Source organism: Anticarsia gemmatalis, chromosome 24 (assembly GCF_050436995.1).
Source record: "Anticarsia gemmatalis isolate Benzon Research Colony breed Stoneville strain chromosome 24, ilAntGemm2 primary, whole genome shotgun sequence".
Taxonomy (NCBI): domain Eukaryota; kingdom Metazoa; phylum Arthropoda; class Insecta; order Lepidoptera; family Erebidae; genus Anticarsia; species Anticarsia gemmatalis.
In genome coordinates, this window is record NC_134768.1 from 4,371,816 (window position 1) to 4,650,736 (window position 278,921).

Here is a 278,921-nt window from a genome sequence, read left to right on the forward strand (position 1 = left end):
CTTTGCTCAGCAGAATCCATTCCCACCTATATTTCCCAACACCTATAGTATTTCTCACGCCGTCAAACACAACTGAGAATCAAGAATGACAGCTTATGTACTTATTAGGGCATAATGTTCTAATTCAGTTAAACAATGTTAATTGTCGCTGTAAAGGGCTGTGGAAATTAGGCCCGTTTTATGAACAACTCTCAAGTAAAGGTAACATACTAATGGCAAGTACATAGAGTAACATACTGATGGCATATGCCTGGAAGAATTAAAACACAAATTTAAATCATTTAGTGTGAGCCAAATGATGATTTATGACAGTCGTGAGTACAATCAACTTGGGTAACTTTGAATCATTTGGGTAACATTGAGCGTGGGAATTTGAACTAGTTTTGATTATTTTTTCATATGAAACCAACACAATTGATAAAGATTCATTTTATTTTTGCAAACTTTTATCAATAAAGTTACCCAAGTTGACTGTAATCCAGTTGTAAGTTTAGGTGTTCAACAACGTACGTGTAACAAATATGTATTACACACTTTTGGGTGTCATCGGATGATATTGAAAAGTATTAAGAAAAATCTCAGCAAAAAGGTAAGATGAACTCAAATCGTCGAATGTTCATTGGTCATTTGTAGCGAGGAGATGTATCTATAAGGATGCTTGATCAAAATTTCTACAAGTAACAATCATAAAACGAAAGCTAGCCTGAAATTGAAAAAACAAATAATAATAATTGACGTTTGTACGATCTCAAACTTGAGTATGCTTGATGAAACCGGGCCTAACACTCAGTAGTTACAATGTGTGATGCTCACTTAGTACATTTAACACTCAACAGTGGGAAATATCTTCACATAGTACTTCAAGGGAGTAATAAACTTCATACTGTTGTCTTATAACTTAGAGTGCGGTAATGAGTTACCAAATTTGTAAGGTGGTGTATTAATTTGGTGAGATGGGTTCTTATTATGGTGTAAGAATGCGGAAGAATAATTTAGTTAATTACTATGATACATAGAAAAATACAAAAACAACTCTAATTAAGTTTTTGCTTAACATTTTACACCTTGTTTTGTTAATTTTTATTATGCTTTTTATACTATATCGATTGTTTGATTTGTTCTGCTTTGGTAATAGTTGTCTTGGGTTCAATTCAGATTGTAATCATCACGGTGAAATCCTTAAATAATATTTTCGTACAAGTGATACTTTAAATTTGCATTTTTTAAAACCCACAGTTGTCTGTTATACAAATACGTCATCAGAACAGAAGAAGTATTTAAAAAGAAAAAATCCCATGAAAATTCCCACTAACAGTTCAAGTCAGTTCAAGAAAATCGTTCCAAGAAAAGCCGCTTCGAAAATCCGCCTAATATAATAACAAAACAGCACTTAGCTATAATGTGGGAAAACTGTTGGAGTAACGGAAGACTCTCAGCGACTGTGGCGAGTAATACTCGAGTTAGTACGCATCCTCTACTAGTAATAGAGTACTTCCTATTGGCTAGTTAGGGGAGCGTTGTACTTAGCTAACGATTTGTGGCGTACTGTTTGCTAGCGTTATGTGAGCAGAAGGTTAGTTGCCGTGAGATAACTGAACTTGCAGCTACTGATACTGACAAATATTACCTGACGGGTAGTTACTAGTTGGGTTTCCATGGTTAGTTGTTCGACATCATACATTGTAAATAACCGAAAAACTATTTCTATAACTTATCTTGCATAATACTATAACAATCGAAACTGATTAGCACCTAACACGAATTTGTTGCATACTGTAAGCATTTCTCGATCATTGGTCACACAACAGTAGAGTTCGTCTTTAAAACTAATCGTTAACCTGAGTATAGCTTCTTTTGAAAGTTTTGGCTTGTAGTTCGCTGCACTAACACTTCCGTGAGCCGCAAATTGTTTGCCTAGTTAGATCCGTTCTTTAACTACTCACTAGGATCGTGGGTACTAGCAAAAGCAAACTCGAAGTAAATTATATTAGCAAATGGTGCATGCGTGTGAAGCTTGTATGGGAAATGAAGAAGTTCCCAACTGAACGGAATTAATGAGCAAAATTAACAAACGCTAACGAAATGAGCGCTTAAACATGTTGTTTTCAGTTCAATTGGGAACTATGTTTCACAAGAAAAGTGTGTTTGCAAACAAATTAAGAGACTTTAATAGACATGAGAAAGGTGAATAGATATAGATTTTGTATCTTCCTGCATCATGGATAGTGTGCTACGATTACGACATGGATCATAGCTTTCGATACCACTGTAACTACACTAACTACACATAAAAGTCTTAACTAAATATATGTTCGATTCAAAATGCAATGTGACTGTTTAGTTCAGTGCAGTTAGATATCATCAAAATAGGTTTTTATTTCCTTAAGTATGAACCCTAAATGATGGATATGAAATAACTAAGGTGGTTTAAGGAACACTGGACTCCTTCAATTTACTTACTGATTGCAAATTATAATGACGGTATTGAAGGTAGACGCTGACCATTTAAACAAATCTTAGAGCTTTTTTATAACAGCAGAATGACAGCACATAACTACAGCTTACAAAGGGACTATCCTTATCCTTTTCAACAAACACAAGAAAAAAGTCTTGAACAACTTTATTCCTCAACACGCATCTCACGAATTCCTCTTTGACACCGCCATATACTAATTATGAGCATTACTTAGTGTTAAATAGTTTGATCAGAGTGGCAGCACATAAAGTGTTGTAGTGGTGAGTCAAAACAGATAATTTGTGCCGTGCTCTGTGTCCGAGCGCTAATGAGTTATAATAAGTGCCACCCACAGGCCCGGCTTGTTCCATTCTAGTACGGAGGAGGCTTCTGTTTGTATTAAATAGGAATTGTAATGTATACAACAACCATTGCGGGTTGATACACTACTAGCGCCCGGTTTCTGAAGTACATTTAGCGGTAGTTAATCTATTCAAGAGCGTTGAAACTCATACAAAGAAACGCTATTGAATAGATAAACTACCGCTAAATGTACTCAGAAACCGGGGGTAGATGTTACACTCAAAATTCGTAAAATAATTTGAAGATTGTGGTAATTTTCCACGTGCATAGGTGCTGATTGTCACGACTGTATGATCAGCCCCGCATACAAGATTCGGATTGAGGCAGTGAAATATTTGTCGAGGTTTAGACAAATAGCCCCATCATTGTAGAAGGTTCCTGGGTTTTTGATGGTAAAGTATTCTGATATGAGACTAACGAAGAGACTAGAATACTTTAATTGACTAACTTATGCAAAACTGGACTTAACAAATAAGTTCAACAAAATCATTTTGTTTTTGTTTGTAAATTCAGTTAACTTATTCTGAAACTGGTTTTAGTTCTCACAACAGTTCCTAAAACCTCCTAAAGATGACCTTCAACTCAGTCTGTCCCTTATCCTGTACTTTAAATATTATTCATATATTCGTAAGGCCGGCTCCATACTTAGGAGCAAGGCAGTCGATGTGTGCGACCCCAGCAGGCCTTACGACTTCATTAGAGCGCGTCAAGCGACCAGTCACGACCGAGCCTAACCGCGACACTATCCACACACAACACAGAGCAAATTAAACCTTAGAGTCATATATATAAGGTACAATTTCGTGTGAAAAGAGAAGGAAATTTTAAGGGTCATTCTCAAAAGAAGTTGGACTTTGTATCTCGTGTGTTAAGGTGGAGTTTTGTATGTTCTGTGTAGTAATGCATTTTGATCATATTGAGATTCGAAGGTACCGAGATGAAATCGCTTCCCTGAGTTGCAAGTTCGAATATGTGGCCGATAATTGTAGGCTTTTGTTGCAGAGATACGTTTTTAGTGCAACCTTATGATGTTTGCTCTTTCAAATCTGGCTTAAGTATCAATAAATGGCTTTAGAGGACGTTAATTCGGAAGATTTTGAGATTAGAGTCTACCGCAGAATGTTGTGCAACATGTCTCGCGACAATGTGCAACTTATTACATAAAGCTATATGGTGGTGGGTGTGTGTCCGTAAGGAAGTAAAATGACGTCTATTTCGTGTCTTGCCTATAAGATTACTGCGTAATTTTCGTAAGTAAGAAATGGGACTATTACCTACATTCCTACTTAAACGTCAATTTATCTTAAACACGAATAATTAAGTACATTAACTCATCGTAGCATTTTTCAATCAACATACCACTTAACGCATTAACTAACATTTTTCTCAACACTTTCCTCATAAAATTAAAAATAGTTTTCTTAAAAAATTTCTATGAGAAAAGAAAAATGTTGGTACAATGTTAGCGCATTGTCGCGACAGTAATAACTTAATAAGCTCCATCTAGCGGCTAGCGTCGTAATTACAAATTAGACGAGGTGCGCGAGCCTAGCGCGCTGGCGCGATCATTTTCTAGATATTTAGGGTCATTCTATAAAAAGAACTTGGCTATGGGTGCTGTGTAAACGAATAACATTTTTAACAGAAAGTATATTCTTTCATTAAAGTCCACATACTACTGCATTTTTTTAAGAAAAGGTACTTCTCACTAATCTTATAAAATAATTTAAAAAACAATACTGTACTGTTTGATTTACGTTGTTAAATCAAGATTTAACAACGAGGAACATTCTAGTAAATAATTCAAATTGAAATAAAAATAAAGCCATAATCTATCCTGCAAATCTCTTCTGAAAATAGGTAAGGATTTCCTATAAATGTCTAAAAACACCAAGTAATACTAAACGGTCTCACTTAATTCACATCCTAAAGTAAATCCAAAGCAATACTTAAAAGTCGCGCGTTATGGTTAAAACCGAAACAGTACAGAATAACCCGGGGTCCTAACCCCTCATCGTGCACGCTCAAGAGAAACCCTTAATAGGTGTAGTGTAGCCATTTTATCTATCTCTTCACAAGTTTACTAGTTAATCGCACTCGCGCTGTATCAGACGTTGGCCAATTTCTTACGTATCGCGCACAATCTGAGGGTATTTCGATAAACCAACGTGTTAATGGACAACCTTTGTTAATATTGGAAAGGTTGCATTACATTGTAACTGTAAAGTAATGAAAAATAGGAGAATTTTATTTGCAAGTTACTAAACTAGACTTGTCACGTTGTAGAGGTCCATTACAATTCCGAAAATTCATGTGCTTGTTTGAAATTTGAAACTACGAGTTGACATTTGTTCGAACCAATCGACTTTGATTTTCGACTCGATACTGTACGGAGTTAGTATGCTGATTACTTACATTCTAAAGTAAAGACACCTGAACACCACAGTACTGTGGTTCGCGAAAACGAGGTTTCGAAAAATATTAGAAGTGTTCGTTTATGAGCTTTCTCTATTCTATTTTGATACGTACATAGTAGGCGGTGTCAAATAAGCACGTCTCATATTATTGAACCATAGTTCGATCGACATTTTGATATAATTGGAATATTTTTATTCCAAATGAAACTGCAAACTCAATTTCAACTAATATTATTTTTAACCATTATAGTAAAGTTTTAGAGTTGTGGAACTGTACTTTAAGTCTCAAAAGCCTATAACGTAACACTTAAGTTAGTAGAAGAGCTATTCTGCCGTCGTAAATGTAAACACAGTAACTTAAGTTACTGTGTTTATAGTTTGTTTAGTTCTTTGGAATCAGGAGACCGCGGGCTATTTGAGAAAGTTTTCGGTTTGTTTGTACGATGGATAGTTACCGAAATACATTAAATAAAAACACAGTATTTTTACAAAAAAAACATTTTTTTTAATAAAAAATACAGTATCTGTGTTATTTTAAATTAAATAACAGTATCTCACTACTAACTGTGTTTTTTTAACGAGAATCGATTTTAATTTTTCTTTGTTTGCTTGATTATAACACGGCTTCTTCAGTTACTGTGATTGCGTATAAAATATTGTTCAAAGATAAACAACAAATACTTGAATAAATCACAGTATCTCATTTACTGTATTACTGATTTTATACGTATTTCTAAGAAACATAGTTATAACACAGTATGTACATACTTACTGTGTCGTAATTCCCCTAATGTTAATATCTTTACAAAGTTACAACACAGTAATAGGTAAAACTTGGTTACAACACAGTAACCGTTGAGTTACCGTGTTGTAACTTAAAAAAGAAAAAAATATTATATTATTACCCTAGCTTAAAACACATTATCTAATTTTATTATTTATACAATAATAATATATTAGATATATATATACAGAATCAAAGATTTAACTATATACTAACATTAAAAGTTGCATGAAATAATATACAATAATTAGTATCTTCATGAGAGCAAAAAATAACCATTAAACTTCAACCGCGTTTTTCTCAAAACGCATATTTTGAAGTTACTGTGTTTAGATTTACGACGGCAGTATTTTAGGAACGGAAACGTAAATAATTCTGCGAAGTACAGTAGTAACTATTTTCCGTTATTACATCATTTAAAACCACGCAATAACTAAAAACTAACACCTACGATTATATTTGATCATCAATGATTGTCATTAGTACATAAAAATGATCTACGAAAAATTTTCCTTACAATAGAGAATATAGGGTTTATTTTCGTATGTGTATGTAAAGTAGCAATTATTATTTACAAATTAAAATGTTATGCTCACGTTAATTAGTTGCTAATTATGAAACGAATGGTAAAAACTAGCGGGAGTCATATTCCGAGAATTAATTAGTTAATTTTTGTGGTTGTACATTAATATTACGCCCGTATTTCTCGATGAGGTAGGCAGGAGTAGATTAAAATGTAAATTTTTGTAGTAAAGAGTATCAAATTGTATCTGCCCATTAAAAACACATTAAGGTGCTGAAACATTTGCGTGTAATGTATTGAAAGACTCAATGGCGAGCATTACATTCAGTACTCGCTCGACTTGCAAACCTCTCGTCTTAAAGCCGATCAAACTAAATAATTTGTACCTATCAATGTCCCGACATATAACTAATCAAACGTCCAATGGATACTAAAGTATCCAAAATTATATTACAATACCCTCCACGGACATTATTGCAAAGCAATACACGGATAGCATTATTGCAAAGATTATTAACTGCATGAAATAGTAATATGTTTGTATAACAATAGTATTATACACTACCAACTTTTGCCAAGAGCTACAATCATGTTTTCCCTGATAAAAGAATAGTAATTAATTTTTTATACAATATCGTTAAGTCATTTTACATAAAATGGTATAGCAAACACAACCTTACAAACCTCTACGATTATAATATTAGTATTATTTCTTAAGTATGTGCATGTTGCATGTGCAGAGTGTGTTCGCGAGCTAGTGTAAACAATACCTTATTCTAACCAACTTCTATGATGTCATACTTCTATATAATTAATTAAATACTGTTTTCTATCACTTGTCTAGGAATTATATTCTGTAAATACCATTCATTGAGTGTTATTTTCTAGTAATAAAACTATGGTACGAATGTGTACTGTAATTATATTGATTGAGTAATGTTTGTTTACTTCATAATAATAAATACGTGTTGGTTTTTCTATAACTATGTTTATTTACGTGGAAAATACATTTATTAATGGTTTGAATTCGTGGAATAAAATGTTATAAGTAACTCGTATAATAATATATTTACTAATACACAATGTATGTTTTCAGTAAACCATAAAAAGCGGTAAACGCGACATTGTCGCCTTAAACTTGAAACAATTTGTATAGATAGTACTTAGCTTACCGCTGGATTAGTTAATACTTCCTTAGGGCGAATTTTATTTTTCGAGTTTCGAGAATATTGCTTTTTATTATTTCGTATTTTATTTTATGAAACATGACGACATTATTTTGTTTATGAAATATTATCTATACGTCATTCAATGACGTGATGAGTTGAACAAAGACCCAAAACAAAATAATGTCGTCATATTTAAACAAACAAAACATCAAATGCGATTTTCTTAAAACTTAGAAAAATACCTTCCTATATTTAACAAAACTTATCATAACTCGTTTATACGACATTTTAAAATCTTCCCATACAGTTAATAACAAAGTTTGGAATAAAGTTGTGAACTGTGAGAACATAACAAAGCTTATAAGACGTTTTAAGGGACATAGTTAGCGGCTCAATTAGCGAACTGTTAAGTAACGTCGCTGTCTCACGCCTGACGAACAATACCACTGACTTACGAGATGACGGGGCGACTCAGCAAAGCCTACCTAGATGAAGTTTTGCATAACATTATATGACAATATTTTGAAGAGACGAAAATTGTAAACATACTTTTATTGAATGGGATCATAGAACTCGAATTTTGTACTGTACTTTAACTGCACGTTTGATTCAGTGGTTAACGTGGTCACCTCGCCAAAATTACAGTAGCGCCGCGTGTGGTGAGTTCGAATCTCACCCGGGACTAATAATATTTGTGATGAGCCTAGTTGTTAATTTATCTATATAAGTTTATATTTAAAAGTATGTAAGTATGTGTATCCGTTATTTGTGTACGATACAAGCTCTGTTTAGTTTGGTATTAAATGACCGTGTGTGAGTTGTCCAATGATTTTTATTTATAACGTGACCGACCATTATGGACCGAAATATTTCAACAAGTGACATATTTGGAATAATATTGTATAACGACGCGGTAGTCCACCATCGAAAAAAGAATAAGACGATATTCAAAGTTCATTAATAGAGCGTCAACAATGGCCGCTAATGCGCGGCACACGTCCTCAGACGGCAGCTAAAAAAGAAATTATTCTTAATTCAAAATAAATATCCCGCATTCGATTACGAAAAAGGAACGTCCATCGTCAGTCACAATGGGATCGGCTTCACGAGAGGCCGTCTCGCAGTCATTTAAAATATATTGAGTCGAGCGACAAAGGCTCGATTGTCCAGGTGGCAATAAACCCGACGTTTTTCTACGGTGAATTAGTTGAGATTATGTTCGAATAGGGACTAATAAATCTTTGCTACGGACGAAGCTCGAGTGTCCATTGATTTCTTGAGAGTAGGCGTGATTGTCGGTGGTAATCTTCATAAATTTTACGAGGGAAATCGATAAGTCAAAAGGTAAAAGAAAGGCGTTTGTAAAGGCGAAATGTCCGTTTCATTTCGCTAACAATCACTCGTTTGTGTGGACTCTGTATCAATTATGAGTTATGGCCGAGACTCTAATAGAAATTATTGTTCGTCTTTCTATAGCGAGAGATCGGTTGGAGCACTCGGAGTACACATAAACGATATCATTATGACTAATAACGGTAAATCTACACAACATAATGTTTTGACAGACATTATTAATCATAAATTAGACGCGGCTTGAAAACTGTGTGACGAAAATTAATAAATGGTTTGAATTCATTTCGTTAGCATACTAATTACGAGAGGTAGTAATAGTTCTAAGTACGGTTACAACATGATTTATCCGGACAGGTACTAGACTTCTATTTCACAGACTGATTACAAGCTAACACATTCATCTACGGATATAAGAGGGAATACTGTCATCATATTTCATGAGCTTCTTGAATGAAAGTTTAATTCAAATCTAATTATAATCTTGGACTCACTTAGTACTTTCAAATGGTAAGGCAATTTGTGAAGGTTTGTATGAATATAAATAGTCATTCATTGATTCACCAACACTCAATGATATTTTCAAATATAGAGGCTGATTGAGGCGTCAAACATTCTCTATTAAGCTTGCTACACACATTCGGTACTGCAATATTTATCGAACATCACCGACGCGACTCACTTGTTCGTCTTGTGCCGATCGGTTTCATCTACACTAGGCCGACTTCGGCGATTAAAGCCCAACGGAATATGTGTGTAACAAGCCTTACGTCACATAAAGGTAATATAACAGTTGTGCTCACCGGTCGGTAAACGGTCTGTGGGTTAAGCAACCGTTGGAGCGGTCATTCTATAGATGGGTGACCGCAGTGGTATTTGAACTGAGTGTCTCCGTACTTCGGAGGACACGTAAAACGTCGGTTCCGGTTGTTGTCAATCACGATAGCAGTCGTTAAGCTATGTTAAAGGCCTTTTGGGCGGCTTGAACAACTTTGACACTAGGTTGACCACTAACCATACGACAAAAAGAAAGAAATTAATACTACCCTTTGAACAGATCCGATAGACCAATGAGATCCGTATCCAAGTTTAATTGGCCGTTTATTCGTTTAAAAAGCAACAAATCTAATTTGATGTGTATTAATTATAAGACCACACGTTGTAGCGGACACTACGGACAGCGGGCAACGCCGCGGTATTAGCATAAGTGTTGAGAGGTACAACAAATGTGCTTATCTCACTCTCTGAGATTGCTCTCAACACCGAGCTTAATTGCTCATCAATATTCGACCTAATAAGCCTGTACGGTTACATAGAAGTACGTCGCTCAGTTTGTTTTATAATATTACTAATATTATTAATGCGAAAGTTTGTTAGAATAGATAGATGGATGGATGGATGGATAGATTTATGTAATATATCTATACTAATCTATACTAATATTATAAAGCTGAAGAGTTTGTTTGTTTGATTGTTTGTTTGTTTGAACGCGCTAATCTCAGGAACTACTGATCCGATTTGAAAAAGTTTCAGTGTTAGTTAGCCTATTTATTGAGGAAGACTATAGGCTATATATCATCACGCTACGTCCAATAGGAGCGGGGTAGCAACGAGAAACGTTACAAAAACGGGGAAAATTATGAGGCATTCTCTCTTATGCGACGCAATCGAAGTTGCGCGGGTCAGCTAGTTATGTTATATGTGTACGAAAAAATTACTAGGACTGATTTGAATAACATTTGGCACATTGATAGCTTATAACCCGAATTAACTGGTAGGATATTTTTACCCCGGGAAATCTTTTCACGATTCACAAAGATATCGAGGGCAGAAGCTTGAAACTAGTACATAAATAATTTTGTTAAGGATGACCACTAAGTTATCCGATATTCATTTGGTTAGCGACTAATATATTCGTACGTAAGCGACATACGGAAAGTTTCCTATAATATATTATATTTATGTAACTCAATTCATTATAATATGATATCATTTAGTACAGAATACAGATTATTACGTCACGTGTTAGATAGCGATGGAATAATGCTAAAGAAAAACACTATGCCCTGATTTTTTTTATATACTGAAAATTCGCTGAGCATGTGATTATTTAATAGAAATTCTTCGTACCTAAGCAGTTGCCTATTTTTCTTTTTTAACAATATTATGTTACATACCGATGTATTCTGTGTTTCGGAAGGCCTGTTAGATTGTGGGTCCCGGCAGCCATTTTCAAAGATCTCTGACAGTCTTTACCAGTAGTCATAAGCTTGAACGTCTGACAACCACTCTTATACCTAGGCATTTGGTAAGACCGGAAGCCGACTCCAACATAGTTGAGGCTAATTAATGATGGTCTTATACATAATAATATTAGGTCAGATAAAAACGCACCTAGCCACAGAATATAATTAGAAATATAATAATAAAAGCAATTAATAGTTGATATTCCTTTGGAACAGGATAACTTAGCAACATTGTTCAACTATAGGTACAATTAACTAAACCACAATATTCAAGAAATAAACTACATAGTGATGAATAATTCCTTCAATATAAAACGATGTCACATTTCATTAATAATATTCATCATACTTATCAATCAGTCTAGCCCTTCTTCCAACTAAGTTGGAGTCGGCTTCCAGTCACACCAGATTCAGCTGAACACCAGTGTTTTACATAGAGCGACTGCCTACCTGACCTGCCTACCTGACCTCCACAACCCAGTTTCCTGGGTTAATACGTTACTCCTCGGTAATATTGGTTGTCAAACTCTCAAGCTTCTGACTACTGGTAACGACTGTCGAAGATCTTCGTAAAATGACATTTGGGACACACAATTTAACGTGCCTTCCGAAACACGGAGCACTCGGAAGGTATAATATGGTCACTCATCCTCAGAATTACCTGGGCAAGCATAGCTTAACCTCAGAGATTGACCCGCGCGCCTCCTGTTACTACGGCACGAGGCCCTATCCTCCTAATGATGAATAATTACGTCATTAAAAAACTATGTCACATTTGTAAACATTTCATTAATAATTTTACAAAATGAATGACTTCACTCATGTGGCGAACTCATTAAAAAATAACCTATTGTTTACATTTACTAGAAAATAAACATGTTTATAACACAAATACTATGGAAATACTTCAATTCTGAGTCTTCAAAACCGCAAAAATATAGATAGTTTTGAATCACGGTAGCGCCACAGTATATTATTAATCGAAAAGCTTTAGTAAGCACACGTTTCGCTATCATTATGATATTTCAATAACGGTATTTTTCAGTACCTACGTGAAAACAGATAAATGAATGGAATAGGAAAAGTTAAGTTGCGTTATCACTGTCCGCTTCTGGATCAATGGAAATCATTTAAATTGTTTGACAATTTGGGTGATCGCAGGCATATAAACGTCACTCTGCGACTAATTTAAGATTTTCTCCAGGAATTGAAACCCGAAAAAATACACTAAAATACAGATATAAAAAAAGTAAATATTTATAAAATATATAAATTTTAATATTGACATTTTGTTATCATTTACCGTACATCGTTTTTAATCCTAGCCACGAAGTGTTCAAAACTAGTAGCAATTAAGCCACGTACTTAATTCTTACCGTACCGGGTACCGTACGTACCCTTAATTAAGATGTAGGCAGAACGCTTGTTCGCTAACGAGTGGCTCACACATCTGCCCAAGGAACCCTACTTATACATCTCTACCAAGCACATTATTTCACTAGCCAACCGATACGATAACGTGGAGAAATTATACAGACACGATCTTTTAGTTCGATGTACATTGAACGCTGGGTTAGACCACTTGATAGTTAGTATTGAATAAAACCAGTAATGTATAAGTGATGGTAAGTAAAACTTGTGTTGTTTGTTGATTCTTGTACCGAGGATAGACTAGTGACTTCTTGGGTTTAATTAAGAGAATTTCATGTAATTAGACATAGGTTTTTACTTAGTAATGAGGACTGATAATGTGCTTAGTGGTAAATAATGGACGTGGGATATAATCTATGGGTTGTGTGGAGAGTTTTTATGTGAAGATGTCTCTACTTGTGTGTTAAAGTAATAACTTTAAAATGTTCGTATTACGTGTTACATTGTAATACATTTTGATGGAAGCTGAACTTAGTTATGATTAATAACTCTTACAATAATAATTATTGCTAACATTTTTCTGTAGGTACAAATAAAGGCTAATCGAAATTCACTTTTATCCCGTACTTTGCTGTGTAAATTGGGATTCATGTTTTCTTAGAAGTAAAAGTATAATTTCTTAATTGTGTATAACATAAAATATACATAGGTACTTAGGCCGATTTTAAAAGAAAAAATGTCTTCACTTATAATTATTTAGATCTGTATTCATGTCAATTATTCATTAGCCCAATATTTGTGTATTAAAAAAAGAGAACGTTAAAAGTGCACATCATTCAATAATGTGCGTGTAAAGGAGTTTGTTTTATAAATCAATCGATTCGCCGCGGCGCGTCGATAAATCGAATGGGTCGAGTCGACTCTATGCGGTGTGGTCTCGATAATCGTTAGTTAACTATTGTCAAGTGAGAAGTATTTAGAGTTCCGTGGGTGAAGAATGCTTGATGCTTATAATAGAACACGGTTTTTCTTTCATCTCACTAATATTACAGATGCGAATATTTGTAAGCATAGATGGATGGATATATGTTTCTTAACGAATAAACTACTGGACGGATTTTAATTGAATTTGGTACACAAATAGTATATAACCCGTATTAGCTTAGGTTTTAGGACTGACTGCCTCCGTGGCGCAGTGGTTTAGGTCGCCACGCCGCAATAGTTGTGTTGGAAGATCGTTGGTTCGATTCCAATCCAATTACCTGAGCTCCTGCTGGGATAGTTTCATCGTCGTGGATTTTGATATGATGGCAATATCTATTAGCTATAATTATGTATGTTACGTTTCTTATTCTATTGTTGCCACGTGAATTCAGTACAGGAAAGGACAATGATTAGTCTAGAATTAAAATTCGGTATTGAACAACAGTTTCTGTTTGACAGCTATAAACTAATTTAAACTATGATGATGTGTACCTACATTAGCACATAGTGGATAAGGTAAACTACAATTAATAATTAAGGATAAATAAATGATTAATCATAGTTCACGTGTGCGGAACCACAATGCCGTTGGCACACGATCACTATATTTATAGTTTTTGTTGCCAACCAATATGACGCGTTTAAAATATATTATACATTGCTTAATGAATTCTTGATTAGACGCTTATTGAAATATTAATTAATAATTATACAGTAAAAAACAGTTTTCTATCTATATAAGTTATTGAATTTTGATTAATGTTTATGATGAAGTTAAGTTTCCTTTTTTGAATCACGATTATTTACTTATGTAAATAAATAATTAAGGCTTAACAGCGGTTACTTATTGGCTTTGCGGTAGATAAAAAAATAAACTTTATATTTCGCAAAAACAAACATAAGATTCTGCAAAATGCCGCCGTTTTAAGTATTTACGCGCCATTTTTTTTTCATATTTTGACAGTTCAAAGTTATAAACGACAAGTGAAATCGGTAAAGGTAGTGGTCATGGTGCCTACAGTCTCATTAACCGGACATTAATCTCAGGAATCACTTAACGAGCCTGGATTAGCTTCCTTCACCAAAAATGTAATAAAAAAGTTTTCGGGTCGTTAGCGAAACGCGGCAACCCTTTTGTGAGTGAAAATTAAATATTGCCGAGGTAAGGTTTTAGTGCCAGCGAGTGATGCTTACTTGGAAAGCTTTCGTATCTTACTTGAGTTAACCGTTAGTTATCATAAACGGAGCGAAACTTTCGTATCTTACTTGAATAAATCGTTAGTTATCATAAACGGCGAAATTTAAGTACAGTTATTTTTCTCAGTTGCCAGAAATATGTTTGTGTGAATACGATAATCCATTTTGTAAATGACAAATGAGTGTCAGATAAGGTCACAATATACCACGAAATCTTTGAGTTTCCCTTTGCAATATCAGAAAGAAAAAACTATTGAGAAATAAATGAATATATTTTGCGTAAGGACTAAAAGTTACAGGTTTACACTTATTATTAACCTGTAACTTTTCGTCTTGCAGTAGTAGGCTTTAAATATAGCGAAAGATATTATGTTCAACTTAAAGAAAGTAAGTTCGATCGATGTTCCCCTAACCAATATGAAATCAGTGCGTTTTCTTCCCGCTGTCGGTAGCGCTCGCCCCGCAAGTCATAAATATCGCTGAACACGTTAAATATTGAGGCGGTGGTCGATCCGACCGACTAACCCTTTGTCGCCGATCGCCTGTGAATGGGTGAAAAATGACCCCCAGCGAATATTAATAAGTGATTCTATTCAGTGGCGCGACGGTATAAAGTTTACATTTCAACGACAATTTGTTATCTGGCAACACTGACGATGTGCGGATAAATAAGGTTAGCTTCGAATTTATGGTAAAATTACGTTTCGATTTTGTTTTTTTGTGGGTAAAGTTTAGGTTTTGATGTTTCTTCCTGATATTTAAACTCTAAACGAGTACTTTTGGTTGCTCTATTTCCTTTTACGTTTACGTTTTACGAAACTAACATGACTTATCTACTCCATTTGATGATAGATTTGCATCATCAAATCGAGTATTTGCTTATTTTTACAAAACTGAAATTAGGTGTAGCCTATTTTCAGTTAATAAGTATTACATTATATAATCAATGCATGAATGACTCTTTGAACGCAACAACTCTACATTCAGTTCAAACAAACTATTTATACATAATCAACTGCTTAATAACGACATCTTAATTTTACATCAGAATTTGAATAAGTACCTATGTATAAAAATAACTTACTTCAAACAATAGCCTTTTGGATACTTTATAGACATGCAAATTCCGTGTACATTAGTCACATAAGTGAGCAAGGCTATATAATACATAATATAACAAGGTTCTCATATAGAGTGGTGTAGTAGCGGCATGCGCGTGGCGCAAATTGCGCAGGTAGCACGATCGCACGCGCTCGCGACACAGTTCGTTATAAGATTTGTGGCCGCGCCGCCGACCGCCACCAAATTTGAATTATTGCCCGTTACGTACTACGGTCTGGATTTTAGGCATGTCTCGTTTGTATATGCCGATTTAAATATCAGTTTTTGTTGAAAAGTATTCTTGAAATAAATTATAGGAAAAAAACATGTATTTCAGTCTTATGACCATACCACAGACAATACTAACTTATGACTAATCAGAAAATAGAATACAAATGGAATGTCAAACTTTTTTTTTAATTTTCATTAAATATTTCCTGAAACTTAAAGCCTTTCCCTTGCTTCTTATGGACAGCGCGCTTTACAAGCATGACAATATTCAAATTATAGAAAGTGTGTGTTAAAGTTAGTATCAAAACGCAACTAAACGTCGTAGATCGTTTTCTAACCAAAAATAATGTTCTGCTAAACTTATTTGGGGTTTCACCAATTTCGTATGTTTCCCGCTTAATCATATTGCACCATTAAAACAGAAATAAACTTAAAACACAATTAGCACGTTTTGTGTTTTTCAATGTGCATATCAATCTGGGATATTCCACAACAGTTAGTGCCTATATTAATATACCAATATCAATACGGATATACCCAAATATAACACATAAACGTGTTAATTAAAAACAATCAATAAATTGCACCTCACGTGCAATACTTCTAAAGCCAAATTTATACCTACGGGATTGTTTACAACATATAAAACGTAAATTCCCATGATATTATAATAAGGTTAGCGCGACCACCATTGTTATTTTCTGATAGGAAACGCATTGCTTTAATTAATTACGGGCTTTTTGTATTAACATAGTAATTAGAATATTTGTTGGAATTCAAGGCCTCAGGAACTATTGTTTTCGTATCAGCCGATCTGAACAATTGGGTTAGTCCCAGCCAAAGTGATCGTTATATGTAACCCCGATTACTTAGTCCCATTTAATTTTTCTGTTGTAGGAAAAATTGTTACATTTATTAATTAGGAAAATAGCTTTATTGTACAAAACAATTTGTTTTTGTTTGTTTTATTGAAATAACAGATATTGCTAGGCGGTATATGTATATCTATAGCTAAAATCATCTAAACACTTTTATGACTTAAATACACAATATAAATTTTTTAACGGTAAACACTAAATAGGAAATGGAACCAAAATTAGCAACTATTATTACTCAGTATCGCCAAATTTTACTCCGAAATAAACCAACATCGATAAAAATGATTCTCAAAACTGCCAAAAAACCGTTATCGAACATCTAAAATGCCGCGTTCGTCAGAAATCGTAGGAATTAGTGAATATTTGTACATATGACCGCAGGATGTGACTCCGAGCTGTACGGTTCATTACGTCGGCCTCATTGACTCGCCCCGGGGCGCTAGTACTGACCCCTGACACCGTGGCGCCACTGTTTTTTCTACGTCTGACTATTAATTGGTACAAGAAATGTCTGATTTTCGGCTTCCTTACGCGCGTTTGTTTTTAATTAGTTACGGTTTTTTGCATGGTTTTACTTTTGGTTTGCTAAATTGAGGACATATTGTTAAGATTTTGCCTATTTTCATTTTAGTAACAAAAATAAAATTGTATTAAAGAACAATAATACTAAATTTTCAATTTAATTCTAGGCAACGTCAAAGGCCTTCGGGTGGAACAACTGCGACACTAGGATGACCACTAGATAACCGTACGACAAGAAGAATTTGAGTCGAAAGAAATATTCATAAAAGCTAATACGCTAAGCTAACTGCACGTTTGGCGCAGGCAGTGGTTTAAGCGGTCACCTCGCCGCTACAACCGTAGCGCCGCGTGTGGTGGGTTCGAATCCTACCCGGGACAAATCTTTGTGTGATGAGCACGAGTATTTGTTCTGAGCCTGGTTGTCAATTTATCTATATAAGTATATATTTAGAAGTATATAAGTATGTTTATCAGTTATTTGGTTACCATAGTACAAGCTCTGCTTAGTTTGGAATCAAATGACCGTGTGTGAGTTGTCCAATAATATTTATATTTATTTATTTATATTTATTTAATTGTGTTATACGAAATGTGTTTACTAACATACAATAAATTATATAAATTTTTGAGACATTTCTGCTGAATTTTTTTTTTATTTTCACTAAAAAAGGGTATTTTTACCTAAACAAATAAAACGAGTAGATACCGTTCTTTTTCAAATTTTATTGCAAAAGGAAATTGATGTCATTTATCATTTTTTTACTGTCGAAACTCAAAATTAGGCAAAGGCGTCAAACTACGAGGACGGGTGATTAGCTAGAGAACACATTTCAATAATTAACTGACTTTAGGGCCGCAACATATTTTTTATTGCCATGCTTTAAATTTATTGCTTTTATTCGAAATATTCGGTTTTGAGGTCGTAAATCGATTTCAATGTTGTGTAAAATGGTCATATTACTGAAATATGCCGTAAAAACTTCTTCTTTCTTAAAAAAGGGATATTCGTTTTTGTCATATTTATAAGTACTGTAATTAATTTTAATTTTAGCTTAGAAATCAGTAATTTCTAGCGACGTAGCCCGCTATTCTATGTATTTGTAGCTTAGGTGTCCTTAATACTACAAGCTGCAATCAAATACCCCTGATTTATAAACATAAAATACTTAAAGTAATCTTTAACAGAAACATTTAATATAGGACCAAAAGCGTCGCCTATGCCCAATTTCTGAGTTACATTTAGCGGTAGCTTATTTATTCAATAGCGTTTTTTACATGAGTTTAAACGCTATTGAAAAGATAAACTACCGCTAAATGTACCTCAGAAACCGGGCCTGCCTAAAACGTGTAATACCTGAGTAAAACGGAAGCTGAACTTCCATCATATAACAAAGGTAAGTTTGACGCACTCTGGCCTGGCAGCTCGGTAGCATACCATAGAGCCGAGCATCAAATAATAAACTAACTCCGCTCTACGGTAGCACAATACGTTGCTCTATAAACTATAAAATATTGTCACCCTCTACAGTATACGCAAAGATAACAGATAAATATTAGTTTTTTAATTCATATACAGTTTCACTTCATCTAAATAATGTGTAAGTAGTATTATTAATTTCCTGGTGATTAGAATAAATGCGCTTAAAATAAGTAGAGGCTTGCAAAATATGTCGAAATGTAGCGTTTATAACTTTATCCTTAGTACCGTTACATCAACGTACTACCTAATTGTACGGGAAAAATACTACGATATCAATTCCGGTAAAAATAATGTATTTTATAAACAACATAATAGTACATTCTTTCTCAATTAATATTTTATCGTTTCTACATATATAGGTTACCTATTGGTTTTTATATTCGTAAAAATAAACCAAACTACCTCTTTACCTGTTTTTGTGAATATCGTATGATAATCGTATGATTTTGTGTGACGTAATTTTGCTGAAAACCATTATTTTGAACAATTTCTGTTTAACTTCTTAACACAACAACGACACGAAATACTATTATAAAATTAAATACTTTTATGTTAAAATTACTTATTATTACAATTTTACCTACTCAAGTATAAAAGAAAAAAAATACATCAGCTATCTTTCTGCACATACATATACATAGGTACTCTACAAATGCAACGCAAATACGCGTCTTTGTATCACAATCCGTCCCTTCATTCATTTTATCTATAATTCTTCCCTATACTGCACCACACAACAGATGCGTATAGAAGTAAAAAAAACTCACACAATAGCCCTAAGTGGAGTCAGTTACTAAATAATAAAGTTTAACGACACCTTATTAAGGATTTATTTGTTGGTACTCACGAATTATTCCATAATTTATTACAAATAACATTCTAACCACTAAAACGTTATATAACAAATGTAACAATAACAGTTTCATGTACATTTGTTATGGGCTTTGATTTTAATGATGTGCCATTCAATACACCGCGGCCCATTCATACCTCTAACTTATTTAATATATTGGGTAATTTTTAATGGGATTCTTTTAGATTTATTGGGTTTTTTAAACCGATAGGTTTTATATCAAAAAGTTTATTTTGTAAATTGATGTTGTGATACTGAAGTTATGAGACCACCAAGTTTTTTAATGTCTAGATGTTTATAATGGTCTTCTTAATCCTAATTTATTTGGTATGTTATCACTTTTGTAGCAATATACTATAATTTTATATATAAACTCGACTATTTTTAATCTTATTGAGATATATTGGTTGTGATAAAAATAGGCTTAGTAACTTCCTTTCCAATCGTAAATATTAAGTAATATTCAATTTAAAGAGCACGTCATTAATTACTGTATTTCTGTAAACTTTTGACAGTTTCCAGTCTCTACATCGATTGATATATTTTTCTTTTCAAAAAGATCATAATAACATAAAGTACCGCATTGACTTTATAATTCTACCATTAAATTCGAGTTATGCATGCTTTACACTATACAAAGTATACCACTTTTGTACTGCATAACAATTTCTCTCATTTCATACCAATTTCATACAGATATTCTATGAAGTACTCCTTGCAAATACATTCTAAATAACACATAAAATGTCATTTAATTGTTGTAAAAACCGTGTGAAATCGTCAATGAACTCTCTCAAGGGACACTTAACCCTTCAATGCTCAATGAAATGTACATCATCATTATTCTACAAAACGTTTTTCAAGTGCCGAAAACCATTGTAACTATTCCATACCAGACTTGCCGACGCCGAGAACGAACGAACAATGAACAACATTCGTAAAAGGATTCGCTATTCATTCCCCATTCATTCACCAACTGTAAAATTCAAAATTGGAAACATAATTAATCATTAATTGTATCATTAGCCGTATCGTATTTACTGTAGTGACGTTCCATCACTTCATTTTCTCTCTCTTTAAGTCTCATTTCAATGATTGATGATAGACAGAGATAGAATAATGATAAATGATTTGTGAAGCGATGAAAAGGCTGGCAACCATGTGTTGCACGCATTTCTCGTATCGTCAGATGTTTGGGTGTCCTATACAATTTTAAGCGGTCATTCATAACCCGTTATTAATGATTTGTAGATTGTGCGATAATAGATTTAAGAGTGGAACTATTAGTGGAGTTAAGCAACTGTTCATCATATTGAAAACGAACGACTGAGGTATTTTTGGTTGGAGTAGGGCTGTGCTAATTCGTGTACCAATCTCTTAATAGAAAGTACTTTTCACTTGAAACTTTGGATGGAATTATTTTCAATTGTAATAATCAATTGAACGCCTTAAAATGATTTAATTATGTACTATTCAGTAATCATCGTAGATTATAAATATTATAAAAGTATAAAGTTTCGCTTCCCCGATAAGAAAGAAATAGGTAAAAGAATCAAATAATCAAAATTTTGTTTTAAGTGACATTATTTTGTAACCACTCCCTAGCATGTCCTCTAAAAACGATTCCATCCCATCAAATATCATACAATTTATACAGAGCTATCACACGGAATCAAATTTCATCCCCCGGCTAAATCGGTGGCGGAAATTAAGAAAAAATCACTACGTCCCACCCCCAGGGATATAATAACGATACGAGTTTATGACTTTATGACAAATGCATTAATGAATGAACGAATGAATGAGTGAATGATATCAGAGGGGAGCCATGTTTATTGTGCTCTGACTACGTTAAGCTAGTTAAGCTTTTGGCGGTTGAGTGGTGTTGTTTGAGAGTGAATAAGTTTTTGAAAGGATATCGATACTAAGACAATTTTTCATATTAATTTGATTTAAGTTATTAGGTTTATTTTAAAAAATCCTTTAATTTATATTCAATAAACATATTGTTCATGTATAAGTTTAACTACAATAATTTCTCTTTCTTTATGATCTCAACATCAAAATCTTTGCTGAACTGAAATGTTGAATGTCTTTTGTCATTACACTAAATTCGAAATTGCAACATTGTAAAAAAGACCTAAAAATAATTGAGTTTGATTATTCAGATAAATAGATAAAACCAAACAGACAAAAAAATGTACCCAAAAGAATAACAATTACTGTTATTAAAACTGTTCACATCTTGCATAAAGCTATCCACATCCCCCTCAATCCCGCACAGTGATATGGAAAAATATCGCATTTAATACAGAGTTAACTAAACGGGAGTCGAACCGCAGTATGAGGGTGCTTTATTAAACGTGTTCCCGACACATATTTACATATGCTACTAACCCGCTGTGACTGATCGGATTTTATGGATCTAATAACTGACTTTAACTGTTGTTGATTGTTTAGTATTGTGGGTTGGGGAATTAAAGAATAATATTTTTTTAAGCAGTGATAGCTGAGGGAAAAGCATTAATCTCTGAGGTAAAACAAAAATGACTGTGGAAGTTGTGCGCATTAGAAATATTGGCATATACCAATAATTTGCAAAAAATATTTCGTTAAACATTTACAAAATGTATAAACCAATTACCTTAAGGAACAGGCCTTTGTGCCAAACCTAAGCACTTGTGTAGATTCTTTTTTAATTTTGTTATGTGTAAACTTTTCTCAATCATTTTCACCAAAGTAGCTCGCATCACTAGAAACTACAGTTGTCAATTGTCAATCGATCGACTAGTACACCACTACAGACTGGTAAACGATAGTAGCAAACAGTTTAATTCAATAAATTCACGATTTAATTGTCGAATCATCGAGTGCGCATTTGTCCGGCCCCTAGTTATTTATGTGCGTACTTTATAATGTACACAATCAGTGCAGTGAGGGCCCTAGTCGATAGGGCTGGCACCAAACACGGGAAGTTATATTTTTATTGATTTTTTTTGTAGTTATTACAGATTTTTATTTATTTTAGTTTGAGTTTTATCGCTGCTTTCTATGACGGATTCTATTGTCGGTCCAAATTCAGGGATTAAATCTGAGAATCGGAGAACCTTTGGATATAAGCTTTCAAACTCGAATTATCATTTATTTCGTACGTACCTAATTGAAATAGTCATAGTCATATCTTTGGACCTTTGCTACAAATGTAAAGATAGTAGTTTTGAATAAAAGAAATTTTAAACTAATTCTGACGCATGAATGGAAAAATTCTAATGACTAAAAAGTCTTCCTATTTAATGACATCAGTTATTTATTTTAATATGTATTTAAAAGTCACGTAGACAGCGATAAACGCGTCATTACAGTTTATTATAAATGGCGCGAATTTGTATGTGAATGTATGACCGCAAATGACTAAATTGTTTTGAGGTTATTTCGTTACTTCCACATGACTATATCGTTGATGTCATTATTTCCCATTTAAGCGATTTTACCATTTATTCATAACTAAATTTAGCCTAAAGCGTACCGTATATGTGTAAAAGTAGATTCACAATTTGTATAAATAAATTTCTCATTTCTCACAATGTAGAATTTTCGTACACCAAATCTTTAATCGTTACTCAAATAAAAAAATCAAAAAGCACAACCCTAAAAATCAATTGTATTCATCCCATTTGTGTGTCGCGTCAGCCCTAGCTGCTGCATTGTATAGGGGTGCCAAAGTGGCCTATAATAGCTCCGGCATAATGTGTTTAAACGAATGATCATCGAATCTCACTCAATATACGTTCCAACGCTTTTTATTACATTTCGTTTTGGTACATTCTATTTTGAAATAAAGTAATGGCCACTTTTGATGCCTTAAAAAGCTTTTTTATTACACAACTAATTTATGTCACTTTTTTTTCTATTGTCTATTGTTAAGTGTTCTTTTTTTAATTTCAGCTTTACTTTAAGACAACTCCGCGCTAAGAATTACTCTTGTGTCGCGGGGACTTTTACAAACATACAAACAACGGACACAAAGTACCTACAACCAGCCCCGTAACAACTATTTGTGGATCGCACAAACATTTTTTTCCGTGTGGGAATCGAACTCACGACCTGCACACGCAATAGTAGTGGTGTGGCGAACAACTTAACCGGTCTATCGCTAATGTTAGGCTAACTGAGGATAATATTTGGATTAATTATTTATAACTTTTGCAATACTGCGATAATGAATATGACGTAAATCTGAGTTCCTGTTTTTATTAAGATTGTGACAAAATATGCGTATGAAGTAGGGGTTTTCCTTAATTTAGCCACGTGTCTAATTAGTTTTTTGAAGCCTAACAATGCGGTGTTGCTTGTGGCTACCTTCAGCTTTCAGAAAGTAAGGCTGTTATCAGCTAGCTTCGCGATGATCATTTTAACAGATATTAATTCAAGTTTTGCAAGAATGTAGAGAATACGCTTTCTGTCATAGGTTAACTTTACTATAATGATAAAAATACACACGGTAAGTACGTATATTTTAGACTTTTATTATCAAAACTTGAAGAATAAAGTTTATCAAATGTATGGCTAGATATGTCAAGAGGAGGACCTACAGCTTTTCCTCCCCGGTCGTAGATCCAGAGGGCGGCCTAAAACAAGATGGGAAACTGTAGTGAAAAAGATATGAGTGAGTGTGAGGTTTCCGAAGACGATGTCCAGGACAGAGCGAAGTGAAGGAGAAAGATTAAGAAGGCTGACCCCACTACCATATGTGATTCATAGCATGGAAGAGATAGAGAGAATAAAGTGATATTTTGTGCAACAATCTATACCAATATAAATTTTCATGAATACAATAAGTATTTACATTATTATAGATTTTTACGCTCATTTTCCTGTTTTTATAACTGCATGTTTAATCGTTTTTTAAACTAATTAAATCTTGCAATAACTCTAGTTAACTACATAGATATAGTTCATACGTAATAACTTATAATATTAATTAATGCAACAGTTATTCCTGCATTAATTAGAACTTTTCCTGTAATTAATTCAAAACATTTATTTCGTTATCGTACACTTGGTAATAACAAATTAATTTCCTGTTCCGATAACATTCTTTAGTCCAAATAACGGATTTTATTGTAACGAACATATTTGTTAGAAAAAGCTGAAAGTACTCGTGGCTAAGTACACGACACAAGTAAAGTGACGCTTTCCGAGATCAATCTGTGGATGGGTGACCATATTATGCATACAGAGTATTACAGAGTACCTTCGTGTTTTGAAAAGCACGTTTTATTGTGGGTCTCAGCTGTTGTTTTCAAAGAATTTTGACAGTCGTTAACAGTAGTCAGAAGCTTGAAAGTCTGACAACCAGTCTCACCAAAGGCTTTTGTGTTATAACCGTGTAATTGGGTTGTAGAGGTCAGATAGGCAGTCACTCCGTGTAAAATACTGATATTCAGCTGCATGAGGTAACACTGGTAGCCGATTCCAACATAGTTGGAAGAAAGGCTAGGCTGATGACGCCATTACTCAACCGGTAATTAGAATTATTAGATTTTTTTTTACGCTTTTTTACTACCTTATCTACTAAATAAACTATCATAAAATCTCTCTCAAATATGAATCAAATCTCCCCCACAGATATTAAATATAAGTAACGCAGCTAATACAAAATGTGAATGTGATCTAGTCGTGAATGACTTGAATGAGTGAATGATTGTTTAATGTAGCAGAAGTGAGCAAATTCGTTTTTAAACGGCTATCAGCCGGTCATTATGACGACTGTGAATGGCGTGTACGTACGACACTGACGTTTTTGGTGTAGGGTGACTATGACGCTATTTATTTGTCGGAAACATAATTTAGAGGGAAAATTTCAAGACAATAAAAAGACATTTTTAAAGATGTCACAAAAAATGATAATTATTTTAGATTGTTCGATATTACTTTTCAACTTGCATTCAAATTACAATATAAAGGTGATCTATCAGATATTGCTGCGTATTTATTTAGGTTTAATTTCGAAGATCAATATTACCATAGGAAAGGAAGTACCTAATAAAAAGAAAAAACAATTAAATTACTCTTGAACTTGAAAACATGCACACCAGTTAGATACAATAATAATTGTATGTAACCAAACCAAAAATAATTGTTCTTACAATTACAAAAACTAACAAACAAACCACTTCACTCATTGCCACCCTAGCTAGTAGTATATTAAGTACCTTCTTAATAATGGGACAGTCCAACAATAGGTGTACGTTTGTCACAGCACACAAAGGACTCACAAGTCGCCTCGACCGATTGTTGTTTAGACATCTGGGTTTCTAATATCAGTCGTGAATACCCCTGAATGCCCGTGAATGCCCCTGAATGGCCCTGAATGCCCGTGAATCGTGGTCACCCTAAATCTATTCCATTTTTAGCTATGTCATTTTGCCACTTAAGAATGTGGTCTTGGTAAATTTTTCATTCTTACATTCGATATGATGTTCTATTTTCGAATGTGTAAAAAATAAACAAATTACTGGCCATTTTTCATTGGTGCATGGAACTTTTTAATGTTGGTTTTGGTAGAGTTGTATGCATGGAGGTGTAATTTCTTTTTTTCTTCTTTTCAAGTATTCTCTTTGCTTTCTTGTTAGCCAAAAATACTATTTTTTTACCTCTCAGATGAAGGAAATCTCCCAACCTCTCTACATCCGAGTCCGTACATTTTATAATCAAGGCAATAACAAAGACTTGTCTTGAATGCCTTAAACTTTATAGTCGTATTATTTTATTCGATGAATTAAATGTACTTAGAAAGCGTCACTAAGTAATTACGTAAATATGAATCATCATTTATCAGATTGCTCAGACCATAAATATCAGTGAACAATAACATCGATATAGCTACTTATCACCCAATTTCCAAACTTGTACTACATAAACTCGCTAAAGAGAAACGGGCATTAAATTTGAACAGGCCAGTAATCATACGAACACTTTAAAACACCCCACCTATAATAATTATCCATTTTAAATAGACCTCTATGGACACCATCAGTTACCAAACTCTCTATGAGTAATTACAGGCACGGAGGGGGGAGGAAGGTCATTTTAAAACGGTCGTAGGGAGAGCTCCCCCGTTCCTGGCTACCCTATTAAGTGATGGGTAATTTAGGAATACATAAAGTACATAATAGGGTCCTTAACTTGGGCTTAATGAGGTGAAAACGGGACCGTTTACCCTGTTGGTGTGGCGTTAATGTTCGTTCAATCGTTCAATGTGCCAAATATAGAGCATTCGACAATTCACGTGATATTTCAAATCGATATTTGAATCGATAGCGCCGTGATATCGCCCTCTGAATTTGAATTGGCATTCGAATAGATTAAGGAGGTGGTAAATGAATTTAAATGATGCCAGTATTATTATACTGCCAGAAGAACTGCAATACGAAAAAAATAAACGCAACAATATCACGAAGTTTATTAAATTTGTTTTGTATGACATTTTTTCAAATTATTGTAACTTGAATTCTGCTCAAGGTTTTTTGCCCTAAAAAGCGTAAAGACATTTAAAAAACCCTTGAAACGGGACAGTTTAGATGGTGACAATCCAATTTCAGTTAAACCATTATAATTCTAACCTACCATATCAAATCAAAGGTAACCCTTTATATTAATTTCTAAACAGGATCACAACAAAAGCATCAAAACTCCACCGTGCAGATGTTCACAACATTTTATTACGATTTAATGCCATAAATAATTTGATTAGTCGCGTATTTATCAACTAAGAATCATCTCTATGGAAAAACGTCATCCATTCATGACCTCCCTTGCTTTAAAGACTTTTATATGGGACTATGGACCCCATTGAAATGAACGAACAACCGTTTATAAGCCACTAATGTTATCTAGACATCTTCACGGGAAAGAAGATGTCATATAAAACGTAAAACCATTAAGCATTTGCTATCAAAGTTATCGAAATACAAGCATTCTAGCACTTAATACTAGAGATATAAGGATCAGATATAAATTTAAGATAATTTTCCCCTTTTTGTAGTAGGTATCATTGATATTTTTTTCATGTTCTCAAAAGAGCGTCCGTATATCAAAAGGTGTAATGACGTCTTTTGTTGACAAAAAAATGTTTTTTGCACATGTCTCCGAGCACGCGTTGAAAATTGACTCGATCAATGCGATTTTAAAAACTGTCTGGATTATCTTGTCGTCTTTTGTTGTATAAATATTTATGAAATATGTTTAAAAAAATCTCTTGTCGGTGTTTTTTGAGAAGTCGGGATTTTTGAGTTTCGGGGACATTAACTTTTCATTCCATTATCATTGTTAGATTGTTCATTCAATTGAATTAAAATTCGTTAATTTATGCCTACAAAGCAAATTTCTGTCCGCCTGAGAGAAGATAACGGGAGCTCGTGCATTGTAATTAAATGTACAAATATATTCAGATTCTCCATTAAAACGAACAAACAAAATTACTCAATCGAGTGAGGAGCTAATTCGGAACGCACTTCGCGTCTCGGCAATCAGTCGCGGACCACACACGACGCTTCTGAACGCACATACAGTAAAAGGTGCTAACTTGAAAACATCACACCGTTCCATTTTCGAACACAACAAACACAAAATGGCGCTTAAAACGCCATAATCTCCTTTAACCAATGGCGCCCCGTCTATTTGAAAATCGAACTTGTTACACTTCCCTATTCTTTTTAAAAGATTGTTACACGTTCTTTGTTCGGACAATATTTGTTGGGCGTATAATGCGTCCAGATTAAATAGACCCTTCACCGTTTAAGAAATTCCTTTAGAGAGTAGTCGTCAGGGTATCTATTTAAAATGGTTTTGTTAAGTGATGTGGTTAAGTGGAGACTTGATGTTTGGTTGTTTTAGGGTACGCTGTTTGTTTTCGGGCTTTAAACACGACTCGTCTTAACAAGGTGGGTTTATTTTTATCTGTTCCACAACAAAGCGGTGGTAGCTGATATTTTTTTTGTTGTTGGGTGCCGTCTACATCCTTTACCTTAATGCTATACACGCATACTTAGAGATTTGTCATATTCTATATTTGGAACAGTAGGGTATCTTAAGTACTTAAGTATCATTATTTTTCTCAGCTTGGGTAGATTTCATAATCATTTCACTAAATAATAGAAAATGTTTCATAGTTGAATATATAGACTTTCTAAAACCATTTCCTATCAATCTTGTTATGAGAAAAGTACAAAGTTTTTGTCGAAATCATAAAACGATGATTGCAAGAAGCAATAAATTAAAAATAAAACGTTTTCAGCGCTGGCAACCCAATAAAATGGCGGCAATAATTTCAGTCGGTACGCACGTTTCCCTTCTCTTTATTATTCGCATTTATCATCGTAAACTTAGCAATAATCATTGATATTATTCTATTAAATAAGCATTAGTTTGTCGCAACCTAATAAACCCCACTGAGTGGGAAATTTATTGAATTCGAGAAACAGTAAAATATTTTAGGATGAAGTTGAAAAAAAGGTGTTAATGTGAAGAACAAGCCCGTTTTGACACAGATTTACAGTTTTTCAGTATTTGCTTACTTTCGTGACATATATTATGTAGAGCTCTTGATTTCCTATTATTTTTATGTTAGGTTTAAAAGATATACCTTATTTAATAAGTACCTAGTAGTCATAGATCAATCTAGGTGATCGACAAAGATAAAAATACATAAGATTTTCATGCGTTTCTAGTTTATAAAAAGCTACGCCCTTTTTTATGCAAAAGAAAATTGTTTATCTGTAAGTAGGTTACTTTATGCTGCGTAGTCAAATGATCTGACTTTATCTGACTATTGCGCTTTCTGCTAAAAGGATGTGAAGCTTAAACCATTCTTACATCGTTTGGTAACTTCGGTTAATAGATACGGTTATCAAATATCCAAATTCCAGTTTAGAAACGTATCAATACAACAGTTCAATCCACGGATATAGATGTCATTGCAGTACTATTATTCTATCCAGAAGACGCTATGAGCACAATGGACGGCTACAGCCCATCATAACGAACGATTGTAGATTACATTATGTACAATACTCTTCCTTTCACGTAATTTCGTTTGTTTTCTACTATATGAATATTGATGGCGTAGTGTTCCTGTGTTTATTTTGAGGTAGAATGCTGTTGTCCAACGCAGACTAGGCGGTTGCAATGCCCCATACGGTATCGATTTCTATCTTTTCAATTTTGAAAACCAGCATTAAGAATTGTTCTTATCTCGCAGGGACTCTGTCTGACGGTGTCTTTTCCAAAAATACAAACAACGGACACAAAATACAACCAAATTCGAAACAACTATCTGTGGATCGAACAAATAATTGTTTTGGTGTGAGAATCGAACCCACGATCTTCTGACGTTATGGTAGCGGCGTGGCGACCTAAACCACTGCGCCACGGAGGTAGTCATTAACACAATTCTATATGATTAGACTTTCTTGTAATCTTTTGAAAAGATCAGTGCAATCGTTTTGATACAAACGTCCTCTGCTGTCGTAAATTTTCATAAGCTACGGTGACCCTTTACTATAAGATAGCTACTTAGCTTGCTTACTACTTTAGTAGTAAAAAAATGTACCTAAGTAGAACTTTTTGAAACATCTCAGCAGCATCAAATAGCAGTACTCCTAAAAAACCTCGTGAACTAAGAGGTAATTGCAGAATATTAAAGCGACAATGTTTTTACGATGACAGCGGTGAAGTAGCGACGCAGTACGACACGGCACGGCACGGTAAGGCACGGTAAGACACAAACTCGGTAAGACCTCGCGACGCACGTTTTATTACGTTACCGCTTTTCTATGGCCGTAGATACAGGCTGATGTCTATTCCCGGGAAATTATATTTCATAAAAAAAAACGTTTTCCTTTCATATTTATTCTACTCTTTCCGAGATAATGGTACCAAGCTGAAGTTATAGTATCGACTGTCAAAATTGGAAACTGGTTTCGATTTGAATTGTTCACGTTGCGTCATGAGTAAGTGGGTTATAATTTAGTTTTTGCTTAGGGTTAAACTTCCATTAATAGTAATTTTGTAATGTCTCCCGACACAAGTCTGTCATATTGAAGACCAGGATCAATAAAATAAATAAATCCCACATCTACAGCACATCTCACCAATGAAACATAAAAACTCACTAATTATTGAACAATTGCGAGTAAAACCAGTTAATTAAATTAGTAAGGCCCACGGTTTGCAAATAATAAAGTATAAATTTAGCACAAGTCAAATATTACACTCTCGAACAAATACATTACGTAATATTCGCCGCTTATTTTGGTAACAGTTATATTTCCATCCGCAAAGCCATACTTTAAAATTATAAATACGAAAACCTGACCGTTTTCCTCTTACGCTATCACGGCGAAATTTATAAACCGATTGAGATGAAATTTTGAATATGATAGCAAAGATATTAAACATACGCTTTTTCAAAAATAAATCATTGCTACTATTTCATTGCTACTACGATTGGCCCGCATTATCCCAGTGCTGAACGAAATGCTTTCCCCACAGCTTTCCACAATAATTTTCAGCGGTTAAGTAAAATCCTAAGAGGCTAATATAAGGATGAAAGTTTGTACGTGAAAGTACGTAAGTAACGTGCATGTATGTGCATGAAATAATGTATTATTGTAACTTAAATATTTTGATTTTGAATGCGATTTAGTTGCATTTTAAATAAGCGATTGCTATTCGTTTGTGTACGTGAAAATAAAACACAATCGAATTATATATTGAAAATATATCACTTTTCTACTTCGTGATACTTTCGTGACTTATGAACTGTTCTAGAAAACTGTTTAATATAAACATCCGAATATTTTGTCATATTCTTACAACATAATAATTACAATATTGGTGGAGAAGAGAAGAAGGTCTCAAAAATATTTTCATTTTGACTCATAAATAATTTATTAACGTTTCACCTAAAACTTAACTTACCTAGACTTAAAGAATAAAGTGTTTAATAAAATTTCCTCTCACGAAAACTCATCCTGTAGGCGTCGAAAAAAAACGGCAAACTGAAAACTCATTTCGTGGAGTAATGGCCGGTCCCCCACTTACTATCGCTGTCATCGCGGCGACTTTTTAATAAAAATAATAAAAAAAAACCGGAGAATCCCTCATCTCTTCTAAATTGTCCTCCCCACTCGGAATATGAAGGTCGTTATTTAAAAAGATGGCGTTTTCGCGTATTATTTCAGTGTAAATTTCACTTAAGCCTAAGGATATTTCTTGAGCGCATCTCTACGTTTTATTGCGTACCCCGTAGGCACCGCTTACAATTTATTTATGATAATATAAACGTTAATTAAGTACGTCTTAAATTATCGAGAGGGTCTTTCGCGAAAATGAGGGAAACTTTCGCTTTTTATTGATATTAAAAAACGTTTCTTTAAACGATTCGTTTAATTTCGCTGCGGTGTGAAATGGTTAATGTCATTGGTTGATATTGTTTTTACTAGACTCTAGTTTTTTTTAGTCTTAACAACATACACACTATTAGTTTGCGGACTACAATCTACCAAAATAAATGTATTACCTTCAACAATTAATACGATTTTTCTAAATCTAAAACAAAGTTTTTTAGTAAAATCTTGCAAAATGGGTCTTTTGTTACCTGAAAATAATCTACAGTAAAAAAATATACATAAACCCTCTTTTTTGTCTCAGATACGCAGATAAATAACAACTAAGTAACTAGATACATAAGCTTACAAACGTCCTGCAAAATGAACGTACATATAAAAACTCAGATATAATTGGCAATTATACGCTTGCAATCTTTGACATCTAACAAAGTTGTTTGATGTCAAGACCCTTTGACAAGTGACGTCTTAGCGCCATTATTCGTGTATCTGACGGGATGATCGTGTTTTGAGTATTTTTCACGCAAATCCTAGGATAAACTGACATCGTTATGTGTACATACTTAGCTTACGTTTAGAAATAGACTATCAGTTGCCGCGGTTATACCCGAATGAAGTTTTTATTGAGACAATACCCTCGTTGGGGGTGCCTTTTCAAATCCCCTCTCGTATCGCAGGAGACCCTGATGAGAGAGACAATAAGTGGGTATTTTGTTTCAGAATGGTAAAATTTTAATTGCTTTAAAATGTCTATAAAGAGTGTTTAAAATATTTGAGATGTGGAAAATTTCAAGTTTTTCAGATGCGTTCTATAGTCATGATCTAATACATTACTTTGTTTAGATAAGTTTAAATACGCATAGATCTTTTACTAGGAAACGCCTTCACACGACTCTTTTCGTAAAAGTATCATAAAATTGTAAGTAGCTTCTACACAATAAACATTATTTCAACCAGGAAGTTTATTCGACTATTTCACGCCAAAAATTTAAAACATTATATACATACATATAAAATATAATTCTATTCTATTTGTATGACCTGAATGATGTCACTACTCACACAATAGATTTACCTATTTAATTTGATAGGGTTCCGTAACACTTAGCTAGAAGACCTTTAAAATGAACTTGAAAAACACATTTATTCAACAAATAAAACGTTCCCAAAATTCTAAAAGCAGTAAGTGATGCGTAAGTATACAAATTTATTTTTTTGGTACCACACTTTAATATAAGATTCATGTTCGTATATTTTTATTTCAATACCTGTTAAAGTCTTAATATTAATGTGTGAATGTCCATCGTTTCGTGTAACGTAACGTAAATATGTCTTTATACTCTTTCAATTAAGCCAAACGTTAATCTCTCTGTGCTATTAAATTACATTAATTGGGTGAGGGGACATGAGGACAATTAACACAACGATATTTATACTTTATTGCAAAGAGATAAAGTTCATTTTACTGTGAACAAATCAAGGGACACATCGTCTTTTGTAATATTTGCGAATTGACGCTGTCAATTTCGCGGAACAATGGCTTTTCAATCTTATTTAGTGAGCAATAGAGTTTAGAATAGAAAAGGAAGTGGGAGAAAAATCTTTTTGGCCGATGCACAAAGAGATTGTAGATATCTGTGTAATGCGATTAACTGTTAAGTGACATGGCGCTAATGATTTGATTCTGGATTATTTCTTTTTGTTATTGTGTTCATTGATTTTTTAAATATTTCGTTTTGTTGTTTCCTTATCTATTTGGTTTTCTTTTACAAACACTTTCTGATAGAGACAAGAAAGAGGGATATTTTTATCTAAAACTGCAATTAAATTTTCGTGACAACTAGCTGCACTCCCAAAATTTGCATCTCTCAAAAGGCTGAACAACTCGGTTGAAACTCCAGCAGAAGCACAAATTAAATGGAGACATGTTGTTGGTATTAAACTAATTTAGTATTGCAGACCGTCAGGCGGGCGCAGTGAATCTCCGTTTCGGAACTTGACAACAAAACCTCACGGCTCCTCACCTACTCGGCCCGTGTCATAAACAAATCAACATGGCCGCCCCGCCCGAGATATTAATGAGACAATGAGACATTAGCTCGCTACAAAATGCCTCCGCATTCGCGAATAATTAAATCGTAAAGTCCCCTCTACGCCGCCTACAGCACCCGTCTATTTACTCCTTTTTCATTCAACACAATAGCCGCTGCAATCCAACACGCTCGGTTCCGTTACGTCACTTTATTGTTGACCAACACGACACAAATCCGACCTTATCGTGAACAGATAAAGCTCAAAGTCACTCGTGAAAGTGCAACAGTATAAGGCGTATTCCGTAGAGACTATTAATTTGAGCGCGACGGACCCCGCCTACTCAATATCGCGTTTACACACATGTCGGATTGTATCGTCGTCTCGTTCGCTCCGCGCCGCTTATTAAAATTCCTCGGTCGGTAGCTGCATCTCTGTCGGCGTGCCGGGAGGAGAGGCGGTCCGGCCGACAACTGCGCCCCAATACTGGCGCGATTTTCACCGCGCTTCCACGCGAATCATTACGCGGAGATATCGCTCGTTTCCGAACACATTCGCAAGTTTTCGAACGCGCCGCGCTTCGCGACAACACGTTCCGATTTGCACTCCAATTTAAAATTTTACGAGTGCTGTAATTGTGCTGATTCTTTTATACATTTGTGATGTACTGACTCGACTTTCACATCTGAACTCGTTCACGTGCAGTGCAAAAGGACGGTGTGCAGAACCATCTGTAAATTAACCAATTCGGACGGAAACTTGCAAATAGCGTTGGTTAATTACACATTGCTACGTAGTGGTCAAACAATGGGACGAATTAACAAACACAAATTGCTTACATGAGTAATCGTCATTAACAATGGGACATATGAACTTAATTACTGAGTGCATTTAAATTGTTAATTTTGTCCGAAATCTGGTTGTGAGATTATTCAATTTAAAGAAAATCAAAGATGTCGTTTTGATTTTATAATCGATCGGTGTCGTAATGTCATCGAGCAGATGAAATGAAGACGTCGCTCGAATGCGAGCGTGCCGAGACCGCCGACAGCGGCGGGAAAGGCAGGATATCGTTCAGCGTGGACTCACTGCTGGGCAGTAAGACGGACATTCCGCCGAAGGAGACAGCTGACACGAACAGCAATGACGCGGAGAGTACGGACGCGGCGCCCGAGACCGACGACAGCGACGTCGACATCGAGGATGTGGACTCCAACGTCGATGAGCGCGAGGAGCGGGACCCGGGGGGAGATGGCGAGGAGTTGGAGACGAGGGGAGGAGTGGTGGTGCCGCAGCCGCTGCTGCCGAGGCTGTACCAGGGCCCGCCGCCGCCGTCCTGGCCGTTCGGAGCCTTCCCTTGGATGGCGCCGAATCCCATGTTCAGAGCTGGATCTCCTAACAGTAAGTTGCTATAGATTTAACAGGAGAATACGTCAGCTGACAGATTTCTGTCAATGATTTCAATGCAACCATTCCAATAGAATTTCCCCACGATACAATTGCACAAGGTAGTCTTTTAGGACTGTTAACAAAATCCCTGGTCATAACTACTAAATACTTGCAAATATTTTTACATCAAGAAAGGTAATTATTTTCTGTCCATCATTGGCGAAAACGACCGCCGTCGTTACCAGCAATTGTCAGCGTAACATACCAACACGAAAAATACTGCCAAAGTTACAATCTTTAAAACCGTTTCTTCTACAATATCTGTAAAGCTATACTGCATTTAATTTCATTTATCACGAACACGATTCTAATAAGAATCCAACACGATTATTCCATGACGTCTAAATTAATATAAAAAGAGTTATATTAATCATCTTTACAATGTAGGTGCTATTTTATTCAAATTATTCATTTAAACATACAAATTAACTACATGTTGCCGTCATCAATTTGACATTTAGTCTTAATTTACAACGTTAACATGTAAATTACTATGTTGAATAGAAACAGGACAATCAATATACCTATTAAATAAATAGTATAGAAATAAAACCGATTATTTCAACAGTTATTGACCATTGCCGATTTATGGAATGAAAACGGTTCTATTTTTTGGATTTTATTATCTAACCAATGAACCGTTTTTGATGAAATGCTGTCACATAGTATTTATACAATTTAGAATATTCATATTTATCTTCATTCAACATCTGTCGTTTTAATTGTTGTTCAAAGCTATACGGAACTGTTTTCAATTTTTTTTTGTTGAAAAATTACTATTATTGACATGAAAAAATGGTTCTATTGCGATGTTTAAATCGTAAAATGCAATACCTATTAATATTAGTCACGATAGAAACATAATATTTTTAAATAGCTAAATTATGTCCTGCTTTCTTTTTACGGAAAATACTGATTTTATCCTTCTTTAAAACGAGGATATATTTCGTTAATCTAGGAGGATATATTTTGTTAAAATTTTTAATGATAGAGGTATAGTTTAATAACCTGCCATAATCCTACTAATGTTTTAAATGCGTGTGTTTGTGTTAGTAAGAAACATATTTTTGTTACTTTTTCACGCAAAAACTTTCGAATGTTTTTTTATGAAATACACAGATAGTTTATAATCATTTTACCCTTAGAAATGTTTTCACGCGGCTGAAGTCGCGTACAGCTAGTAATTTATATAAACCAGCAATATCTCATCTGTAAACTAATAAATATGTTTAGGTATATCTTTATATATATAATTCTTCTGTAAGTGTGTATGTCACTGAACTCCTCTTAAACGACTGGACCGATTTTGATGAAATTTTTTGTGTGTGTTCAAGGGGATCTGAGAATTGTTTAGATTCACAATTTTGTCCGTTGAACAAGGTTTTTTTACGTATAGACAGGACAACGTGTGTCGGGTCCGCTAGTAACAATATAAAACCAGGATAATAGAATTTTTGTATTAATATTTATATAACACGTAAAACTAATTTTAATCTCTTACACAATGACATTGACAAAACTGTACATATGTTTTTGTTCATAAATATACAGCCAGGTACATATTTATACAATTGATCAATAATTTTAAATAATCATTAATGAATGTAGGTGTAGCTTGCGTCATCAATGAAAGATAACATAGTTAATAATATATTTAAACAAAATATTACCTATTTATCAATCGTAATTGTTATATAATCAATCTAAAATAATTTATATTAATAAAATAAACTAATTCCCCAACCCGCACTTGAACTCAAGGCCTAACCCTTCTCCAGCAATGGGACAGTCAAAAAAATTAACAAATTGTTTTTTTTTTCTAATATACCCTAGGCTTTAGGTCTTGTACCAATTCCTAGGACAGGCCATGAAGTAGTTAAACAATTCTTTCTATTCTGACGTATGTAGTATTATATTAGGTACGATGCCGGCCTTATAAATCAGGTGATTGGTCTTAAAAATCTTAATGTGTTAACAACTTCTTTAATAAATAAAGCCAATTAAAACTATTTTCCTGCTTTTATTAAATCATGTTCTAAATAAATACATTTCGAGGAAATATTATGTAAACAGAAGGAAATAAATGGAATAATTTATTCTTATCGCCGACTAAAGTTTGCAATAAGAACAAAATTTCAGAAAGAACATGCCTGCGCCCGCAGGAAAAATTTTCTGATTGTCTATCCCACACTATCTTTCACACTGCAAAATTTTATACAAATCTATCCAACAATTTTTTTTTTTACTACCTCCGTGGCGCAGTGGTTTAGGTCACCACGCCAAACCATTGCGTTGGGAGGTCGTGGATTCGATTACCACACGGAACAATTATTTGTGCGATCCACAAATAATTGTTCCGGGTCTGGTTGTACTTTGTGTCCGTTGTTTGTATGTTTGTAAAAGTCCCCGCAAGACAAGAGCAATTCTTAGTGCGGGAGTTGTCTTTAAAAAGATAAAAAAAAATCATGTGAAAAATAAGTCAAATAAACACACATTTACTTGCACTGTATTAGGTTAGGATAAAAATTTATTCTCTAGTCTCACTTATCCATATAAAAATCAGTAATGACGCATCGTTTAATCTACAAAGTTGCTAATTACATCTTTGCTTTACTTTGACATGGTGTCATCGCAAGCTGCAACTTTGTTGCTTTAAACCTAGAACTATACGATAATTTCTACGAGTTTTATGTACTATTTGAGGTTATATACGTCGTTTATATAAACAGCTGCCATTCTCATTGCATATAACGTTGTGTAGAAAAGGATGATTATGCAAAGATTTCTAAGTCCCAATTAGGATCTATTGTAAGGCTATCTTCCATTTAGCGCAAGTGTTCAAGGATTAAGCAATAAGGAACTTAAGGTGTTATTTACATGCATAAATAAAAACACGCTTTTTTCTCATGTTTTAGAGGTTAATAACGCCATACTGCCATCCCAACAATTTTCTTTGGCATGAAAATATTTATTTAGAATATGTTACTACCTTTTTTGAACTTGGCTCTTCGAGCTACCAAGCTTTCTTTACCAAGTTTCGTTGATATAGGTAGGTGTTGCGTTTTTAATGGTAACCTTATCACTCATACTTACAATATTGGAATAAACTAAATACTTTTAGTGTATTTCTAACTATTATTCTTACACTTATGCATCTATCAATATTTTTCAAACATTTGGCATAAACAGCAGACAGTAAAATGGATTTATATCGGCCTTTAAAAAAAATTACTTCAACTGAAGCAGGTACCTATAAATAGCTATTTATTTTATACCTAACCATCATCTACTACAGCTTCTTAGGGTTATTCTGATCCATTTTCTCCAGACAATAGAAAATTAATATTTTTTCCTGTAATTTGAATACTAATCTAATAATTCTAATTACACAATAGGAATAGGTATCATTAAAATGTTTCATGTCAACAAATTATAAATAACAGACATAGCTGATGTTTTTCATCTCAAATAAAAACGATTGAACAAAGAATCGTTAAACTATTGTAAACTGCGTGATAATTGTAATTAATTTCTTATTACGATTGTAAATACTTTACATGGACCATTTCTTACGATCTATTTACTTTTTCTGAACGTTGATTTCAATGCTAATCGGTATATCAGAATAATACAGTTACGAAATCAAAACGAGACTTAACAGCTGAATAAAATATTTTTTATTGCAAATATCTTTACAAATACACTAAAACTATACCTATTATAAAATACACATACAATGCCCATGAAATTTTAATACAACTATGCTTAAAAAATATTTATTTCACGCTACCTGCACTTCGACACCTTGGTGGACTCAAGGCCTAACCCTTCCCTCAATTCGGGAGGAGACCTTTACCTAGCAAGAGATTAAACAAAATACGCATACTTACGTACAATTCGATTATTTAACTTTTTCACAAAATATGTACCACTATGGTTTTACTAATTTTAATTTCTTTGTAACCATGATGTTTACCTCATCAAGACATTTCCCGTGATAAAAAAATAGTTTTCTACTAAACTTCATGCAAATCATTCCAGCCATTTTTGGTTAGTAACGATCAATTGGACAAGTCCAAACAAACAAGTATTCACTGTATAATGTAACTAAGGGCCCACCTAATATTGTTTAATTCGTACTTTGCAATTGTTTGAGGAACTATTAAAATAAATACATTTATAAATAATAATGAATCTGGACGTTTCTATATTAAATTAACGCGTAATTACGTAGTGACCTTAAAACGTGATTATATTGTTTATACTACATTTCGCCAATTAATTTATACAACACATTTATTTGACAACTTTATTCAAATAAGGTACCCTTTAGGTACTGTAATAATGTACAGTCAGCTACAAAAGTCGCTGAACATATGGCTTGCTTGTTCCAACGGTGAAGGAAAACATTATGATGCAACATTGCATGCCCTGAGAGATGTTTACAACAGATCTCGAAGGTATGCATACTATGCAAAGTCCCCAACCCGCCCTTGGCCAACATGGTGGACTCAAGGTCTGACCCCGACCTCGTTACGGGCGGAGACCCTTGCCCAGCAGTGGGACATTAGTTACTTAACCATTAATATTTGAATTTTGCACGATTTCTGACCTTAATTTATATTCTTATTTAACTATAACTGAAACAGTGCATTTATAAGCTCATGAAAATATGCCTCATTACACCTTCATTTTTGTATCAACTTTCATAAGTTTAGCTATTTGAGGTGCAAGAACTACAAACAATCAAATATTTTCTACATTAACTATATCAAAATACACGCATGATTCAGTTTTATCTCTACTTTTCGTCTTTTCTACTTTTCTATAAAAATATACGCACTTAGATGAAAGACACTCCGAGTGGTATACTCGGAGTGTCATTATTATACGCAAACTAAATAATAATATAATCACATATTAAAAACTACTTAAATTGTTGATTATTAAAAAATATTTAGTACTAATTTTTCGCAATTTAGCGCAGTGATAGCCGAGTGGTATAAGTTGACACCTCCTACTCAAGTGATCGCAGGTTCGAACCCGAGGCAACACACCAATGACTTTTCGAAGTTATGTGTGTATTAGAAATAATTATCACATGCTCCAACGGTGAAGGAAAACATCGTGAGGAAACCTTGCATGCCTAAAATTTGTTTAATACGATTATTGAGGGCATGCAAAGTCCCCAACCCGCACTTGGCCAGCGTGGCGGACTCAAGGCCTAACCCCTCCCTCATTACGGGAGGAGACCCTTGCCCAGCAGTGGGACAGTAATGGGTTAAATTTATTTATTATTATTTATACTAATTTTTCGCAAATTATACAAATAATATCAATATAATATCAGTTCTGTTACTAAAGTTATAAAGATACTTATATCAATTCAAGACAATAAATAGTCGAAGAACATCTGACCACAAAGTAATTAATCAGTAGCCAATGATTTATAAGTAAATATGAATATGTATGAGCCGATAACAATAACCTATTAATTTTCCTGCTCCGTATAAAAGCGAACTTTGTATAAAATGCGAAATTCTAATACACATGAATATTTACGACTGACCAATGTCAAATGTAAATAATCTAGATTAATTGTTACACAAAACAGTAGTGACAATCATTTTAATTTCTAAATAGAAAATTAAAGAAATATCGAATTTGTGTTATATATTTTTACTACACGTTAGGCGTAGTGATTAAGTGATCACTGGTTTTAAGTGCGAAAGTCTGAATTTTAAGATGGATGTTCGCCACTCAATCCAGCCAAAACTACAGAACTATTTTCATTTAGATAAAGTACACAGATAGTTTTTTAGCTTAAAATAATAAATTTAACCTATTAATGTCCCACTGCTGGGCAAGTGTCTCCTCCCGTAATGAGGGAGGGGTTAGGCCTTGAGTCCACCACGCTGGCCAAGTGCGGGTTGGTTTTTAGCTAAATGAACACAAATTATACTTTAGGCGACTCTAGACAGTGATAGCCTAGTGGTATAAGTTGGCACCTCCCGCCCAAATGGTCGACAGTTCGAACCCCAGGCAACACACAAATGACTTTTCGAAGTTTTGTGTGTATTACAAAATAGTCTGTTGTTTTGACTGCCTCCGTGGCGCAGTGGTTTAGGTCGCCACGCCGATACCACTGCGTCGGGAGGTCGTGGGTTCGATTCCCACACGGAGCAATTATTTGTGCGATCCACAAATAATTGTTTCGGGTCTGGTTGTGCTTTGTGTCCGTTGTTTGTATGTTTGTAAAAGTCCCCGCGACACAAGAGCAATTCTTAGTGCGGGAGTTGTCTTTTAAAAAGAAAAAAAAGTCATCACTTGCTCTTACGGTAAAGGAATACATCGTAATGAGACCTTGCATGCCTAAATTTTTTTTTTATTTCTTGACGACGTGCAAAGTCTACAACCCGCACTTTCCCAGCATGATAGATTCAAGGCCTTACCCTTCCCTCGTTCGGGAGAAGACCGGCAGTAGTGGGACAGAAAAAAAAACTTCTTGTCCCTAGATATATTTTCTGCGCAGACGCAGTAGTGGGTAGAAGCTAGTCATAAATAAATCAGCAATAACTTCCTTACACATTTACGTATCAATATCGTGACTATAGTATGCTGATAAAATAATAAAGTAATTGATGCTAATTCATATTCAAACCTAACTGACGCATTTCAATAAATAGTTGATGTCATACTCTATTTAGTATCTATACTAATATTATAAAGCTAAAGAGCTTGTTTGTTTGATTGTTTGTTTGTTTGAACGCGCTAATCTCAAGAACTACTGGACCGATTAGAATAATTCTTTCAGTGTTAGATAGCCTATTTATCGAGGAAGGCTATAGGCTATATATCATCAGCTACAACGCTACAACCAATAGGAGCAGAGTACGAATAAAAAATGATACAAAAACGGGGAAAATTTTGACGCATTCTTTCTTATGTGACGCAAGCGAAGTTGCGCGGGTCAGCTAGTCTATTATAAAGAGTTATAGATTACTAGATTTTGCCCGCGACTTTGCCTGCGTGGTTTCTGACTTAGTATAGAATTTCCATGTTCCTTCTCAACTCTATATTTGAACCTTTCGTCAAAATCTGTTCAGTAGTTTAGACGTGAAAGCGTAACAGACAGACAAGTTCGTTTATAATGTAAAAAATAGGGATCTAATTCTTTATTATGTATTAGATGTATAACTATGTAGGACTGTAGGTATGCTCTACACATATGCTAAGTAATTCTTTTGACAATTCCGCAGCCAATGCACCTTTCGCTGAAACTTCTTGTCTAGTAATTTGTCATAAAACTGTATATTGTAATTTATTACATTTTTTAAGATTATTAAACTGCCTGGTCTATTGTCTAGGTAGAGGTGCCGTGAATTACATGCATTTTCAATAACCAAAACAAAATCTAAAGAAAACTCCTGAAGAAGTATATGTTAACTTATCAGGAAGAATACTGAAAGATATTTCCAAAAATTTGCTGTCTCATTATCCATCGGATAGCTTAATCAAAACTTGCTCAAAAGTCATGAAACTTATGAAAATTCTTCACAAAAATTTGATTGCAATTGCTTAGGTACCAACTCATTACCTTACTTTGTACTAAACGTGTTCGAATCCCGGAAGAGACAATACAAACATCCACTAACAATGTACATGTATCGTAATTTGTATGCTATTAGTAGGAAATATTTGTATGCAAGGCTACATACATACATACATTAGTACACAAATTAGGGCATTAGTTATACAACATGCTTCAGCATATATTTCAACTGAAAATTACCTTATTGCGTCAGAATTTGTACGAAAATCCGTCAAAGAATATATTTCGTTCAAAAGTTAAAATATATGTAGCAGAAATCATATCATAATGTCTAAATGAGAGTTAATCAGCCTAGCTTTTCTTCCAACTATGTTGGAGTCGGCTTCCAGTCTCACAGGGTGCAGTTAAATACCAGTATTTTACATAGAACGACTGCCTATCCGACCTCCACAACCCAGTTACCTGGGTTATCACAATATACCTATGTAAGACTGGGTCTAAATATTGTACAAAGTATTATATACATTGTACAATACATGGTTACATAACAAATTATTCAATTAGGTAAAATTCTTTCTTTTGACAAAATACGGAATTATTTTTTCTGTTTAATTAAATAGTACATTAATACTACATTTAAATATATATACAATAGGTATTGAATGGAATAGTTAAAGTTAACTTAATTATAAATTGATTTAGCATTAGCTAGCATTGTTCGGCAATCACCAGAACACTTTATAATGTTTAAATCTGAATATTTAATTTTCACTCCACGTGTAACTGAAAGGCTAAATATTTAGCTAATATGCACATATTACTTAAAATAAATTAATAGTTCAAACTACTTAACAGGAAAGACAAACGTGTTCATTTTAATTAGTAACACCACTCATGAAATATATTTCATCTCCTTCGGTTAGAATCCGATTTCTTTTTTTAAAGACAACTCATGCTCTTGTGTCGCAGGGACATTTTACAAACATACAAATAACGGACACAAAATACAACCAGACCCGAAACAACTATTTGTGGGTCGCTCAAAAATTTGTTCCGCGTGGAAATCGAACCCATGGATTCTCGATGCACTGGTAGTTGCGAGATGACCACCTTAACCACTGGGCCACGGAGGCTGCCAGATCATTTCCTATCGTCATATTGTCGTAGTTATAAGCATAATTTTGTGATACGTCTGGACTGGTAATAAATGTTTTTTTTTTATCTCCGTGCTAATAGAAAACGGTTCAGCACTTGAGTTGTGAAAGTGTTACAAAGATTAGTGTAGAGTAGAAGAATTTCTTACATTTTAAACTCTGGACCACAATTTTGTTTTTCTGATAAAATACATATTGCTGATAAGAGAAAACATATTTATTATAAGTAAATGAAATAATATAACGATTTAGTATAACTAATGTGTGGTCATGGCTGCGCGCGCGCAGAGTGTTTGCGTTCAAGCGTTTCTTTAATTGAATCCAATCATATTGTGTACACTGATAACGATTTATATGTTACACAGGTTATTTTATACAGTATGTTAGTTAGTTTGACTGAATCTGTAGTTCAGTCGGTAGTGTAACTGACTGTTAAACGCAAGGTCCCTGGTTGGATTCCCAGGACGGACAAACTGCCATTGGGCTATTCTAATTGAATAAGATTATTTCTCTATAGTAGCTGGGACTTCGGTGCTATTGGTCTATTCTAATTTAGTTTAGAATATTTCTCGATAGTAGTCAGGAGTTTGGTAATGTGCCTGGTATATGGCAATATGCTCGCCCCCTTTTACATGGGACTAACATTGGTAAAAGCGAAACGTGGGTTTATTAAACCTCTGCCTACATACATAAAACCATACAACTATCAAGATTTGTTCCTCTTCTTTCCTGTAGACACTAACTAGTAACGAGATAATAGCACGTACTTTTATACTGTCGAGAATCACTTACTTTTTCTCGCAAAAAATTAAGCGAACGAAATAAAATAAAATAACTTATTATTGGAATATTGAGAAGAAGTATTCTTTTTCGTTATTCACATGTTAGTAGTAAGTTAACGTTTCGCTTTTTTCATTAATTATCACTTACATAAAGAAAGTCTCTACATGCGTCATACATACGTATATGATGTATGACACATGTAAAATTTTTCAACCACACACACGATAAGTATTATATGTACAACTTACCAAAAACTTTGCTAATTTTTTTCACCTACCCGCAATTTCGGGTCCCAAAATCCGAATTTAACGGAACTAACCAATGCCAAACACATCAACTGTTCAGTAATTCTGGGAATGTCTCCGAAGGTACGCAGGTTCGAATAAGGTTGTGTTATTTGTTAATTATTGTAATGATGAACGAGCCTGTGTCGACATCTAGTCGTATTGTATTAATGATCTCTACGTTCGGTTACGGTGGCCAAGAATTTGGAACTTTGAGGACTTTACAAATTACAGAAAATCATACTCTCCTACATACATATATTATGAACTCAACTATTTGTTGGGATGCTTGCTGTTTCCCGTAGTTTAATTTCGCTGAAGGGTGTCTTTATATTATTCATAAGCCCGAAATTGTAAAATTTTGATGTTGCGGTTACAGCAGTGATGGCTGAGTGGTTTATATGGCACCTTCCACGTATTAGAAATAATGATCACTTGCTCTAACGGTGAAGGAAAACATCGTGAGGAAACCTTGCATGCCTAAAATTTATTTAATACATTTATTGAGGACATGCAAAGTCCCCAACCCGCACTTAGTCAGGAGGAGACCCTTGCCCTGCAGTGGGAAAGAAAGGGGTAAAAAAATATGTTCCGGTTACATAATATCATCATCATTACATAATTTTAGAGACTTTTCTGAAGTATACATAGTAAATGTAGGTTTATTTCCAATCGATATTTAACTATAGATTGTTGAAAAACTATTGCTAAAATAAAATGTTTTCTTATATTTTAGTTTAAATCATTTGTATTAATTAGTAATGAAATAATCTAAAATGCGTATTTGGTTTTAAAATAACTAAAATTAGCATAAATCGGTACAATTCATCATGACCCGAATAATTTACTGCTTTATATACTTACTAAATACTGTAATTATTTTATCACGTGCCTATTTGTTTAACCTTGAAAACTATTCCACAGCTATATACAATCAAATTATTGCCTCTATTCAAATAAAAGCCAGCAAATGGAAAAAAAAGTATTTTTTTATATAAAATGTCACAAAACAATCATTTATTAAAATACTAGCTGACCCGCGCAACTTCGCTTGCGTCACATAAGAGAGAATGGGTCAGAATTTTCAATGTTTTTGTAACACTTTTTACTGTTAGGTACTCTGCTCCTATTGGTCGTAGCGTGATGATATAAAATATGCTTTTTTTTCACGAAAAATATTCTCAAAATTATTTACATCTCTTAGTATAACGAAGTCGCGCTAAGGCATATCCGCCATTAAAACAGTTGCCATGGCAACGGAATTTTGTTAATTCAATGTCATTATAATATTGATATTTCGCGACTTCGTTGAATTTTCTGAATTTTCCCGGGAAATGCGTCATTTTCCCGGGGTAAAAAGTAGCCTATGTCCTTTCTCGGGTATCAAAATATCTCCATACCAAATTTCATGCAAATTGGTTCAGTAGTTTAGACGTGATTGAGTAGCAGACAGACAGACAGACAGACAGACAGAGTTACTTTCGCATTTATAATATTAGTATGGATTGCAAAATATTTAAGTATATAATTTTATTACTTTTATAATATTTATTCGAACACACATACTTACTAATGTTATTTCAAAAATATTTCACATACCTGCCTTAAAATATTGCAAAAGTATAATTATTTTATATAATACTAGCTTTTACCCGCGACTTCGTCCACCATTTTTCCCTTGGGAATGCGCCATTTTCCCGGGGTAAAAAGTAGCCTATGTCCTTTCTCGGGTATCAAAATATACCATATTTCATGCAAATTGCTTCAGTAGTTTAGGCGTGATTGAGTAACAGACAGACAGAGTTACTTTCACAATAATATTAGTATGGATTCATTTTAATCGATTTCTCATACTAAATACTGACAGAAAGAAGCTAGTCCTGTTTTTACATATTCCAAGATGGCTACCGTAGTGCGGTGACACGCGTGCCGACATGCGCCCGCGCATGCGTGCTGCGCTAACGATCTGTTTGGGACGTGTTAAATTGTAGAAAAAATAATTAATAGTACAAATGTCGAATGCATGTGGCGAAAATGTTCTGTTTGATCTTTGAGGAATGCACACGAACAGTAAATACGAAAATACTGTTTTATTACCTGTTTTTAAAGCTTTGAAATCGTTAAGTTAATACTTAAAGCGACAATCTTTGCTAGCATAGTCATAACTTTTGCCAATTGTTTTATAAGTTAATTCGTTCACAGAAAAAATATTGAAAGAATATCCAAGGATTGTTATACACATATGCATAAAATCACGCATTTTACCCATAGGGGTAGGGAGCGAAAAGATATTAGACTAGCCTTTCTTCCAACTATGTTGGGTAGACTTCCAGTCTCACTGGATGCAGCTGAATACCAGTGTTTTACATGGAGCGACAGCCTTTTGGACCTTCAAAACCCAGTTACCTGGGTTATAAACACGATAACCTTCGGTGAGACTGCTTCTTAGACTTTCAAGATCGATCCGCGCGGTTGATGTTAACTAAGCCACGAGCTCCTTCCAGAAGGGTACGCAGCGAAAAGAGGGGTAGTTAAATAACGCTTCTTGGTGCGATCATCACAAAGATTATTAACTACGGTTTATTTCATTTATCTTCGTGCAAGAGTAACTGAATCTAAGCTTACCTAAACAATAAATAGAACTAAGAAAAACATAAATAATAAACTAATTTCCCAACATTCCGTGCTGTCATCGAACGTCAAAATAAGATAAAAAAATGTCACCTCAATGATGAATGTTGTAAAAAGTAATAATGATGATACAATGACATGATTGTAGCAATTGTTTGTAATTAGGAATCTATCTGTAATTCTTACGTCACTACATTAATAGCGCACGAACAGAAGAGAGAAGGAAAAACAGTTATGTAATATCATGGCTGTTTGTTATGTAGTGTCCTGAATACAAGTCAAGATGTACACATTATACACTCATAAGAAAGATATTACCTCTGCTACCTCTCACATAACATACTCTACCGATGATTTCAGACATTTTCCGGTTCATTTTAAAGTAGACGACCAAACTTACTTACTGTTACAGTTCTACGGCAGAATATAGAAGAATGATTTTCTATTAAACCAAAGGTTTTCACGATTCCTCTCTTGGAACTACACTACTCTCCTAGAAACAACACTAGTCCAAATAATTTCCAGATTTATGAAAAACCGTTGGCAAAAAGCTATTACAAAAACTGATAAAACAACATTTTAACCTAAGCTTTCTTTTATCATTATATAAAGCTTACACACTTTTGTCCTACATACATCAAAACACATAACAAAATTACATACAGTTTAGAAAAACACAGTTATGAGTACATCGATAACCTTCGCAGAAGCATGAAGACTAACCACGGCAATTATTTGAACCAATCGACATCGCTGATTGCACCTCTCCATACGAATTACACTCTTAATACGATAAGAATAGAGTTTTTATTGCCGTCAATTGTTCAAAACCATTAAATATGAAAATTAAAACGTTAAATGTGTGCGCCATGCGTGGTTTTATACCTGTATTTGTCAACGTGAGATTGGCTTAATGAAATGTAATTAAAACTAGCATTATAGATTATTACTATGTATATTAACTGCAGAATACGTTTAAATGGCTTTATAGAATTCAGATAAGAGTTGCGAATTCGTTAGGAAAATATCTTCACAATTCTACATATTATTATGTGTTTCATGGCTGCAAAGAACATACAGATAGAGCCACTCTCTACTCATTTTCTTTGTGGACCTCAAAATCAGAATGAATATTTCCATAAATATGTTGTCGAAAGAAGATACTATACTATACGTACAATATCATTCTTGTCATTTCATATTTCAAATACTAAGTTCAAAGCAAAAAAAATAAATAAATGAACATAAAAAAATCTGATATAAATAACCCAAAAAGGAAATTGAAAAGGCAAAATAACATTTAATATCGTGAAAAATATCTGCGTATTAACAAGAACGTATTTAATTTCGAACAGAAAACGCGATAAGGTTCGTAAACACATTGATTTAGCATTCGACACCAAATCACATAAAATCATGCTAATATCACAAAGTTGCTGATGCGATTTACAATAACACGCGTTCACTCTTCATTACCTTACAGATTACTTTTCACGGATCAAATTGAATAAATAAGTAAATATATACGTTTTTATCGCTTACATGTTATGTAAAACAACACTATTACTAGGTTACTTTTTTTTTTGATTTTTTAAAATCTATTTGTAAATATAGTGTAAATTTAGCTTATTGTTGCTTTAAGTAATATATCATTGTAAATATTCAACTACCAACTTATTTTTTATAAAAAATACTAGGTAAAAAGTACATACACACAGGTCCTGAAACATTTTCTTCGCGATTTTTCTTTATTTTCTGACTGAAAAGTCATGTTGAAAAGATAGAGTTAAAATACTTGTGTGGGTAGTTTAAGTTTACGTTTGTAAAAATGTAGAGAATCCTTCTAATGTCAAAAAAACATTTTACAGATTTATTTTTTGGCTCGCATATTATCTTAAATTTTATTAATCCTAGGAGAATATAACACATCTATCCCAGAGTAGTGAAATTGACAATGCCTACGCACATGAGAAATAATCTAAAAAAAAAACATATTCTCCAAATGAAAACGTAAAAACCACAAACAATAATTAAAATGAAAACGTGTTGATTTAATCAGTATTTATAATAATATTGCGAAGCGTGGAGGGCACAGATTAGCAGTAATTATCTGATTGGTCGCCCAATGAAACAGGCGAGTGCTATCGATCTGAGCGCGTTGGTCACAGACACGCGTTATAGCTAATGTACCGGCCAAGTATTTGTTCTGAACTGAATTAATCGTTACGCGTACATTTTATGTTATTTACGATGTGTTTTCATAGAAATAAAGGTAGTGTTTGGTCTTTTTGTAATAGAAATAAAGATGGTCTTCGCAACTGCGAGTAAATTATTGGGCTACAATACATGGTCACAATATAAAGACGAGTGTCTATCACGATCTTTTGATAAGTATTGGTCAGCCTAAACACGATTTTGCCCAATTTCAGACATACTATACCGCTTTCTTTAAGCTGCAGCATAGAAAGTAGAGTATGTGTACGATAGTGGACACATAATAAGTGTTATAAAAATAGTTTTTACTTAATAAAAATACATCTTAACAAACAACTGATGTAACCTTGCTTGCTTAAGAGTTATTTTATTTGAGGGTATTTTATGTGAGGGTGGATTGCCCCCTTTTATTCCAGGAGGAGCAATAGTACATAATGGTTAACAGTTTTGTCTCATAATTAAGTATTGATAAAAACTTTACTGCTAAATTGTGTCTGTTGGCAGTAATGGGTCTGATCCCTGTCAACAGACGTAAAATAACATTAATATTCATAATCAAATAACATCAAACTGCAGAAAATAATTTATTTCTAATTCAAATACGGTCATGCAATTTATGAGTTAAAAATACTTGGAGGATTAATTTATAATAGAACCATTTAACAATAATCTGTTGTTATTTATTGTTGGGACACGCTATCTAATGAATTATAACTGCTAATTAGTTGATGACAACTTGATTGAGGTTACCATTTATAAGATTCAGATTACTATTATTGTTTTTGTGAATCTCTTTACTTCATTTTACTTTCTATATTATTCTTTAGATAATCTCTCATAATGAGTTCAGTTAGTCTTAATTACTAAGGATGCCTAGTAATTGAGACTGCGCAGATATTTTCCTAAATCCACTTGATCCGTGCTCCCATTTTCCTATACCTGAAACTTGAACATACTTGTCTTATTCTGTCCCCTTCTCCTCCAGCAAAAAACAGATATTGACCTTGCCTCCAGAGGTGTCTAAAACCTTGTCTAAGCATTTTTTTAATTATTTCTTCAACACAAGTAACACAGGGGGTCCCCTGCTTAATGACTTATTAAAACGAATAAACGTCTGAAAACGATATAACTTAAACCTTAGTATGACATCAGACATATACATAACCAGATATATGATGAGATGACATAGTCAAATAGTCCTAACACGTGAAAATTTCAAACGAATGGTACACAACCGAACACATCAACACTTATATAATGCTATAGGGTATTAATTCAATTTATCTGGCTCTCATACGTGTGTTTACGAACCGAAACCAATATCATTGATTCATACATCAGGTAGAACAGGATCAACATGACTCAGTACTGGGTGCAGCTATAAATTCGCAGCTAAAAGTCAGCGTAATGCCAAAGAATAGTGCTATCTTACTGTGGATCACTAAACAAGGCGGTATTAGATCCGGACTATGCTAAGTTCATCTCGATGCTAACTTGTAAATCTTGTGTTATTGACTGTTTGCGTTGTTAGTTTAGATATGGCAACCATTTTCCTTCATGGAAAAAGACGCCAACAACCTAGTTTTTCTATTTAAATCATGGTGAGAAAGTCGTCTATAAAGATACTAAGCTGAATTTTCTGAAAATCACCTTGTGATTTGTTGCAGGATACATAAAGTAACAAAAAAAAATTATCAATTAAATCTTAAAATACTATGCTAAACAAATATTATAATTTCCTGTTAGTAATAATATTTCAAATAAGTATATGTATAGTATATGCCATAGTACAAGCTCTGCCTAGTTTGGAATCGAATGACCGTGTGTGAGTAACCAAACATGTCACTGTTACAATGTACTGGATCCAAAAAAATCAAGTTTACAAAATAAATGATAGTACCCTGATACATAATATATTATTGCTCAACGAAAACAACACTCACCCAATTATCTTCTAAACCGATAAAATATCATTTAAACCATCCATTCAGGAAAAAAGTCAGTTTTTCATCGTCTCCCCTCGCCATTGTGGCTCAAACGAGTTTCTAACAAGTCGCCATGTTTTACAAAAACTTATATATTAAGCCTAGCACACATAGCTGGGTGTTTTCCTCAGACATGCCTAGAAACAGGTACGTCGTTAAAGGAAGTCTGTACGTGCCTTTTGTTCAACTCCATTCATCAAAACTAAAGGAAGAATACAAACATTTTGTTATTTTATGAGTTTTCTAAAGACGCTACGTTTAATACTGTTTATAGGTACTTATTTTACTTTTGTATGAATATATTAGCTTTGTACAAATCCTTCCGCAATTACATTCGTAAATACTTAATCACAAGCGCAATGAAATCCATACTCAAAATTTACAAATAAATGCAAAACTACTTTTTGTACTCACTCAATCCAGCTGTAAGGATATTGACGACAGCCACAACCTCGTAGAATTCGTTTGAAAACAAGCGGAAAACCAGCAAGTAGCTTTTTAAAAACACGTTACATTTACATTACACAAAGTTAAAGAAACTGCAAACAATACATGTACCTCTACGAGTACATACATGTACCTATACGAGTACACTAGATCAACACAGACATAGGTACAATTTTCCCCCGTTTGGATCCAAGTTATTCATTTGATTGCTATAATAGCAGGAAAAATGTATCTGAAAATTCTCAAGCTATTTATAATTAGTATCCACTATATCAGGAAATAGTAAAACAAGATATGAAACTCCATAAAAAGTGGGGAAATCTTGTAATTCTGTTAACAGTAAAGAAACTCCGGTAATTTTTAATAATACCCGACTGCCTGTATAACTGCACATTGCGAACTAAACGGTATAATTATATCAATTTCTTATAATCAATATTTACTAAATATAGGGTCATTATAGTCTATTAAAAGGGTATCTTATATGGAACCAGCGACATGTTAAGAGAAGCGGATTCATGTTAAATGTATTTTTTAACAAATTTAAAGGACCCCTACTTTCATATTGATTAATCATTCATCAATGCCAGAAGCATATCAATATTTATGAAAATGTCGCTAAATACCTTTTTTAGATATTTAAAAGGGCTCTTGACTAATTATTGATAACCTTATAACGGTTGTCATTCCAAGAAAATGATCATAGTGCAATATAGTAACGTATGTTATTTGGGGCCATCATTATTTTTCTTAATTTTAATTGGGAAAAATGATCTCCTAATTGGTTTGCTAATCCAATTTTGTGAAATATTAGCCATTATGTATTGAAATACTTATATTTTCCGCTTACATCAACGCTACGCTACATGACCAGTGTTACAGAGCCCACAGCCTTCTTGTAACATATCAACTTACCTATTATAGCTAGTAGAAATCGTTCCCCATAAACGATAGCCAATTATAGATGCCGGCAAATGGTGCACTTTGCAAGAATCTGGCTTTAAATTAGAGAAATATGTCCGACATCCGTGTGAATTGGGCCTTACAGTCGTGACTGATCATGTGGAATGCTATTAGGCTCGAAATTAATGTCAGACATATTGGAATAACCTAGTTTTGAGATTCTATCGCTGGTCAATTTGTACTATGTATTAACACTGACAATCTTACGTAATTATCACCATACTTATTATAGTCTCCATAATAGAAATATTTTATACTTCTGTTGAATACATTTCTAAATTAAATAACAATAAATTAAGTTTATAAAGTACAATCATCCATTTTAATTTGTTTTGACCCGTTTTTGTTTTATCCCACTTCTGGGCAAGGGTCTCCTGCCAAATGAGGGAAGTGTTAGGCCTTGAGTCTACCACCCCGGCCAAGAGTGGGATGCATGCCCTGAGTGACTCTGTTACATGCCCTAAAGAAATGTGTTAAATTTGTTTTTTGGCGTGCCTGGTTTCATCAAGATGTTTTTCTTCACAATTAGAGAAAGTGATCATTGTTTTTCTATTTTAATACTACACTCAAAGAAATATATAAAATTATTTTAAAACGTGTTAAACTATTTTGCCCCAAAACTGGCAACCGATGTAGAGTTGTTAACTACCAACGTGCAAAATGCCAGTTTACAAAGCCTCCATTTGGGGACTAATTTTGATACTTCTTTCACAAAAACGAGTGGTTTTTAATACATAAATAGAACGAGCTTTTTGTCGATCTCAGTATCGATGTCACAAGAAAACATGATCGACCGTGTCATCTTTTTGTGTAAAACAAGAAAGGTGATGAATAATTTCACGCTTCATTATAAAATATACAGCTGTTAACTGTTCATTAGTATCGTTTCTTAATAAAAATACTACCACCTTATTTTATTCAACCATATTTGTGTACAAACAAAAATATATAAAAAACTAGAGACTATTTTCTTCTTTTACCGTCAAACGTATTAATAGCAGTCATTTATTGATATGTTCAAAACGCCTGAAGGCTTTTGAAATGGCTTAACGATCTCTAATTGACAATTACGGGGAACGACTTAATTCATGCTCTCCGAAGGACGGAGACGCTCAGTCGTACCACCATTAATCGGCCATCCATCTATAAAATATCCGCAGTAAAGGTTGCTTATTGTTTACCGACCGGTAAACGCATCTAGCGCCTCTTTTCTATTAGTAACTTATTTTTAAAGCAATTAATGAAGAGAAAAGACAGGCTTTTAAACTCTCGCGTTGCATGTTTAATGTATAATAGAATACGGGAATTAACGCGAACACGCATTTTACCTTAAAATGACTAACGTTTCGGCGCAGGTTGCACTCGCCGTGGTCGCAGGCTGACTCAGCCTACATTGAGAAAAGATTAATTATTGAGAGAATGAATATGATTTAAAATAATAAGATTTGATTGAGATTTGGACTTTCTACTTCCTGCAGTCCTTTAGGTATTCCACTAGTTACGCCACCCAGCTATGACTGTTACGTCACAATTACGCTCATTGCGGTACATTATACAAGAATCAAGTGTTGATAACAATTGTAATGATATAATGGTTACGGAACCAGTTGTACTTGTTGTAACTAATAGGTGTGGTCTGCATATTGAGTTAGAAAGCTTGGATTATTGCAGAGGTGCATGTAATCAAAGTGATTAAAAGATAATTCAGCACCCAGCAGACATGGATGCTAAGAAAAATTGCCATAATTTTCCTGACTTAAGGAATAAAATAAAAAAGTAAAATAACCTATAACTGTCCCAATGCCAGGCTAGTGTCCCCTCCAGAAAGAGGGGTCAAGCCTTATGTTCCCCTCGCTGTCCACGTGCGGGTTTAGGACTTATATATTTTGACATTTTATTATAAAGTCAATATAAGTCTGAAAAACTTTTCACTCTGGCTGTGGAAACCCATTACTAACAAGAAACCTTCTCCAATCAAGCCCCACGGCATCAGAAATCATGTATTTTTTTTTTCTTGAATAAAAATAACCTTAATATGTAACAACGTTTACCATGGTTGTTAGATAAACTATGCCCAATTGTGAAGCAGTAATGAGAGAATATCTACTACTTTGTATAAAGTACGTTTCTTTAGTACTGAGTAACAACTTTTTTCTATAATACAACTTGTAATTGTAACATCACCAAATACAGTGTGTAGTAGTTTGTACGCAATTACAATTTGCTTAACGTTGTAAAACCTTACATATAGTCTGATAGAATAAACTTACATCTATTAAAGTTTTAAATAGAAGCTGGCTACATGTACGTAGAAGATACTAAGCTTGTATTTTAACCACTGACTGGTAATTATAATAAGGATTCAGACAAAATGATAATTTTATTATAATAGCTACTTGTTCTTGTCATAAAATACTTGACGAGAATTTCACAGTTTCGGAGACGCTGTACAAAACCTTGTTATATAAATATATTTATAAAGAGAGATAAGCATCCGCCCCCCATATCGAGATATTGAAATTCACCAATTAAAGTGAACAGTAAAGCTTAATAAATTTCAACAAAAAAACGTCGGCCATGTTTCCGGATAGGGAGCGTCATTACCGTATTTATTAGCCGCGGAGACGCATTAAACCGTCCTTAACACTCAACAGAAATGGCGACCGAAAAACGTTTAATGCGGTATGTGAATTGTGCCCAAATGCGTACACATGCGGACGATATTAAATAAATAATTACACATTTGTCAGATAGTCCAAAAAAGCAAAATGTCCGCGACGGGCGGGTTGCCATATTTGGCGCGCTGTGCCGGCCGCTGCGGGCGCGCAGGTGAGCGCCAATTACCGCGGAGCGCAAAAAGCGCGCGGGGACAAATTGTGAAATTGTAAGCGTGTAGAGCTTAGCCAACCTCCTCTTTGATACGCTCTCCTATTATGCACAAGATGGACGACTGCGCAACTGGCCTCCTAACTCACACTTATACAAATTAGCCATTGTTCACTCGCGTAACACGAGTAACGGTAACCTTACATATTTTCAGTTTAACATAGTTGTTTCATAGGTATTGCATTCCTAGTAGTAACAAGTTAAGATGCTGACATTAGAAAAGTATAAGCTTAAAGCTTTAAATTGCCTCCGTGGCGCAGTGGTTTAGGTCGCCACGCCGGCGCTTTCATTGCGTTAGGAGGACAGGGGTTCGATTCCCATTCGCAACAATTATTTGTGCGACCCTGGGAATTTTCATCCTACGTTTATTCCAAGTTGTCACCCCAAGGGACAGTGTTAAAGGGGACAACTGGGAATATACCAATGTTTGGGGTCTGGTTGTAGTTTTGTAAAAGTCCAAGTAGATTGTAGAAGTCCCCGCGACACACGACCAATTCTTAGTGCGGGAGTTGCCTTTACTGAAAAGACTAACCAAACAATGTAACTGATATTTCATACGAACATAAGGACACCCAAACATCTCTACATTGTCATTTTAAGATACATACAAGATTTATTACACCTTTTTTCAACAATATAAAGTATTATATACTGCTAAATAATTCTCGTGGAGGTGGTAAGTCTCCAATACTCTTCCGTTAAGTTTATTGCGCGGTTTGTGGCCCACGACCATATTTGGCCAACACAGGCTTTCGTGATTGATTGATTGACTCTCTCTTACTACAACTTATCTCAGACGTACTGTGTAAGAACATACACATAAATGGGAAATGAAAACTGTTAATTTGATGGAAAAGGCACTAGGACATATTGCAACTATGTTATGTTACTGTAAGCTGACACCTCCCACTCAAGTGGTCGCAGGTTCGAACTTGAAGCAACACACCAATGACTTCAAAGTTATGTGTGTATTAGAAATAATTATCACATGCTCCAACGGTGAAGGAAAAATCGAGAGAAAACCTTGCATGTCTAAAAATTTGTTTAATACATTTATTGAGGGCATGCAAAGTCCCCAACTTGGCCCTCGTGGTGGACTCAAGGCCTAACCCCTCCCTCATTACGGGAGGAGACGTTTGCCCAGCAGTGGGACAGAAATGGGTTAATTAATTTATTTATTTTAAAAGATTTAAATACGGCAAGGCTGTTTTAAAATCTATTGAGTTTGGTGGTTTCACAATTGTTGAATTTTACCAATATAAACTCCAATACAAAGCTATAAATTAAATAATTTGTCGATCTCACTATCTTACTCATCGCTGGTGAAAATTCAGCAGCAGTCGACTTATCACGACTTTGATTCACCTTCCACTCTCACAATTTAAAACACGAATGACTAACCTAAGTGCTAAATAAGTTTAGTTTCCTAAGTTGCTTTTATTATCTTTTAACTGACAGTAATGCCTAGTAGATACAAATCTTTAATGAACTACTGAATAGAGCCCGTAATTTGGTATTTGACAACAGTCCAAAATTTGGCCCATATATTACAAATTATATATCTAATAACATAACTTCGAAAAGTCATTGATGTGTTGCCTCGGGTTCGAACCTGCGACCACTTACGTGGGAGGTACCAACTTATACCACTCGGCTTTCACAGCTCCTTATAAAACCACGCTTTATAAAAATGTCAAAAACACATTTTAGTATAGAAATATAGTGTAGTCACGTCACGATAACATACTTTCGTTGGAATCAAATGAAGAATGAGTATCTAAAAAAATATTTCAGTCTGTAATAATTACAATTTCAACATTATTTTAGAAAAAAAATAATAACGTAGCTTGAGCATTTCAGATGAATTTTTTACGTTACAGGTTTAATAATTTGTCGTTAACCCAGTCAACTACCCAATTATACAGATCAACTAGGCATTTTTCAAAATAACTCGTACGTAATATACCAAGAAACGACGTATATAAAGGCTACTCACAAGACTGTAATTTTACTAAAACGGTTATGACAATAAACTTTGCAATTTTCTTACTGCCACTTAAACCATATTGGTAGGCATTCTAAGAAAGATTTTTATGTCTTAATTATCTCAGTCTGCTCGTAAAACATTGGTATACTGATCAACAATAACGCCGAAATAAATTACAATTAATATTTTAAATAAACAATCTCGTAATGAAGAAGTTGAATGGCGCCAGGGACGTATTGTGTGGGAGTCGTGTGTTTAAAATTGGTTTAATTTAGGTTAATTTAAATGTTTGTTATAATCACGTTACTTATAAGGGAAATATATAAATATTTATTTATGTAACTGTGTGTCTAAAATTTCCATACGTTACGCTGCTGTGTGTGTAGTAGTTACGCTTTTGTCAACTAATTTTTATATGAAATTGTTTAGTGAAAAAATTACAAGGGTTTGTACCGCAATTCTCTTCACTTCGTACTGTCGAGTATCAAGAGATTGACATTTAAAATGTCCAAATAATTCGTACCGAGTGCGGTAGGGACACTTATTAGATTTTCCTACAAAATTTCTAGATAGCTAGCCGGTTGTCGGTAGTCGATAGTGATAAAGAATCCAGGTATTGCAATCATGATAAGCCAACTTTTTTAACTGATTGAGAGTTCCATTTAATTAGATAACAAGTTTAAAAAATTGTCACGGATAAACTTTCCATTTTAAAACCAAACTAAAACAGTAACTGCAATACTGCTGTATGTAGAGTTAGTGCAAAATACTTATTGAATTTTCACGTTTTGTTTAACAAGTTACAATGTAATAATTTATTGATATTGTAACGATCGTTTGTTTCGCGTTAGTCACGTTCCGTTGCGAGACGCCAACGATAACGATGAAGCCTCCAATTTACATACAAAGACAACGGAACTTTGTGAATTGTTGCCACTACAATAAATTATAGTGTGGCGAGCCTTGTAACAAATAATTGCCTAAAATAAGTCTGAGAAGAGTGAAGTTTAGCTTTAGGAATTTAAAAATAGGGAAATATTCGGTAATAAAAATTATGTTGAATAATATCCACAAGAATCCTTTGAAAGACACGAAAATTGTCTCCCATAGAGTGTTATGTGTAAGGACTACGGAAAACCCGCTTTTTATTTCCAAGCAGTTTTTTTTTTCACAAAAATGTGTAACTAAACTACCAAAGTTATTGCAAAAACTCATTCAGACAGACTAATGTTCATATTTAGCCATAAATACGTTAAAAACACGCGTTATCTTGTCTGCAACTAACGTAATTGGACGTTTACAATAATTACGAACATTCCGCGAATGTCTGCGATAGCTACATTTGCTATATTATGTTAATTTGATCCTAATATAGCAACATATTGGATTGCCGAGTTAGGGATTGCTAGATACATTGTATGAAGGTACCAAATTTGTAGATTTAAAAACTTGAAAAAACTGTTAAGTGCCCCTCAAAACAGTTTAAAAACTTAACTTCTTCAACACAAGCGCCAGTTAATTTTAGTAAAAGACTACTGAAAGATACCTTGATCATTTGATGTTACTTTACTTATTCAAATAACCATCCTCACACAATGAACTCTTTTTCCAATTTTCCTCAAAATTCTAGTTAGAAGATTCTTTTATAAACCTTTAATTTTTTTTGCAAATTTGTCGTCCTGTGCATACGACATCGCAGATGCGTGGGAATACAGAAGATGGGTATAAAACTCAAGAATATTATATATCGTGTTCAAAGCTACAATTTATTACCATAGATGGGTAACAATAGCAAACATCAACGTAAAACAAATCACGACTAAACGAATCACACGATTCGCACACAAAAACTCGCTCCGTAACAAATAATCATTCACTCATTCCGTTCATTCCATCCCTGAGCGTCTTCGTACGGTAATTAGTGACCGAACGCTTCTCAAACTCATTCAATTCAAAATTATGCATCGTACATTTATTATCTTTTTACAAACCCGACGTTTTTAATGACAGTGGCAAGAGTGGAGCGGCCATTTAATTTTTGTTACCTACCATTAATTGGTTGTATTTCTATCTAGAACAATAAAATACCGTTGGTAATAATCCTTTGGCACGCTACCAATGATGTGTGAAAGTTTTTCTGCCAAGTATCCCGTTTTGAATGCATCTAATCATGACTGACATTTTGTTGTTAGGGAATGCGATAATACTGCTTGTTAAACCAAGTTTATTAATTTATTTTTTTAGTTTTTGTCGCCTTAGTTATAGTTAGTCAAAACATCATAATATTATGATCCTTTTAGTAACTTATTCACACAGGACGAAGAATAAGTAATTGCATGAATAGACATATTGAAAAGCACTTAATTTTCAGACAGGATTTTGCTTGACCCAGTGTAAAATTTTCACGTCATATGTACAAAAGAAAATGCTAAAATCATGAAACAATTTTCATTTGCGTCAATACTTACAAAGTAAAGTAAAAACTGTACCAGTGGGTGGTCGTTTATTGTATTTAACAACACCTAAATGTCAACCTTGCCAAATACCGAACTATTTCATATTTTTTCTAGGATCGAATTAAAAAGTCAATTGGTCGGTTCATATTCATCGAATTGTCCATTTATGTGAAATAGTTCGTTAAATATAACGTCAATGTATCGTAAGAATTGTAAACACTCCATAAAATGTGTATAATCCTATAATGGCGGTCGGATTTCCGAGAAAGATAGAAAAACATTCTCGTCGATCCAACTAGTGGTGCATCAATAATGTTTAGTTACCGGAAAATGGCTAGAGATCGCATTTTCTTGCTAATTAGTCACTCGTGTCGGTAATTTTCAAGCGATTACTGATCGCTAGATGACGTGCTATGAATTATACGTTTAGTTTCTTTCAAATGTTAAATTGCCTTTCATCTGCTGACATGAACGCTATACAATTTAATTGTTCCGTCAATTTAAACTGTCCTATTGTTCTACGGCCCGACGCTCCGCGCCGACCCATCTAGTGCCAATCGTTTAGTTAAAATGTAATAGAAACATTTATTTTATTCAACACGCACTATAAATAGATGCTTACAACATACCATAGACTAACACATTTTTAATTAGTAATTAATTATAATTTACGCCAGGTGAAGAAGTTAAAAATTTACAAGCAACAATGTGTTTAATTGCATACATACACTTAACAATGACGGTACATACCTACGTAACAAGCTACGTTGTCTACATAATAAGTTACAAGCGCGGGCTTTAAAAGAATTTATTCCAGAGAAAAACGAAGGGCCAGGCACAAACACGAAGTAATTTATTCAATAACAAACAGAGATTACAACAATCCAATTAAATCGCGACATTGACAACTAAATCCTATTAAGTAGCCCAAACGGCGCGCTTAATTGGCCGCCATTACACAAAATGCTCTATGGTCTGTCATCGCTGCACAAAATGGCGCGCGCGGGAAAATAAATACGTTTAGAGATGGATATTATATCTTCATTAACGTTCGGTAGCGCGCATTGATATGTCCGCAGGTGGGGCCATTGAAATTGTTGTATTTTATCACCGGAGAGCTGCGGATAGGCATTCGCGAGGATAGTCTTCGCCTTATTGCTTTATGTATAGTCTGTATTGAGTCGTTGAAGGCCGAAGTGAGAGGAAATATATTTTATATTTTTTTGATTTCGTATGAGACGTGTGATATCCGGCTGTGAGCTGATCGGAAACTAGGTGTCTCGTGGTGCCCCCGAGAGATACCGATCACAATCCATGAATACAAACTTACCTTGCAATTTCGAAATATCCTGTTACCGATCCGATGTTAAATTTATTATTCTAATTAAAATACTTTATGATGACAAGATATAGCAATATTCCATTTTTATCTTATTATAATCGTTCTCCTACTAATTAAAAAAATATTTAAAACTTTGTTTTAGTTTAGTATTCATGGAAAATTTCGTCAATTGTCATCATCAATATGATCCACACAGAAACTATCACATAGCTGGCATCTAAACGACAACAGGATCCTTTTCACACTTTTTCATAGATGATATTAGTAATTAACTTATTACAGTTAATCAAAAGAAACTAATAGCAGATTGTAAATTTTCGGATTAAATCAAACTGCCTACGTTTAATGTGTTAATAGAGGTCTAAAGATAAAAGGTCGGTCAACATTCATGATATGCAAACTATCACCAAAGGAAATTGAAATATTTATGAAATACATTTAATTACGTATTTTAACGAATATTTACGTATTAAGGCTATTCATTAACATTTATATTTAATTGTATAATTTTATTCATTCATTTAGGATTGTGATTGTTATTTGATTCAATGATTTATGTTTAACTTTTTTTTATTTCTCGGACCACAGATACAATACATACCATACCTGCTATATTTATTTTTGCCACGATTAATATCTAAAGAATTTCGGAAATAAAATTGTGACTGTATTGCTTTACATAATTCATCTAAATGTCAAATTAAGTAATTAGAAAATTCAGGACAAAATAATTTCTAGGTCTCATTACTAGAGACCCAACTAAGACCGACCTGCTGAATTATAAAGATTCATGGATTTGACTGCAATTATCCGCAAACCAATATAAAAAATTAACATATTGCCAGTCACAACACATTACCATAACAATAAAAAACACGAACTTCCCAAAAAACAAATGTTTATTTATAAAACGTAATCAAAGTTTGAATTAATCGATTGATTTGGCACTTAATAGGCTATTCGGGTGAACGGATGTGACACAATGGGCTACCGGCTATGTCATTATACAGTCCGATGAATCGATGTTTTAATATTCAAATCGATTGAGTCGATTCAGCATCGATGCATCGATACTATCCAGCTAATGACCGCGTTTGGGCTTAATTAATGATGATAACAAAGGGTTGGAGGTAATATATGCAAATGTATACTAATATTAAGTATCTGTGGTGTTTTGTTTACGCTTCGATATTAGATATTATGGAATATTGTTCTTGCTGTGGATTAATTTGTCTACTTTTTATTGGTTTCCGTTTACACAAGATAATTTGTGTGGCCATGAAAAGCTAGCTTGCAACTGCAACAGGAAAATATTAATTAATATTAACACGATATATTGGAAAATATGAAATGGTTGTTAATGTATCTATATAAGTACCTATGTATTTAGAAGTAGGTATGTTTATCAATTATTTGGTTACCATAGTGTCCATAGTACAAGCTCTGCTTAGTTTGGAATCAAATGTCCATCTGAATGTTGTCTAATGATATTTATTTATTTTATTATATCTTAGTTGGAAAATTTAGTACTTGTAAGAGACATGAGTACCGTGAACAGGTAAGCTATAACTACAATTAATCGTTTAATTAGTTATTTAAGTCTATAGTTTAAACACACGTAAGTCTTGAACTATTTTAACTGTTTTTTTATAAAAATAAACAGCAGGTAAATAAGTATTCTGTTTGAACTAACTCTAATGTACAAGTTAAGTTCTTTACGCTCTTAATTCTAACTTCACACCTACACGTAATTATCAAACGCCACGGATATTTCTCTAAACGTACCGTACTTATTTAGTCGTCTCCAAATTGCCCGTGCCAAAACATAAGTGCTAACCAAGGTGGTCTACTCAAACATGCTTTGACCGAAACTCTAGTCATTTTGCTACAGATCTATTTAGGTAATGCTGCTCTACTTATCCTCAAACCTCCTTGGACATTATCTCAAACCATACATCAGAAAACAATGACATAATTTCATTGATAGACACTAAACAGTCCGGAATTTTGTAAGCCAATTCTTGCAATAAAATAGTTCAAGATTTAGTCCCAATCTAGTTTTAATCTTAAAAATGAAATGTCTGTCTGTAAAAAAACAGTATGTTATATTAAGTTAATTGATTTTTATAAACATTAGGTACTATAAATGCGCAAGTTTGCAGCGATTGTTCGGAAGTACATTTGTAACTCTATAACGCCAAAATTGCTTAGTAAATTTGGCACACAGATCGTTTACAACCAGGATTAACACATAGGATACTTGTCATTTTATTCATCTTTCCCAGTGATCGATTTCACGGTCAGTAGTTTCTTACCTAAATATTTACCTCTAGTAGTAAACTAGTATTATGGAAGGTAACGGTTTGCATCAGCAGTTATAAGCGGGACAAATGTACGTCAAACGTGCTTCCGTCAGCAAATATGGCGTGTCTAATTATAACCAATGTGTGCTAGTATTACTAGGTGTGAGCTTCACAACTTCAGGCAATGGTTATGGGAGTTAGAGACGAATTTCATGGTGAATACGGATGTTGGCTGGTCTAAGACCGTCTTTAGGTTTGTGTTTTGAAGAGCTGTACCAGACTTTTTTATGAATTTGTGATACTGCACACTGCATCGATGGGCGATGTAAAAAATGTAATTGAAAGGAAAATAGTTTTAGAAACGTAAAGCTAACTAATTGTGGATTAACAGTAGAGAGTTCAATATTACAAGGAATAAAACTCAAACAAGTATTTAACTTTGGAGTGCTTTAAGTTTCGGCACATGTACACTAGCCGTGGTCGCAAGCTCAGTTTTGTTTGCGTTAATTTTCATGTAACTTTACATAACAAATATCCAACAGGAACGTTTACATTATATAAATAACTATACTATAATATCTTAAACATAAAAATAACTAACAAAACATCGTAACGTTTGTCAATTTGAAATAAAAAACCAAAGGAAATCGCGTCACCTTTCATTAACCGATGCCCCGTGACCTCTAGAGGAAATAAACGGAGAAATTCAAGGAAACTCCGCGTTATTGAGTGGTATTAACGAAACGATCGTTAATGAGTTTGTACGAACTACGGGTCAATTCTACTAATGTATGCTAACACGACTTAAACTTGGTGATACTTTGAAAGATTGATTCATTAGATATTTCTCGTAATTAAATTATTTGTTAATAATACTTACGTCATGATTTCTTCTGGTACTTTTCTGATTGGGCGTGTGAGGTGATTCAAACCTCAAGCCTTCTACGTCTGAAGTGCCACGAAATCTCTTCTCTATCCTCGAAGTTTCAAGTGATCTTGTTGATATTGTGTTGTGTGATATGCAGTATTCAAACAATATTGTCAATTTCTTGTAGTTCATGATGGATTTGGTGATCATCCCGCTCTCAAAATATATAAATAGTACCTATATACAACGATTTATAACGATTTCAAATACTTGCGAAACTTTCGTGAAAAAGAAGCATTTTACTTTGACTTGACTGTAAACCAAAAACTATACTAGAACGCCGCAATTTTACAAGTTATAAAACTCTAAAGCTTAATATACTTAGTTTAGTTTTAGTTTTCTGCTCACCAATGTCTCATAAGTCGTTTCTCTCGCAGCAGGCTCTCCATCAGGACCGCCAGTGGTCCGTTGCCAGCTGCGCAAACACAAGCCGAACAGGAAGCCTCGCACGCCGTTCACCACGCAACAGCTCCTGGCGCTGGAGAAGAAGTTCCGAGACAAACAGTACTTGAGCATCGCTGAGAGAGCCGAGTTCTCCTCCTCGCTCAGACTTACTGAAACACAGGTTAGTTTTACAATAGTACTAGCTGACCGGGCAAACGTTGTTTTGCCATAAAAAAAAGTGTTAGGAGCATGAAAAATAGATGTTGCCCGATTCTCAGACCTACTCAATATGCTCACAAAGTTTCATGAGAATCGGTCAAGCCGTTTCGGAGGAGTAGGTGGTACGGTAACGAAAACTGTGACGCGAGAATTTTATATATTAGATAGTAGTAGTAGTATAGTCTCTATAAATATTTGAAAAACTGCACGTTTGGCGCAGTGGTAAAAGTTACCTCGCTGCAATAGCCGTAGCGCCACGTGTGGTGGTTTCGAATCCCACTCGGGACAAATATTTGTGTGAGCACGAGTATCTATTCAGAGCCTGGTTGTTAATTTATATATACAAGTATATATTTAAATGTACATCGTGTGAGAATTTTCCGATGATTAATTTACTAGCATCAATTTAATTAAATTAACTTTAGTAGTCGCGTGATCTTTTCGGCGAGCAAGTTTTTCAGTCCATACTAATTAACCGTGTACTGGATTAAGTGATTTCTATAATGAACGTTTATACACATCTTCTTAACCCGACCATTGGCCCAGAATATGTGTTCATATGTGCATGATTTGACCTTATAAGCAGTCGGAAATAATTAGTGTCAAAATGGTTTAGTCTTCGTCAATGCGGTACAACTTTTACCATTTAAATTATTCTTAGTACAATTTTTATCAACGCACCCCTCTATTTCAGGTGAAAATATGGTTCCAAAATCGACGCGCAAAAGCGAAAAGGCTACAAGAAGCCGAAATAGAGAAACTCCGGCTCTCCGCTCGCCCCCTCTTGCCTCCATCGTTCGCGTTATTCGGCGGAGGGGGCGCTCCTCCACTTTTTGCGGCCATGGCAGCTGCTTCCAGACCACAACTGAGCTTCCTAGGAGGTCCCCCAAGCCACCAGCATGCAATAAACATGAACATACTGAACTCTTTACAGCCACATTGACGAATGGATAACGCGGCTACGCGTGACGCAAGCGACCAGCCGCCATCTTGAAACGGTGTTCGAAATTTAAATTGAAAGGGGTCCCTATTCTATTGTGCATCAGCATTTTATGCAGATATTTTGCAACTAAGTCTTTCTTTCGAATTTAGTATTCTTGTTTGTTGAATTTACGGCATCGAAGACTATATTCATGAACCTATAGAAAAACAATATACTTTCACATATAACTTCATAGAACAACTACCTTTTAGTCAAGCAATTTTCAGAATAGGTATCCCAATTCTAACTTCAGTGAACGGTGTTCGAAAATCGAATTGGTAAAAACTAAGTGAATCAAAGACAATTAAAAATAAAGTGTGTTCCAATTTTTTAAATATCAATGAATATTGACATAATAATGGCGTTATGCCTAATTCAGGTACTATGTATTAAACCAATTTATATTAAACACTATTGTACAAATTATATTCTCAAATATTCAGATTGTAATTTATGTAGGAATAATAGTCCGAGAGCAGTACAGCATTTTGCATAAACTTTTTCTAGTATAAAAAGTTATGATGTCTCCAAAAAATGGGTCTATTCGCTCTCCAACTATAAAAAAGAAAATTATAACATATATCCATAGAAAAAACTCTGGCTATCAAAAAAGTATAATAAGTGCAATTTGTCAAATTAATATACTTTTATGTTCATCAGGATAGAGAATTGTAAATAAGTTAAATAGTATAAGACTATCATTTTTTATTAATAAGTCAAATTGTGAAAACTTGGATTTGAAAATGTTAAAAGCAAACTTGTTTTTAACTAACTTTTAAATCGAATGCCATCACATATTATATTAAACATTTTCCTATAGAATTATGTTTACCTACAGTTTAAAAGCCTTAAAAATCATCCACGATTTTGTTCCTTGCTTCTATTACGATGTAAATTTAATGAGCTAAAATATTTTAATTTATTAAAAATTATTACGCACATGATTTACTGAGATCAGATCCATTCATTTTTGGCTTTGATAAAATCTAAAAAAAATCAAATGACAAAAGAAAACATGCCAAAGGCACAAAAAACCCTTTCTTTCCTTGAAATGACAAAAGAAAAACTTTCAGCAAGGACATTTTAGTATTCGTGATTTGTTATATTGCTGTAAATTCATTATGAAAGATTAAAGAAATAAAATATTTTAGCTCATTATCACCCGGTCTACTCGACGATCGTTAATTATGTTTTCTGTACTTAATCAATCAATTAAATAAATATAACGATGTGCAAATAGTATTGTAAATAATATTTAAATAAATTATTGTATACGTAAGAACGAGTACATATATTATATCTAAGTGTATTTCTAAAGTGTTAGATTTTTTAATACGAATCCCTGATCATAGCTATGTGGAATATTATTAAGCTATAGTTTTAAAAGCCTGTAAAAATATGTCCAAAACGCCATGTTGATACTTTCTATTTATTCATAAAAGAAGGAAATAACGACATATAAATCAACTATTATAATTCGCTTTTTTACTGTGCGTTTCTTGATGTCAAACATAATTCCCGTATATTTAGCAGCTATATTACATGCATAGTAATTTTGACATTGACATATGCGCAGTAAAAAGATCGAGTTAGACTTGACAACTCTATAACAGGCCTTAAGTATCTGAAAATATTAATTTTAATCGCTTTTGTGTCATATTAAATAAAATGCTAATTTATTTCTTTTTTCATTTATAATTTGTTATGAACAACGAAGAATTATAAAAATAAAAATGGCGTGTTTTGATTAAACCAGAGACAATAGGTAGAATTATCTAAATTACCTCTACGATTTAACCCTTTCACCGCCACGGTCGGCTATACTCGACAAATCAGAACGTGCTTACGACGCTATATTTTTGTTGACATTTGCCGACGAAAGCGTCGTGAGCACTTTCTGATTTGTCGAGTATAGCCGACCGTGGCGGTGAAAGGGTTAAAAAATGTTACTATTCGCAATCTTTGTTCATAACAAAACTAATTTTATAATTATCTCCTGTACAAAACTAGATAATTACAAGTACTTTATCTGGATTAATTTCATCTACGTTGTAATCACCTTAATAGTTAACATAGAGACACGAAATGTGCAACATTTGTAAATTATTGATTAAATTATAAATTCGTTATTAGTACATTATTGACGTTTTATTCAAAGATTTTTTGTCCCTTTATTCATTTCATACTTTACGGCTTTCTACATAATTCCTTTTTCATATAGATTCTTTATATTTTTTGCAATCATCTATGTTTAGAATTTATTAATATTAAAAGTCATTATTTTAACAACTAACTAGCAACTATAAACATAAAATATCTAAGGCATTTTTACACCAATAAATAAAACAAGATGGCGCAGATGGGACACAATTTACCATAAAATTTCTGCTCCCATTGAAAGTCTATGAAGACATCCACTAATAAAGTTTATTATTCAGTCCGTATAAGTCGTTATGGTGTAGCCGGGGAGGGCATGGCTACCATGGCTTCCTGTATTCTCACTAATTGGTTGCAATTTCTGCAGCTAAAAACTGGCTCACTATAATCAATGTTAATACTTTTAAATGCAGAGATTCGTATGCCGCGTCTGCGCTCGCGCACGTACATTAATTACTCATTTATTTAAACACTAACAGCTGTCTCCGGCTTTGCCTGGGTTATTAGCTTCAGGCCCTTTTTAGTTAGCCCTTGATTAAAATAATGAAAATCCTTTATTAACTATGTAATTTGGCAACTTGAAACAAGATGTTAACGGTTATTGACATTTATAGATATTTTATTCGTTTAATTTCTACAAGTAACTGTTTTTGAAACAATATATTTACTTCAAAAATCTTAGCTTAGTTAAGTTTACTTCCTTAGTAGGTTCCTAAAATACCCATAAAACTGTTAATGCTCTACAAGTCTTATCTTTTAAGGAATGCTGAAGTGAATACCATCGGCAAAGGTCTTACAGGAATCCGCTGATCAAATTCATAAATACTAATCATTTTCCATTCTCTGAAAGAAGTAGACAAAACACTCATCTAAATCTGTTTTCCATCTCTTTCTAACTTATAGAAAAATACATAAAATATTCCTTTTTTGTACGATAGAATAGCCATTAGAAAACGTTCTCGATAAAACTTTTTAGTCCATTTCTTGTCTATGGATAGACTATTTGATGCGTAAAATAGGGGCTTTAATGCCTCACCTCAAGCTCCCTCGTCAGAAACTATTTGTAATACAATTAGTTTGTAATTTGACTACTAATTGGACAATTACAATAGAATTTATGACTGAAATGCGAAAATATACTCATTCAAATCACTTTTTAAATAGTCTATGGTCAAACCCATAAATAGTGTTTTATCTTCGATATTCGCACCCATTTACATAAATAAATATTTTTGAATGTATCATTATTAAGATAGAATAGATATTTTATTTATTTTGCCATCGAAAAACAAATTAAATGACATATTTATTGTTTCAATCGTTTTCTCTAAGTATTTATTTATGATTTACCCGAGAAATAAAAAACTCAAATAAAAACCACAATATAAATCCATAATATCGAATTTCAAAACAACCCATTTCCCCAACAACGTATTTATTTTTATTTAACACTAAATAATTTTTCAAAAGCACCATTTTAACGTAAAATCAGCGAAGCACTAACATACAACAGTTTTATTACACACTTGTATATATTTACCAAAATGGCTGTTTATTGCTCTACGTGGCTGTAATTTATTGTAATTGGTCACTTTATTCGTAATGACTGCCTGACTGACTTATGGTACATGACCACCAGTATTACTTGGGCTCTCCTCCCGCCCTATTCACTTAAAACCCTCGACCAGTTTCATCTAACAGTAGACTTTTCTACAGGTCTTGTTACACTGGTGGTTTTTCTTCGTATGAATTGGTAAATACGTCACTATTCGTCCTCTATTTATGGTAAACATGTTGGTATTTCTTTTCGCCATTTTATAAGGAATATTTCTTTGTGGTAACGGTCTCTTTTTACTCAATTGCATTTATCCTATTAGGTCTAGTGAATAATTATCTCGATTTGACATTACGACTGTAAACGTTGAGGTACTTAGTGTTTTATTAATTATGCTGAAATGGAGACTAATACATTTTAATATGATGTCCTTAATTGATAAAGTCTTACTGTTATTACCTATTTAATTAAAGGCATGGATTCGTATTTTTGTCTGTGGTAGAAGACTCTACCTAATGGCCGCTTAACTTTCACCAATGCAACATGATAAATACATATTTATCCACCTTTTACATGATTTTTAAGTATGCTACTTCCTTCCGCAATGATTTTGGCTTATAGAAAATTTCCTAAACTCAAAATCGAATTAGATTTTGATAAAGACTCCTCATTTTTATGCTTTAACAAAAACACAACTAGGGGCTGTTCTAGCTTTCAATTTTTCTATTTGTAAGTAAAAAAACCTTGAGTAAAAAATACTTCAAGTAACAGTCATATAAAACTACCAAAACAACAATCACAGTGAACAATTTGTCATAATTATAACAAACGGAAGCGAGTTAACTTCGTAAACACGAGTAATTGGCCACAGAACATGAATTATACATAATTTACTTTTTAATTATCAGATCTGGCCATACCAGGGCAACCCTTTGGGCCCAATTTAGATTCTTTGCATGTTTCCCCACTCCCACCTTGCTTTGTGGTCGAAATGACCGAATGTCTGGCCACCAATGCTGCTGATTTAATCTATGACGAAAGGGTTAGGAAACGACTTATTTCGGCCACTTGAATAAGAATAATAAAGTCAGTTTGTATTGAGTGAGCAAGGAATTGAAAATAGCCTTAATTAATATGTAAAAATATGAAAGACAATTAAATTTTAGGAGTAATTTTGACGTTTAACTGATTCTTGAGGGCAATTCTAATTCTCTTTATTAAGGGCATGCAAAGTCCCCAACCCGCACTTGGCCAGCGTGGTGGACTCAAAACCTAACCCCTCCCCCTCGTTTGGGAGGAGACCTTTGCCCTGCAGTGGGACAGTAATGGGTTAAAAAGAAAAACTGATTCTTGATAACTTTTAGACGCATTTTTTGCGAATAAATTTAAGGTAACGGAAAACCCGACCGCATCAAAATAACTATAAAGGCTTAATTCAAAGGAATTGGTGATAAAAGGTAAATAAATCCTCATAATAATAAATAAATAATGTAGATAACATCGTAATTGTAGTGCGTCACGCATGTCTTTCAAGCATTCATAATCTTTTTGACTTCAGGACCCGTATTAATAAAATGGGTATCAACTTGAAAGCATGGTTTTAAAAACCCATAATGACATACAAAAATAGGTTCTTAAAACCGTGCTTTTCCGATTCCACTGTTGGTATCAGTCTATTAATACGGACTTTTTGAATAGTGAATACTTTTATACCTAATAAAAACTTATTTAAACCCACACATTTTACCCAAATGAGCGTTCTCCTGTCTGTTTTTCAAAACCTCAAAAACTTCTGTAACGGTGTTTAATCAACAAATAGAAAATGTTATCAGACTGTTTCAATATAACCTACCCATAATTCTCAATCTTTTAAAGTTTTCGGGGATTAGGTCGTAGCCAATTTCTGAGAGATATAAAGAGAAATAAAATACCCAACATTACAAAATAAAAGTACAAAAAAATGTTGAAAAATCTTGTGTGCAAATTAAACAAATACAAACATTGATACAATCGATACTTGACTGAAACCCCGCCTTATTTAAACCAACTTCAATCAAAACCCTTATCACATCATTTCATATTAATAACAGAAAATATAGTAATTATTCTCCACCATAATAAACAGGGAGTTCCAATTATTTTTTATAAACCAATAAAAGAACGAATACTGAATCGCAGGATTAAAACCTAAATCATTCTTATTCCTCGCAATAGTCGATTAATTTCATACAACATAGCCCCTACCATGAACGTCATAATCATTGGAATATTTTTGACTTTTCCTTTCCAAATTCGATAATAAGTGTAGATTCGAAAAAAAGCCAAACGTCTAGGAAACAATGTTTCAAGATTACAAAATACTTTTAGGAGAAACCCGTATTTGAAGGTCAAGTATTTGCATAAAATTCTTAGTCACTATGACTGAAAGCAAATAGCCCAACAATAGCAATATCATACATACCCACATAATATCATGCCTATAATACCCTGAGGCTCAGGCAGAAGTGTATGAAATACACCCATATATCGCCATTAACAATGTTAGTCCCATGTAATAGGGGATACGTCTATTGCCATTTACCGGGGACGTGACCGAACTCCGAGCTAATTTTAAGAAACATTCTATTATAAATTAGAAAATACCAGTAGCACACTAACCCAAAATCTTACGATCAGCAGTTAGATGCACTACCGACCACACCACAGAAGTAGTCTCAACCAACTCACTCAAAACTCGCTTTTGTCTTGTAAATCATAATCTAGAACAGCTAGTACAGTACGAAGTTAATTTAAATTCAGTTGTGAGTGGGCGCGGCCGCGTAATGGCCAAGTGCCACCTATAACTAATCAGCGCACGCCCTCAATATCGATTCATTTGTCACTCGCTAAGGTCCGCGCTATAACTAGTGCTGTGATCGAATGTTACTAGGCTGAATGGCTGTATGCGGCGTTGCCTTGGCCAGCGGAAAATTATGGCGCCAAATTTATAAGTAATTTTTTTTTTTGACAAGTCAACTTACTTTTGGGTATATAAATTTAGTATGTAGGTAGCGTTACCTTGGCTAGCGGAAAATTATGGCGCCAAATTTAGATGTCATTTTTTTTTAGATGTAATTATCGATTTATCAACTTACTTATGGAAATATTAATTTAGTATGCAGTGTTACCCAGTGGCTAGCGGAAAACTATGGCGTCAAAAGTGGATGTGATGTTGATTTTTTAGAAGTAATTGTCTATTTATCAATTTACATATGGATATATTAATTTAGTGTGCAGTGTTACCATGGCTAGCGGAAAATTATGGCGCGAAAATTGGATGCGATGTTTTTTTTTACAAGTAATTGTCAATTTATCAATTTACCTATGGATAAATATATTTAATTAACTGTTTAATTATGTATGTAAGAATTTAAAATATGCAATTAGTAAAATAATTAACGGGACTGGGTTTCTACGTATTTATTGCAATAAAAAATCGATCATGTGATCTCTGCAACAATGTAACAGATTAAGTTTGTAAAAAGTTTTTCAGTGGTATTCGACGTCCTATTATCATTTTTACTGTTGTCTTTATAATATGATTATTATTTTTAACGTAACAATATTTATGAGGTTGATTGCCCTGAAAGATGGTTTTATTTATATAATCAGAACAAATCGTTTGAAACAGTCTAGTCATTCAGACACAATTTTCACACATTTATCGATTTTTTACAAATTCATTTTTTACTTTCGGTATTTATTGGACAGTCTGAAAATGAGCCCTGTCACTATCTTTTAAACGTCTTAATCTCGAAAATACAGACATTATTAAAATCATTAATTTCATCAAGCTGGAATACAGTAATAATCGATCCCTATATTCATTAAAAAAACGAGACATAGGTCTACCATTTTTTCTGTTCATTAGCCGACAGGTAGACTAATTTTTAAAAGCATATGCCTGGCTTGGAGCTAAATGAAGCTGTATGGACGCCGGGGGCATCTTCTGACTGCTAAGACAAAATATGAAAAATTATCTGTCGGAGTAGCATGGCTGCCTGACTTGATGTTTTAATTAGCCCACAGGCAACGGCACTTAGCCAGACAGCCAATTGGAGCCTTCTGTAGGGCTGCTACTAAAATTAATAACCTCTCTGCTTTAATGTCTATTCAAATTTCGGTATAAGCTGCCTCATTCCCTAACTGCCTAAAGTCTCATCGGATCTCTGCTCTTTCATTTCCCGGTCTGATGTTTTCAGAAGACGATTTACCTGATATGTTAATTGCCTGACAAGGCGTCCATAAGCAATTCATAGAAGACCAAATCATTTACTACGCCTGAACCTCTGAAAATGGTTCCAAAAGTCTGCAAAATATATCCAGTATCACCAAAAACTTCAACGTATTACCAAAACATTATCATACAATTTCCTTGAACATATTTGTATCCAATACCTTTACAACTCTCGGTATAAGCGACAGCCCTGCTGTGAGCTCGGTTAGTTACTGCTAAGGGGCCATGAAAATTGTTTTACGCCTTTCCAGTGTCGGTGAATCTCTTCATTTGGCTCGCTAAATTGAAACCTAAGTGTTCACTGCTTGACCAGGCGTTGTACTGTGGATACAAACCTTTATGGAGTACGTGTTTAGTTCAATGGCGCCATATTTTATATTAATAAGCATAGAAAAAATATCCTTAATCTTTGAACTGTATTTATGAAAAATGATGCGATTATTTGTATAATTACAGCCGCTGTACGTTTCACTTTAAGTCTACTCTATATTCGACTTTAATCAGTAATTAAAACATTAGTTATTTTTAAAAGAATGAACGCAAAAATAATTACTTACCTTTCCCTATCTCGGTACTATAACTAAACAAAACCTACAAAAACATTAAATTCTAACTAGAAACTAAACCAGTTCTAGATTCAAGCTGCGTAATTACAATTTACATAAATAAACTGCAATTAATCTAGTGTATACAATCAAGATCTAGTAAGAGCGAGTATCTCAAACTAATTATTAAGAGCGGAGCACAATAATGAGAACACGTAGCTGCCACTAGCTGCCCTCCACACAATCACGAATAGAACACAGAATGATGATTACGACATCCGAGTAATCGTTCTAAATCGATTCATACATTCCGATTTCAGTATCGAGTAAGTTATCAGGGTCGATGTTTTATGTCCGCGCAAAGCAATTAACCATTCGCCGCTCACTTTATTATTTCTTTTCGATTAATCGATTCCACTCGCCATTTTAATAATAACGATACCGATCACTGTCAGATGAGTTATGCTTATATTTGTTTTTCGAATTCGCGCTTCATAATCGATTTTTTGGATGATCGATTAATATTCTTATGCGTTGGGATTTGGACATGATTCGATATATTGTGAGGCGTTGTTATAAATGTGCGGTATTAATACTTCATGTTGAGGGTCTTGTTTAATTCTTGTTGAAAAGAATTCATTTAACGGGTGTGTAAATTGTGCGGACATGTTTTTTCGATTGCACCACTGATTGTATCAAAGTTGCAAACGTGTTTGCGAGAAACAATTACGATTGGGAATTTCGGGAAACCGATGTTGAAGGTTGTCGAAAGAGTACAACACGAGGAAAAAACATCTCCCTGCCGAAAACTCGTGACTTTTGCTGAAAATTCGACAACAAAATATTGAAAGTACCTGTCTAAGATCTCTATTACCTATCATTGTTCGAGTACCTACAATCAAGCGTAGTTTCCTCGTAATCTACACGTATAATACGATTACAGACTACTTAATGGCATGATCCGTATCTTCTAATGTCTTACTGCTACTCCTCGCATATTACTTACTTCGCCCGCAATCCTCTCGCTACGTTCAAATCACTACCAATTACGCAAATTGAACGATAATGTATAAATTACGGCTGTTTGCTTGTTGGTTTGTCTGTATTTATATTAAAAGATACTGTTTTAAGAGTAATTTGGTGAATATTATACTTCAACGTATTTTTTAGCCTTTTGCTGTGTTACACTTCCACTATTGAACAAAGGTCTTCCCTTTATTCTTCCAATCTTCTTTTGCGATCTCTTTCCTTTAAACAATTCTAACCTAACTGACATCATGATTATTAGGTGGAATAACAAAATTGTTATAAAAATTCATCAACATAACAGCCAAACACAAAAGCTTTACCTCACTATAATACTACTCCAATCAAATATAAATTATATTTCAGAAATCACACCCAAAATCAACTATATTTCCCATCTAAAAATCCGACTTGACACACTTGACACTTGACTCAAGCAAAGCCGCGAAAACAAGCTCATATAAAACTACAAAAAAGACCAACTACACTCACGTTTGCGCCCTTATGAAGCTTAAAAGCCATATTAAACTTTCGAAATGAGTTATGCCGCCAACATGGTTGGTTCCGACAAAAAGTTCAGATGTACTTACTATAGGTGGTGTATATGTTGTGTAGGTACTGCGCCGACGACTTTCCACGTCGCATCCCACTGGGTTAATGTCGCACACCTATTACGAACATTGTACTGTTTACAGACTATTGTGACATCATTTAATTAGACTAACTGAGCCGCCCATAGCTACTTGCACTCACCTGTCGGTAAACGATTTGGGGTTAAGCAACCCTTCGCGCGGTCATTCTATAGATGGGTGACCGCATAGTGGTATTTGAGCTTGACGTCTCCGTGCTTCGGAGGGCACGTTAAAAGTCGGTCCCGGCTGTTGTCTACTAAGATAATGGTCATTAATCCCTGTCAAAAGCCTCTCGGGCGGCTTGAACAACTTTAACACTAGGTTGAGCACTAACTAAGCTCTAATTCTATAAGCAAACAAACATTAGACCACCTGTGGCCCGCGACTTTGTCCACGTTATAAAGTAGATGCATAGCACCTATGTCCTTATAAGAATCCATACGCAACATTTGAATCTCCTAGCACTCGCAGAAACGAAATTTCATACAAATTATCGACCTCTAAAATGGGTCACTGAAATTGGGTAAAAATAAATCTTAGTTGATTGATCCTTCGATTGATCTTTCATCACTATGAATAGTTTCAATCAGGCAATAAGACTTGAGTAACATACACATAAGGATTATTATTGCACTAAAATGTTCATAAAGAGCAGCTGATTAGATTGGTACACAACTAACATTATTATCATAAAGGAGTTTTGTACTAAGTATACACAATTTAAAAACCTAGTGAGAAAATAAACCTTTTCCTGCTAACGCTACTTTTACAGATACAAGTGTTGTGAACTAACTGTGCACTCGTCCATTCGCTAATTAGTCGGTTCGATTCCCAGTAGTGGCACACCGCCCGCTTTTTACACAATATCATTTTTAACCAATACAGATCGTTATCATGCGGCTATTAAAGACTACAATTAGGAATACCTTTTATATGTCTGTCCTTGTCTAACACATACTTTGGGTGATAGAAAACTGAGACAGGAAGACATAAAATTAGTAATTCACACGTTATGACTGAACTTCTGGCTGTTTTTTTTATAAAAAATCGTTAATTTGCGATTTTATGGCTTCCAGTAAAATGCAAAAAAACATATAGTATAGTTAGTGAATCTCTTTAATTTATAACGCTCTACGTTTAGATATTGTTAGATATCAGTGTAAAAATGAAAAGGGAAAATACTTTAATTCCGATATACTTACCAATCTGAAATTTTAAAAAATGCTTTCTCGCAGATGACAAAGTCCTGACAGAGTCTTATAATTTTGATGATACTTTATTCCCCAAAATCAATCAGACGAAGAAATATAGAAATATATCATAGAACGTTATGCTAGTCCATAATAATAATTTATAGTCATATATTTTATTGTAAAAATAATGCCATAATAGAGCTTACGCTACTACAGGTATGCAAATTCAGAAAACTCTTGATTGCCTTCGTCCTCAATCTCGTCAGGTTTGTCTCCTATATTATTATTATTCCTCGGTTCTACCGCACTCCTTATCTCTGAAACCCTGGCCATACACCTTTTAAACAAACATTCATAAAAAAACAACAAATCGACGGTCCAGTTTGTCTGAAATCGCCTGGCCAAGCGACATACACCCTTTAATTGACTCCGCTTCTAAGAAAGTAATTTCACAAATTACTTTTAGCTACCGGATTTTGAGATCGACACTCGACAACAGTTGGAACCCTGTCGAAGTGAATTCCATACACTTTTTGGTCGACTCGCTAAAGACTACTGAGTATAATTCTTAGGTTGACAAAGTTCCCCAAAGACCGGTCGCCACAAAAAAACTTATATAGCGTCGTTGGTCTGATGTAGTGGGCGGGTGAAATTTTATACTATTTCAAACATGTTTAAGTTATTAAACGTGTCGTTAAATAGATTAAGTACTCTATAAATTATTACAACTACGTTTAATGAATTTAGATGGGATTTGATTAAAAGCGGTGACAGTTGAAAAATCTTGTCGAGATTTTTAACGCTGCCCGCTATTACATTTGTCATAATATTTTAATTCAATTTGTTCCGTTTTACTATTAGCCATAAAGATGCACAATAAAAATAAATGAGTCTCATTTTATGAAACTTATTAGCTATAATATAATATAGGTAATAACACTTTATAGTTTCGTGAACTATGATAAAATTGTGATTTGCATAATTAGCATAATAAACTTATATTTAGTCTTAATTAACTATAATAATAGGACATTGATATTAGCTCTTCTTTAAACTTAATTAAATTAGCCGTCTGGGTATTAAAATAACGTTGGTAATAATCACAAAAGAAATAACCAGACAATTTATTAACTAAACGCTATTTTTATGTTAGTTCTTTAAAAGTATTATAGATAAATTTACAATTTTGCCTTAATCAAATCGTTCAGTCGAATTGTAAAAATTATCACATTTTTTTACTGTCGATATACCTCATCTTTGCATTAAGACTATGGAGTCTTGAAAGTCGTTAATTTAATTAATTTTTATTTTTAATTTTATTCAATCAAATATATCTATTTCATTTAGAGTAGTTTTCATCACTTCTGGGTAAGTATCCAATTGCCAATCAGATGAAATTTTATCACTTGTTTTATCATGTCACTTTATCTGGCAAATAGGTAATCTAACACTTATATAAAAGCAGTAAAACCCAGTATTGTCTCGAAACTCATATACGGAGACAATTAATGAAATAGAATGTTTGCGAAACAACCATAAAGGCATTTAAACTGCAACAAGTCGTATCACCAAAAAGTATCGTATAAACACAGTGAGGCCAAATTAAAATTCGTGAATTTTGTCGTGTCGGCCAACACGGAGAATTCTGAGAGGAATAAATATCTTTGTAATTAAATATAATTTGTATTTGCTATCAACTGCTAATATAAACTTAATTTAAATTGTTATTTGTGAAATTAATGATGTAAATTCAGTTTTTGTTAGTATTAACTTATCTAAGCGTAAAGTCAAAATTGTGAGATTGTTAGTGTCGATAAACCTTAGAGTCAGAAACTTGCTTAAAAGAAACATTATATGAAAAATATCGGTTTTAAGAAAATTTAATGATGGTCTATTTAATGTCTTTTACTCGGATATTGTTATAAATGTTCCAATAAAATAGAATTTTGCATAGCGTAGATATAAATACAAAAAACTGGCTGCCTTAGTTAACTGTTTTCATTTTAAAGAAGGCGTATAGTTTACAACCTACTAAATTACACATTAATTACACTGTGATACCAACCACGACTGCTTAATGGTTGTCTAACCAATAAAATATTATTACGTGCTCATAAAAAAAATCGCAGTTCTATTGTGTAATTAAAATGGTTCCCAAATCGTTCATAATTAGTCGCAGCAGGCCAGCCGCAAATGACTGACATTTTTATTCGTTCACTCATTCACTCGGAAGCCGCCATATTGTCTGTCATTATCAAATTAAATACTTATTAATTTTGTAATTAAACTTGTTTTTATGTCAGTTATTATTTTATAATTACTTTTTATTCTCGTTACCATTAAAATAAAGGTAAGTATTTTTTATATATTAGAATAACGCGCTTGAGGATAATTTAAAAACAAAATTAGTTTGGCTATGTAATTTATTTCAGTGTTTTCGTCTATAAACATACATTAATTATTTCTTAATTGTTTGTTAGTCATACTGTACCTATAGTTATTACGCATAATTTTAGCACATAGTCCAGTTAACGATTCTCTTTATTGTATCGTAATAATAAAAAACGCTTCGAAGGAAAGAGGAAAGGTTTTAGCCAGCAGTAGAACACATAAAGGGCTGATAAAAAATAAAAATCATAATAATAGGACACAGTCCAAACACGGTATCAGTTTCCGTCATTAAATTCTAGCATACAACTTGCAGGTCTCCTCACGTGCTATAAATCTCGATAATAAGTAAAACCAACTAACGTATAACATAGACAGGAACTTCAACTTTTTCTCTTTAAGAATGTTAATATAAATACTCCAACGACAATCTACTAATGATTCTCGTTATATGTTACCTGTGGTACTTTTTGTTTCACAGAACAGACGCCACTGAAGAACTCGAGACATTTTTACAATTAAAAGTATTAAAACAATCTATAGGAAGTCTTAATGAGCTATTGTGGGATTCATTGATATTGAGTTAGAAAATTAATTGTGTGAACATTTGTTTCTTTGCGAGTTTTATTAGATTTTTATGACGTGTACCATTGATTGGTGCCGACAAATGCATCCACGATAGGAATTAGAAATGGTATGCTTTTCTCTTGTTAATTATATCATAATCTATGATACTGTTTTCCTGGTGTCAACAATTATTCGGTTTTTATCTGTACATGTCAACAATGTGAGACAATAGGATTGTCTATTGATGGTTTTGTTTTCATTTTCGACATGCAATATTTTTTTAATTACGTTCTGAGCCAATCCACTTAGGTAAATAGATGTATAACACAAATGAACACACATTTTCAGGATAATCGACTCATAATATTAATAAAATAAAAGAAAAATTGCTACAAAATTATTTTATTTCAGCATAATCGATTGTAAAATTAGAAGCACCTTTACGACATGACTCTCATAAGGGTGGCACGATTCTAATCACAAAAAGCCCAGTGTTATTGGCTAAAAGCCAGACAGTATGTCTGACAGAAGCAGTGTATTATCAAATATTAATAGAGGTGCACTTCTGTGAATGCCTCCCTGAACGAAACCCGCAGAGTCATTGTGTTCCCTCGTTCATTCACTAATATAACTAAACTCATTCTCGTATACACTGGATTACAAGTTTTGATCCTTTCATAATATAGAAAAGAAATAGCTTTTGAGTAATCGTAAGTATTATTGAATAATAGGCTAGGTTTCGACTGTTTTGTGATACATTGTCGTAGCATTTAAGGGTACCTATAATGATAACAGTAGAATGTACTAAGCAAGAAAGTCAAACAAATTGCTCTTGATTTTGATTAAGCCGTTGCTGAAAGTTTAGTGTCTATAATGTAATAATTTAGCAATACAATAACAACATTTTGCGCCAAAGTTTTTAAACGATCAATACGTGTTAATCCTTCAATATAATAGCCTGAACAGCTACATTATTTGCAAAATACGGTGCGCCAATTTTTTCTTAGAATATAAGGGCCATAAAACCTATGTTTTGACGACGACTGCCCACAGAGTTACTTATAAAGCCATTTCAATTTTGAGTTATGGCACGTAATGACGAATTTGATCTTTTAAACGTTGACATTATAAATAATTATCCCACTTTCCGTGTGTCGTAATAAAAGGTACTTTCAATGCGCCAATCAGAATGGAACTTAAAAAAAAGAATGTCAGAGTTTTCTGTGAGTTGGTAGTACTGGAATATCTTGACATTTCTCCACATTGTCCCAGGGTGCAGTGTGCAGCCGCGAGTGACGCGCCATCTCATCGATTTTATTGGATACAATTGACGGGCCTTTGTTTGCAAATATGCACTTTAGTGTTACTTTTCTTTGGTTTTTACAAACAATTATCGATAAATAATGGTTCAGCTTCATCGCTTTTAACGATATGTTCCCATTTTCACTGCAACAAAGTAACTTAAAGCAGTATTAAGCTGTAGGTCGGTCGTTATTATTTTTATAAAATAAAATTACGACGTAGACTGTAAAGAATCGCATTTAAAAAAAACAATACCTTGAATAATTTTGAAAGTAAAATTCCCTACCATGGTCATTTGCATAACATTAATGATGTTTTCATTCGAGTTCATTCTGAATATCGATGGGGACGTTTTTTCTGCATGTGTATGCAAAGCACCACATTTGCATCCTCCGAAACCACATTCGGCCTAATTTGGATGCGTCCGCTATCTCCGTCCAAATCGTTAAAATGCACGCACGGTAGCGAGAACGGTTTAAAACACAAAACAATAAATAAATAACGAGAACAATAAATATAATTAAAAACGACAAAAAGCGTCCGTTCGCATGACGCGGGTACAAACGGGTGCGCGCTCTCGACGACTCTATATTAACGATACCAACACAACCCAAATTCCATAAACGAAACTCTACTTTATCGAATACTATTAGGACTCGATTTACAATGCTGAAAATCGATATCCCTTCAACATTTTGTCACCGGCACGTCACGTTTCCGAACGCTCCTCATTAGAGATTTTTATTTTTAAATAGTCGCCGTAGGGTCGAGTATCCTGTGCATCCTGCTGGGAGTTTTTTAAATTCGAAATTGGAATTTAAACGAGATGACGTTTCTTTATTGCGTTCGATTCCGTTGAAGCGATTCTAGACGCGTTCATCCCTCGATGGACGTCGATAGAGATGAGAATCGGATGTGAGGAGGCATCAAGTTTGACAGATCTCCGAAGTGTGTCCGTAAGTTTGGTCTATGACAGGTCGGAAGCCAGAGGTCCTAATAAGGTCCGAGATGGAGGAGTAATGGGTTATCTGAGTTGTCGCGCTGTCCCAAATTTATTGCACCAATTAGTAGAGTCCACGTAGAAGGGGTTTATCGGGAGTTTCGATCGCGCTCTATTTGGGAGGTAACGGTCGATAATGGTCGAATTTCGGGGAACGCTCCTTTGATTTTTTCCACAACTATGGAAGACATTTTCGGAAGCGAGAATGTAACAAGTTAATTGGGTAAAAATATTCCGAGAGCGACACATGGTGGGTGCTTATAGAGATCATTACGAGCACAGATTAATTAGAAAGCTACCGGAGTTGATCTTATAACCGGCCCGGGAGATAACTGAGTAATACTGTGTAGCCAATTACTACGTATCTTATTATTACGACTGTTTCTAGAATTGTTGGTGCTTCAAAATCTTATTTAACTCAGATAGGTATCAAGTTAAGTCATCAAACATTATCGTACTGTTTAATATGTAATTAAAGAGATTTAAATGATATACTTATCGTGAATATAATTTAACCTGTTATGATTTAATTTTATTTGAATAGGGGATTACCGGAGGAAAGATTCCGTGAATATCAACATCAAGCTAATCAATCTAAAAGCATTAAGAGTAAGAAGTCAATTTTCTACAAAACAAGAAGCTCTATCAAGTAATAGAACACAAAACTACACTACACTACACTAGACTGGGTACCTAAATAAAATATATTTATGGGTCTGAAATTAGTATACCTATCTATTATAATTTCGCCGCACCGAATGTAGAGCGCTTAGCGAATTGCAATTGCAATTATAACACAATCAATACATTAAGTGTAATTGGCGATTTCCCAAACTTAAACTAGTTTTTTTTTAAATAAGCTAACGGTATTTAGTTCACTATTTAGTGTGTTAAAACACGTAATCTATACTAATATTATAAAGCTGAAGAGTTTGTTTGTTTGTTTGTTTGAACGCGCTAATCTCGGGAACTACTGGTCCGATTTGAAAAATTCTTTCAGTGTTAGATAGCCTATAGATTACTGGTACTCTGCTCCTATTGGTCGTAGCGTGATGATATATAGCCTATAACCTTCCTCGATAAATGGGCTATCTAACACTGAAAGAATTTTTCAAATCGGACCCGTAGTTCCTGAGATTAGCGCGTTCAAACAAACAAAAAACAAACAAACTCTTCAGTTTTATAATATTAGTATAGATTTAGGCAAAAACACTGACTGCAAAATATGTTGAATATCGACTAAAACTATTCTTTTTTATAAATTGATCTTCCGAGATATTGCAATTAAGGAAACATGTAAAAGATTGTAATCGAAGCAGTAAGAACTTAAGAAATACGTGCACTTGAGAACCTATTTGATACTTTTTAAATTAGCTTGCATTTAAGTGTTTGACATGTTGTTATTTAACAAAAATATAAAAGAGACCGAATGAAAAAAAAACATAAAACAATTTTTTGTAGAAACATGGACATTTTATGTTCATTGACATCCACTGTGGTCGCAAAATGGATTAAAAAAATACTATTTTAGTTAGCCTTTACTATGCCTTTATTTAATCTAGAGCGATAGAGTCGTGTATAAAATTGTACCTACCCAGGTACAATGATTTAATTGATACCTGCTAAAACAAGCAGAAACCATGCCTAGAGAACACTACACACAGAAATTATTAATTTCTACAACGAATTATTAATTTTGACTACTATTTCCCATCTACTGCAAAATGTAAACTACACTGGGGTCTGTGGGATATGGCCGATTAGAATTCATCTGCGTTATTATAATCATATTGCTACAACTAATCCACGCTGTCGCGGAGGGTGATGATTAATGGCTGATCATTATCTAAATGTAAAATGGCATTACATTATAAGTTTTGATTAAGCTGGCCTGGACATTATTTATTTAATTACATTATTTCTCCTTTTTTTAAATGTTGTCTATGACTACATTTCACTTCGTCGTGCGGTTGGTACCTCCTACGAAAAAAAGAATGAATGTTAATAAAAAATGACAAAAGACGTTCCAAATATAAAATCCATTTTATGGTAAAATTCATCATCACATTCTGAAATCCCACGGGATAATAAAATGAAGACATTATAGACTACTTGACAATACGCAGTGTAGGCAGTCCACTCATTGGACATTCTTTTTTGCATTTTGTGAATGAATGAACCTTTTATGAATGAATCTATTTATTACTTTTTTTCCACCTGTGCAATAGAGTTTTCGGACGATAAAAATTTGTATTGTTGTGTATTATTATTTATGATCTTAAGATATTTTTTGTGAGGGACGTGGAGCATTCGAGAGCATTAACAAAAAATGTAGTACGGCTATTAACGGTGAAAAATATTATGAATGAGTCGAATGGATTATGGTTTATTGCTTTAGTAAAATTATGTAAGTATATTAAAAGTCGCATCAGAATGCATTCCACGTTTTATCGTTATGTTATTATTACATTTTAATATTTACTTAAAATATTTAGTTAATTAATGTTATAGAAAGAATTAACCATCTAGTTAGCCGTACTCTGAAACAAATTCGAGCAATTTCATACATATACCTACCTATTATTATATTTTTTACAACCACAATAGACGGCACAGCACAATTAAATTGTCCTTCAGGACGCCTACGCTGACCTCAGTTCTTATTAAGTTCTACAGATTTTTTTTCTTTTTCTATATTCATAATAATAGTGTCCTAAAAAATATCGCAACAACCAACTGCTACAATATTCCCACGAAACTACGACAACAAATAATGACCAATGGAGTTGACCGGCGGGACATCGACCGCAGCCAAACAGCCTTCGTTTATAAACCAATGGCGCGAAAGTAATCTCATACAGGTCGCCAATCGAAACGAGACAATTTGAAAATCTCCCACGTGAATGAAGAATACTTCTCAATAGTGTGAATAATAAGATACCTGACCGATGACATGCTTTTGACACGGTTAATTTGTTCAAAGGTCCGCCTTTCGATTTTTTACCAGACATTTTTATGTAACATAAGGTGATGTGGAGAAATGAAAAAAGAGTTTTTTTATTTGCTCATAAGTAGGTGTTGGTACTCTTCTATCTAGACCTAGGATTTACTAAATGAACAGTTTAAATTATTAAAAAAAAACATGGCTGGCATTTTAAATCCCTTAACCCCTTATCTCATACCTGCATAATTTATCAATGAAAATACAAATCACGTTATTCCCTCATCGTAAAAAAAACAAAATCATTAAACTTAACTAATTGAACATGTCACGGATCGTAACACAAGAAAAGAATAAAGTGTAACACAAATATCATATTATCATAGTAAAATTTTGTCGGAATAATCTCGGTAAACGACGGAGGCGCACCCTCATGAATAAAACTAGCTGGTGTATAAATTCAAATTTCCTCTCCTCCACACGCTCATTTCCATATCTCGGCCGCTCTCCCCCTATGCTTTATTATTAAAACTCCAGTGCAAAAACCGACACCCAAGTTATTCGCTATCTACATTCGGAAATGGCATTATCGGCCGCGCGGCCCGAGGCGCACACGTCTCAGCCAATAGGGCATTCTTATCAGAAAATGACTCATTTCAAATGACAGAGTGTTCTAAAACACATTCAAATAGAAAACGCCGTAACGATCGCCGAACACAAGTAACAAATTTAAACTTTGTTTCGAAGTAGACTCGGTTTAGTTTGGAATGTTGTTCGGTTGTTCAGTTAAGGCCCGTAAAATGGGGACTCTCGTAGCGAGAGGAAATTGGAATAAGAAAATTTGGGGTGTAAAATGAAAGATAGACGAGTGCTAATTTCCGGCTATTACTACGTCTCTTTCTTTCCCGCACATTTATTGCGGGGAACGTATTTGGGGGTGGCCTATCACTGTCTTTTTCTAACGTATAGGGACTTTACTATTTAATAGAGCGTATGGTGTAATGTTATGTGTGTTTGGAAAATTGTGTGTATCGAGTTACCGTTTGGTTACGTTTTTCTTTCGATATAACAGGCATTATTTCAATTGCTTTACGTTTTGTTCGATTCAATATGTGATTATTGAAAGTTTCATGTTAAAGTCTATAACACCAAAACCCAGTGTACAAACTCTACAAAAACAATATAGTTAGAATTAACATGCAACAGTTAGTAGTGGCAAAGCTAAAAAGTTATATCAATGCAGTCGCAGTTCCATTTCAGTAAACAACATTAAACTCAAAGTATCGAGTCTCAAGCGAGCTTCAGATAACTTTATTCAGCATCGCAATAATATGATTGAGCGTCAATATCTGTGCGGTTCGCGCCGGCCCAGTCCTCAATAGCAAATGACAAGTGCGACCGCGTTGCGTCAAACGCTACCGGAATCTATCGACTACCCGCAAACAATTCGCCTCGCCGCCGACTATATTCTATTGAGGCAACTTTGGTAGCGAAATTATTGCACAGAGGCTTCATTGCACAGCGGAAAGCGGTTTAGAGTTAAACAAATATTACACAAATAACTCAATGAGTTCCCGCAAGTCGTAAATAAGATTGAAATTGACTTTAACAGCTCCGTTGAGGTTTGAGGTGTTTGAACAGACAATATTTTAATACATTAGGATGAGTTTACAACGCAATTGACTGCCGAGTGGGGTGATATCGGTAATGGAGAAACTATGAAGCGTCTGCGAGAACAACAGACTCTCCTTTGTTCTTGGTACAAAGTTTTAAAGCTAACGGACATGAATATCGCGTTCAGTTTTCGAATGAACAACTTTGAACTAATGTTCAGTTCTATTAACAGATTAACACTAAATCTGTTGTAGTTTTAAATACAAAATGTATTTTGGTTTACAATAAATAAAGGGGGAGCATCAAACCTCAGTACGGTTGTATCTTAATCGCTTCCCCGTGAAATGCGATACGAAGTTATCGAGGAGCTATTAACACGTTGTATTGGGTCGATAAATGAAATCCCGTCACCCCTTGTTTATTTTCTATTATAGCTCGTAATACGATTGTTCGGAATATAATATTTGTTTTTGATACAAAGTCAATTTACTTTTCAGCATCGTGAGTACAATTTCAAACAATACATTGTCTACAAAGAAGACTGATATGAGCACAAAAAATAAAAAATATCACTCTTAGCTCCTGCAATTAAATTTTTATAAAAATAAGGAACATAAAACAAATCTTATCAAATTAAAGTTCTTGTCCGATAAAAAGCAGGGCGCTACAATTAATTCAAATCGATTTCCACTTAAGCAAACGTTCGCCGCGAATGATCAGAATTTCAAATTCAACTTTCAGAAAACGCGGCCAGCATGGTGTAAAGGTTCTTTTTTGATTCCAATATGCCATTTAAACGGAACGCGCCAAAAGAAATAGTAGTTGCAGCCGAGTTAGGTTGGCCAGTCTGATACTATCTTGGCAGTTGGCACACCTGACCGACGCTAATTGGACAATAAATCAATTCTTACCCGCTTCTTATTGGCGAATCGTGGCATTCCAATATTGAAAATTTGGCCGCGCGATATTGACAACATGATAAAAAACAATAGGCGGTTATCTTTTTCTTTTGTGTTCATCTCTGGACTCCGGTTCTTATTAAGGCTGAATCGTTTTATATTTTGTTTGTGTCAGACCCAATGTCTTATCGGTTAGACAATTTGTTTTTGGGAGCTCGTTATTGAATTATTAATATTGATATTTTGTACACCCAATTGATATTAGATACGTTTGAAATAAATCATGTGCCATTGTTATATTTTAATAAAATTGTAGGAGCGTTATAATCGGAATAAATAACATAAATGCAGCGGAGAGCGCGGGCGTCATCCATTATTAGAGTTATTAACAAAACGGAACGCGCGCCCGGCTAATCTGGGCGAGCTCTGAGCGTAATTAAATTCTCAGAACAAGCGAGCTATTAAAGCGAAACGGTAGCGCGACGCCCATTACGAAACGGAACGTGCATAATTATTTCGTTCCCGCCTTTTTTTCTTATTCTCATTTTGATTTTCGAAAGCCCGCGCTAATGTACCGTCGCTGCCCTCTGGCACGAAGCCTTGTAAACAATGTTCTCGTAAAATCTTATTCAATTACCGTCCGCCTTCACTTAATATACTGATTAGTTTTCGAACTGTTAATTATATACAGATGCAAAGGACCGTGAAAATTAATAAATACTTTACAGAGTAATGTCGTTGGAATTTTGTAATGCCTGTACTTATCCAGGACAAGTTGCTGGATATGTAAAGTCTGCTCGAACAACAGCGCGAGCAAAAACTGGCAAGTTTTTCTATCGAAGCGGACCACCAAGACATTCAAATGAGGCATATCATTAGCCGTACATAAACAATGTCGTAAAATGACAGGTAGCAGAGCTTGTCACATCCTTCGTATAATATTATTCATGTGGTGTTATCGTCTCGACTCATCTACCGTTCGTCGTACTGTTAACATGTATTTTGACAGATGACATAAGTTTGGCGCCGTATCGCCGGTTTGTCATCTCGCTACGATGAAATACAATTCGGATGTAATAATAAGCTCCCGTCTTACGTTCGTTGATAAACGGAGTGGTGTAAATCAACGTAATGGTGTTGTTTCGATGTCACCTATTCACCAAATAGCTTTGTCCTACCATCGTTTTACGTGTTTTGTTCTTTAATAGATGTAATAGAAATCAAATAATAATGGACATTAAGATCTCCCTATTCAATTCTGTCACTCAGGTCACTAAATCTATAACTATTTCAGAAACGAATACAGTACAAATACACACACCGGACCACTGCTGATATTGCTACTGCACCCCTTCTAGACTAAGGCCCCAAATTTACATTAAATGTTTAATATTATACTGAGGACATATCCATATATGGACTTTGAAGTTCTGAAAATGGAGGAGAAAAATGTGGGTACCGTTTCTCAAATGACTAAACTGACACTTGACATTTATTTTGCTAATGATGGTACACCTGCCAATTGTCATGCAAATATTTTTAGTTCACTCTTTCCGTTTTCACGCTATTCGTACTCTATGGTTCACTCTGCAAAAAAAACATGATTTTACATAATTTTGTAAACAAAACAACGCATATTCCAAGAAGCAGTCAACACGAAAGGCATTAAAATAACCGATTTTAATGCACCCACTCGAAATAAGTCCACCCAATTCTTTAGCCGCGATGGTTATCATGCCCCGCACGAGTCAAACCGATGGGTGTCGGTACAAAGAATGATGTATCTGCCTCTATTTCTCCTCATAGACAAGCATGCTAAGAATGCGCATTTGACAAATATGTATCGGACCACAACTGACATCTGTCCGCAGGTGCTCTCTAAACAATTATTTAAATTAATAAATCCTACACTGTGATGACATGCGATGGTATTTAATATTATTTAGTTTGATTAATTATTTGTTGTTATGTTTTTACAATAAGTTCACTTGAGGTGAATCAAGTTAATCCTGCACTGTCCGTGGTCGTATCGCTTGATAAGGACGCCTATAAGTCCCTAATTAATTACGTTTTTAGTGGCAACATGGCCATTATATTTATTTTCAATTCTAAAGATGTTAGAAAAGTATCGGGCTCACAAATATTACATAATACCTAAATAGGCACTCAGTTGTGGACAACCCTTGCAATCAATGGTATCTTAAGAATCTTTATAAGTTCAAGAAATCTGTACGCAAGAACGTAATTCACGTAGAATCGCATTCTTACGTACCTACCGATGCAAATTAAAAAGTGTAGGCGTCTAAACAAAAAATATAATAGCAACGTGCTTTACACAGATACGAGACACTATCAAAGGAACTACACAAGGCGCATTAACTTTTTTTATCATAAAGTGCGTATGCAAAAGAAATGTTCTCCCAGGTAATATTCGGACGTAGAACAGTTGCCATGTTGCCTCTGTCATAATCCAGTGGTGAGTAGTGGTGACTACTTAGATTTGAACACAACCTCGCGCGAGGTCAAATACAGCAATATAGGGCTGACGGATTTATTATAGGTATTAAGGTTTGGTCCTAAGTAATTATAACTATAATCGACAATACGCAGCTTGGACTCGAAATAATATTTTTCTTGCTTGGGCGTTTGCAGACTGGGTTGTAATTAAGTACATAATTTTATCAAAAAGCTGCATAATTAAATTCAAAATCGTTTAACTTACTAAGTGTAACCAGACCTTAGGGTTTATGTTGATATCCTGGAGACAGGATAATTAAGAAAATGAGCCTAACATCAGCAGTTTTTGCTTGTTGCAGAGCTATGCTAATGAATATAACAAAAAACACATTTTATCAAAGAATAGTCCTTATATGTAATTCACCCTCATTTGCATAATAAGGACTATCTTCTCAGAATAATGAAACACTATTTTCCTCATAGCGATCTATTTATTCATTTGCGTTAAACTCAATAACGACTTATAGCCCAACAACATAGTAAAGAACCTTGCAGTAAGGTTTGCCGCTGGCGAAGGTACACTAAATCCAGAATTTAGAACATCAGTGACCCATAGACTTATGTAGCTAACTAAGCTCTTTTTAATACATTTACTTTATTCTGGAATATCTTAAACCCATTAAGTATGATAAGTTGCGCATGCCAAGACTCTCTAATAAGTTGTCGGATTATAACAGATTTCCGTTTGGTTTCACCTGTGACAAATGAAGGTTTTAGCATTTTTATAATATTCATTATCGTGGTACCTACGTACCGTAATTTGATATTTTTTCCCCGCCGAGAACCTTCTGCTTTAATTAAATCTGAAGTAAACAGAGTTAATATATGGATCCAGTATATTCATTATTCTATCTACTTTATCTACCTACAATGTCATTTAATACTTTCTACCAAAACGAATATCACTAACAAAAATCACCAATTTTTAGAAGTTGCAACATTTAGTAATCTGTCATTTGTCATATAGTAACTGTCAAGCACGCAACAAACAAGTTTTATTGTCAAACAAATAATTTTCGTCTATTTGCTTGAAAATATATACTATTCATATAATTACACAGAAATAATTACTTACTCGTTGCTAGATATTAATTATTACTACTAAAGATCTCTCATAAAATGGCTGACGATGAATGTAAGTTGTAAAATAACCTTAAAAATTGTATCGGTTTTCTTACCGCAAATAAAATCCCCGTTTATATTATTAAACTATTCTACTTCAGATGTATGTTCTTTAGTAATCGTACTTAACTTGTACAATGCGTACCTATGTATATTTGCGGTATAAATATCGAAAAAGGAATTCCAAACAAAACATAGATAATCTGTTTTATTTTTTCAGTGCCTTCGGATAGTAGCCTGCTAGTAATAATAGTAGATACAAACCCAAATCAGCGGTATATTACTGAAGATCCTAAAGTGTTAACAAACTGTCTAGATGCTGTCATTGCATTTGCTAACTCACACTTGATGCAGAAATCAAGAAATGAACTAGCTGTTATTGGATGCCATTTTCATAAAAGGTATGTGTTATTAAAGGTATACATCAGTATTTTTCAAGAAGGGTTGATGGCACGTAAGTGGCCAGTTGTATTAAAATAGTTTGAAGTTCCTTTACAACATGTTTTTGAGTGAAAACATGTGCCGACCCTACAAAATGTTAGTTAGGCACAAGAAAAAGAAGCTAATATTTATAAATCTATAATAACAGATCAGGAACTGAGAAGATTTATTGTTTATTAATTTAACTTGTTGTCTAGCCTACACTTGACTCTTATAAAAGTTTAATGCAAACTTTGTTCCATAGATATTTTGAATAGTCTTAAAAGTTCCCTCTTTTAGTTCTTTATCTTCTTGTATATCAAAGATGATTAATAAGTCATCATAACATAACTAATAAATTTATTTTGTAATTTTTCAGTGAATACCTGTACCCATCACCAGGAAAACCTCTGGATGTGAGACAAATTGATGGACAATATGAACTGTTTACATTAGTTGAAAAAACTATTAAAATGAGGTGAGATATTTTTCCATATTACCAGCATTCACCCTTTTTTTCTGCCCTTCCCATGTATTGAATACATAGACAAAATTTCATCCAATTCCTTTTGAAGTTTTACTAAACCTTCATGATTAAATGCCATATGATAACACTCTTTGAGTAAAAGTGTATTTTTATAACATAAATTTTTTAATATGTATTACATGTTTTTTTTTATTATAGGCTAGTAAATCTAATAAAAAGTCAGCCACAAGAAGATAAACCTGGAGAGTCTTTATTAGCTGGTGCTGTTGCTATGGCTCTTTGTTTTATTGCTAAGGTAAGACACCTATGTTCCATTCTTGGTAATTTTTGTATACAAAAACAAACCTAATAAGCAGTCATGGTCATTCTGATACTGTTACAAAGTTTTCCAGAACAAGTCTTTTATTTTACTTGGTAAGTAAGTCGTTAATAAAACTAAGCTATATATTTGAATAACAAATGGTTTTCTGAAACTGTAGAGAACTTATTTCTGATATCATGCTACTAACTTTCTGATATATTATAATACTACTAACAATATGCGTGGAATATTCCATTGGCCCCCAATGTACTTAAATATTATCCAGCATAACCCATGTTTTAAGTATTTTGTTAATAAGTCTTTTTGTTTCAGTTTCGTCGTGAAGCTCCCCCTGGCTTGCGTATGAGCAGTCGCATCCTCATTGTGACTGGCAGCAGTGACACGGCTGCACAATACATCAACTATATGAACGTGTTCTTTACTGCACAGGTAAATATAATTCATTAATGTAATCATTAACCAATTATAAAGTCTACTTTGAGCATAAATGTCCTAAAATAAGTTTCAGTTCTAATTTGTAAGAATAAACCTTACTCACTGTATTGAGTATATACTTGATTTAAATTAGGGACATGGAATTTTAAGAATCATTTTGACGATTCCCACATTCATGCTGGTATACAAACATATGATAGGAATGGACACAAGTATTAGTGTGATCCTTATATTGGTTCTTATCTCTCTTGAAACTGTTATTAAGTGAAAGAATCCTTCGATAGTCTCTAGAGCTGTTCTAAACCATATATTCTCTTCTTACAGAAACAGCAAGTGTTGATCGACGTGTGCTCGCTGGACAAGCACTTGAGCCTGCTACAACAAGGCTGTGACATCACTGGGGGACTTTACCTCAAAGTGCCGTCTTTAGAAGGACTTTTACAGTATCTATTGGTCAGTATTTTTGTAAACTAATATTTTTCTTCTAAGGGTTAGAAAACCGCGTACTATGACTTTTTCGTTCGGTTTACTAACACATTATTTGCTTGGCCATGCGCCATGGAGAACTGAAGATTAGTCACTTGTGTGATTTTCAGCTCGCAACAGGAACCACCTGCCTGACGGCAAACCAAAACCTTACTACGTACTTAAATCTAGTTACTAGAGTTTATTATTGCCAAGCGTTTAATATACTAACAGTAATACAGTTTTTCTCATCTAAAGAAAACTTAGAATTCAGTTTTACCCATTACTGGCCCACTGCTGGGCGAGGGTCTCCTCCCGTTATGAGGGAGGGGTTAGGCCTTGAGTCCATCACGCTGACCAATTGCGGGTTGGGGGCTATAGTTGGGGATATACAAATAGGTTTTTATAATAGGGGATATATAAATTTGTTTATTATTCATATATGTAATAATATGTATGTGTGTAATTTGTTTATTATTCATATATGTAATATTATGTATGTGTGTAATTTCCAGTGGGTGTTTTTACCGGAGTGTTCGGAGCGCACTAAACTAGTGTTGCCAGGTCGAGGACGCGTGGACTACCGCGCCGCTTGCTTCTGCCACCGGGAACTGCTCACTATTGGCTACGTGTGCTCTGTATGTCTTAGTGGTACGTTACAACCTGATTGATAATCTATCACCCAGTTTCTGAGGTACATTTAGCGGTACTACCATTGCGTCGGGAGGTCGTGGGTTCGATTCCCACACGGAACAATTATTAGTGCTATTCGGTATTGGTTCGGGTCTGGTTGTTCTTTGTAACCGTTGTTTGTAAATGTCCCTGCGACATAAGAGTAATTCTTAGTGCGGGAGTAGTCTCTTTTGCCTCGGAAACCGGGCAAATATGCATTGTATCTGGCCTGAATACTGTAGATTGCGACAATGTTGCGCAATTGACATATCAATTATGCAAGTCAAGAGGGATAAATTGGTAATATCATTAACAGTCTGATTCGACCCTAAAAACACAATTTGTCAGAGGAAAATAAATCTTGGTTGTAAGTCGTTATGGTTTATATTGATTGAGCTGTGTATTTTTTGTTTCAGTGTTCTGCAAATTTAGTCCCATATGTACAACATGCCAGTGAGTATTTCATAGTATTTAATTTATTTATCAAAAATTTTATTTACTTATAAATCTATGACAACACAATAAAGTGACCAGAATAACTTGAGTTAATTGAGTATGTCCAAAACGATAACTAATAAATAAATTTAACCCATTAATGTCCCACTGCTGGGCAAGGGTCTCCTCCCGTAATGAGGGAAGGGTTAGGCCTTGAGTCTACAATGCTGGCCGATTGCAGGTTGGGGACTTTGCATACCTTGAAGAACTGTTCTAAAGAACTCTCAGGCATGCAAAACAAAACAATATCCAAAACAATATTGTAGTAAAATGTTTTTGTATGATTTCAGTACGGTGTTCAAGATCGGCGGGCCTCTTCCTATCAAGCCAAAGAAAAAGAAAATGAAGGTCTAATACTGCGATACCATTGTTTCAACTTGTAACTGTAAATATACACGATAAGATTATCCGTATTGAACGAGTTTCATTCAAACTTGCGGTTACATATTTCTTATTTGTTTCATGTTTCTAACACATACAGTTTTACTCGAATAGAGTTGTGAGTTTTGCTAAAAATGATGGCATGATCGAGTAAAATTCGTTAAGTTTGATGCCTCAAAGTTGGGACTTTTGCGGTTCATACAATTATTTTTACTTAATTATTATGTAACACTATCGCACTTTGCAGTAAATACGGAGTTTTAGAGCCAGGTGTCTATAAGAAATATTGAACCAAAAATAAATCCTTATCGATTTCCGTTTACAGACGCCCGTACGTCTACAAAATTCAATTAGGGAAATTTTGAAGGACGTAATTCATCAGGTTAAATTTATTACGTATCAGAAATCACTGATCATTAGATAAGCATTTAAATTATTAATAAGTAGTGCTATCTAGATTTGCAGAACACCTACTATCACACGGTTTTTAAATTGATACTGAATTTCCCGCATTCTATTATATGAAGAAAGTCAAAAGCAAATAAAGCTATTTTTTAACCCATGACTGTTACTATACATGTGTAATAGGATTGGTATCAAACTAAGTAGGTACTTAATAAAATTATTTTTCAAGTAAGAGAATGAGATGCATCTACTAAGATTGGTCTTATTGCTTACTGCCTTTGCAAGTGCAAAATTTTATATCTTCGTATGAACAAAGTCGTGTTTTTATCAAAAATTGATCGAGTCTACTTTTATTTTTTATTTGAGTTCGTCTTTTATTAGCTGGCAAAACCTAAGTACCTACCTACTACAGACAGGTTCTACTTTTGTCCGAAAAGAATGACACAGCAAAAAAATAATAAATATCTATTTAGGTAGGACTAAATTACACTAGTCCCAAAAATTAAGGGATATAAAAAAAGAATCCAAATTTTTGGGTGATTTTCAACAAGCTGTAACTCCAAGGAAAATGGTCGTACAGAAAAAATAAAAAAAACAAATTGTAGCTTCAAGTGTCTAATTTTTAGATATGACCATGAAATTTTTTTGTCATGGCCAGGTCTGGAGAAATCCAACGAAAACTACCAAAAAAAAATTTTTCAAAATTTTTTCCCTTCTAAAAAAAGGTCCACGGGCTTCAAAATTTTTTTTTTGATTCTTTCGTTCTAAATTTCTTTTAGAAAATTTAATCCTCTTTAATTTGCCGTATTCAAAAAGCCTGTACGACGATTTGCCACGGAGTTATCGTCAATCAAAGCAAAAAAGTTATTTTTGACTTTGATATTCAATAACTCCGGAAATAACGATCGTACAGGAAATCAAAGGAGGGTTTTGAAAACTGCACAATATTCTCTATAAGAAAATGTAAACATCTTCTAAGAAAAAATTTTTTTTTGAATTGAAACCTCGTACTGAAAAAAAGACAAAAATTCGCGAAATTAAGGATATTTGGATAACTTGGTATAACTTTGGATAAAATCGATGAACGAAGAATATAATCGGTAATTTTTCAACCTCAAAGTGTCCCCTAATATCCCTCAAAAATTCAAAGCGCTGCGATTTTTTTTTCATTGTGCCCCGAAGCTTCAAATTTTTTGTTGTTGCAAAAATCACCATTGTGAGCAATTTTGTGATTTTTATTCATTTTTTTAATAAACATTTTTTTTTCTCTCTAAAATCTTTATTTTTTCGATTAAAAAGGAAATCGCAAAACGAGAGATCGTCTATCGCTGCCATGAAGTCAAAATCGAGATTCGTCAGTCCATAAGACACTGGTCCACTGTCTACGACCCCAATCGTGATGGTCATGCGCATAAGCTAATCGGGCTCGACGATGTCGTGGAGTGAGCATAGGCACGCGATTTGATTTTTAATGGAAAAAATAAAGATTTTAGAGAGAGAAAAAAATGTTTATTAAAAAAATGAATAAAAATCACAAAATTGCTCACAATGGTGATTTTTGCAACAACAAAAAATTTGAAGCTTCGGGGCACAATGAAAAAAAAATCGCAGCGCTTTGAATTTTTGAGGGATATTAGAGGACACTTTGAGGTTGAAAAATTACCGATTATATTCTTCGTTCATCGATTTTATCCAAAGTTATACCAAGTTATCCAAATATCCTTAATTTCGCGAATTTTTGTCTTTTTTTCAGTCCGAGGTTTCAATTCAAAAAAAAAATTTTTCTTAGAAGATGTTTACATTTTCTTATAGAGAATATTGTGCAGTTTTCAAAACCCTCCTTTGATTTCCTGTACGATCATTATTTCCGGAGTTATTGAATATCAAAGTCAAAAATAACTTTTTTGCTTTGATTGACGATAACTCCGTGGCAAATCGTCGTACAGGCTTTTTGAATACGGCAAATTAAAGAGGATTAAATTTTCTAAAAGAAATTTAGAACGAAAGAATCAAAAAAAAAATTTTGAAGCCCGTGGACCTTTTTTTAGAAGGGAAAAAATTTTGAAAAATTTTTTTTTGGTAGTTTTCGTTGGATTTCTCCAGACCTGGCCATGACAAAAAAATTTCATGGTCATATCTAAAAATTAGACACTTGAAGCTACAATTTGTTTTTTTTATTTTTTCTGTACGACCATTTTCCTTGGAGTTACAGCTTGTTGAAAATCACCCAAAAATTTGGATTCTTTTTTTATATCCCTTAATTTTTGGGACTAGTTTATTACGACATGATAACCTTATTTATTAAATTGCATGCATTTGCATCGACAAACAAGCGACGATCCATTTAGCGTTATCGTCACGATTGATAGATAATATTATAATTACTTGCCGATAAAAGATAGTTTATCGTTATTGAATCAGAAAGCTGCCCTTTATATTAGCCGTGGTGATGTGTATCTAAGATAATCTGGGATAGCTGATCTGGGACAGGTCTAGAAGGCATGTCATGGCGCCCGCGCTAATGTTCTTTGTAGTTCGTACTCAATTTTGTTACTGCACGTGTTGCTTACCTTCTTTTGTTTAGGTATGTATGAGTAATAAGTAGGTAGGTAAAAGTTTTAATTTGTTTAGAGTATTCGCGGAATTCGGTGCATATGAACTTGTATCGTGCCGTTTTTATATTGTGGATATAAACTTGATATGGATGCAAAGCCGCAATCATAACATCATCATTCAAAATGCCGCACCAGGTAATTCGTCGTTGGACTACCATTAGCCGCTCTCAATTAGGTGCTTGCTTGTAATGTGACCAGCCCTACCTTAATATACAATCAATATAAACGACGACGCTTCAAACAGCAGCAGACTAGCTATCTTCACGACAAAGCAAGCTTTGTAGGGCCCTTCAAAACTCGTATATGTACGCGCACGTATACGTTCGCACTTTAGAGTATACTATACGGGCACCAAAATCATGGTCGAATAAGCATGGGCTTTAGTTTTTTATCGTGTGCAATAAAACTTTTGTTTAAACCTTGATCTCAAAACGAAAAAATCTGTAATCTTGGAATATTCAGGTTATCAACTTTTGTTACATCAATGACATTGCAATAAAGAACAAATGCGTTTTACATTAAGTTCAAATCGAATCATTTGGATCGTCTACTAGATACGCTATCAACACAATGCCGACCATTGTTCGCTGTACCTTAATTATTATTGTTGCATATATCGTGCATCAAACCACGCGTTTGATAACAAATTGATTGCACTAATCTACAATACGCTATTGTAAAAAGTCACAAACTTTTTGATTACAGATTGTATTGATAAATAATTCTAGAATTTACTTTATGTTGGCAAGTGTATGGCTAGTAATGGCTAATTTTAGTCTATCAAGTGGATAATTATGTCTGGCTAGATTATTATCAGTCTCAGACTGAAGTACGATCAGCTAACGATGATTTAATTTGCATGAACATTGCGACCTATGTTACCACCTATGAACTACATTTTTCTTCACTACTTAGGTGCGTATTTAGTACAACTAAAGTTTGTAAGTTTTTTTTTTACCTATAGCAAACACGCATTTTGCGATTTTTCAGTTTGATAATACAGATAATTCGTCACACAAAAGAATATGTACCAGTTAAAATATATCAAAGGTTACAATAAAAAATAAACTCCTAACTTCAACAATCAGTCTTTAATTTCATGCAAAATTTATTACAAATTACAAATATTATAAATTTACATAATAATCACAATTACATTACACACTTGGGATATCTCGTTCAGTAGGCACTTAGCTACTCGAGTGCTCAACTTTATTATCTTTGACACGCACACACTTTATTGCAACGATATTATTGTATAATGATTATTTAAAATACATTAATACTTTTTATGATTATTACGATTGTATTTGCGTCGGTGACCCAATTGTGAAAATAATGGCTCAATGGAGTCACCAATTTATAAAGTAGAGAGATTTATAAAAACAAAATACTAAAATAAAAAACATAAAAAAAGTGTTCAGCTAGAACACTTTTCTTATTTTTTTTTTATTTAATTGTCAGCAAACGCGTTTTCATTAGACTTTTTTAATAATATTTTATGGCTAACGACTAAACGCATCTACGTTTATACTAATCTTATAAATCAATCTCAAGATTTTAAGATAAACGTTTTAACAAGAAAAGGTAATTATAACATTAAATATCTCTTAATATCAAGGACAAAAATATAGTTAAAATCAGTGTTATAAAATAAACGGTGTATCCAATTAATTATCAGATTACTAAGTTCGTAATTCGTTATGTTCACATGGATGAGGACACCAAATTAGCGAATTAGGTAGGTACATTAACATAATCATTATCTATAACTTTAATCAATACAGGTTAGTGAACAGTTTTTTCCAGTTAAGTAGTTCCTCCACCTTAAAATCTATAATATAATAATATGTCAGAAACATTAGGTACCTACACGATATCATAAGCTTTCCGGGAGTAGCCAATGGTGGCAACTGGCAGGTAATCTGGTCATCCTAAGAACTGCCCCTTTTGCCTGCTCATTTCTTTTTTTAAATCATAATCACCCTGATTTCATTATTTTATTAATTCAGCCGAACAGTTGCTTAGTTACCCTGTGGAATCCCTACACTTCACTTTGGTTTATTTCCACCTTTTTAATTAAGGAACCCAATTAAAACACACTTTTAGCCTAACAACACATTACACACTTGATTAAAACTAAAATCATTCACTGGTATCAAGTAGCCCGCACTTTGCTATGACTTGTCGATGATTTCGAACGCGTTGTCTATTTCTTCTTCGGGTGATTTGGCGCCATTTTCCAAAGCTTTTAGTTTATTCTCCAGACTTACTTGAAAAGGGTTGTCGATGTCTTTCTGAATGATTTCTATGTCTGAATCGTCGTCCAGTCTGTTGTCTTTGTCAAAATTTGCAGGAGCGGTAGGGCTCACTGGACTATGTACGTGGTATTCCACAGACTTGGGCTTTTCTACTGCATCAATGTGTATAGTCTGAAAAAGAATGTATAGGAATTAGGAATCCGTTTAAATTATATATCTATAATAATCCGTTGAAATAAAATTATACCTATATAATTTGCATTATGTTGCACCTGTAGGTACTATTTATTATCTACTTACAGACCACAGAAACCACAATGATAGTTAGGTATCTATCTTAGATATGCATTTTGCCAGAGACATTTGTTGTGGCTATCACACCTATTATGAGTCGAGAAGTTAAACAAATCATAATCAATCTCCTAACAGTTACCTACCCACCCCGTTTGCACCACGTCTGCGAGATTAATCTACATTCCACCTACATAATAATATGCTAGAAATGCGACTACCATTATCTGTCAGTCAACCTATCAAATAAACTAAGCAATACGCGTTTGTTTGTTCTATTACTTTCTAAAGATGACGTGATATCTTGCACTACCTATGTAGATGTGGGTATAGTTTTAACATTAGACGTGAAAATCTTATCACGAAACGTGCGAGTGGGCTTTGTATTCAACTAGTAACTATTTCACGCATGTAACAGGTGTAAAGATGTTATCTTAATTCTGTATTGTATTGTATATACGGCATTGATATTGTATAATTCGCTTAGGAGCCGATATTTTCTACTTGGGAGCTGAAATTATTTAACACGAAGAATTAGATGGTAGATGAGATAAACGATAACATTGCATAATACTAAGTACCTAAGTCCTAGAATACCTGAATAATCTTGATTTTGTGATATTTATCACGTTTATTAATTTATCAAGCCGCTGTTATTAAAACTGCAACGATAATGGTTCTACGAAATGCAAATTTTATCGTTTTATTACGCAAATGATATTTATTTTTTATGAATAATGATGTAAACAAATTCGTAGTACAACAAAGAAGCCGCGGACAAACGGATACCATCACGTTATGATAGCGATATTTATCAATAGTTATTTTAAGCGTTTTTACGTTGCTAATAAGGTGTGTAGTACCTATCTGTATCTATTTCGAAAATTACCTCGACGATCTACTGGCAGCAACACATAGCGACTGCAGATTATCAAATTAGATTATTGTTGAGTTTCCGCAATGAGTTATGAATTGGGTTTTTCTGATTTGACATGTGGTATTTGAATTTGCTAGCAGCCGAGTTATTTCTTCTCCTGATTTAATTTAATTTCTGTTATAGTCATACTTAGTGCTTTTAAAACGGCTACAAAGCCGCAAAGAAAATTAAGAAATTTTAACTCTAAAATAATTGTTTCTTTGAATATCCATTCTTGTAAATATGGATTTACCAAGGTATCAATGGCATTAGGCAATGAGTATCAATTTCTTACGAAAGTTTTATTTACATAACCATTCTAATATGTACCTATTATACCTACCTATTTATTACAGGCGCCACAGTTGTATCAGTTATAGAGTTTTGTTAGTAGCTCATAACATAATGTACAGATAACATATCGAGTGGTTCCTAAGACTGTTGTCAAAACACTCGAGTCTAGTGCAACAATACAAGCTAGACGGGGCTTAATTATAATATCTAACGTAACGGCAAGAGCACTTAATTACATAAACGTACTAAGCGTTTGGTAATCGGCCATTTGCATCTAGAAGGAGAATCGGAGTCAACGTCTTTTGAAGCTAAGACTCTCCGAATGAGTACTGGTGTCATAAAGAGTCATGTCTGAGACATTAGGATCTATGGACAAATCTTCTATTAGCTTTGGCTATTGGTTAATGTATATAAAGGTAGTTTTGAACACCTTTTTCTAGCCCTTCTGGTATAAAACAGGCGTGATCGTATAAAGGCTCAAAATGTCTGCATGGATAGAGCATCGAGAAAATAATTGCTTTGCCATATAACCGACTTAAGCACAATACGAAACTGGTACAAATGTCGCCCAAGAAAGAACTTGTAAAGACAAAAAATACTTATAGAGAGTGACTGCTGAAATAGGTATCTAAGAACTTAAGTATAGGTGAAGGTCATAAAGAAGCCCCCAACTAGATGGTCGGACGACATCGTGAATTTGACGAAATGTGTAGGGCTGCAATGGATGAGACAAGCGCGGGACAATATAAAGTGGTGTACTGAGGGGGAGGCCTTTACTCAACAGTGGGTGGAAACGGGCTGCGGGCTTATCACGTATCTCAGTTGACAGCTTACGTCAAATTGATGATCACTATTCAGTACATTGCTGCTTTGGCGTAACGTGTTAACTATTATCTAAGGGAGAAAGCAAAGTACAGCATAGTGGCTTTCAAATAGTTGTCAACTAGATAGAAGACGATAGATAGAAAGTACAAGTACTTACTTCTCCATACAACTCCAAAGTGAGTGAGTGTCTCTTCTTGTTCGCCTGTCTCATGCGTCCAGACCGCGAGATAGACAGTTGTCTCCTTCCATCCATGGGAGGGGTGTCTGCCTTCACCTCCTCTTCCCCTTCCCCTTCGAACGTACTCTTTCTTCTGTCTGTGGTGTGGAAGATAGACTTGAAGAACTTCGCCATCTCGCTCTCTCAAATCTACTGTGAGTTTGTTAAGCTGAAATTAGATTGCCTGTCTGAATATATTTGTTTTTTTTTTACCCTAGCCTGAGTCTTCTGTCTAGGCAGGCATGGGCGTATTATAGAAAAAAATCTTATAATTTATGGATACCGTCTAATTCTTTCCAAATCGGTAGACGTTTGTGCGTAAAAGCGTAACAGGAAACATAAGTTATAATGCAAAGTTTACTCAGATTATTAGGAAAATATTTTCACACACGAAATAAATAATTAGCCTTACGTACCTTCATAATATTAATTTTGAATAAGGATAAAAATACAAAATTTTCCTAGTAATAACGTCTATTGATAAACACAAACTTGGGTCTTATCACATCTTTTTAAGTAGCACATTGTCAAGATCACTTTCTTTTTACATATTTATCTCTTGCGTACATGATATTTAGAAACTGACTGTTTTCAAATCATTATCATCTACATATAAACTGTATGTAAAAAAGTAGTAATGCATAAATTAATGGCCGCCTTACCTGCTTAGTTGATAAGCCTGTTTGAATTGCACTTTAAACGATAACACGCGCGGTACAATACAGACTAAATAACACACTGCACTGTTTCATATACTTGCCTTCTATTTACCATAATTTCATCTATGATAAGATAATGTATCGACAATACCGCTTTTCATATGATAAGTGATAATGTTATCATATTATCACCTTAATGGATATTAACTTGATTTCCAGATATTGCAATTTTCCGATTGGTTTAATTGAATTTGTGCATAATTACTTAAATTATTTAATTTATCGTTTTTTGTTTTTTGTGTTGTAATTTGTTGATAAGGTAATGAACTTCGACCGAGACAACTTTGAAACATATTTAAATAAATACCTACCTTGTTATGTGTAATATATAAATAAATTAACAAAACAATCGAATTTTAGCAAAACAATTTTCGTTTTAGTCTCGGTGCAGATTTATTTTAATTCCTACATCATAATACTAGCATGGAAATAAGATTCGACTACGCTATTTTAAGGGCTCTGCACCATAATTAATTATTAACATAAACGACAATAATTTCGAATATTTTTAGAACTGAAAACAAATTTGGGAATAGATAAAAGTTTTCAGTTTAAAAGGAATAAAACAAAAAAGTGAGACTCAATAAAAATACTTATAATCTGTTTAAAATGTACATTTGACAAAATAACAACTACACAAACAAGCGTCGTACATACAAAACGTGGTACTGGGTTCACAAAAGACTAGCAAAACTAACACCTACAGCCACTCGAGCGATCACTAACATCACTAAGACATACATGAAAACACATTAAATAAATAAAACTTAGGAATGTGTTAATATGTGAGCAAAATATCAATGTATTATGTTATAAAGTTAATGAGCCGTGTCGATGCAACAAGATAAAAATGATGGATACTTTCTACTGATCCCAAAAAGTGCATAATCTTGGGTTTACAAACAATGCTGAAGTTTTGTGTAGCGACACACCTGCAAATAACGATTAACGACACACATTTGACATCGAACGTTCGGCTCAACACGTTCGCTGTGCTATTTAAATCACCTATTACGTCGTATCAAACGTAGTACCAACTTTCTGTCGCCGACCGTTAGGCGCCAAAGATTTCGCAGATGTGACTCTACACTAAGAGTTTTTGAGACTTACCTAACTATGTGTCATGTGTAGTAAGATTAAAGTAAATATTTACTAAGACTTTATATCAATAAACATAAATAAATATAATACGCTCAAGTGACTATAAGTTGAACATAGTCGATATAAAATAAACCAACATATTTATAAAACAATTATACAATTTATACTACCAACGTAGAAACTACTTTAAGTTAACGCGCCATTCGCAAGTGAATACAATATAAAAATATTTAATGGCAAGAACGCTAAATATATCATTATATTTTATATTTAATCGTCGACATAATTACGACAAATTTTAAAAACACCCCATTAATATCTTTAGACATGTTATATTTGTTTGAAATAAAGGGAAAACAGCTCAAATGGGCTAAGCGTTTAGTCAATATTATACAAGTTAGTAGATTTTCAAACATTCCCCTGAATTAGGGAGCCTTTCCACCTAGATGTGCTATGCAGCTATGCTTCGAGGATGTAATGAACTATATGACTGTTTCTACTGTTATGGTATGCTTTAGAGCAGATCTGCTCCGGGGTTCTCGGAGCTTTTGAGCAGAAATGCACCTATGTGACTTATGCTGCTTGAACAACTGCTTAACTTAATGATTATAGACCCATCGGTGCATTTCTGCCCCAAAGTACCGAGAAGCCTGAAGCATATCTGCTCTAAAGCCTAGCATACCAAAGGATATGCATCAATTAATATGATTGGTGAATATCAAACGTATCCATAGCAACGTAGCATAGCACATCTCTTATAAAAAGGCACCCTTAACATGGCTGAGCTTTAATGATAAAATGAAACAACATTCTATACATAAATTAATATCTTTCTTCCATATAAAGGCACTCCATTTCCACTTGTGTTCAAATCATTGGGACTCATTGTCTTACATTACTTTGCAATCATTATCAAAATGACTGTTTAAGAAGTATTAAAAACTATCAAACGTTAAACCCCCGACCTATCACATAATTGTAGATAAATTATTATTTATTACACTATATCTAGTTGTATTTACAGTACAGAAATTTAAGCTAAAATTACCTATTTAGGCAAACAAGAACCAACCCACATTAAGTTAGTTTCGAAAAACTGAGACATTTTGGCTAAAATGGGTTCATTCCGCAAACGATAGTGTTGAATTACTCATAGCTAGTATCGCTCACCGGTCGGTAAACAATCTGTGGGTTAAGCAACCGCTGGCGCGGTCATTCGAAAGATGGGTAACTGTAATTGGAATTTGAATTGGGCGTTTCGGAGAGCTCGTAATTCGGTCCTGGTTGTTCTCAATTAAGATAACAGTCGTTAAGCCACGTCAAAGGCCTTCGGGCGGCTTGAACAACTTTGACACTAGGTTGACCACTAACCACACGATAAAAAGAAAAAAAAATGTTGGATGAGTTTATCAGTGAGTAAACAAAATCCATTTTCTTTTGTAAGCATATAGAATGCATAATTTGACCGCTACATATTTTATTAATTATTCCTAATGTAGGTTGGTTCCTATTAGCGTAAGCAGGTCCAAATATTATAGCAAAATGCTGTTAAAATGTCGTTCTTATACACATTGATATAAGGTAGAATTTGGCACGCTCTAGGATAGCTAGTGGGCATTGCCATAAGTTAAAAACATCAATCTTTTCTAGGTACTTTAGCGAGTTATTTTAAATGGACATTGTTCATATAAAGGCGTGTATTTTAGAAGAACAGACAATCGTAAGCTTTAAAACTTCGAAGAGATTTAAATTTCTGAATTAAAAAAGTGTATTATTTTTAAATAGTTTTATGAACAATGTCCATGTATGAAAAGTTAAAACTAAATTTAAAATAAACTGAACACTGAGTTCTGTGTGTAATAAAAACGTTTAGTCAACTTTAATTCATAGCTTCACTTCTTCGAAAGATATTTTATCAACACTACTGCGGTCAATATAAGTCATAATATATTTTACAGACCAAGTCATATACTAAAAAGAAATCTTAAGATTTTCATAATCAAGTTATCATTCATTATCTTCTAAGCAAAGCTATGAATAAAAGTCAATTATATTGAGTCATTAAACTTTGATGAGCACGACTATTGACTGTCATGGATTTCATATGTGACACTTGTACAATATTACATAATAGTATTAATTATAGTTTATGTATGAAGTATTCACGATAGATTTACAGACTCCCGTACATGCTTGTTATGAAATATATTAGTAGGGTGAAGGGCATAATATTATATAATAAAATGTAGGTACACAACATGTATAAATATATACAAACACTACAAGAGTATACTTATTCAATTCATAGTTATAGTCACATTTAAAAATCTTTGAATTATAGACACCAAACAATTCTATTGACTTAGTTATAGACATTAGTTATGCACATATTAAGGAGGCCTTTAAAAATTCTACACACCAATTATCATTTCAATAATGATACGTCAACTTGGAAGACATTTTTCCAAATAGCAACAGAAATTCACGGTAGAATTCCGGTCATTATTCTGGCAACACTCAGACTTGTGTCAAATTTTACGTCGAAAATGTTACCCTGATATTGTAGTCCACTGTTATCGGGTAAAATATCTGCCTTCACCCTACACGGCGCGGTATATAGCAGCACTATTCGTAATATATACACGTTTGTTTTAAAACATAGAGTTAATAATTACACGACTTGTTCAGAGTCGTCTCTCGTGCTAGATACTGCATCGGTGGTGGTCGAAGTGGCTGCACTTCTATACAATTTAAGATTAGACTCTGTGTAATCTAGGATCTTTCTACTGGAATGCCTGATGTATAACATTTGTTTGTGGTATATTTTGAGTGCGCCTTTGATAGTGATGTATGTGAGTCCGCCGAGTATTGTTCTGTGCAGGTTGTTTTGTATGGAGCGGAAGAATATCTTGCCTATGATGGTGGAGATCGTCGGTAGTAGTAATGCTGAGCAGAATATTCTCGTGGGTGATAGATGTGATGGACCGTTTGGATTCTGGTTGTTTGTATGTCCCGTCACTATGGCGCCTCTGTCGCCGTCCACGCTGGAAAAATAAAAGCAATGGAATAAGGATTCTATTCTTATGTATTGTAGTATACCAATGTGGGTGGCAACTATAACAAGTTATCTTTAATTACACAATCAAGATTTTTTGAGACTAAGCAAGGTCATCAAAACAAGTCCTTAGGAAAAAAAATGTATTGGTGTAAACAAGGTGTATATTTATAGTTTTTTGTGTAAGTCATCATCCTCAAGATCAAATATTGATAACTTTATACCTCTTACGATTGATTTAGCTAAATAATTTTCAGAGTCATATAAGTATACTTTACTAAACGTATAATCGGTAAGAACGTGCACGTGTGTATACGCTAGTATAGGCGTATTTAAGTAAACAAATCAGGAGAAACAAGCATTATGTACTCCTAAGGTCTTTTAGATTTAATTCTGGTATTACACATTCCTATATTAGGCGGAACATACTAAATGTAATTTGTATGTAGTAGTCTAATATCGAAAATCTACAAATCCATACTATATAATATTATAAATACGAAAGCAACTTTGTCTGTCTGTCTGTCTGTTACTCAATCACGCCTAAACTACCGAACCAATTTGCATGAAATTTGGTATGGAGATATTTTGATATCCGAGAAAGGACCTAGGCTTTTTACCCCGGGAAAATGACGCATTCCCAAGGGAAAATGGCGGACGAAGTCGTGGGTAAAAGCTAGTAGGTTCATAATAAAATAGTAGCATACTCACTTGCCAAACGGTAGTATATAAGCTAGTGCTGGTATCTTGGCGCAGTACTTCCTGAGGAAGAGCAGCACGGAGTCCTCCCAGTTGTACATCTTGGCGCTGATCAGCGTCACCGGGATGGTGGGCAGCAGCACCAGCAACACCAGCGGGTCGGCTGACTCCATCATCTCAAGGCCTTCCCTGTGTCCTACCACCTGGAATCAAAGAGAAGCGCCTATTTTAATATAACCAAGAATAACAGAACTACTATAAGATAGGATTGTTCATAGACATCTAGCTTCAATAAGCAACTATAAATAAGTCTTGCATGTCAGATAGATCCCACTGACGTTTTAGAACGACTATACGTTTCTTTCACCCCGTAAAGATACACTCCAGTGGGACATTGATGGGTTATACATTTAATATTTTACTCTGTACTCCTTCAGTAATAAGGGAACGAAGAAAATAAATGGATCTTTATGATCTTCGTTTTGTGTGCAAATAACGGTAAGTTTTATGAATGAGAATACATCTAGGACTATTTTTACTAGCTGTCGATTGCGAGATGACAATAAATCATTTCATTATGTTTCTACATGACAGCCAGCTTTAACAAGAAATGGGTGGCTTTTTATTGTATTTTATTGATATGTTAAAAATAGTAAGTGCTTTATTGTCCTTGAACATTTTATCAATAGAACACATTCTATAACCAATAAATATTTACAAATCAATTGCAAGTGGATAGTTTAATGGATATTCGTAAACAACGTTTTTATACAGGACACCAAATATGAATTGAATGAGATAAAGATTGATTGAGATTGAGACCTAAGCCCTCGTTTGAGAGGAGACCCTTGCCCTGCAGAGGGACAGTAATTGGTTTAAAAAAAATTATCCATTCCACATTTATTTTATTCTATATTCTCAACAATATACGGACGTATTGTTCTTTTAAGCCCTTTGTTTGTGTTTGATATTGCCATTGGGAAACCAATCAAGACTAATTAATATTCAATAGAAGTCGGAGCTTTGCCCTTATTTACATAACAATTATTTGTTTTATATTCAAGGTCATGTGCGAAATCGCGATAAAAAATGTCTAAATTGTATAATGTACATAAAAATAAGAACTCTTTCGAATTCTGCTACGGTGTTTGAATTAGTAAACGGTGAAATGGTTATATTCTCATAAACATATTTGTGGATTTAAGTAAGTTGTTGATAGTGCATTATTGTTTGTATTGTCGAATCCTCGAAACATAAAACACATATTTTAACGTGTTTGTAAAATCTCAATCCGATGCTGTCCATCATATTTAAACATAAATTACCTATATCGACAAGAATACTTTTCGCGCGTTAGTTACGTTTTAATATTAGTCTATATGATCCACTACTTTATTTTGCATGATATTTGAAGCTATTTAGCTAAAGCTTGGTATATTTTTTGACTTACTATAAGCCAATAAAAACTTAGAATTATTATTCTTCTACAGTCCATTAAATATCCTTACTCAATATGATTCAACATCTAAACTACACAACATTATACTCTGCTCATCAATAACAATAAAGCGGTTCCATTCACGTGAAATGTATGGAACAATTAGATTACAGCCAGACGAGGTGTAACGACTGATATTCGTCACACTATGTCACGTCTTGATTGACGAACTGCGCTGACCATTGTTTAGAAACTAGACAAACACTTCATACTGTAACGTTACGGTTACTTATAAAATTATTGTATAATTTTGAGTAAATTTCTTGAGATATTTTAATATTGTTAAAGTCTTCAATATTATTACTCTACCGATAATTGTAGAGGAGAATTTTTGACAAAATTGCGTTAAAGATATTTTCAGAATTAGCAAAATAACTGCCCATTTTTTTTCTATGTGTCGCTCCGTTACTGTATTAGCTTAGCGAAATAAAGCGTTTCTGTATACGCTTTTACACTTGTTTAAAGATTAAAATATATCTCAGTTTCTACTTTTTGTTAGTTGCGTCTTTTCAACTATCGGGGGCAGTACAGACTTGAACTGACTTCAAATAATCATCACGCGCGCATCAACTTCGCTGTATGTATCTAATACAACATTGTGGATAATAACGTATTCGTACGCTCGCCACAGATGTCAGTCTGGAAGAGAGTTCCTGGCTATTCCTTCGTCAGAGTTCCTTATGCCGGCTCCACATTATTGCCGTGAAGCTCCGTGAACAGACGCGAACGTGAATGTGGACGGTTTTCACGGGGTCCACGCGCGTTCACGCCTGTTCCCCGATCAGAGTCGGTATTAAAGTCCCGTGACAAAGGGTTCGCGCGGCGTTCACGCATACACATACACATTCACGGCCCCGGCGCAGTTTACTCTGGACTATAAAGGGGTACGGACCGTATAATGCGCTCAGCTTTTCAAATTATAGAAAAATGGTGTGAGGAACAACAACTTTCTTGTTTTTGACATCTATATAGTGGTATAGGGACACAGCAAATAAAGTTATCGCAGCAGCAGCTTCTACGTCCATTTCGCGGAGGGCTTCGAACTATTGTGAGCATTCCGTGAATGTGGAGGGCATGGAGTCGGTCCGTGAATTCACGGCGAGAATACGCGCGTGAATTCACGGCAATAATGTGGAGCCGCCATTACACTCTCCCTCCACTTCGCCCTGTCTTTGGTAAGGAAATATATATGCCTACACAGCTTTATAGGGGAAATTACTTTACCATAAAGTTAACTAAGCTACCCTTGTTCGCGATTAAAATATTGATCTAATGATAGCTGAGTTATCAATAAACCGCATGCAACTGTCAGTTCTCAAATTAACTTTATCGACTAAACAATAAACTATAGATAAATATTTAATTTTTTTTATGAAGTTATAATATTTCTTACATCATCGAGCTTTAGAAAACCTCGATTCAAACGTACATTTATAAAAAAATAACAACACAAGTTTTAAAAACGAATGAACTGGCTAATTAAGTTTTTAAAAATACAGGTTTTTTAATATTTAAAGAAGGCGATTTTGACAAATTTATGATCTAAATCGAAATACTATCAATGAGCCTAGTCTTTCATCCAACTATGTCAAATTCGGCTTCCAGTCTCACTAATACAAATACGGGTTAAATGATTACAAATGCATCCGGTAGCTGAATTCCAGTATTTTACGACTGCCTATCGGATCTCTATAACCCAAGTTACAGATACTTAAGTTATAACATGATAGCCCTGGGCAAGACTAATAAATCTAAATACACAAAACAGAAATGAAAAATGCTTATTTCGAAGCAAAACAGTCATTAAGTATAATAAAAACAGTAGAAATTTTATTGTTATGAGATTATAATGGATGTAAAATAAAATGGTACATAGTTTTATAGTAGCACAATGTAATTGCTAATCATTCCTCAATCCACACAGTAGTATTAATTGCAATAATTATAATCACCACGTTTGTCCTTCGCGACACCTGCGCAAGTTCTATGGTAGAAATAAACCATGATGTATTTACAACTGTTCTATTACTTATACTTCGCAAAGTATTTAAATTACTAGACGCTTATGTAATCACTATGTATTTAAAGAACTATATAAGTTATTAGATATGTATCTACAAATCTTTGTTTGTGCTTTAAATGTTTAAGATTTTTTCGTTTTGATTGTTACTCGGACACTTAAAAAATATAAGGTAACACTTTAACAGTCTTATTTCAGAGTTTGAATTTTACGCACATATGTTATGATTTTTTTATGAAACTCACGTCCCACAGACAAACAGTTAAACAATAATGTACTACTTAGTAGTAAATAGTATAGTCTCTTTTAAATAATATCGAACGTCTGCTTATAAGCCGGCTGTATTAAATAGTTATGCGGAAACTATACCAGTTTGTAGCAAAACTGGGTTTGCAAATCGGTGCTCGCGATAAACTTCCCACTTTACGCATTGTTTGAAAACTTGCGAATTCTACACAATCTCGAACTTAAAGAATACCGGCGATACGTTTCAAAAGAACAACCAATATTTTTACCTAAAAAATATTAGATCTTACTTTAAGATCGAATCTGACCTTTAAATATTTCTGAGCTCAGATTTTCTAACCAATCGACCGTAAGCGACCAATCCGACTGACATAATAGGCGGCCGAGGTGCTAGAATGTGCTGAATCCTGCAAATTTTCTACCTAAGCAATGCAACTATGACAGAGCAGCACAGGATCTTATAAGCTACAACCGAGTTTTAACGCACAGAACTATAAAATAAACATTACATCATCAAAATGTCACGGTTATAACTCTACAAATCTAAACAAAACAAAACTGCGTACACGCATCTATATCAAAACTGTACCCGAGGAGAAAGCGGCGACGTAATCAAACACTGGGTCAGAAAGCAGAAATCTTAGCGCGTTACGCAATACTTGCCGATTTTAGCATATTTAGTTATCGCGAAACTACTACAAATAATCACAAAATTATTTAAATTTTTAAGAATACCTGTTTGTTGAATAATTAAAATATTTTCAATTACAAATTCAAGACAAACAACAAACAAACGACAAAGTAGACTGTATATCTAAGGGGGAGACCCCTTGTTAAGCAATGGGACACATAAGCTGATGAAAAAGAAAAGATATTTAAGAAAAAAAGATATCGGCGGAGCGACTACGAAAATCTCTTTTTTTTTTGTTGCTTGTTGCTACTGAAATTGTAGAAGAAACTAATAAAAAAATTGAGAAGTACTGGATGACTTTTACTACTACTCAATCCTAGATCGACGGCCGTTTATTGACATTAAAGGTGACTGTAAAACTATCCTGTTTAATATATTATTGGTTTTACCTTGTACAATATCGACCATTAACCCCACAAAGGGAAGGAAAAGTAGGCTCGCAACGCATTTATAAAACCTTGTATACATATCAGCAATGACATTCCAATGTTATATACTTATTAGATATCTTTTAGTGTAACCACTAGGTACACCATTATGAGAAGAGGTTGCATGTCTGACCCGCGGTTTCTGACGTTTATTTAGCGGTCGTTTATCTATTCAATAGCGTTAAAAACCCATATAAAAAAAAACACTATTTAATGGATAAACTACCGCTAAATGTACTCAGAAAACGAGCATGAGAGTTCTTTAAAACAGCTCTTGATGCAAAAGTTCCTACCCTGGACTTAGCAGCGCAGTAGACATTTTATCCTTTGAGCAGATTCTTGCGGATTAGTAGTACATAAATGTGTTAAATACTATTGGTACTGATTACAATTTAAGCATTCTACATAGTGAAGTGCATTTGTTAACATATGTACGTAAGCTACCGGTAGTCACATAGGTTTCGTAGCATCCTTTACATGCGTTACCCAACGCACTTACAAAACTGCAGTTAAGTTGCTTAGTTTGGTAACGTTTAGTTAGTATTTTGCGAGGTTTTGAACCTTATTTATTAATAGTTCAAACATTATAAGACTAAAATCTGAACGGAAATAGTAGCAACTTAAGACTTTCGTAATACAGACTTCATTGTCGATAATGATGATAAACCATATTTACCAACGATTAACTTAAACAAGTCACTCGGGTGGACCAAGGGAAATCATTTTTTCCAATGTTTTTCTTCGAATTATCATTCAGGAACCTACACTAATAGATCAAACAACTAGAAATAATGACTATCTTCCGATTGTAAATGAAAAGTCCCATATCTAAAATAATACTGCATACTCATACCTCACACCTGTCCATTTTATAAAGTAACACGTAAATAACATTTCATGGTATCGATTACTCATTGCGTTTCCCATCAACGGAAACTAAGTGTGAAATAATTATATACAATTTTGTGTGAAAACCCCATGCGGTTTAACACTGATTGATTAGTCATTAGGTGCTTCTGTTTTTGACGTAGCTGTGTAAAAACATAAGATATTAGGAGCTGATGAGGTTTTAGGTATCGAAACATTTCAGAATAGTAGTAAGAAGGAGCTATTTATATTATATGATTCTAAAAAGCCAGTTTCGGCAGCGACACTACGAGTCGATCGTTAAAAAACACAACCCTTACCCGAAGTAATGTTTTCATTTGCTTTTGTATATGTAAACAAATATTTTTCATTTTATTTTCTCTGAGATCTAGTGTTAACGTACGTTTTGTAATCGACAAAGAATTTCAACAGAAGTAACTTTGGGGGAGTAGATAAAAAAATGAGGTGCTCAATTTTCTATTATCCTCTCATCCATCTAGTCGAGACAGAATTAATCCAATAGCTCCTAACGTTAATACCACGGTGTGCTAATTAGATTATGCCTTGATTTTATCAAGCGTGGCTAATGTAGTTGTCTTAATAGGTCGATGATCCCATATCAGTTGTTACGATAATGATATAAACAATAGCATTAATTGTCTAATACTCTTTATCTAAGGAACGTTACTAAGTAATATAATTAATATTGAATTAAGAGAGTAATTAGCTTGTACTTATTACAGATTGAATAAATAACAATTTCATATTAGGTAAAAACGCCTAGACTAATAATACCAAAAATAATGATTTGCCCAGAAATGAATTCTTATAAACGTTTATTTTCAAAGTAAAAACAATTAATTATCAACGCAACTTAGCCTTCGTTACTTAACAAGCAAATCATATTGCAAAGTAATTACCAGCTGCTAAATAGAAATATTCCTATAGCTATCTTAAACAGTTTAAATACTTCAACAAAAGGCCAACGTTGTATTTCAGTACATTAATCTAAATTTGCAAGTCGAGAATCTACGCCAAGGCATTTTGTGGTTTCAGGAAACGGACACAAACCTCGGTACGGTAATCTCAAAACCGCAAATAAACGATAATTATGCGAAAACAGTCCATAGAGACATGATAATATGATGACTAATCTTGTGGAAAATCTGAGAAAAAGGCCATAGAAATAGCTGTGGGAAAATGATCGCATAGGAAAGCTTGAATAAATAGTCATAACTCTAGAAAATTCTATCCGAATACACAATATACTTTAAAAAACGTAATTCTGGCTAATAATGTTAGTTGCCATAGACAAGGACAATCGAGACAATATTTTTTTCGAATCATTCCTTTTTTTATATGCTTAAACTTGAATGACCATTCGACCGACATTTTTTGTATGCCATTGAAACAGGTCCTGTTGAAAATTGACAACCAAGTGTTAGTGACCTAGTCGCAGAAATGACAAAGAAATCAATAGCAACCGTTACAGTATGTTAATTGATTGGCAAACTCACGGAAATCGTGACGAAGATTGACACAAAATGTTATTTTTCATCGTCCTGTGAATACGTAGGGTTAATACGGGTCAAATCGATAGAAACAAACAGCACAATGCACTTAACATGTACTGCACAGAAACATAGGTGTACAAAACTATTCAATAAAGAACTACCGTGCTCTCCTAATTGCAATTTTGCTGCTGCAGTTGCATTTTGCGAAAATAAAATAATACCGTTTTCGCACTAAGTACTGACGTAAAATGTTTCTTACAGTCTTAAAAATATAGTCGACGACCTAATTAAAACTTTAATAAAGTATCGGCTTGCTTTAGTCTATTAAAGTCTTAACTAAGATCTGGGTAAAGTTAATCATCATGATTTTTCACAACTTTTTCTCTACCTACTACTACTGCTGACTGCAGGGAAAAAAAAACCTCTTCCTGTTAAAGTCAATCCTTGTCCTATTCTATGTTACTCAAGTAGAAGGTAAAAGAAGACCATTGATACGCCAAATCTTATTTCTTGACGTGAGCAACAGATTCGTAATTTTTATCAAATATACTACTCGTATAATTTGTAACTTCAGCATATTAAGAGAGAACCGGAACACATATTGACGTCCAACTGATTTGCCTTGAATATCTGATGCATTCACTACCTGCTCACAAACATTGAGACGGTCGTTGACTCCAATGTTTTGAATATAAACGTATCCTCAGTGTTTTTGATAACCGCTATGTTAATATTTTAATTACCAATCATTCTAAACGTAAACGATGAATTTTTAAAAAATGGTTGCCCATTTTTTAAACATTCATCGATAGGATTTGGAAAACAAATTCTTACTTCGTTAATTTGTTTTGATTTTAGGACCGACCAATTATTCGTTTTTGTTGACAATTTGTTTTTATTTGCAACAATTTTTTGCAGATTAAAATATAAGAACGACCTGAGCCCGGTCAACGCTTCAGGCCAAAAAGTTATCTTTTTTATAATTATCATTATCTTGCAATCATATCTTGTGAGAATTAAATTGTTTAGTTATTTACAACGTGCAGATAAGGTTATCACCCATATGGATGTTACTTTTTGAGATTCCAAAGCAAATGTTTCTAGCCCCAGAAGAAAACTCTATTTGTTGTTAAAAATGAGTGGTCAACGCAGAATATCTTGTAGGGTGGGCCCCAGAATAAGTCCTTGAGAAGGGGACCCAAAGTAAGTCCTTGAAGAACGCCTTTTCACAAAGACTATCTTTTTATTATTATTTTATACTTAGTAAGGAGTTAAAGACTATCTTGTAATATAATAACGTCTTTTTCGTTGAGAATTACGAATAAAACAAGTCCATAAAAATACAAACCATACCTTTAATAGGTTGTACCTATTATCTACACTTTATTGATTCATATCTATAGAAGTTATTTACAAAGCGATCTATAACATACAACGTAGTTTAATTAAGTAGAAAAGGTCAAACGACCAGGAAACACGATTCTTACAAACGTGACCTTCTGCGTATAATGCAGTAGTTGGCAATAATATTAATATGCGATGTACATCTTTATTTCGTGAGTCAACCTATACATAGAACAAAACGACATTAAAATTCACTTTATTTTTAGTTTATTTATTGTTAAAACTTGATTATGTTATATATAAAATTCTCGTGTCACAATGTTCGTTCCCGTACTCCTCCGAAATGGCTTGACCGATTTTCATGAAATTTTGTGAGCATATTGAGTAGGTCTGAGAATCGGCCAACATTAATTTTTCATACACCTAAGTGACACTTTTTTTTTATTTATATGGCAAGACAATGTTTGCCGGGTCAGCTAGTCTAATGTATAAAATTCTCGCGTCACAGTTTTCGTTACCGTACTCCTCCGAAACGGCTTAACCGATACTCATGAAATTTTCTGAGCATATTCAGTAGGCCTGAGAATCAGCCAACATCTATTTTTTATACCCCTTAGTGTTAAAGTTGTCTCGTCTTTCAAGTCACCTAATGTTGTTTATAAAGTAATCGCGTTTGACCGTTAGTATCATGCTCTTGGGATATTAGTATTTACATTCGACCGGGTCAAACGCTTTGCTTTAGTCGAAACGGTCATTATCGTTTATTTTATTTAATTAATTAATATTTTTTACGTAACCTTACTTATTATGTATTAACATTACACTAAAAAGTAGTATTTAAAGCCAAATAAAGGTCTTTCGAAGGTTTTGACAACATTCAAGGGTGAGTTAGAATAATACATTAAAATTTGTAGAACGCTGTAGAAGCATTTTTGAATGTTTGAGATTATGTTAACTGCATTTACGGCAGTAGACTTACCTAGAATTACCCAGATTCATACAGACAATACCTTTATTAGCTACAATGCTTTGTTTTTTTGCATGAGAAATTATTGTTCTACGGAAAAATCTTATCAAAACAAACTGGTATTTAGTAAAACCGGTACAATTTTATGTAACCTTACAAATTCACGAAATCTATTCAGCACATGACAACAGTATATTATGTATACAAGAGCATTATACCAATCATCAGTTGAATCGTCAACAGCATCATTACTTCGCCTATTTATTCGATGTAGTCACGCAAAAACTTCGCACAGGCCATTCAGTTTTTATTTGATGGAGTAAGATCACTGAGTTCATGATGTGAATGAATATAGGTTTTATTTCGAAGTTATGGAAAATGAGACCTTTTTCTAGGTTCACTTTTAGGTATATTCTTGGTGGTCCTAGAAATAATTTTGATCAACAATTGTGATATTAAAGTTGGATTCTTTTGCTTTAAAAATGTGTATAAGATTGGTTTTCAAATGGCTATTGTATAAAAATGGATGTCTATAATTAAATAACATAAAAGAGCACGTTTCAGGTAAACGTTTCTCATTTCAACAAAACTATTATGTAATTTTATGAGCAAAATTTATGCTTAAGCTTATCAAAATTCAGTTCTTTCAGCTATTATTTTTAGCACAATAAGAGTAGAAGAAACGTGCGGCGTATACAAATCTTTGCTTCATTCATATTATGTAATCACAACATCAAATTAATTTTAATAAATAAATGCTACAACCACAACGTATTAATTGGATTGTGCCTATTAATACCTATACCTAATATGGAATATACCACAATATCAAATACCCTATTATGGAATAAAGGATATTTAGGCGCTTGCGAAAACCAAATCTCAGTAAAAAGTTTACAAATAACGGCATTCAACTAACTAATAACCAGTATCAACCCAGGAAGAATACCACAGGATTTCGAAATGACGAGGAAGAATAACAAAACATTAGCCAACCCAACGTTGTCGCAAAAATTAACATAAACATGAACTTTCCATAATTCCGCATTGATGTCTATTTTTACATAGATAACTTACCTGCATGACTGTGACTGCTCCATACGTAATAGCGATCCAGTAGATAGACCCGAGGAGTACTCCACCAGCGATGAAGGGGCAGATCTTGTGGGTGATTTCTTCCATAGCGTCCAGGAGCGCGACAAATGCGCCCATTGAAGGGAATACCACTATGTATTCGGCCTTGCACTGAGGACACAGGACCTTTCTGGTAATGTTGCCCCGTTGTTTCTCGTCCACCCACCGTTGAAGGCAGCTTTGATGCACCTGCAAAAGAAAAGACAATTCGTTACCAAAGAACTGATCAGATATTTGCAAAATTACTACGTTCTAAGGTCCCTTTCAATGTTAATCAAGGTGTCCATTTTATGGCCTATCTAGATGCAGTCACAGGTTTAAAGGGAGTAAGACTAGATATTAAAACAATGAACAATGTAGACAAAATTTAGATCCACGTGATTTGGAATGTAAAGTTCGGTATATTCCCATCTGCCAGCCCTGAGCTTGCCACCGGGGTGGTGGTTGGCACTAATAAGTGGCTTTACCACCCAGGTGGTCAATAGCACCTATTTAGTTTCATCTACACCCTTCATTGTAGTACAGAGGTTTATTCGGTGGCAAGCTCAGGGGTGGCAAATGGGAATAAACGAAACTTACTATAAAGTAAAGCTGTAAAGTTCAAACAATACGTACTAGATGTAACACAGTTTTATATAGGTGTGCGACTACACAAAGCAACGATCGATATAATTTTGACAACACGCCTGTAATTCTTGCAGTTCACTTGATTTAAAATTCAAAGTAACTTGTTCAACTTGAATTCGTGTAATAATACATGTTGTTTTGATGTTTTTTGTCACTTCCGATACGTACTGACGAAACTATTTGGCCAATGGATATGACGCTAGACACTACATTAACACTAAAGTCTCTATTACCTATCATGTGGAGAATCAGAGACTTGAATCTGTCACAAACTTTGAAACATGATTCAGCAATACACACGTACTATTACGTACCAGAGCTCCACAAAGTTTCACCAAAAATTAAATATATAATTTTAATTCTATTAGACGTGAGTAATCTTTACGGTCTTGAAAACAAATAACCGGTTTCGTACACTACTGCTAAGTATTATTTTTTTATTGCACAATATCAAAGAACTGTGCCTGTATCATTATTTATTTCAATACGGAAATATAATATTGTGGCCTACCTTGGGGAGTTTAATAGTAGCAAGAAAATACAGATCAAGAGATTTAAAAAGAATAACAAATGCATGTGCAAGTCTGACTTAGTCGAATGACCCAGAATTAAATAGGAAAACACTAAGATATTGGGTGCCTATTATAATTTAACTGAAACTGCTCAAAATTTCGGTTGATTCTCAGCATAATATCGTTTATTTCCAAACTTCTTTTAAATTAAGTTTGAACCTTAGCCTTTAAACCGACTATAACAATACGAAACCTGAAATCGAATAACACAGGGTAGTAACAAGCATGGAAATTGTAACGAAATTTCGAATTTAAAAATGGCCAACAACGTATTTAAATCACGGAGAGAGAGCTACAGACCAGAAAACAATGTCTTGATACTTTAAAAGTTTATAAAGTACTAACAGTAGGCCGTTTTTTAAAAACAAAAATAATACTTAATGACCGTGTTGTTATTTTCACACACGACTACAATAGGTTTCACTTTCGTAAAGAACATTTCATAAGAGCGACAACGGCTAATGAATTAGGTGCATGGGTCACGGCTGCAATGACAATGAAGTTACATTGACCACAGCGAGTGGTGTAATTAAAGTAAATGATCGCAGTTTAGTACTATTGTTATAAAAACATTTGTTTAAAGCTGATATTTGTTTGTATGCTTATGATGATTATCTGATATCTTTCATTTTTTGTATGCAATTATGCACGTACTTTTATTTACCTCTACATCACTCTAAAGTAGACTGGGAGAGAATACCTCAAGCATTCAGTTCGCCTTGTATTTCCTTTGTGTGTAAAAGTTTAGGTTTTAAATAAATAAGTAAATAAATATACCTACCTAGGTTTTTCTGAAATCTAGAATGAGCTATATTTTTCTTTGCTCATATCACGTTTTGATATACCTAAGTTGATTTAAAGGAAGGATGCAGAAACTTAGTTTTAAATATTGATTAGATTATCGAACAGAACCATTTTGTGAAATGTGAACCATTTTTACATTATTATCTGTAACGTTATCTTTCGAGTAACTATGTCATCATCCGAAAGTAAAAGTGACCTTGAATTTGCAAGTTAAATTGGTTGATTAAAGTTAAAGCAGCACGCTGCAGCGTTACAACCGAATCTAGGTAATCTATACTAATATTATAAAGCTGAAGAGTTTGTTTGTTTGTTTGTTTGAACGCGCTAATCTCAGGAACTACTGGTCCGATTTGAAAAATTCTTTCAGTGTTAGATAGCCCATTTATCGAGGACGGATATAGGCTATATACCATCACGCTACGGTCATTGAGAGCGGAGTAGCAACGAAAAATGTTACAAAAACGGGGAAAATTTTGACCCATTCTCTTAGGTGACGCAAGCGAAGTTGCGCGGGTCAGCTATAAAGTAATAATGGTGAACGATAAAGTGTCACGATATACAAATAAATAAATCATAAAACTGATTATGACAACAAACTGAACCTACTTCAGATAGTTTGAAACAATTATAATTATAGATAATCGCAGCTAAAGTAGGTAATTACAAAACGGTTTCTTTTGAGTCAATGACTTTTACACGCGCTGAAGCAAATTATGAAAATCTTATAGTAATCACGGGTTCAAAGGTTTGAAAAATAACCAACCTTCCTCAATGTCATTGTGTATAATAGATACGAAAAAGTGTTGTCAAACCTAGTGAGAATACAATAGAATAATAGTTTGATTGTCACGATAGGTAAAAAGGTAAGATGTGGTATCCGATTGGCCGTGAATAATTTCTAAGTTTCGCTTCGAATATTGTATGTAAGTTACCAATTATCACCTGTTGGGCTCAATAGTCTGTTTATTAGTGTTTATGCTTAAATGTCTTTTTTCTACTATACCGTTGAGTCCAGAGTTCAGGCACATAACTTAGCGATGGTACTTCTTTAATCGGTTCTCAAAAATTTTGTCGTTTCAGCATCAACGAAAGGTAATTTGCATCTAATTAACCAAACATTATAAAATTTTAATACCCTCAAATACCTCATCTATAGTTCTCTTGGCTATCATGACTTCGGTTATAATTTCGAAATTGCCAGAACACGTCTTCAGTCGATTATTTGATAAACAGAGTTTCGTAATTACGTGTGCAATGTTTGATAAATCTTTATCTTACAGTGCACGTGTAAGAAGTACAAAATGATTTTACTTTTAATAACAAGTGGCTTTTAAAACATATTTTCGTCGGATATCCTATAATCATCTATAGACATATGTAGGTATGTGTGGGTGTACATTTACTCAATAATTTTTTAGCTGAGTGAATTGTCTGTATCATGTGTGACCTAGGGTCCCAAGGACTGAGACCGCAACTGGACATGTGAAACTAGTAGCCGGATTTATTATTATTTTTTAATTTGTTCCCGGTGACTTGTCCTCGGTCCCAGACGCTAGAACCTGGTCTTTTGTTATTCCAAACAAATAATAAAAAAAAACTAAAAAGTAACAATGAAATGAAAATGGTTTTTACATTCGGTCGCGATTCAATGAGCCACCCGTTTGTTGATGGAAGCCGTTATTAGGTTTAATCAGGAGTGAACTGACCTCCGGCTAAATTTCGCGCATATGTTGATGAACACACATTAATCATACTGCACGTGATAACAATAAATTAAATAGAACTTTATCCTGCAACGTTGTTTAGTTCAGTTATCTTCCTGACAATCGGCATAAGACTTATTTGATCAAAGGTGATAAGGGCCACCAACGGTCTCGCTATTTTTGTTAATTCTTAAGTATTTTAAAGGACATTCTTCATCATTTCTTGAGGTCATGCAAAGTCTCGCACTCCACATGGCCAGCGTAAACCAAGACCAAACCTCTCCCTCATCTGATTCTTGGGGAGACTCCTGACCACAAGTGGGACAATCACGGGTCGAAATAATTTAAATATCTTTGATGTGGTCATCAATAAAATGTCATTTAATATTGGTCGCGAAAGTTATTTTAAATCACAAGTAAACGAGTTACATAATGTATCAATGAGAAGTTATTTTTAAACTTGTAAGACATGACTTCATTGTCTGAATTTCTGATATATTTGGGTATTGAGGAAACACCGAACTCACTGCGTAGTTGCATAACATCGAGAACAAGAATTGGTCGTTCGTGATTGCAGGCGATTTTGTTTCTTCTTATACAAAATTGGGTTTGGGTTTTTATTGATTACCTATAAGGAAAACTTTTCGACATACCTAGTAAATCATAGTATGTCGCTATTTGTCCCAAAGTTATAAAAGGATGACTCCTATTTTTGTGTCTTTTTGGATCCAAAGGTGCTCCCAGCCGAGGTCCGAGCTTTGCTTAAAAAAAAAAAGCTTTGAAAAGTAAATGCTGGTTTTCAAAATATCGAAAGTATTTAATTCAACTATGACCACTATGAGTCTGTCTAGTATCATAAAAAAACATAATAAATCAACATTAATATTCTGCAATCAAAGGGCGTCGTAAGAGTTCCTAATAATTACATCAGATTTAAGTACTTTTCTATTAGGACAGCTGATTAATGCTAGTTACGAGTCACAGTCAGGACACGTAGCCGTGAACACATAGCTGGTTGCTATGGGGTGACGAATGGTTGTGCAACCAAACATTGCACACCCTAATACAAGGTAGACTAGACAAAACGTACTGGCAAGTGGTAGGCACCAAGTTATTACTGAATACATTAGAATTATAATATCAGGACCACATGCGATGCAAAAAGAATACTTAAATAAGAATATGGCAGACATATATTTTCTTCTTTCTTTTACAATTCTTGTAGGATTTATTTCGAGGAGTCTATAAATTAACCTTCCCAGGTTATATCATATGTAGGCAGAGTTGCCAGATGGCCGGGATTACCGAGATTGTCCCGGAATTTTGTGTGTTGTCCCGTGTTCAGTAATTTTACTTTGCTGTCCCGGAATTAAAAAATACTAGTTCTTTTACAAAGTTACGATACTACGTCGTTTTTTTTTGATCATTCCTACTTAGTCTAGTCTCGCATCCGGAAACCAAAACTCTGATTCCGTTTGTGGCCCCAGAAATATTCAGGAAATTATCAGCTTGGATCTGGCAACCCTATGCGTAGATACAGCTTTCGTAGCACGTGTAATAATTATATAGTCTAATTAATGACGTAGTTATCAACAAAGAAACGTGTAGGTTACAAATTACAATGTAGAATAGTAAAAGTGTACAATGTATCTAAATTATACATGACCTTTTGTCTTAATGACAGTAAAAAGGTGGGTTGGTACTATCCTGGAAGATTAAATACTTGATTTAAATGGGTGAAGGTTCAATAAAGATGTGAACAAACTATTGAAACAAGAGTAGGTAGGGTAAACCACCCAGTAGTCAGCCTTTTAGTGAAAATGTCAATTTGATTTAGCCATATTTTTAACATTTACTACTAGATGTAAAATCATTAGTCATTGTATGAAAGGTAATTTATTAAACTTTAAGAAAAAAATAAAAAAATACCATATTTATAAGATTATTATGGAAAAAATCCACATTAAACAAAATATGGCACTTTTTACCAGTAGTCAGCCCCATTTCGCCAGTAGTCAGCCATGTCTTACCCAGTAGTCAGCCTCTTACTTACTCAATACAAATGTTCTATTTTTAATATATTTTTATTGAAATCTCCAGGAAATAAAGCACATTTGCAATAATACCATGCAGTACAATTTATGCATCCATTAATTTTTAACCCCCGACGCAAAAAGAGGGGTGTTATAAGGTTCGACGTGTCTGTCTGTGTGTCTGTCTGTCTATGGCATCATAACTCCCGAAAGGATGCAGTGATTTCAATTTAGTTTTTTTTTTAATTAAAGGTGACATATGTGCGAGTGTTTTTAGACATGTTTGATGAAAATCGGTGGAGCCGTTTAAAAGTTGTAGTGGGTTAAATTGGGGAGATTAACCGAATGTCTGCAAATTTACTCGGACGGGGTCTCAAATGGCTTCGCATGCTGAGAAAGCTGGTGGTGGGAAAGTCAGAATGGCTTAACCTAACCACCAACCTATAAAAAGTATGAAATAAAAAAATATATTGTGAAATCGGGGGTTTTTAAGATTTTAATTTATAGTTATTAGCACTTAGGTAATTGATTTCTAAATGTTTTCTAGTCAATCTTTCTTCACACGGTTCACAGCGATAAAAGTTTATTTTCTGTTCCTTTATTCCTTCTGTTTTTCAACTCTCCCCAATCTACAAAAGATGCTCTCTTCTATAAAACTATTTTAGCTTTCTTGATGTGTTGAAACATAAGTCAATGGTAGGCTAGGAAATAGAAGGTAGATGATAGAAGTGACTGGTATCATTCCTTTCTTTTCTCATTTCCCAAAATTCCTTCGTGTTTCGGAAGGCATGGTAAATTGTAGGTCCCGGCGGGCATTCAAGGATCTCTGGCAATCGTTGCCATTAGTCAGAAGCTTGAAAATCTGATAACCAGTCTTATGGTAATCGTGGTATAGCCCAGGTAACTGGGTTGTGGAAGTCATATAGGCAGTTGCTCCATGTAAAACACTGCTATTCAGCTGCATCCGGTGAAACTGGAAGCTGATTCCAGCATATCGTGACCAGTTTCTTAAGGCAGTCATTTGTTTTTGGGAGTGCACTTAGTCTAGCTTACAAAGCCCCGTATGGTACGGGGCATTTGTGCGACTATTAAACGATTTCGGACTTGTAGTGTCATAATAATGTGTGAAATGCCAAGTACTCGACTCGTTTCCATGATTTTCATAACATTTCTGATCGCCACCATAGCACATGACAATTATTCCTCTTTATACGGATCTTTTGGTCTTTTTGATATGATACTATTCGAAAACAAGTAACTAAGTTTTGTGCCAACATAGCCGTCCACAAATTTGAACCTTAATGAAAGGATTTAAGACCCAATTTCATTTAGCAAAACTGACGGCCGACTATGGGATATGTAGGTCCAATGGTCGGCCTCATGAAATTCACTGACTTTATATGCGGCCGACTACTGGTAAAATACTATTTTTGTCTTAGAAGAGTTTAGCTCAACGCAATAGTTATGTTGAGAAGTATTCGCCCTGTTAATTTCAACCACATATATGAGAATTGCAAAAAAACCAGTAGTCAGCCACTCATGGCTGAGTACTGGATCAACCTCATATTTTGCAAACCCAATAGTCGGCCACGTTAATTTATAATACAAAAGACAAATAAAACGCCTGCAATGCATGATTTTATCGAAGATAAACTATTAAATACTAGCATAAAATATCAATTCGTTCCATATTGCATCAAATTCATTTAAAAACATGCCAAAAACTAAAACACGAATCCTTAACAAAAAAATAGCAATGGCGACGTTTTTGCCCATGTCTTTCATGGCAGTTCATAAGAATGAGTGTAACACGTCAACCTGCCATGCTATCGAATCGTAATTGTGCATATTAGTCAATAAGATTATACAGATTCGATTAATGATTATTTTATTGGTCTTTACTATTTTCTACACTAATTATATGGATATAAAGCCTGTAAAGGCTGACTACTGGTTGGGGGCTGACTACTGGGTGCTTTACCCTACCCAGTTTTAAAAATATATATATTAATTTAGGTAAATATGACACGAAAAATTATGACAGTTAGTAAATTTCCCATCAATCCGGAAGATACAACCATCAAGAAAAGCTCACGAGGAATTCTATATCAATTTTTCAATCGCCGCATTTTTTATGTACACAATGAATCATTTCTGGTGTTCGTTCTTTAACGAAATTCTTAAGGAAATAAGACATAACAACCCAAAATATTTACTCATGCATATTTAATGTAAAAGCTATTTAAGTACCCGTCTGTATTTATATCGTCAATACAACATAAATACCGAGTTTCATTGATCAACATTCCAAAAAAATATGCATGTTAAACATGAACAAAGCCTCGTTTAAAAATAAGTTGACTGACAACCACTAGCCAGAGTAATCTTTGCCGAAACGTCAGGCATTCCAAGGTAAAATGCCTGCTCGATTAATTCCCGTAGTGAAAATTTAATCGTTATGTCAGGATCTTCTTAAATCTTGATACGCAGTGTTAGAATAACCTATATTTTACCTAGTTCTATGCTTTCAAAGGTACTATATCATACAAATTAAAAATCTCTCAAATTGGTCAACAAAAGGATATTTATATCAGACACTCTGCGGGTTTCTTGTTGTTTTCTTGTAAAAGCTATTTAAGTACCCGTCTGTATTTATATCGTCAATTCAACATAAAACCGAGAGTCGTTTCATTGATCAACATTACAACAAAAATGCATGTTAAACATGAACAAAGCCTTGTTTAAAAATAAATTGTCTGAGTAGGTACCACTAACCAGAACAATCTGTGCCGAAACGTCAGGCATTCCAAGGTAAAGTGTTCGCTTATTCCCGTAGTGAAAATTTAAACGTTATGTTAGGATCTTCTTAAATCTTGATACGCAATGTTGGAATAACCTATATTTTACCTAGTTCTGAGCTTTCAAAGGTATATCATACAAAATTTCAAGTTCTATGATGTTAAAAATCTCTCTGGTCGACAAATGGATATTTATATCAGACACTGCAGGTCTCTTGTTATTTTCTTCTTGAACTTGGCAGGCATATTACTGCGCATTTTGAATGTGGACAATAATATCAAAGTAACTATATAAATATTTATTATGAAATAAACAAATCAGATCATACATTGAAGACGGTGAAGATGCACTTTTTTAACCGACTTTAAAAAACGAGGAATTTCCCAATTTGGTCGTATTCTTTTTACATACATAAGTACATAAACTCACGCCTTTAACTTCTTCCCATAGGGGAAGGGAGAGAACGCGACTGGTAACGATCCTCACAAACTTCTATTGCTTCTATTTATTCATTTTTTATTCTTAAAGTGTTGCAAACAGGCAAAGACTAACCATGATACCAATCCATTATAAAACTAGGTAGTTATTAAATGCACTAGTTTTATCGCCGCTCCTAAGATCGTTAAAACCTCCTTGCTATTGTTCTGTATTGTAATGACACAGTGCACTATTCTTTCATAGAGCTTCAAGGATGCTCACGGTATGATACTATACATAAACTCAGCTTTAAGTGGTTATTTAGCACATGATGAGTTCAAGGAAATAAACCTGGGTTGGGCCAATCTTTGCGAAAATTATAAGTACGAAAATATTTATTTGAATAAAATATGGAAGGGTGCTAGACTAAACTATATTCCAGGCAACAATATAAACATTTTCATTGTGCATATTTGTTGCCCAAAAATGAAAAATCGATGGAAGTAGATATGTAATGCAAGTTTTTGTTGCACAAAAAAATGTAGGACACTTAAATTAACTGATAAAGATCGAGAAACAGAAAGTTAGTAGGTAATATTGTTTTAATTTTGAGTCTATCTATGTTAATGGCTCATAATAACACGCAATTTGGATTAATGAATATTTTTTTCATTATACATTTTTGGTTCGACCACATTACAGACAGTTTAGACTTTGGCACAGAAGACTGTCTCCCGACATTATCAAGTCGAAAATTAAATTAGATTGGTTCGAACTTATTTTAATGTCAAATCAAAGGAGTAAAGTAAGCCTGCTGTTATTTGCAATACAGTCAATCCAGTTTTGCGGAAATAGGCACAAAGTGAACTCAGAGAAGAGATGAAGCTGTGTCGCGACTTTCTCCAATGCGAATTAATGACGAAAGCCTTATTTTATTATGTCGCACTTTGACTCAAAAAAAAGGTTACTTTTTGATACTACAAGAAGGTACAAATAATTTTATAAGGACTTTATGGTACCTATCATGAGGAACTACTGAATGAATTCACACAGATTTGATTTGGTTATTTGGTTGTCTGCTGAGTGCATTCGCAATTTATTATTAAAGAAACATACACTTAAAACCTAGAAGCTACCACCTTATGATTGGGTATTTATTTAGGTTTATCCTCAATATAACCTAATTTGTACTAGTATAAATAAACACCATTTCGTAAAGGACACATTCCACAATGACAAAGCTATAAAACATGAGACCTATTCAAAATTTCGTATTAATTATATGTGATGCCTAACACCTTGATGACCTAAATAGTCGCAAATGATAAGGCTACCTGTACACAGTCCACACCATACAATCTTTTACTGATAAGGAAAAAAACAATGGTTTTGCTATTTTTATCACAAGATAACAATGTTTATCTTGTTAAAAATGTTATTGATAAATAATGTGTAATAAGAAGCATACCTAATTGTATTTATTATAATAAATATTATGTAATTTCTTTGCAAGGGAAGTAACTGACCTATATAATTTATTGTTTACCTGTTTAATATAGATATACAGTAGGTAAAATAAAGTAATTATAGGAAATAATGATTATTATATGCATACAGGAAAACTGATCAGTAGAATTAAAAATAATATATAGGTATTGATATATGGATTCTAGTAACCTATGTGTATAATGAGTATTTTTTTAAAGAACCTATGCTTATGTCTCAAATGTAATTAGAATATATATATATAAATAACTAGATAGAAAACATATAACTAGGTAACACTCCACATCCCACTTATAAAAAGAGTTCTGGCAATTAAAAGCTACCAACATTCAATTTAAAATAAAATTAATAAACAATAGAAGCTGAAACAATTATTTATGAAAAATAAATTTAATTTAAACATGTCCTCAACCTGCACTTTGCAAGAGTGGTGGACTTTAGGCCTAACCCCTCCCTCATTATGAAAGAAAATGCTTACCACCAAAGGATAATGGAAAGGATATACAACCTATTGTTAGTCTATGATATCTATATTAAAAAAAAAAAAACAAAAAAGTACTAGGGCATAAAGCAGCTAGTGATGTCAATAAATGACCAATAGAGATCAAGATAAAGGCATTGCACGAGATGCACTGATAACCTTGCAAGCATTGACATTCATAACAAGGGAACATCTTGTTATCAACATGCATCAATGTCAAGGTGTTACAGTTCAATGTCTCCATGATCCAGACTCTTTGTTGAACACCTCTTTTGATAGTATTGACTTTGGTTATCTTTGTCATGAGATGTAAAATGGTCGAGTGATTTTATAGGACTGATTTTTATGCATCTAATAGTAATATATTAAATGTTTATAGAGGCCCAGAATAGCATAGTTTAAGAGCTTACAGAAAATTTAATTGATAAGCATTTTTTTAACAGACCATAAGATCAATTTAATGGGTCATTTAAAAAAAATAAAGTTTTCAAACTTAGATAGGTACATTTAAAAATGTGCTAAAGGTACTGGTGTTGTTTTTAGTCATTATTTAGTACCCTAATTATGTTGTCTTGAATGTTTACCGAATTTGTAATAAAGACATATACCTATATTTCAATATATAATTAAATAGGTACCTAAGTACTTTGGTACACTGTATCTTTTACAAAAACCTACCCATTAATTCTATGATCATATTCGAAATTCTTTTAAATTGTGTAGCAGTCACAGGTATTTGAGGAATGTTATAGTATGCCCTATAGTCTTGGTAACTATGAATACTGGTATTGTTTTGTAAGGCATACCTACCTACATATTTAAATAAAAAGAAGTCAATGACCTGCATTTTTAAATAATTCTTTACTTTCCTCTGAGAAAAGCATATTTTTACGTTTTTTTTTAGTTAGCAAACACCATAGATTAAATATATTTTTTTAATCTTGTTCACAGCCAATGTAGCACAACAGATGCTTATGTTTACACACTGAAGTTATAAAAACAAAGAACTTTCACTTCCTCACGTGTTTATATCATAAATCGGAAGTATTGTTACGACTACAGTTATTATGAACCAAAATGCGAAACAAACTTACCCATTTTGTTGTGCCAATACATTTGCACGGCTGAACCCACGCCGCTAGCCGATCGTCCGCCTCCGTCGCAAAACACACCCAACATGACTTCGAATTATCATCCTCCGTAGGCTGAAGCGCCTGCGAACTTGCCACACTACTCTGGACTCCAGACACTGGCTTTTCACTAGACATATTTTATTGCGTCTCCAATAAACTCTAACAAATGTTTTTATCTGACGAGCGCACTCCGATGCGTATGAATCACAACTGCCAATGTCCGTGACTTTATAAAAACAAAACCATATTTTTGTCCACAAACGATAAAAATACTTTTGTCAACAGCTGTTTTTGTCTTGTGAGGTTTTTGGAAATTTCGTTCGTTTTGACAAGACCAGACAAGACTTGGTTGGTGAATGTCTATTGAATGAATGAAACTCATTGAACGGTATTTCATTCATAGTGTTGCCAAGCTGTTTCAATGCAAAAAGTACTGATTATTTTCGTTCAAAAATCGGCCAATATTACATTAAATTCTCTACTTTACTTCCTTTACCTACCTTTCCTTTGTCTACCTTTCTTTCTTTCTTTTACTTCTTCTTTCTTTCTCTTCTGCTTTACTGAGAACAAAGTGTAAATCGTAACCCTTCCATCATATAAAGAAAATCGACATTAAAATTATGATAATCATAGAAATAAAAAATGATCTGGACTTGCTACGCTCGCGCGCTCCGTAGTTATGGCAAAATGGGAAGAACAGTTGATGTAAACATTATAGTATAAGAGTCACCCACTGGCTATAGTCGATCCAATTCGATCAAAACGTCGGGTAAACAAATAAGGTATCCTAACTTTAAATTTCCACTAGCGTTTAAGACCGATTATAGTGTGAATTATTTCATAGTAGTAATCATTGGAATAAAATCTGTGAGTTATTTTGATTTGATTTTATTTTATAGTAAAGAAAAAACTACATAGGTACTCATGTTTTGGTATAATCAGTAAAATTTTTAAACATTGACCACACTGAAAACCGTTCCAGTTTTGTAAGAAAGACATATTTTTCGCATACGTCTTAAGAAAATGGAGTTGCCATCTATTATTCCTTTCCCAAATAGTGGGAAAGATACATTGTACATCATTATATTATATTGTTTTGAAACTTTATTGTTGAACCTTCACTGTCACTTAATGCCCTTAAATGCATTATGCATAGTTATTAATAGAGAGACTACAAGAAATTGCAGATGTCCAAATACTTAATCCACATGTCATAAAAGCTGAAAATAATTAATTTACATTCTTATATTATACTATTTAGAAAAATCAATGTTGAACCTCTACTGTCGCTTAATGCCCGTAAATGCATTAGCTATGATTAAAAAGACTACAAGAAATTGCAGATGTTCATATTATTAATTCACATGTCATAAAAGCAGAAAAGAATCAATGTACTATTTAAATAACTGTAATAATATTTAATTTCAAATCTCATTTTGTATAACAAAAAAAATACTGTTTGTTAATAATATCACAGCAAACATTTCTTAAATAATGGAAATAATATTTTATAAACTAGCAAGCTGTAACCGTTTAAATGTCAGTTTAATGCTTAACATCCCAACAATTTAAACATGTGGTTAGTGGAAAATTCAAGCACAGTAAAAGGTGGTCAGCTGGTTATTTAACTTGTGGTCTCGTGTATTTTACAGTTATATAGTATGAATTAATTAATAAATTGGATTGGATCTTCAATACTAATATTGTGATACATTTCTAAGAGCAAAGAGGAATTTGAAGAGAAGAATTTTCGGTAAGTTTTCGACAACTTTCATATAACTGTATTACGAAACTTTGGCCATTAAACCTGATAAGTAGCAAGAACTAGCCACAATTGTGTATTTATTCACACAAATAAGTATAAAAATCGGAAGTAAAGCGCTGTTTTTTATATTTAGTTATTTTTTTACATAACAATTACACGAAGTGGTTGACCTAGAAGTAAACTTGAAGGTTCTTAAAAAAAATAATGTTTTAACAGCTACTCTATGATTTTATATTTTTCTTAAAATGCTGACTTGAGAATCACAATAATAATAATTTATCATACCTACTGCGTATTTTAGTTTTAAAATTGTATTTAAATGCATACATAATGTCAGCATGTTTGCGAGGTTCTGCCTCATCTAATATTTATGTAACCACATGAATGAAAACATGAGCCAAGTTTCAAGATAAACACGACTTTTGAATACAATAGTCTACATTTTTATTATTCTATTATGTATTTTTATGTAAAATGTCTACTTTGAAAATAAAACGAGGGTGTCAACTGAATTCAGTATAAAAACCTGCTGTGTGATTGGAACTCAGTATTTCTAAAAGAAATAAACATTATGCACTTTACACATGCCATTTTCTGTGCCCATTTAAATAAAACCAAAAGTAGTAAATCTTAACCAAAATTATTATAGATAAATAATAAACTAGATACCTATTTCAAAGTCGTCATAGATTGTGACAAAATTATGCAAGTAATTTCAATGGGTTTTAATATTTCTAATATACATTTGACATGCAACAAGTTTATTAATTACATCACAAAAAAGAAATGAAAACAACTGTCAAAATTCCTTCTGGTATACTCTCTACATAAATATCAAGAATTGCTGTTCACAGTGATCTGAGGTACAGTAAACATAAGTACACATTATACCTGATATATAATTATAATATTTAATCTATGGCCTCTCAGCTTAGGACTGATAATAATAAACTATTATTTATCTGAATATTAATTCATAATCATTTAATACTTGATTGATCATCAAATGTTTATTCAACATGATATTTATAAAAATACATGTAAGCATGCATAGCAACTTATTCTGTCATATTAGACCCTTAAAAACTATTTGAGACTCCATACATTAATAAAAAAAAAACAAAAATTTTGCAGAATCATCTCTTGCTAATGCTGGCTGGTAATCATGATTTTCATGTCTTCCTTGGTATGGCCTATTATCCTATGAACTATACTAATTACACCTAGAATTAGCTCATAAGCATGACTTAACAAACTTATCTCAATGTAACTTGAGTGAGAAACTTAAAAATATGTATGTGAAGAGACCTTGCTATGTTTTTTTGCCTCACAATAATAAACTGTTTGGTAATGAAAGAATAAATTATTAACAGGTAGTTTTTTAGTATCTAGCTAATATATTTAGGACATACCTATAATAAGAATATTTTTGAGGAAAAAGGTTTTTTTCAAAAAATAAACTCTGATTAGAGACATCCTTGGAATGGTAATAAATATACTTTCTTTATCGAAAATAATTTGGTAACATGCATCCACGTGCTGACGTGCATCACGTGTTGATAAAACTTGCTTTAGAGCTTTCTTTATTATTATCAGATACTTAATTACTCAAAATGATAAGTGTAATAATGAGGAAAATGCATAATGTAGGTATTATTTATTTCGATGTGCAAGTAATCTATTTGTTACACGGATTTAAGATGTACCGGTGACTTGTTATATGCTTGTTATCCTTGAAATCTTGAATGGCTAGAGGGGTCTGACGCGTACGTGACAGGCTGAATGCGTAGTGTATCCGCGCGAGACGTCACAGCACTAGCTCAGTCAGTATTCGCGAGAGGCGCGTCACTAGCGCCCGTGTGTGCAGTTCCCGCGCCTTTTTTCCAAACTGCGATCAAGCCACAAGGTACTTTATTGTCACTTTCACAAAGTTTCGACATTGCATCACTGCAGACCTGTTCACATACGGCAAGTCATGTGAATTGTGTGGTATTTCGTAATATTTATAATCTCGAACATCAAATAGATGTTATGAAATTGTTTAGTCGTGTTTACTATTAACCGGCTAGCTCGGAATCATAAATTGTGAAGAGGTGCGCATAATTTAATCCATTCGTCTTGTTAGTTGCGTGTGCGAAACTACAACGGATTCAGTAAAAAGTTTTACTTGTAAATTATCTTTTTTAGATGATAGATTATACCAGAATGTTACTAATGACCTATTATGGTTGTCGTTAAGTAGGTAGGTATTCCCTATTCGCAGACCGATAATTAAGGTAGAGTGCTTAGGTTGAGCGATTTATTAATTAGTCTGAGAGTTCTAATTGCTCTCGGTTGACAATCATCGATATATTTCAATCTTCGCAACTTTCGAAAATTCCAATGTATTTAGCAACACCCTGTACCATACATTACCATTATGCCGATATACCTATATGACATAAATAATTGTCCTCCGAAATCTCATAAGAAGTTTTCCTTTATAAAGTTTGTTTCTTTGGGAATTCCAGCTATCAAAAGTTTATAACTATTTATGTCCAGCATCCGCAAACTTTTAAATTCTAGTTCCAGGGACTTTAATGACGTCTATTTTGCAACTTGCATTCTTTCCTAGCGGATGTCGGCATATTAAGTCGGGTATCAAGTGATGCAACATCCAATTTTATAAGTAGGGATATCAAATGTCATGATTTTGCTCTCGGCCGTAAAAAAAATATTTTATGCGTAAAACACTTTGTATTTTAATTTTTAAAGCTGGTTTTGTTATAATTACGTGTATAATTAACAAGTTTGGTGAATTTTAATACTATTACAGATATCATGTTAGACCTGATATGTATGCTTAACAAATAACACACAGTTTTATTTATAATATTTATTTTATACCGTAGACAGCTAGTTTTTGCTAAGATCGACACGAACAACAGATTACATTCCACGTTTAGAAATCTATAGTGTATCGTTTACCGCCTAGTAATGATAATTTCTAAAGCCATTACTACGCTATTTTTTTTATATTTTAGACACTTAATATATATTGATAAGGAAAGCTCAAACCTGTGTTTATTTTACTAAAAAACTAAAAAGTAAATTCTTAAACCAAAAAACAAAATACTATTGTTACGAAAACCCACCTAACTTCCTAAATAATGAAGTCTTTACTTACATTTAACATACAAAAAATTGTACCCAAATGAACCATAGTATAGCTATATGCACCTTAGGATACTAGAGTGAGTGAGTAAGAGACACCAATGTAAGACACTGTTCTTTAGAAATTGATTTACTAATAAAATCTCATGTTTGAATCATGTCAGTGACATTGATAGGTCGGTGACCCCTCTTGATTGATATTGATAGCGTCAAGATTCTACACCATTCTACATTTTAAAATGCAACACGCATATGATAAAGATATTTACCTTTGCAGAAGGAATTTACTTTTTCGAGTGAAAACATTATAGTTTATTCTTCACGATAAGTTATCATCTCACTCGCAATTAAGAACTAAATAAATATTACTTCTTTGTTACTTACTGAAAAAGAATATGAGTTCGAAATTGTTGAAAAGAACTGGGTTTTGTATGTCAATACTGAATTCATTAGTTATTTTCTCTACTTTTTCGGTTATCAATAATACGTTTTGTGACTTTTAAAACCACGATGAGCATAAAATTCGGCAATGAACAGCTAAGAAGCGCCCTCCTGCTTAAAGAATTTGACTATAAGTAATTTGAGTTCCAAAATAAAGGGCAGATCCCTAGTCATCTAGTCATTTTCTTTTTCTCTTCTCCTAGAAGAAGTTATATACGTAGGTATTAATTATATTTATTTACTTCCCTGTAGACAGAGCTTAACCTTTCGAGACTTTTAAAACCATGATGAGCATAAAATTCATTTTATATTTCGGATAAAAAATACCTTACCCCTACTCAATTGAAGTACGCATTGTTTACAGTTGTCAAGTATGATGAGATAAACTACTATATCAAAACATAGTAGAACAGATACTGCTATCATCGAGATAATATCTGCGAAACTCAATACCTTCAAGTACTTTGTACTCTGTACTTTGGTATTTACTTTGATATTAAACACATCCGTTCCCGTCGTTTGTCCTCAATTGCATTTAAACTTCATACGTTGAAGAGAATGCATTTTCTCTCTGCAAACACTAGATTGCAAGAATGTCCCGTTGTTACCAAAAAACGAAAGGCTAGACTTATGTTCTAGTTTACGCTAAACACATTTTTATAAAGTAGTTCTTAGTACTCTTTAGTTGACTATTCATAACTTTGTTATTTCTGTGCTTTGTTTTATCTGTGAGGTTGAGAATTCCCTCTGTATGGTCACAAGAAGCTCGGAAGGACATATTGATTAGGTTTTCTTCAACATACCAAGTCGTGTTGTTGCTAACATAGTTATTTATATTTTATGTCTATATACACCATAATTACAAGGAAACTAATCACAGTATCCTCATCAACTATGCTAACTATGCAGAATTGCAGGATACAATATACGCCTTACTAAGACGTGCTATTTGCATCCGTCTTTAAATAAACACATATTATTACTGCTTGTAGTAATAACATAGTTTTTGTATTATTATACGTAAGATGGTTTCTCGAACATTCTAAAATATCCTTCCGTGCAAGGCCCTGCAGGAAGGCCAAACGGTGACCAGATTGCAGTCTTGGAACTCGAGTTTCCGTCGTGTTGATTGTCACGTATCCTCACAATATAGTGGGTTAAGTACTTCGCCACGTTTCGGAATAATATACTACTTATTGGTCATCGTCATGTAGTATCCAAATACTAAGAAGTGTTATGTAAAAAACAATATTGCAACTCATTCTGCTTGTAGGAAGTGCGTTCGTGATCGAAGTCACAACGCAAAATCTCTGTAGACGTATCTAATTAATTTGTTTGTTAGTTCTTAGAGTGATCAGATTCGGGACACGCGAATTTGATTTGTCTTGACTCATCAGAAAAGTAGACATTGTCATAACCCTTAGATATCATAATCTAGTATTCGATTTCTTAAAGATTATTATAGTTCTGTACGTTGTAGCGTGGTTGTAGCTGACATTCAAATAAAAACTCACTAGGTATACCTTTTAAGACTTTTAAGAGAAGAGGCTTAGCTCTACTTCGCAACTCGTAGAAGACATCCGCTTCTTTGTTGTATATTGCCGGATTTACCGACAACTCACAAAAACTAGATTCTAAGAACATCCTTGAGTATATAAATTGTCATTAATATAATTTGGAGATTCCTTTATCGTTAAAGAGGAAATGTCATTTTTGACTATTTTCTGAGTATGGTTAGTAATCGTTTGCTGTGAATAGAAGGCTATTTATAAGTGGCATTGAGCTTGGTAGCATCAAATGTCAAACCATTTATCATAATTGTCTCCACGGTTAGTGATTTTGTCATAGTGTCGTATATTAGATTTTAATTAGGTATATTCGACGGGGAATTTCGATTCTATTAACGTTCGTAAACATACCGTTCTAACGGTAAAAAACTTTAAAATTCGATTTCTGACTGGTTCTTTCAAGTCAGTTGTCAAGTCACAAGGATATAATTTATTTATTCCTTTACGAAACGTCAATAAAACTATTATGGCGTATTTTTAATATTAAATTCATAAATTTTAATTAATCCGTTTAGCAATAGTTGCGGCCTGAGTGCCCAATTAGGACTCATTAAAAATGTATACTAAAATAAAATAAAAAAATCTTTTTTTGAGAAGTCAAGGTCAGGTTATGACAAAAGCAATAAGTAAACGCAATGCTAAAGTAACTAAGCAAGCCACAAACAGAAAACTCTGGAGATTATCACATACAACACGAGTGCAATGAACCTGAAAACTTGAATTCTCAAGCAGATAAGGTAAACAAACTACAAAAATATTATTTAATTAAAAAACCATCTTAAAATTAATTCAAATAATGTCAGCGAAGGTTATCGTACAGAAAGGCTAATGACCTAAGTTAGTTCAGCGTTAGGTTTAGCTCAACTCGATACCTAGCTTCCTAACCACAGTATCGGATGCTGGTAATTTATTCCAACCGTTCGTTCACGTCTCTCCTCTTGATTATGCAATCGTCATAATACGCGACTGTTCTAGACAGCTTTGAAAGACAAGTTTCGAAAATTTTGTATTTTATTGATATAGGAAATTGAGGATATGTGTAATAGAATATCCGATTTTGAGAATATTTCAAGTTTTATTATTTTGGTTGATTGCTTAAGCCAACCTTCCTCAACTAAATCTGTTGTTTATTCATTTTATCTGTGATTTTTTTCTGGGCATTATTTCTATAGTCCAACAACGAAGAAATACATGCAAGGATCTCGGCTGGCGGAGGTTTAAAATGTATAATTTACAATATGAGTGGGCTTATGTGATGGCCTGTTTAATACAACTACTTTTTTCGGAAATACCCAGAACTATCAGCTATTATCTAGACAAACCATGCATGCACCAAGACTCGCCAATAAGTTGTCGGAATAAACGCTTTCATCCTTCCTAGGTTTGCTGTATCTCATAAAACAATAGCGAATTCACTAGCGGAAAATCTGATTCGATCTTGGATGTTAGCCATACGATATCATACATCCTTCAATGAAAATGGAGTGACGTTACTGACCATACCCATAACGGTTAAGTGATACCTTTACGAGTAATAAATGCAGGTGGGCATCGAAGAACAATGCTCTATTGGCATTTTTATGAGCTGTTTGTGCCGCTTGTGACGTTTTAATTCTGTTGTCTGTTCGTAACACGGTAGGCGTGGGATGATCCCGTTATGAAGTTTCCGGAAAATGGATATCTTGTTTCAGGTGAAAACAATCTCTGTTATCGATGAGAAGAGATTTAAGATGAGTGAAAACGGTCCAGTACTAAGGATCTTGAAAACGAAATTTCGTTTAACATTGAGGGATTTGTTTATGAGCCTCTTCTGTTTTACTTTGACAGGGATTAGGCAGTATAAAAGCATGCCTTATATTCTTGTACTATTGTTTGACCGACGTTTTATAAGGGATATATTTTGTGATAGGAAAATTTCACTAATGATCGTTTTCGTTGGTTATAATAGGCCTTCATAAGTTTTTTCAGGGCACTATATAGAAACGAAGACAGCATACTTTGCTCCTTCGTAGATTTATTAATGGGCATGTTTCTTAATATGCGTATTTGCCTATTTCTCAATACACAATCAACAAATATAATTTACATACATATTTTTAATTGGTCCAGCTACATGAACTGAAGTGAACCAGTATACATATGTATTATATTATGTAGCAACGTGCCCTCAGTAAACATATTAATGTACTAGTTGTCCTTGTAAAGCAGTTCTCATAACATATAGTATGCATTCTTCATGCACATAATAATATATCACTTCACGTCGTGTGTAAAAACATTAGCCCAGTCATCGCTTACGTTTTTACTGATTGTAATCAAATAGGCGGATCTCCTGTTACCTCTGAGATATTAAGATGAATATGATGTGTAGTACTATAGTTATATACTTTAACAACAAAGATTGTAAGTAGTGTTCACAACACAGCCAATATTCACTTTAGTTACCACTTGTAAAAGTGTACACATACACTTACTTACATTTGCCTAACTTCCACTGTCATGCAGTTTATTGCAGGCAAGGCAGGCATTAATAGTATCCGGCTGGGACGCGGAGTATCCAATTGGAGGTACCGCGTCCTGGCCACTTTATGGTGACTGTTGAAGGAACACCGTCAGGTTTTTAGTCGGTATGCTCAAATTTAAAAGCCGGAACGCCTAGCCGGCGGGAGAGCCCGACAGACCCCCGCTACCTCCCTGGAGCGGGACATGCAGTAATGCACTTTCCTGACGAAATTATATTTTTGGCAGACACGCAGATTTTAGGCTAAATTGAACATTACATACATTTTCAACTTAGCCTAAATTCTCAAGGGTTTGTTCAAACCGCATGGCTTCGTACATTTGACCTTTAGTCTCAAGTGATTGTCTCCTACAATTATAGTACGAAGTACATGCTTACCTGCAGTCTTTAAGTTACCTACGTATTGTACACGATGCAAGCTCTATGAGGTCGTTCACAAGGCTAAAGTAGAACGTCAGATATTCTACACTCCATAGTAGTTGATAGTGTTCGTATAACCTGGGGGGCTATCGCGTATCTCAGTTGACAACTATTTGAAAGCCACTATGCTGTACATTGGTTTCTCACTTAGATTATAGTGATTAACCCGTTACGTCAAAGCAGCAATGTACTGAATAATGATCATCTATTTGTCAACTAAGATACGTGATAGCCCCCCAGACTTGACGCAAACACTAACTGTATTTTCCAGAATTTTAGATGCGCTATTGAATAAACTGGAAAGCGTGTAAATATTTGATGTTGTTCTGAATATTTGAGAGAGATTTGAATAAATTGGATGCAGAAACGTATAGAAAGAATATTTAAGTATTCAGTGGTTTTCGTGTAGGGTCAAGTAGGCAACACTGACTCGGATTTTTTCGGATGCTGAAATTATCATTATAAAATTTAAGTAGCGAGCTAAATTTCACACCCGTTATACTTGGGTTATTAAACTATCTTCCTGCATTATCACTTTTCCAATAAAGACATAATTAAAGTTGTTACAGAATGTTTTTAAAAAAGTGGGAAAAGAGCCACTGTGTACTGGTACTGGTCTTCATTGACTCAACCCTGTAGTGCACAGTGACTCTAACAGTACAGAGAGGCTCATGATATAAATATTCAACAGTGACCCAAACAGTACACAGTGACTCATTTAAATATTCAATTAAAACTATTATTTATTTTCAGTTATATGTCTTAATTAAAGTCATACATTAAACAAAAGTGATAGTATCAAATAAAATGTAATGTATATGTCTATTTAATTGTACTTACTGTACAATGTACACAGTGACTCATGAGCCACTGTAGACTTCTCAAATTTGAGTCAGTGAACACGCCATCGCCATTTTTCATTAAATGACGCACCAATCTCACATTGTTTATCGAATTGTAAGCTAATCTATGCCACTGTCTAGTGCATTAACGGCACTATCAATAAAAAAATGTAACAAACAATAAATCTTAGGACTTTAACTGATAAAATCTCATATAATTTACCTTGCAAAGTAATTTTTGAAGCACCGAAGCACAAAACTATCTGCATCACTTTCATGCGGCGCCAGAGATGGCGGATGATTGGTTTGTACGTGTTCGGGTATCGAAGGCTTGCGATTCGTGAAAGAGATGAATAGATATTGTTGTTCTTTCTAGAAAATCTACGCATGAGTCATAGTACCCGACTGAGCCACTGATCCCTACTTGACCCTACCTTCGCCATACACTTATTCATCTCACCTTCTTGCTGTATTTCCTGAACATTTCAATTAGTAGCAATTTTTTACAAGCGGTTGGTTGCTCTGTAAAAGTAAATAGTATTTTTCCTAGGCTAACTTATTAATTTAAGTATAGTTCTGATATAACTTCGTCTCTAAAATGCAGGTCTTCAACTGAAATGTATGTATTCGTATGAAATGTACCTAATTGTCGTAATAATGATTTGCACGGAGTCATACAGAATTGTTAAAACGTTTACATCTACCTTCTACATGGGTATGGTATTTTGGGGTTTAAATGACAATCACATACTCCATATTCCAAGCACACATACATTATGCCTAAATGATATATAACTCATGTATGTACTACTTACGCTGATGTAGATCAAAGCCGGTCACGGTCAGCTGGTTCGTTTAAACAGCCTCCGAAAGATCGGATCAAAACAAGATGACTGTTGAAATCAATATTATTTATGAGAAGTATTAACTGTATTCAAGTTAATAAACTTGCGTAACTTTGTTAAGTAGAATCTGAAGATAAACTTAATACGTTTAAATCTTCAGTACCGAAAAATACGGTTACTTTAGGAAAATAGCTCGCATAAAAAGCTAGCGACGAATACAGTTTTTCGGGTCTTAGTACTAATATAGCTATGAATAACATTGTAGCATTTCAAATGACATGAAAATTGACCTTAAACATGTCCTTTTCTTTCCATTTTAAAGTCACTCCTGTATGTAGAAATTTTTAATAATTAATTTTCTTATGCAATCGAAATTGGAAGAGAAAAATGTTACAGTTAGTACCTAATATTGCTTTTAACTGTATTGTTTCAATTAATTTATTTATGATCAATTTTTCACAGTAACAGTAGTTATTTTTGTTCAGCAAAATGAAGGTAGTACAAGAACTACAATCAGTAAACAAGCTAATGAGCGTGATATCGATCTATTACATAATCACTCTCACTTTATTAAGTACGTGCGGTAAATTTACGATAAACATAATCTTATCTGATACGGCACAGTTGGGAATAACCAGTATTACTTTCAGAGATCCTTTTCAACAAAATCTTTAGGAATTACGCAAATTGAAGTAAGGGCGCGGACGTAGTTTCTCTTATTTCTAAATGTGCCCTGATGTTGGATATGACATAAACGATGCAAGTTTCACTGGTTAAAACAGGATAACGCTTTACATATACATAAGTACATCTATTTATACATAGCGCTATCTCTCACAGTAGAATTTGGATTGCTATTGCATGTCAGATTACGACTTCTCCCTATAAGGTTTTTTTATAAATTTTGCGCCTTAAACACCACTTTCACACGTTATATGTTATACCTTTAGGTTTCCTTAAAACTACAGTATTTTTGTTTGCCTGTAGCAACTGATATAACCTTCATTAACCTCATTATTAATCTATACTTACTAATATTATAAAGCTGAAGAGTTTGTTTGTTTGTTTGAACGCGCTAATCTCGGGAACTACTGGTCCGATTTGAAAAATTCTTTCAGTGTTAGATAGCCCATTTATCAAGTAAGGTTATAGGCTATATATCATCACGCTACGGCTAATAGGAGCAGAGTACCAGTGAAAAATGTTACAAAAACGGGGAAAATTATGATTCTCTTTTGTGACGCAAGCGAAGTTGCGCGGGTCAGCTAGTCAGTAATTGGTAATTTATTGTAATGCAGGCAATAGTAATTTATTATTGTAAGTATACAAGGCAAACTAACCTCACACACCTGAGGTGACGAAATACTAGAACGTGACTAAATGATATTTGTAAAAATAATATGATGAAATTTTTTACTAAGATGTGATAGCAACATTAACAACTTACCGAGAATATAGACTTTTTAGTGAATCCCTTATGAATCTCTCCTGAAAATGCAGTATTTTTCTACAATACTGATTTTCTACATCCTTCAAGACACCCTAGTTTGTAAGCATTTAAGATTTTAACTCTATCTTTCTAAATATCAAAACCTTAGGTCGGCCACTGATTTTTAGGGCGATGAAGGTACGGGTAGCTTATAAATTTGCTATGATTTCTACTTCACAATAAAAATACCTTTTTTTGTATAAAATGATTGATTGTATAATAATTGAACTAAAAACAATGATGAATGATGATTATTTATATACAGAACCATAATTTCAGTGTTGATAAACATCATTCAAATAACAAACTATTGCTTGTCATTATTCATTATTTGTAAATATTTTGTACTATATTTATTAAAAGTCATAAAAAATATTACCTTTTTTACAAATCACTGGATAATCATGTCCTGATAGATTTATTACGTACCTACTTATAAATTACTAAGCTTTTGCTGGCGACTCCGTCGACGTAAACCTAAGGTACATATGACTTATTACTCGCATAGGTCCCGGTCCCGTGGGATTACAGAAATAAAAACTATCTGTCTTTTTTCTGCACTTAAACTATCTCTTGTACATAATTGTGTCCAATTCGGTTCAGTAATTTAAGCATGAAGGAGGCTCTTCGAGCCAGACAGAAGCTTTCGCTTTTATTTGTATTATTGGATGTAGTGTTCAAATCCACATGTCGTCAAACTTTCCCCGTTGTATCAGTGCAATTGACCCCAATTCGCCACTCCATGCATTATCGGATGTGCACTGATAAGGAATAACAAACAAGTACATCAAACTAAGACAACGAGATAAGAGATTGTCTTGTGTTAGACAAAATGATAACACAAATACTATAGTCCAACAACTTGGAAGAGAGCCTTGTATTCTGCATTTGCAGCTGGCAGACGCATACAAAGTTCAGAATTTAGAACATCAGTGACCTGCAGAATTATGCAACTGACTGTGGCCTGTTTGATACAGCTACTTTATTTTGCAATTAGAACTACTAGTATAATCGAGATAAATTGTCCATGCAAAGGCTATTGTCGGACTATCTATATATCTATCTATATTACTAATATATCTATATTTTTTATTATTATACTAATATAAAGCTGAAGAGTTTGTTTGTTTGTTTGTTTGAACGCGCTAATCTCAGAAACTACTGGTCCGATTTGAAAAATTATTTCAGTGTTAGATAGCCCATTTATCGGGGAAGGCTAAAGGCTATATATCATCACGCTACGACCAATAGGAGCAGAGTACCAGTAAAAAATGTTACAAAAACGGGGAACATTTTTGACCCATTCTCTCTTATGTGACGCAAGCGAAGTTGCGCGGGTCAGCTAGTAGTAAATATAATTTTCAGTGCGTTTTGATTGCCTTGTCAATGCAGTTTGATATCTTCTTTAGAGCTAAGCAGTGCTAAGTCTATAAGGTGATAAGTACCTACTTCACACGAATGAGTGTTCACTAAAGTGTGTAGCGATGATTTTGTTTTATTTTTAGTCATTTTTCACACGGCTTTAGAACTGAAATAACTGATTATCTAGATTTTTTGATCTGGCCATGTCGCAATTGGGTGAAAAACAAAATTATTCAGAATGATCTGGAAGTTTTTGATTATTTCATTTTGTATTGAATAGTTACTACTTACCATAAAATTACAATCGAGAATTTAATTTTTAATTATGTTTTTCAAAAATGTCTGCCAAGTTCAAAATGCTATCACAACAAGAATAACTCGGGGTTTGAGAGGCTATCTGTACTTTTGTTGATTGCATTCATAATTGGTTATTAGTGTAAAAGTCTTTATATTAATAACTAGATGAGGTAAGTATAAGTTATGAGGAAAATTGCACTTTTTACTATTGAGTAAAGTATTTTCCCGGTAGTATTAAACAACAGGTTCAATGCTCACTATCAAAGGTTATGACTTATGACTTAACCAAGCGTAAGCGTAAATAGCTAGGAAAATAGTACGCTATTAATTTTGTGCTTATTTATGCAATCAATAGTTTATGACGTCATAATGTTGTATTTTGACGCTACGCGTACACTGTACGTGTGTACACACGTGCACGCAACGGGCGTGGATTTGGACAGGAACCGCGAAAAATATCACAAGTGAACTGAATTGTGCTTTCGAATACTGACATCCCTGGTACGTTACCTACGTTTACAACATGGAAATAGTTCGTTTCAGACATAAAATGTTAAAAATAACACCTGAGGACTCACTCGGCCCGAGTGAAGTCTTGGGTAAGATGGTGGATGAAGACCTATTTTATGAATACTCATTCAGAAAGCCTAACTTGCCGGTAGAGTGGTAGGTGCTATCGTTTCATTACATTATTTATAATGTATACGACTTGTTTCTTTGGACTTCTCAGTTCACCAGTTCAGCTTACCTCACACCTAGAATTCAGACAGGTAATAAGCCGGTAATGTGCCGTAAAGTTTCCAAAGAACACTGTAATCAGTATTGTATAACATGAAATTGTAGTGGGACGTCACAATGCCTCGATCAAGAGGTCAATGCCGATACGTAATTACGATTTCAATACCGTATAATGACCCAAAATTAAGTAACCGACTACCGCGAATCGGAGTCGGTTGACCAATGTTCGTTTCTATCAAATTTTACTAGACCGTGTTGAAAGATGTCTCTTCCGATTATTTCCTGTAGAGAAAATTAACATGTTAGAACATTTGTTCTTACTGTAAATTTTGAAATTCTTAGTTTCTAATTTAATTTTGGTTACTAAAACAAGTAAAAGTTGAAAGCTATGTAGTAAGTAACGTTAAACGATAGTGTTTCTATCGCAACGTTAATATTTTAAAATGGCAGAGACTGCATAATTATTATGTGTTGTGTTAGAATTGAAGGACATTTTAATATTTGTCTATAAGTTTAGTAAGTTTATTCAGTAGTTTTACGTCTTTTAACATTAAGAACTATCGAAACAATTGTTGATTTACAGTGGCAAAACGTTTTATGTTCGTTGATAAAAATGTAAGTTCTTTAGTCGCAAATATTTGGTTATTTGCAAAGTCTTTGCGTTATCAAAACGGCTCGGATACATCTTATATTAATGTTGTTATGATAACCAAAATTATATTTATATCGTTTGAACTTTAGACATAATAAAACAAATTAATTGCTTATTTTATTGTCGTTATGTAGAACAGCTATGTAATAACTGTGGCTGTAAAATTACGTCAGCAAAGAGATCTTAATATACAGGGTAAAAAGTTGTCCAAATGTGTTTAATTTTGTCATCTTACCGACGAAAGGCTGCTATAGGCATCTGGACTGTCTAGTGCCTGCACGTCCGTACCATTTAACTTAAATTAGGACCCACCGTTTTAAAGATATGAAACTTTGAAGTCTACAAAATTGGTCTTTTTTGCATACTTATTTACTAACTATTTCATAGGGTATGAAATAAAAATTGAGGGTATGTTTCACGAAATTGTAGTTACTCAGAATAAAACAGTCCCTTGAAGCTTTGATAGATATAGCAATTCTCAAATCTGGGGGCACGGAAGTGCCCCCGCAAGTCGAGCAAAAAAAAGCGGCACGGCCGTACCATCTTTTCTCGAAGCAATTCGGGCTATTTTCGACCCCCCTATAATGTCGTTGTGGATAAAACAAGAAGCCTGAATTTTCAGCAACTAATCAGTCATTGTATAAACACGGTATATTTAAAATTTCAGTCAATTTGATCCAGTAGTTTAAGAATGACAACTTGTTAAAATTTTGAATTTTGTCACTCACTGATTCACTGACTCACTGACTCACCGATCATCAAAAGTATAAGGTACTTCTAGCAGACTTAGAAGCTTAAAATTTAGAATACAAATAGGGTTTAGTGTTTTAATCTTGGGAAAAATTTAATATTTTCTAATTTCGGTCCAGTTTTCTAAATACACCAACTGCAACAATAACTTTGTAATCCCATATAAATGTATAAGATTACAAGGTTACATTTGCAGTTAAGGAATCATTATTACTGTAGAAAATAATAAAAAAATAATAGGTGTAGATAGGTACATACTATATGAGGCATAACGGGAGGGAATATAGGGTGGGTAAGGGTGTTTAGCCCATGAAACTAAACAACATTCCCATAGGAAAATATGTTGAATTGTAAGAAAAAACGTCTTTCCATACAAATTGGACTTATGTTCGTTCTACAAAAAGAAGTGAGATGCCACCAAAAACATTCTGTATAAACCTCAAGTCTCGCAGCTCAGTCTTTCTGGCGTAAAAAGTAGTGAGATCTTTATAATACCAAGTCGATTAATCTATTTCGTCTCTACTTAAAGGACCTTCTGTCTTAAGTTATTACATAAGTTATTATCATGTCAATATTAAAAATATTTAACGTTTAAAACAAATAGATCGACTTGGTCATCGCATAAAAACACAAATTTGCCATTAAAATTTCAGGAGCATTAACTTCTCGTCGTGCTGTGTAGTGTAATACATACAAATCATGCGATGGCCAGGTCGGTCTATTTGTTTTAAACGTAAAATATTTTTAATATTGGCATGATAATAACTTATGTAATAACTTAAGACAGAAGGTCCTTTAAGTAGAGACGAAATAGATTAATCGACTTGGTATTATAAAGATCTCACTACTTTTTACGCCAGAAAGACTGAGCTGCGAGACTTGAGGTTTATACAGAATGTTTTTGGTGGCATTACTGATTACGTTTTGCTCTTTCCGATAGTCTGCTCTAGCGTCTAGCCGAAGATTACGTGCACCCGAGTATCGTATAACTTTCTCTGTTTACTTGTAATGTAATAATAGGAAGTATAGTGTTTCTACTCACCGCTGTGAAACAATGATTACCAACCTGTGGTCGGGTCTGCTGTAGTCCGAGGACCCCTTATTGGCATCTCCTAACATCTTTGCATGTGAAACCAACATTGGTCTATAATCACTGCAAAATTCTTAATGGTTTATAGTACAAAATAATGTACCTAAGAAATGGTCTATCGGTTCGGTTCTAGAAGGTTTAGAACGTATGTCTTAATGTATAATAGTTCAAGAACTTGATAAAATGACCATTGTTCTCCCTCACAATACTAGGTATTTAATCATAATATCGCAATGTTTCTGCAATAAACCAACGTTTTCATACGCTAGACTTAGAGGTCAGATAGAAAAAATGATAACAGGCACACTTTTATTGCAAAACTTCTAAGGTGTACTTTTTAATTTCCAATATTTTTGTCTGCATTTCTTTCAACAAATAACATTTTGTAAAAAACGTTTTGTAGGTCAACGTTAACAACAGTTAGGTATTGTCACGTGAAATGCAACATAACGACTGTTTTTAGTTACTTTATTTTGTGGTCTGAATCATATTACTACGTGTGATAGACATCTTCCATCAAAACATAACAGGTATTGGATAAAAACTTTCAACTTCAATTGCGGTACAGACATAAGAAGTTAAGTAATCAAGAATCAACGAGTAATCCAAAACTCATTATTTTGCCGCAAATAAAACAAATAAAAGCATTTATTATAGCAGCAGACAGTCACGAAAGAGACATAAAGACTATTTGTCTAGCAATCAAGGAAACATCCATCAACTATCAAGACGTGCCACTAAAGGTCATTGCGAAAGAGGGTACTTCAACGGATATGAAACTAATAAACGTTTATTTCAGGTGTTTATTCACTCAATTAATTCGATATCGCCTTGGTTTAGAACGTTCAACTATACTGGCTTAGTTGCTGGTAATTCTCTAATTATTTTGATTTCGTATCCCTTACCTTTTGTACGGATGTTTTGAATTATTTTCTGCACTTACCTGTGTACCAAGTTATTAGTTGCAACTGCAGTAATTTTTTGTCTTTTTAGGGTATATCCTTAATTTTCGTAGTAGTTCAATTTATTTTTCCCTTTTCTACACTTATTCCCCCTACCTTCTTCGTCCCACGATGACACAAAAAAGATTGCTTGCTCATATTCAGTGTGACAGTCTTATCTTGATTTCTTTCGTATTCAATAGGCCTCACAGCTTCAGCACTTCATTTTAAAATACGATTTCTTTTATAAAAGCCGCCATCTGCAATATCAAGTGTTTATTTAACATTGTCGTCATATCACTCGTTATCACCGTATACTTCCTATTTCGTTACTACTACATCATATTTTTTATCTCAGATCTACGTAAACTAATTTTCTTTGACCTTCTGAAATCTTGGCCTACATTTTTCAACGCATATTTTGAGCCATAAAACAATAAAAATATTTAAGTATGACGTTAATAATATTTTGTATGAAGTTACGATACGAGTTTTAAGTACAGAAAAAGGGCAGATACCTATTTTTCAGGGTTCCATAGGTACCGTAAAGCAGAAATTTAAAATTGAACATGTCTATTTGTCTGTACGTCCCTGACATCTAATAGTTGGCTAACTGCAGACAGAATAGTCTGAGATTTTTTTCGAAAGTATAAATATTTCAAACAATTCCATACCGCTTAATATTTCTAGAGCATTGACATTGATGGCTAAGAATAGCTAGACCTAGTTTAGTTCACGACGACACGTGCTCATAGCTCATAGCAACTGGACTATACGTAATACATATTGACAATAATCATTTGTAATGTTAGACTACACCGTTCTGAGACGTATTCTATAGATTACGTAAGCTATTTTGTTTGAATAATACAACTATGCAACTTCATCCATTATTGTGTACTTGAAGAATGAGATTTCGAGCAATCACGGGGTCTTTACAAGCATTTAAATTAGAAACATCAACATCATCAAAACTTAATTTAACTGCAGATAAATCTACCAAAAAAGGCTACTTTCGTAGCTTAGCGTAGTTAATCCTATCGGTGGGTTTCCGGCACAAAATACCCATACCAATATTTCCTACTGTATTATAATTATACAAATAATAACTAACAAGCATTACTTAATAATGAACATAGGCACATACCTAGTTAAATATAATAAGGAAACTCGTATCCTTCCATTCACACTGCACTATTTAATTCTAGGAATATTATTACTATACTTTATAGTGTAGTAGTAGAATTCCTAGTACCTTAATAGTATTATTATGCGAATATTGAAGCAGAAGTTGTCATCAAATTTTCACGCTTCAGATAGTATTATTTGTACAAAATATTTGCCGCCAGTAGACAGAATTACAGCACTAGGTCTCGTGATCTGTTATCTAACATTGCGTAGGATTATAATGACTCATAGACGGCTATCGAGAAAGCTCTACCTCTTCTAAAATGTCATGACCGTTGCTCACGTGTCTGCTAATGTGGTCTGTGGGCAATTTAGAGTCAAACTTGTTTTATCCTCCCGCTTTTTTTATTTTTTGATAATATTGGCTTTATTACCTGTGGTTGTCCTTCTGCTTGGCTTAAGTGTATCACTGCGGTCACCCATTCTTTAATTGGCCGTGCTACAGTGTGCTTGCCGTTGATACGAGAAATATGACCAATCTGTCCACTCAATTGTGAAAACAACTTCTTCTGCTTTTGTCTGATTCCCAACTGATCCATTTTTTTTGTTTGGGTGCCTAATGCCATCTAGTTGCTTAATTTGATAAGGGAGGTCTCTTATCTCACGCAAAAGTATTATCAGCAATAAATAAAGCGATTTAAGGGATTATAAGATTTGGAATCACGTGTGCATTCAAAGTCCGTACTTATTTCCATTTGAGGTTAGTGAATCTTGACCTTAGCCAACTACCTATACTTCTCTCGGTCAAATCAAAGTTTGTTATGGTGATCCAACCTGTTACTCTTATTAGGAACTGATTTCTCCCAAAAGTATTCTTAACTTTTCTTTACATGCCTTCTAAAATATAATTCTAATTACGTTTAGTCAAAGATGTTGTAGAAGCTTTACATCAATCTCTTAGTTTTCTTTTTTAGACATTTTGTATTCTACGAAATCTGCCTAACGTTGCAAAACCTAGCAGTCATTCTCTAATCACACTAATGAGTGTAGTCTAAAGTCTAACCTAGTCTGTTATGTTGTATTTTGACCAGCCTTTTATAGAAGTCACGTGCTAAGCACGCCAAGGACAATTTCAGTCATGTTTCGATACGCCCGAGCGATTTCGGGCACGGATAGAATTACAATCGATATCATTAGTGATGTTTTTCATCAACACAACAATATTTTCCGACCCGTCGAGGCTTTTCTTTAAAAACTGCTGAACAAGTTGTAAATATGAATCTTCAATAAGTAACTTTCTATACAAAAACTTTTGAAACAATGTTATTCCTTAACTTTTGCTATGCTAAGAAATTTAAAAACGCATTAACTGGCTGCTTATTAATAAAGATTATAGGGTAAAGAGTAACTATAGAAACTATACAGTCCAGATGCAGAAAAAAGCTAGTATAAAATTAGATTTTCCGCGTAGATACGTTTTATGACATCACAACTCCTTAATCCATTAAATTCAAACAATAATATTATCTATCAGATTTCCAATACACCAACAATATGGTAATTAATTATAACCGTAAATACTTTGTTATCAGCTTTATCTGTACGTGACCAAACCCACGAGATAATCGCGATCGGTCTGAGTATAGTGAGGGCTATTTTACACGATAATAGTCTTTAATACGTTGTGATAAAGGTTGTATGATTGAATATTGATTGTACAAGGTGGTTGGATATCATTGAAGATGTTGTAATTAATAAAAGTCGGCACAGCTGATGTACAGTTGTCGACAGCCTTGTGCGGTGAGTGGTTGCAAGTGCTTTATATTTACTTTCGTTAATAAACATGTAGTTTAATGTTTTTGTATTTTACGTAAACGTAAAGAAAATTTGAGATCTAATTTACTATACGTCCTATTTCGTAAGTTATAAGGGTCAATAATATTTTTATCTCTTAAATTTGGATACTGTTCGAAATCGTGAATATTAATTTTCGTTCTTAAATTAATGATCGACCTTTGAGTTTATCATATCTAGAGGTCAAAACATTTTGATACTTGTTCTTCGATACGATTTAAAATTAGATATGCCTAGCCTTCGAGACATTTAAATAAAAATCTTTATACTGTTTCATTAAAAAAAATTGTAATCAAAAACAGGTCGTGAGGTTTCCGCTCTTCTAACATCTTATCAACTATTAACTATTATCAACTCATTGTTCTAAGTCGCGTGTGGTCCGCGTGGTCGCGCGTGGACCCTTCCTAGCAACTAATCCGGTCTAATCCATCACGTATAGGATTTCTTTAATCCTTATTTCTGGCAATAACTATAAGTCCCTTTACTTTGTAGTGGTATACTACGAAATAGGGGTACTACCACACCAATCGTTCGATGGCACTAAGTCACCGATTGATGATGGATTACTTCGTTGAATCAATTGATGTGTTGCTTAAGATCTATCGATAGATGCCATCTACTTTTTTTCTATCATTGATCGATATCATTGATTGCTATAAATCCATTGGTGTAGTAAATACTCGTAATATGGTAGCAGGGTTTTCTAATACAATGAAAAAGGACGGAGTAATCTTTAAATCGTACGCTAGTTTCTAATCCTAGAATATGGAAGGTTTTAATATTAGGCTAACGTTGTTTACTTTCTGACTTGAGTAGTCTACCTGTTTTAGACAAAAAGTTGCTTAACCTTCATGCGTATACTGCGCAATTGTTCGCATTAGAAAGTATTTATTTTGCACATGTTTATAGATTTTATCGCAATTTGTTTGACGTTGTTATTTATTACCTTTTTGAGTTACTTGCGTTACTGCGTATTTAATTAAGTTCTTGCTCCCTCACTATTTATTACCAAAGTAATGGCCTCTGAAAATTATGATTGTATTATCATTCGTTTCGGACCCAATGTCGTAAGCCTTTTATACCAGTCATCCTTACATTGAAAAGCAATTAGCACTACTTTATCTAAATTCAATCAATTACACTGAAACAAAACCTTTGTAAACCAGGAACAAGTACGACAGATTACTAAATAAATAGTTACTACGTGTATCGCGTTTCTCGAAAACCTGCGCACTCTAGCCGGCTAGAACGATTTCTTCACAACATTTTTAATATCAAACTCTTGGTACTCAATGGTATTTGATTCGATTGTAGAAAAACGCGCTGCTGTTGTAAGAGTACTATCATAACCAATAATAAATCTACGAAAAACAAGAAAAATACCAATAATAATGTATTTCGTTCGTAATTTCTTCTCTTTGTCAACAGGCCAGTGTAATTCCCCGCGGCCAAGATGTGTCCGATTTGGCCGATGCACCTGATCATCCTCTACCTGCTGGCACTATGTCCACTGTGGGTGTTCTGCGAGGCTCTGCCCACTCTCGCCGCCAAGTTCGCGGCCGACGACATCACAGTACACATGGACGAATCTGCTTATATGAACTTTAATATTACGGGTAAGAAACAGTTTGGTATTAGAAATAATGAGCATTTGGGTAAAGAGAAACAAAAAAATACATGGCTGAGGATTTTTTTAAATATAAGTAATGCAAAGACCCCACACGTGGCCAGCGTGGTGGACTCAAGCGTAACACCCTTCTCATAACGGGAGGATGCCTGTGTCCACCAATGGTACAGTAGTAGGTTGAAGCTCCTTAATTTACAAAATATTTGAGAAATAGAGATTTGAACCTATCTGTAGGACTATTCAACGTGGCTTAGATTTTGTTTGTTATGTCAGCAGTTAAACCTGGAAATGGACTTTCTCCAGGACGTGTTTTATATACTTTAACGTTAATAAATCTGTTTTTGGTGACGTCCTTCAAAGATTAGTTGCGTAGTTCTCGTAGCCGGCGGTTCTCTACAAGATAAGTACATGGACGTAAATGAAGTTAAAGAAGTTCGTGAGGATCGAAGCTAGCAGACTTTCTTTAATCTCTGCCTCTCCTCGTAGGAAACAGGCAATGGTTTATTTACCTATGTAATACTATGTATATTAATTAATGTTTCTCATTTCAGGTGAGGGTATGCAACCGGGCGATGTGCTCGAGCTACAGAGTTTAGACACACAAGTGACCACGGTAGCTTGGAACTCTTCATACCAGCTCACGCAGGATGAAGTCGACAGTAACCTGTTTAAAGGCAACATGAGGATATATGGAGAATTTATAGGTGAGTTAGAAGAACTAATAAAATATTATGTGTATGTTTTAAAACTGTATAATTTTATGATAGGTAATTTAGAACTATGTAACACCTTAAATTTTTGGCGATATGTCACAGTTAAAACACTAGCATAGTAAAGACAAAAGTTTTCCAATCTATGACTCTGCTTCGAAAACGCAAGAACTCGTAGACAGATACAACAAAACTCAAACATTATGTGCCTTTTTAAATGACATTGACTATTTATTTACTTTGTCGGAATATACTAGACAGTTTAATAATAAGAATGTATCTAGTTATTCTCGTAGAAAAAATTCTTTTCGTAGAAGTCTAGGTATAAATTTTACTTTTTAATTAAATTCATATTCAATTCACAAACAATAATGACTTTCAAGAAATATAATGTCAATAAGTAAATACATATTATTTTAGACAATGATAATGTACTTTCTTGTTGAAACAAATGCTAAAATGTTTAAATACCACGTAAGAAAAAAATAATGAGAGGCAAAATTTCTTTTTTTTCCAAATTTGATCAAGTGTACTTCTTTCAATTGTTTCTTATTGATGTTTAAAGTTTAAACAGTATTCTGAATACAAGTCAAATACCACATCATGCATATTATACAACTACTAAATTAATATTAACTAACGAATTAATTAAGATTATATTGTCTAAACTGAAAGGATTTTAAATGCACTTTATGGTAGTTAACTTTACTGAAAAAGGGATGATGTAGAATTATTAAGACTTTTCATTATAGAATTATAAATATAGAATTATTGACATAAAAATAGTGTCGGAGTTACCTTCAAAAACTAAGAATTTTTGGAGCCATTAAAGTGTGGTGAATCGTGGCTTTTGAATCTCTGCAGAACTCATAACTCCTAGCTGTGGGAATACATAATAGATACATAGAAATCTTTAGTAGTTGCCTGCCTCTGTAGCGCGGTCGGTAGTGAAATGCGACTACCGTTCATGAGGTCTCAAGTTCGATTCCTAGGTTATTCAAAATTCTACTGGTCTTTTCTAATTCGCATTGTGATATACATTTACAATGAGAAGCCATCTGTACGCTCTTATCGTTAAGTTTTTGTGTGATCGCCTGATATCATTTGTAAAGCAATCAGTTGTGCGACTGGTTATAACATGTTCGTTTGTTTCTTGTGTTACAGGTAGAACAGATGTGATAGTAACAGGCAAGCGCGGGCAGCAGTCGTTCCCTATAACCAACGGCACCCTGCCCGTCATAGTGACCAGGCCGCAGAGAGTCATCGACGATATATTCACCACTTCGGTCGCACTTTTCGTAAGTAAACATTTATTATTCGAAGAAACAACTTTTCTTAAGCTACCATCTGCATTTAGTACTTCAGTAGTAATAACAACTAGCCAAGAGTAAGAGCAGCTTAAGATTTATTATTTTAGCACGTGGAATTGAAAGACCACCCCTAGTACTAGTACGATAAGCGATAACTCTGCTATTATAAGTTCTATTGTCATTCATCACCCTTCGGTTTTAAAAACGCGTTTGGAGAGTGTCATGCTCTTCCATGTGCTCTCCTCACTGGACGTCTAAATCCTTCTGCGCCAATAGACGTAGATATAATTATTATTGAATTTCTTATCCTTTTCTTTACCTTTGATTTGATCATAAGTTGACGTTTTGTCAGATAAATTAATAGCAAATCTATCAATGTACGAATAAAACGATAAAAGAATCAACCTACAATTAATTTATATTATTTATTTATATATTTAATAATACCTAAGTGTAGTAGCACAGATCCACTTTATTTAATAAAGCGTGTGTTCAATTTGCAATAATGTAAATAACAATTAAACGCGGACTTAACATGTGAACTTTGTATAAATCGTGCACTTGTGATTGTATTATCACAGAGGTCACTTTCATTGTTGAAGGTCAGTACGTCAACCACTTAGTATTGTGTAGCCAACGTAGGCATGATTCAGAAATAATTTAAGGAACTATCGATTAATTCAATTGTAATAAATATACATATAGAGCAAAAATACATGCCTATGGAAGTGTAAATAAAGAAATAATATAAAAAATAAAATGTCACCTGCTTTTTCAATTTTTCATTCACACGATATTTGGTTACGCAAAGCATTATAAATTATAAGTTTCAAACTTAAACCAAACTCTTGGATTCACCTTTATTTCCGCAAATAATTCAGAACAAGGATGACAATACAGTACACTAAAACAAACTATGATATGTGCATTGTGCAGGTATCATTGATCTTCATAAACTTTGGTTGCGCGATGCACTGGCCCACAGTGAAGCAAGTGCTGCGGCGACCCATCGGTCCTGCCATCGGTATGCTGGGACAGTTCTTGTTTATGCCACTGGTAAGTTCACGATACCATGTTATTAGATATCTATAACATAAGAATTAGCCTTTCACGCGAGTGTTCAAGAATTAAGATGAGACAAACCAAACCATCAATGACTTGTCGAAGTTACGTCTCTATATGAAGTTATTGTCCCATAATCGTGAAGGAAAACATCCTTAGACAACCTTCCATGCCTATGAGCCTAAGAGATCTTTGAAACAGGTTTTAGGGAAATGTAAACTCCGTTACCTGCATTTGATAAACGAAGTGGCTTCAAGGCCAAACCCCTCACTCATTTTGGGAGAAGACTTATGACCAGATTTTCAATATAACGGCTTAAACAACTTTGACACTAGGTTGACCACTAACCATACGACAAACAAACATTCACAAATCTCACTCATCACATCTTTTACCACTACCTAAAAAGCAATTTTACACAGACATACATTTTCTTCCATCAAAATTCTAAATACTTAATTTCTCCTTCCAGATGTCATTCGGTCTAGGTTTCCTGATCTTCCCGGACCACCCGGCCATGCGCCTGGGCATGTTCTTCACTGGCGTGGCGCCCGGCGGTGGCGCCTCCAACATCTGGACCTTCATCCTCGGAGGAAACCTGAATCTGTCGCTCGCTATGACTTCCATATCCACTATTGCGTCTTTCGGTAAGTGTAATGCTGCTATATTAGAAGTTACCAGCGCTTAATGTTAAAATACCTGTGATTGGAAGAGTGCAAACAATGTAGTGTAGTTATTTGCATGAATACAATCACGTGTCTCATATTTGAATCCCTAATATATTATATTGCATTGCAAAATTACGAGAATATGTTGACTTCAAAATTATGGAACAACCACTGCGTGATCAAGTTTAATGACGACAATTTATACTGGTGTTGTGATGCATTGGAGTAAGTTTGATGTTTCGTTGACATATTTTAGCTTGTGACAGTTAAAAAAAAAGTATATGCTGGTTTTGTTAGGTTAATTTTTGTTACTAAAAACTTAAACATAGCTTACTTTAGTACCATGAATTTCAAACTAACCTATCATAACTTGTTCCAGGTCTGATGCCGGCATGGCTCTTCTCGCTCGGTCAAGTAGTATTCCGTAACGCGAACATCAAGGTCCCGTACACCCGTATCGCGACCTTCGTCGTAGGGCTCATAGTACCTCTAGCTATAGGGCTGGGCATGCAACGTTGGACCCCCAAGATCGCTGCCTTCATGGTCCGCATCTTGAAGGGATTCTCCACTACACTGTTGCTATTCATCATCATATTTGCGATCGCAACTAATGTGTATATCTTCCAGTTGTTTAATTGGAATGTGAGTATAACTTTTTTTATAATTTTATTATTTTTTTTTTATTTCACAAAAACACTTTTTTTATACGTAACTGTATTCAAAATCTACCAAAATATATTGATTGTGCTATTCATTTAACGTAACCAAACCACAAGTAAATTTTCGTAAAGTATCAAAACTACTCGGTACCCGGAAAATTCAAAGTAGTTTAAAGTTCAATACTTCAAGCAATATTGCAATAAGCACAGATTCGCTACTGAATAGCAAAACGTTTAATACTTTCTTATTCATCATTGATATTGGTTTTAACTTATCCTCGAATATAATAAGGCAAAATACTATAACATTGGGCATATTATACCGGCCCGCCGCCATGACCTTCTTGAAGTAACAGACTTGTAACCATATGTGTCCACCCCAGATCATAGTAGCCGGCATGGGTATCCCGTGGCTGGGCTACTGCGCGGGCTACGGGCTGGCGCGCGTGTTCCGCCAGCCGCACCGCGACGCGCTCGCCATCTCCATCGAGACCGGCATCCAGAACACCGGCATCGCCATCTTCCTGCTGCGATACGCGCTCGGACAACCCGAGGCTGACCTCACCACTGGTAAATACATACCTTTTGAGCTTTAAAATAAAAACTACTACTAATGTCCTACTGCTAGGCAAAGGTCTCCTCCCTGAATGAGGGAAAGATTATTATAATACAGGCTTTTTGATGTAGTTTATGCTTAAGAGATTTCAGAAGAACAGAATTAGATTTCCAATAACGTGTACCTCTACCTTTCACGCCATAATCTAGCTTATAATATAAATTAAAAATAATTTAGAAAAAACTCAATGGGACTTCGCCCGACTCGGGAATTGAAAAAATCTTATGATGTAGCGCAATCCTCTACAGTCGTTACTATCGAGTATCGAGAGTTTGAGATTTAAAATGTACTACAAAAATAGTTCCCAAGGCGACCACTAGAGGCGTTAATTAGATTTTCACACAAAATTATAGCTATCTAGTTTTCAATAGTCGATTGTGATAAAAAATCGCGCTACAGCATTCGAATACACTACCGACCACACTACAAAGTCAATCTATACCTAAATAATAACGTAAATGTTTGTGTTCAGTGATTCCAGTGTCAGTGGCCATCATGACGCCAGTGCCGATGACCATGATCTTCATCTATCAGAAGATCAAAGCTTGGTGAGTTGAACGTTTGTTACGTCATTGTTGTTACGTCATACGTGTAGGAATAATGTAGTTAATATAACGGAATGATGCCTGGACTGTGAGAGAGTTGATATGAACATTAGAAAATTAATTTAGAAGTATCTTTAGTAGAACTTTTGTTCGTTTTAATTCTTTAAATATGTTTTTGCTTTATAAAACTGTATTTTCTTCTGAGTGATTAACTTATTTAAAAGTATAGAAAATGTATTTTTGCGTTCCAACATTTTTGTTTCTTATACCTTATTTAACAGTTAATTTATACATAATATTATAAATGCGAAAGTAACTCTGTTTGTTACGTTTTTTCGCTTAAACCACTGAAGCGATTTAGATGAAATTTAATACCGAGATAGATTTGAGACCTGAGAATTTTTTGAAAATTCTCTGGTCGTGGAACATTTCTCTTCACGGGAACGTGAACTATACGGGTAAAAAACCATATAACTAAGTATAGTCTGCACGGAGTCGCGGGTAATAGTTAGTTCTTAATAACACAGAATTAATTTTAACATACAGTTTCATATCAACTCTCATCTTCGGTCACTAGATGTCATATTGTAATCAAGATTGTTTGTGAATGTACTTTTTTATAGCATCCTACTAAACTGAGATATAGCAATGTAACTGATTATAAACTATAAACAATTAGCGCGTTGACCCTAATTATTATCTAACACAATTATATAACAATCCGTAGGCATTACGGTTCCTATCCAAAATAATTATAAAATTTACTATTTTTTAACTTGAACTGGCGGCCTGTCATAATTTATTTTTGGTAAACGTGGTAATGGTATTTTATCCCATTTATTACATTCCCATGGGAATTTGGATCCCGTAGAAACCTTGTCCCGACAATTACAAACACTAAAAAAATAATAACACAATGTGGTGTAGTTGTTCTAAAGTTACGCGTACATGCAATTCGATAATTTCTTTTTTATTTATTAATGCCTTAAAAATACATGAAAATCGAAAACTAAGAAAACATAAAGTAATAAAGTCCCTTTTAATATTATAAACAATCTTTCTAATTTTATAGACTTGAATATAATGTATACTACAATTTTTATCCTATAATTTGTATAAGTATTAGTATTATGTTGCTATTTCTCAGTTTAGTACATGATTGTTAGCGAGTTTACAATGTATGGTTGACAGAATAAGGGGGAAATGTCCAGTTACATTGTTCGTCCGAAAGTTGATCATCAAGGCTTTGGATTACGTACGAAATTGGGAGAAAACATTGAATTGTTTCATAAAGGGATGTTGTTCGATGGGACATCTGAGTTATACAACATTTGACGTTCTCATGTCATAAATTGGGATTCATATCAGAACTACGGAAGTTTAAGATTGGCAACATTACAAAATTTTGTTTTTTTATGATAGCAATACCAATTTTTGAAATGGTATTTCATTATTTGCAATTTATTTTAAAATTGGTATAGTACTCTCAGACTGAGAATTTCTTTAAATAATTTGCAATTTATCCAACTATAGACATTTTTTTTGGTTGCAAAACCAACTTTTGGAATTCAAAATTAAATTTGTTTTTATTTTTTTTTATTTTCCATATAAATATTGACATCAACATCATTGGTTTTGCCGTCTAGTACGGGAGGTATGTTCACATTGTACTCGTTTGACGGTGACGGTTTCCCATTCATTGTGGACACGTGCATATGGAATGCTTTGCTTTAATGTAGATTGCAGGCTTTTTATACACGTCCGATTTCAATATTATACAAAATTGATATTGGTGCACGAATTTATTGCTTATTTTTCAAGTATTTTTTAATATATTTTGTATAAAATACTGGGTTATTTTTGTCATTTATATTTGTGGGTAGATTAAACATGGGTAGTTTCAAATGATTGTAGTCAAAATTATAGGATATAATGGGCTCAAATCTATGCATGTTTGGAAAAGTGTTTCATTAGAAATCATTAGTTTTCATTATGGTTTTGTTCCCATATTTGGTGTTTCTTAACAGTTTTCAGGTGTTGCATGGAATTCTAAAGTTAAGCTGCCGTAGTATCGAATCTTACTAAAACTATGTTGTGAATGTAAACTTAGAAATGCTGTTGATTTAAATTTATTTTTATTTATTTTATTTATAGCTTGTGATCATGGCTAAATTGTAAATATTGATTAGGTTATTTTAAAATATTTCTTCTTGTACTACAATTTCTCTTGCTTATGTTATGTTTATTTTATATGAATATAAAAACTAATCGTAGAACATAGTAAGGCCTTTGTAGCTGACGGTATTTTTTTAAATACTGCTGCTCCTGCTTTTAATTACTTTTAAGTACATAACTCTAAAATACGTTAATTAACTCTCTATAAAATAGTTGTACATAACAATTGGTATTTAATAAATATTATTTGGTTTAGTTTGTAACAATAATCGGGATTTTGGCACATTAGCTGTTCATTACAATGTAAATATAATTAAGTTAGCATTATTCTCTATGTACAAATTGAATGCTAACATACAATTATGATTGTAGGTCTTGTGAGAGTTCGTACAAAGTTGGGCGTAAGGTTGCCTCGCTCAAAGTGGGCACAAGTGTAACAAACTACATCACATTGAACTGGAATACTATCGGTGCAAACGTGAGACAAATATTTATAAAGAAATTATGCACCTAACTTTCTTTCTATAGAGACACTGCTTTGGGTACATAAAATGCTGGGGCTTTTAACTTATAGAATGTAGAAATGTAGATCTATCTTAGACGTAATATTATTTATTTATTTGATAGTGAGAGTAGGGCCAGTTTCACAGCTTATAGATAAGTGTCGAGAGAATTGTATGAAATTCCGCCATCAAGCATGCGAGCGCTCTTTCTTTGTTGTTTCACGCGGGAAAGAGCGTGTGCGTAAAGAAGCTGTCATAATTCCGCCTGATAATTCTGAAACCGGTTCTTATTCTTGTACATAATTTTTGATTTTGTAGAGGTTTAATATATTATTAGACATGATCACAAGGATTGCTTTCTATTATATTATATTATATGTTTATTGAACAGCATTTGTTTGTATATAATTTTCTAACAGATGTAACGCTTTGTAATGCAACTTGTAAATACTTCACGTGAAACTCTTGTCTTGTTTATAAATGTTGTTTGATATTTTATTAAATTGTTATTAGTGTAGATGGCGCTACTGAAGCGAAGGTTATCTTAGGTTCTCTCTTTCTTAAAAGAAAAGAAAGAAACTTGGTTTTTTTACCATATAGCCGATAACTAGCTGTTTCTTTTAAAATAGTCATCAAATTATAAATAAACAACATTTATAAAACAAAAATCTACTTGTTTTCTAACTATTGTAAAATACTTTGTTCTAATTATGTGTGTTTTAATTTGTATTCTGAATTATTGACTCCAATTTTATCTGAAGTTTATAAATATAAAGCATTAATTCTACAGGCTATACTTATACAAAATTTTTCCTTTTAGTTTACTCTGAGCAGATGAAGTTAGGAAGCGAGCATCCTAGCAATAAAATTACATTGAAAATTTGTTATTATAAGCCGGGGAGTGATTACAGTGGAAAGTCCTGGCAGAGGCTTTAGTTTAGTCGAGGAAACAATGTAGGCTTATGACAATAATTGAATGAAAAATACAGCCAAAAAATAATTCAGAATACAAAATACAACTTACACAATCAATATACAAATTGATCTCTATTCCACAGCGTCGTCAACCGAAGAAAGCACAAAAAAATGTTGGATGAAGACTCCCCTACCGGAGGAGAAACACCCCAGCCCGCAGTCATCGCACCCGTTGATCTGTTCGGAAAAGGACCAGCCCCAGGTCTAGAGCCCAGGAGTGCTGACGATCTAGGGGAAAAGGGGGGCGTAACCAACGGGGGGGCAGACGTAGGGGGCGAACTACCCACCTCCGTCAACCCCTCCTAAAATATAACAAGATTACTTTAAGAAAATACTTTATTTTAAATTATTATACATGCTGTGTTTGTCTAGTAAAGTTGTAGTATGCGTACAAATATATTTCGAGATTATACAAAATCAATTTTGTCAAAATTCTATACATATCTTGCCATACGAAAAAAATGTTTGTCATTTCTACAAGTATTCTTGTTATATTGTAACCTTTTTAAATATTTTCTGAAACTGTCAATTATTTTTGTATGGGTGCTAGCCCAATTTGGAAGGTTCTAGACCGTTTTAAAAGCATTATTTATATGCATTTTGAAAAGTTTAAATATTTATTTTATACACGGGCCTTCATATGTTTTGGCGCCGTGTTACACTCTATTTAGTTTTGAATTTATTACTTGCTAAAGTTTATAGAAAGAGGTTTGGAAGTCAACTGATTTACTATAGAAAATAGCTCTTTTATAAGAAGCATCACTAATATATGAAGAATAAATGAAAGTAAGTTGACATTGTAACTAACAAGTAAAGAAAAAAACGAAAGTCTAAAATATCATATTTACTTCAGCAAGTAATATTTTCAATACATTTTTTTACGGCATTTTGTCGACTATTCAATGGATTTCACCTATAAAAGTTATATAACACGAACAACGTATATTTTTGTTTATTTTGTCTTCATCAGCACCCGGTCAGGGTTGAGGGTTTCAATGTGCTTTTATAAATGCTTCTTTATTATTTTGCAAATGTGTGCTTTAGGTTGCCAGATTGTAACATATTTTTCAAGATTTATACAGCTTTAAAAATATAAATAAATTTGATTATCAGTCTGTTTTGGAATTAATTATTCTGGAAAGCTTATATTAAGTTAAATAATAATGGATTTTATCGCATAAAACTGTTTGATATTTTTTTTATTCAAATCTGGCAACATTAATTGGTAGAAGTAGATCGGCTTACAAAAATCTCGCAAATAATTTCATTTTATTTTCTTTTATTTTGCTTTACTCTGTTTTTGTATTAACAGGATCTCGTGGTTCGTTTGTATTTTCACAAACTCGTTTTATAGGTGAAACAGATGTGAAAAAGGCTGCTCGTTATGTTTGTAAGATCAGTATTCCGTTGAGTTGTGAGAGATCAATTTATTATTATTAAGAAACAAAATACAAACATTTTTATTATTCCCTTGTTTCATTTACTTACCCTAAAGATTCTATATGAATGACATTGTGACAGTTAATTAACATTTTTGTTAGAAACCTATTCTACGGGTTCGATTCCCACTAAGAAACTGATCTATTATTGACTCTTCGGTAATATTTAATTAATTTTCACAGATCCGTAGGGCTATGACAATGGGTACCAATTTCTTATGAACTTTAAAAGCGCTTGCTTTGAGCCATAGATGAATCAACCTTTTCGATTTATCATAATCCATAGAGTTCCCTACATTATTACAATCGTCAAATAAGTTTCACAAAAAAGTCCACACCAAATTCCTAATACAAAAATGTCTACTAAATCTATAACCATCAGTCAACATGTCAGTGTGTCACAATCAACAATACGAAGATGGACGTGCTATACAAACAACAATGCAAATAATATAAAACAATGTAATCCAGGCGATCCGAACCCGTATAACTCTCTGAACAGCTAGCAAAACAAAGATGGGCAAGCCTAAGTACGACCCGCCTACAGCCACATTTCCTTATAAAATATCTAAACGCTTGAACTTGCTGAGTGTTCCTCACGCGTACATTATCGACACGGGTGAAGGCATGCCTGCGCTGACGCCGAGAGGTATACGAGTGTCGGCTATACACGGACAAGCCACTGACAGAATTACTGATGCTGCTTGGCCCTATCTAAGGTAAGAAGCTTGGAAAAGAAATTGTTCTATTCGGGTTTAGGAAACTGTCCTAATGGGGACGGAATAGAACAGGCACAAAACAATACATTAAAGCAAAGTTAGAAAACACTTATCCTAAAATCCTTCAAAGATTCGTTAGGACTTTCTAGGGAACGCAAACGTTAGCTGTACGTCGTTAATAATTTATATGTTCTCCTAAGTAATTATTTGTGGTGGCATTAGATCACTTCCAAACTACATACGGCAGTTGTTTTTCAGACGATTCATTTTAACAAAACGAGCATACAAAACCCAATTCAGTAAAGAAAGACTGGAACGTATTGATCGCATGATTGAGGCAGCCAACGCCACCTGTTATTCGAAACTTGCCAACTGTGTGCTTGATCTCAAGAAACAGGACTCGAAGGAGGTGAAGAAGAAGAAAGGTTGGTCTGAGAGTGAATGGAAGAAACACATGGACTACATTGGACAAATTGCTGGTCCTAAGAAAGACTTTAAACCGCCACCCATCAAGGTATGTCGCGCTGTTTAATATTATCGGATTTGTGAATTTGAATTTAAGCATTCTTACATTAAATCTTACCCAGTTTACTGAACTCCTCATCACAATTAACAATGGATGAGTCCCCTTTAAGTGTAAACCGTTTTAATTTTCTTTTAGTCTCTTACAAGTTGCTTCACTGTCTAATGAAACCTACCCTCAAAGGTTACCCACCCATTTTGTTAATGAATTTTAAATATTTTTACAGCGAGGGCAGTCGAAGCCGTTGGATGCGCTGCTGCCGAGAATCAACCAAATATGCTCGCGTCCTGATTTCAAAGTTTACAAGCGGTTGTCTCAAGAGACGTGGTATAGAAACCCGGAGAAAGTAAGTTTCCGTCATCTTTGAAACAACATTTTGGTATAAAAGCAATTATTTTTTTCTCATTATTCTACCTCCACGCATTAGTTAACTAATAGAAGTCGTAAATGTACAAGTAAATTTCCGTCTGCGCAAAAAAGATTTGCACAAACTGGTCCTTTAATGCGCTTTGCGTTTCTATGAATTCTTGATAATTAATAAGCCGTAGTATATAATATCTGTATTATTTGTTTCCAGGTATCGCCGAATGCGCTTAAATACGTTATATCTGATAGAGTTAAGAAGCTAGCTGTTGCGAGAGTTATACCTGTTGGTGATTAAACACAGTATAGACATATACATAATACAGCCTGCTTATATACCAACGAATACCAAACACCATATCGTAAAGTGTAGCTGAAATTATTATTTAGTTTTACATTCTTACCATTAAAGTACCGCATTGATATTATTGAATTGTGAATGGAATTAGACATTTGGTTTTCAGTAAAAGTAGAATCATTGGTCTCGATATTCCTTGATACATAAGCAGAAAGAAATCTCATCAACAAAATAAAACAATTTTCTAATATTTTAGAGTTTTATTGACATATTTACAATTTGAACGAACGGTATCTACATAAATACTTAGAAATACTGATGATCGACTGTATAATAACATTTCTAAAATTCTTAGATCTTTTGGTTATAAATTAAATGGTAATAAATTATTCTTATGTTTTAGGGGATCGTTTGCCCGACATAGGGGGCTGTTTGGTCTAATAAGATAAAATGCTCTTAGAGCGTTGGTAACGAACTAATAAGGTATTAATGTAATGTGCTATGATTGTTGCTGAGTTACATTTCAAGGCTGTAGATGATCGCGTTGGTGAAGTCTTTGGTGGTGGACTGACCGCCGAGGTCCTTTGTCCTCACCTTGCCGTCTGTCAAGACCCTGGAAATAAACAGTAACAAATATAAAAAAGGATTATTTTATACAAGGAATGGGAGTAAGACATCTCCTTGTAGAGAAACAGCTTAACTAAAGCGACGAAAATGGTAGTTGCTTAACTATTCCGTCGATTAAAAAAAAGTTGTTATTATTACAAATAGAATATACTATTATTTACTTATTCTGAAACAAATTGATTATTCCTCAAAGTATATTAAAATCTGGTCGCTTTCTATAGTGAACCTTATAAAAGTTAAGTCAAGTGCCAATGACGGTATTTTCTACGAGATGGGTGATGTAAAGTGAGAAGTAGTGCTACATACTTGTTGATAGCGTTCTTGATCATTCTGCAGTAAGAGTGCAGGTTGACGTGCGCGAGCAGGTTGGCGGAGGCGCGGATCATGGCTGTCGGGTTGGCGATGTTCTTGCCCACCGCGCCGGAGAAAATGTGGCGAGCGCCCTAGAAACAAACACATTTCATTTTATATAATACTAGCTGACCCGCGCAACTTCGCTTGCGTCACATAAGAGAGAATGGGTGAAAATTTTCCCCGTATTTGTAACATTTTTTACTCGTACTCTGCTCCTATTGGTCGTAGCATGATGATATAAAATATGCTTTTTCTTCACGAAAAATATTCTTAAAATTATTTATATCTCTTAATATAACAAAGTCGCGCTAAGGCATATCCGCCATTAAAACAGTTGCCATGACAACGGAATTTTGTTAATTTAATGTCATTATAACATTGATTATTCGCGACTTCGATCGCCACCTGAATTTTCCCGGGAAATGCGTCATTTTCCCGGGGTAAAAAGTAGCCTATGTCCTTTCTCGGGTATCAAAGTATCTCCATACCAAATTTCATGCAAATTGGTTCAGTAGTTTAGGCGTGATTAAGTAGCAGACAGACAGACAGACAGACAGACAGAGTTACTTTCGCATTTATAATATTAGTATGGATTATAAAAGTAATAGAGGTGGAAATTTTCTAATTTTTTTTAAATGTGTCGTTTTCTGCTTGCAACCTTGCCTACATGATTATGTCCCGTACCCGGAGAAGGATGTTGATAATTTTAACCTAACACACTTTTTAGCTTTCGTTGCATGTTTATTTACCCAAACAGTTCCAAGCAAGACAGTCTACGAGGTATAAAACTGCTCATAAATTTAACACTTATATAAATACGTACATAAATGGCTTTACAGCGAAAAAATACTGCTTCTATATAGTAGCAGTATAGTATTCTATACCTGTTCAAACACAGCGCACTCAGCGCTGTAACTGGCTCCAGCCACGACACCAGCACCTCCAACAAGTCCGCTAGCCAAGTTGTCAACAATGTTGCCGTACAAGTTGGGCGTCACCATCACGTCGAACTGGCCGGGGTTGGCCACCATCTGCATCGTGCAGTTGTCTACGATCATCTTCTCGAATTGGATGCGGGGGTACAGTTTCGCCATCTGTAAATATATTTTAGCTGTTTGAAAATGTACAATAGAAAGTGTTAGTTTGTGTACTTCAATGATCTGCACAAAGTATAGCGAGCGCTTAATAGATTTGAGCAAAAAGCGAGCGCAATATAGATTTGCGCAAATCATGGCATTTATTTCCGCAAAAAACCAAACACACTGATGAGACAATTAATTGAAAACCTACTCTCGCTTGAATTACTAATATGTAATATTATTATTTATCAATATAATATACTTACATAATAAAGTGTTAAGTAATTCAACGTCAAAGGTCTATAATTCTTGGTTAAAAGAGAAGTTACGTTAAGTAGGTATCTACATAGTATAAAATTCACAAAAACCTAATTCCACAAATTAAACATTTTTGTTACCTCTTCGCAACTCCTCAGGAAGAGTCCATCACCCAGCTTCATGATGTTAGCCTTGTGTACAGCGGTGACCTTCTTGCGGCCCATCTTTACGGCGTAGTCGAACGCGAACTTGGCGATACGCTCGGACTTAGCCGCCGTGATGATCTTTAGACACTCCACGACTCCTGAGAAGATGAAACATGGCTTGTAAATAATTTAATTTACATGAGTGAAAATTCGGTCTTCTTATTTGAAAAATATGTAAACTAAACTGTACGTTCGTAGAAGCTGATAGTCGGAAAAAGTTATCCTAAGTTTCTTTTTCTAGAAAATAGAATTTTAGTCAATTTCAGAGCATAATATTCTCTCAAATTATTGACCTTCATAAGGAAGTCTATATTCAATTATTAGTTTCGAATTCCGTCACTTCAATTATACATGTACACAAGCGTATACGTAGATCGTGCACGTGCATATACACTGGAAATTCAAGCGACGTGGACAAATATTATTACTACAGCATAGTATAACATAACAAGATTGTAATATCCATACTTATATTATTATAAATGCGAAAGTAACTCTGTCTGTCTGTTTCTCAATCACGCCTAAACTACTGAACAAATATGCATGAAATTTGGTATGGAGACATTTTGATATCCGAGAAAGGACATACGCTACTTTTGACCCTGGGAAACAAAGCATTCCCATGGGAAAATTCAGGTGGCGGACGAAGTCGCGGGTAATAGCTAGTTTACAATATAAAACAACAAGTACTAACCGGGCACACTCTCGTGCTCCAGCGCGGAGTACTCTCCCTCGGTCTGCTCGCGGATGATGATGGCGTCCACGTCGTGGTGGCGGCACTTGATGTTGGGCAGCGACTTGACGTGCACCACGTTGGCGTACAGGTCCAGCGCGTTGCGCAGCTTCATGTTCAGCGTCTGCAGCTCGCCCGTGTGGGAGAAGTCGGGGGTGGCCAGGATACCCTGAAAAGTAGACAAGTATTGTTATAATCTCGTCTTGTAAATACATATATGTATGGTGCTAGGACAACATTAATTATAACTCCTAAATAATTATAAATACTGCGTTCTTTCAAACAGAAGAGTTTCCTATATTAAAGCATTGCTGAGAATTTTTGTTTGGTCCAACTCTGGATTTTAACGTAAGACCTCGGCTCAACAATGAGCTCAGTATAGATGTAAACTCTTTTTAGAAAGGCCTTTTAGTTTTAATGAAAAGATTACCTTAATGCAGATCTTGTTCCTAGCGATGGAGTTGACGACATCCTCGAGCGGCGCACTGAGGGTGGGGTTCACCTCGGAGAAGAAGAACGACTCGAAGTCCACGGGAATGTTCGCCGCCTACAACATTGAACAAATAAATTTAATACTCAACTCTTTTAGACGCTCAATCGATTAAGATAAGTACGCGCGTATACAGACGTACCCGCATTTACTTAACAATGTATTTGTGAGCATGCGTATCATCTTCCAAACATTACCTGGTATTTCTATAGAAACAATATCAAACGTTTTTCATACGTTCTTTTTTATACTTTCATTAACAATACAGTCAAAATAATCTTCTTTGCGAAAACACCTGAAATAATGTGTAATTTCAATCATAAAGTCGATACCTTGAAGACTTCCTGGACAGCGTAGACAAGCTCAGGTCCAACGCCATCTCCGGGGATCATAGTACACTTGATGCGGCCCTCCTTTGAGTTCGATTGCTAAACATACAATATACTTATTATAATAGCAGCCTGTTACATTGTAACGACATACGCTGATTTATTTATATGGCTATTTATATATATGAAATTATTTGGCATCAACATTTCTTTTTTATCTTTAAGTTCTTATTTAATCTGTAATCATACTTTTGAATATGATAAAGACTGAACTATACGGAAAACCGGTTTTGTCTCGAAATAATCTACTTGATAATACTTGAGATATCCTTTTATGGGATTAGTATTATCTATGTAGTAAATCTCGGTTAATCATTTAAAAAAATGTGCTTATCTTCCTGCTATTTGTATATCAAAATATTTTTTATTGTGCTAACTAATAGATTTAGAGCTAAGTAGAAGTAGCATAGACAAAAAAAAGACTTGGGCCTAGTTTAGTATACCTATACTATAAAATACTTATTCGGTGGAATTTCGACAGGTGTTTTCATACATTGATATCACTTTGTCTACTAGATTGCTTATCGTACAGTTATGCATAAACTGTGAAACTAGCCTATAAACTTAAAATAGTAGGAAAAAAATTCAAAGATTTTACCCTTGAACTAAGTTGTTCTGAAGGCTACTTTAATAATAACTTCCATTCAACAGCGTTATAAATACGATAGTAAACAAATATTGCGTTGTACTTATTACTTTGGTTTATAATTAATATGTCTATTGTAGATAATGAGTCTCGGTCAAGGAGCTAAAGTTTTAAGTTTATCAAATGTTACATGACCCATTGACACTTGATCATGGGTATAATGTGGACAATGCGTCGCTTAATTATGTCCGGTTTGTTCCTATTTTTAACGTGAATGCTACATTTTGATGTTTATTATATTCTTCAAATGCAACACTTTGCATTTGCTATTAATTTGAATGGCAACACTGCGAAATTACAGTTACCGATTATTCTAAAAATGGTTACCAGTTCATACTAAAAATTTGTTTATTTACTATTATCAACAACGCCTAGATGCTCCTATAGTAACTAAACAAAGACATCAAAAGGCTCTTTATAGTTGTTCAATATTTCTCATTGAGAACCACAATTCTAAGATTACTTGAAGGTCCCCATATAACAGTTCTTTGTAAATACTCACCTCACTACTGAAACCTGATAATATAAAAACTGAAAAAATAATATCTTAAACTACCACAATGGTGAATGACCCAAGGTTATAGTTAAACAATGCTATTGGACAACACAAATGCTGCATTGCAGGGTTCATGCTACACATAGCTTGCTATTAACCCTTTAACAATATTATACACCAATTTATGATTTTTTTTGTACCAATTTATCACATGCTCATATTTTTGTACCAATTTCTTAAGTGAATACATTTTTTGTACCAATTTGGATGGTTAAGTTTGAATCACGAATTAGGAGAATTTGCTAGCCAATGAATAGTTCCTAAAGATTCTTCCCTTATTTTGTTTTGATTTTTGTACAGTTAAAGGGTCTTTCTAATTGCTAATATTAAACAAATAATAGTTAAACCATGCTATATACTAAGACCATCCTATTCTTTGTGTTATGTGTATGTGTGAGTGTCTGTATGTAGGTCTGTAAGTGTGTCATGTGTGTGTGTGTAAATATATGTATGTGTTTGTGTATGTATATGTGTAATTATGAATTAAACCAATTAATCAACTAAAAAATTGTATAACATTGTTTATTCTCTACATATAATACCTCTGTTTTGTTACTATTTAGTAATAATTTGTGTGTAAAGGAATTTTGGACTTATAAGAATAGAATGGTATCTATGTAAACCATAATAAAACACATATAATATATGGACATGTGCATGCATTAAATAGCAATAGCTTACAGCTTTTCTTGAAGACAGACAAGGTGTACATCTAAAACTCATAAAAAAGGAGAGAAAAGAATAAAACAAATTCTAAGTGCCGATTCATTAAACAATTTTGATACCAATCTATAATTTACTTTGTAAATAAAATAATTTTGTTCATAACTTATGATTTAAATTTTGAATACCATATTTTCATTCTAACTGTGATGGAGCAAGATCTTGCCAGTTCTTTAACTAAGTACTATTAATTAGTAAATAGCTAATAACTGGTAATCAATTTAACATAGTTTTATATTAGTAGTACTAAGATACAATAAATATTCTTCCCTATAGATTAATAGTCCATAATAAATACTTGGTTTGGCATATTTTTAAATATTTTCTTTTATGATATTATCAAACCAAGTTAACCAAGTTTAGTTAAACTAAAGTGCACTTTACGTAAGACCTCTTATACTATTCTGTGAGGCTTAAAATCCAGATCAGTGCTAACAGATAACCAAATCTGATTTAAAAAAAAAAGATAACAAACAAAATCTTTTTTTTTTGTTTTGTTAATATATTGTTGACATCTTGCTTCATCACAATATAACATCAATATTAGTAGACAGTTAGTAATCTCACCAGGGTGCTGATACCGTGTGGCGAATAACATACGTTTTTGTCTGCGTTTACCGAGCTTGATGTGTGTACACCCTTGCCCATGTGTTGGGTACCCTGCGAAATTACAAACATATCATATTAGCGACTTTACATTATCGCAGCACTATATTTTAAATACTTAATTTTAGTTACCACAGATATACTGCATTATTGTAAAAGTAAAGTTGGCTTATGTTGATAAAAATGTTATAAACAACTATGTGATGTTTCTAGAATAGATGCATAGTGCCCACTCGAGCTGCAATTATCTATTTGCTCTTCAACATTATCACGTTTCATATAATAGGAAAATTTATACGCATATGTGATACTGCATCGAGTATGTAATAATAGCTCGTTCAGCGAATGATCACGTGAGGTTAAGCTCACAACCAAACTGCAATTTAACACTTTTTTGCTATAATAATTCAACGACACATGATAACGACACTTTGTTTAGACAAAACACGAGCATTATCTTAAAATAACTCCCGCAATAACTTTTCATAACACAAGTTACGAAACACTCTGCACTCGACATTGGCACAAAATCATAATATACTACACTTAGAGGCTACTTTACCTGAGCCAGGGCGCGGAAAATGTTTCTCGTAAGAAGCGACATGGTTGATTTGTATTAAACCTTTAAAGAAAGGTTATTTTTTAAATAAAATTATTTTTGGGTCGTCTTTGCTTCCAAAGACGTAACCTACGAGAAATCCGTGATACGGAAATTGACAGCTATATGACTACGTACTGATAATAGTATTTTCTATCTTTCAAACACCTAGGTCTGAGATTTTACTTAGTTTAAAGATATATATATATTATGTAAAATGCTCTATTTTTTAATGTAGAGAGATGAATAAGATATTTTGAGACATATTTTACGTATTTTCTGCCTTTAATTTATTACGATTCAACGTAGTGGTTACGTAGCATGTTTGCGTACAACGAAACACATTTTTAACAGTACTTGCCAGCTTACAATATCTCCGAACCAATATGTTAGCATTTTACCAACACCGTATTTTTGTTGTTCCTAGTTTTATAATATAGTTTTAATGTTGTTTGAAACTCTAATTAATTCTAAGAATAATGATTATATCAATATTGTTGCCTTAAAGGCAGTAAATAACTTTTCTCCATTAATGTTACTGTCATTAGTTGAATCTTCAAAAAGCAGAATGGCAACTCCGTGCATCGAAATGCCAAAAATATCGAACCAATCCGTAGTGGATATGAATGGGATGTCCGTCCAGGGGCGAATTGATTTTTACGTCACCATTCATGTCGTTGTCACGGCGCAACATTTGAACTCGCACGCGATAAATTCGGTGGTTTGGGCAGGAAAGTGATGATATAATGAAAGTGAGGAATTGAACAAAGTAATAAGAATATTATAAGACACCATATCGAGTGAAATTTCTGAGAAATATAATTAATTAAGCGTGAAAGAGGTGAGCATAAAATGTTTAATTTCATTTTATTTATTTATGAAACGAAGTCAGTATCAAATAAGGAACGTACTATCTATGAAACATTGTGGTATTGTAAAAACAAATATATTCTTTATCCTGACTGAAAATAAAGACTCCGTGGTATTCTATGTCCGTGTAAGTTCAGTTTATTGATCAATCTCTCGCAAGGAGTTTCAGATAAAGATCTCTTTATTTTAGGGCCTTCACGATTATACCTAACAAGAAGTCATAGGTCAGTATCGTAAGTCTGTAAGATATTATTACAGTATCCATGCTAAGTTTGGCTATCGTTTAGGTATTATTCCAATTTATGTATATTCGAAGTACTCGAAATTATCACACAAAAGAATAAAATTCATTCACCCCACATATTTGGGATTTTGATTATGTATTTTTTCAGCGACAGTGAATCAACAATAATAATTATTATACATACTCAATTTATTGGCAATCGAGTATAGATATAAACCAAAACAGTTTAATGAAATATTTATGACGATTAAATTTCTTAATAATATAATTTTTAAGTTAATGTGAATGGCGTTATAAATATGTTTAATTCCTCCAATTTTACCTTTGACGTATGTTTGATAAAATGCGTAACATAATAATTAATTACGCCCTAATGAACGATACTAGAGATTTAAGATAACGTCAAATTTTTTATCAGTTTATACTGCGATTAGAAACGGGTAAATGCCCGATGACAAAACTTTAACAGATCTATCATATTTTGATGCTAGTCTATACCTATTATTTAATAGGTACTATTTAACTAGGTACCTACATACGTACATAAAATCACGCCTCCTTTCTATAGGGGTAGGCAAAGACCAGAGAAGGCCATTTGGTACGATCCTTACAAACTTCCTTTGCTTTTACATCCATACATCTCGTCATATAGGACCACGGTTACGAGTACTACGCCTACCTTCTTGCAAGACATCATCGATATGATCTTTGTATGCCTTTCATACAGCCCTTCCCGGAGTTACTATTTACATCCGCTAAGTACCTATTTTTTTTTCCTAGTTCTACATTCACTCATTTTAAATGATCAAACTATGTAACTAGTTTGTAGATATTAGGTAGTTAACAATACCCCGTTTAGATGAAAGGTCAGGAAGCCACACAAGTGGTCGAAAGAAAGGTTACGGTCGTATACTTATTACACATTTAGATAAACAACTTTATCAATCAGTTTTATTTTGGAAGAGGTTGGAACTTGTTGTCCAGTGGGTTAAGTGACTTGACGCGAAGCCAGTCCTTGGATGGCTAATCAGTAGCTTACGAAGTTAAAATTTTCGTAACTTTTCGTAAGTTTCGTTCGAGGTTCTATCGATAAACCCTGTACGGTAATAAACTTGTGGTAGGTTGGAAATTCATTATCTACACAACAGTTTTTTTTAAATTCCAACATACCTTCTCTCATCCCAAGATAAAAAAAAATTTTAGTTAGACTTCTGTAGCATCCTATTGCTATAGAAAATCCTCTTCTTTTAGGTTTAAAGACATTTATTTCTCATAAAAACATCCGGTGAGACTGGAAGCCGACTCCAACATAGTTTGGAAAAAAGGCTAAGCCATGATTTCTCATAAAAACATAAAGTTCACTTATAATGAGATACAGTGCGATAATAATAGTATTATCATGTTTTTTCACCTCTAGTGTTTGATATCAATAATATAATATACAGTATTTCTATTTTTTTTCATTTCAGTGTTTGTACATATTTTTTAAGTTGATTTTTGTATGCATTCATATTATTCAGGTCTTTTAAATTTTTATTAATACGTCCAAACTTCTCGGTCATGTGTGATCTTTATTATTCTTTTTAGATTTTAGTAAGAACCTTATTTTCGTCTAGTCTCTAATTTAGTAGCAGGTCACGTTGAAAAATCAGTGAATATTCTAATTAAAAGTACATTAAACTTTTGCGGCGAAGTAAATGGGGGTGTACGTCATAATACATACAAAAAGGTCAAGCACTTTTGAAAATTGATTGTTTTTGCGGATAATTGCAAATTTATTGATTATTCAGGTAGGTATGTTCATAATTTAATTCATTAAACACGTGTAGAATATTTGCATTGTATTACAACTTACTACGCAGGGAAATTCATTTCATACTGTTACATATGAAGCTACGCGTAGTTGGAAAAGTTACGTAAACAGGAAAAGCCTGAAAATATATCAGGCCTATGCGGAGGCTATACGGCTAAACCTACTTTCGAATTGAGCTAGCTGTTGGCGTTCTGCCAGATACATTCAGACGATTTTAAAGACTTTTCTCAAGCCGTCTCGATGTCCCGATAAAACTTTGCAGACTAAAGTTCTAGTATATAACCTTAAGTTATCTCGTTCCTAGACTTTAGAATTTACCTAGCCTTTTTTAAAGTGAAAACTAGGACTGGTAGACGTAAAAATATAGACATCGAACCATTTTAAACTTAAAACAAACTACCTAAACTACGTAGAAGAAGAAAATTTACTGATATTCTAGTAGAAACTCGTAGATAGTTAAACATTCAAAGTAATAATAAATAAATAACAATCTTGACGCAATATTGGAGTACAGTTTTATAAAGTATCACTCAGTAAGATGACTTCAGAGTTCAATAGGTTTTGTGTATTATTTTTATCATGAACTCTCGTAATAATGTAGAGCGTATCTTGTCCAGTTGTTTTATCTACAGAAATAATAAAACGTGAGGTCAAGGAGTACGTTGAAGATAGGTTGTTATAATTATTTATACAAACGGATACAATACATTTTAGGGCAAGGCGCTTGTGACCTTTAAAAAATACGAGATTAATAATTGAGGTTACAAAAAACTGTAACTTCAGTAATATTTTATGCAAGAAAAGACACCAGACTAAGTAGCTTATTGGTTAGCTTTATTCACTAAAAGAATATTCTAAAAAGCAGAGAAAATTTTCAAAATAAGGCATATCTAACTGCGGAGATTTCTAATGCAGTCAATCCCAGTAGCGTTTTTAACTGTCGTGTTAATCACGGGAATACTAACACCGTAAAAATTCTGTGTTGTTAATACTCCTAACATCTCTGCTTTTCATAATCTCCTCTTTCATAATAGATCAAGAAAGATTTATGGCTACGAATTTCCATAAATTCTAAACTTCATCTGTCAATTTCGTAATTAGAATAATGGCGATGGCATAATTGTTTGTATTTGTTGTGGTGAAAATGTTTGAACCAAATGTGTATAAAAAGTAAAAAAAATCTTGTGTGTATACAAAATATTAATCCGGTAAGTTGCGTACAAAACACCAATGTTCACGAAATATGTAAATTTATAGAAGTATCTTTGCGTTACGGTTAGTTTTGATATCTTGTCGCTAAAATATCTACCGGCTACTCAATTAATCCCCAACTCGGCCAACGTAGTGGACCCGAGGTCCGATTCCTTTCTCCTTCCTGGAGGAGAGCCTTACCCAGCCATAAGACTCCGATGGTTCAAAATTATTTAGCTAAATTTCATGATAGATATTTTAATTGCCATAAATAATAGTATATTTATCAGATCACAAGTATCTAACGTTAGGTTTCCTCTTACGTATTTCCTATTGTTTACTCCATGTTTAAAGCTATATTTACAAAACAAATAATCTTGCCTAAGTATAGTTACCCTTGAAACATTGCTTGATAATTTTATTGGTCCTTGCACGTCAACTGTAATTAATTATCTAATTACTCGCCTTATCTAGAGTAAACGAAATATTTTTAATATGAACCGACTACGACTGTATGAATGAGATAAAGTGTCGCTTCAATATTATTTCCATTCGTTTGTTGAATCAGGTAATAATATTATTCTTTGGTAGATAATAAGATCTGTATGTAATTTTCTGTAGAATGATTTGCCAGACTGAGTTAAAAATGAAGGATTTTTTAAAGATTGGAATTTTATCTTTATTTAAACAAAATAATTGCATCTCAACACTATCTTTTCATGACATCCGTTGTGTAAATTTCGACTGAACAAATAATGTCTGAAAAAAGATAATTTAACTTGAAAATCTGAACAGAAGACTGATGTTGTTCCTTTGGATGCCAAACGGTTTCTTCAGCAAAGCACTAGCACATAGTTTTCACCACTTCTGAAAACGTTCCGATTATTTTATCAGATTGAATTTCGACAGCTTTTTCCACATAGGTACCTACCTGCTGTCACTTTTTCATCTGATAGATTAACCGTTACTTATCCATATGAAACTGGCCTCTAATATATACCATAGTATAAATGTCATATATTTTGTATTGTTTCAGTGTAATCCAACACCATGGCGGATAAGATCAACCTGGACAAGCCTCGATACGATCAGAGCACGTACTGGGGCCGCGCCAAGCACTTCTTGTTGCTCACCAACCCTCTCAACGTGCTGGCCTCGGAGTCAGAACTTGATGAGGCCAAGAGAATAGTCAATGAATTTAGGTAACGCACTTTTTTAACTACTGTAGAACGTTTTCCTTAACACTAAAGGCAAATTGGCGACAGCAAAAGCTGTCTTTCTTTCATTCTAGACGTAGGTTTGCAAAACGAAACAAAGATATTTGCAGTTAGATTCTTTCTTAAATCCCTTTTTCCCAGATAACACAATAATTACCTATCCCTGTTTTCAAACAAAAAAAAAACTATCTTAGTATTTATGCATTGTGCTGTCTTATTAGTATGACGATCAATATTTTACACTTCATAATTATAATTACGATCTTTCTCAACCCTTTTCCTCTACATTTCTTTAATTACAAATTATGTCGCAATAATTCGTCTCTGACCATAATTGTTTACGAAATCTAAATATCTAATCTTGTGTAGTTTGTTTACCGAAACATTTGTGCGTTAAAGTAGTTGTTTTCAAAATAACTATCATATTGACACTGGCAGTCGGTACAGCGGAATAAACGAGTAAACTATCTGTATGATTGTCCCTCACTTATTGATATATCACCGCAATTGATTGAATGAAACGTTAGTTTATGTAAATGCATCGTACATTATAGCTATAATAGATAATACTAGGTGTCTTGTCTAACTAGGCCATCAGTGATAGCAGCACAGATTCATCAAATTAATTTGACATGTGTAAACTGTATTGCTGTGTCATCTGGCATTTGTATCTTTTCGTTTCGTGAATTCTTCTTGACGTAAATTTTATGAATTTAAATCAAGGACCTGCTTTTTCAACAAAAATATGTACAGTTACGTCGGTAGACATAAATACTTATAAACGGGTCATTACAGATGACTTCTGTCTACCACAGTAGTGAAATTAATACTGGGAATTTCGCATCCACAATGAGTATATACTCAGGATTTCCCAACAAATGTTTTGAACATTTTACATCCAGCAATTAGAAACTAATGATTGTAAAAACGAAAACACGTAAGACGAGAACTGATTGTGGACTTAACTTCTTTCAATTTCTTATTTTTTACGAAAGTCCCTGTACGATATATCCTTATCTTATGTCCATTATGTCTACCTTGGAAAGGCATTTCTCCTTGTCTCCTCTTAGGTTGTCCCCGGGCCGTACACCTTGGCTTAACTACAATCAAATTTTGGGATAAACTAGTGTGTTGTTTTATCAGGAAAACAAAGAAAATGCCTCCAGGTTACGACGTGGAGAAGTTATGGCGGACAAAGTATCTGTACGACAGTGCGTTCCACCCCGACACGGGAGAGAAGATGATCGCCGTCGGACGGATGTCTGCGCAGGCGCCTATGAATACACTCATCACTGGATGTGAGTAGCTAATAATTAGTAATTTAAGTATTCGATGAAATCATATACGACTGAAACCACAGGACTGCTAGGGATGTTTTATATTTGAATACTATAATGTATCAGTTGATGAGAAAAGACTTGATCTGGCGTAAACAGATAGACAATACATAATTTATGGATCATAAAATATGCATTGTGGCATCCAAATTTGATCCTAGGTTATGGTAGTAGCGTGGTTGCCATCTCAACTTTTCTGCTGTTGGAGATATTTACCAACAGCTCTCAACTAAAGAGAATAAATCGGAATCGTAAAGTGTACCAATAGGTGCAGCGCAGACGGCACACTTTTTGTGCGATCGAGTCTGTGTACTAATGTGGTAAAGTCTATTAAAAACTTAAACTTACCGTATTTTGTTTTTTCTTTAGACTCATACATGTCCAAACAGGAGCGGAATAAACAATACAGCACACTTCATCCCACATTTTTCTTTTTAAATGTCTATCATGATATTCTGCAGACTCGATCGCACACAAAAAGTGTGCCGTCTGCGCTGCACCATAGTCATATTCTAAACGACATTAAGCAGGAATCGAAATTTCATCCCATGCATCAAAACCAAGTATTCCCAATAGAATAAATAATTATTTTTTCTATTCCATAGGTATGGTAACGTTCTACAAGACAAAATCAGCTATAATGTTCTGGCAGTGGTTGAATCAGACGTTTAACGCTCTTGTCAACTACACGAACCGGTCTGGAGACGCGCCTCTTACTACCACGTTAGTACCTTTAATATTCACTTTACTAGGTTCAACACAATACCATCTTCAGGCATCGGTCATCGCATTTAGCGATAAGCCTGAAACTTAATCTTAAGCCACAAGCGTTCGTAAAAAGTGGCAGAGCTCTTGCGTGGCAGAAACCAGGAGGTTCATGTAAAGCCCCAGAAGCATTTCATATTCAGATGCTTATTTATTGTATGTACACTTACTTTATACTCGAATGCAGGCCGTGCATTAAATACAAATTTTAAGCTCATTATCAAAATTCTGCAACCAATAGAAATATAAATGTGTGCAAATGAATTTGAAATATTCATCGCGAGAGTTTATCCTCTTATTCCTCAGTTTTTATTGGAAGGAGTCATATTTTTTTCGGTGAAAAGATTACTGTACACCGAGTTTTATTTCCTTATGTGCCTTTGTGAATAACGTTGTTAATATTTCAGGCAATTGTTCACGTCATACTGCGCGGCGTGTGGTGGTGCATTGGGTACCGCGCTGTATCTCAATAACAAAACTAAGGTAAGCCTAACCTAACCTTTGACTCTATACCATTGCACATATGTATAAGAGGTAAGAGCAGTCCTCGCTTATGAGATTGTTTGACAAACATCGACACATGCAACATTTTCCAGAATTACCACTTCAGTATTTTGCACATGCCTTGCAATCAGTGTATCGATATTTTTATTTCTATATTGTAATTAAGTAATTGCTTTAAAATAATGACTGAGCATAATCTAGTGAACACCTGAATTCATCACGTGCACTTTCCTTCTGTTTCCGAAGATAATGCTGATAAACCGTAAATCAATCATAATACTAAACTTTATAGTCATCTAAGTGTTGCTTGTACCCCTGAAACTAAATTGTATGACTTTCAGTTAGCTGAAAAACCATAGCTTTAGTAGGTAGGTACATAGGCAATAAGTTTTTTAGAGGTATGTTTTGAAGAAATATGTGAAAACTGCAACATTTTGATATGCAATCTGTATTTTCATAAAGAAATCACTGCATACCCAAGCTTATTTACAATCTATACCTCCGAAACCAATAAATCATTGGCGACGAAAATGAAAATTATCACCGTGATAATCTTATTTCGTCAATCTTATCAGTTATTTGGGTAGTGTAAACAGAATACGTGCTACACATACACTTGGTAGGAAAGACACGTTTGATACCTACGTCACTACGGAGGTGTGTCGTTATATGTGTGTTTAGACGAAAACAAGTTGTTAGGAACAGTTTACTTAGATGTTAGCACATAAGGAGCTCACGCTTTTGGTGTTGACAGGTTGTCTGACGTGTGACGAGCACTTTAACAACCTTTTCCATTGAAATCTTAAAATAATTTTGTACTTTGTAGCAAAATGAAGGCATATCAGCTTTTGCTGTGCCTGTGTGTATCAATCGAAATAGGGTTTCCTTGTTACGAGATGAGCTAATTAAGAATATATTTTGCTGTCCTATGATTCCCAATAACTCCCCAACCCGCACTTGGCCTCAAGGCGTGGTGGACTCAAGGCCTAACCCCTCCCTCATTACGGGAGGAGACCCTTGCCCAGCAGTGGGACAGTAATGGGTTAAATTTATTTATTTATTTTATGATTTCCAAAAACATGATACAGTTGAAGCCTAATTAAAATTTTGGAAAATACGCTTCGATTATCCTCCAATGACCCATTTTATTATCTAATCATTTTACAATACAATAAAAATCCATTTTAATTGTATTTACCGAATCGAAAATCGAAATTAAGTTGATAAGCCATTCATATCGATGATTGTACATAGCGTGATTTTACGTGAGGTAGCAATTCCTAAAATAAGTAAAGCCCTTCTCCCATTACGATACGCCCGCGCGACTCTAGTCTCGGAGACTAGTCGCCACGAAGTATCTCACATACATTTGTATGGAGACTCTCACATTACGATACTGGTAGTCTCCATACAAATGTATGTGAGATACTTCGTGGCGACTAGTCTCCGAGACTAGAGTCGCGCGGGCGTATCGTAATGGGAGAAGGGCTTAATTAAAACGACATGCCAGAAGCTCTACCTACTTATCAAGAAATAAGTTTTTAGCACCTCTAAAATAGTGAGAGGCAGGCTGGCAGCGTTATTCAATAAATTTTCGAAAAAATCCTTAACCTTTTCAGTACTAAAAAAAAACATTTTAGCCTTCGTCTTGAATCCTAAACCCAGTAAAAAATATTTGTTTCTCGATCTAGGTTTCCCCTTTTAAAGTGTCTTCATATCGATGCAGGCAATATACGTCATGTTTCTAAGGATACACATAAAACCCATAGCATTTGTCAATAAACACGATAATAAAATGTTATCATGATCTATCAACAAACAAATCGTGTCGGATTTATTTCATGAGGATTCACTTATCGCTTCGTAATGCGATGGCAAATATGTGACGTCTAGTGTCCAGCCCTCGACCACTAATGGGGTTTGATTTATTGTGTAAATATGAGCTATGACGATGTTATGAAAAAGGAAAATGTTCCATTGACCTTCAGTTACTATCGATAAGATATTTTTTACTGTAGTTCTAATAGTAAGATGTTTGCGAGTCAGTTTTCTTGCCATCCAAAATGTCGCTTTTGCCGTCGGAATGTCTACTTTTAATGCTATGATCTCTCTAAGATCACTTACTCAAACAATGATTTTCACTTACTTATAAAATAACGTTGGTACAGTCTATCTATAAACATTTTTTATTCCCTAATTCTACAACAATAACATAGTAAGTACTCCCAATTTATGATAGTGACAGGTAGTTGAAAGCTTTTGCCCTTTGCCCTCAAACAACCAGTCGAATATACCGCCGACATATTGGCATTAACTACAGAAGTTTATGTAAAATCGTTGTTGTTTTTCTTACAGAATATGAACCCAATCTTCGCGCGGCTGGTGCCCTTCGCAGCCGTGTGCGGCGCTAACTTCATCAATATTCCTATGATGAGGAGCAAGTGAGTCTTAATGTAAAATTATTTAAATCTCTTGACTGATACGAATATTATAACATAGGTATATTTTATACAATTCGTAATCTTGACAAAGTGTTGACCATTGAAAACGGAATACGCGTCTTCTGTTTTCTATGACCCTACCGAGCAGCATGATAGATTAATCACGGGAAAGTTGCGAAGTTAGAGTTTGATTCCTATGTCACTTATTTTAGTAAAAATGAGCGTAATAATCGCTGTCGTCGTCTATATCCTCAAAAAAACAACATAAACATGGCATCCTGAAACAGCCGAAAGATCGAATAACGAAAATATAGTAGAAATGTATTTATTGAATGTTTTTTTTTCCAGTGAATTAATAAACGGCACGCCAGTTTTCTCGGTGCCGGAGGGCAAGCGAGTGGGAGACTCGAAGGTGGCCGCGCGCACCGGCATCCTGCTCGTGTGCATATCTAGGATTATCATGGCTATTCCCGGAATGAGTGAGTTCCTTTTATTTCTTTGTGTTTCTTTTTATTAAGAATTCCTTCCACTGCTACCAGATACACCTTCATTCCCAAAAAAACAATTTATAATGAAAAATGTTGCACTGTTTCTAAATGACTTGTATGAAATGTGTCTGTAGCAACGCCGCAAGATGGGCTAGGAAAAATGCGCAACATAAACTTACTTGCTATCAAATGTAGTCAAATATATGTATGTGGATATGTACCTACCTTAAGAAAAAGAAATAAATCATCGCAAATAACTTCCTTTTCTTGCTCTAAAGTATATTCATAAGAAGCTCTCACCTTTTCAAATATATATTAACCAACCATTTCTGTCCTCAGCCCTGACGCCAGTGATAACAAGCTGGGCCACAAAGCGCGGCATGTTCTGCCACTACCCGATGGCGGTGATCCCGTTCCAGCTAGCGCTGGTGGGCGTGTGCGTGACCTTCGCCACGCCGCTCGGCTGCGCGCTCTTCGACCAGAAGGCCACGCTCAGTGTCAGCAGTATCGAGACTGAACTGCAGGTACCACTACCTTTGTGGATACAGATTTTCTTAAAGAGATCATTTGCTTTTCAAGAGACATAGTTTAGTCTCCCATTTAAAACGATGGATCGACTTGTAAATTACATTCAGTGAAATAGCCATAGCCAAATAATCCTAAGCTGGTAATAAGCAAGGCCCAAGGCATAAACTAAAGACTACTACTACACCTAAACTACAAGACACAACGAAAAATATTGTTGAGCAGCTAAAGGGCCCCGAACCCTGATCATCAACATTTTTAGCCACGGTGCGCCACACGAGCTACCCATACTGTAACCGCGCCACAGATACAGTTCCACTACTCTTGAAATAAGAATGGGTTTGTGGCTTGGCCCACCATTCTAGCCATAAATGTGTGTGTGGTTACTATGCATTCAAAAACTAAATGTAGAACTTTACTATCCATAAGGTTTACTCTTTAACACTTATTAACATTATTTTGTAATTGTTTCAGAACACAGTAAAAGCGAAATTCCCGAAGACAAAAGAAGTGTTCTACAACAAGGGCTTGTAAGCGCAAATATTTTAGTACCTGTTAGGTAGCTTCAGAATCACTGCCTCTCTCGTCCGCGACCCTGCGATGTTCCCATCACTTGAGTAGTACGGAAAACGGTATAGTCCGTTACAATTTAGAAATTAACGGTTTAATTAAAATTTTGTGTAACTTATAGACAATCTTCCGTTTCAATATTAATGTAGTTAAAATATAAAATTGTATTCTCTCTATATTTTCTAAATTATATTCGTTTGTATTTCATGTACCGATCGTAGTGAAATAAGCTTTGTGCTTTTTAATTTTTTATGGGGCGTTATTTTTTTAAGTCTAATTTTAAGGCGTTAGTTTGATATTTTTTTCTTGTGTGACATGACGACATTCCCGATAATATACACTGTAAAGTAATGTTCAATGATGTGACTGATTTTGTAAGAGATTTCTATATTTGGTTACATTTTAAAGTTGGTCAACTAATTAGAATCGTCAAGCACAAAGAACCACCACAAGTAAAATATTGCACCACTGCTGACAGGGGAAATCCCGTAGAGTTGCAAGTTATTAAATTATAACGATTTTAATTAGTTGCCCATACTTGTTGCTACAAATATATTGTAGTTTTGTAAATTTTATCTCGTCACATTTTTGTCTTGTATATTAGTGCCCCATACAATAATTAGATTAACATAAACATTACCCACGTTTGCGGCATGCAGTCGGGTAAAAATAGACCATCAATTATAGTAAGGGACTCTGATTGTGCAAGTTACACTTGGATTTGACCAATTTTATTATGGGTTTTGATAAAACTATCATGTGTTAATATTTTCTAATGTAAATATTGTTTTCTAATAATGTACTTTTGAGCACCAAACAATTTTAATCGATAAAGCTGGGTATTAACTGAGAATTCGCTTCATAGATTGTTTTTCACGTTTAAAAACAAATTACACACATGCATTGAAGCTAAAGTACCTAGTTTTTGCCCAGCGATGAACAAATGAGCTCAATATTTTTGGTTGTGTGCTCCATGGATCTGACCAATACCTATTGAGGAGCTTTTTTTGATAATTATTTTAGCAATAATGTGCAATAACATTCCAAAGATATTTATTATGATATCAAATGTCAATTGACCTAAAGGTATAATTACCGCCAAGACAATAATAACTACTGTGAAATGTAGATATTGTCTAAAAAGTAGTTAGTGCAAGCATTGAATGCTGCTAATAGTTGTATTGTATGAAACTATGTACAAGAATATATGTATGAGTGTTGGAATACAGATTTTTATTTTATAAACCCCTTTATTTGAAACTAGCTGACCCGCGCAACTTCGCTTGCGTACACAAGAGAGAATGGGTCATAATTTTGCCCGTTTCTGTGAATTTTTTTATTGCTACTCAGCTCCTAATGGCCGTAGCGTGATGATATATAGCCTATAACCTTCCTCGATAAATAGACTATCTAACACTAAAATAATTTTTCAAATCGGATCAGTAGTTCCTGAGATTAGCGCGTTCAAACAAACAAACAATCAAACAAACAAACAAACTCTTCAGCTTTATAATATTAGTATAGTATAGATTAACACCTATGCGTGCAGTAAGTATATGCTTTAAACATAAATTAGACACGATTTATGAGAGAATTAAGAACAAAGAAGAACCAAGGTAATAATAGATGAGATTATTGAATTGAATATAAATTTAAAACATCTGTATATATTTTCAAATAGAATCGTTATAATATAGAATGAGAATGCTATGAATTAAGACCAATACTAATATTATATATATTAAACTGAAATTAGTTACTAAAATTCTGCCTGAATTCGGCAATACTTTCTCGTCATTATCAAATTTCTTCGAAAATAGTTATTAGATGGATAGTATCTATACATGAACCTAATGCGGGGCCTAGACGTTCCAGTACCTATACTTGGATGAACGTCTAGAGCTCTTTATTTTTGTAAAGGTACCGTACCTTAGGGAAATAAAATTACCACTTTTACACATTTATTAATTATGGCAACACAGTACCTTAAAAAGTCACGAATGAAACGTCAAATTGACAATCTCCACTCGTCTTGTCAAAAAAGCTTGGTTTGATCAGATTTTACTTTATTTTCGCGAAAAAATGAAAGAATTATTCTTATAATGTACGATTTAAGAGCTTGTCTGGTGTGTTTAACCACTGATGTTAAGCTAGACAGTCTGGCTAGCGGGCGGTTAAGACACGAATTCCAATTAGTGTCTGGACTTAAGGTACTTACGTATTGTTTATATTTTCATTATTTCTTGAGATAATATATACAAGAAATACTCCTACAAAGGAAGAATTATATACAGCTGATTTATTTATACTCTTGTACGTAATTATTACTGAGGTTTTAATCTTGTTTCACAGACTAGCACCAGCAGTGGTTTGCCAGATTATTTATGTTACCAATGTTCCGCACAAGTAAGGAGTTGGAAGAAGTTCCGAGACAAATGTCATCGAGCACATTATGCTTTACTAGAAATATTAAACAGAAACAAAGAAGTGAGTACAGATTATAATAAACCATTAAGTAATTATAACATAGTGCAGCCCTTCAGAATAAAAGAAGTGATATTACCTGGGATATTATGTCTTTTTCTTATTTTTAAAAAACAACGATATATTATCATTGTATAATCTTGCCTGCTTGATATTGTGTGTACTTAATCAGGAAATAAATAAGGATATTTTAATTGTAAGTTTCTTTTTTTTTACAGATAACAAAATCGAATCTAAAAGATTTGAACTGTGACTTAATTGGTGTTATGCCTACATTGAGCTTCTTGAAACTAAACAAAGCAGACTTTGAAGAGTCAAAGTTTCAATGGACAAAATACAATAGAATTAGTCAAACTCCCTCCCACCAAGTGAACACAATTCCTATAGCACATTGTAGTACATTAACATCTGATGAAACTTTTAATAACGTCATAAATACTGATGTTGATATTAAAAATGATTTTGGAGAACCAGCCAATGAGGAAGACAGTTCCAATTTTGATTTGAGCAAAGAGGATTATATAGGAGAGTCAACCTCTAATGTTGACTTAGGAGATTCATTCATAGACAATAATGATACTTTTATTAGTGATAATGACCAAGAAGATTCTACTGAGTTAGACAGTATGATTAAAAGTGAGGGTGTTGATGGTTCTAATTTGGATGAAGAGTATGCTATGATGATTCCTATTTCTGTGAAAGAGGCTAAAGCTGCTATAGAGGTGTATAAAATGTTTAGCCATGGGAAATATAATTGTGAGATCTGTCATAAATCTTATTATAGTGAGAACAGACTGGCTGTGCATATGAGAATGCATGATAAGGTGGTATAGAATTATAATTTTTTGAATATAAATAGATAACTCTAGTAGTACTCAAAGCGTAATGCCATAAAAGTTGATTAAAAATTCAGTGGAACAAGTTTGTAATATTAGCTATCTCAACTTATTTATTTTATTTTTCAGCATGTTAGTGGCAATTTTCACTGTGGCCTTTGCAACTTTTTCTACAAGACAGAATTTTTATTAAAAACTCACATGACTGAAAAACATATGTACAAGTATGTATGTAGAAAGTGCCCTGAAGTAAATTTTGATAGGTAAGTTTAATTACATTATTGCTAGATCTATATCATATTATTATGTAGATTTATATTATATAGAAGAGAAAAATTATCTATATCCAAAGGATTATACATCCATGGGTCTGGTTGTTTACATATTAACACTTAGCATGACTCAGTAATTGCTGCTTCAAGGTCCTAATCGGCAAGCTACTTTTACTTAGGTACTGCCCTTGTGTGGATTGGATTATATAACAGTTATCTAAAAGCTTATTACAAAATTTTAGTACCATGGTACACCCTTTTATTGCTCAAGAGTTCAGCTATATCAAGTTTTAAACTAATATGTGTAATTCTCAAACACATCTATAATTTCAGAACATCAGCCAAACAGCACTACATCTGGACGCACTTACAAAAAGGTAACAAGAAAGATGCCAACTGGTACGAATCGCGGCCAACATGGCTCAACACCAAAGGAGGCAAGAGAGTTAAAGGCATTGTCACTTTGAAACCAGTGAGGAAACGGAAGAAGGAGCCAAATGACTTCCTTGTATACTCCCCTATTAAACAAGAGGAACAGTACAGCCTGGTGCTGGAGAGACAGAACTCCAGGAACTATAAGGAAGCCAAGTTTAAGTGTAATCTATGTTTCCGAGGATTTAGAGAGATGTTGACTTATAATAAGCATATGAGGAAACATGATCCTGTGAGTATATTTTCTTTATATGGTAAATGCTTTAAATGTTGAATTTTGAGGCTTTTGAATATCGATCACCACTCAATCTTACATTACTTTACATCTACTTAAATGTTGATAAATGCACGGGCTTTCCTACAGGATCATACATACTTTACAACACAATCTGCATACATACATAAAATCACATCTCATTCCTATGGGGGTAGGCAGAGCAAAAAGCGTGTACTTATGTATATTTTCTTTCACTATGTCAGTCTACGTAAACTAATGAATGAAATACAAAGTAGTCTTATGTAAAATTGAAATATGTAATTTGTTACGATTACAGGCGCATTCGGGTCCGATACAATGTGACATGTGTAAGATACACTTCAAGGATACGCGCAAGTTGTACAAGCACATGAACATCACACATTTGTTCAAGTACTCCTGCCAAACCTGCAGCTACGTGTGTTATAACAGGTAATATAACCCTCTATATAATTCTTGCTACTGGTCTCTTACAGGTAAAAGAACTCTCCTAGCCGAGTATAATAAAGACTCTTCCATGATATTTGTTAGTTACCAAATAAATTGAATGCAGCAACTGTTCCAATAGGAATACGAATACGTTTGTGGTATACGTCAAACGATACTAACGTATTCGGGCACGCATATTGCGTACTAACATAACATGCATACGAATAAACAAATAATATATCATATATAAATATTCTTGCGATTTAAATCAATTCATCCACTAACAATTTTCTGTTATATTTTCAGAGGTCAAGCTCATGTGCATTACCGGTGGCACAACAATGTAACGTACCAGTGCCCGCACTGTAAAATGGAGTTCATGTAAGTAGATCCATTCTATATAGACTCTCAACAGTTTTTCTAGATGCGATGTCGACTTATTCCCAAGATATCCTGGTCCATTCAGATACTTATACATTTTCTACGAGTGCTGTTGTGGTCGGTGCAGATTTTTTCATAATCTGTTAATTTATATCCCAGACAAAAATTCATGCCGGTCTCCGTCTAATCATCACATCTCGTTACATCTCTACCGAGTGGCTATTTGACCGAGTGTGAGTCGAAGTGTGATATTTTATACATAATTGCAGGAAAGCGTCGACCCGTCTGACTCACATCCGCATCAAGCACCCGTCCATGAATCTATGCAACTTGTGCGGACACAGCTTTGTCAGTGAAACAGGGTTATACTGTCACAAACAGATCGCACATAGCAAAGAGGTACGTTATAATGCACTGCGATTACCTACTTCATCATTTTACAGTCAGTTCAAATACCAGTCTACGGTTGCCTCTTCGAAATGTTTGTGCATGCGCTAAAATTTATAAGTTTAACATTCAAATAGAGCTCAGTAATATGTATGAGTAGTATGATGTGTATACCATATAAAACATCGTGTTGAAACCTTGACTGGCTAAAAGTAAGTTCTATGTCATATTTCTTGAGAGTATGCAAAGTCCCCAACACGCACTTGACCAGCGTTGTGGAAGGCCCAACTCCTACCTCGTTCAGGGGTAAGGCTCTTGCCCAGCAGTGAGACAGTCATAGCTTAAAAAAAGTATAGTTATATAGTACTAAAATCTGTGTTTAATACGTACTAGATCATAGTTCTTGTACATAATGTTAAAGTAAAAATATCATTAAAAGGAGATAGAGCAGAGCGCGGCGATGTCGGTGGACGTGTCGTCAGCCACGTACTGCGCCGACTGCAGCATGCAGTTCATCAACGAGCAGGCCTTCAACACGCATCTCGGCAGCTCGTACAAACATTGTAGCACTAATGTGTGAGTATACCTTCTACATAAACGACTAGATACTAATATCTAGTTTACACCCTTTAAACTCTCCCGTTATTCGTATGAAGGTAGTCTACATGTAGATATGTAAGAATCCTAAGGGCATGTCCAGAAAAGAGCAAACTCGTGCGATTTAATAAGTTATCATAAAATTATTCTCGGAGTATGAAGCTTTCTGAGTAAGGTCTAAACTGCTCCACTTTTAACTAAGAGTTAAGTACAACATAATATTAAAACAGTCAATATACTTACCATTTTATGTTGTAGTTCAACGAAGCCCAACCGTCGCCTGAAGAGTGAAGGCGGGCACAAGTCCCGCGGCAGACCGCGGCGCGGCGCCTGCTCCGAGATAGTCAACAATGGTGTTACTACTACCACTACTTGCGAAGTGGTATGTATACCAACACTCTAGCTAACCACACCTAGCCTTTTTCATATTTTGTGTTTTTATTCAGACCGGGAAATATAGTTTGCCCCTTAATTTAATCTAAATAACCTCTGAATCTAGCTTAACAGTTTATTATTGAGGCACACTTAACGCCAAATTAATCAGAACTCAGGAAGAAATCAATTCTGTCCATTACGCTTTCAGGGCTAAGCTGATAAGCTTTGATGAAATTTAAAATTTGGCAAAATATACCTAAAAGAGAATATATTATAATGGATTTTATAATCAGGCTATGCAAGCCCCTTGGCTTATTTAGTAACTAAGTATGTAATAAATAATGATGTACTGTGTGTTACAGTGTCACACGGTGTTACCGAACGACGTGCAAGCTCGCAAGCACTACGAGTCGGAACATCCCGACACTGAGTACCTCAAGCGGTACATGTGTGACGTGTGCGGACACACTACTAGAGTGAGTATCAATATATAAAATAATTTACATGTTTTAAGGTAGATGTGATAGACAAGCAAATGATGAAAATACGTTCAGTGTAAATAACTGAGCGTATTTCTATCATTGCTTGATGCGTATACGTTATATTATTCCGTTGCATACATTATATGCGTATATGTGCGTGTTTTTGACTACGTGCATATACGCCGTTGTCACTTGACATTATTTTGTTACTGTTATGCTCGCTTATCGTAAACATTGTAAACTTTATTTATATTTCAAAAATATTGTTTGATAGAATTATTAAGTAATTTCTTTCCCCAATTTCTTGTCACAAAGTGTCTTCTCATTATTATAATATACATTTGAAATGTTAACCAATACGTTGTATAATGTAATGTTCCAGCAATACGCGAACCTGATCGTGCACATGCGCACGCACACGAACGAGAAGCCGTACGGGTGTCCGCACTGCGAGCGACGGTTCAACATGCCCAGCAACAGGGACAGACATCTTGTTGTGAGTTACTTATATTATTGACCACGTTACTTGCAAATTATACTGATTGTAGAATAGCTATGGTGTAGTAATATATTCTACTTAAAGTATAACGCAATGTGAAAGCTCTTTTTGTCAGAATTATCGGCGTAGACATAAGTTCCTTTCTTCAAACCTAACTTGTTACATTTTTCCAAATTTTAAATAATAATGCTGTTTATATAACAATACCAGCTGACCCGGCAAACGTTGTTTTGCCATATGAACAAAAAATATCACAATAAAAATGTCACTTAAGGGTCTTCTTCTTATCGTATGGTTAGTGGTCAACCTAGTGTCAAAGTTGTTCAAGCCGCCCGAAGGCCTTTGACATGGCTTAACGACTGTTACCTTAGTAGATAACAGCCGGGTCCGACTTTTTACGTGCCCACCGAAGCACGGAGACGCCCAGCTCAAATATCACTATGCGGTCACCCATCTATGGAATGACCGCGCCAACGGTTGCTAAACCCACAGATCGTTTACCGACCGGTGAGCACAACTGGCTATGGGCGCCTCTTAGGGGTAGGAAAAATAGATGTTGGCCGATTCTCAGACCTACTCAATATGCTCACAAAATTTCATTAGAATCGATCGAGCCGTTTCGGAGGAGTGTGGCAACGAAAACTGTGACGCGAGAATTTTATATATTAGATCATGTTCAGACCTCTTTATTTTCGCCATAGGTATACGTCACTCGACCGTATCTTTGTTATCTTACTTCATTAAAATTGTTATAGATAAATTAATATAACATTCTCGTCTCGCAGGTACACACAGGTGAGAAGCGCTATCAATGTCAGCACTGTCACCGTCGCTTCACACAGAGCAGCGCGTGCAAGCTTCACATACAGACCGTGCACCTCAAGATACCGTACGCGCCCTGGAACAAGAAGAACCGCAAGCGACGCAAGGTACAAACACTTGTATAATTATAACTAACTAAGGTTAATATATTCCTGCTGTCCTCACAATCATACTAACACACATGGCAGGATTAATCAAATTAGGTTTAAGTTGATAGCCTGGCTTCTGCCTATTTACAGCTGCTGCTGAAAGAAATTTTAAGTATGCAAACTCTCTACATAAAGATTTCTTTCACTGTGGTAAAACGCAATATTAAAGAGTGTCAAGGAGAGTCGAAGAACGACTGGCTTTGGTGTGTGACCTTTATGCAATGTAATCAAAAGTTTTTAGTACAGTATTAAGATAAACTGTGACAAAAGTAGCCTTTATTTCTTATAAAATGGAAATTTCTTTTCACAGGAGTTGGAGAGCGCAAATATGGCAGCATCAGCGATACTCCCCACTACTCCACACAAGCTCACGTTCGATGCTCAGGGCGACTATCTCAACGCGTACATCACATATAACGATGAATAAGTAATATTATGTAATTTATTTCGTCTCTATACTCAAAATTACTTGCGTTTTACGTACCACTTTTAAACAAAGGTTTTCAAACACACATAGATAACCATACTAGAAAGAAAGATATGACACAGTAACCCAACAATCCTATTTCAATGGAATAGAAAATAAAGCATATTTTTTAATTAAAAAACTTCAAAATATATAATTGGAAAGTATGATATGAATTGGCATCTATCGTAAAATGCACAGCAAACATGACGGAAGCCGCAGTCAATATAAATATGAAGAATAATGCCCAAGTACGTAAGTAAATGCGAATTGTTTATTCGTTTCAAAATAGTGGTGTACGTAAGCCCGTATGAAATCTTGTAATTAACTAAAATCACAATATTATGAAGTTTTCAATAAGAAATTGTATAATCAATTCAATTCTGTGATGGTACCGCGTTAAATTATGATATTATAGTGCATTTATAGGCATTTGTAATGGAGTAGAATAATAACTAATGATATTATGATCGTCCCTAAAACAATGTGTTAGTCTTCTATTCGATCTCAAGTTATTTATGTAAGAGTTCATCAACGCATAATCATTAGTAATCATGTAGATTTATTATTTAAAGATTTCAATAGGAACTGTATTTTGGCATCTATTTTTTTATACACTTAAGATCGATGGATAAAAATGGGAATCGCGCGTGCCCGTTTAGGTTAGTCCTTCATATACAACTCAACCTGGGTCGTCTCACCTCAGTCAATTATCTATCTGAAAGCAGAATGTATAAATGGTATATTTTCATTACTTTTGAAAATCTATCTCGTTTAAGCGCAAATCACACAGAAAGCGGGTACGTGTACGCGGTAGAACGGCGGGTCTTAAAACTTGTATTTATATAGAAGATTGAATCACTGAAAGCTGTGTGAGTTGGGCGCGGGCAGTGTAGTGTTGCCATATCAATACAATAAATTAGACCCCGCTTACTATGTGAATTCCGTTTTGCATCTAACTCAATATAATTGTACTGATACTTCAAGATAAGTTTATATATTTTCCCTTTTAAATTATTTTGTATATTATAACTTGTAGGTCATTTTCATATTTTATAAGTTTTAGTATGAACTTAAGTTTGATATTTATAAGTGAAGATCTTTTAGAGAAAGTTTGTATAAGAAATATAATCATAGATTAAGATCACAATGTATTATTCGCTTTATTATAAGAATATTTTTAATACATCATGATGGATTCGTTGAATTGGTTTCATTTATATCTTACGATTGCAAATCTTAAGACTGCACAAAGTTACTTTATGAAAATAGCTTATATTCTCCTTAATCACTTATATATCGCCCTTAAAATTTGAATTAAATTAAAAGAAAAAATCCAGCCATGAAAGAGAATTGGAATTATTTTTTCTTCACGTAATTTAAACATAGATTTATTACCAGAAAATTAAAGACCAAAATCAAATAACATAACAGTATATTCCTTAGTATAAAAACAATCTTAACACTAACAACGCTCAAACACTTTATACAGATCGTTTAAACTAGCTATTTGTAATATGGCACCGTTGTGAACAAAACTCGACGGTGGTAAGAAAAACCTTCGAATGGCTGGAAAGATTATATGTTCTTGTTTCCATTCTTCTGCTTTTACGCTTTCGGTAGTCTTGTCCGGGTTAGGTTGAGAGTAGAATATGGCTGTCTGTCGGCTGAAGCTGTCGAAACATTCTTTCTCGGACTCCCAGTTGACTTCAGTCACTAAACGGACTAGGTATATTGGTAATGCGCCCATGAAGGGTGTGTGACCATCTGTAAAAAAATATTGGTAAACTTTTATAAGTAGGTTATTTTTTAGTTCACACTTATTTTAATGGAAGAAACTCCCAATGATCAAATGTCGAATTGAAAAGCATTTTGGACTGGAATAGTATTTTTTGTCGTTAGGTATCATTAATTACATTATAATCTAGAAAATATAGAACACTTTTTATTTAGGTAGTACGTAAGATTAATTTAAATCCGCAAGTTCAAAATAATCAAGTCATGTTACTTTTAATTTTACTTACCTAATAGTAAAGGAAGAGATAGTAATTCTCCACTGTCACTTATCTGTAGTGAAAAGTATTCATATAACATAGCTCTCTTGCTCACCAACAATTCAGACATTTGCTGTGCCAACTCATTCATATCACCTATAAAAACAACAAACAATATTAAAATATTGTCGGACACTCTTAAACTAAACACTCATATCGATACACTAGAATACAAGTTCTATCAATCCGTGTGAACTTACGTGCGACGTGCGTACACGCTCGTATACGTAAGTGTCAAACGAATATCAAAATGTATTTTATAAATAATTATAAATATGTTTTTTTTCGGCTTCATTATAATAATTTTGTTAATACTGTACCTAATTCCGGATTCCATTCGCTCTCTTGTGAACTAAGACCGAGTACGAGTAGCTCTTCCAAAGGTAGTGGACTTGACAACTTGATCAGACCAAAGTTTTGGAAGTCGTACAACATCGTCTCGTAAAATAATTCTTCTCTGTAAGAAATGTGTAATAAATTAGTTTTGTGGAATATTTACCTAGTAGGAAGATGGCGTGAATTCATCGAATGGAGCCCTTTCAAACAAGTTGTTGAAACCAACTTAAACAGCACCCAACACGCCCAAATATTTGTGCAGCTTGAATAACTTTAATTTTCTTTAAACATATTAGAGAACTAGCTGACCCGCGCAACTTCGCTTGCGTTACATAAGCGTTAAATTTTTTTACCGTTTTTGTAACATTTTTCACTGGTACTTTGCTCCTATTGGTAGTAGCGTGATGATATATAGCCTATAACCTTCCTCGATAAATGGACTATCTAACACTGAAAATTTTTTTCAAATCGGACCAGTAGATCCTGAGATTAGCGCGTTCAAACAAACAAACAAACAAACAAACAAACAAACAATCAAACAAACAAAGAAACTCTTCAGCTTTATAATATTAGTAAGTATAGATATTAGAACCCAAAATAAAACCACGACACTTACGTAAATTTCGTAGTATCACACAAATACAACTTAGTAGAATGTTGTATCAGCGACTTATGTACATCAATGCACGCTATAAATATGAGATTCGCCAATATTTCCCTTAAATTACTATTACAGTTCCTCTCTACATCCACTCTGAGTTGTTTAACACTCGTCAACTTAGTTTCAACTCTCTCGTATTTAAATGTTCTAGTTTTAAACGATTCTTTTGGATCTATATATGAGATATTTTGTTGGTCTATAGCCGCATGTACTTTCCATTTTTCAGGCTTATTTGTATTATTAGGTTCTTCAACTAAGGAATTTTGTATCTCATTTTCATCATTGTCTTCTTCAATCAATATTTGTGGTATGGAAATGTTCCCGTTTTCTTGTGTTTCATTGTCTGTGTTGTCTTTATTGATAGTAGGGAAGAATTTGTCTATTTTCTGTACATCTGAGTTCACTCGGACCATGTAACTTGGGTTCACTTTGGCTGCATCAGTTGTCTTTTTCACGATTTCTTCGACAGCGGTAGCGCCTGGTAATCTCGCCTACAAAAATGTTCATGATATAAAATGTTACCTACACTTATTACCTTTGGTATAACCACGTAAGTTCTGCATAATATAAAATCAATTGCAAAGCAAAAATGTAGCCTTTCGCAAGAAAGTTAATACGGAAAATAGGTCAAGTATATTTTTTTACATAGTGTGATGAGAAGTTACTATTTCAGAATGTGACCATTACTTTTTAGAATTTTATCTTATAATTTTTCATTTTATTTACATACCTGTGTATACATAACTCTGGTAGAGTTACAACTGAGCAGTTTACTCTCTATACAAGACTTGATCTTCTCAATGATCTGCTCCTCATATAGAAACTGTACTTCATGTTTTGTTGGATGCACATTTACGTCTACATTTCTCGGATCTGCAACATGTAAAAATAGTTCTAGAAAATTTGATAAACAGGTGCAGATCTTTGGATTTCTAAACATCCAGATAATATGCTTATATAACTCAATTTCACTTGTCGTGACTCAGGAATCGAACCTAAGTCCTCGCAATACAATACCAAACAGACTGCAGAAGGAATCAGGATAAATTAAGTTTGTTAGAAAAATGTGAATAATAATAATTCAGGATATAGAAAAAAGAATTATACTTACTTACCTAATTCAAGACTGAGGTAGACAAATGAGTGTGCGTTTTTAGGTAAATATGTGGAGTACACAGAGTCCACTGCTTTTCTTATAGCTGAAATAAGACAAGCATATTAGTTTAGATTGGATGCTTCACATATACATTCAACAGTAAAACAAATTGTTCTTTCAAATTGCACTCATTGATACAATGTTTAGAGGTAGGCAGTGACACTTAGGGGTAGGCAGTACACCAGAAATTGTAGGCAGTACAAGAAAATGTCACTAGATATGATCCTCACAAACTTCCCTTGCTTCATTCACATCCACACATCTTGTAATTCAAGACTGCCAGTTACAAGTACTACATTATTAATAAGATTAGGTTGCACTGACTTCAATAAAGCCATTTTTACAGAAAATTATTTATGTGTAATTCTTACCTAATGAATCTACAAGTCGATGGTTGATAAACAGCAGCATGGTACCCTTCTTATGTGAATAGTTTACATTTGTGATACATCCACGTAATGACAGCTTCAATGTTGGTTCTTCTAGTTCTATCTCCATTAACTCTCGGGCTATGGCATTGCCATGAATCTGAAGAATAAACACTACCTTTTATAGACAAGCTTCTACCCACCCACTGTAAAGCAGTCGCCTGGCTTTGATGATGATTATAAAACTTCCCTTGCAGTGTCCATTCGTCTATGTACGCGTATGATTACGATAAATAAAATAAAAACCAGCCAAGTGCGAGTCGCATTCGCGCACAAAGGGTTCCGTACCAAAAAAGATACGAAATTAACACGTTTATTTTATGGCGACCCATTTTTTTTTTTTATCTGATTTGTTGTTATAGGAAATACGTAATTTGTGACAATTTCGAAAAGTAAAATGTCGAAAAAATTTGAGTGTGTAATAAAAGAATGTAAAACTCATATTACTATGAAGGGTAGACTCTTTTTAATAATATTGAATTATTAGAAAAAATTAGTGTACTTACAATCCTAACATTCTCTATAACTGAAGACTTCATAGGTGTTTTCAAATCTGTATTCTCTCCGAACTTCTTCAAAGTAAATCCTACATGACTGTTGTGTATTGCATACCCTCCGACCACCTCCATGATATGAGTGTATTCCTCTGTAGGGCTCCGGATGGCCTTCTTACGAGCTATCACATTGTAGAAGAGATCTTCTACAGTTATTTGTGTTCCATTGTTCCCAGCACATGGTTTTATAGCTGCTTTCAATTTGCCATTTTCGTAAGAGGCCCTAGAAAATAAAGTATTGGATTAGATGCAAATATTCATGCAATAATTCTGCTGATACTCTTTGGTAGCAGATGAACTAAATAAAACTTTGATCAAAATAGTTTGTATCACTAAAATATTACTTGATGAACATTTTATGACACTTATTAAATACAGAAATAAAGATTTCGTATAATAACATAGGGTGTAATTAGAATATTGTTTATATTTATTTTGGCTTAATTTTTTTTTGTTAGTTTTTAGGTTTTTTCGTCTTTATTATTATCCATCATAACATAACTTATTTATTTTCTTAACTTAATCCAAAAATAAACAAAATACAAGTTTTGTCTTAATTAAATACTACTTTACTACTTCATTAATTATAACAATATTATTTTATATACATACTTGTAAGCACATTTAGCAGTAGCCGTTTTAGTAAGTATAGTGAGATGAGCAATATGACTGATGCTAGCCAGGGCTTCTCCACGGAACCCATAAGTACATATCTCTTTCAAGTCATCATATTCTCTTAATTTGGAAGTTGTGAACCTTTCACAGACAATCTCCAAGTCTTCACTTCGAATGCCTGTGCCATTGTCTTGAATCTGAAAGAAAAAAGATGTCTATTTTGTAAATTTTGTCTATGGGTCAGGTTACCACAGGTCATGTTTAGAAAAAATCCTAGAGGCTTTCATTCTCATGTATTGGGTGTTTACACTAAAAGTTTTTTTTACCAGATACAAAACTTCTTAAAATTTTAATGTACCTAACATTAAATTTAATAACTGAAATTTTCATTCAATAGCCATCCATTTGCCGCACTGTTTGAAAAATCGATTTATATAGGCTTTTAACAAATATAGTACCTGTAAATACTTTAGGCCACCGGCTTTCACCGTGATCACAATATTTGTCGACTTCGCATCCAAACTGCAAGAAGGGAAAGAAAGAATAATTAAAAATGTTAGTTTGTGAAAACCTTAGTTTGTCATTCTTCATAATAATCCCTAATTTTCACCTGTTTTCAATTAACTCCTTTAGAGCATTAGATGGACGTTGCACAATTTCACCGGCAGCAATGCGATTTACGACTTCCTCACTTAATTTCTTTATAATTCCTGGATCACCCATATTATATACATGCTCAAGGGTCGACGAGTGTGACGACTAATTGATTGCAAGAAAAGTACTTATTAAACTCTATTTATTCAAATACTTTTAATATTTATTTTGTTTTTAATCAGATCACAACAAAACCGCGAAAGTTGAATCCAATTTGACATTTAATATTAATGACACTGACAGTGACACTAGGACCTGTGTAAAATACTTCGAGAACCACAGATAACGTTATGGTAGTAAGTAGTACCAAGGACCATACAATTAAAACTTGCTGTTTAAAATCTGCAAGTTCTGGTAACCTAATTCTCGTACCAAAAAGGGCTTTTCAAATCTGCAACATTATCAAATTCAGCAAAATAATGATTAAAATTTTCGAATGGCTTTTACATCTGTAAGAATCTTAATAATCTGGATTATCTGTTGAACATCAAAACACAAAATGTGACACTAATGACAAAGTAGGTACCAACTTTGACCATCAGAAGAATCACGATAAATACGGTTTGTCTCTACGGAGTTACGGATTGCTACGGAAGTAATTCCAATTTCCGTTACGGACGTGAGTGTAATAAAGTGTATTTCATTACATCACACATTAAGTAAAATGGATTTTAACTATTTGGATGAATTGGACGCCGATGAAGATGGTGATAGTGATGTAGACGACGAAGAAGAAATTCGTCAGCTCGAAGCTGCTATAGGTGAAGCTCAGCAAGATACATGTGAAGCTGTTGCAAGGGAATTAAAAAACCACCCCAGCTCAGCCCTCAGTCAGTCACATCTCACAACAACATCATTAACCACCGGGTCAGCTTTATCACTCACTCTCCAAGACTTGAGAGAACTCTCTTCTGTAGAATCGACATTGTCCCTCAACAAATTGTACGATGAAAAAATACGACGTCTGGAAAGAATTCTCCGTCAACGTCTAGTGCAGTGTAGATTGAAACTTGATGACATTCAATTTGTAAGCAGTACCAATGAGAAACAGGAAGTATTTCGCTATATTAACTGTGGTAGACCTTACTTCAGAGATCACAACAACTTTCCTGCTCCAGAAAATAATGATGCTATCACAGCCAAAAATCAGATGTATGACTTCTCTTTAGTAACATCAGTACCGGGTTGGACTGTCAGGGATAAGAACCAGTTTACTAATGTGATGATTCAAATGTCATTAAACGTCAAAAGAAAAGATTTAAACAACAAAATTAGCGAATTAGAAAAGCAAGGAGTGATTAACAAAGAAGTTCAGAAGCAGATAAAACTACTTCGACAAGAACGGGATAATCTGAGTACTAAAACACCCTTTGTACAACTGGCTCTTCCTTTAGAAGAAGAGTATGACTGGGATGTTCTTGCAAACAATCTGAACAGGAGACATACAGCACATGAGTATCGGTGCCTTTGGAAGTTGTACTTTCATCCTTCCATAAATAAGACCAGTTGGAAAAACTCTGAACATAATAGTCTGCAGACTCTTGCCTCTGCCCATCACTATCAAGATTGGGATGAGATAGCTAGAAAGCTTGATACTGGCAGAACTGGTTACCAATGCTTTGTATATTTTCGTACCAATATGACTAACAATTGTCTTGGCAGGAAATGGACTCATGAAGAAGTTACATACCTAAAAAGGTTAATTGAATATTTTAGGGAGGATATTTACATTCCTTGGGGCAAAATTGCTGCAGCCATGGAAAACAGAACTAAGATTCAGATTTATAACAAGTACCTAAGACTTATTGAACAGAGAAAGGGTCGGTTCCTACCTGAAGAAGATGCTGTTATTCTAAACTGTGTAGAAAGGTTTGGACCAAACTTTAAACGAATCACTGAATATCTCACTCATAGATCCATGGTTCAAATACGTGCTAGATATCAAGTACTGAACAAGATGAGGATCTCAACAGTTTGGTCAGTTGAGGATGATAGAAAACTTGTACAAATTATGAGTGATCCGGACAGCCACATGACATTCTCAGAAGCTACAAAATTTTTCCCAGGACGAAACAGGGCAAACATAAGGTCCAGATATGTCACTATTATAAGGTGGATGAAAAAGCACCCCAATTTAGATATAGAACATGCGCCACGGCGCGGTGCTCGGCGTCTTAATCATGGTCAAGCCTCTGACAGCTTAAATAAAGCTATTGAGAATTTGAAAAATACCCTCAATACTGAAGTTGAAATTAAAAGTTCCCGCAAGAAAATTACAAGAGACTCACTGGAATCTGAAATAGAAGATGCTATTATTGCTACTCTTGTCACTGAAGGAGTTAAAAACCAAGAAGTAAAGAAATCTATGTATGAAACCAGATTAGTATTGCCTAACCAAACCATTGTCACTAATGATCAATTAGATCTGACCAACTTGCGCAAGTGTCTCATATTCCTGAATTCTAATTTGGACAGAGACTTGTATGAAAAGTCTTTATACAAAGAGGATTACCCTAATTTGCCTGACAATAGCCAAGATATAAGTCTGTTTCAAGTTAAGTCCTACTCCAGAAAGGATACAGTAGTAACAATTAAATTAGATGATAACCCTGATATCTGGGGAAAAGGTGGTCGAAGACCTCGAAATTACGTGTTTCCTCCACACTATGCAACAATTACAGGATGCAAAGCTTTGATGTCGCATGTTACTTCACTTTCAATGTATTGTAACTCTGTGAACTTACAAGTTCTAACTAAACGAAATAATATATTAAAATATCAGCTTGCTCTGCTGTTGGATCGTTTTTATATATTGTTTCTGTGGCCTATGCTTATTTCTAACGAGGGACCCGGTGATTTTCATAGTTCAAAGTTGCGTAAAATAGATTCATTTTATGTTAGACCACCAACTCTACCCAATGCTCCTGAAGTTACAATTAAATCCAGTACTTTGAAAAAGTTTCAGAACCCTGATGTGTCTGAGTCCATAGATCTAAAGGAGGAAAACAGTAATAAAACTGTTACTACTGTATCAACAACTTTGAGTAAATATGTGAACACCAATGTTAAAAAAATGTTGCAAAACTAGTGAAATATAAAAAGTATCGTGGCAGATTGCGATTGTTAATGCGCATTTGGATACATAAGGATGGAAATCGTAATTTTGGATATTGAAAGAGGTAGTTTAGGGAGGACCAAACATTGGTTTAGTAATTTTAGTTGTTCTGAATATCTTAATACTTCAGTTCACTGGCCCGTGTCAATCTATTGCAGTTGATTCAGGTGGCATCACAGTGTGATTTTGAATGTAATTCAAGATGTCTTATTAATTCATGTTTATGAACATTGTAATTTCAACCTCATTTTCTTTAACCTACCTAGGTATAAGGCTAAGACTGTATTTGTATTAATTATCTGTGATGCTTTAAATAAAGGTCTTGATATCAAAAACTAGTCTTGTTGTTTTCGCACCTATCCTATTTCTTCGTATTTTACTAAGGACCAGTTTCACTGATTCTGTATAAGTCATGGCTAGCCTATCCGATAGATAAAGTGACAGAAAATATTTTTAAACAACTGTCAAAGATCCACCTGATAAGCTAACCAATACATAAATTATTAATTAAAGCTTTTTCTTTATTTAATTTAAATTTAATGCCATCAAAAACATTCTGTAAAAACCTCAAGTCTCGCCGTAAAAAAAATACCTTTAAAACAAATAGATCGACTTGGTCATCGCACGAAAACACAAATTCGCCATTAACATTTCAGGAGCATTAACTTCTCGTCGTGCTGTGTAGTGTGATACATACTAATAATCAAATCATGCGATGGCCAGGTCGGTCTATTTGTTTTAAAGGTATTTTTTTTTAAATTGGCATGATAATAACATACGTAATAACTTAAGACAGAAGGTCTTTTAAGTAGAGACTAAATAGATTATTCGACTTGGTATTATATAGATCTCACGACTTTTTACGGCGAGACTTGAGGTTTTTACAGAATGTTTTTGATGGCATCTCACTTCTTTTTGTAGAGCGAACATAAGTCCAATTTGTATGGAAAGACGTTTTTTTTTTCATAATTCAACATATTTTCCTATGGGTAAATTCAACATAGTTTCATGGGCTAAACACCCTTACCCACCCTATACCCCCTCCCGTTATGCCTCATATAGTAGGTACCTGTTTACACCTATTTATTTTATTTTCTACAGTAATAATAATTCATTAACTGCAAATGTATCCTTGTAATCTTATACATTTATATAGGATTACAAAGTTATTGTTGCAGTTGGTGTATTTAGAAAACTGGACCGAAATTAGAAAATATTAAATTTTTCCCATGATTAAGACACTAAACCCTATTTGTATTCTAAATTTTAAGCTTCTAAGTCTGCTAGAAGTACCTTAGACTTTTGATGATCGGTGAGTCAGTGAGTCAGTGAATCAGTGAATCAGTGAGTGACAAAATTCAAAATTTTAACAAGTTGTCATTCTTAAACTACTGGTTCAAATTGACTGAAATTTTAAATATACCGTGTTTATACAATGACTGATTAGTTGCTGAAAATCCAGGCTTCTTGTTTTATCCACAACGAAATTATAGGGGTGTCAAAAATAGCCCGAATTGCTTCGAGAAAAGGATGTTACGGCCGTGCCGCTTTTTTTTGCTCGACTTGCGGGGGCACTTCCGTGCCCCCAGATTAAAGCTTGGACTTATTTTTTTGTTTGTAAAAAAAATATCTAGTTTGGCATGAATATTTTATTAGAAAAAACTGAGCTTAGACACGGAATGTAGTCTACGTATCGACGACATAGTTGGGATGTACGACGAGTAGTGGATCATCCTCGGCTTCTTGATCGGTGGACTTCTGTGTTGCTCTCAAACCGGTGGTTGATAGTGGAATGATTACTTGGTCCTGGAAATAAATGGTTAAATAAATATATACTTTTAGTTTTAATAGTATTTTTTTATAAATTATGTCTGTTAGGCTCGAATATGTATGCAAAAGTTTGTCATCCACGCAGTACTGGTACAAATGGTCTATTATGAATTATTCTATTAAAAACATTTCAAAAGGGAAAGAAGCAACCCTATATTATTTTATCGCGTGAACCCACGTTATAAGCAGCTATAAAATACTTGAAAAAAGCAGTTTAAAGATGTACATAGATATTTAAAAGTACTGTGAACTTACATGGTACATAAGCCTGTCAATGACTTTCTCAACTAGAGTTTTCCTCTCAAGCAGTTCATCTTCGTCTTCTATCTGTCCTTGTCCCACCAGTTGTTCCAGGTACCAGCTCACTACTGCACTCTTGCGCATGCCGGAACTCTCTTCACCTAAGACAAATATAAAATTGGTGATATGCCAGTAACCTCACAACCTTATAGAACCAGGAAACTTTTTAGTTTTGCTACCGTGGGACCTAACAACTAAGAGCAAAAGCAACATTTTACTATATCTGCGCGAAAGATAATCAACAATTATTTGAACTATCAATGTTAAGTAATAGAAAGTAACTAAAGAAATCGTGCTTACCTCTAGTCTCAGATTCGATCTCCTCTTTTCTCATGAACACGACAAGCATGTCGCTCAGTGATTTGTACTCTTCAAATGATAACGTTAACTTCTTCTTTGGTGCACTGTCGCCGTTTACCGGTGTGTCTGTTGAAATAAAAAAGTGAATTTAGTAAAGCGTTTGTATACGATTAAGGCCAATATTATTTTGTCTCACAATGTCCATGCTCTTATCCAAGTTATATAGGGGAAATATTTTTCACATAGGTACATTACAAAATAGTCTCAATAGTAAAGAATCTTAGAATGCGTTCTTACCACCATTTCCATTAGGAATGTCCTGATCCACATCCATACTGGGCTCGTATTGTGGTTCATCTTCGTCTAAGTGAATGTCTGGCTGCTCTACGCGAATAATGGACTTATTCAATAATCTGGGGAAGGAATTAAAAATATATAAAAATTTGCTATTCTGAGTAAGAAAATAAATTAGAAATAGGTAAGACTTTAATCTTGAGAGCAAAGCCTGAAATATTTAAGAAAATCTATGTATTCAGTTGCTTTGAAGCTATTCGTAAATTAAATCATTCAGAGCATATCTGATATGGAGTAAGTACAACCTCGGAGACCCGTGGCAACATTGTAACCTCACGACTTTCGCCGGCCGAGAGTCCCTTGACTGATGAGCATAAAGAGCACAGTGTAGACATGTACCTGTAGGCCTCGTGCACGTGGTTGGGCGTGACGTGTCCGCTGCAGTGCATCTTGGCCATGGCCTCGGCGAGGCGCACCATGGACTCCAGCTGGCGCACGGTGATGCGCCACGCGCCGCCGCCGCCCGCGCCGCCGTCCCGCTGCCGCAGCGCCGCGTAGTACTCCACCAGCAGCTTGCCCGCGTCCTGACAACACAACACAACCACTTAAAGCTTATAACAGGTTTAGTCCTCATACTGAAACTGGTATCCTTTCCAATAATGTTTAAGGAACTCGTAAGCAAAAATTGTTAAGAAAAGGTTTTATCTGTACTTTTTATCCGCCACCAATGTTTGCCTTAATCATAATAGTAAAAAAATCTTTTTGAAATCCATTTTTAACATCCATTCAGTTTCCAAACTACCTAGACAAAAAGATTATTATCTTCATGATACCTAATTCTATAAAACAAGCACTTACCTCAGTGATAAGAGGTTTGAAGGACCTCGCGAACGCGATGTATCGTAGCAAATCTTCCCTGGAGTACACACAATCGTAAGTCTCTTCCTTATTACAATGTAGATCCACTATTTTCCTAGCGATGGCGTAGTCTACCATCTCACTACTCTCGTCTATGAGGATGAAGAACAGGTCGAATCGAGACATGATTGGTGCACTGAGTGCTACGTTTTGTTGGAGAGACTTTGCGCGGTCGTATCGACCTCCAATTGGATTTGCAGCTGCGAGAATTGATGTTCGGGCGTTAAGAGTTGCTCTTACGCCAGCCTGCAAAAGAACACTGTTGTAAGAAAATTGGTAACAATGTGTACAACATTCTAGAGAGTAATTGTATCTGGACAATCTTGTTTCACTCTCAAGTGAATAAAATTAACGCTTAACTTGGATGTCGACATAATGCGACACTTTGCATCATCTACAAATCTTAAATACAAGTTGATATACATACATTTGAACAAATTTAAACCAAAATTAAACTTACCTTAGCAAGTGATATGGTCTGTTGTTCCATAGCTTCGTGAATGGCCACTTGGTCGGCGGGGTCCATCTTGTCGAATTCATCGATACAACACACGCCGTTGTCAGCCAACATCAACGCGCCCGCTTCGATCACGAAGTCGAATGATTCTTCGTCCTAAAAAAGAGTTGTATTTACACGTCTGGTAGTGAAATACAGCAATAAATAGCCATTTAAAGCAGTATTTTCCAAAGTGTATATATATTGTGGGCGCTGCAAGCCTTGGAGGGGCGGTAAGAGACCAAGAAAAAAAATGGAGGCATTGTGTGGAGGCCTGGAGTTGCTAAAAATAGTTAATTCTTAAAGTGGGCAGTACACAAATTATGTTTGGGAACCCCTGATAAGTGTAGTCTAATAAATTCTATTTGAAACTGTACACATGTTTACTACGAACCTTTACAACAGCGGCAGTTAAACCAGCGGCCGAGGAAGCCTTGCCACTGGTGTAGACGGCGCGCGGTGTAATCTCGCTCACTTGCTTCAACAACTGAGACTTGGCTGTACTCGGGTCACCTACTATGCACACATTTATGTCACCTCGGAGAGTTGTACCTGGGAAACAGAAGTGGGTTTAACTTTAAATTAGTATTTGAAGGTAATGTTACATCCAAAAGGGTGTATTACGATATACACATATTATACATAATGTATTTCTGTATTTGCTTCTGAAAATCATTATTTGATTTGTATAGTATAAACATGCAAATTACTAGTAGTTTCAACAAATGTAAAAAGTCGTTGTAATAAGAGGCCGACATTAGAATAGAGCCTTATGAAAAAGTTGGTATTTGTTTTAGTTTTAACTATGTAGTGTACTTTACTTTGCACTCAAAGCCTAGCAATATTTTTTTATTATTATGTTTAAATAGCTTACCTTCAACGGTAGTTTTAGCAACGCCGCCGAATAACATGAGCAGTATTCCTCTCTTCACTTCGTTATTACCGTGAATACTTGGGAACAGACTTGTAATCAAATTGTTGTATAAGTTGCGGTCGCGGGACATTTCATATACCTGAAAGAAAAAGAAAATTGAGAAAGTTATACTACATTAAAAAATATTGAAAAAACTACTCTTGGGTCTTCAAATCTCAAGAAAAACAGGCATACATAATTCGCGAAAAGTTTCGAATAGGATTCAAAGACCAAACCATTTCATGCAAAAAATAAGACCTCTCAAGTCTCAATGCAGCATAATGTCGACAATATTTCATCTTTTACAGTAATTATTCGATCTTACCTTGTCCCATTCTTTATCAGTCATTTGTTTTCTCATATCCTCGGTGGTAAGATCGTCCGTCGCCAGTTCCGCTGTGCCGAACCTTCGCGATATAGCTTGCACACTGCATGCTAAGAATGCGGTTCTGAAAATAAATCATTACGTATGATATCTGTCTCTATGAAAGCAAGGATGAGGCACTAGATTGTTAAGTTTGTTAATGCATAATGATAAAAGGACTTTATACTTTCAAGTCGATATCAAACATTGTTTTCAAAAAGTAGCAATTTTGATCACTGTCATTGTTAATGAGTATTTGTGTAGTTGAGAACGAATTTTATAATCACCATTAATATTTCACACCATGTGACCAAACCATATCGTAAAAACTCTGGACATTAAGAAAAGCTTTTTGTAGTTTTGTAGTTGTTGCTAATTTTTTTTTTCATAGTGCTTCTTCTGTAAACTTACTTGTAATGTAGTTCCCTAACTCCTAAAGCTTTAAGTCCCTTGATGCCCTCCATCTGCCCTTCATTGGCTTGTTTGGTCCTTGTTGTGAGCTCTGCTTTGGCTCCTGGCAGAGACAGGGACCCTACATCTGGAACTACTATGAGGGTTCCTGTGAAGTCATAGCGATCACCAGCCTGAAACAATGAAAATAATACTCAGTCATTCTTTATTTTAATTTTTTTGAGTTTGAGATATGAATTCCCCGACTCACTATTATTGTAATATACAGTGTGTATGAAATCATAAGATAAACTTTCATTGTTATGTTATTGATAGGCAAATTTAAGGATTTTTCTTCTGATCTGTGTTTATTAAAATGTGGCCATTATATTTTTAAAATAATTTAGCAATACCAATGAGCACTATTAAAATGGTCTTTGACTCCAGTATCACTTTATGTGATTAGAAGGTATCATGCATGGTTGTTAATGCATTGTTGCATTGTAAATACTTAATTGACGTGACATTCTTACCTGCACTGATTCCACAGCTTCAGCCCTAAGGATTACTTCAAGTGACCTTGGTATACATCCTCTAGGCAGTTCTGCTTGTGTCTCCTGAATGCGAACCTTCTGGAAGTCAACAAACACAGACTTGTCTGCATCCAGCATGAACCTGCGGCGGTTGGCACACACAGGGTTACGGCAGATTGTTGGGATTGTGTACTGAAATAAAAACAACAATTAGTTAATAAATGAAGCAGAGAATAATATTTTAAAATCTCTTTGATCTGTATGCTGGTCATAGATCTTACCACTATGCTGACTAAGTACAAGATAAATATTATGTGAGTAGGTATTGGGAGGGAGAGAGATAGGGATTATTGAGTCAAACCCAGCAATTTTCTATCAAAAGGAACATTCAGTACAAAAAAGTTTGTAGTAAAACAGCAAAGAATAGGCATCATTAACAACTGTACAGTGTACAAGATAGCATATTGAAACTCAATAATGATAAAGTTTAACTCAAATAACTTAAAGTCGGAACATACCTTAAATTGTTGCTCAACATTTTTAATGACAGTCTGACAATCGAGGCAAACAAATGTGCCCAAGACCAGCTCGGGATGTACAGGGTGGGTTCTCACAATCTGCCCTGAGATTCTGATCAATGTACCAGGGGCCGAAACAAGTTCCATGATCGAAAATACTGATTTTACTGACCAAAAATTCAAAAATACTGACCAAATACTGACCATTTCCAAAGCGTTTTTTGGGTGAATGGTGTGAGATAAAAAGCTTATTTTCAGTTATTGGCCTCCACCATCCCCATAGACAACCAGCACCGGGGTCATTCTCAGTTAAGAGGTAATATGATGTTAGAAGAGGCGGCATGACAAAAATGATAAAAAATTAATGTAGTATCAGTATTTTCTTACCAAAACACTTATTATCTTCATATCCAGACAACAGCCAGACAAAATCTTAATTTTTTACCATTTTATAACTGACCAGGGGAGATACTGAGGACAGAGGAGGGACATTTATGTTGTGTTATGAAATAAATTACAGTGGTAGTTTGAGAATCAACTTCATTTTTATTTAATATTAATCAGACTTAATTTCAACAGCCATCAGACTTCACTATAAAATAATCTTTCATTCCTACAAAGCAACAAAAACATGACATTATACGAAAATCAATTTGTTTGTTCTCTAGGTGTCATTTCATTCACAGTTTTAATTAGTCCTTCTTTTTTCTTATCATATTTCTTTTGCTCTTTAATCTTTTGCTGTTCATATTTCACAGGGTCATTTTTTATTTTTTGGTATCTCAGTCTTTCCGCTACACGTTTTTTTTCTAAGCGTTCTTTACGCGTCATTTTTTTTCGTGCCGCCATAATCTGTAACCAAAATATGGTAACTTGGCATCGACGTTTTTCTATAAGGTAACCGGGTTAAAAAGGACTGCTCCTTTACTTATTACAAAAACAATAAGAGTTTCGAGGAACACTACCTGGTATGAGATATTTAGGATGAAAGCGACAATAAACACTCGTACAATCGACATTTAAAATAACAAGATTTATGTTTAAACTAAAACCAGACTAGGTAAATACACTCGGATACTAAATAATGGATAACTGCATCATAAGCAGGAAGCAGTTATCTCCCCTGAGCAGTAAGTATCTCCCCTGGTACCTTAAGCGGCAGGGGAAAGAAGACAGGGGAGATCCTATTTCGACAAAGAATCGATATAAAAGTCTAAATTTTTGAAACAAGTTATTAGACGGAAAGATTACGATTCTTTGCATACATTACAGTAATTCTAGCAAGAAAGTAAAATATTTATGCTTATAATAAAGAATAAAATCTTACCAGGGGAAAGAACACACTCACTGAACCACGACAGTTTTCACCAAGTGGCGTCTGTGTAATAGCGAACCATATGGCGGGCGCATTCGCGCCGACGGCTTGCTGTCAACTTCACGTTAGTAACTTTGTGCTCAAGGTCAGAATTTACGCGGCGAAATTAAAAGTCGTGAGTTTTTAATGAAAACAAAACGCCAGGGGAAGAGATGCTATATACGAGGGACAAATTTCAATATTAAACATTTTATGAATATCTAAATGTTACCTTTTTTATTTTTTTCATTGCTTTAATTTAGTTTGTCTAGTTTTTAAATAATACACAATTTAATTTATTTAATAATTTAAAGATAGTTAAAAATACTAATTTATTAACATGATCGGTTAAAGGACAGACCAGGGGAGATAAATTTTTCATGTTTAAGGCGCTTTTGTGACTAAATTAAAAACATTTCATCGGTGAAATTTAGTGACCTTACAGAAGATACTGACTTTGATAATCTCACAGCTTTATTTCAAATAAATTATCAATTAAAAATATAAAAAAATTCATTGACATTGAAATTACCTCATAACTTAGAACGACCCACCGCCTTTTTATTGTGTTAAATGTCCAATAACAAAAAATCCTTTTGGACAAAAACGCCAATAAACTACAAAAATTCTAATAAATTCCATTAAACTCCAACAAACACCAAAATCTATACTAATATTATAAAGCTGAAGAGTTTGTTTGTTTGTTTGTTTGTTTGAACGCGCCAATCTCAGGAACTACTGATCCGATTTGAAAAATTCTTTCAGTGTTAGATAGCCTATTTATTGAGGAAGGTTATAGGCTATATATCATCACGCTACGGCAGTAGCAATAGGAGTGGAGTAGCAACGAGAAATGTTACAGAAACGAGGAAAATTATGACGCATTCTCTCTTATGTGACGCAAGCGAAGTTGCGCGGGTCAGCTAGTCTCTAATAAACTTCCCGTCTTACGAATTTTCGATCAGGTCTTACGAATTTTCGATCAAGTCTTACGAGTTTTCGATCAGGTCTTACGAATTTTCGATCAGGTCTTACGAGTTTTCGATCAGGTCTTACGAATTTTCGATCAGGTCTTACGAATTTTCGATCAGGTCTTACGAATTTTCGATCAGGTCTTACGAATTTTCGATCAGGTCTTACGAATTTTTGATTAGTCTTATGAATTTTCGTTGAGGTCTTACGAATTTTCGATGAGGTTTTACGAATTTTCGATGAGGTCTAACGAATTTTCGATGAGGACTTAAGATTTTTTTACGAGTTGAGAAGTTTTTACCCATTCCAAAAAAGTGCACAACGCTGCTAAACACGTATTCACTCCAAATATATTGATTTAAAACAGATGCTATTTTTGAGGTCATGTGATGCTTCAATATATGTGTACGTAGATCATCCACATATACAGAGTATCCAAAGCAGCCCTCAGATATCATCACTGGACAAATCGAGAATGTAAGATTAGCCAACAGCAGAGGAAAACTAAAAAAATATATTGAATTTGGAAAAATACTGACAATACTGACCGATTTTCGAAAATACTGACTTTTACTGACCAGGTCCAAAAATACTGACTTTTACTGACTTTACTGACCTGTTTCGGCCCCTGATGTACCAATCTTTGCCGTAGTCAACTCTCTCACTTTATGTCTAGTTGGCACATCAACAAATGAAACATAACACTCCTTATCCTGCAAATCTTTCTTCATGCCACTGTCAGCAAGACTCAAAACATAATTCAAAATAGCTTGATTCAAAAATGGATAGATTCTGTAATATTCTTCAATAATAGTAGTTGCAAGATTCTGATTGTATTTCTCAACATCATCAAAACTGACTTCCAATGTGCTCAGTTCAGGTTTGAGGAGTTCTTTAGCGTTTTTCTCGTATTTAATCTCATTATCTTCTTTGAACCTGTAAACAAAAATATTATGTTACACATAACCTCATTTGTGTTTATTCCATGGTCTATTCCAATACCTCTCTGCGGCATTGGCTTGGAACATGGACAAATTAATATTTAAGTGAGGATAAAGTTTTTAGATTTATAGATATGTACTTACTCTTCTAAGAAATCCTGAAAAAGCTTCTGGCATCGTACTCCTACTTCATCTTTCACCTGGCTTTGTGTGGCGTATGTGTCGGCTACATCCATTTTTCTTACTTAAATATGTTATATTATCACAAAAGTCTTTTCACCTTATCACTTAACAACGATAAATGCACTAAACTAATAACACATTTTGATTCAAACAACAAAGAAATACGTTAATTTGCAACCGCTTCCTACGTTCATTGGCACTCTCGTTGGTTGCGACTATTTTGTCAAATTATAACAACAATGAGTTTACAAAATATTTAGAATTCAAGACTCGTTTACAATGAAGATTATATGACTTATTAGTTATTTTCTCTACTTCTCATAAATTGCGCGAAAGAAGACGAGTAAGACAACACGATTCGATGCATATTTGACATGCCACTTTTTTAGTGTTTTGGCGGGAGTTTATTATCAACCGTCTAACAAGTTAACAAAGCTTTTACAATTTGCAATTTAAGAAAACAATTTATAAATCAAATTATTTAGCTAACAATGGTCATTTAACTATTAAAAAGGCTTCTTATAGTATAGCCATAACACTGCGGTATTCGCGGTTAATAATGCGATTAATAACATTTTATTCACATCATTTGTTACTGTGGCCATCCAGTTTTGAACGAAAGTCACGTTGTCAATTTGACATCTTATTAATGACAAAACATAACCTTAAACAGAAGTAATTAATTACTTTTGATTACAATTTACGTGTAAAAAAGTTTATTACTTTGAGAAAATGACTGAAGCGCGAGTTGGCTTCTTGTATAATATTGCTGCTGCCGTTGCCAAACCCCAAAACAATGAAACTCATGAGATACTGCGAAGTTATTACTTGTAAGTGCCGAATGATAGTTTAGTTTAATTAAAACTACTTATATAGTGCATTTTTTAAATGCTATTGATGTTTACTTACAGGATGCGCTGCAAAAATATTACTCGAGGTTATGGCCTTCCTGATAAACATTTTTCAGCTAAAGTAAGGTGTCGGAAATGTTGTATTCAATGGACAAATAATACCGAAGTGAAGGTATGTTATAAATAATTTTGTTTGCATTAAGGTACGATAAGGGTTTATAAATTATAAACAATTTAAAAAATATATACTTTATTCTGCAGGTTAGACCTATTAAGCTAAGTCGCAGGCAGAAACAAAGATTGAAGTCTAAGAAAATAGTTAATAATAGGAAAGAATATGTTAGAAAAAGGAAAGATTTACTGATCAGTAATGAAGTAGTAAGTATTCCAAGTGACCTCTTTTATAGTACATATTATTAGTTGTTTAGCTACTGTATTTTAATATTTCTATTGATTTTCAGGAACAAATCTGCTCATTTTGTAAAAATAGCACAATTACAACTGTCCTGAAACCCCAGAAACAAGCTTTATTAACTCAAACAAAAATAGATGAGAAAGCTTCTACAAATGAGCCTAGCATTCCTCAAATATCTAATAAAAAAGCTAAAGCTGATGCAAAGAAGAAAGTAGAGGTTAATGTTTATGCAAATGCCATGGATGTGTTTTCATTGCAAAATAAGAACAACACACTGGCCAGCACTATTAAAGAAAAGCCTAAAGTAATAAGCAACAATAAAAAGAAAAAAGATAAGTTTGCAGGTCTATGCCAAAAGGCAGTATTAGCCTCAGCCAAACTAAAAGAACAAAATAAAAAACAAAACAGCTTAAATTTATTTCTAAAACCCTCTTCTACACAATAAATGTTTTTAAAACAATGAGATCTTATTTATTTCTTCTGCCTTATGATTATAACATGTATATCCATCACATTTGTATTGGTATGACCAGTGATCACATGGAGGGAACCATTTTTGAACTTCTTATAGAAGTTGTAAGAATCATTGTCATCCAAGTATTTTTGTACATTTAATTTCTCTTGTTTAGCTTCCATAATTAAGTCCAGGTAGCCTATAGCTCCAGCAGCATCTGTAGGTCCATCTATGCCATCAGTCCCAGCACTCAGAAAGTGTATATCAAAGTGATCAAATTCACTCTTAATATGATCAATGTAGTTTGAGAATTCTAATGCCAATTGTTGATTTCTACCCCCTATTCCTTTGCCATTCACCTTAACTGTAATTTCACCTCCAAGGACAAGGCACAAATCTTTTCCTTTCATTGAATTGTCTACCATATTAGTATTCAGGCCTGGAATATGGCAAGACTTCAAGTTTAATTTCAAGTCTTCTAGAGTAAATTCTCCTTTCAAAAATGAGCAGAAGAGTTTAGTTAGTATAGCATATTCAGATGCTATAACATTTACATCACCTGTCACTGTATCAGACAGGCCAATGGCACAATAATTCATGTTCCTTGCTTCTTCTAAGGCAGTTGCTATACTTATCTTATTGGACCCAATCACATGGTTTCTTACTTTATTCTTTGGAAATTGTTCCTTATTGTCTGACTTATTTAAAACTGTTTTAATTGACTTTGGAAGCCCTTCAAATAACTTATACTTATTTAGAATGTAGGCAGCTTTTGTGGGGTCATCTTGGTTCTCTGTTGTAGGCCCACTTGCTATCAAATCTAATGGATCACCAACAATATCTGAGAGCACTAAGGAGACAACTTGAGCTGGTTGGGCAATTACAGCTAATTGACCTCCTTTCAAGTCTGAGAGCCTCTTTCTTACAGTATTCAGTTCTTTTATGTCAGCCCCAGAGTTAGCAAGATTTTTTATCAAATCTGTTTTTTCCTTCAGTGTTATTGGTGGTTTTGGTAAAGACAATAATGCAGAACCACCCCCAGATATCAACACTAAAAGTAAATCATCTGCTCCCAGTTTAGCAACAAGATCCTTAATTTTTATGGCAGTTGCCTCTGAATTTGCATCTGGGAGATTGTTTTTCGCTCCTTCGTAGTAAAATATATTCTTCTGTGTTTTCGAGCTGGAGCTCCCCACCGGAATACTAATTATACCTTGTTTTATTTTAGTACTCAAAATACTTTCAATTTCAATAGCCATATTTTGAACAGCTTTCCCAGTGCCGATTAAGTACACATTTTTGTTTTGTAAGCTAAAATTTTCGCCAGCTATAGTTAATTGCTGGCTAATGTTATTGTATTTCACGGATCTCTTTATAAGATTTTCTGGAAGCACTGCAGACACACTACTTTTAAATATTCTAAGTAAATCACTCACTATTGAACGAGTCATTTTTGTAAATAATTAATGTAGCCTGTAATTAAGTTAGAGCTGCCACCGACACAGGATTAAAATTAAACTTGAAAGATAACAATGTCAAAAGTTATCGTCTTATCAATAAATGTCACTGTCAGACAGTGACCAATAACAGCTGAGATATTTGGCGGCAAAAATATGGTTGCGTTCCCTTTTACATTGTCGTGTACTATGTAAATAACTAAGTCAGATCTTAAAACTTAACTAATTTCACGTTTCTGTTCTATAATGGTATGGTAAAAGAAAAAATAGATTGGTCAGAGTGTGTAATTTTACGAACTTTTATTATTTTTTGAACCTCTAGGCTTTAATTTAATTTTCCGTATTCGGGAGAAACTGAACGTATATTTTGCACTGGGTTCATGTTGCGACAAGTCCCGGAAAAGTTTAAAATTCCAGACAAACACAATGCGAAATGTATAATTCGCGTTGTTATGAATTTGTTATATTTTACTTATATCTATGGATATATTAGATATCCCTGTTTGTGTATCACAATATTTTGTAAACAAACAAAATGTGAGGTCGTTTGGAAATATAATAAAATGGAAATATTTGAGAAAACAATCTGAAGAATCATGTTTTGTAAAACTTATATTTGAAGATAATAGTTTGGTAAGTGAGTTTCCTGATGATTTTCTCCGTATACTATCATGCATAAGGACAAACCTGAGAAATAACTCCAAAGAAGACTTTAGAAATTATTTTCCAAAAGAAGAATCTCTTAGTTTACAGCCTGTCGATAAAAAATATGTTTTCACCAATTGTTGGAAAGCATTGTGCGAGATTGTGCCTAGACAGTTTTTTGGTTGCAACCAGAATAGTAAGATAATGAAGAACTTAGTTCTGGCTGTTGTTTATTCTATGAAAAGGCAATGTATAATGCTTGACAAAGTTCTCTCAAAGTGGGATATGTCGGTATTACCATGGAAAGCTATACAGCACCCAAAAAAAATATTACATATTATTATATTATGGATTTTGAGAAACATATTAGCCCCAATCATTTGCTTAAACTTTCATGTAACAACATGCAAACTAGATGCAAATGAAAACAAGCTTTATTATTTTTGGAAGCAAACATGGCAGGGCTTTTATGATAAACAAATATCTAAAATGGTCTTTACTAAAATAATTAAGAAATTTGAACCTTATTCAATGGGAAAGAAGTCTAGAAGAAACCACAGTCTTGCCAACAGAATAAAATTGAAAATGTTAAAAAAAGATATTCCCAAATTACATTTAACATTGAAGCCTCATAATGACTGTAGGCCTATAGTTTGCTATAAAAATAACTCACAAACTACTTCAGAGAAGTATAAAATCAGAGATAGACTAAGATTTCTAAGATCACTGGCAGGGAAATCAACAACAAAAATTGAGAATGAATACAGTTCATTGTATACCAAATGGGTAAACAAAAACAAGCCCAAACTTTATTTTGTTAAGACAGATTTAAGTAATGCTTTTGGATCTATTAATAGAGAAAAGCTATCAAAGATAGTAGCTGAAAGATATCTGAGTGTTTTAAAAGCAGAGCCCTGTGTGAGTAAGAAGAAAAGAATTGCCCAACAATATAAAGATGTAATTACTGAACTGCACAAGCCAATTCTCATCCGGGCTGGTTCCACAGTGTATGAATGGAGGGAAGGTTTGGTGCAAGGATACAAATATTCTCCAGCACTTTCTGAGTTGTACTATTCATATCTTGATGAAATATACCTTGCAAAACATTTGAAAGTCAATGAAGATGAAGTAAAATTGTTTGTAAGAGTTGTAGATGACTATTTGTATATTACCGATTCATTAGAAGATGCCAAATCTTTCTTAGATGCTTTATCAAATTATAGAAATGTAAACTTAGGAAAAACTGTTGTTAACTTTCCTCATGATAGTATAAAGTTTAGTGAGGATATTGTTTTCTTGGGAAACTGCTATAACACTACAACTATGCAAGTCAGTAGAGCAAATAACATATATGCTGGACAAATGTGTTATAAAATTGCTTTTACTAATGGGTTGTCTGATTTACCAAAGTTCATTGAGAGCCGTATTGGTCAATCAGGAATACAAATCAACAGTCATATTTTCAACCTGCATTATAATAATGAAGAATTAGTTTGGAAGCATGTATTTAACACCTTTTGTTTGTCAGCCAATAAGTTTTGTACAATCTTGGCTATATTGTGTGATGAAAAAGAAATGAAATCTTTTATACAGCTTTACAAAAAAAGGGTAACTGTGAAACTCACTCTTTGTATAATAGCAACACTAATGAAAAATAAACCTTCAGATTTTATATTGATGTATTGTATAAATCATTTTAGATATTTATCATGGCAAGCTTTATATTTGTATGCAAAACTAACGCCAAAATGCAGTGGGCTGGTCCGACTAATAAATGATGAATTGGCAAAATCTAATTGTATATTTGGTAAGTGGAGAGAACATGCTTGCAGAATCGATACCAGTGGCGAATGTCAACGCAAGGCGATAAGAGAAATATGTGCGAGACCTGATTTAAGACAGGTTTTTAGAGATTTTAATACTTTGCCTTCAGGATTTGAATGTTATCATCACAGGAGGTTGGAGTAGTTTTATTATCTAAATAAAATGTTTTATATATATTTTTAGCCTTTTATTTATAAGTAAAAACATCTACATACATATAAATATCAGTAAAAAATATTCACACTCACAAGGACGGTAATGTTAGAAGCTTAAAATTATAGTACAAGGCACTCATTTGGACGGATTATAAATGCTTGGTTTAGCTGCAACTTAATCACAAAGTACACTTATTCTAGAAAACTATCAGTTCATAAAAATAATATCAAATGATTTCAGATCTATTAAAAAGTCTGTTAAAAGACCTATGAGAATAGGAACCCATTCTACTTACAAAAATAATGGAAAGTAATATCATTTACTTTAAAATGGGAATGTAAATACATATGTACTATAAAAAGTAATATTAATAAAATATTTACTGGTAAATTATCTTAATAAAGCTACCATGAAAATCGCTACAGCTAGTAAATGCCCTACAACGCCGTTTCTAAAGGCACTGGATAAAAAGTCTGGGTCGGAAGCGACGTAATACGATGCTTGAGGTGCATCGCATGATACAATTCTAGCTGCACGTATCAAAGCTGAGCCAGCGATGATTTCCGCTGATCGCTTGCTGTGACGTAAGGGCTTGAGGCGGACGGCAACGTCGCTAAATATCAGATCGGAGTACGGGGGTGGCGAGTAGAACATACTGAAACTGTAACAAGAAAGGAATTGTAAATTTTTTTTTGAAATTCACTTATGGCTCAAAACCTAATGTTTTCAATTCCCTTAATGAGGTGAGCCTTGAGTGTTCTTCTCTATGTATACAATCCTTTTGTATGGTATCAGTGGTATATGATAGTGGTCTAAATACGCTATTTGTAAGGTAATTTATTTCTATTTTAAACTTTATATTTACCTAAATTCATCAGACGTGACGGCTCCATAGAATTGCTGTGCATATATCATTAGATTGGAGTATGTGTCCAGTTCAGTGTGGTTGGCTCTTCCCATCATGACGGAGCCAGGCACCTTGCCGAGGTTGCAGTGCTTGTATTCGTGCATTTTAGCGCGGGTACCTAGGAGAAAAGAATTAAAGACATAGTTATTAAAATAATTGAAAAATAGAGTAAAATACAAAACGTGAAAAACATTGATGGCTTGTATACAAAATAGATGATAACACATCAATATATAACTGGTGGTTACAATATGTAACCATTGCGTGGCACTTTTTGACTTAGCAAGTGATACCATATTTTGGCACTGATATGGTTGATACGGCACATATTTTATGATATTTGTAAAACTGTTAAGTTTAACTTTAAAATTTGGGTCATTAGACTTGAAATTTTTGTCTATACTATAAATATATTTCGTGAAATAAGGGTAGTTTACCGTCGGGACACAGCAGCTGCAGGTCGTCGGGCAGCAGGTCGCGCGCCCACCACTCGCGGCGGCGGCCGGCGGACACCTCTGCGGGCGCGGAGTGCCGCACCAGCGCCACGTCGCCGCCGCCCTCCACCATGCAGCGCAGCGCGCCCACGTGACCGAAGTAGTCCTCGCTGGCGTCGCGCCGACAACGTCTGACCACATCATCATAATATTATTTACTAAAAACTGTCTAGAATTAAGTGCGAGCGACTATAATAACCACTCATGAGTGCTGCAGATGAAAGTTATAATAAAATAACAGGGTAACATGAAAGACACTATACTCGGGCCATTTCAAACGTGCGAAGCAAGTCGTGTCATTTTATCGGAGTCTCTCGCTCGCACTTACACTTTGTCACATTCCTATGATTATTTTGATTATGACGTAGTTCGCACGTTTGTAATAGCCTGCGTATAAGAGAATTAATGTTCAATCGCAAACTATCTAGTCGGTGGTCACAGAGGAAAGTCGACCAAATTGAACAGTTCGTTTCCTACCTGAACGAAGTTCCATGACACAGATGACACAAGTTGTCATGTGGTACCGTCCCAGAGTCCACATACTCGGTACTGAGCGCGCCGGGAGCACACGACTTCGTGAAGTACTCCGCCGCGGCGTGCGCGCCGTCACAACCGTACGATCTGTATGAAATAAAAAAAAATGTTAATTTATCTTTTGCCAGGAACTTGGTTCGCGTGGAAATATTCCTCGAAAAAAAAACTATATTTTAATCTATATCATAAATTATGTTTGTCAAAATTTATCAAAATTCATGTGCTTTTTTTCTTAAAACTAACACCACAAACTGCCTCCGTGGCGCAGTGGTTTAGGTCGCCATACCACTACCATTGCATCGTGGGTTCGATTCCCACACGGAGCAATTATTTGTGTGATCCAATCGATAAAATCGAATAAACAAATCGATAGTTGTTCCGGGTCTGGTTGTATTTTGTGTCCGTTTTTTTGTATGTTTAAAAGTCCCCGCGACAAAAGAGGAATTCTTAGTGCGGGAGATGTCTTTAAAAAAAAAGTTTCGCGTTTATAATTTGTGAAATAAAAAGACCTATTTTTAACAAACTTGCCTGATCCACCCATTAGATATAAGATAGGCGAGAGGGTACACCCATCCGGCAGCATGTCCTATACCAGTATGACACGTGTTCTTGCCTCGAAGGTATGTGAGGTCGGTGTCCGGATCTTGCTCTTTAGCCACGGCTACTGCATAGTACCAGTCGTCGCCACTGCTGTATACCTGTTTAACAAAAGATAGTTGGTGGAAAGAGTTGTTTAAATATTTTCAGATTCGGAAAGAGATCACTAACAAAATAAGACATTGTTTTTAGATTTTTTGTTTTCTGTAAAAGAGGAGCTCGTGGCTTAGATAATAACAACCGCGCGCATCGATCTTTGACCTTAAGCAACGCTTGCTGAGGTTGTTCTGTGAATGGTTGGTGATCGTCTTGTAACCTAGGTAACTGGGTAGTGGAGGTCAGGTAGGCAGTTACTTCATGTAAAACACTGGTATTCAGCTGCATCCCGGGAGACGGAAAGCCGACTCCAACATAGTTTGGAAGAAAGGCTAGGCTGATTGATTCTCATCAAACAATCATTTATTATCTTCCTTATTATTAGTACTTGTAAACATGACTAATAAAATGGTAGTTTTATATTCCAGTTGATATATACCTCCTGCATGAAGGGCACCAGTCGATGCGTATAGGCGGCGTGCAGCATGTCGGCGGCGTCGAACACGGCGAAGTCGGCGGCGCCGTCGGCGATGGCGCGCTCGCAGTGCCGCGTGCTGTGGCCGCGCCAGCACACCAGCTGCGGGGACAGGAACGCTGCCTTCAGCGCTATCTGCACAACGGAAAGAAGAAGATATATACAAAAACAGATACGATCAAAAATCGGGCGTAACACAGTAGTTCTATGGAACTATTGGGATTTTTTTCTTCCATTAGGAGAGGAAAAATTTATTTACTGGATACGCCAAAAAAATCGCCACGGGCTACGTTCTTATTAAACTAGATTATATAGATACATACATAAATCCCTTGTCCCTTTTCATTGGCTAGTCTGACTACATTCTTGATATATTTATTTTTATAGCATTTTGGACAACAGCTAATGATTAAAGAAGTTTAGTTTTTAAGTTAAAATTTTCTAGAGTGTGCAAAGCGCCCCTGATCCTGTTAAGGGTAGAGTTAAAGAATAAATGTAAAAAAAATATCTGACTACATTCGGTACATACCTACGTGCCAGTCAGTAACATTTTATGATATATAGGTATAGGTATAAGTATATAATTATCTTTGTTAGGCAATAACAAATAACATAGACAAAAAATTGCAATATCTGTTTTACTGACGACAATGATAGACGATAACCTTTTCTTAACTATAACGACTTATAAACAACTCAACATTTCGCATGTTTGTTGTGATAAATGTAATGATACCTTTTTTAAAGGTTCGAGATCAAGGCCGGTACAAAATATTCGAAAACTCGAGAACACGAAAGTTTTATACCTAAAGAACAGTAGAAGTTCAAGAAGAACATACTTTTCACTTGCCATTTTTCCAGCCAGTTTTACTGACTGTGGTTGATAAAGATAACTACCAGCTTTTGATCGAATCCAAAAATTTACAAATATCTGTTATGTAGTATTACTTGTTTATACAGACACATACAGTATGACTTAATTCGCTGAAACGTAGTGGACGTCGTATTTACGCATCGTTGACTGCGAATTACATGGAGCAAAATGCCGCGCACGTCAACGTCTCTGAGCAGTATCCCATAGAACATCGTCTATATTCATACGATTGACCGACGTAAGTGAAGGAAGAAGTGTTCGTAGCCCAGTTCTCAATAGCCTAACGCCCTTACGGCATATAATTATATCCCTAGCAATGTCATTATATTACGGCTCGAACACGTTATGATATGACTTTATCAACTTTTACCTTGTCATTATGTAAATCCTAAGATTTACCAATTAATTGATGGTAAAAGTTCGAAATGAAAGAAAGTTCGGACTTTTACCATTGAGAGTTGGTAAATCTTAGGTTTTACCGGAAAATCTTAGGATTTACCACAGTTCGGGCTTTTACAGTATCATACATACCCTCATCTTCACACACTTGTCCATTTCTTGATCACTAGTGACGCACAATGTAGCTCGTTTGACCGGACAGTCTCTGATGCCGAGGACTGCCTTCTCAGCTTGCCCCCCTACGAATTTATTATTGAGGATATGCTTAGCCGCCTGCTCTTCCTCTTTGAGGACACGGAAGTTTACAGTTGCATCCTAAATAAAAGAAAATATTATAGTATAGAATGTTGCTTCCCTTGTAGTCTAACCCACGGTTTCTGAGTACATTTATTGGTAATTTATCTATTCAATAACGTTTAAGCTCATATAAATATAAAGTAAATATAAACATAGATAAACTAGTTAACAACAGCCGCACGGATCGATCTCTGAGGTTAAGCCCTGCTTGCCGAGGTTGATTTGTGGATGGGTGACCATCGTATACATATCGAGTTCCTCCGTGTTTCGGAAGGCACGTTAAATTGTGGGTCCCGGCTGTCATTTTCGAAGATCTTTGACAGTCGTTAACAGTAGTCAGAAGCTTAAAAGTCTCACAACCAGTCTTATCGAAGGGTATCATGTTATAACTTAGGTATTGGGTTGTGGAGGTCAGATAGGCAGTCGCTCCATGTAAAACAATGGTATCCAGCTGCATTCGGTGAGACTGGAAGCCGACTCCAACATAGCTTGGAACAAAGGCTAAGCCAATATATATATAAACATAGAAACATAGATAAACTACCGCTAAATGTACTTTAGACCGGGCATAAGAAATGCTGACTTTAAAACCTGAATGTTATAGATGGTTATTTTTAAATATAGGTGATATGAACGACTGTAAGTAGAAGTACCATTAGTAGAAGTCAAGTTTAAATTAATTTAAAAAATATCACAATTTTTTTAGGTTTTGTAAGACTATACTGTGTGCTTACCTGAAGTAATAGGTCAGTAGTCTCATTGGATTTGAATAACTGGAATGATGGCTCAATAAGTTGACCACCGGAGTCCACGCGGGGCGCGAATGGCGGGAACGAATTTGTTCTAAAAAAATACAAGGTTATTGAGACATACATAATTATGACATTTTCAGGGGCCGAAACAAGTTCCATGGTCGAAAATACTGATTTTACTGACCAAAAATTCAAAAATACTGACCAATTACTGACCATTTCCAAACCGTTTTTTGGGTGATTCGTGTGAAATGTAAAAAAAAAATTTCAGTTATTGGCCTCCACCATCCATACGAATTTCCGATCAGGTCTTACGGATTTTCGATCAGGTCTTACGGATTTTCGATCAGGTCTTACGAATTTTCGATCAGGTCTTACGAATTTTCGATCAGGTCTTACGAATTTTCGATCTGTTCTTACGAATTTTCGATCAGGTCTTACGAATTTTCGATCTGTTCTTACGAATTTTCGATCAGGTCTTACGGATTTTCGATCAGGTCTTACGGATTTTCGATCAGGTCTTACGAATTTTCGATCAGGTCTTACGAATTTTCGATCTGTTCTTACGAATTTTCGATCAGGTCTTACGAATTTTCGATCTGTTCTTACGAATTTTCGATCAGGTCTTACGGATTTTCGATCAGGTCTTACGGATTTTCGATCAGGTCTTACGAATTTTCGATCAGGTCTTACGAATTTTCGATCTGTTCTTACGAATTTTCGATCAGGTCTTACGAATTTTCGATCAGGTCTTACGAATTTTCGATCAAGTCTTACGAATTTTCGATCAGGTCTTACGAATTTTCGATCAGGTCTTACGAATTTTCGATCAGGTCTTACGAATTTTCGATCAGGTCTTACGAATTTTCGATCAGATCTTACGAATTTTGACGCGAGTTGAAAAGTTTTTACCCATTCCAAAAAAAGTGAGCAACGCCGCTTAAGAAGTTTTCACTTCAAAAATACTGATTTCAGAAAAATTTAAAATTTTAATTTGCTATGTTTTCAAGGCAATGGATGCTTCAATATACACGTAGATCATCCACATAATAATATACAACGTGTCCCAAAACTCAACTTCAAAACGAAAACCTGAGCTAGGCCGAGTTGTGTTGGCTCTCAAAAAATATTAGATATAAGAAAGTTTTATGACGAACTAATAATATAAGTTAAATATTGACTATCTTAAGATTTTTTTTTATTTTTTCGACGTCTATGAAATAATTTAGTAAGTGTGATGCCATTTTCGAAAGCCCATTAAATGCGCCAACTTTTAAGGGTACATGCCGAAAAAGCGTAGTACAATTATTTTTCAGGACTGACTGTCAAAGTTGAGTGATTAAATATTTTCAAGGCGTAGTTCGCCATAAAAGGGATATTTTCAGAAATTCCAATGAAGTTGTGTGCAAAATAATGAATTCAAATTTGTAGGAACGTTACTTAGGCATACTCCACACAAACCAACAAAAAGAACTAAAAAAGAAGTCATTTTAGCCACAGTAGACGTAAACTCATCAGAGGGTGGCAATTTTACAAAAATGGTTGCCATTTTGAAACTACATGAGATAGATTTTTTAAAAATATTTTTTGAGATCCAACACAACTCTGCCTAGCTCAGGTTTTCGTTTTGACGTTGAGATTTGGGACACGTTGTATAGAGCATCCAAAGCAGCCCTCAGATATTATTACTAGGCAGATCGAGAATGTTTGATTGGCCAACAGCAAAGGAAAACAAAAAAAATGTATTGAGTTTGGAAAAATACTGACAATACTGACCGATTTTCAAAAATACTGACTTTTACTGACCAAGTCCAAAAATACTGACTTCTACTGACTTTACTGACCTGTTTCGGCCCCTGCATTTTCAATAAAGATACTCACTTTAAACTGAGAATATAATGGTAGACACATGAAAAATAAAAATGCCTTATTAAGGACCAATTAGACAGATTCTGAATAAGTGTTGGTTAAGCCATCTGCTACATAATGGGACAGCAGACGTAAGATAAAAAACTGTTTTCTTCTTCAGAACGGTGGAACTGGAAACTGGTTACAAGAATACAAAAATAGAGTAAATCATATTGCAATCACTTACCTATTAGTTTCATCATCAAACTGCCTGTTGTTAAATCTATCCCTGTTGTATGAATACCGCGATGGTTCAGTGGTCGAGTACGGATTGTACGGCGTGTTGGTCGGATACCCGTTAGTAAGATTGTAGTTCCTGTTCAACGAGTTTGGCTCGCCGTACAGTTGGAACATTATTTGGAATAAGTTCTGGTATCTGAAAAATATAATAGGTGTTACAAATAGAATCACACAGACGTTCAAGCATGTCAGATGCCTCTTTTAATAAGTTCTTAAAACCGTTTTCTAAAGACAAATTCCCCAACCAAAATTAAGTAAAGTTTTCTTTCATTCCAGTAGCTGAAAGTTTGTCATTGTATGCTCCCAACACAGATAAAAATGATGAACTGCTGTAAAGCTTGGGCCATTAAAAGTGGCTTCGGCACTCTACTATCCTCTAGTAATGGATAAATTTTACTCATATGTACCTTTTCCTCTGTTCCATAGAGACTGCACTGCTAGTGACGATAGCGTCAGCAGGCACGCGGCCCCAGTTACATCGCTCCGACTCCGTGACTGCACGACGAGTGCCGTCTCGACATATCAACTCGAACTGGTCCTCTGTTACACCCCCTATAATTAAATAACTTAATGAAAAGTCGTTTTCTTTGTAATGCCTTTGCAGCAACCACATACTGTTTTTGATTAGTTCATTATTGAGTCTATAGGCTTCAAAGTTGCATAGCTTTGTTCTTCGTACGACATATGGCACAATTAAAGAAGTTTCCTTTTGTGAAGGTCATTGGTAAGCCCCCAATCCGAATAGCTGGTTAATAAGAATACTAGTTTATATTGCAGGACGTTAGTGTAAAGATAACAAAAAAAGATTTAAAATAGATTTGAACAAGTTATTTTCACAGATACAATGTCTATTCTTTAACTTAGGGCATAATTCCATATTAATCTATAATGTAAATAATGTTTAACTACTGAAAGATTGATAAAACTCACCAAGTATAGTATGAGAGAGTAAAGCATGTTGTATAGTAGTGTCTCTAACAAAGGCGATATCACCCGAGTTATTAGCTATGAGACATCTCAAAGCGCCTTCGTAACCGGCGTAGGGGTCAGCTAACGTGCATCGAATGCCTGCTCCACCCGTGCATAGTTGGCAAAGCCTGGAAAGAAATAAGATATATTAGGTGTGCTAATATCCTTAAAAATACATTTACAATTGTTTGCCAATCCAAGTGATTGTTGGGACAATGTCAAGATATTTTTTACACCATTATAATGTGATTTAATTTTTTTTTCTTTAAGTCATTACACAAAGCAACACTATTGCTTTAAGTTTTCAGCCTGCCCTCAACCACTTGTATAAGAGACGAAAACTTATTCCACTGTGTTATTACTACACTTCAAAGTGTATTTAATGTGTGTTTAACTTTTCTTCTTGAATGTATAATATAATAAGTCTAATAAATAATTCAGGACTTACTTGTCAGAGTTATCTCCAATAGGATTGTACATGTCTTTCAATGAGTTGGGGGCACAGGATTCACCAAAGAATTCTATAGCTGACTTCACATGATTATTACAATCTGTAATTTTGAGTCCTCCTTCTTGCATTAGCTTAAACAAAAGAAAACGTGAATAATTTCTTTAAATGACCATAGGTGAAAACAAATTGGGTAGAAATTGTGAACATCTGAGCTGAATAAATTAGTATATGCCAAGAGAAATAATTTGACAAGATGGTCTGAGGTTCATAGTAAGTTTATGATCTGAAATATTGTTCTTCTAACAATCCCTATGAATGTTATGAATTATATGTCAAATATTTCCATGCTTAGTATAAATTGACAATTAAAACATGCTCAATACAATTATAGTTCTCTAGTCACTTACAACATGTATTGGCATCACCCAACCAGCGAGAGCACCAACACCTGGGAAGCAGGCCTTAGCCCCTCTCAGTGCATGGAGTCCGGCTCCAGGCTGCAGCTGTGGTAGAGCTCCCTTACGCACTATTGCCACTGAGTACTGGTAAGGTTCTCCTCGCCCATATAACTGCAAAAAGTCAGATGTTAACACACATATTTTGTAAGGGGAGGTAAGACAGAATGTCTACCAAATTTCCTCAAAATCTGTTCAGTACTTTTTGCATGAAAATGTAGTAAACAAGCATACATCCATCCTCACTTATTTTGGCATATAAGAGAAGGATTAGATTTGCATGTTGGTTTTGGAATCCAACAATTTATTTAGAACTTTTTGCATTTCAAGCATACATAACATAATCATACAGAATATCATTGATTCATTTATAAAAATAAGATTTAATCAAAATATTTGAATACTGAAATTTAAACAAACTCTTTCAAACATTCTTCCCACTGTATCTCAAACATTCCAACAAAAATAACTTCCATTCCATGTTTGAATTCAAACAATAAAGGTTTTATTATGTATCCTCTTTTATAGCAAAGAAAAACTGGTACATTTATAAGAAAGAATTTTCGTATAAAAATAGTTATATTACCTCTTGAAGAATAGGCACAAGTGAATGATATCTGCCAGCAACATATACTTCTCCAGCATCAAGACCCAGCAAAGAGGCTTCACCTCTATCAACCCATGTCATGCATTCTTCTGTGTCAAATGCCTGCAAAAAAAAAATACAAATAATTATTACATCTATTGCAGATTATTCAGTTGGCATCAGACAGAGAAATATTTAAAACAAAAAAACATCTTCATTTGTGGCTTAAAAGTGTATCTATCTACATATTGTGTGGCTTAGACCTTAGGCCATACCGTAGATAATAATATAAAAAAGTTTGCCATTTTACTTTTTAGAACATGCTATATTCTGAAACTACCATTTGTTTTAGTAACCAAGTGACACAGAACTCATGATGAATGTAACTTAACATAACAAGCTGAAATATTGTACTTACTCTTTTACACTGCAACTCAATATAATCCTGTCCAAACAGTCCTTTATCCTGTACAACAGACCTTGCTAGTTTCTCACATTTAGTCTGCTCTAGCACCGACGTGGTGCACCAAGTAATGATGTCCTGCCCTTCTACTTTTACCACTTTACCTATACCATTTATCGCATTTTCGCTGCCATATATATTCGCATTGATTACACCTAGAAAATTTCCAATACACATATTGTTGTTTGTTTTGTAAAAAAATAAGTGCTGTCACAAACTTAGAGCCGGGAACATCAAAAGATTCTTACTAGTTTTCAGTACCTACACAACGTTCACATTATTTACGAGGTTTAGTTGTCATTGATAACATTGTTTAGGGAAATACCTCATTGTTTAGGGAAATAAGTCATTGTTTGGGGAAATAACTCAATGAAACTGTGATTCATGATTCTTTTGGAACAATTACAAACATACGACAAAAAGTTAGCGTAACTTTGTCGGGGTTTAGTAATGTTGGAACTTACCAATAGCGATGGATAAGAGTAGATAGACATAGTGAATACCCATTTCTGTAAAGTTTTTGTTAAGTTTATGTGATCAATGTGTTATTTCATCTTAAAAACTCGTTACAAACTTAAAATATTTTGGACACACCCCACTCGTAAACAGTTTACTTGAATGAATGATATAATGAATGAGTGGTCCCGGTGGTCCGAATGCCGATTGTCTTGACTCCGATGAACGAATTCTGGAAATTGACAACAACTAAACTTTATGCACTTACATTTTGAAAGTTATTTCTCGATTATAAATCTGTCAATAAAAAAAGTAAGCTTTGCTAAGTTAAAGTCGTAGGAAATATGGAAGAGCAATAAAAACTGCTCTACGAGCTGAATATAAGTAAAAGCAACGGCATTTAGTTACCAGATGAAGGATTAAGTTGATACTTAAATGATAGCATTACCGTTAATAAAATAAATAAAAGATATAGCTGCCGGGAAGGTAATTTCTCAAATTGTAACAAACTAACAAACAAATAATCGTGTTTATTTGAATCGACATTCGTTAGACTAACTAAACGCTTAGCGACTTGACAGTTGACGGATTGACCGAGTTTGACATATTTGAGAGAAGTTTCACTAAATCGCAATAAAATAAAATTCAATTTTTAAAATTTTCCTAGCTGTTTAGGTAATGGCAATATACTATTTATAGAAAAATGTTCGTTTTTAATACATAAAATCTTTTGATTGAGAAATGATGTCGCCATTGTAAATGTGATTATCTATTTCTGTTACAGGTTATAATTAATATTGTTCAAAACAAATTTCTAACAAAAGCACGTGTTTTGATATTTGCAATGGTTGTATTCACGTGTGGGTATTGCGGGGAGTCTGTGCAGAAACCTAAAGTCGAGAAACATTATTTAATAAAATGTAGAAACCGAAGCCCCAATTTATCTTGCATGGATTGTTTTAAAGATTTTTAGTAAGTATTTCAAAACATGCGTTTGTTTACATTTGCTCGCCGGCCTATTTTCAACTGACACAGTACTACTAATAATTCTATTAGAGCTGGCACGGTACTACTAATCTTGAGTTTTCTACATACACAGGTTATATCAATGATATTTTGTGGATTTGTTTTAGTGGACAGGAGTATGATGCACACATTAAGTGTATAACGGAGGAGGAGCGCTACTCTGGGAAGGGATTTGTATCTAAGGAGAAGAAAGGAGAGAAAAAACAAAGTACTTGGGTTGAAATGTTACAATCGGTATTAGACGAACAGAAAAGTGCTCCCCGGAATGTACTGAGAATCATTGAGACTGTCAGTAAACACAACAACACTCCCCGCAAGAAGCCAAAATTCATCAACTTTGTAAAAAATGTCTGCGGTCCAAAAACTAACCCTAAAGACATGGATCAGGCTTGGGACCTGATATCAGTTAAACTTTCCGAATTATCTAATGCCAACAATAGGAACCAAAATCAAAAGAAAAACACTGACGAGAATAAAGAAGTTGAAGATGAGAAAACAAATGGTAATGCTGAAGAACCTAAAATTGGATCTGATGAAGATAGCCAACAGAATGGTAGTGAGGAGTTAAACGGAGATAAGGAAGAAAATGGCGAAGAGCAAGAGAATGGTGATGAAGAACCCGTCAATGGTAAGAAATTAACCAAGAAGCAAAAGAAAGAGGAGAAAAAACGCAGGAAGTATGAAGCAGAGTTACAGAGTGCTGAAGCTCCTCCACCTGAAGAAGTTGAAGAAGAGGTAGAAACCAAAAAAGGAAAGAAGAAGAAGAATAAGTCTGAATCTGTTGACGATGATGAGAACCCTGCTGATGGTAAAAATGGTAAGAATAAGAAACGCAAGAGGCAAGACACCGTCAACAGTGTAGGACATCAAGAATCAGTAGAAAATGGTGCCGAACCAGTGGAACCGGTCGCACCGGTCAAAGAAAAAACGGTAAAAAAGAAACTTAAAACTGATGAAGAGGAAGCAGATGAAAGTATTTGCCTTCATGATCAAAATGTTGCCAAAATTGGAGAACTAGCAGTAAGTGGTGACAAATTTAACTGGCATGCGGTTATCATGTCTGTTTTGGAGAAGAAGGGCAATGAAGTGCCTTTTAAAAGACTGCAAAAGAAAGTTTTATCGGAATATACCGAGGCTACCGGTCGGGAAGTGGATGACCGAATTGCTGATAAGTTTATTAAAAAATTGAAAAGCGCGCCAAATGTAAGAGTTGACAAAAATAGAGTACTGCTTCTTGACTAAAGTAACTATGTAAATATTGCCATATACTGGAAGACTTAAGCATGATGTAAGATTGAGATTCTAGTGAATGACTCCATTTTGCTTGAAGAAGATTGATGTTCAATACATAAAGATATTATAATAAACCCTCTGAATCTTTTATTGTTGTTGTTATTTTTAAAAAATAAATAAATAACTTTTAATTATATCATTGGTAAGTAGTTCAAATTGATTAGCACAAAGTTTAATAAGTATGCAGTATAATTTTTTTATTCTATTATTGAACAATAGAAAATACGTAATTTCTGTAAAGCATAGAAAAAATTACTTTGGGAGAAACTTTTAGTTTTAAACTTCATTCAAGAGATGGCGTTACTAGTCTCAACGCAACGTAACTAATAGGAAAAATACTGTTGAAGCGCTGAAGCCAAATATGAAACGGACTTATCTCACCTTGCTATAAATAACATATATTATTGAAACATTAATTATTGCAATTAGCTGTAAATTCTCAAGAAGTCAATATTAAACTTGAGTTACTGACTAAGTATAATATAAATAAGTACAAGGCAAATACTTAAATTTAGATATAAATCAATCGAGTATAATGGCCTTAAAACTCACTGATTTTCAATATACAACTCGCCGAAAGCGACTCGATAACAGAGTCTTACATTGTTACCGATGTCTGAGTCTTAGTCAAAATTGTACTTATTCATAATATTTAGGCGTTCATCTATCTAAGTATCTAGTTCAATGGTTCATTACCCGCACAGAAGGGCTATAGAGGGGAGCAAGGTGCGGCCGTTATACCTACCATTAATCATTCTCATTCATCAAGCGAGCCTATAACATTATTTTCGTGCTCTACATTCTTATAAAGAGTTTTTGTTAAGACGCACGTCGAATTTAGCGCTGTCGCATTCTTTGTTAAGCTTTTCCAATTATTGAGAACAGAGGGGTTGTTTTGACTATAATGGAGATCGATTTATGAAGAGGTAATAGACAGAAGGCACCATTATAGCTAAGTACTCGGAATTAAGGTAGAGCAAATATTTATGCTAAACTAGCGCCCGCGATTTTGTTCGTGTCGATGTTAAAAAATTGAAAGCCTTTTAACGCCAGGTCTTCAATTATCCTTATCCTAAACTCCATCAAAGACGGGTTAGCTTTAAATCGTGAAATCGTTACACAAAAGTTACTTTTTATAGGTATCTAATGTCAGTAAGAATTAAATTCATGAAGGCATAAGCGGAAAGATAAATTATAACAACGGTACTTTGCCTCACTAAAACGTAGGAGATTTAAAATAAAGTAGCTCGGAAACTCATAATACATCGCTGGCATAATTTCTCTTATTCTGGGAAGAGCCTAATCCTGCGCACTTGAAAAGTAATACCGTAAGCTGATAATAGGGCTACTCTATTCTAGGAACATAATCGCAATCCAAAATGAATAGGTAAGAGGTCCACTTAAGTTTTTCCGGAACTAATAATACGTTCATTGTTTCCGGATAGCTGTGTTTGTTCAGAAACAATGGTCGGTACTGTACAACGAAACGTAGACCGATAATATTTTACGGCCAGCCCTATTACTTGCTATCGCATTGTGAAACTAGTCATTTTCCCATCGTTAATGAAGATGGCTATTGTTTATGACTATTGAACAAGTCGTAAACATAGTTATATGGGGCATAAATGTGACATGAAGATAACAAAAATTGATATTCACACAATGCCATGTGATCAAGGTCTGTTTAAATATTTGAGTAAGTATAAAACTAAGCTGCAGAGCTGCTGAGTGCAAGCCACATTTAAAAACGAAAATTCTCCAATTTGCACACAACGTTAAAGCCGACATTTTGGAATGCTAGTTCAACATTCGCTTTGGGAAATTAATATCATCACTATGTTTAATTAAAAAAATAAATGAAATAAACTGCATGCATTCCTCATTCATTCGTTCTTCTGTGTTCACATCAGAAATAGAAATGAAAGACATCGTAATGCTGAAAGTTATTTTGCGAGCGTCTCTGTCGCCATTCATTTGCAATTTTTCACTCCATTTCGTGAAATTATAGCTCTCTGTCCTTCCTTTGGTATTAATATACAGATAGCTGCAATATTAAAATAGATGTTACAAATGAAATGTGATAAAAGCTCAGAGCCATTTCTCAAATGGGATGCATAGCTATAATAAACTTTTTTCAATTTTATATTTCGGAATTTATATCACCCACGGTCTTATTATTGTATGCATGTATTATGCTCCAAACGACTTAAAATATAACAAAACAAGGAAATAAATATCCACAAATATCCACGAGCTAAGAACAATGGCGATCTCTTACTATGCACTTTTATTTATCAACATCAATGAGAAGCCAAACAAAGAAAGACCTTCAAACTTCAATAGGACAGATGTCACACTGTGTGCCAGCCTATTTCTCCCCGGAATCCTCGTACAATGGGTGCTAAAGAGGAAAATGACGCGTTTCTTTTAAAATTGCGTGTTTTATACGTCCTTGTGATCCCAGCATGGGGTTGCGTGACAAAGATAAGAGTTAATATAGCCTAATTGAGCCACTTCTTTGTTAAGTTAATTAGGAGGTCGCGAAGATTACTAATGGCTTTCTAAGCATACAGCAAGTACGTGTAATTCACATACTATTTTTATTGTAGTTTAGTGTTGCGTAAACTGCTTATAAAGCTTGCTATACACATATTCGGTTCGACATTAATCAGCCAAGCTGGGCGCCAAATCCGAATATGTGTAAATTAACCCGACCGGCACACATATGAGTGTAGCAGGCTTAATACAAACGTTTAGTTACTAATAACTAGCAAAAAAGTTTGTTAAATAAAAGATTGAGGTACTGCAACTAAATTCTTAAGTCCAAGTATACGTGCAAAAACAGTAGTCCAACTGCTTAACACAATATTAACACGCCCCGGCAGTTGAGTGAACCATAATAGGACTGCCTGCGATACGAGATTCCATTTATTGGCATAACGATACGCGCAAATGACATATTACGAGCTCACGTTCAATCTCCGCATGTTATTTTTGATCGTGTTTCAGGAAAACGATGAGTGTCTATCGTGTTTCGAGTGCTGTTACGCTTTTATATTATTATTAAGACTATATTGACAGGCATCGTCTATGGTAGATGCGTAACAATAAAAACAAAAACCCATTTTAAGGAAAAATAGCAGTTTGTTATCTCGAAACAAACTTTAATGTTAAAAGGTACGCGATTTTAAGAATATTTCAAAAACGACTCCTGTCCTTTGGATCAAACGGGACCACATGGGAAACACCTTTCGAATAACATAAGATTCATCAAAAACTGTCCACCCAATAAATGATAGGAGAGAGACAATGTCCTTTTTTGAAGTCCGTCAAAATCTGTGATCTCCATATATATTTCTGAGAACCGGTTTTAGTAAGTATATCTCCCCATTAACGTGTAGTAGTTTTGTGTTTATAGTGTCACGTGCTGCACATAGCGTTTGTTCATATAAAGAGTTGTAGACCAGCGTGTTAGGGTTTTTCGAGTTATCCTGACGGGGGGCAGCCATATTTTGGCGACAACATTAATAAACAGACGTCGTGTTGTGCTTAATAGCTCATTCGGTGACTGACGACGTAATACCCAAGTTTATTATCATGCTAGCTAATACCGGTTGTATTGCTTATTATACAAAGTAAAAACAAAGCTTATGATATAATAAACGGAACAAAAATGAGATCGTATAATGTTATGTGTCAAAGTACTAGTAATCAAATATTTTTTAAACGAAATAGCCGAAATACCGAAAATATGGGGTAACTACGTAGCTATATATGTACGTATGACAATCTTTTACTCGATATTTTTTCCTATACGGAAATTGACTTATAATAATTTGATGGAATTCATTTTATGGTTTAGTGTGAGCAGGCTAATTAAATGAGTCTTCCTGGGTAATATAAAAATGAGTGTTTCGTAGTAATATAAAATGCCCCGTAGCGGGGCGTTGTAGCAGGAAAGCGTAGCATGTCTACGACATTCGTAGCAAGATATGCAGATCGTGCATAAACCGCTTGCGCTCAGATGAAGGATCGCAAAATATTTCAAACTAAACATTTGAATTCAGACTCCTAATATTTACTACTAGATGACCCGCGCAACTTCGCTTGCGTCACATAAGAGAGAATGGGTCAAAATGTTCCCCGTTTCCGAAACATTTTTTACTGGTACTCTGCTCCTATTGGTAGTAGCGTGATCATTTATAGCCTATAACCTTCCTCGATAAATGGGCTATCTAACACTGAAATAATTTTTCAAATCGGACCAGTAGTTCCTGAGATTAGCGCGTTCAAACAAACAAACAAACAAACAAACAAATTCTTCAGCTTTATAATATTAGTATAGATATAAAGCTTTTGTAAAGTGCGTATAATTGTGTGTGCAGATTGATGGCAACCAGAATTAACTATTGGCACAGCTGAAATATTGAAGTATTGGAAATTGGAAAATCTGATTTAGGTATCACTAGAACGAGTTCCGAACTAACCGATACGAGTTTCAAAAACCAATATCCATCATGGAAAATATTGTGAGCATCCACGTTTTTCCTGTAAAAAGTAATTAACGTTCCCTGCATCGAAATTGATCCTGTGAAATAAAAAAGCCAGTAAAGCCACCCACTGAGCTATTAAATCAATTATACGGTTGATCCGTTACCGCACCAGAGTTCAAGTGAAAACGTTCGTGTATTAAACCTCTGTGAACATGAGCATGACCCCACTCGATAATGTAGTAGGTTAAAATTAAACTCAGCTGGTACGCTCTACTTTATGCTAACATTGCTTTAATGCGTTCAGACGTTTTATTTTACGTCTCTTTAACATAATGTAGATTACACCTCCGAATTTTAACGTTGATTGCACTTTTTATGAGCTTTCAGAAAGGCTATATCATTTTTTACGGTTATCATAAATTCAACTCGATGCAAAAGGTATTCGTTATATAATTAAACATTTTTAGGACATGTAAAATATTTGTTGGAAGTTCAAAACAAAAACTGGGTGCCATCATTTTAATATTCAGTTCACAACTTGCCATTATTGAAGTCTACCTTTTCCAATAAATTTCGGGAGCGACCATACCGTTCAAGGGACAGAGGAAAAACGATCGAGAATAGAGATGAAAAAAAGTTTTGTAGCATGATATGTGTACAATACATATACCTAATACCTACTTGTATGCATACATTTAATATCTTTGTAAGTCTTTATTGATTAAATTGAAGCTATAACATTCATATTATTATAATATTGTGACTAGAGATCTAAAACACAATGTTTTAACAAATCAATCAACAATTAAATGCTAAGGAAACATCATAACTTCTTATGACGAAAAAAAATTAGGTAAATCGTAATAAAGAAAATTGAAAAAAATGATTACAAGTTCTAAAACTATCTGACTTAATATTGTCACAACATTTTCTCAACAAAAAAATATCCGTGTTACAGTGTATTACTTATTAATATTATTCCTTCTTAAATATTAAAATCCATTCGCAAAAATAAAGTGCTTGTAAGTTGGCAAGGGTCGATATCGGATTAGTTTTAAAAATAAAACTGTTTTAGGCCGGTATAAATAGACTGGAAACAACTTAGAAGCACAGTTTTACGAATCTATTTTAGTATGTCAAAGGTTGTTTGAACCCAGCTTTCAAATTGTGACTAGATTGTCCATTAATGTCTACGGACCCAAGACCAATGTTTTTTGTTAGTATGATCGTAACGTATCAAAAACTCAATTTTTGTTGGTATACTTGACACTTGACTCTTGACCGTTAAGTGTTTTAAAAAGTTTATCGTTTCTGGCGCAGCAATGTGACAGCAATGATTTGGCAGTATTTAAATACGGAAATGGAATTTAATTACGTCAATACGTCAGACACTTGGCCTGTGAAACGTCCATAAACCAAAAATCGGCATTCCAATTTTTAAATGGTCATGCTTTTTTTCGTTCCACGAATGAACTATGAACGTATGAATATAACAATCCTCATCCAATATTGGTATCCAATAAATTTCTCGGCACGAAACTACGTCAAAACAAATCCGTCTATTTTTCACATGACCCAATACAAAATTTGACTTTTATGGGTCAGTCGGGGCTCCCTAAATGCCCTTCTGTAGCGCTGCCCGCGTGATTGTAGTCTAGTGATGTTACTCTTTACGTTGTTTTAATATTGTAATGATTTATTTAAAAGTGACTCGTATTTTAATACTGCAATGAAAGTTTACCAAGTTGTGACATCTCTGTGGGCTAAAGAAAAAGCAAATCAACTATTCTCCTAATTATTTGTATGAGTAAAGCAATCCTAATAGCCCATTACTTTTAAGGAGTTGGTTATAGTACAATACAGAACTGGCTACTGTTGTTTAATGAGAAGTATTTTTATTCGTTTCATAAATCACTGAGGGATGTAATAAAAACAGCAATCAGATTGACTTCGTTGAAACATCGTTAAAACGATCCGATTATTCATGTAAGTGCAGAAGCATCGATTCAATCGCGTAGTCTGACGCCCAACACTGATGCCTATTGATTAATTAAGCGATACGTCAAGCCGGCCGCTGTAATAAAGTTGCCAGCCTAAATAAATCGCCGGGGAATATTTTTTGCCGTCAAGTTAAGAAAACCTGGTGGTTTTAAACGTATCCTATAATCCGGATTATTTTTGGAGCATATATTTATGTAATCGGATTACGTCAGGTAGGAAGGGCTTTTAAATCAGCTTCATCTTTTCTAAATGTGGAAGTTTTCAGGAAATGTTGTAAAATTTACTTGTATTTTGTAGTGCGTTAAATTTAAATATCATTGGGCAAATGGCATACAGTCATTTGTTTTCAAACTAAGCAGAGCTTGTTTTATGGTAACCAAATAATTGATATACATATCCACATATATATATTATACTTCTAAATGCATGCTTTTATAGATAAACAACAAGGCTCGGAACAGATACTCGTGCTCATCACACAAATATTTGTCCCTGGTGGGATTCGAACCAGGTTTAAAGGGTATTATCTTTTCAACGTTGTTGAAGTAAAACGAGGGAAACTACTTAAAGTAATGTAATTAGATAGTCGGATGATGGCTGTGCCCGTTATTACAATGGTTACGATTATAGTCGCCGAGGGGCAGGTGAATGTCTTCTAAATGTATATTATTACCAAATGTCCTTGTTATAAGTACCCACTCTACGCACGGGAAAGTGGTTGGTCGCATTCCCATAATTTGTTACGAGAATATTATTTATTATGATATCTATTTACAAGATCACTTCATTGTTTTGAGTGCTTGTGATCCTCGTACGTTACAGAGAAGGGAATTTTGTTTGTCGGAATGTGCAGTTTCTTATGCACGTTACTGTCAGATATTCACTCAAAGCAGTCTAGACTTTCACTACAGTATTCAACATTTATTGAAATGAAATTACTGTATATTCAAATACAACTGTCGTGAAACCTTTCAATCAAAACAATTTGGCTGAAATTTTCATGACTGTTCCAGTAGTTCCAGTTAAGTTACATATTTCTGGAAAGTTCTTACGATCAAACTGAAACACTATTCATTCAATTTTCACAAAATTAATTCAAAGTCCGAAATCGAAAATGTTTTATTCGAGATTATTGAATTTGGATTGGATATTTTCCTTGAACCTTAAACAAATAACGGCCTACACCAAGACTAGTCAAAAAGAATATTTTTCAGTAACTTACTTATAAAACGAATTATTCATGAGGGTGAACGGAAAAATACATATTTTTCAGCAATTCTGAATACCTACTTCACGGACGGTATATTTATTTAAGACAGAACCTTCCAAATTTATTAGAAAAGCATATTTTATGAAGGGACTTCTTATAATAATGAACAAAGCTTTTTTATGAAAGTGGCTCTTCAGGCTTTAAAAGTGGTCTAAAAATCAGTTTGCCTCTCCCTACCGAAATTATTCCGGTAATCCGAAAACAGTCAAGTAAACTTGTTATAAAAAGTTCCGCTTACGCGAAGAAGTGAAATAATTTGCGTTCCCAGAAATTCCGACAAAATTTTTCGCCCTTTTAAGCCTTTGAACGAAAAATAATGGAGTTTGCAGACGATCTACATATACATTCAGGGTATATTATCACTATCGGCTGGCCAACTGGGCGTCTGTAATAAAACGCTCCCGGCTTGAAATTGTACGAGTAAAGGCTAATATTCCTTGAAATATTTTGTAGGCAAGCCTGATGTAAATCGAGTTTACGTCCGCGACGAGGTCTTGATCACATTTGAGAGCTTATACCGTTAAACAAATAAGCGGTTTATGAAAAATATGAAGCAAATACGCTTTTAAAGGAGGTAAAACGTAGATAAATATAATATGATGATATTTATAGCGTGTTCTATTCGTATAATAAGAATATATTCAATGAATAATACCTAATATATAAGAATTGTAAGCCCTTTTTCAATTATTTTAAACAAAACATTACGGTTTATTTGTAGGCATGCAAACTGACCCAGCGTTCTGAAAAATTTGAACACCATCTAAAGAATTTTAAAGATACAAAAATATAACTTGCAACTACTCACGTTTTATCGTTTCGATCGTTTACTTAATACATTTTCTACGTCCTCGCACAAACGTGTGTCAGTAAATAAATACACATACAAATGCGTGTCTTCATATTTATTTAGGTTAATCAAGATTAACCCCAACATAGCAATGATTGAATACATTTGAACGGTACAAAGGCTAGTTCAAATCACACAAAGGAATGTTCCTGAACGACTCGGCTCAAGGGTTCGGCCACAAATATTTTACGATGTCGTCGTAATAACCCACTGTATAAAATGCAGCCTTTCGCAATCATAGGATACGATTATAATAGCGACTAAAGGAAATGGCTCTTTAAGGAGAAGGAACTGAGTAGCAGTAGTATTTTATGCCAGGGTTTTTAGAAAAAAAAGACGACTACAATTTGAAACAAAATGGAAGTTGGTAAATAAGATTTCAGACAGTATAGTGGTTTCTTGTCACGGGGTCCTATTCACTGCTCTAATCATCAGAAAATGTTAGCTGAACTGAATGAAGAGCATCATAACCAGTACAATCGTAGTTACGTAAAAAACTACCCGGTCATGAATAAATGAAAATTCAAAGTGTCACTTAAATACTTTGTCATTTAAGTACTACTAGATGATTGTCAAAAATTTAAATATGTACTACAATGTCAGTATGAATGCAGCCTTACGTGCTTGCCCGTTCATTCGAGCAGTAAAACCCGAGAGATCGCTTCGCTCAGATATTCCGTTTCGTTTTCTACTTTGTTAGTTTTTAATGCTTCCGACCGCGGTGCCAGATTGTAACGCTGTTTCCGAACGCAACGCGGCCATGTTTGATTTACTGTCAAACTTGCTGTTCCGAATTCAAAAGGGTTTCTTTTTTTTGTTATACCTTGCTATCTTTTTAGTACTGGACAAGGCAGCGAATATTCGAAATACAACCAAATTTCCAAAGCCCGAAGCCATCTTTCGATTACCATTTTTTTATTGTACTTACTTAATGCGAAATTAAACGTAACAAAGACAAGAATAATTATTGAACTGTAGGCCTCCCAAATTCAAAATAGGTTTTCGATTAAAAGTTACAAAAGGTTTACTTATTCATGTTCTCGTCCTAAGCCTCTATGTGGGTTCCAACTTTCTCTATATTGATAGTTGTGTTTATATTCTAAACAGAGTAAACACAGTAGGTAGAGCCTAACGATTTCGTCTGGAGGCTGAACTGTAAGTCCTTAAATCTTATTGAAACAAACAAACTGAATCTGAATTGAAATCGAAACTCTATATTATTGTTTAAGTAGAATAGAGTTGGAAAATCTTTTGAAAAACGTCCACGAATAAAGTTATCTGACAGCAGCTCACAAATACTTTAATTTTCCTTACTTTAGGTACAGTAGAAATAGTAGATTGTGAATTGATAGAGACAAGAAATTCTCTGGGGTTAAAAAAATAAAAAATAATAGATACTCAGCTGAAGACATGGAAAAAAACTAGTCTATGAATAAGTTATATGAGTATAAGTTTTCTGACCCACAGCTGAACTGAATGGCGCACATGTGGCCTATAAGCTTTGCTTAAATGTATCGGCGAAAATTATGTGGTTTATTGAGAGATTTGCGCTAAACCCTTTTCTTTTGGGACTGCTATTTATTGCCTATAGTCTTTGTAGTAATTTCGATTTATTGTTTGTTTTTTAAATAAGTTCTTAAAAACTGAAAGTCTAATAAAATTTTATTAACTTTTGAAGCCCTTAAAAACTGCTTGACTTAAAAACATTTTTACTTCTAAGTTATTTATTATATTACTTTATGTATTAAATATTCAATTAGTAATCTGAAAGAAAAGCTTTATGAATGAGAAAATCATACAAACAAAATAATAAAAACAAAAATTGAATCAGACTTAATCCTTATATTCAGTACAGGCCGCTACGATTCCGAGTAACCCTTTATATTCGCTAAAACATTTAAAAATATTTAGCATTCATTCGCAACCGTAAAAAATCATAAAGCGTTTAGCACCCGGCGAAATTTCCATAAACAATCACAGGTACTAACCGGGTATCTTTTGTCTCTGGCCAGTAATGCCGGATCAGTATTGTTGCCATATCCGTTTCGCGCTTATCACCGGTTCGCAGTTTAATTCGCTCGGAGCCATGAATAAACAGTAACTGTAAACGTTCATCGTTCCCTTGTTCCAGATCGTTCTTTGAATGGGAATTGGCGCGTAAATTCTGTTTGGATGTTTAGAAATTGTTTTTTAATTTATTTTTATTACATCGTTTATTTACCAATATGTAATTTGCAGGTTTGTAAGTGCCATATTCTTATGAAAGTTCGTTTAGTATTATTTACCCACCAAAAACAAAATTAAACAATAACATGATGCAATCAAACTCAAAGATATTCCATTTACGTCAACTACATCGAGGCAGTCGCCGTTTATTTTACTTAAAACGTTGAAATAACGTCTAAAAATCGTTGGGAACTCGAGCTTTCTTGGACTCCTTCCAAGCTAGACCAAAACACCTGGTGTAAGGAAATAAATCGCAACCACTTGAATAAAATAAGAACAAACACGTTTAAAAATGTGTTTTCTGCAGGTAACACGGCTACAGCGTGTAGTTTTATCGCACTTTAACTAAATAATCCCACTTTTAAGGTATTAAAGCAACGAAATTGTTACTTGAATTTTAGAGTAAATAGGTGTACGTTGTTAATTTAAATTAACTATTTTTGCTGCTGTCTTACACGAAGTATTAGTAAGTAGTATTGTAGTAGTAAAAATATTCATCGAGGATATATCGTCTAAGTTTCACCCTTTGAAAATGTCAGAAAGCTTTCAAGATGTTGTTAGGATGAAAGATAACATAATAGTTCACAAAGAAATAATTAATTTCGTGTAATGCGTTTCATATTAGGACCGCAATATTTAACTGCACAACAACAAAAATATCAGCCTGCGGCTGGGTTCATTATCCGTCAAAACTTCATTGTGTTACAGAAATAAAATATTATTTTCTCTCAATATCAAACATAACTAATAAAAATTCCCATCCAGTATTTCTCAATCACTGTACCAATCTATCAAAAGTTGTAGCGATTCGTTTCTGCGAGAGATTCAAGATGATCCCTAATTATTTAGGAGTCATCCCCCGCGGGCATTGCGCGCCAACTCGACATTGTTCCAAGAACGGAATGTATCAAGAGGATTATGATCTCACTGGATCCGAGATTGGGATTTAAGGGAAGCAAGGTTGAAATATCGCACGATGCTCGGAAGTAGTGGAGCTGAAGGATTATTTGGCGAAAAGATTGATCGAAGGATAAAGGAACTGTGTCTGCTTCTGCAGAATTTGAAGCTGCCTATTATGGAAATTGTTATCTTGAAATGGTAGATAGCTCAAGCTTATTGACTCCGCCCACGCGATTTAGTGTAATTAATATATAAATTAATAGTTGTATCTGAGTGTTTCCTAGTTCAGGACACTATAATTAAAGTGACTCGTTATGGGCATTATTGCATGAAGGCATCAAGTAAGTGTCAATAAAGTTTTAAAGAATTGATTGACGATAGCATTTTTGCATAAAGAGTACATTGACATAGTCCTCGATGTTTGAATGTTTGTAAAACCCACTTATTTAGGGTTAAAATTTATGGTGGCATTGGTTTTATTATAATTAGGTGCTTAAACTTGCGAACATTCCGCCTGATTTATAGCGTGAAAGCAAGCAGTTTTAGCAAAAATACACACAAAGCAACTAAATCATTTACGCAATAACATTGTGATGTTAATTACCACATTATTAACGAGCTCGAGTAGAAAAATACAGAGGTCTGAGACTCCCATTAGGTTAATGTTCGCAAGCTAAAACGTTGTTACGTAACAGTCTGAGTTATATGCACCCACATTCGGTAAAGCTGGGCATTGATAAATTTCACCCAATCTGTTTTTCGACGTTCTCTTCGTGTCAGCCATTAGCTTGGCTGCTGCGTTGCCAGACACAATTTGCGGGAAATAAATAAAATTGTAAATGCGGTTAAAAGTTTTCATATTTTGCTAGAAGTTCGTTTCGATTTATACCCACTTGCAACGTGGTTCGCTGTTGCTAACGAGTATTGAACTGCTATGTGAAAAGTATGCTTGGAGTCACTGAAGTAAAAAAAACCTCGTTTGCCGTCAGTAAATAGCTTTAGTCTGTATATAAATCACAAAACAACAAGCCTCGTTTGTTCAATCACAGAATTTAAGCATCTTTTAAGACATTTCTCTACGTCACTTGCTCCATCAAGAAAAAACGCTTGAAAGCAACTTCAAAGACGTGTCATGTCGCGAAAATCAGCACATTCAAGGAAAATAAGTCTAGTTAGTGGAGTATAAAGGCGTTGATGTAGCCAATTTTATGTCTTACGCACTTAATTATTAGGTCTAAATTGGCTGTTAAGGTTTCAAGTGCCTATTACCGTACTTGATACTTGGAGCTAATATATCCAAATGACATGTGCGTGTTGGTGTTGATAATGGTAAAATATGGTTCGTTTTAGTTATATCGTAGCATTAATTTTGGAGTGTTTCATGAGTTTAACACGGTTAGTAACAATACTGTAGTAACAATGTTTGCCTTTTCAGCAGTGTTTGTTTCTAAAAACGATTCAAAAGAAAAACGATAAACAATTTATTCATATTCTATAATTTTGATGCTATCTGCTTGTAATTATACTTAGTGGTCTTTTTATGCTTCTATCTCAAATGATAACGAAAAAAGCGACTACAAAGTTTATAATTAGACAATAGACATATCGTAAAAATAAGATATAAGTTCGAATAAAAACAATTCTATCTTTACTTCTTAAGGTTGATCTAATCTCCGTCAAAAACAAAAGCCTTCTTTCACAACCTGGAAAAAAAGAAAATCTTGAAAAAGGTGCCTACGGAAAAGGTGGAAATCGTAGACACGAGAGTTAGCAAATCCGTGAGATTTACTTCACTACGATATAGTACTACCTACACGTTATCTAGGCCTTACAAGTTTGTTACATTAAACATTAAGCCTACTCCCCAGGTTCTTTTCAAACAGCTTCTTGTATGTAAGAAGATTTAAACCTGGTGTTCTCAAGGTAGGTATATGTCTATTTATAATTCAGTTATCAAGTTGTTGGATCTAGATTGAAATACATATGTAGTTTATTTCGCCTCGTTTAATTCAAAATTAGAACTTTTATATTTATAAATCAGAATTAAACAAATTGTCCTGTCTGCTATTGTATTTTTATTTGTCGTGCCTTCTACAGTAATAAGTTTGGTTACTCAAATTGACTCACTACATAATACTGAAAAAAAAAATCTCATAGAGTACTTTTCTGTAATATTTTGTGGTCAGTTTTGTAAAATAACTCCGACGTAAAATTAATTGGACGTAAGTATATAAGTTATCTTTACTAAACTGAGAAACATATCTACGTATGCACAAAAGCACAAAACAACCTTTCGAGGTTCACAAACTCGATCGATCAATTAAATGAAAGCAATCACAACAGTCAATAGTAATTGTCGATCGGTCTGTGGCGCTACGACCGCGGCTAATTGAGTTAAACCTGGTATACGGGTTCGATGATCGACGTTGACACCTCAAATGCTTCGTTAATGGTCTCTCTATGTTTCACAAAGATCTCTTGATTGTAATTATTTTATCAAAACGTCATTTGCAATTTAGAAATAGATATAAAAAATCAATATTGTATGCTTCAAAGAATTTTATTTATTTAAAAAACTGACTTTTTTCAATTTATTTTTTGTTCGTTGTGAATAAATAATAACTGTCTTCTATAGTTACGGCTTGTTATTAAAAAGTGTAAAGGTTCTTCAAATCAAGGACTAATACTTTAATAGAACAGAGTCTTTGAAAATAAACTTGAACCATCAAACATATCCGTCCCGAAATAAACTTTTCGTTCATTTGTTTGGCATTGTACTGTCAATTGTGGGAAGGAAGTTTTAAGACATACAAACTTTGAAACATTGACCTATTTTCCACACTAAACAAGTCCATACATACACGAACATGTTCTTAAGTAAAGTCAAGCAAAGTTCCCCGATGGTACCCTTTTTAGAAGGCAACCTACATAGACAACACAAGACATAATGTTTGCCTTCGAGAAATGGGTCATATCGCGTAATTATGGAGCGTGCGACTGGCGACGTGCGTAAATATGCACACACGTCGACAAAGATAATGTACCTTCGTAATTTTACATAAATTATTTTGTTAAATTAGAGGATTTAGGTATTCGTGTCTTGGGGAACACAGGTTGCTAAACCCAGGGAAGATGACGTTATAATCATGGGCTTAAAATGTTCACTCTACTTTATTTTTACAATTCTGAATAAAAAAAACTTTATTAAAAGACACAAAGAGTAAAAAACTTCCAAGCGCTTAAAAATAGCAGTATTTCGTGTGATAACAGAGTAATAATGCAATTAAAGTGTATTTTAAAAATAAATCTTTAGTCAAAAAAATATTTCGTTAAAAAAGAGACAAGATTAATTGAGTTCTTGGATTGTAAAACGTTAAATTTACAAACGTTTTCGCCAACCGACGCTCTGACGAGTTAATATTCAAAGTTAAAAATGATGAACACAAAGCGAGGGTGGGCGGAGGTCGTTACATAATTTGAAGTCTGAAACGAACATACATACTAAATATCATGAGCCTTGTTTTTTCAGTTTTCATTAGTATGCGTGAAGTGGTTTTTATTTCTATCTACGGTTATCTCTCACACGAAAAGCCAGAATAAATAATTTTGTAACCGTGCCGTTTTCAGGTCGTAATTCAAATAAAAATTAGGTTTCATTAAAGTAAATGTATTCTTGCTATTATCATCAATCTGAGAATAGAATATTTAAACAGGTGAATCTTATTCACGTAATTCTTGAAACTAATTTTGTAAATAAGGGCTAAAATGAAGGACTCATCTGCCGAAAAGTAAGATAGAGTGTACACTTCTATTCGAATATCACTTTATCGACATAATTATTTATTAACAAGGCAATGTAGTTGCGCATTTTGTAATCTTTACTATTATTTTTAAATATTAATTTTTATTACTTTACGAAATAACATTCGCACTTATTTGACAAAAGATCAAAATTGAAATTAAGACCACTATTTCGATACGCTTTTTTCTATAACTCTCTCAGTAAATGGTCCAATAGTTACATTACCATATATTCACATTTTCATTTAAAGTGGAGTTCACAACGGACACTCTTTCCACACAAACGCGACAGTCAGGGACACGGTCCACTAGCCTCGGCAGATCGTCAAAGCCAGCTTGCATAATATAAACTAATCGTGCGACTACGAGCGTGCCGAGCGATGTAATCGACCACGTTTCATTCCGCTTTTTGTGTACTGTGTGTATTCAGCTTTTGGTATCGGTTAAGCGGACAGTATTCGTTAAATTTGTGACTAAAAGTCGATTTTGCTGCGTTTATTCGTTGCGATTAAGTGGTGTCGACATTTTAAGGACGAAAAAATATTTTTTTAAACTTATACGTACATACTTAATGTAGGTGGTTGTGTAGTAGGAAACCGATAAGAATTATAATGTTGGAATTACTTATTCTTTTATGAAAAAGCTTTAATGAATTAAAGGTTTTTGTCTTCTCACTTACTTTAACTACTAATAAACACCTTATAAGTAAAATTGTAGAGCACAGAATTACGCAAGTAATGCGTTACAACAGCTCAAACCGAAAACTACAAATAAATCACGCAATAAAGTACCATTCAATTATAATTCGCGTTTCACAGCACATGTCGTCCTGCACTGGCTCCGAACTGAAGGGTTAATTGGAGCGGCCGTGACGTAATTAATCACCGTGCACGTCTCTACCCCCCTATCAAACTGTTATCTGAGACAAACACACCTTGTTGCGTTTTAACCTGTCGTGGACGGGTTTGCGTTCATTCAGAGTGGGTGTACTACTTCGAATATTGTATAACTATAGAGAATTTTATAAGGAAATTTTTCAGTAGCCTGATTCGCTATACATTTTTATTTTGTTTTAATCGTATGGTTGGTAGTCAACTAAATAGTTACTATCAAGTAACGAGAGTTTGACATTTAATATGTGTTGCTAAATTAGTTCCCACGGCCCCCGTTAGAGGAACTGATAAGACGTCAGAAATTTAATATGAAAATTAGTTTCATATTAAATTTCTCGATAGCTAGCCGGTTGTTGATAGTCGATAGTGGTAAAGAATCGCTCTATAGCGCTTTTTTGGTGCTACAAATTAATAAGTAGGTATTACCTCATCAGAGTAAGTATTAGTTTCTTGATCGAGTGGAATTCAGGCATTCGTTTTCATACTTTTGCTGTCTAATAATCTATAAGCAGACCCTTAAGCAAATATGTGAAGTATATGATTCGTTATTTTTAGCATAATTAATATATATTTTATTTTATTTTCGAGTACAATATTAAAACTGAAGTACAATAAGTACTCTTGTACATTCATTATGAAAGTAAACGAAAAACTAAATATGGAATACTCCAGAGTAATGTCTCATACTTATTTATTTATGAAGACTTCTTATTAAAAACATTAAGTAGTAAATCTGACTTTAATAATAAGTAAAAGTGCACACTGTCTGGTAAAAGTGCGTCTTTATTTCAGTAAAAATGATATTTGCGTTTGGGACGAAGGGCGCGATCCCAGTACAATCTTGTATACATATTATATGAGTGCAATAAACCTTTTGGGCAACGCTACCACTGTTTAATTCTCGTACGAGAATTATTAACGAAACCTTTATAGCAATTTTCATCATATTTTGCTTTGGACTCGCGTTTGAAGTTGGTAAATACTTTTAATTTCGTTTTGGTAGAATATGAGTTCTATTTTTAATAAAGAGATGTAGCGTGGGAAACTTGATATCTGATATATCTCTATACTGAGGAGTCGGATCGCCTTCGTATCACTTTAGCTTTTTAAATACAATATCGGCATAAATGGTTGGTTTGAAAGGGGAAGGGGAAGCTGTCCCATGTTTTTCAAATCGATTATATCGTGTTCCTTCATGTTTCTTAGTTGGTTCGTATATGATTTGTATCATTCATCTGGTACGAGGGTGTATCATTCACCTAGTAACATGGTTTTCTGTTTTAAGAGTATTATCAGCGTGTTCAGAATGAGAGTTAAGTGAGAAGAGGCATATTTAAACAACGTGTGAAATGCGTACATTTTTGCTACTGTTCCCTAAAGTGAAGTAACGTGTCTGTGTTGAATAAATTATATACGACAATCAGCAACGACATTTTATTTAGCTGAGATAAAGCAGCAACACATCAACGCTACAAATAATATCTACTGAGAAAAATAATAATATCTCAGATTATTCTTTATGTTGTGAACAGAAAATCACTGTAAAACCCGCCATATTGTTACAAAGGTCAATGACTCCAGCAAGCAATTTAATGGAACATCAATACAGGATCTGTTATTACAAATTATAGCAATAATTACCGGAATTTATTAATGATAATATCGTACCAATTTTATCGCTTTGCCGCGAGGTGTGTTCCCGCAATTAATTATATTGTAGCCGTTTTACCGCTCCCGTTTCGATATCCGATTATTAAATATTCGATACCAAGTGGACAATGTTCTGAGGAAATAATTAAATTAATTCTCACTTCATTATTTTGAGAGGTTTCCAGCGTTCCCGGATAAAAGATGAGTCAATTACGTAAATGTCTCAAATTGCCTGATGAATTCTTGGCTTTATTGAGGTTGTAAAATCTAGTCTAAAGTTATTTATAAGCAATTTGTTTATTTAATGTTTGTTTTCGGCAAAGTTTGTTTAAAATATCTTTATGTGTTTAAACTCAAGTCCAAACTTCATTGCATTTCATACTCTATGCGCTTTTGAATTGTAGTTGCATCGAGAAAATTCATGAAATAACTCTTGCTTACGGCATGAAAAATACAAACCCAGTGCAGTATCCTACTTTCTAGGTGTATTGCAGAATCGCGACAGGTAATATTTGGAAAAGAAATATTATCACACGGTCGCTGCAAACTCGAACGAATGTATCTAATTTCAGAGAGATTTATTTTCTAAGATATTCGAAAGATATTCGAGTAAGAGAGTTGTAAAATCGAACTTTGGGGAAGCGACGCGCAAAATTGTACTTCAGACGATATTCCATTCAGACGGAGATGGTTTTAACAGCCAATATAAAGTCGTTATAACTTTGCACCGTACACCGTATATTCAGAATTACGCGGAAACGTTCCCCATATTCTGAAGGAAAGTCAACTTGTAGATTGTATCATTATAGCATTAATTTTCTTCTAGTTTACTCATTTTTAAGTTCAACTACTATTAGTACAGACTTACTTAAACGGGTACTGTTCATTACAATAACTAATTATTTATTGCTCATTGTTCAAACGGATTATGGATTGTATTTATTTTTTTACTATCTACTGATTATGAATTGCAGTAGTACCAAATGAAATAAAATCGAAAAGGTTCTGTTTATAACGACTGATAAAATACATATGCGTCTGCAGAAATATGTATTTGATAGTTAAAAATATTTTTTCAATTAATAAATTGAAAAAATATTTTTACTGCTATATTCTCCAAAGAAATGCATTACTTAATTATATGACACCACATTTCAGCAACGCCATGTAGTTATTCACTATTGAACAATTATTACAATGAAATATTAAGTGCTGCGTCATCACATATTTCTTAATTAGTCATTAACAATTCTGCTATAGTTGTTGGAGATCATTCCGCGACGGTTTTACTGCATAGAATAGTCGTAAGGAGCAGCTAATAACTAGAGAATATGTGCTACTGATACGTGATCCAAATGAATATGACAGTTGATTGTACCGTCAATTAACCATAACTGCCCATAAGCATACTGTGTATAAAATTAAGACTAGGAAGAAAATAATATGGTAGATGACAGATATACTTGGATGGAAAGGAGGGGAGGTCTTTCGATACAAGAAAAAGAGCTAATAAAAACGTTTTTTTTTGTGATTATGATTCACATTATAGCAGGTTTCTGATGTGCAGGTGTCTGAATGATCATAACTACAGCAACACTGATAAGTTTATAATTAATCAAAAGAAAGCTACATTTATAATATGAATGTTATCAATACAGTATTTTGTTGCCTAATACCTAGCACGCAATTGTAAGTAGCAAAACAAAAAACTTTAAAAGTAAACCTCGTCAGACGGACAAAAGCTGAGTCGCAGTCAAAACATTTATTTCCCCCGCTCTCCGTCACATTCAGGACTACAATTTTCGCACATTTTACGGTACATAAACACCGTTTTAGCGAAACACGTAAGCTTTAGTAGTGACGTCACACACTGGCTTAAAGGCGTCGCCGCGTGCGGTCGCCACCACGACATCCGGTAAAAGCCTTGCCTTGATGGGGGCCTATTCTAGTCTATTAAAAGAATTCTTATCATCTTTTTGCAAATTCGTAAAGCTAATATTTGTGAAAAGAGGCTATGAAATATGACCACGTGAGTGCATAACGACTTGTAGCTGTTTTTCCCACTGCTGTCCTAATGGTCACCTCAACTGCGGGAGCGGTTAGGCCTTGAGTCCACCATGCTGGTCAAGTACGTGGTTGGGAACTTTGCATGCCCTCAAGAATGATTCTTAGGCACACAATTTTCATCACGATGTTTTTCCTTCACCGTTGGAACTAGTGATAAATATTCGTATTGTAACTATTGAAGTATATTTTCAGCAACAAACTGTTTTAGCAAGAATGTAGTGAAAAATAAAGCGTCACAGGAGTGCCAATCACAATATTGATAGAAGCTTCACACGTTCACACTGAGCTCCATCGACAGGGCATCTGGCTATTTGCACGAACAAACCACGTGTCACTCACCTAGTGTTCACTAGATATAGGCTTTTTTGCGTTATACAAACTAGTAAAGGTGAGTACATAAAGACAGCCTGAAAACCAAATAAACAAATGTTGGAATGATACCAATACCTATTTACCCTCAGAAATAAGAACTTTGAAAACCGCTAAAGAAAGAGCAAAGACAAAAAAAAAATATTAAGAAAGACTATTTAGAAGTTCGTAGAATTTTTACAAGAATTGTTTTTGACGGCAACTGCCACAACAAAGGTATATTCATTCCAAACCCATATACTTCTTCAATTTAGAAGTAACGAACCTTCTCACTTTATAGCGAAAATGAAAAATACCTTAATTTAAGCAGACACTCTAAAATTTATAGATGCTACAAAACTTTTTACTGGCGGATTTGAGCTCCTGCTTCCAGGAAGAATATTTTCGTTATTCAATTTTGTTTGCGGTTGTACTGTGGGTTTTCACACGAATACATTAAAACAAAGTTGCTACAGTTATTCCGTTGAAAAGTTTGTAGTGGACTTAATACTTTGGTTAATCGTATTGTGTTAGGAAATGTTGCAGAATTATGCTGTTTATATTTATTTATTTTATGTACCATACAGTATACTTACACCATTTGCATCAAAGTATTCTCTATCAGGCATATTTTTGGTAAAAAAATTACAAAGTTCTGTGACATAGATCATCAACATGGTTTTATATAAAAAAATCATATATTATAATGATCATACTATATATTACGTTTATAACTCAATTTATTTAAGAACGTAGGTACACTTACACTTGCCATATTAACAGAATCCATCTCTCTCTAAGAACACTCAACTTTGAAACAATTCTTATTCAAAAACAAACAAATAAAATTCTAAATACAGTCACCATTATAGCTTCACCTTTACATAGCCGTGGCTCGCTGTGACACCCTTTGTGTGTCTGACGATAGGCCGATCGGGACACGATTATAATTTTAGGCTTCCCTTTCTTGTTGTAGACTTTGCCTTATGGCTTTTGTTGAACGATTGAATGGAGCTTGAAGGCTTCATGTTAACATAAGCTGTTTGTCAATAAAGATTTTGTTTTGTTAAATAAAATTTTGACGGCACGTGCGGATTGTTTTAAAACTCATTACATTATTGTGACAGCCTTTGTGGCTTGGGCAGTAGTGTACACGACTTGATTACAAAGTCTATGTTTCGATCCACGGGTCAGGCAATGTACTATCAGTATTTCTTAATTTGTATTCTTATACTTCTCAAACAGTAGCTTCTAATGTACAATAAATTACCTATTGAAAGGAAATGTTTTGCTTTCTATATCAAAATCAAGTAAAAACATGCCCATATATGTATATATAATTCAAGAAACAACCTAAAAAGAATGAAAACAAAATCGATCTTTCAATTTTCCACTCCACCGCGAGTCTCAAGAAAATACCGATCTAATATTACGTTATTATTTTAGGCGTATTATCTTTCCACGTGTGAAGTAAGTGCTCTCTCACCGATAGAGTGTCAGTGTCACGCACGTAAGAGCAACTATCACGTTTGAGAGCTGATATAAATAGCTCGCGGTACATCAAACGCGGAAGCTAATCTTGTGGGACCTTGAATGGAAATGGTAACATTTTTGGCGTGTTTGTTTGTTTTGTTATAGATAAAAAAAGAATTTTGAAGAGTGGGAGAGGACTTTCTTCGCGTCTTACCTGTTTCCTAGTAAGACAATAAGAAAGGTGCAAATAAAACGTTTTATTAAAAATCGTAACTAAAATGTTAAAACATAAAAAATACATTCTTGTTTTCACGTGTCTGCAAAAGACTATCATACTAACACTTATCACTACTTTATATTTGTGTATTATAACAATATACCTACATACTATTTTATTAGGTTAGGTATTATTTAGACATTAAAAATCATCAACTTCCGCGTTTATTTTCACTGGTCAATTTTAAACAGGACCTATCTTATCTTATCTTAGGGGTGGGGGTGCCAGTTAATGCCTGGCTGACACTTCGACCATTCCTGATCCTTTGTGTCACCCCCTCCTTTGCTACTCTAGACGTTGGGGGGCAGGGCAAAACTTATCAGTTTTGCTATGCACCCCACCGGAAGCAGCCTGTAGTCTTCTGGTTTAGGGTAACCGCATCCTAGAAGATCCATTCTTTTCCTTCCTAAAGCATCACACTCGCACAGTATGTGTTTCATGGTTTCTGCTTCTTCATTGCAGTGCCTGCATTTGGGGTCATCTATGGCTCCTATTTTGTTTAACATGTAGTTCGTGCCGTAGTGTCCTGTGAAAGCACCAAGTATTTTCTTGATGCTGTCTTTGCTGAGGTTTATTAGGTTATTACTCCAGCTTTTGTTGACGTTATTTATGAACAGTTTCGAATGGGTTAGTCCAGATATGGCTTTCCATTCTTTCAGATGCTGGTCCCTGGTGAAGTTGGTTATTGCCAGTTTGACTGTCGCATCAGGTAGTCCAATTATTGGTTCTGGACCTATTGGGAGTGATTCTGATCCTTTCCGTGCAAGTTCATCAGCTTTCTCATTCCCATCTATGCCAGCGTGGCCTGGTACCCAAACTAGCCTAACTTTGTTTGTTCGGCCTACCTTGTTCAGGTTCTTTATGCAATTCAGTACAAGTCCCGAATTGACCTTAAAACAGCAAAGAGCTTTAATAGCTGCTTGACTGTCGCTGAGTATATAAATGTCGCGATTTTTTGTATCTCGTTTTATAATCTCTTGGGTGCATTCGATGATTGCGTGTACTTCTGCTTGGAAGACTGAAGCATATCTGCCTAGGCTAGTGCTTATGCTGCAGTCCTCCGAGTGGACGCCTGCTCCTGTGCCGTTCTGCATTTTGGAGCCATCGGTGTACCATATCTGTCTCGATTTGGTTTGTGTGTAGAGACCTTGACTCCATTCTTCTCTCGTCGGAATCGTCATCTTAAAGTTTCTGTGAGTCACTAGTATTGTCTGTATTTTGTCAGAGTTCATATCTAGCATCTCTTTTAGATGAGGTTTTATGCCCATGTTTGAAACAGGACCTAACGACAGATCCAATGAAATCGTTCGCGCGGAAAGTGTTAAGCTGTAAAAAATCTCATTTGATCCCTACGTCGACGAACATCCACTCTGGCAATCATGACGCTCATAAAACGAGTCCTGTCTGTTCTCGTTTCATTGTACAGGCATTTGATGATTGTAACTTCACTTGTTAAAACAACTTGTATTCATAATCGACTGTCTCTATAGTCTGGGCGGTAGTGTATACGACTGTTGCTCATTACGCTCCAGGGTCGGTTACCGTTATGTTATGCAAAGTCGTCGTTCGTTATTGTAATGCAAAGACAATCTATACTTATAATATTATAAAGCTGAAGAGTTTGTTTATTTGTATGAACGCGCTAATCTTAGGAACTGGTCCGATTCGAAAAATTCTTAACTCCAGTGTTAGATAGCCCATTTATCGAGGAAGGTTAAATAAGGCTATATATCATCACGCTACGACCAATAGGAGCAGAGTACCAGTAAAAAATGTTGCAAAAACGGGAAAAATTGACCTATTCTCTCTTATGTGACGCAAGCGAAGTTGCGCGAATCAGCTATTGAGTTATAAGAGACAGTAGTATAATGAATAAAAGGATTAGTTGCTTTACCAACCAAATTTTAAATCTATTCATTTTATTATTTCTTAAAAATATGTTTGACAACTAAATATCGAACTAAAAATATTTTATAAAAGAATATTCAGCAAAGTTCTACTCCATAGGCAGCACGAGTAAACTTAACGGCATTGAGCTACTTTGCAGGAGGATTATATACTTCGTACCTTTTTATAGAAAAAGTTGTTCGGCGCCGAGTGTATTAAAAAGTTTCCACTTTACCTCATCGAAATTGAATCAGTTTATTCAATGTAAATATTGGATTAGTACGACAGACTACTCAAGTTATGTAATTGCTCATGAAAGTTTCTAATACGTATTTCTTAGTACTTTTGGGTTCATAAAGAATCGTGTTATAGAAATATAATTTGTCTGGACACTGTTTGAAGTGGTGTTCGCTTTTTATTCAGGTTCTAGATAATTAAATTGCACCATAATATTATATTGTTTTCATCAAAGTTAACAAATATTCCAAAGTTTGTATAAGAGGTGTGTGCAGAAATGTATGGAATACACCCATGTTGCGCCATTAACAATGTTAGCCCCATGAAATGGGAGGCGAGCCTACTGTTATATGCCGGGCACGTAGCCCATTTACATTTCACTAAGATTTATTTATTTTGTGTAACCCGCTGATCGTTTACAAGAAAGTAAGTAGAACTGGCTGTAATGTAATGTCAGGAGCTTTTGTCTCTTATTTAACGCCATTAAATAATTATGTATAATAAAATCACATAATAAGGCTTCATTCTGGACAGAACAAGAGAATTGCATTAAAGTTTTATTGTAATGGCGTGAGAGTAAAATGAGGCGTAACAAAGTAATTTTACATTATATTATTAACGTAATTAAGCTAGAAACATAATGCCAAGCAACCCTATTCTGTAATATGAAAGGCTTTTAGGCTCTGATTTTTATTTAAAGTTTTGCCGGCTTGAGATGATTGTCTATACTAAAAAGTATCCTACGTAACAATTTTCTGTGTACCAAAGTTAACCAATGTTATTAAAAACTTACGAAGTATGAGTATAGTTTTTGAATTCCTGGCAAGGTTAATTTTAAATCGTAATAATATGACAAACGACAATATTTTTATCAGAAAAGAGCGAAACAATAATTAATCTAGATTTAAGGTTAAGACGTCTATTTATAACATCTTTAGGAAACAACACAGTTGTTTCCAACTTACATATTAAGCAATTATCCTGTAACCAAATCAGTAAGACAAAGTATTGTTCATCTAAGCCAAGCTTAAGACATCAAGAAGACAACTTTACGATAACGTTTTGAATCGCAATTTGTGTTTAAAGGCTTACTAAATACAGCCTGTCTTAAGACTGACATTGTTTGACATAATGTGGAATCCTTTTTGGAATACTTTAATCGATTTATATTATTCGAGTCTACATCTTTTAGTCGAGATGGATTGTTATGTCATCTGAGAATGTTATATCTTAATAAAATAAAAATATGACAACTAACTTTGAGGAAACGATAAATCAACCAAGCAACTTTTAGTTTACGTATAACGTAATAGTCATTCAATAGATGGGTGGCTGTATTTGAGATGACGTTCCATCGGTGCCTAAAAGTGCTTTTTCAACGCATTTATTCAGGGCATGCAAAGTCTCCAAGTGTATAGGCTAGTGTGGTGGACGCAAGAGCTGACCCCTACCTCATTGCAGGAGAAGACATCTGCTCAGCAGTGGCACAGTAATTAGTGAGTTACTTTGACACTCATCGTCCTAAGTTAATTCTCAAAATGCTTGAGATGTTAATTTTGCTTGTTGTTGAAATGCACGTTAGGTTTTATTTTGTTTTGGCTGCCTCAAGATTCGTTTATAGGCTATTAATGTTCAACCAAGAGACTTTTATTGGTGTTGTTATGAAGTTCCGTGTTTTGCCAAAATATTTTATTTTTATAGCTTTTTATAAATACTAAATACTTGAGGGCACATAGATACATTTCTACAGATAATTCAGATAAAAATTAAATGACTTTAAATTGATATTGGAAATCAACTGGTATCCTTATTATTATGATTGCTGGAGTTTACATACGGAGAGTACCCTCGTCATAGTAGACTAACCAAGTAAGTACTAACTAAGCTAACTGCAGCATGATTTTCTACAGTTAGTAATTTCAACTAGCTTATAGCTTACGGAAAATAGTTCTCATGACAAACGCCATTGGCGATGATCAGTTTTTCACGATGTGGCAAAACGAAATATCACACGCGTAGTTACCATAGATTTGACCTAGAGCTATGAATAAAAGTATTGCCTTAGTACTTACTTATAAAGAACAGCTTTTTCATTTATAACGCAAAGTGAAATGGTGACTGGCAGAATACCATACGATACATGCCTAAGTAAAAGTGACCCGTCATTCTTACATACAAATGTTATTGATTTTAAACCTTTTACATTCGTTTTTGAATACAATAAACTGACTTCAAAGGGGAATGACCATGCATAACCATAAAAATGTATACAGAACAACGTATTTTTAAGGATATCCCAAAATCTTCTCGTGAAATTGGACGAAATTTTAATGAGACTTTATAAGAATGTAAAATCAGTCAAATACCTCAAACGTTACGAGGTACCTAATTAACCTAATAAAAATAAATAAAGTGACGAGTTGAGAACGTCCTCCTTTTTTAAGTCGCTTATAAAGGCAATTAAGTTCTAAACAGTTTTTACAGTTTTATGATGTGAACTGATAAGTACGTTATTATCAATCGCAATTCTAATCTCTGATTTTTTAATGTAGGTACATACCATCTGAATATTAACAAATTTCTATTCAATATATAAGACCTTTGTTCAGCAGTGATACACAGTGAAACAGGCTTAATAAAAAATAATATTGTAAATACCATACCGCTGTAGCATACAGCTTAAAAAATAACACTTAGACTGACTTTATTATTATTTTGGACCCACAATCATCCAATGTATACTTCTTATTAGCTTATTCACCGTGGTGTGGTGACTAAGACATAATCTTCAATAATAAAGTCAGAAGAAAAGCTAACAAGAAGATTTGAAAAGCAAGATTACTCTCTTAGATCAACTTCTGAACACTCCATCAGTATAATAAAACCTTTCGCGATCTCAATACGTTGATGAGAATGCGAGTCGTACTTCACTCGTAGAGCTAGCGAGCCGTGCAGGCATTTCTTAATCAATCGAACGATTGCAGCTCTCACGCCTACAAACACATTTGAGAGTTTTATAAATATTGAAATTACTTCAAAATTTTATCTGAAAAATTGACACTATCCGGACTTGGAGTGGACTATTCGAACAACAAAAGTGCGAGTTTGACTCGAAACAGCAAAAAGATCATGTTTATTGTATGGAAGCATTTTTAAATAATTATCTTCTTCTAGTTTTAGTACAACTGTCTAACTCACTCTCTTTCTTTCATGTTATAAACCCCATATCGCAACGGGGTCAGCCTTCCTGAATGTCTCCTCCGTCTGAACGTCTTCAGAAACCTACAACTGTCTAACTATCTCGGTTAATGAAAAAAATGATATACAGCCTGGTGATAGACAGACAGTGAAGTCTTAGTTCTACCCTTTGGATGAAAAAAGGGAAATTTATCCAGACAATCAGATTTATGTTATGACGCAAAAGTAAAAAGAGAGCACTCATTTATTCCTATTTGCTGTTTAATGCATTAGGTACTTACAAGCAAACGACTTAACAGAGTAAGATTAGCTTTCTAAATGGACAGAAACGTCCATATTGCAATTTTAATTAATGGTAATCCGTTAATTAAACCGTCATAATCTGAACAAGTGTTTATTGTTCTGTGGCAGTCTGCAGTCAATACCGAGTGATGGAATAGAGATCTGTGTACTGTGGACTCTCAATATTGTCGTCTCTTATCGAAAATAAAACTTCTGCATTGTAGGAATTTTCAACAAGACTCGTTACCGGCGTGACTAGAATCTGGAAGAAGGAAATTATCTGTTGTTCGGGCAGTAATGTAGCAAGATGTCATATTTATCCTACACGTTATGTTTACTAGTGCTGCCGATTTTACAAAAGATTCATGCGCTTGTTCCAACAGGTAACGACCGATACTATTTACTTTTCGAAGTTCCACAGTATGGGCTCCTGTCTCCAGTATACTGTGCTATAATATACTTATTTAGAATGTCTAACTTCATAACAATCTCTATTTTGCCTATTTTAATTGTTATTTTATAATTAATTTCATATGTACCTACCTGTACCTATAGATACAAAAATTGTAAATGCCATATTCGTAAAATTATTTAGTACTAACCCCCACCATAGATTATTTTGTAAACTAGCTGACCCGCGCAACTTCGCTTGCGTCACATAAGAGAGAATGGTGAATTTTTTCCCCGTTTTCGTAACATTTTTTACTCGTACTCTGCTCCTATTGGTCGTAGCGTGATGATTTATAGCCTATAACCTTCCTCGATAAATGGGCTATCTAACACTGAAAGAATTTTTCAAATCGGATCAGTAGTTCCTGAGATTAGCGCGTTCAAACAAACAAACAAACAAACAAACAAACAAACAAACAAACAAACAAACAAACAAACAAACAAACAAACTCTTCAGCTTTATAATATTAGTATAGATATATTTATTATAATATTTTTTACTGTTTTATTATATGTATAATATATAGATTGGCTGTAAAGATTAAATAAGTCTTAATGTTTCTTTTAGACGAAGAAGAAGAACTGAAAGCGTTGCTAGCTTCAGACGTTTTCACCACCTTGTATGTGGGCGACCAGGAACGTTATACAACGGAACTCTTTTATTATGACAACTATCGTGCCTATTTCATGGAAGACGAATCTTTAGGTGATTACTACTCATTCGCGAGGACTGAACTAAGATGCACAGCACAATATCTAAAGTGTATTGGGAATTTGTAAGTAAAGATAATCATCGTGAGTGATGATACAGCCTTTTTTAAGTTACTATAGTAGCGCAATTCTCTACTACTATCGAGTATCGATAACCGGCTAACTATCGAGAAAAACTACTCTTTGATTTTATGTTTTTATGTATGTGTGCATGTAGGTATGCACAGGGCTTATTCTCCCTTCTACTGTTTTCGTCAATCGTCCGTGTTCTATGAATCTCGCGTCCAAGTCTTTCCAATAAACCATGAATAAAAATATATCAACTCCTCTTGCTATCATCACGTCAATTGTGACAGGTCTTCATCACGATTTTGTTCATTGATTTTACTTTTTGACTATCATATACTTACTAGTAAAACTTTTATCTTTTTGTATGACTGTGTAAGTGAATATATCTACTATTTGTTTCAGGGAGGTTTACAGTAAAGTGTGCGGATATAACAGATATCTTGATTATAGAAATTTCGGACAGTATTGCCACGTTTACCTTGACAATTGCTTCAATAATCATAGTAAGTAAAGCTATGTTAAAATTTGATTTCTGCTTTTGTGTGATAAGTTCCTTAACAAAAAGAAAGCTGTTTAATTACTGCTAATAAGATACTAAAACACATGATCTTAAGCCCGATTTCCAACTCGAGTAAGGGTAAGTTATCGCGATGTTTTCCTATACCATTTAGAAGTGTAGCGATTCTTTACCACTATCGATTACCAACAAGCTATCAAGACATTTTGTATGGACTTCTTGTCAGCGCCTCTAGCGGGCGTTGAGGGAACTACTTCTGCAGTACACTTTAAATGTCAAATTCACGATACTCGATAGCGACTGTAGAGAATCGCACTACAGGTGACAAGTATTTCTAACATAATATTTCAAGCGCACAAAACGCATACAATTATAATATTACTTTTGCCCGCGACTTCATCTGCGTAGTTTGTGATTTGGTGCAGAATTTTTCATACAAACTTTCAGCCCCTATTTTATCCCCTTGGGGGTAGACTTAATAGAAATCCTTCGCGGATGCCTACATCATAACATCTACCTGCATGCCAAATTGCAGCCCGATCCGTCCAATAGTTCGGGATGTGTGTTGATAGATCACTACGTCAGTCGGTCACCTTTGAATTATCTATACCTACTAATATTATAAAGCTGAAGAGTTTGTTTGTTTAATGTATAATAGAATACGGGAATTAACGCGAACACGCATTTTACCTTAAAATGCCTAATGTTTCGGCGCAGGTTGCACTCGCCGTGGTCGCAGGCTGACTGGAGCCTAGCCTTTGTTTGTTTGTTTGAACGCGCTAATCTCAGGAACTACTGGTCCGATTTGAAAAATTCTTTCACTGTTAGATAGCCCATTTATCAAGAAAGGTAAGAGGCTATATATCATCACGCTACTAATATGTTACAAAAACGGGGGAAATTTTGACCAATTCTCTCTAATGTGACGCAGGCGAAGTTGTGTGGGTCAGCTAGTACATATTTAGATTATTGTTGTATCGTTTGAGGTGTGAACGACTTGACTACTCACGTCAGATGTGAATACTAATTAGATTTTTTTTATCTAGGACATCTGAGGATAAATCAACAGGGAGGTTGTGGTATTTCAGCGATATATGGATACGCATACATGGTTTACAAGCAACCCGAGCTGAAACACAGAATGAAGAACGAAGAGGGATGATAATTATTTTTTTTTAATTTCTTGTACACGTAGGATAATTTATTTGTCATGTTTAATGCTAGCCACATCTATATCTATACTAATATTATAAAGCTGAAGAGTTTGTTTGTTTGATTGTTTGTTTGTTTGTTTGTTTGTTTGAACGCGCTAATCTCAGGAACTACTGGTCTGATTTGAAAATCCTTTCAGTGTTAAATAGCCCATTTATCGAGGAAGGCTATAGGCTATATATCATCACGCTACGACTAATAGGAGCAGAGTACAAGTAAAAAATGTTACAAAAACGGGGAAAATTTTAACTCAATCTCTCTTATGTGACGCAAGCGAAGTTGCGCGGGTCAGCTATATGGCAAAAAATCAGCTTAGCCTTTATTCCAAACTATGTAGGAGTCGGCTTCCAGTCTTACCGGATGCAGCTGAATACCGGCGTTTTACATGGAGCGTCTGAGTGCCTTAGTCAATCCATGTAAATGGCAAACTATGTAAAAAAAAAATTGTATATTTTAAACTTTACGTGATAATTTGTATATCTATTTCATCATACATTTTTTCTACTTAAATGAATTATGATAATTTTGTGTTTTTTTTAAATATGAGTGTTAAAAAAAGACTCAATATAAAATATCAAACAAAGTATTCAAATTATTTTATTACTCTACTATTTAGGTCAAACGTTTAGGCTTAATATAAAGCATTAGAATTTAATTGATGATCTTCTTACCTGGATCCAGAAGATTTTTTATTGGTGGAAACTCTATCACAACACCGTCTGATATAAAGACTGTTTTAGACTTGCCTAGACCAGCTTACTTGAATTTCCCACGGGTCAATCGTCATGGGTCTGTTACGCAGGCCAAGTGCGGTTTGAATACCATATGTATGTAGACTAAGTATTTATGGTTTTTCCTAATTTATTTATATTAAAATATTTCTAAACAGTAGCCAAAAGTTTAACGTGCACGGTATATGATAATAGCCTTTATGCCGTAATAGCGAAACGGAGGTGTATTTAATATATCTATGCCTACCCCTGCGAGTAAAACAGGCGCGAGAAGACGTATGTATGTAGTTAATGTTTTATTTCACCCGACTTGTGTGCACGCATCTTTACTGGTTTCTTAAAGTTATTAGTTTTCATTCCACAGCTTCGGTTTGACTTGGGGGATTATTTTGTGTCTTATTACCTGCTGAAAACTTTCATCTAGAAGAGATTTAAGGCATTTCAGGCTTAAACTTAGTTGCTGTTGTGATAATACACAATATTAGTTTTGATAGCATATGTGCTCTATTGCTCATGAAATTACTTTTCCAACAACTTAAGAGAGATACACGATTTTTTCAGATTATAAAGAAGCTGTATCAGACAGGCCACCGTCAGTGCATAGGTCTTCAGGTGACCGATCATTTAAATTAGGGGAATTATAAAACGATCGAATAAAAAAAAACTTAACGACTGATGATGACATACTGTTTTAATAACTTGAGCAGTATGAATTTGAGTAAGCGAAAAATTAACCAAAGTAACTACAAATATTGATTAATAATAAATTCTAGAAAGAGATTACAAAAAGTGGGTTGTGATTAATCCATTTCAGAAATTAAAATTCTGTTCTTGCGACTACATTACTAAGTGAGCAACTAGAAATACAGAGAGGGCAACTTCAATATTAAGATAGATTCGATTTTTCCAATTTAAAGGAGTTTTTGGCAAACCGACGTGGTTATTTTTTTTAAACCACCCAGAAGGAGGAGCCACGCGAAGCGGGGCTCCGGCGACCTGATGTAATATCAAAAGAGACGAATTTATATATAGCTTATCATACTCTGCTCATTATAGTATTTTTCAAAGTGGTTTTTGTATTCGAAACACTTCATTTAAGATGAAATACCGCCCCGTATAAAAAAAACAATTGCCAAATATTGAAAAAAAATTAGGACGTAACGTTGACACTCAAAAAAATATTAGGTCGCTCAAATATTATGAAGCTTCTCATTTTGAATTTTAAGTAACTCAAATTAATGTTTGTAAGTTGCTGTTCTGCTAATATCTCGTCGCTCGCAGTTAGTCGCTCACTTAGTAATACTATACCGTAAATTAATTATTTTTAACACTTAAAACTTTAATTTACAGTCACTCGTTTAAATACTACCCTTTAAATTATAACACCCCCTCGGTCGGTGAGCCTTGCATACTCTACTAAGTTCTCAGATTATTGTATTAAGTATATTTTTTCTACTACAAGCTTTTTTCTTTGTTTACATTAACACACTAGTTGAATATGTATATCCGAAAGACGCTACACTCAAAACAACTGACAATACCGCTCTCTCTCTCTCTCTCTCTCTCATCGTATGGTTAGCGGTCAACCTAGTGTCAAAGTTGTTCAAGCCGCCCGAAGGCCCTTGACGTGGCTTAACGATTGCTATCTTAATTGATAACAACCGGGACCGACTTTTTACGTGCCCTCCAAAGCACGGAGACGCCCAGTTCAAATACCACTATGCGGTCACCCATCTATGGAATGACCGCGCCAATGTTTGCTTAACCCACAGATCGTTTACCGACCGGTGAGCGCAACTGGCTATGGACGCTACAATAACGCTACCAAGCAGATATTTCAAAATAACAGTACCTAAAATCTCTCACATAACAGTATTTAAAAGTAACGATATGTAAAATCTCAGAAAGTTTTCAATTTACAAAAGTTCCATTTGTTTGCGTTTTTACTGTATAAGTGTTGTAGAATAGCACTCGTAAGCTGAATGTCTCGTGTCAGCAAGAGTATGTATGTCCTCGCCAAATATTGCAGCATTTACATTTCGTCGGTGCAATATAGTTAGAGCGAGTATCAAGTTTGATATATCTTGTTGGGCTTCTAAGTAAGCGGGAACGGCTAGTGTTAAAAAAAAACATATTTAAGTTATAGAGTGAGTCGAGAAGTACGCGAGAACGGATAGTTTGTTAACGGTGGATGTTTTATCAAAAACTTGTTTAAGTTGTGGAGTATTTGATAGCAATGTAGCTATTTTAAAAGATACACAACTCGTATGCTGTTTATACTAGCGAGTATTTCCAGCATTGCCTTGGATACACCAGCGTGACAAAATGAATGTAACATATGCCTGACTCTTTCTTTTGGTGAAAACCAAATGAAAATCGGCTCCATAGAATTTACGTTCATCGTAAACAAACATAAAGCCAGATGTGACGAAGGGACTTTGTTTTTTAATAGTAAAGATTACATACATGGGCTTGTAATGAGGAAATAAGAAATCCATGTGAGTCTGAATATTTGAAGCTATTTGTGTAGGGCTCAGAGGAAAAATCTTTAAAAGAGATAAATTTTCTGAAATAGTGGTATTTAAAAGTGATAGATTGAAAGGGTACCAGGAATGAGGTACTCACACTATAATCTTTTTATGATTGTTATTTTGAAGACTCGGTTGATTCTTGTTTATTGAGACAAGTCGCTATATAAGAAGGGTAAAGAAACGCTCGTTTTATGGCCTGAAGATACTGACACGTCATCTCATTTATCTTGATGCAGACCATTTATTACTAGAATTGTGCTGAATAAATAATAGTTTCTCGTGATATTATCACGACAATATTTTCGCAACATCTTGTAAGAGTTTGTTCGTCTGAAGTATTTCTGTCTGTTAAATAAATTAACGCATTAATGTCCTACTGCTGGGCAAAGGTCTGCTCGCGTAATGAGGGAGGGGTTAGGTCTTGAGACTACCATGTTGACCAATTTCAGTCTGCTATAACTTTTTGTTATATAACAATATGAAATACGAAATAAATGTTAAAAATATTTATTTCAAAAGATAACGTCTCGTCACATCCTTTTTTTTATAAGGGCAGGCAGAGACCAGAGTCACTGGCTTTATAGATTATGTGACTTTATCTTGCTATATATGAATTTAACGATATAACGACCGACGTAGCTAGTAAATGTTTATAAAATCTGTTCACAACATCTACAAAAAATCTTTTTACAAACAATTCATAAGCCCACGTATTTTTTTCTCTTGCCAAAAATGTTTGGTTCTGTTTAACCACGAGTAAACACGATACTTAAAAACTTAATTATAAGTCTTATGAAGTTTGGTAAAGTTTTTAATCCAAGTTTAAATGTTTAAACGGTTTAATCTCAACTCTTTATAGGCACATATACATAGCCCAAACTTGAAGCAAATTTGTTCAACATGAATCACTAGCTTTTACCTGCCTGTGTAAATTTTTGTGAAAAAAATATATTCCCCAGGTTTGCGCTACGATCAACTCAAATTTCATTAAAATCGGTTTAGTAATTTAGCTGAAAAGTAAAAAAAACTGAAATTATCTTGGAAGTATGTATAGTAAAAGTTAACATTGAAACCGCTTATAGTTCTGCTTATTTTAAATATACACATGACCGACTGTATTTCTGTTTGATTATATTATTAAACCATAATATACAACTAGGTATATTCCGGCATTCGATATACTGTTCAACATTACATGACAGTTGAAAGTGTTGAAACGCATATCATGTCTACGACATTGCTACGCGTGCTACGAAAGTTCGCGTAGCGCCGCAGCCTGACAACTGCTACGAGTGTAGATTTGCACGCTACGAGAGCATTTACAAACTTGGGTATATTACGTAAAGGACGTTCTAGATTGTTATCGTTATAAAGGGGGCAGTGACACAAAATAAATGGGAACCTATGATATATCAAGTAAATAAAAAAATAAAGCTTATAACAAATTGGTTAGAACATCAAACAAAATTATACAAAAGTATTTACGAAAACAAGAACAAGTCATTAAAAGTATCTCTTAAATTATTTATACAGGGTGTTTTGATAATTGCATAGCGCGGGAGGCGACAAATTGTCGCTGGCGGAGTAACAACGATTAATATTAGGAAGGAAGTTGTCAGAAACAGCTGACATTGATAATAACGCGAGTTTTATCTCAAAGATAAAGATAGTCTTTTATATAAAATAGGAAGCAAGGGTCTTTTCCCGGAATGAGGGAAGGTCTAGTCTAGCCGTAAGTCCACTACACTGGGCAAATGCAGGTGGCATTGCACACCTTCAAGAAATGTGTTTAATGTCATTTCTCATAATAATATAATTTTTGAACGTCCCTGGTATGTTGTCTCTAGTTTGCCTCATCGACTATTTGCATTGAAAGTGCTAGTTTAGACCACACGGTTATCACTATTCCTTAACTGTAACATGAGAGTATTTAAGTTTAATATGCTAGACTTTTTTAATAACTGTATGGTTAAGTAGAGGTGATTTTTTAATTATATTGGCTTGGTTTGATGCAGAATTGTACTAACCCTATAAGATAACTAATCAAGTGGGTGAAAAACACTGTAATACTATTATTATGCTGCAGTACTTCCATAAAATATCATAGTTTTGTTTCTTTTCTCTCTGAGAGAGCATTCGAAACACTCGGCTATCGTTTACGGCGCTATAATGATACCATATTAAGTAGATATTGACTCTCAAGTAAGGCACTTGGGAGGATATCACCTCTTAAGAAACGCGGTAATGGTGTATTTATATTGCAACTATTGTTATTACATCTATTTCTGTTGGAGTAAAGAAAGAATATACTCTTTGGAAACTATTTCGAAATAATTACGACGTCATCTTACTTCTTACTTATATTATAAATGCGAAAGTTTGGATGTTTGTTACTCGATCACGCCCTAATCACTGAAGGGATTTTGATAAAATGTGGTATTTTAGTATAGAATCTAGATTATAATCTGTAATTTTAACCCCGTAAAAACTTTTTTTAACGGATGAAGTCGTGGTAAACGTAAGTTATAGTGAGCCACCAAAAAGGCATTAGAAATTGCTTAACGACTGTTATCCTTTAATAATAATTAATTGCAACGATATCTGCGCTTTTAAAATATATACATACATAATAGACAACAGTACAGTTGACCAGATAAAAAGGAACCACTAAAACTAAAAAGTATCCTCCCCTAGCAAATATACTTATATACTTTTACCTTACTGAAATATGTATTTTTCCTCACATTTATACACTGTGAGAAATATAAAACTATTTCGCATTCACATAAAAGCTGTGCATTAATTTGTTCATGCCCACGTTGCAGGTAATTTATGCGACGTCTGACTCACGGACAATGGTCAGAGCGCGATCTTTGTGGAACTTACCGTATTACTGTTATCCCACTTTTTTACTCTACAGATTTTATCCTTTTTCTTTCTTTTTTTCAGTTTGGTAACGCTATAACACATTTTAATAAGATCTTATATCGATGAAAATGCCATATAACTATATGTCCTGGCCTATCGGTAACTTTTTAGGTAAGGTTGTACAATTTATTATGTCTGTGTAGTGTAATCAGTACGAGTATTTGTTTTGAGCCTGGTTTAAAATTCATCTTCATAAGTATGTGTTAGAAGTATAAAGGTAAGATTATCAGTTATCTGGCTACCATAGTACAAGCTCTGCTTAGTTTGTAATCAGATGAATCAAGTTATATTACTTTATCTGTACGGTAAAGTACAGAAGCGAAATAAAATTATTTTAATTTTAAAATAAATTCTATAGCTGCGAATTATAAACTAACAGCCATTTACTACTACCTATACACATTCGATTTGCTTAATACTATTTGCAAATATGTCAATATCCGTTGAGCGAAAACGGATATTATAACTTCAGTATTCACAACGAATGAAAGGCAACTAATTAAAACTATTGGGTAAAAACGAAACACTGTCAACAAAATATCATTTTTCATAACGCAGAGAACATCAGAATTTTTTTTTCAGGAAAACGTTGTAGCTGTATATAAAGTAGAAGAGTAAACGATACGAGAATTTATAATATACCTAATACATATTCAATTAACAATACATAACTTACTTATATCCGTAACTCTGCTCTTTGCTTTCCTAAGAAACTAAGAACCACATAGAAATTAAGCTACATTTTTTGTTCAACTCCTAGACAAGGGTTAACTCCTGATTGACTTAGAGCGTAACCTCTCCCGGGTTACTCTAAGTCTACCACGCTGGCCGATTGTAGGTTGGGTACTTTGCATGCTCCCAAGAAATGAAGATAAAATAACGAAATCATTAGCAAAAAGTAATAGCAGAGTATAACAGCCGAGTGTAAAGTCTTCAGTAACTGTATACAGTGCGCTCTGTAACTTTCTCGGAAAAGTCCCAGTGTTTACGTCATGTAAACTTCTAAGGATGTAATACAAGAACGTTTTCTAATTGCTATAAAATCACTCATTTTCCACGTGCTTGCCGAGGTAAAAACAGTTAAAACTTTTAATGACTTCACAAACTGTTCGTTCTAAGATGTAAAGAGAGATAAAAGAAAAAGGCCCGACACTCAGAGCTACGTTGTCTCATTGCGACGAAAACTTTGCTTTAACTGGACTTGGTTTAGATGTCCAATACGAATCCGTTTTAGCAGTGGTGTAAGATTTCCGGCATCGATATTTATACTTACTGAAGCTTATTACAAAACTTATTACAAAAGTGAACTATGCCGTTATCTATATTGTCAGAACTATTATAACTTATCGCATAAAATTATATGAATAATATATCTTAAACTACTATCGTCAACCGGCTAGCAATCGAGAATATTGTATGAAAACCCGATCAGTGCCTCCAGCGGGTGCCGTAAGACCTAATTAAAATGTATTCAACATTTTAATTTTCATTAGTGCCGACTGTTGAGAATCACGTTATACTACTGTAAATTGTTGTCTGTAAAACCCTATGAACTTACACTCAAACCTCAAAAGCTTGTAAAATAAAATAACATCTCTTGTTTGAAACACATATAAAATCATAACATTTTCAAACAAGGCATTAACATAACCATATAGGGTGGATATCTTTATACAATTACATATAATTCTTACAGAAACACGATATGTATTGTACGTTTTACCCCGTATCTCTGGTTTACTATGCAAATTGAGGGATTAACGAAACGTTTCGAAATCTGGGTACCTGGTACTGTCGAGAACAAACATTGAACTCTTGTCTGTTCTCGAAAATGTAAAAATATTACGATTTATGTATTTTATTGTGGTATATTTTCGTTAAAATTTTAAGTTTATAAGGATTTTTTAAACAAGCGCTGGTAAATTGTACCTTCGGCATGAATTTGTTCGAACTTTAACGAGAACCTTACTTTGTGATATAGAATGTATGAAAAATAATATATTAATATAATTTATTTTAAAATGACAAACTAAAATTATGATTTGGATAAACAACATATTATTTGGAATAATTTGGATACTGTAGTTTCCGCTGTTATGCAAAGACCTTCTTTAGATTGACTATCTTGTATTTACTATAACTGATTTCACTATTCATTGTGTGAAAGTAAACAGAAACTACACGAGAGAGCGCCGTAGAAAGACATAAATAGATCATGTAATTGTCGGTGATGACCTTCAAAAGGGTCAAGTGCGTAATACGAGTACATTAACTGGCGGTCCTGTATGACAAAGACTGTATGGATTAGCGATAATGTGACGTTCTCTTGTCTCTGCCTGCCCTCCTGCGTTTAAAATCGCTGAAGTAGATTTATAATGAAGAATTAATAAACATCGCCACAAGTGTCTTTCGAAAGAATTAAGTTTGTTCTTTGGTGTAACTAGAGTTTTGCTTACTTTTCTTACTTATGCTGATTTTGCCGATGGTCCGGCAAGGAGATGTAGTGAAACACTTGATGGTTTTTAAGTAATTTATTTTACATATACTGAGTGCTTATATTATCACACATTTTACTGGTGCTATATAAGAAAATCATAAGATGATGTCATAAACTTCCCGTTTTCGCCTTCCTTAAATTTGTACACAGTACGTTAAAATACATAAGGTGGTATTTGTAAAACGTGAGTATAAGAATAATAGGTGTAATAATATATTGGCGTGTAGCAAATAAGCGCGTTTGGTTTTATGATAGCAAGCAAATTACAAGAGTCGATCGCGGTGCACGGCAAACGGTAATCAAACCAGCGCCGGTCGGTCCTATTCCACACGGTGTAATTCATAAGCGGTAGCGAGTTGGCGCAGTATAGGAAGGCTAAGTATGAAATTGTCTTAGTCCATTGCATATTTCTCCATTCGTAGAGTATCAGTATTGTTCAAATGATGAAATGTTTGTAATTGCTAATGAGTACAATAGTGGACGCGCGTCATCCCTTTCTATAGCCACTTTAATTGCTAACACGCGCAGACAATAAGTCAAGCGACACACCTGCGCAACATTTAGCGCCGTACGTTCATTTCTCAGTTAGTAGTTCAAACTCTCTGTGTTATTTAAGTTCACCTTTCAGCGCCATTCACCGTAGCGTCGATCTTTTCATCACTGAACTTTCGGCGCCGAAAGATTTGGCAGGTGTGTCGCTACACACGCTACAATTACACGCTACATACTTATGAATTACGCCAAACAAACATGGTTGTGCAGTGTTGTCTGCATTGCGGAGAATTATGGCTCTCGGTCATAGCTATGTTCGAAGTACGAGCCACGCTTATCCGTCGATCCCGATGTAATCTCCACACCTAAATTGCCACATTTGATAAACATCCACTTGTACGTAAACAAATGTAGCAAGTAAGTGTGAATTGGCCTTAATTGTGTTTTAAATAAACGATTATTCGTATATTACATAATTTCGGGTGTTTTATAACTGTTTTTAGGAATAAGAGCAATCATTTTTAATAATAACACAGAAAGTAATCATTATTAACTAGTTATAAAGCCATTATATCTATCGTATTGGAATACGGGATGTTTAAATGAAACAAATTACAACCAGACCCAAAACAAAACCACTCTAAAACAAAACATATAAATCGTAACGTAACATGGACTGAGGTGTCTGACATTTTTTAAACATGTCAGAAATCGTAGAAGTAATTTTTCATTTTCAAACGATACGAGAGTTGAATGAGCTCTATTTTTCATCAACAAAGTGTTTATTTTTAAATAAACATGTACCATTAATCATTGTATTAAACTCTCGCGCTGTCGGTGTTTCAGAACTTTCTCTCTTATTTACATGAATTTAGATACTGAACATAAAAATAACGCTTTATTTCCAAAGGCTTTAAGCTAACATAGTGTCTAATACACTTATGTTTTATAAAAACAATGGGTTCCATAATTTTCGTCTTCAGGCTCGTATTATTCATTCCCTATTTTTTTTATAATTAGCTCCTCTATACGGGTTTGGAGCTCCTTGATATCAAATCCGGATTCGGATTTTTTTTTTCCAGTTAAAACGGTTGACGTTTGACGTAATAAATAACTAAATACTAAGTAGCCTTAAAAAAACAAAGCCTATCTGGGGGCACGGCAGCGCCCCCGCAAGTCGAGCAAAAAAAACCGGCACGGCCGAACCATCTTTTCTCGAAGCAATTCAGGCCATTTACTTGTCTATAAAGACTTGTAAAATACTTTTCATTTTATAGACTATGTATAACTTTAGCTACGTTTAACATATTGAAACATTTTTAACATAAATCGCAAAGCAATTAAGCATTTTGTTATAACATAACACATTGACTTGCCTATGTCACGCTAACTAAAGCAAATTACAGCAAAATTTATTGAATTCAAAGCTAACGCGATGGATTAAACAGGCAGGCATGCGATGAATTATTTATTTGTTATTAACAAACAGTACAACATATTTTACTACTTTAAATATTTGTATAATGCTATAATTCAAAGTATTAGCGGATCAGCAACAGTTATTCTAAAATTTATTGACGAATTTTCATTCAGATCGAGGCACTAGGCACACCGAGTGTTTGCTATTACCTAACTACCTATTATTTACATTCCTAATTTACCTAATTTAAAATTCCCTAACAAATTTGCTACCTACGAGTATATGTTCAGTTCACTCTCTTAACATTTTGAAAAATAATCCATTTTATAAGTGCTAGTCAGTACATACGTTCGTTCACGCAAGCATATTTCGACGTATTAAAACTAAAAGTAATTTTACAGTTTAAAAGTATTGTTTTTGTATCTAATCTTAAATCAAAGTATCTAGATTGTCTTTCAAATATTAGTAATACTAGTAAAAATTATGTTTATACTTTAATATTATTTGTTGCTAAAACGTAAATTCCAAAATTATTTAATCTCGTCCAGTTATTTTAGGTATTTCAACTAACTGATATAAATTTAGTTATTAAACTGTACATACGTGAGCAAATATGTAGTTTGATATCAGTTTGAAAATTACAACACGAATCAAATACACGGTGTTTCAAATCGTTGCATTTATTTATTAATGGATTCAATTTAGAAACGTTTCTGTTTAATTGCTGGCTGAATTATTCACTCATATTTTTGAAGCATGTACTAAAATATTCTAATATATTATGTATTTGTATTTACGCTGTGGAATAGTAAATTGTAAAGGTATAAACCAGTCATATTAGTTAATTTATTTATCTTTATGTTACAAAGTTTAGCTACTCTGTCATTGGTAAAACCTTAGCTAAAACTAAATATATTATAATTCCAGACGGATAGATATACAACAAATCCAAAAATAGAGGTAGTTTATCAATAAACTGTCTTAAAACATGAAATCTAGTTTTGAAACAACTACAATTAGCAAGATACTGACAGAAAGAACATCAAAAACGAACAAAACGAAGATTCAGTCAAGCGTGAAACCACAGAAAAACGAGCCCAGTTCGTTGGCACAATGTAAACTTCCATTGATCGGAATCGCAGTGGAACTTTGCGAGCGGACTTTGGTAAATAAAAAAAGAAAGTTTTTTAGTAAAACGGCGCACATTTTAATGCCCACTCAAACAAAGCGCAAAGTCTAATGGAAGCCACTGAATTTTAATCCAAATCGGTCGACCTTCAAAGCTTGTGGTGCCGAAAACGGCGAGTTTTAGACGTTTTGTGTGAAGGATTTCGCCTTTTCGTTACTCTTGTTTGGCCTAAGAGAAATTGATTAGCGATTGTTTATTTAGTATTTGTATTGTACAGCGTGGGGGCGCAGAAGTAGTGACTATTTTAAGGTTTGTTAGTCAACAATCGATCCCAAATTTTCCATTCAAAAATGTTCTGTGGATCTCCCGCTAACAA

The 278,921-nt window shown here is 34.3% G+C and overlaps 18 protein-coding genes across 25 annotated transcripts; 11 read left to right on the forward strand and 7 right to left on the reverse strand.

Annotated features, from left to right (window-relative positions):
• The first annotated feature begins 34,800 nt into the window (after nt 1–34,800).
• Nucleotides 34,801–69,451, forward strand: LOC142983657 (uncharacterized). The gene is made up of 3 exons (XM_076130640.1): nt 34,801–35,766; nt 66,107–66,294; nt 67,027–69,451. The coding sequence occupies exons 1-3, from the start codon at nt 35,373–35,375 to the stop codon at nt 67,273–67,275; spliced, it is 831 nt and encodes a 276-aa protein (XP_075986755.1). The 5' UTR covers nt 34,801–35,372; the 3' UTR covers nt 67,276–69,451.
• A 23,447-nt stretch (nt 69,452–92,898) lies between these two features.
• Tfb4 (transcription factor B4) lies at nt 92,899–96,757 on the forward strand. The gene is made up of 9 exons (XM_076130456.1): nt 92,899–93,061; nt 93,269–93,449; nt 93,848–93,946; nt 94,154–94,250; nt 94,590–94,706; nt 95,037–95,165; nt 95,693–95,828; nt 96,266–96,302; nt 96,635–96,757. The coding sequence occupies exons 1-9, from the start codon at nt 93,046–93,048 to the stop codon at nt 96,696–96,698; spliced, it is 876 nt and encodes a 291-aa protein (XP_075986571.1). The 5' UTR covers nt 92,899–93,045; the 3' UTR covers nt 96,699–96,757.
• A 4,069-nt stretch (nt 96,758–100,826) lies between these two features.
• On the reverse strand, nt 100,827–105,329 carry LOC142983528 (uncharacterized). Of its 2 annotated transcripts, none has more exons than XM_076130454.1 (3): nt 105,212–105,329; nt 104,490–104,718; nt 100,827–102,177 (listed from the first exon to the last, which is right to left on the reverse strand). In XM_076130454.1, exons 2-3 carry the CDS (start codon nt 104,682–104,684, stop codon nt 101,923–101,925), a joined length of 450 nt encoding a protein of 149 aa, XP_075986569.1. In that variant the 5' UTR covers nt 104,685–104,718; nt 105,212–105,329; the 3' UTR covers nt 100,827–101,922. The 2 variants fall into 2 exon arrangements, with proteins under 2 accessions (XP_075986569.1, XP_075986570.1); XM_076130455.1 differs by having other exon boundaries at nt 104,490–104,702; nt 105,212–105,299.
• Nucleotides 105,330–105,842: 513 nt separating this feature from the next.
• Nucleotides 105,843–133,274, reverse strand: LOC142983499 (E3 ubiquitin-protein ligase MARCHF5). Its single transcript, XM_076130424.1, has 4 exons — nt 132,869–133,274; nt 120,776–121,021; nt 110,136–110,326; nt 105,843–109,413 (listed from the first exon to the last, which is right to left on the reverse strand). The coding sequence occupies exons 1-4, from the start codon at nt 133,040–133,042 to the stop codon at nt 109,041–109,043; spliced, it is 984 nt and encodes a 327-aa protein (XP_075986539.1). The 5' UTR covers nt 133,043–133,274; the 3' UTR covers nt 105,843–109,040.
• Nucleotides 133,275–134,492: 1,218 nt separating this feature from the next.
• Nucleotides 134,493–167,079, forward strand: LOC142983470 (ileal sodium/bile acid cotransporter). 3 transcript variants are annotated; one of them, XM_076130372.1, is made up of 10 exons: nt 134,493–134,660; nt 156,192–156,379; nt 156,942–157,094; nt 158,265–158,398; nt 159,347–159,466; nt 159,945–160,119; nt 160,520–160,782; nt 161,183–161,369; nt 161,888–161,963; nt 165,697–167,079. In XM_076130372.1, the coding sequence occupies exons 2-10, from the start codon at nt 156,217–156,219 to the stop codon at nt 165,917–165,919; spliced, it is 1,494 nt and encodes a 497-aa protein (XP_075986487.1). In that variant the 5' UTR covers nt 134,493–134,660; nt 156,192–156,216; the 3' UTR covers nt 165,920–167,079. The 3 variants fall into 3 exon arrangements, with proteins under 3 accessions (XP_075986487.1, XP_075986488.1, XP_075986489.1); XM_076130373.1 differs by lacking the exon at nt 134,493–134,660 and adding an exon at nt 136,474–136,578; XM_076130374.1 differs by lacking the exon at nt 134,493–134,660 and adding an exon at nt 154,575–154,709.
• Nucleotides 167,080–167,439: 360 nt separating this feature from the next.
• Theg (Testicular haploid expressed gene) lies at nt 167,440–169,284 on the forward strand. Its single transcript, XM_076130384.1, has 4 exons — nt 167,440–167,771; nt 168,030–168,285; nt 168,521–168,640; nt 168,872–169,284. The coding sequence occupies exons 1-4, from the start codon at nt 167,569–167,571 to the stop codon at nt 168,953–168,955; spliced, it is 663 nt and encodes a 220-aa protein (XP_075986499.1). The 5' UTR covers nt 167,440–167,568; the 3' UTR covers nt 168,956–169,284.
• Nucleotides 169,285–169,423: 139 nt separating this feature from the next.
• Nucleotides 169,424–176,344, reverse strand: Idh3b (isocitrate dehydrogenase [NAD] subunit beta, mitochondrial). 2 transcript variants are annotated; one of them, XM_076130383.1, is made up of 9 exons: nt 176,185–176,344; nt 175,617–175,676; nt 173,035–173,130; nt 172,643–172,759; nt 172,174–172,381; nt 171,414–171,577; nt 170,821–171,030; nt 169,889–170,025; nt 169,424–169,568 (listed from the first exon to the last, which is right to left on the reverse strand). In XM_076130383.1, the coding sequence occupies exons 1-9, from the start codon at nt 176,224–176,226 to the stop codon at nt 169,472–169,474; spliced, it is 1,131 nt and encodes a 376-aa protein (XP_075986498.1). In that variant the 5' UTR covers nt 176,227–176,344; the 3' UTR covers nt 169,424–169,471. The 2 variants fall into 2 exon arrangements, with proteins under 2 accessions (XP_075986498.1, XP_075986497.1); XM_076130382.1 differs by having other exon boundaries at nt 175,584–175,676.
• Nucleotides 176,345–176,843: 499 nt separating this feature from the next.
• On the forward strand, nt 176,844–189,409 carry Sfxn1-3 (Sideroflexin-1-3). Of its 2 annotated transcripts, none has more exons than XM_076130580.1 (9): nt 176,844–177,061; nt 181,375–181,540; nt 182,699–182,853; nt 183,498–183,615; nt 184,065–184,140; nt 186,517–186,602; nt 186,951–187,081; nt 187,430–187,614; nt 188,090–189,409. In XM_076130580.1, the coding sequence occupies exons 2-9, from the start codon at nt 181,389–181,391 to the stop codon at nt 188,147–188,149; spliced, it is 963 nt and encodes a 320-aa protein (XP_075986695.1). In that variant the 5' UTR covers nt 176,844–177,061; nt 181,375–181,388; the 3' UTR covers nt 188,150–189,409. The 2 variants fall into 2 exon arrangements, with proteins under 2 accessions (XP_075986695.1, XP_075986696.1); XM_076130581.1 differs by lacking the exon at nt 176,844–177,061 and adding an exon at nt 178,302–178,451.
• A 785-nt stretch (nt 189,410–190,194) lies between these two features.
• Nucleotides 190,195–198,255, forward strand: LOC142983673 (uncharacterized). The gene is made up of 14 exons (XM_076130660.1): nt 190,195–190,395; nt 190,538–190,672; nt 190,888–191,493; nt 191,635–191,768; nt 192,111–192,441; nt 192,764–192,897; nt 193,201–193,275; nt 193,545–193,674; nt 194,102–194,238; nt 194,518–194,641; nt 194,997–195,110; nt 195,499–195,612; nt 196,401–196,544; nt 196,897–198,255. The coding sequence occupies exons 1-14, from the start codon at nt 190,288–190,290 to the stop codon at nt 197,011–197,013; spliced, it is 2,403 nt and encodes an 800-aa protein (XP_075986775.1). The 5' UTR covers nt 190,195–190,287; the 3' UTR covers nt 197,014–198,255.
• Nucleotides 198,256–198,470: 215 nt separating this feature from the next.
• Mlh1 (DNA mismatch repair ATPase Mlh1) lies at nt 198,471–203,718 on the reverse strand. Its single transcript, XM_076130706.1, has 11 exons — nt 203,467–203,718; nt 203,315–203,378; nt 202,854–203,053; nt 202,194–202,464; nt 201,631–201,787; nt 201,219–201,302; nt 200,834–200,976; nt 200,059–200,594; nt 199,427–199,563; nt 199,077–199,202; nt 198,471–198,819 (listed from the first exon to the last, which is right to left on the reverse strand). Exons 1-11 carry the CDS (start codon nt 203,577–203,579, stop codon nt 198,518–198,520), a joined length of 2,133 nt encoding a protein of 710 aa, XP_075986821.1. The 5' UTR covers nt 203,580–203,718; the 3' UTR covers nt 198,471–198,517.
• A 285-nt stretch (nt 203,719–204,003) lies between these two features.
• Nucleotides 204,004–206,960, forward strand: Pbp95 (proximal sequence element A Pbp95). The gene has a single exon (XM_076130605.1). The coding sequence runs from the start codon at nt 204,175–204,177 to the stop codon at nt 206,596–206,598; it is 2,424 nt and encodes an 807-aa protein (XP_075986720.1). The 5' UTR covers nt 204,004–204,174; the 3' UTR covers nt 206,599–206,960.
• Nucleotides 206,961–208,265: 1,305 nt separating this feature from the next.
• Nucleotides 208,266–217,320, reverse strand: Mcm6 (minichromosome maintenance 6). Of its 2 annotated transcripts, none has more exons than XM_076130293.1 (15): nt 216,893–217,320; nt 216,439–216,743; nt 213,482–213,600; nt 212,964–213,155; nt 212,452–212,624; nt 212,002–212,125; nt 211,638–211,776; nt 211,158–211,315; nt 210,728–210,880; nt 210,208–210,513; nt 209,749–209,933; nt 209,356–209,468; nt 209,056–209,181; nt 208,711–208,856; nt 208,266–208,431 (listed from the first exon to the last, which is right to left on the reverse strand). In XM_076130293.1, the coding sequence occupies exons 1-15, from the start codon at nt 216,982–216,984 to the stop codon at nt 208,312–208,314; spliced, it is 2,451 nt and encodes an 816-aa protein (XP_075986408.1). In that variant the 5' UTR covers nt 216,985–217,320; the 3' UTR covers nt 208,266–208,311. The 2 variants fall into 2 exon arrangements, with proteins under 2 accessions (XP_075986408.1, XP_075986407.1); XM_076130292.1 differs by having other exon boundaries at nt 209,353–209,468.
• A 242-nt stretch (nt 217,321–217,562) lies between these two features.
• On the forward strand, nt 217,563–218,657 carry LOC142983440 (uncharacterized). The gene is made up of 4 exons (XM_076130296.1): nt 217,563–217,761; nt 217,843–217,954; nt 218,044–218,160; nt 218,244–218,657. The coding sequence occupies exons 1-4, from the start codon at nt 217,664–217,666 to the stop codon at nt 218,640–218,642; spliced, it is 726 nt and encodes a 241-aa protein (XP_075986411.1). The 5' UTR covers nt 217,563–217,663; the 3' UTR covers nt 218,643–218,657.
• Nucleotides 218,591–220,192, reverse strand: LOC142983439 (glycerate kinase). Its single transcript, XM_076130295.1, has one exon. The coding sequence runs from the start codon at nt 220,100–220,102 to the stop codon at nt 218,669–218,671; it is 1,434 nt and encodes a 477-aa protein (XP_075986410.1). The 5' UTR covers nt 220,103–220,192; the 3' UTR covers nt 218,591–218,668.
• A 307-nt stretch (nt 220,193–220,499) lies between these two features.
• On the forward strand, nt 220,500–222,650 carry LOC142983535 (telomerase reverse transcriptase-like). The gene is made up of 2 exons (XM_076130460.1): nt 220,500–222,361; nt 222,454–222,650. The coding sequence occupies exons 1-2, from the start codon at nt 220,589–220,591 to the stop codon at nt 222,529–222,531; spliced, it is 1,851 nt and encodes a 616-aa protein (XP_075986575.1). The 5' UTR covers nt 220,500–220,588; the 3' UTR covers nt 222,532–222,650.
• A 101-nt stretch (nt 222,651–222,751) lies between these two features.
• On the reverse strand, nt 222,752–233,874 carry Tsf2 (transferrin 2). Its single transcript, XM_076130459.1, has 16 exons — nt 233,695–233,874; nt 233,186–233,385; nt 232,768–232,890; nt 232,134–232,295; nt 231,724–231,857; nt 231,237–231,403; nt 230,714–230,858; nt 230,254–230,442; nt 228,141–228,249; nt 227,242–227,424; nt 225,801–225,971; nt 225,197–225,366; nt 224,612–224,755; nt 224,078–224,265; nt 223,599–223,758; nt 222,752–223,394 (listed from the first exon to the last, which is right to left on the reverse strand). Exons 1-16 carry the CDS (start codon nt 233,735–233,737, stop codon nt 223,124–223,126), a joined length of 2,559 nt encoding a protein of 852 aa, XP_075986574.1. The 5' UTR covers nt 233,738–233,874; the 3' UTR covers nt 222,752–223,123.
• A 384-nt stretch (nt 233,875–234,258) lies between these two features.
• On the forward strand, nt 234,259–236,093 carry LOC142983595 (uncharacterized). Of its 2 annotated transcripts, none has more exons than XM_076130557.1 (3): nt 234,259–234,361; nt 234,471–234,658; nt 234,820–236,093. In XM_076130557.1, exons 2-3 carry the CDS (start codon nt 234,531–234,533, stop codon nt 235,952–235,954), a joined length of 1,263 nt encoding a protein of 420 aa, XP_075986672.1. In that variant the 5' UTR covers nt 234,259–234,361; nt 234,471–234,530; the 3' UTR covers nt 235,955–236,093. The 2 variants fall into 2 exon arrangements, with proteins under 2 accessions (XP_075986672.1, XP_075986673.1); XM_076130558.1 differs by having other exon boundaries at nt 234,282–234,391.
• A 27,888-nt stretch (nt 236,094–263,981) lies between these two features.
• On the forward strand, nt 263,982–267,337 carry LOC142983675 (uncharacterized). The gene is made up of 4 exons (XM_076130662.1): nt 263,982–264,241; nt 264,877–265,084; nt 265,491–265,591; nt 266,652–267,337. Exons 1-4 carry the CDS (start codon nt 264,166–264,168, stop codon nt 266,765–266,767), a joined length of 501 nt encoding a protein of 166 aa, XP_075986777.1. The 5' UTR covers nt 263,982–264,165; the 3' UTR covers nt 266,768–267,337.
• Nucleotides 267,338–278,921: the final 11,584 nt, after the last annotated feature.

Excerpts from the sequence above, each read along its gene's own strand:
- LOC142983657 (XM_076130640.1), top strand. The coding sequence starts at position 35,373 with ATGAAGACGTCGCTCGAATGCGAGCGTGCCGAGACCGCCGACAGCGGC. Across the intron at positions 35,767-66,106 it reads CAGAGCTGGATCTCCTAACA|CAGGCTCTCCATCAGGACCG; the intron begins GTAAGTTGCTAT and ends TTTCTCTCGCAG. Across the intron at positions 66,295-67,026 it reads TCAGACTTACTGAAACACAG|GTGAAAATATGGTTCCAAAA; the intron begins GTTAGTTTTACA and ends CCTCTATTTCAG.
- Tfb4 (XM_076130456.1), top strand. Across the intron at positions 93,450-93,847 it reads GGATGCCATTTTCATAAAAG|TGAATACCTGTACCCATCAC; the intron begins GTATGTGTTATT and ends GTAATTTTTCAG. Across the intron at positions 94,707-95,036 it reads ACGTGTTCTTTACTGCACAG|AAACAGCAAGTGTTGATCGA; the intron begins GTAAATATAATT and ends CTCTTCTTACAG.
- LOC142983528 (XM_076130454.1), bottom strand. The coding sequence starts at position 104,684 with ATGGCGAAGTTCTTCAAGTCTATCTTCCACACCACAGACAGAAGAAAG. Across the intron at positions 102,178-104,489 it reads CTTTGGAGTTGTATGGAGAA|ACTATACACATTGATGCAGT; the intron begins GTAAGTACTTGT and ends ATTCTTTTTCAG.
- LOC142983499 (XM_076130424.1), bottom strand. The coding sequence starts at position 133,042 with ATGTCTAGTGAAAAGCCAGTGTCTGGAGTCCAGAGTAGTGTGGCAAGT. Across the intron at positions 121,022-132,868 it reads GTATTGGCACAACAAAATGG|GTGCATCAAAGCTGCCTTCA; the intron begins GTAAGTTTGTTT and ends TTTCTTTTGCAG. Across the intron at positions 109,414-110,135 it reads TATATACTACCGTTTGGCAA|CGTGGACGGCGACAGAGGCG; the intron begins GTGAGTATGCTA and ends TTATTTTTCCAG.
- LOC142983470 (XM_076130372.1), top strand. The coding sequence starts at position 156,217 with ATGTGTCCGATTTGGCCGATGCACCTGATCATCCTCTACCTGCTGGCA. Across the intron at positions 159,467-159,944 it reads AGTTCTTGTTTATGCCACTG|ATGTCATTCGGTCTAGGTTT; the intron begins GTAAGTTCACGA and ends TTCTCCTTCCAG. Across the intron at positions 161,370-161,887 it reads CGAGGCTGACCTCACCACTG|TGATTCCAGTGTCAGTGGCC; the intron begins GTAAATACATAC and ends GTTTGTGTTCAG.
- Theg (XM_076130384.1), top strand. The coding sequence starts at position 167,569 with ATGGGCAAGCCTAAGTACGACCCGCCTACAGCCACATTTCCTTATAAA. Across the intron at positions 167,772-168,029 it reads GCTGCTTGGCCCTATCTAAG|ACGATTCATTTTAACAAAAC; the intron begins GTAAGAAGCTTG and ends GTTGTTTTTCAG. Across the intron at positions 168,641-168,871 it reads GGTATAGAAACCCGGAGAAA|GTATCGCCGAATGCGCTTAA; the intron begins GTAAGTTTCCGT and ends ATTTGTTTCCAG.
- Idh3b (XM_076130382.1), bottom strand. The coding sequence starts at position 176,226 with ATGTCGCTTCTTACGAGAAACATTTTCCGCGCCCTGGCTCAG. Across the intron at positions 172,382-172,642 it reads GGAACAAGATCTGCATTAAG|GGTATCCTGGCCACCCCCGA; the intron begins GTAATCTTTTCA and ends TCTACTTTTCAG. Across the intron at positions 171,031-171,413 it reads TCCTGAGGAGTTGCGAAGAG|ATGGCGAAACTGTACCCCCG; the intron begins GTAACAAAAATG and ends ATATATTTACAG.
- Sfxn1-3 (XM_076130580.1), top strand. The coding sequence starts at position 181,389 with ATGGCGGATAAGATCAACCTGGACAAGCCTCGATACGATCAGAGCACG. Across the intron at positions 182,854-183,497 it reads GAATACACTCATCACTGGAT|GTATGGTAACGTTCTACAAG; the intron begins GTGAGTAGCTAA and ends TCTATTCCATAG. Across the intron at positions 187,082-187,429 it reads CATGGCTATTCCCGGAATGA|CCCTGACGCCAGTGATAACA; the intron begins GTGAGTTCCTTT and ends TTCTGTCCTCAG.
- LOC142983673 (XM_076130660.1), top strand. The coding sequence starts at position 190,288 with ATGTACGATTTAAGAGCTTGTCTGGTGTGTTTAACCACTGATGTTAAG. Across the intron at positions 191,494-191,634 it reads ATATGAGAATGCATGATAAG|CATGTTAGTGGCAATTTTCA; the intron begins GTGGTATAGAAT and ends TTTATTTTTCAG. Across the intron at positions 192,442-192,763 it reads ATATGAGGAAACATGATCCT|GCGCATTCGGGTCCGATACA; the intron begins GTGAGTATATTT and ends TTACGATTACAG.
- Mlh1 (XM_076130706.1), bottom strand. The coding sequence starts at position 203,579 with ATGGGTGATCCAGGAATTATAAAGAAATTAAGTGAGGAAGTCGTAAAT. Across the intron at positions 203,379-203,466 it reads AAGGAGTTAATTGAAAACAG|TTTGGATGCGAAGTCGACAA; the intron begins GTGAAAATTAGG and ends CCCTTCTTGCAG. Across the intron at positions 200,595-200,833 it reads CCAGAGTTATGTATACACAG|GCGAGATTACCAGGCGCTAC; the intron begins GTATGTAAATAA and ends ACATTTTTGTAG.
- Pbp95 (XM_076130605.1), top strand. The coding sequence starts at position 204,175 with ATGGATTTTAACTATTTGGATGAATTGGACGCCGATGAAGATGGTGAT.
- Mcm6 (XM_076130292.1), bottom strand. The coding sequence starts at position 216,984 with ATGGATGTAGCCGACACATACGCCACACAAAGCCAGGTGAAAGATGAA. Across the intron at positions 212,625-212,963 it reads AAGCTGTGGAATCAGTGCAG|GCTGGTGATCGCTATGACTT; the intron begins GTAAGAATGTCA and ends TCATTGTTTCAG. Across the intron at positions 208,857-209,055 it reads GATCGAATCTGAGACTAGAG|GTGAAGAGAGTTCCGGCATG; the intron begins GTAAGCACGATT and ends TATTTGTCTTAG.
- LOC142983440 (XM_076130296.1), top strand. The coding sequence starts at position 217,664 with ATGACTGAAGCGCGAGTTGGCTTCTTGTATAATATTGCTGCTGCCGTT. Across the intron at positions 217,762-217,842 it reads ATACTGCGAAGTTATTACTT|GATGCGCTGCAAAAATATTA; the intron begins GTAAGTGCCGAA and ends GTTTACTTACAG. Across the intron at positions 218,161-218,243 it reads TACTGATCAGTAATGAAGTA|GAACAAATCTGCTCATTTTG; the intron begins GTAAGTATTCCA and ends ATTGATTTTCAG.
- LOC142983439 (XM_076130295.1), bottom strand. The coding sequence starts at position 220,102 with ATGACTCGTTCAATAGTGAGTGATTTACTTAGAATATTTAAAAGTAGT.
- LOC142983535 (XM_076130460.1), top strand. The coding sequence starts at position 220,589 with ATGGATATATTAGATATCCCTGTTTGTGTATCACAATATTTTGTAAAC. Across the intron at positions 222,362-222,453 it reads TACAGCTTTACAAAAAAAGG|ATATTTATCATGGCAAGCTT; the intron begins GTAACTGTGAAA and ends AAATCATTTTAG.
- Tsf2 (XM_076130459.1), bottom strand. The coding sequence starts at position 233,737 with ATGGGTATTCACTATGTCTATCTACTCTTATCCATCGCTATTG. Across the intron at positions 225,367-225,800 it reads TGGTGCCCTTCATGCAGGAG|GTATACAGCAGTGGCGACGA; the intron begins GTATATATCAAC and ends TTTGTTAAACAG. Across the intron at positions 223,395-223,598 it reads GTCACGTCTGATGAATTTAG|TTTCAGTATGTTCTACTCGC; the intron begins GTAAATATAAAG and ends TTCTTGTTACAG.
- LOC142983595 (XM_076130557.1), top strand. The coding sequence starts at position 234,531 with ATGGTTGTATTCACGTGTGGGTATTGCGGGGAGTCTGTGCAGAAACCT. Across the intron at positions 234,659-234,819 it reads GATTGTTTTAAAGATTTTTA|TGGACAGGAGTATGATGCAC; the intron begins GTAAGTATTTCA and ends GATTTGTTTTAG.
- LOC142983675 (XM_076130662.1), top strand. The coding sequence starts at position 264,166 with ATGTCATATTTATCCTACACGTTATGTTTACTAGTGCTGCCGATTTTA. Across the intron at positions 265,085-265,490 it reads CTAAAGTGTATTGGGAATTT|GGAGGTTTACAGTAAAGTGT; the intron begins GTAAGTAAAGAT and ends TATTTGTTTCAG. Across the intron at positions 265,592-266,651 it reads CAATTGCTTCAATAATCATA|GACATCTGAGGATAAATCAA; the intron begins GTAAGTAAAGCT and ends TTTTTTATCTAG.